At 43.2% G+C, this 288,358-nt stretch overlaps 1 protein-coding gene across 12 annotated transcripts; it reads left to right on the top strand.

Moving 5' to 3' along the window:
• The first annotated feature begins 52,067 nt into the window (after positions 1-52,067).
• Positions 52,068-277,352, top strand: PRLR (prolactin receptor). Of its 12 annotated transcripts, XM_074952460.1 has the most exons (19): positions 52,068-52,336; positions 55,077-55,204; positions 62,943-63,026; positions 146,301-146,352; positions 182,630-182,759; positions 203,543-203,762; positions 225,011-225,080; positions 249,401-249,519; positions 250,778-250,910; positions 253,770-253,939; positions 256,009-256,175; positions 256,910-257,051; positions 258,598-258,727; positions 260,634-260,803; positions 263,581-263,750; positions 265,027-265,168; positions 266,059-266,158; positions 270,843-270,912; positions 271,808-277,351. In XM_074952460.1, exons 8-19 carry the CDS (start codon positions 249,450-249,452, stop codon positions 272,825-272,827), a joined length of 2,484 nt encoding a protein of 827 aa, XP_074808561.1. In that variant the 5' UTR covers positions 52,068-52,336; positions 55,077-55,204; positions 62,943-63,026; positions 146,301-146,352; positions 182,630-182,759; positions 203,543-203,762; positions 225,011-225,080; positions 249,401-249,449; the 3' UTR covers positions 272,828-277,351. The 12 variants fall into 12 exon arrangements, with proteins under 12 accessions (XP_074808561.1, XP_074808558.1, XP_074808560.1 ...); XM_074952457.1 differs by lacking the exon at positions 55,077-55,204 and having other exon boundaries at positions 52,068-52,229; XM_074952459.1 differs by lacking the exon at positions 55,077-55,204.
• The last annotated feature ends 11,006 nt before the right edge of the window (positions 277,353-288,358 follow it).

Below are 288,358 nucleotides of genomic sequence, written 5' to 3'. Positions count from 1 at the left end.
GACAAATGTCCCTATCACGTGCCACTGCCCTCCTTCCCCTATTCTGCAACCCACTCGTGGCTTATTTAGAAGGACTAGTGATGTCCTAGAGTATGGGAGTGCAATAGGACAGGTCCATCTCCAGCCCCAGGTTGGTGGTGGTGGGAAGGAATGTTGCCTGACTTCAATCAAGATAGGCCTTGCTACTGTCTCTGCACCATCACCTTTGAGTCTTCTCTTGCTGCATTGTTTCCTCTAAGCCATCTCTCTAGCCGTGATGCCAAGTCTAGGTCCTCAGGCTCCGCACCTAGACCAACTACAGTGATTATAGCTCTAGGGGTGCTGGAGAGTTGCTCATTGCCACCACTTTTACATCAGCTCTCATCACAGTGCCAGATCCAGGTCCTTAACAGAGTTCATTCACTTCTGGTCATTAAATTGAGGAGGGGGGTTCAGTGTCATAGAAGACCCTCAAGCAGAGTGCTTGCCACCAGGGATTCACTCTTCACCACAACATGGAAGCCCCTTTCATCTCCTTCCCTGTCTTGTCCAGCTCCACTCTCCAGCCATGCAAAACTGAAGTTTTGCTTATGGTGACTTCTCATCAGGACATAGTAAGTGTAGGTTTGTTAACCTTTTTGTTACCCCTACACACACAACTGAATCTTAACTAAAAGGACCAAAATGTTCACAGGATGTTGGATAACAAATACACAAATAAAGCCTCAACTCAGTGTATCTCTTATTTACGTTGACTGTTAGATGGAGGCAGAAAGACCCTCCCTAGTGCTCCAGTGCTGCCACAGACTTACATCATACTATAAATAATTAATAAATCTTGTACCCAGCAGGAGAAGAGCCTTCTAAAAACCCAATAATTTTCATTCAGCATCTAACGCAACATATGTACAAAATCTAGACATGGTTTTCCCAGATCCCCTGAGAACAGAACCCTTTTCTAATCAAGTTAAGAATAATAGGAGTTCCAAACCTTTAAAAGGCTAGGAGTATCTGTTGTTCACTTTGAATAAAGGAAATTCTACACACTGGTTTGACATTTCTGTTTATAACATGAGTGCCTGTATCTTCCTCTGGAATGCCAGATAGATCAGAGAAAACAAGTAGCTTTTCTTCACAGACAGTAAATAATTTCATCAATATTTTGATAGCCCTTATTTTACAACTCACTGTATGCCAGCCTCACATCTCATATATGTCTCTCTAAACAGACTCAGCCATGGGATTTATTAATAGACTGGATGTATATACTGTATGTAACCTATGATAAACATTCGTATTACTCTGTTAATAAAATTATGGCAACTTTTCCTGTAACTAGCTGCCCTGGGCGATTATGTTCAACAATCCTTGTTGGTGGAGATAGTCTAAGAATGTACAACATAATTAGCTTCTGTTGTATGATGAGAAAAGAATTTGAGCTATCAAAAGCCCAAGAAACGCAGGCATTAACAAAAAGCAAGCACAAATTATCATAGTATTAAGTTTACAATCATATATATCAGGCAATACAGATATTAAGTTAACAGAAACATTAAGTTGTTCACACTAAAAATATCTAATATTTTAAAATACTAGCTCTATTACTACAAGATTACTACAAGTAATCACTATCTTGAATGTTTTGCAGTCTGATTTGGGGAGTACTTTCCCATCCCTGCCAACAGTCCTGGTTTAGCCTGAGCTGCTGGCTATTTTACTGAGTGAGAGAGGAACCATCGAGCAGGATGACTTGAGCTACTTGTTCCATTCCTGAAAGAATCAGAGAGCAGGAAGCTCTGGAGGAACCAATAGCAGGCCCAGACTTATTAAAGGTCCGATTGATTGTAGGTCCTGTGCTTTCCTACATGGAGTATACGCATAGAATCCATTGTTTGACCTAAGCGCTGCTCTACTGCACTTTCTAAGGTCAGCCTGCAAATGCTGCAGCCCAGGCACAGCCAACTCTGCAGCTGCTCCCAGCCAACTCCTCAGTTGTAGGGTGACTGGGTGTCCGGTTTTGGACTGGAACACCCGGTCGAAAAGGGATCCTGGCGGCTCCGGTCAGCACTGCTGACTGGGCCATTTGACTGCACCACAGCGGGGCTGGCAGGCTCCCTGCTAGCCACTGGACCGCAGCCCATGCTGCTCCCGAGTTGGGAAGCAGCCGGCATGTCCGGCTCCTCACCTTAGGGGCTGTCAGGGGGAGTCCCCGTGCTGCCCCACCCCCCTCCCACAGGCACAGCTCCCATTGGCTGGGTCAGGGCAGGGGAGGAACTAGTGCCACTCATGAGCGCTCAGCAGGTAGCTGTTGAGGGGTCGTGCGGTGTGCACCTCTCCCGCTGCTGCCCAGCCCTCTCCTCCCTGTGTGGCTCCCTACAGCAAACCACGGTCTGTCACCCCATCGCCGGCACCTAGGAGTTTGAGTTTTGTGTATCCCCGTCTCTGAGTGCTGGGAATGGGGCTACACCCCCATCCCCCTCACTGCATCCCCCCCCATCCCACCCCCCCTGCACCCCAATCCTCCTCACTTCATCCGTCCCCATCCCCCCATCCCCCATCCCCCTCACTGCATCCCTTCCTGTCCCACCCCCGCACCTCCTTCCCCCCCACCATTGCACCCCTCCCTGTCCCAACCCCCTGCATCCCCATCCCCCTCACTGCATTCCTCCCTGTCCCCTCCTCACCCCCGCATCCCCCTCACTGCATCCCTCCCCATCCCATCCCATCCTGCCCCCCACACCCACACATCCCAGCCCTGTATCCCTTACAGTGTTCTCCCACCCATCCTCTCCAACTCCCAGACCTGCCACCCCCATGTCTCTCACCCCCCCACACCCCATTCACCTCCATACACTGCTGCACTCCCATTATGTCCCTATACACCCGTGCCCCCCACATCCTCATGCATCTGTAGCCTTCTGCCTCCCCCTGCATCCCCATTCACCCCACATGCCCCACACACACAACCCCTCATCTCTCCTTCACTGCCCCCTTTCACCCTCACCCTGCTCTCGTCCTTGGCTCTTTCCCTCCTCATCCTCTCTCCGCCACCCTCCCACCATCTTTTCCCCTCCAGCCCACCCTCCTCCCTTCCCAACTGGGTGATTTAGGCAGCCCCTGGAAAAGCTAAAAAGTGTCTCTGTGTAGGCAAGTGTGTGAATGCATGCATTGTAAGTGTGTAAGAGACTGTGTGTCTTTGCATAAGGAGGTGCGTGTATTGCTGCAGGTGTGTATACCTGTGTGAATAAAATTTGCAGCCTAAATCTTCGACTTTTATTCCTTTTGCTGGCTTGTGCACAAAAAAATTGATGACATAAAATGTGTGTATTCATTTCATAACAAGTTTTTAAAAGAGACGGGAACTCTAAAAGAAATGTATTATTTCTTAAAAAGTGAATGTTGTTGACTAGTAATTGCGGAAGAGCCAACATATCATACATTTCTCCCCACCTTTGTCTAGCCACCTTATAAACTCTTTGTTACAGACTCTCTCTTTTTATGTGTATATCTAGCACCTACCACCCTGGAGCCCTGATCTTGGGGTCTCTAGGTACTAAACAACAATTGTAATAATAAATAATGTGGAAGTATATGTGTTAGTGCATGTTAGATGTGTACACATGAATACACATGTGTATCTGCATGTAGGTGTGGGAGTCAGTTTCTACAGGTTTATTTATATAGGCATATGTGTGCATTTCTGAGGTTGTGCTCTATGGATTTGTATTTGGGCTCAGGAGTGGGCCTTTAATGGACCCATTGCAGCTATGATAATGTGTGGTCCTAATTCCACACATAAAATTACAATAACTGTAGTGAACAAAAAACATGGAGCTGGTTACAAAAAATGGAAAGAGGGGAGGGAAAGAATCATGAAAATCTTTGTGAAATTTAATTTATTTAAAAATTACCCTGTTTCACTATTTTGCTGCCAGCTGTAGCGTCCTGTAACAAATAAAATCTGAAATTAGCATAATATGTCTGTCAAAACAATAAATATGCCTGTTTGGGTCTTGCAGTGAAAATGAGCAGTGAGCAAGGGTGGGGGAGAGCAAGCGACTGAGGGAGGGGGGACGGAGTGAGCAGGGGACAGGGCCTCAGGAAGGAGTGGGGGAAGGGGCAGGGCAGTGGGCAGGGCAGTGGGCGGGGCAAGGACGTTCGGTTTTCTGGAATTAGAAAGTTGGCAACCCTACTAAGTTGGCAGGTAAGTTGGTCTAATTTAACAAGTCACATTAGGACTGGTGGTGTAGAAGAAGCTCAGTAGATCAAGGCTGTGATGCATGGATGGAGAAGGAGGAGATGCTGCTGCTGACAGAGATTTTGTATATATGAGCCTTAGTGGTAGTTTTAAGATGTGGTCACATGTAATCCTATCCCTGTCCCAATTTACTATGCTTTGCTTTGCAAACAGTACCTATTTTTAAAATGGGGGGAAAGGAGGACCTGGAGAATTATAAACCAATCAGTATAACTTCAATTCTTGGAACAATACTGGAACAGATTATCAAACAATCCGATTTGCAAGCACCTAGAGGATAATAGGGTGATAAGTAATGCCCAACATGGATTTGTCAAGAACAATTTCCTTATCTGACAGGTATACTGGCCCAGTGGATAGGGGAGAAGCAGTTGATGTGATCTATCTTGATTTTAGTAAGGCTTTTGACACATTTTCATAAGCAAAGTAGGGAAATGTGGTCTAGATGAAATTACTATAAAGTGGATGCACAACTAATTAAAAAAACATACTTAAAAGAGTAGTTGTCAATGGTTCACTGCCATACTGGGAGGACATATCTAGTGGGGTTTCGCAGGGTCTGTCCTGGGTCTGGCACTATTGACTATTTTAATTAATGGCTTGGATAATGTAGTGAAGAGAATGCTTATAAAATTAGTGGATGAGGTTTAAGCACTTTGGCGGACAGGATTAGAATTCAAAATGACCTTGACAAACTGGAGAATTGGTCTGAAATCAACAAGATGAAATTTAAGACAAGTGCAAAGTTCTGCACTGAGGAAGGAAAAATCAAATGAATAACTAGAAAATGGGGAATAACTGGTGAGGCAACAGTAGTGCCGAAAAGGATCTGGGAGTAATAGGAGATCTCAAATGAATATGAACTAACAATGTGATGTGATGGCATAAACAGCTAATATTTTGGGGTGTAGTAACAGGAATGTCATATATAAGATGTGGGGTAATTGTTCCACTCTACTTGGTACTGGTGAGACCCCAGCTGGAGTATTGTGTCTGGGTTGGAAGCCTTACTGTAAGAAAGACGTGGAAAAATTCAAGTGTGTCCAAAGGAGAGCAATAAAAATGACAAAACATTTAGAAAATCTGATCTATGAGAAAAGGTTAAAAAAAGCTGGGTATGTTTAATCTTGAGAAAAGAAGATGGAGGGGCCACCTGAGAAGAGTTCAAATATGTTAAGGGCTGTTATAAAGAGGATGGTGATCAATTGTTCTTCATGTCCACTGAAGGTAGGATGAGAAGTAATCAGCATAACCTGCAGCAAGGGTGATTTAAGTTAGATATTAGGAAAAACTTTCTAACTATAAAGGTAGTTAAGTTCTGAAATAGGCTACCAAGGGAAGTTGTGAAATCCCCATCACTGGAGATTTTTACAAAGAGGTTAGACCAGGGGTTCTCAAACTGGGGGTTGGGACCCCTCAGGGGGTTGTGAGGTTATTGCATGGGGGTTCGCAAGCTGTCACCCTCCACCCCAACCCCGCTTTGCCTCTAGCATTTATAATAGTGTTATAAATTAAAAACACTTTTTATATATTTAAGGGGGGTTGCACTCAGTCTTGCTATATGAAAGGGATTACCAGTACAAAAGTTTGAGAACCACTGGGTTAGACAAACACCTGTCAATAATGGTCTAGGTATACTTGGTCCTGCCTCAGCATGGGGGCAGGACTAGATCACCTCTCAAGATCCCTTCCAACCCTACTCTTATATGATCTATGGTACACTAGCATACATGCCCTATTAGTGGTGGGAAAGGGTCTTGGTGGCAGTAACCGTTTCTGACTGCTTAAAATGGAAAAAATGAAAAGACATTTTGGGGAGGGAAAGTTCATCCCGTCGATCTCGGGACCTGATTTATGGGATCCTGAAAGACTGCACAGGTCTATCAGCAAACTGACTGGAGAAATGTAATTCCCTGTAATTCCCACTTCAAAATATTTTAAGAAAAAGAACCCCACGCATCTGAAAATTACATATGGTAAACAGCCATGCTTATTGCAACATTCTTAATGCTGCTTGTATTGTCAAATCACAAATGATGCTACTTAAAATAGCGACTCCCTTCTCACTGCTGAAAAGCAGTGAGCCCATTGCTTCAAAATTCTGAAAGTATGTGTTGAGGTTAAAAACACTCTCTCGCCCCCAGAGACAATTAGAATAATAGAATATCAGGGTTGGAAGGGACCTCAGGAGGTCATCTAGTCCAACCCCCTGCTCAAAGCAGGACCAATCCCCAATTAAATCATCCCAGCCAGGGCTTTGTCAAGCCTGACCTTAAAAACTTCTAAGGAAGGAGATTCCACCACCTCCCTAGGTAACGCATTCCAGTGTTTCACCACCCTCCTAGTGAACAAGTTTTTCCTAATATCCAACCTAATATCAAACTTCCCCCACTGCAACTTGAGACCATTACTCCTTGTCCTGTCATCTTCTACCACTGAGAATAGTCTAGAACCATCCTCTTTGGAACCACCTCTCAGGTAGTTGAAAGCAGCTATCAAATCCCCACTCAGTCTTCTTTTCCGCAGACTAAACAATCCCAGTTCCCTCAGCCTCTCCTCATAAGTCATGTGTTCCCGACCCCTAATAATTTTTGTTGCCCTTCCCTGGACTCTCTCCAATTTATCCACATCCTTCTTGTAGTGTGGGGCCCAAAACTGGACACAGTACTCCAGATGAGGCCTCACCAATGTCGAATAGAGGGGAACGATCACGTCCCTCGATCTGCTGGCAATACCCCTACTTATACATCCCAAAATGCCATTGGCCTTCTTGGCAACAAGGGCACACCGTTGACTCATATCCAGCTTCTCGTCCACTGTCACCCCTAGGTTCTTTTCCGCAGAACTGCTGCCTAGCCATTTGGTCCCTAGTCTGTAGTGGTGCATTGGATTCTTCCGTCCTAAGTGAAGGACCCTGCACTTATCCTTGTTGAACCTCATCAGATTTCTTTTGGCCCAATCCTCCAATTTGTCTAGGTCCCTCTGTATCCTATCCCTACCTGCCACCGTATCTACCACTCCTAGTTTAGTATCATCCGCAAATTTGCTGAGAGTGCAATCCACACCATCCTCCAGATCATTTATGAAGATATTGAACAAAACCGGCCCCAGGACCGACCCTTGGGTATCCACTTGATACCGGCTGCCAACTAGACATGGAGCCATTGATCACTACCCGTTGTGCCCGACAATCTAGCCAACTTTTACAAGAATAAATATTTTTACAATATTACAAGAGTAAATATTTTTAGTTTAAAATAGAAATAAACACAATAAATTACATCAAACCTATTGCTTCCTAATTCATCATTCATTACCTGTTTGGCACAAAGAATGAACATAGCAACCTTAGAGATTAACTAATGTCCAATATCACACAACTCCCATTTATTTCTCCATCTCAGTTTCCCCACCTGCAGAATGAAGATAGTAACATTTGCCTGTCTTTGTATAGTGTTGTGAGATTTAATTAGTTCTATCTGACTTTTTAATGGTGTTCCTGTAGTCCCTAACACTGTAATATCTATGCATTAATATTTATAACATTTTGAAGTTGATAAATGCTGATTCACACAAACAACCATTGCAAAGTTCTGAATTGTGAATTAAGCCGTGATCCTGCAATGCACTCGAGGTAGGCAAACCACTTGTGTGGTTTCATTGCATTGGGGGGACTATCTATGTGGGCAAAGTTACTTATCTAAGTAGGTGTAGAATTGGCACCTAAAATAGCAAGGATAATATATTGTTAAATGTACTTTGTTAATTTTCATTGACTATTGTACTTTCGTTTTAACATTCATGATAATACTTCATGGCACACAAATAAACAAATTCATGCAAATACACATTCAAGTAAAGATACTGTATATTTTGTAAAAATAGGGATATTTAGAAGTATAAGACCTCATCATAGCTCTTTGCTGTTAGATTTTTGTTTAGCAGTGGAGAGAGACGACCAATTATTTGTGCGGTTTAGCGTGGCTCTTATATTATTATTTCAAAATATCTTCAGTCTGTTATGAGTAAATAATTATTACTATTCTGCGTTTGCAAACCTGTTTCCAGAATTTGACATGAGTAATCTTGTATTTCATTTTCATTTGACATAAATCTCAGATGGTATTGTTCCTTTTCTGATTTTTAATGGACACATGTAATTATAAGTCATCATCTGCTTCAGCCTCCTTGACAGTGCCATTATTGAATAATCCAAGGTACCCTAACTACAGGGGCCCCATACTACCCTGCGTAGTCTAAATCTGTAAAATATGCTGAGTTAGCATTGTGGAGCTAAAGCAACATCTTCCCCTCAGCGAGAAGAAACTACTTCCAATTTGGAAGGGGTCAGGAGCTGTGGCCTATAACAGCAGCAGAGCAGTGGGGAATGTTACAGATTCTGGGTGATCCCAGCAGAGTACTCTTTCTTCTGCCTAGCTCTCCAGTGTTCCCATTTCCAATAGGCCTGGTCTACATTTAAAATTTATATCGACTTAGCTGTGTTGCTCTGGGGATTAAAAAATTCACACCCCTGAATGCCACAGTCAAGCTGACCAAACCCCTGATGTACACATGGCTAGGCGGAATTCTTCTGTCACCCTAGCTACTGCCATTCAGGGAGGCAGATTACCTACATTGACAGTAAACCCCCTTCCATCCGTAAGCATTGCTGTAGCAGCCGTAGTGTAGACATGGCCATAGAGGAATAGCTGCTAGTGAAGCTGTGCTGCCATTATTCCCCATCCTGGCAGTTGCTCCCACCTACACAAGGACCTGGAAGCATAGGGAGGGGCCAGTAGAAGATGCAAAGGAAAAGTTACAAGTGGTATCCATGTGAAAATCCAGCTAATCCCAAGTGGGGGGGTGTCGTGGAGGGCAGCTGCCACCTCCCACCACCAAAGCTTTAGAAACCTAGCCATGAATGTTTAGAGTGAAAGGATCTCCTAACAGGACAGGGTCAGGTAGCAGACCCACTGTTTCCACTTGACACCTTATTTGGGGACTCTTTTTCCCCCTATTTTGCTCCCTTTTTGAGTATGTAATGGATTGGAGCATGTGGCTCAAGATGTGCAATCTTTTAGATCCTGAATATTACCCTGACATATCATAAGAACATGAGAACAGCCAGAGTGAGTGAGACCATAGGTCCATCTAGCCCAGTGTCCTCTCTCCGACAGTGGCCAATCCCAGGTACTTCAGAGAAAATGAACAGAACAGGGCAATTATCAAGTGATCCATCCCCTGTCGTCCACTCCCAGCTTCAGGCAATCAGAGACTAGGGACAGCCAGAGCATGGTTTTGCATCCCTGACCATCTTGACTAATAGCCACTGATGGACCTATCCTCCATGAACTTATCTCATTCTTTTTTGAACCCAGTTATAGTTTTGGCCATCACAACATCCCGTAGCAATGAATTCCATAGGTTGACTGTGCGTTGTGTTAAGAAATACTTCCTTTTGTTTGTTTTTTAACCTGATACCTATTAAGTTTTGTGGATGACCACAAGAGTTAGTTTTACATCCACGGGCACATACTTGTCTTTTCTTGGAACCTGCATCCTACCATATCTAGAATAAATCTGGTTTTAATGTGTTTTCTCATGATGACTCTATCATTTGCTCTGAGTCACTTTAAAATATTCTTCTGAAATTACATTCACTTAATTACTTGGCAGCAGAACTAGCATGAACATGACTGTGCTGTAAAGAAAGAGTGATGGTTTCCAGCTACATTGCGATGACCTTTGTCATGTGACTATAGTTCGCTTTTGGATTAGGTTGAAGCTCTCAGAGCTCTCACATTTGGTGACAAACACATTTCAGAGCTTGTTTTTTGTGTGGAGCCTTTTGTACCAAACTCTGCATTTTTGTATAGTTTTGGTCACCGTCCATATGGAACTTAACACAAACAACACCACGCCAGCAGATCAAGGAAAAAAATTATTCCCCTCTATTCGGCACTGATGAGGCCACATCTGGAGTATTGCATGCAGTTTGGGCCCCCCCCCCCCATTACAGAAAGGATGTGGACAAATTGGAAAGAGTCCAGCAGAGGGCAACGAAAATTATTAAAGGGTTGGGGCATATGACTTATCAGGAGAGGCTGAGGGAACTGGGCTTATTTAGTCTGCAGAAAAGAAGAGTGAGGGCGGATTTGATAGCAGCCTTCAACTACCTGAAGGGGAGTTCCAAAGAGGATGGAGCTAGGCAGTTCTAAGTGGTGGCAGATGACAGAACAAGGAGTAATGGTCTCAAGTTGCAGTGCGAGAGGTCTAGGTTGAATATTAGGAAAAACTATTTCACTAGGAGTGTGGTGAAGCACTGGAATGGGTTACCTAGGGAGGTGGCGGAATCTACATCCTTAGAGGTTTTTAAGGCCCAGCTTGACAAAGCCCTGGCTGGGATGGTTTAGTTGGGGTTGGTCCTGCTTTGAGCATGGGATTGGACTAGAGGACCTCCCGAGGTCCCTTCCAACTCTAATATTCTGTGGTTCTATGTGTCTTGCAGGAACAGAGTTTTTCAAGGTTATTGATTGGAAGTCACTGTGGAAGGGCAAAAGTACCCTGCAGAACAGATAGAATTTTGATTTTTCTTTGTTTTCTTTGCAATCAGGTGACATAGAGGGACTGGTTACTTCTATTACCTGGAAGTGTTAACCAGAGTGTTTTCATGGGACCTATTGCTTTCCTTTCTTTCCTTATGTTTTTCACACTTGTTCCAGCTCAGAACCATATGGTTATTTCCTGTGTGAGTGAATATGTTAGCCTGATTAACTCCAGAAGATTCTATAAATGGTCCATCCCTGCAATTCTTGTTCAAGCAAAACTCCCATTTAGAGACAAGATCGGTTGTTTATAAGCAATGCACAGCATAACAGAAGCAAGGCAGAGGTTCTAGAAGAAATTAAGGCTAGATCCACAAAGGTAAGTGGTGCAACCCCTAGCACAATGGGATCCTGATGCATGACGAGGGCACCTGGGCACTAGGGTAGTAAAAATAAATAATTATAATACTAACTGCCACTTTAGATGCCTAAGTCCAAAATTTAAATATTCAATATCCCTTCTCAGCTGCTGCCTAATTGTGTAGGCAACTAAATTTCTGCCACTGTGCATGTGCAAAGCCTCTGGAGTCCTAACGCAGTTAACACTGTGAAGTTGCTCAGTGCCTAAACCCTGGGATTCATAAACTAGGCATTCCCCATCTATCTTACCTATGCAGCCTGATCCAGTATCTGGGCTTTGACCACGCCAAACCCCCACAAAATGGGATAGTGGTCCCTTATACCCCAGTGGTTAGAGCACTCACACAGCCTGTGGGAGACTCAGGTTCAAATCTGCATTCTGCGTGATTTGGCACAGGGACTCCAACTCTGGTCTCTCACCTCCCAGGTGAGTGCCACAACCACCGGGATACAGGGTATTCTGGAGTGAGTTTCTCTCCATCTCTCCTGTTGAAACTTTTCCACTTTGTATAAAATACTTAAATATTCATTGGGCCAGAGAGAGAGTGAGAGGCTCTATAGTCTCGTAGTTAGCATGTTCATCTGGGAGACCAGGTTCCAGTGCCTGCTCCATGAACACATGACTGACCATTGGACAGCCAGGTACAAGAGGGGGCACACCATCACCTCTTCCTCAGTTCCTCACAAGGAAGTGCTGACCTGGCTTAGGGACCTAGCTCCAGGAGAGGGTTTATGGCTGTCAATCCTGAGTAGAGATAGGCACCTCGCTCCATCCCAGAGTTAGGTGCCTAACTACCTTTAAGGGATGGGACTTATGCCCTACTCCTCTCCTTGGCATTTTCTACTAGCCAGATTAGCTTGGTGCCTTCTGGGAATCCCATTCTTAGGCGCCTAACTATTCTGATGCATTGTAAAAGGCACCTAACTCAGGATTCTGAGTTCCACTGCATGGTGGGGTGCCTAAAAGTTAGGTGTTGTAATGTTGATCCTAACACCCTGGATCTAGCCCTCAGCTTGCAAGATCTATTCCTGTATTGTACTGATATGACAACTCTGTACATGGAGGGTTATTCTAGCAGACACTATTTTTATATACTATATCTTGCTACCTTTGGCTGACCCAGCATGCAGCTTTTTCTTCACCGTCATTGACTCGTTTTCAGGTGAGATTAATTTTTAATATATTCTACACACTGTATGACATTTACCTATGAAAGAGCACTTTGAGATGCAGAGGAATCCTTTTAGAGAATTCAGATAAAGTGAAATTCTCTTTATACTGAAGTAAAATAAACATCCCTGTGTGTTTTGGTACGTTGCAATGTGTGTGTTGAAATTCCAGTTACAGTGAATTTTCACTTATACTGAACTAGTTCGGGGTGGGTGGGGGAGAGGGAGACTTCACTGTAACATGGTGTCACCTATCTTAGGGACTGTGACCACACTCTCAGAGAGCAGATCTTCTGTCTGTCACCTCCAGTCTGAGAGTTTAGACCACATGCTCCACTACCCAATCCCTGAGACCAGTGCCTACCCCTCAGACTTCCCTCATAGCTTAATCACACCCTCTCTCAGAACTCCATCCAAAGGTATGAGCCTTCTTTAAGAGTGGCATGTAAAGGTATAATGCTTAACATGAACACAGTTTCTGCATAAGATTCTAAGCCACGGTTGCTCTTTCTTTAATAGCTAGAGAAAGGCCCAGATCTACACAAAAATAAACCCTATCTGCATTTCCCTGCCTTAATTTCCTGACCGCTCTGAAGTATTCTTTGGGCTAGGGTCAGAGTCCTTTGGGGCCATCCAGTGCCCTTTATTGGAATGCATGGTGTCCTGAAACTTGAGACTTTTGCCCCCAGCTCACCTCCTCTGACCTTGGCCAGTTTGTCTCCTTCCCCTCTCCTGCCCAAACGTCCTGTGTGGCTCATAGCCTTTCCCCTGTGAGTCCTTTTATAACCTTTAAATACCTTGCTCTGGTGATTTCCAGATCAGCCTTGATAGATGATTGCAGACCTCTACCAGGTGACATTGTTGCCAGCTGTCCTCTCCTCTGAGAAGCCAGTTCTTATGGCTAGAAGCCACTCTCTTGCCTTCCTCTGGTCCATTACTCTCAGATCTGGAGGAGCCAGTTCAAGGAGCTGGTGAAGCAAGAGCGTACTCTGGCACTGATGGCTGACAGCAGAAGCATCACAGCATATAATTGTTCAGGCACAGGTTCATAGACCGTATCCAGCCTCGGGCCCACCAGATATGGGGTCCGTTATGTTACTCTAGGGCAAGGAGAAACCACACTCCAGCAGTCACAGATGTGTCCGTCTCCAGAAGGGAAAGGAAATGTAGAGGAATTTGGGGATTCTCCTTTTCTTCTCCCCCTTTTCTTGAACATACAGGTCAAACGATTCATATTACATTAATTTTCATTTTGGGCCTATGTTTTTCCCCCTAGTGATCGTAACCTTGACATGAAAGCTACGAGCTGTCCCTTTTGTAGAAGTGATTCTCCAAACCCCGTCTTACTGGTATCACATTGGATGGTTGCCTCTTCATTCACAACATAGTATTTCAGGATGGCGTCGTTGGTCACCAGCTCCTTTATCTGCATGATGGCTGCCTCATGTTGCGATAATAACCTCCATACAGCATCTTTGTCCAGGAGTTGCCTCAGGGGCTTGCACACATCTGAGAGGTTTGGGAGAAATTTTGTTTGATAGTTTACAAATCTTAATAGTGTGGATGTCTTCTGTGTTGCTTTACCTTTTGGGGGTCAGGTCATATGGTCTGGAAGGTCAACAGTATGGTATTGTAGTCAAGTGCAGTTTCGTCTTGGTTTTATTCACTTTTAGATTTACTTCCCCATCTCTTTCTAGCAGACAAATGAGGTTGTGCTTGTGATCTGCCATAGCTTCTGCCGTGATCTCCACATCCGTACACCAGAATGTCATAAGATGTGATGCTGATCCCTGTGAGTCGGGTTCGTACATCTTTATTACTGGGCTTCTCCAGCAAACTCCCTTGTGGTCTGGGGTGGCTCTGCAGCAGCCCTGCCCCAGTTTCCCATTCTCTGCCTGCTTCAGTAACTGTCATGGCTTGCTGTTGTAACTTATTGCAGTGATGTGGCTAATTCCTTAACAAAAATCCATACCTTAAAGGGAAACAAAGTTCCTTACTCCAAATTCAAAACAAACAAAACACAAAGTCTCTGCCCCAGTCTCAAACTAGGTCCAGCTTCTCCTTCCCAAGGGTGGCAGGTATCAAAGGCCGGGGAAGGCTGTGCCTCCCCAAACAGCTCTGTGTGGTCCCACCCACGCTCCGCCCCCAGGCTCCCTCCTGTTTTCCGCTGGCGCTCTGCGCTCTTCCCTTGTGGCTGGAGCCCCAGGGCCAGGGCCAGCCTGAAGTCACGGACTCCAGGCAGCTGGGGGAAGGACAGGCTGCCCACCTTCCTGGTGCTGGGGTCTGCGCCACCCACCCGGCGCTCCAGGGCTTGGGGGGGCCACACTGCCCACCCAGCGGTCCAGGGCTGGGGGTGCTCGGGTGGCCCGGGACTGGGGAGAAGGGTTCTGAGCTCTGGCAGGGGAAGGGGGGTGGAGGGGCAGGGCCTCGAGCAGAAGGGGTGGGCTGGGCTGCGGGCTTGCATCCCCTCTGCCCAGGGTATAACTTCGCTCCTGTAATTCTTCTGCCTGACCTCTCGGTTCAGCTCTCAGCCCTTCTCAGGCTCTTTTCTGTCCCTCAGCCCCTCCTGGCTTCTTTGGTTTTCCTTGGCATTCTGCTTGTTATTTACATTATCCTAGTGGTATTATGATTGTGCCATTGTACAATTTTAATTTGACTTTGCTTGATTGCAATTTTGCTTTCTTCTCTTCCATAATGCTGAGGAAGGCTTTGTAGCCTAGCACATTCACTGAAGCCCCACTGTGAATTTGGAATGTTTTTATGTGCTACTGCCTTGTCTCTGATGCTAGTCTGAGCTTTATTTTTGCTGTTTTTCACTGCATTAATGTCATGTATATGCAAAATTTCATCCTCTGAGTCACTGCTGACCTCCTCAATATGATGATTTTTTCTTCGCTTTTTTTTCTTGTCTACTAGATTTTGCATAACGATTTCTCTTACCACAATTATTGGGTATGATGCTATATGTAAAGTATTTGCAACTATCATGTTTTTCTTCATAGTTCCCAGAAGTCATCCTTTACATTTAATCTTCTCTGCTGTGTGTTTGTGTATTTGATCTTGCCCAAATTTTGGTGTATTTTTCTTTGTATTTCATGCTCTCCCTGTGTTACTGGGTGAATTATCCCTGCGTCTGCTCCACTTGTGAACGTGTTCACTAACTTTGTACGTGTCTATAGCTTTTGGTAGAGTTAATGTGGGAGCTCTCATTCAAGCACCTACAAATTCCATTTCAATTATTCATCTATCACAAATTAGTTAATATTTTAAGATTTGATCATTGCATGAATCATCTTAGCAATATACTTATCTGTTTTCTCCAGATTCTTGATTACGCTTGTTGAAAAGATACCTTTTGTATATTGTAGACCTGGCTTGACATGAGAGATTAAACATGGGGCAAGTTTTATTTTTTCAAAGACAAGATTAGGGAGGTAGCTAGCAGGCTGAAAATGGAATGCTTGTGCTAAAATAAGTAAAAGGGTTAGTAAGCTAAAAGACAGAATGTTCGAGTTAGCTAAGATAAGAGAGGGAACACACAGTGAACCATTTACTAGGAACAGATAAAATGGACAAGAAAAGTTGAGAGAGTAAAGATGAGATAAAGATTAAAATCAAACATGGACAGCATGTGGACAGGCTGTTCAGGGATTGTTTTTTATAAAGTAACTAGGCCAATCCCAAAACATGCGATGCAATGTATAGTGAATGTAATGTGATGTGTAAATGTATGGAAAGGAATGTTTTTTTGTGTAACTTTGGATATGTGGTATACCCTGTACTTATTCCCTATGTTTGAGTTTGATTAACTTAGCATAGCTTTGCTGTATGCTAAATAAAGGAACTTGAGTGATGAGACCGGTGTCGACTGAGTGCTTGGACTGAGTGGAAGAGGTCCCAGAGGCTACCCCAACATATATGACATTTTTTGAGGGTTGAAAATACTTTTGGACTACTTTTAGGATTTTACATAGGTCCTCCTGGTCTGCTGGTGACATATCCAGACACTGTTGGAACCGATTTCAGCCTTTGCCCATTACAGGTAATAGTGTAGCTGCTCTCATTTTGTTCTCCTTTTTATCCAGCCCCATTGCATTTTCATAGTTTTCCCATTGTGACCTAAAGAAAGTCCAGTTGCTAAACAAACCCTCTTTCACATCCAGCTGCTTAGGGGTAGGAACTGGTATGCTGCAATAATCCTTATTTTCTCTTTGATTAGTTTTGGGGTTTTGGGTTTTGCAATGTTCTTAGTTTCTGATTTCACATATCTGTAGAGGCTGACTCACTTCTGATACTATATTGTGTGTTCAAGTATAACATGAAAGAGAGAAGACAGTGCAACATTGAGGCTTTATTCCTTCCACCACTCTCCTGTCTCTATTCTATTCCATAGGCTCTATTGTCTCATCAAGCACCTTCTGAAAGCAGAGTCCTCTAAGTTCCTAGACACTATCCTATTTGTATAAGCATACTGCCATACTATAACCCATCCTGGCTGGAAGCTATCTATCATAATATTGTAGATTCAGGCAGCCCTCACAGCATAGGTTATCCTTGGTTCACTTTTTTAAGGTTATCTTTGTAAACATAGGGGCTAGAGAGTAGAATTTTATAAAACGATAGTTCAAATTCTGGAGCACAAGATGGCAGCCTCCACAAGATGGCAGAAAAAAGTATGAGATGTTCTTGTTCAACCCCTGGTCACCTCCTTCTCTCGTTACTCCAGCCTCTCTAAGTTGTCCATACTTATCGTCATACTTCTCAGTTCCTTCTCCATACCCCACTTGTTGTTTATTTATATATCACATTACTGTGTGTTGGAACTTTGAAGACTGCATGGCACCTTAAAAACATCTCTGCTATCATCTCCTTGTACATCGCATCCCACTCTTTATGTTCCACCCAATCATCCCTTCTCGTTGACCCATTTGTTTCCTTCATCCACTGCTTACTCTCTATCTTCCCATAAACCATACCACATGCCTCAGATAGCAGTGGAGCTGCTTAAATCCCTCCACATCTTCCTTTAGGGAACTTCTAAACCCTCACTTTTTCTGTAAAACATTCAAGTTCTAGTGGCCACTCCTCACTCTGTGTTTGGTCTTGTCTTCAACTATTTGTCTCTGTCCGATTAGATTCTTATCCCTTAAGGGCAGGAATCCTTTTTCTTGACTGGCACTGGCCTTTTACCATACAGTGCTATGTGTTTACAATACTGTAAATAAAATTGTAGTTATGAACTACATAAAGTTTTGACAGGGTGCGAATTTTGAATCACTCATAGAAAAGAATGCTCAGTAGTGTCTCTAAGAATATTATTCAGATCCATTTGCAATTTCAAATGAAGATGAACAAGGCTGTGTGAGCATTGAATCACTTTGGACTCATCTTAGCATCACCAATTATTACTGCAGTTAGAGAGATGGTATTAGGAATTTTATTATATTTTGAACATGTGATCAACTCTTTATTCTGAGCAGACTGAATATCTCCACAAAAGTAACTAAGGAGCTAATGTGTTAGTTTCTTTATGGAAATGATTTTGCCCTAGCTGTACAAACTTCAGAAGACCTCCATCACCATCAAGTTTTCCGAGGAAGGTAATAAACTGAAGAAAATAGAGTAAATGTACATAAGATCTTACATACATTTGCCAACTTTGTGAACAGTGATGCCAAAATTAATAGAATAAAACATTTCACTTTTGGACAAGTTTTGTCAAAATTGCCAACACTAATAAAAAGTTTTAAAAAGAAGAGGGGGGGGAGAGAGAAAGAGAGGCCAAATTCTTTGTTGCAAAATAATTCCATTGAAGTCAATAAAGTTATGCCAGAAAAGAATTTGACCCAATTAGTTTGCTGTTATCACAGTATACTCATAGACTATGTTTACCGTACTGTGGTGGTATCCACTTTATTTTCCAGCTGTGAAAAATGTGCAAGCTATTGCTGGAACATCAAAGGGCTGGAAAAATTTCATCAACACCACCTTCAAGCTATTATGAATGTAAAGCAGCAAGATAAAATCATTAATAATCAGGTTCTGCAAAGAGATTGCACAACCATTGTTGATGCAATTCTTGTGCAAGCACAGCTTCGCTGGACAGGACACATCCTAAACATGGAGATCACCATTTTCCCAAAGAAGATGTGTTGAATAATTAACGTTAATGCCGAAAAGATCAGAGGAAGACATACAGAGATGTTATTATGAAAAAGAACCTTGCCCATTTTGACATTGATTATCAGCATGTGTGCAGTTGTAGAGTCAAACAAGTCAGTAACATGCCAAAGTAACATGGGGCAGAGAAACTTTTAAAGCAAAGACATATTCATAAACAACAAAAGAAGGTATTTTGCCAGGAAGAGGGGGTGGGGCAGAAATTAAAGACACAACTAGGGAATGTTACTATACTTCCTTGCCAACCTGTGGGAAGGTCTATAAATCAAAAAAAGGTTTTTTAGACATCTAAAAGTCTACAAAAGCTCTTGTGAAACCAGTAATCTGTGACACAAAGGATGACTGAAGTTTACTTTCCATATATAGCAATGACAAAAAAAAAGTTTATCTTGACCAAACTCATTGTGTCACTCTTTATATGCCATTCTAAGCAACTCAGGTTAACACCAGACAAATTGCCTCTCTCTGCTACTCTATGGCTGACATACTTTACCATTCTAGCGCAGTGGAGTCTACTTTTAACTGACTCTTAGTTCCTTTAAATTGCTAAAGAAGCTACACACTTTATTTCCACTTTTCAGTCTAGAAGTTTTAGTTTCAATAAAAGTGTAGCCTTGGGGGGTGGGGGGAATTCCTACTTGTGGATATTGGTGGTTTGTTTTCATTACTACAGAACACATATTTATTACTTTTCATTCATAATTTGCCACTAGGTATAGTGATTAGCTTTTAAAACAAAGAGCTCTTGCTTTGGGGGATTTAGTTGGTTTGCAGATGGTTCACACTGCATTTTCTTCCCAACCATAAGTACTAGGTGTTAGGGGGCTTATTCCTTCACCCACTTACTTCCCTGGTCCTTCTCGCATGAACAGAGAGCAACAATACCCGAAGTCCAAAGGTGCAAACAATTCGATGTTTATTGGGGTGAACTTCCAGCAAGCATGATTCCAGTTTCCTTCCTTAGTGTCACCCTTCCCAGCTCTGACACCACAGATCCTTACCTGTGTCCCTGTTCCATTTCCCCCCCTTATCAAAACATGATTCCAATCCCCCCCCCTTCCTGATTGACTGCAGACTAGGTAGTAAAACTTGAGTTCTGCTTAGCTATACCTTAACCAATCATTTTACTGAAATTTAACTAACCAATCCTAACATATTGTAACATGATTATTTAACCAATTATATTCTACCACCTTAATTAGTTTACACCCAGCAAAATTAATTATACAGCAGACAGGAACAATCACAGAAAGCTCAGAGCTCAAGTATGAAACTGCAGAAAAACCTGAGAGTTCTGGATTAAGTTTAGAAGTGTGAGCAACCAGGGTGATGTCGTGGTGGGAGTCTACTATAGACCACCACACCAGGGGGATGAGGTGGACGAGGCTTTCTTCCGGCAACTCGCAGAAGTTATTAGATTGCAGGCCCTGGTTCTCATGGGAGACTTCAATCACCCTGATATCTGCTGGGAGAGCAATACAGCGGTGCACAGGCAATCCAGGAAATTTTTGGAAAATGTAGGGGACAATTTCCTGGTGCAAGTGCTGGAGGAACCAACTAGGGACAGAGCTCTTCTTGACCTGCTGCTCACAAACCTGGAAGAATTAGTAGGGGAAGCAAAAGTGGATGGGAACCTGGGAGGCAGTGACCATGAAATGATCGAGTTCAGGATCCTAACACAAGGAAGAAAGGAGAGCAGCAGAATACGGACCCTGGATTTCAGAAAAGCAGACTTTGACTCCCTCAGGGAACTGATGGGCAAGATCCTCTGGGAGAATAACATAAGGGGGAAAGGAGTCCAGGAGAGATGGCTGTATTTTAAAGAATCCTTATTGAGGTTACAGGGACAAACCATCCCTATGTGTAGAAAGAATAGTAAATATGGCAGACGACCAGCTTGGTTTAACAGTGAAATCCTTGCTGCTCTTAAATACAAAAAAGAAGCTTACAAGAAGTGGAAGATTGGACAAATGACCAGGGATGAGTATAAAAATATTGCTCGGGCATGCAGGAGTGAAATCAGGAAGGCCAAATCACACCTGGAGTTGCAGCTAGTAAGAGATGTTAAGAGTAACAAGAAGGGTTTCTTCAGGTATGTTAGCAACAAGAAGAAAGTCAAGGAAAGTGTGGGCCCCTTACTGAATGAGGGAGGCAACCTAGTGACAGAGGATGTGGAAAAAGCTGATGTACTCAATGCTTTTTTTGCCTCTGTCTTCACGAACAAGGTCAGCTCCCAGACTACTGCACTGGGCAGCACAGCATGGGGAGGAGGTGACCAGCCCTCTGTGGAGAAAGAAGTGGTTTGGGATTATTTAGAAAAGCTGGACAAGCACACATCCATGGGGCCGGATGCGTTGCATCCGAGAGTGCTAAAGGAGTTGGCGGATGTGATTGCAGAGCCATTGGCCATTATCTTTGAAAATTCATGGCGATCGGGGGAGGTCCCAGATGACTGGAAAAAGGCTAATGTAGTGCCCATCTTTAAAAAAGGGAAGAAGGAGGATCCTGGGAACTACAGGCCAGTCAGCCTCACCTCAGTCCCTGGAAAAATCGTGGAGCAGATCCTCAAGGAATCAATTCTGAAGCACTTAGAGGAGAGGAAAGTGATCAGGAACAGTCAGCATGGATTCACCAAGGGCAAGTCATGCCTGACTAATCTAATTGCCTTCTATGATGAAATAACTGGCTCTGTGGATGAAGGGAAAGCAGTGAATGTGTTGTTCCTTGACTTTAGCAAAGCTTTTGACACGGTCTCCCACAGTATTCTTGCCAGCAAGTTAAAGAAGTATGGGCTGGATGAATGGCCTATAAGGTGGATAGAAAGCTGGCTAGATTGTCGGACTCAATGGGTAGTGATCAATGGCTCCATGTCTAGTTGGCAGCCGGTATCAAGTGGAGTGCCCCAGGGGTCGGTCCTGGGGCCGGTTTTGTTCAATATCTTCATAAATGATCTGGAGGATGGTGTGGATTGCACCCTCAGCAAGTTTGCAGATGACACTAAACTCGGAGGAGTGGTAGATACGCTGGAGGGTAGGGGTAGGATACAAAGGGACCTAGGCAAATTGGAGGATTGGGCCAAAAGAAATCTGATGAGGTTCAACGAGGACAAGTGCAGAGTCCTGCACTTAGGACGGAAGAATCCAATGCACCGCTACAGACTAGGGACCGAATGGCTCGGCAGCAGTTCTGCAGAAAAGAACCTAGGGGTTACAGTGGACGAGAAGCTGGATGCGAGTCAACAGTGTGCCCTTGTTGCCAAGAAGGCCAATGGCATTTTGGGCTGTATAAGTAGGGGCATTGCCAGCAGATCGAGGGACGTGATCGTTCCCCTCTATTCAACATTGGTGAGGCCTCATCTGGAGTACTGTGTCCAGTTTTGGGCCCCACACTACAAGAAGGATGTGGAAAAATTGGAAAGAGTCCAGCGGAGGGCAACAAAAATGATTAGGGGACTGGAACACATGACTTATGAGGAGAGGCTGAGGGAACTGGGGATGTTTAGTCTTCAGAAGAGAAGAATGAGGGGGGATTTGATAGCTGCTTTCAACTACCTGAAAGGGGGTTCCAAAGAGGATGGCTCTAGACTGTTGTCAGTGGTAGCAGATGACAGAACAAGGAGTAATGGTCTCAAGTTGCAGTGGGGCAGATTAGGTTGGATATTAGGAAAAACTTTTTCACTAGGAGGGTGGTGAAACACTGGAATGTGTTACCTAGGGAGGTGGTGGAATCTCCTTCCTTAGAAGTTTTTAAGGTCAGGCTTGACAAAGCCCTGGCTGGGATGATTTAGTCGGGTATCAGTCCTGCTTTCAGAGGGGGTTGGACTAGATGACCTCCTGAGGTCCCTTCCAACCCTGATATTCTATGATTCTATGATTCTATGAACCAGACAGAGATTATACAGACAAACAATGGGAAATGGGGACTACAATGATAGAACAACACAGAAATGAGGATTTCACATCCCAGCTATTGATAAGTGAGTTCTTGCCAGACAGGATGCTATCAAACTAAATTTCCTTTTACATCTTCTACGCACTTCCCTTTCTCTGGAGGTGACAGGCATTATCAGGACAGGATTGTATTCCTAACAGCCCAATAGAACCTTATTTCAATGTGACTAGTTTGGAATGTGAGGATGTGACCATTCGCTTCCCAGCTTATGGCTGCCTCTGTTGCTTAGCCAAAGGCCTTAGCCAAAGAACAGGGCCTCAGACTGTCACAGTAAGAGAAGGCCCTTACACCGGCAGACAGTGATTTTGATTCTTTCTTTTGTACCTCTATAACTAGCTAAGTGATAAGAATACACCTAAATTAGAGTATAGGCCTTTACAGACAGGCCTGAATATCTATATCCTAACACTAGGCACCATTTTAAAAGAAAACTTTGGATCATGGAGCACAAGATGGCAGCCACCACAAACAAGTGCCAGCTTGCCAAGTCATCGTGAGCCAGCCTGATTTGACCTATGGCACTCCTTTGATGGCTCTACTGGGAAAACCAAGTAGGTCATCCGAATTCCGTTGAAAATAATGATTGAATTTTGGATTGCTGAGCATTTCCGGTAATTGACAAACTATTTATTTTGCATAGCCTTAGTTTTGGGATTCATTTGCTCTAGGATTAAAGTAACATAAGGAGCCAACTCTGTTTGAGGCAATATAGCAGAGTAAGATTCTGTTGGCAAGAAACCTGATTCATTTTCATTTTGAACTTTAGCTTTGCATTTGACTTTGGACACAGAAGGGGCTTGTATTTTATCTGTAAAAAACAGTAAATAAATATCGGCTGCCAGCTAATTCCCACCATAGACTATCAGCAGTCACGCTACACACACTGAGACTATTTTTTTCCTCACAACTAAGTTGTTTTGTGTTGCTTTACTAAGGGATAGTCTCTGCAAATCACCACCACTGGAATTAGAGAGACAAGGTGGGAGAGGTACTATCTTTTACCGGAACAACTTTAAAAGACATTACCTCACCGAACTTGTTTCTCTAATATCTTGGGACAGACAGGGCTACAAGAACACTGCATACCAGACATCTGTGTGCTCCTTATGTCACCCATGGATCTATGTTGTTCAACGAGTCTTTAATGTTGTCAAGCCACCTTTTCTTTCCTCTTTCCTTTAACCACTTTTTCATTACAGAACTGCCAAATTGACTTTTTTACCCTTTAGATTATAGATTTTTGGCCTTTGCTCAGGGTTCCTCATAGAATCATAGACTATAAGGGTTGGAAGGGACCTCAGGAGGTCATCTAATCCAAACCCCTGCTCAAAGCAGTCCCAATCCTCAACCAATCTATTGGTGCCAAGTTGTTCTAGGCATTGGGCTCAATGCAGGGCATATTTCATATGAAATCAGAATGTGGTTTGTAAGTGTTGAGAAGTAGGCCTGACACTTCTTTCAAAGCAACCTTCTGTTTTTTCTGACTTCTTTCCTAATTTAGATTATCCACATCCATATTTCCAAGGTTTTCTAAGAAGGCATAATTCTGTACACATTTTTTTTCTGTCTTTTTGTGTGTTCAATTTCCACACTTCTTGTGTCAGCCTGTTCAAGTTTGAAATTTGCTCTGACAAGCAAGCTGTTCTCCAATGGCAGAGAGAAAACATTTTAACAGAAAAAATTATATAAATTTTTTTGATCCCTGACTTTACATAGTGTACAACCTTTAATACATTATTGTCAGTTCTTCTCAGACCACTAGCACAGAGTTGTTGAAAATGGCTTGACTTTCTGCATTTCCTTTTGACAATTAGTAGTAGTACTAATGGGCTGTTCATCCTATCTCTCCTTTACATATTTCTCTTTTGGATATGTGAAATTCTCAGAATTCCCTATGAATGTAGGTAATGAGCGGCAAACAGAGGAGAGGCAAACAGAGGGAGTTTGTCTGGGAACCATCCGAGAGGACCTACAGTGAGTGCTGCATTAGGGGGGCTGTGTTGTGAGCTGTGGGGTGAATATCCGAGTGTCTGTCTGCTGTGACCATTTGTTTGACCGGAGCTAGTTGCAGGGACTGTTTGACCGTGTGGTTGTTTGTTTGAAAAGTGAGAATTGAGAGTGCTTTGTTCCAGGTGGTCCTAGAGTGGTTGATTCGAGGGAAGGCTTTGAGCTGGAGCAATTGCTTCGAGCCAGCAGCCTTATAAAAAAGCAGCCAGTGAGTGAGCAGAGAAGAGGCAAACAGAGGACAGGGAGTTTGCCTTGGAGTTCGCCTGAGGGGAGTTCCCACAAAGTTTTTGCCTTTTGGGCTTCTGTGAGCAGTAAATACAACATCTGAAGAGACTCTTAGAAGGAAGACAATATGGATAGTGAGCGATCAGCTGTTGTGACCTGCACAGGATGTGCCATCTTTGTCTTTCTCCCAGAGGATAGAAGAAACTTCATCTGTACGAAGTGCAAGCTGGTCTCCAAATTGGAAGAGAAGGTTAAAGGACTAGAGACCCAAGTATCAACCCTGCATTGCATCAGAGAAAACGAAGACTGTCTGGATAGAAGTCAGCATTTGGTACTGCAGGCACAGCATGCTGAAGAATCAGAGAGTGCAGTGCAGAACGGGGAAGAAAATTGCAGCATGTGACCTCCAGAAGAAGAAAGAGGAGAACTCAGGTACCCCCAATGCAGATAGTGGTAAGAAACAGTTTTCAGGTTCTCTGCACAGGTACTACGGCAGAGAATGGTTTGGAAGAGTCATCTGAAGGAAGGGATCAGAAGGAGACCCCATTGACTGGAAGGCCTGGGATGCATTTTCCTATGGATGGGGGCTCCACGACCACCACTCCCAAGAGGAGTAGATGGGTGGTGGTGGTCAGGGACTCCTTCCTAAGGGGGACGGAGTCATCCATCTGCTGTCCAGATTGGGAAACTCGAGAAGTGTGCTGCTTGCCTGGAGCTAGAATTCAGGATGTGATGGAGTGTCTGCCGAGACTGACCAAGCCCTCAGACCGCTACCCCTTCCTACTTCTCCATGTGAGCACCAATGATACTGCCAAGAATGACCTTGAGTGGGTCACTGCAGACTTTGTGGTTCTGGGAAGAGGGATAAAGGAGTTTGAGGCACAAGTCTTCTTCTCGTCCATCCTCTCTCTTGAAGGAAAAGGCCCAGGTAGGGACCATTGAACTGTGGAGGTAAAGGCATGGTTACACAGGTGGTGTTGGAGAGACAGCTTTGGATTCTTCAACCATGGGATGTTGTTGCAGGAAGGATTGCTAGGAAGAGATAGGATCCACCTAATGAAGAGAGGGAAGAGCATCTTCCTGGGCAGGCTTGCTAACCTAGTGAGGGGAGGCTTTAAACTAGGTTCACCAGGGGATGGAGACCTAAGCCCTGAGGTAAGTGGGGAAGTGGGGTAGCGGGAGGAAACACAAGGAGGACGGTGCAACAGGGGAGGCCTCCTGATTCATACTGAGAAAGTAGGGCAATTGGCTAGTTATTTTAGGTGCCTGTACACAAATGCAAGAAGCCTGGGAAACAAGCAGGAAGAATTGGAATTCCTGGCACAGTCAAGGAACTGTGATGTGACTGGAATAACAGAGACTTGGTGAGGTAACTCACTGACTGAAGCACTGTCATGGATGGGTTTAAACTGTTCAGGAAGGACAGGTGGGGGAGATAAGGTGGAGGAGCTGCACTGTATGTAACAGAGCAGTATGATTGCTCAGAGCTCCAGTATGAAATGGGAGAAAAGCCTGTTGAGAGACTTTGGGTTAAATTTAGAGGCAAGAGCAACAAGGGTGATGTCATTGTGGACATCTGCTATAGATCAACAGACCAGGAGGAAGAGGTAGACAAGGCTTTCTTCGGATAACTAACAGAAGTTTCCGGATCATAGGCCCTGTTTCTCCTGGGGGACTTCAATCACTCTGACATCTGCTGGGAGAGCAATAAAGCAATGCACAGACAATCCAGGAAGTTTTTGGAGAGTGTTGGAAACAACTTCCTGGTGGAAGTGCTGGAGGAACCAACTAGGGGCTGTGCTCCTCTTGACCTGCTTCTCACGAACAGGGAAGAATTGGTAGGGGAAGTAGAAGTGGGTGGCAACCTGGGCAGCAGTGACCATGAGATGGTCAAATTCAGGATCCTGACAAAAGGAAGAAAGGAGAGCAGCAGAATACAGACCCTGGACCTCAGAAAATCAGACTTTGACTCCCTCAGGGAACTGATGGGCAGGATCCCCCGTGAGGCTAATATGAGGGGGAAAGGAGTCTAGGAGAGCTGGCTGTATTTTAAAGAAGCCTTATTGAGAGCACAGGAACAAACCATCCCAGTGTGCAGAAAGAATAGCAAATATGGCAAGCGACCAGCTTGGCTTAACAGAGAAATCTTCAGTGAACTTAAACACAAAAAGGAAGCTTACAGGAAGTGGAAACCTGGACAGATGACCTGGGAGGAGTATAAAAATATGGCTCACGCATGCAGGGGTGTAATCAGGAAGGCCAAAGCACAAATGGAGTTGCAGCTAGCAAGGGATGTGAAGGGTAACAAGAAGGATTTCTAAAGGTATGTTAGCAACAAGAAGAAAGTCAGGAAAAGTGTGGGACCCTTACTGAATGGGGGAGGCAACCTAGTGACAGAGGATGCTTTTTTTTGTCTCAGTCTTCACAGACAAGGTCAGCTTCCACACTGCTGTCCTGGGCAGCACAGTATGGGGAGGCGGTGAGCAGCTCTCAGTGGTGAAAGAACAGGTTAAGGACTATTTAGAAAAGCTGGACATGCACACATCCATGGGGCCGGGTGCACTGCATCCGAGGGTGCTGAGGGAGTTGGCTGATGTGATTGCACATCCGTAGGCCATTATCTTTGAAAACTCATGGTGATCAGGGGAGGTCCCAGACAGTTGGAAAAGGGCAAATATAGTGCCCATCTTTAAAAAAGGGAAGAAGGAGAATCTGGGGAACTACCGCCTCACCTCAGTCCCTGGAAAAATCATAGAGTGGGTCCTCAAGGAATCCATTTTGAAGCACTTGGAGGAAAGGAAGGTGATCAGTACAGTCAACATGGATTCACGCAGGGCAAGTCATGCTTGACCATAGCTCAGTGGTTTGAGCATTGGCCTGCTAAACCCAGGGTTGTGAGCTCAATCCTTGAGGGGGCCATTTAGGGATCTGGGGCAAACATTGGGGACTGGTCCTGCTTTGAGCAGGGGGTTGGACTAGATGACCTCCTGAGGTCCCTTCCAACTCTGATATTCTATGATTGCCTTCTATGATGAGATAACTGGCTCTGTGGATGAGGGGAAAGCGGTGGATGTGATATACCTTGACTTTAGCAAAGCTTTTGATACAGTCTCCCACTGTATTCTTTCTAGCAAATTAAAGAAGTATAGGTTGGATGAATGTACTTTAAGGTGGATAGAAAGCTGAGTAGATTGTTGGGCTCAATGGGTAGTGATCAACAGCTCGATGTCTAGTTGGCACCTGGTATCAAGCAGAGTGCCCCCGGGGGTTGATCCTGGGACCAGTTTTGTTCAACATCTTCATTAATGATCTGGATGATGGGATGGATTGCACCCTCAGCAAGTTCGCGGATGATACTAAACTGGGGAGAGAGTAGATACACTGGAGGGCAGGTGTGACTGGTTCGGTCACAGAGACCCCCCTTGGGACTGTCACCTGATGTGCTGAAATTACCTCTAAGCCCATTTTCCCTGCCAGCTTGGGACTTCCAGAACCCTGTCTTGTTGAGCCAGACACACTAGCCTGCTGCAACACAGACCCAGGGTCTGGTCCACACCCCCAAAGCTGCAGACTTAACTGAAAAAAGCTCAGCAGGTTACCTATCTCCAGAACCCAGACACCCAGTTCCCGATGGAATCCAAACCCCAAATAAATCCGTTTTACTCTGTATAAAGCTTATACAGGGTAAATTCATAAATTGTCTGCCCTCTATAACACTGATAGAGAGATATGCACAGCTGTTTGCTCCCCCAGGTATTAATCACTTACTCTGGGTTTATTAATAAACAAAAGTGATTTTATTAAGTATAAAAAGTAGGATTTAAGTGGTTTCAAGTAATAACAGACAGAACAAAGTAAGTCACAAAGCAAAATAAAGCAAAAACACGCAAGTCTAAGCCTAATACATTAAGAAACTGATTAGAATGTGGACAAATTGAAGAGAGTCCAGCGAAGGGCAACAAAAATGATTAGGTGGCTGGGGCACATGACTTACGAGGAGAGGCTGAGGGAACTGGGCTTAATTAGTCTGCAGAAGAGAAGAGTGAGGGGGGATTTGATAGCAGCCTTCAACTACAAAGGGAGGCTCCAAAGAGGATGGAGTTAGGCTGTTCTCAGTGGTGGCAGATGACAGAACAAGGAGCAATGGTCTCAAGTTGCAGTGAGGGAGGTCTAGGTTGGATATTAGGAAAAACTATTTCACTAGGAGGGTGATGAAGCACTGGAATGGGTTACCTAGGGAGGTGGTGGAATTTCCATCCTTAGAAGTTTTTAAGGCCCGGCTTGACAAAGCCCTGGCTGGATGATTTAGTTGGGGTTGGTCCTGCTTTGAGCAGGGGGTTGGACTAGATCAGAGGTGGCCAACTTGAGTCTGAGAAGGAGCCAGAATTTACCAATGTACATTGCCAAAGATCCACAGTAATGTGTCAGCAGCCGCCGCATCAGCTCCCACCCCCATCCCCCAGCGCCTCCCACCCATGGGCAGCCCCACCAATCAGTGCCTCCCCCTCCCTCTCTGCACCTCCCGATCAGCTGTTTCATGGCATGCAGGAGGCTCTTGGGCGGGGGGGAGGAGCGAGGGCATGGCAGGCTCAGGGGAAGGGGCAGGAAGGGGTGGAGTGGGAGCAGAGCCTGTGGCAGAGCCAGGGGTTGAGCAGTGAGCCGAACTAAAAGAAGGCTTAGAGGAGATATGATTGCTACCTATAAATATATCAGAGGGATAAATACCACAGGGGGAGAATAATGATTTAAGCTCAGAACCAATGTGGACACAAGAACAAATGGATATAAACTGGCCATCAGGAAGTTTAGACTTGAAATTAGACGAAGGGTTCTAACCATCAGCGGAGTGAAGTTCTGGAAGAGGCTTCCAAGGGAAGCAGTGGGGGCAAATGACATATCTGGCTTCAAGACAAAGCTTGATACGTTTATGGAGGAGATGATATGATGGGATAGCCTAATTTTAGCAATTAATTGATCTTCGACTACTAGCGGTAGATATGCCCAATGGCCTGTGATGGGATGTTAGATGGGGTGGAATCTGAGTTCTTTCCTGGGTGTCTGGCTAGTGAGTCTTGCCCCCTTGCTCAGGGTTTAGCTGATTGCCATATTTGGGGTCGGGAAGGAATTCTCCTCCAGGACATGTTGGCAGAGGCCCGGGGGTTTTTTTGCCTTCCTCTTCAGCGTGGGGCACGGGTCACTTGCTGGAGGATTCTCTGCACCTCGAAGTCTTTAAACCACGATTTGAGGACTTCAGTAGTTCAGACATAGGTTAGAAGTTTGTTTCAGGAGTGGGTGGGTGAGATTCTGTGGCCTGCGTTGTGCAGGAGGTCAGACTAGATGATCATAATGGTCCCTTCTGACCTTAAAGTCTATGATTCTATGATTTGGAAGCAACCAGAGGCTTAACGAGCCAGGGGTTTAAGCCATCACTGCTAAAAGCCTGAACCAAGAACCTTGCAATTATTGTATGTATTTGATTCCTTTAACCAATTTTAACTCTCACCTTTCTTTCTTTCTTTTTATAAATAAACCTTTAGATATTAAATACTAAAGGATTGGCAACAGCATGATTATTGGGTCAGATCTAAGTTACATATTGACCTGTGTATGTGGCTGGTCCTTTGGGATCAGAAGAACTCTGCTTGATGAAATTGGTTTTAAATAACCACTCATAATTAAGTCTAGTGTTTTGGTGGTGATACAAGGACTGGAATACCTAAGGAAACTGCTTTTCTGATTTCTTGTTAGCCAGGGAGGTGAATCAGAAGTTTACTTTTGTTGTGGTTTGGTATATCTTATGGGAGAATAACCACCAGTTTGGGGTGTGTCTGCCCCATTTCACAGCAGTTTGTCCTGAATTTGGTATTCTCAGTTGTGACCCACAGAGGCACAGTGACACTTGCATGTTTAGTAGCAACCGCTGTAACAGCAGGATGGGCAAAGGAAGAGGAATGTCAGAGGGGAAAACTTTAAATAGGCCAAAAAGCCTGTTTGTTTCATTTATTTACTTTTTCACTTTTAAAAATGTTTTGTTGCCATTAGAAAAGAGAGATGCTCTTTGCACTCTGTTTTAAATGCTTCTATTTAATAAGCCCATATTTAGCAGGAGATGTGGTTTGGGGTTTGTGTGAAAAAAGTGTGGTTATGTTAACAGAAGTATTCCTACAACTTGAAAGCATTCGCTGTATAGTGAAAAGAAGGTGCAGAAATGGCAGGAACAGCTATGAAATTAGAACTTTATCTAAGGTGTCCTTTTAATATTTATCCTTAGCTAAGGCTATTCTACAGCTTTATGAATCCAATAACAGAAGAGTAAAGTATGATAGAAACAAAGCTAAGTAGTGTCATATTCATATCAATTATGGGGCAATGATCAAATGGTGGTTTGCATTTCAGTAATAGTTTGCATGCTCTGACCTAGACAGACAAGTTCAATTCCACCAATGTCATAGGAAACAGGCAATAGTGGTCATTGGAGCTGGTTAAATTTTTTTCAATGGAATATTTTTATTGGAAAATGTAGTTTCATAAAATAAATCAAAACATTTCATAAAATGATGTCAATTTTGACAAAATTTGTTGACTTTCATGTTTTCTTTTAATAATGTTTCCACTCATTTTAATTTTACTTTCATATTATATTAAAATACTGACTTTGATACTATATTTATTATAATGTAAACTGTTCATGCAGTCCCCAAACCACATCTCCTGCCAAAGTAATGTACTTATTTCATTGAAATATTTAAAATTATATTCTTATGTTTCAACATTATTGTGACAGGGTGAACCAACCCCGCACTGGGACAACGGGAACGGACCAATCACTGTGGGCCCAGAAGGCCATGCCCCCTTTCCCCTGCTGCACATGTTCCAGGTGGAAGAGCCAGATAAAAGGAGGCAGCCCCGCTCAGTCAGGGCTGGCTGTGGAGGTGGAAGGACGTGTGCTGCAGGCTCCTCCAGAGGTGCTGGTGGCGCTCTAGGTGGCAGAGCCCATGGACCTGGACTATGCTGTGGATGACTCACGGACTGTAGAGACTGATGGGGATGCTAAGCTGCCACCAGCTGAGGAGATGCCTGGGACACAATTTATGGTAGGAAGTGACCTGGGATGTACTAGAAGCTGATGCCTAAACCCTTAATGGGGAAGTCCCTGACTTCATAGGGCTCTGGGTTGGAACCCAGTGGAGCAGGTGGGGCTGGATTCCCCTACCACAGGCCATTAGGCTTGGCTGTTGTTTGCACTCAGCCCCAGTCCAGAGGCTCAGGGGCTACAGATTGTTTGATTGCCCTGTCCCACTCGGTGGCTACAGACTGATTGTTTTTCTGCCCCGCCCAGGGGGCCAGAACCCCAAATACTACTGCCTGCCCCCGTGAAGAGGCTTAGGGGCCATAGATTATTTGTTTGCCCAGCCCTGCCTATAGGCTGATCATTGCCATGCCCTGCCCAGAGGGCCAGAATGCCATTTGTTGTCAGCCATATCCCAGAGGCTCAGGGGCTACAGACTATTTGCTTGGCCTCACCAGAGGTCCGGAACCCACCGTGCTGCAATTACCTGCTCTAACAGGCAATCCTGACAACGGGGTGTACCAAACCTGCACTGGGCCAACAGGGGCTGCCCAGCTGGACAAACAGCGCCCCCCCCAGCCTTGTCATAATTATCAAAGTGAAATGCTTCACGTTATCAAAATGAAACATTTAGATGGCTTCAAATTGATTTTTTTTTTAATTTCCAGTTTGTGGCAAATTTCAGAATTTCAGCCTTTTGTTATGATTCTAAATGAAAACAAATGTTGAAATATCAGAATTTACCACAGAAAGAAAAATTTGTTTTCTAGCCAGCTCGACTGACTTTTTTTTTTTTAAAGAAACATTTTGATCAGTTTTCTGCATACACATTTCAGTATGGGTTTATCCCTGTCTTTGAGTGCTAAACTAATTGTATCCATTAACAGTGCCAAGATTTACTGTGCAGTAAAAATAGTTCTACACATCCCATGCTCTGCACATTTACTTAATAAACTTGTTTGACATATGATAACAAAGCTATTGAAAACATAATAGAAATATCAAAGTTCTGCAGATATTTTTCTTATTAAAATTATGAATTAAATCCCCTTGCAAAAATGATGGGTTAAGCAATAGATTTCAACTTAAAAATCAAATTTCATGTCCCATCTGCGTGAGAGACCTTGGTTACAGACTTTTATTGACTAAGTCTGAGATTAGAAGAAATATGATGTCCTTGTTTCACCCAACTGCAATCTGTCTGCCACGAGTTAACATCCTGCAGTGACTGGAAATGGAAACTAAGAGGTGACGATAATGAAAATACGTGTCTTGTGCTACCTGTTATCCAGCACCAGAAAAAAATGTGAAGTGATTTTTAAAATCAAAGGAAACATTACTGCAGATGTACTGGTATAAAAGTGAGTTTCTAAGCTATCCTCAATTTCCAATAATTGTAGAATTTTTCAAAAGGAGTAAGATGTATGTCAGAATATAAATTTATGCTCCTCTAAGATTGCGGGGCAAGATTAATACTCTGCTTGAACCACAGGTAAGCATGTATTCTTTTCACACAAATTATTAAAAATCATGTTATTTTTATTCTCTTCTACAGATCTAATGCATGTCTCATATTTTTTTATTTCTTCTTGGAACCACAGTGAGTAGAAAATGAACAAGGAAATGGGAACAGCTGCATTATTTAACCCCTCCCTCCAGCAACGGCAGCACAAATCATTGGCAAATACTGATTGCCAGATAATGATGTTTGTTATTCAAGTGTATGTTGATTGGCCTACCTGTTTGTACTAACAATTATAGGAGGTGATACATATTTGGTTTCAAACTTGAATTAAATCAAAGTATGGGTTAGATGTGCCCCTTGAATCTGCTACTTTATCACCAAAAAGACTATAAGAAGCTTGATAAGTCTTTAAACAAATATTTTTAACCCACCAAAACATCTGTGAAGGGTTTGGCACCAGCTTTTGAATCCTATTTTGCACCTCATCCAAACCTCCCAAAGTTCCTTGTTGGCCTAGTAAACCCCTATATTAAGCCACCTTATCAGGCCCCTACTCTTTATTATTTTCCTTTTTACAACATCCCATTTGGCTTGCGAGAGTTTGCCCAGGAAGGTGGAAATTAACTGTAACCTCATCAACCAGCTGGGCAGGCTTCAGCTGCAGGCAGTTCTATTTAAACAAGTTTTAAAAGCTGATCAAGCAAACAGGCTAAATGAAGTTAGTTACCACTGATGGGAGTTACAGTCAAATGCTTTTCAGGCAGCAATTTGAATTTATGTGCCTAGTGAGGCTAGGCATTGGCCTGTGAAGTCTCATTAGATAACTCAGAACTGTGCCCCTGGATTTAGGGAGATACAGGGTAGTTCCTGGTGGAACAGTGCCAGACTCTCATGAAAATGTACATGTAGCTTCTTCTTTTTGGAGTTGGGGCAGAGAGAGGGCAGGCCTGAAAAGATGTAGTGCCTGACCCTCTTGTTGCTCTTAACCAGAGTTGGGTGGGATGCAAAATTCTTTTATAAATTAATTCAGAAGTCTGGCTGTCGGGAGATTCTAGACTGGTGTTGCTAGTAAGTATGGATGTACCTCAAACCCTGGAATCCTGGGTCCAGAAGGCTGGTGACAGTGAGATGCAGTACAGAGAAGACTGTTACAGTTCTCCCAATACCGCCTCTGAAGGGAATCTGTTTCCAAGAAATTCTGGGCCTGAAATGGTGATCAAGGAAGCAGCCCTCCACATTCATCTCCTTCTGCTGTAGATGGTGCGATTGGCCCTCAAAACCTTTAGGTCACAAAGGACAAACCAGATAGTGCTGATTGGTGCAGACAACACAGCAAAGGTGTCGTAAATTAACATGCAGGAGACTAGCACAAGAAACCATGATCCTGATGGGCTGGGCAGAATCCCATCTGATAACCCTCAAAATGATATGCCTGGCTAGCATGCACAACCTTGAAACAGGCTAGGTGAGTGTGAAGGGGTCAACTCACCGCTGGTACTTCGTTGTGGCTGGCCATGGCATGGCAGTTCACTCTCTACTGAGGATTTCAATAGCTCAGACATAGGTGAGAGGTTTATTGCATGAGTACATGGGTGAGATTCTGTGGCCTGCATTGTGCAGGAGGTCAGACTAGATAATGGTCCCTTCTGACCTTAATATCTATGAATCTATTGAAGTCCTCAAATCATGGCTTAAAGACTTCAAGGTGCAGAGAATCCTCCAGCAAGTGACCCGTGCCCCATGCTACAGAGGAAGGCAAAAACCCCCCAGGGACCCTTCCAATCTGCCCTGGAGGAAAATTCCTTCCTGACCCCAAATATGGCGATCAGCAGAACCCTGAGCATGTGGGCAAGACTCACCAGCCAGATACCCAGTGTTAAGATATAGATATTCAGGCCTGTCTGCAAAGGCCTATACTTTAAGAATTTAGGTGTATTCTTATCACTTAGCTAGTTATAGAGGTATAAAAGAAACATCGGCAGACAGTGATTTTGATTCTAAGGGCCTTCTCTTACTGTGACAGTCTGAGGCCCTGTTCTTAGGCTAAGGCCTTTGGCTAAGCAGCAGAGGCAGCCATAAGCTGGGAAGCAAACAGTCACATCCTCACATTTCAAACTAGTCACACTGAAATAAGGCAATCTGGAGCTCTTAGAAAGGTGATCCGATCTATCCCCTCCAGAGAAAGAGAAGAGCCTAGAGGATGTAAAAGGAAGTTTAGTTTGATAGTTTTCTGTTCAGTAAGAATTCACTTATCAATAGACACAGCTGGGAAACCCTTATGTCTTTATAGATGTAGTTGTGAAATCCTCACTTCTGTATTGTTTTGTCATTATAGTTCCTACTTTGCTATTGTTTGTTTGCATGGTCTCTGTCTGGTTCTGTGATTGTTTCTGTCTGCTGTATAATTAATTTTGCTGGGTGTAAACTAATTAAGGTGGTGGGATATAATTGGTTAAATAATCATGTTACAATATGTTACGATTGGTTAGTTAAATTTCAGTAAAATGATTGGTTAATGTATTGCTAAGCAGAACTCAAGTTTTACTAGATAGTCTGCAGTCAATCAGGAAGTTGGGGGGGGTAAGAATTGGAATCATGTTTTGCTAAGGGGGAGAATGGGAACAGGGACACAGGTAAGGCTATGTGGTGTCAGAGCTGGGAAGGGGGACACTAAGGAAGGAAACTGGAATCATGCTTGCTGGAAGTTCACCCCAATAAACATCGAATTGTTTGCATCTTTGGACTTCGGGTATTGTTGCTCTCTGTTCATGCAAGAAGGACCAGGGAAGTAAGTGGGTGAAGGAATAAGTCCCTAACACCCAGGAAAGAATTCTCTGTAGTAACTCAGATCCCACCCCATCTAACATCCCATTACAGGCCATTGGGCCTATTTACCATAAATAGTTAAAGATCAATTAATTGCCAAATTCATTAACCTATTAAGGTTCACCATGGATACCCTTGATCTTCTCCACATAGATTGATCAGACTAGAGTTGCAAACTAGTGAACCTTAAAGTCCATCAGACTCCTGTATCTTTGACCCTATGGCTACTTTAATTTTGCAGTCAATAGCATCAGACAGCATTATGAAAATTCCAGTGTGTTGGTTCTACCCACACCTCCAAAAAAACCCTGTTTGTTTTTTTTCTTCCAGGTTTTTTTATTTTTTGAACTTCTGTGTCACTCTGAAGTATTTACATGGGCATAACTTATATTGGAAAGGTTTTTAATACTAGAAACATTAGCTTCTGATGCCAGACTCTGAAACTTTAAGTACTCTGAAAAGTTGAGAGAAGTAACAAGAACATCAAGGTTCTTTTGCCCATGAGAAAGCAATAAAAAGCTTATAGAAATGCCTAGGGGGCGGAGGAATGGGTGGAGACACTGGTGATTGGAGACAAGTGGGTAGGTAGTGTGCAGAATCAACAGCCATTGGGTGTTGAAGAGGGGGAAGCATTAGGAGTTATGAGCAATTAGTAGGGATTTATTTACTAAACTCTATGAACAGCTGGAAAGGGGGCAGGGCCCCTGATGTAATTTTTTTTTGAAGCTGGCTGGTATCTAATTTTTCAGTCTTCACAGTGTTAAATTCCTTAGGTAGTTATTTTTCATTCTAAGTGGAGCAGATGTGAAAGCTGCTGATCAATCCTGCAAACAGATGATTAGTCATTACCAAACATTATGATTTTTGCATTTCTAAAACTGAAGAAAGTGGCAACAAATAAACAATTAAATGGATTGAAGTAATTAAACATTTTTTCCTCCTCTTGGCTTTGGTCTTTTTGGCTAGCTTCTTTTCTTTAGTGGGACATCCCAGGAGGAGAATAGAGAGGAGTCTGGATTTATTATAAATGAGAACTTTTTGACTTCATTCAGCTATTAAGATGTTTGAGGAATAATTTATGTGAGTTACTTTATGTGGATGCTCATATGTCCTTTACAGGCAACTTCCTTTATTTTTAATGATTACAGATAGGAAATTTACTTGAGCAAAAATAACTGTAAATTAATTGGTTTTTTTTTTTGAATGGGATAGATTAAAAAGACAGAGCCCTGAGCTAACTTTTATTAGAGAATTCTCACCTCCTAAAAACAGATATAGGACAGGGTGGCTGACACCTGTGATTAAAGCAGGTCTGGCTCCTTGCACCGGAGCAATTGCTCCCATTTGGCTAATTAAGAAGGCAGAGCAGCACCTGGGTGGTTTGAAAGGTCAGGGAGTGACCCCATGAGACAGAGACCCAGTGAATCAGTTGCCTGTGTGGGTGTCAGGGGAAGATGAGAGCTGCTAGAGCTCAGGGGACAATGGAAGGTCCTGGAAGGAAGTAGAAGGTGTTTACTGGGGGAAAGGCTGAATTCAAAGAGAACAGCAAGACAGCTAGGGCCGGAGGACTCGAGAGTACTGAAGGCAGGAGGAGCAGCAGCAGAAGATGCCTGCTGGCTCTGAGCTGGAGCCAAAGCCCACAGAGGGCTGAAAGCATGGGAGCAGCAGAGGGCTGGGATGACTTACCTGCACTGTCTCTGTCCTATAGAGCTGGACATAGAGGACCCAGGAGAGGGCCAGGGGAAGTGAAGGATGCTCCCCTTATAAAGATGACCACCCAGCAGAGAGACTGTAGGGATTCCTATTGAGAAAAGGGGGGTTGCATTCCAGGTGGATGAGCTGGGGTGGCTGTCCTGGTATAAGGGTGGGAGAAGACTGGAAGAGTGCCAGGGTGTGATGAAGGATGCCAGAGTTGTATTTGATGTGATGTCTGGATTATGGTTGTGGGACTTTGTGCTAGGACTTGTTTTCATATGGCTTGTGCATGGGACTTTTGTAACAAATTAACCCCACAAGGGCAAGACCGTTTGGACTGTTTTGTAGGACCCTGAAAGGGAAAATTGAGACAGGTGCACCTGTCCTGCTCAGTCTGGTGCAGGACAGCACTCCAGGTGGGGCCTTCCTATGACGAGGATGCTATCTGTGTTACTAATAATCTTAAAACAATACATCTATGGTTTTTAGGTAAGAAAATTGAAAATATCATGAGGAAAAAAGTCTAAAATGGATTATTTTTTGTCTCAGTCCACTGTTAGTTCACTAGAAGGAGACTGATACAACAAAACGTTTAAAACTTTAGACACTTCCATTAACTCTGCTAAACTCTCATTAAAACTTGTATGATGTATGCTTTGCTTTGTACTGTTGAGTTTAAGTCTTCTGAGTTGATAGTGTTATACCTTCTCTAAATTAATTAATTTGTAAGAAATAGACAAGACAGAGAATCTTTTACGTTTACATTAAGCCTTTCATGCAGAAGGACCTTGAAATGGCTAACAAACTATACATTGTACACATACCATACTTGAAAACGGTACATATGCCACCAGGGAAGCCCTGCATTTGGGAGAATCACTTGAGAGGAATGGGTGAAGCAGGGTTAGAAGGTAGAGTAGGAGGTCTGTGTCTTCTCTGTGAGTTCTGGGCCTATTTGAGGGCCCTCATATTTTACTGAAAATGTCTTCATGAACAAAGGTAAATTAAATAACATCCTGACAACAGGTTGGCTGTTGCCTCATGAAAATATGGTACTATACGGAAAAAAAAAAAGACAATATAGGTACACAAAGATGTATTAAATATGTATTAGTGCCGGAAGACGACTAAGGTGAGTAAAACCTTTTGCTTTGATGTCTGAGCTTTGAGAGTTGCCGTAATGGAGGGTAATTACGGTACAATAATTGAAATTGGAGTTGTGGTAACTGATAACTCTGACAGGTATTTAATAAGAAGCTGGAAGTTTGGGGCTGTCAAATTTTACTGTTAAGCTCATGGTAACTAGGGTTATTTGCAAAAGTGGCTGAAAGTGTTTGAAGATGCAACATTAAATTTTACAATATGAAAAATAAATCTGCAAGTACTTCAAAAAGTATAGTCAGTACAAAGATGGAAACTGGTAATGAATGGAAAGAAGGTTTCCTCTTGGCATCAGGTGCTAGTCCAGCTTCTGTTTTAACTTTTATTTAGCTCTTCTTTCAGGCATTGTGGTCTGGAGAAATGGGCACAGTGTTGGGAAGCAGGAAGTAATGACTTCTAATCCTGGCTCTGCTGATGACTTGGTGTGACCTTGGGCAAGTCACTTAACCATTCTGTCTCTGTTGCCTTAGCTGTAAAAATTGGGATATCACTGTGTATTCATCTCACAAGGCTAATTTCTTACTGTCTTTACAGTGCTTTGACCATGTAAAGAGCTACATACAAAATGGTGTTATTGAATACAATTTTATAATCTCATTACATACATTATTGTATCATATGTTTAATCATTTCTTGGAGCTGTGACAGTTTGGCTGTTGAGGGTTGGCTGCTACTGAATAAGGGGATATATAGGAAAGACTCTCCATACAAACAGAAAGGGAGGATTAGAGGATATAGGGAGCCTATGGTCACAGGGGAGGTGGCAGGAGAGCGCAAAGGAATTTACAGTGTGAATTGAGAGAGATTCAAGAGATTGAAGAGTTTCATAGGCCCTTTCTATACTCGCACTGTATTATCAGAAACCATGTTTAAGTATGTGCCTTGTTAGCAGGATATTAAAACTGTTTTCTTGACCAAGGATGTTAATGTTCTATACAAAAAGAAAAGGAGTACTTGTGGCACCTTAGAGACTAACAAATTTATTTATATACACAGAGAACATGAAACAATGGGCATTACCATACACACTGTAACAAGAGTGATCAGGTAAGGTGAGCTAGTACGGGGGGGGGGGAGAAAACCTTTTGGAGTGTTAATCAAGGTGGGCCATTTCCAGCAGTTGACAAGAACATGTGAGGAACAGTAAGAGGGGGAAATAAACATGGGAAAATAGTTTGTTTGTGTAATGACAAACTCCCAGTCTTTACTCAAGTCTAATTTAATGGTGTCCAGTTTGCAAATTAATTAATCTGTTTCAGATTTTCAAATGAATGTGTGGAGCTATAGTGGACCTATCTTTATGGAATTATCACAACAGTGTCTAGCTAACTGTTTCTAGTGGTTCTTAAGGTTCTTATTGAAACACCCAAATATTTGAGTACTGTTTCATTTATGTTTTAAGAGATGTGGACTCGTTTAGATTTCATCTGCTTCGGGGATTTTAGTTATGGTTGATGCTTTATGTTAGATGTATTTGAAATGAGCTCAAGTCAGGGTCACTAATGCTGAACTTAACTGTAAGTACTAAATAAAATCTGACTAGAACCTAAACTTTCAGATGAAGGTCTTTCCACTGAGGGGTGCATTGATTTCAATTTAACATGACTAAGTAGAGCTCTAGAGAGTGTAATATAGACTAAATGAAGAAACTTCCCTTGGGAGACGAAAGTGCAAGACTGCAATAAAATGTTTGAATTCTCTTGGAATCTGACTCCTTATTTGAGGCCAACAAACTACTCATTATGGTTCCCCACTCCTCCTTTGGGAGCAAGTTATTTTACTTCCTAAATTCTTGGACCATATTACAAAGATTGATGGGTTCTAATCATGGTGGAACTGGGATATACCCTGCAATTCACCTCCGTCCCCCCACCAACCCTTTTCAGGGTCCATTCTCACATGATCATACTCATTCAAGAAGTTCAATCTTTGTTATGGTTAGGGGCTATAGTAGAAGAACTCTCTCGCAGCTTCACAACAAGGAATTCTATTCCCATTTTCTCATTCCAAAGACCAAGGGAGGCCTCGGATCTATTTTAGACCTGCAAAACCTCAACAGGTAGTTTCATGTGGGTACCCTAGCATCTGTTATCCCATCCCTAGATCCCGATCACTAGTTTGCTGCCCTCAACTTAAAGGATGTCTGCTCAAGAGACGATGCTAGACTTGAGAATAGTGCTGCAGTCTTTGTTTAGATAGCCTCTGATATTCGCTCCATCTGGAACTGCTTTGAGAGTCACCGATCTTGGAATGGACATGAGCAACACATCTCTAACAACAGTTACCAAACAGATGTGACTTATTTTTTCTTCCAGGGGCTTTGTGTAGATGTTAAATAAGAGAATTCCTCTTTCTGACTTTCCCCAGGTGAGGACTCCAGAGCTGGAACAGCCGTTGCCTATCATTCTCCTCCAAGCTTGGTCTGGAGGAAGGATTTGAGCCAGCTCATTGCATTCCCACTAACCCCAGCAATGTCACAGGCAGTGGCAGATTAGCCACTGGGCCCATGCCCAGGGGGCCCAGCCAATTGGGGGGCCTCAGAAAAATGGGTACCCCTGGGCCCTGATCCCACTCTGCTTGCCAGCAGGTGCTCCTGCCAGTCTGGTCCGATTCAGGGCCCCACAAAACCTCAGTCTGCCTCTGCTCACAGGCCAACTAGCAGTATTTCATGTTCAAAGATATCAGGTGCTGCAGAGTGATCAATAGAACTAAATATATGAATGTTTGCCCCTTGTCCATCTGCGTGACAAGGGTTGCTTCTGTTCCAAATCCCAACCTGAAGACAATTAGGAAAGGTCAAGGATGTTTGCAGTGGATATGTTTAGTTGAAGCTAGCTGTAGCTCTTTATCTTGATCAGCTTGTTCAGAAGAGATTAAGATGACACTGGGTGGTATTAGGTGAGTAGGTAATATCGGGCAATGGCTTGCTGACTATTGCATGTTTTATGTTGGGCCTGAAAGCAAACAGCACTATCCACAGTCAATTGTCCTGGTTGATGGGAGCCATCAAGATTCCAAATCACCATTAATAGCCCACACTTTGCATAATTACAATAGGCCCTCAGTTGTATTTCATATTTCTAGTTTCAGATACAAGGATACATACAAATAGGTTGACCACACTCGGTAGATTATAAAAGCTTTGTAAGGATACCTTACAAGAGACTTTTTGCATGCAGCATATTCGTTACATTATATTCACACTCATTAGCATATTTTCATAATATCAGAGTGCAATGTCACGCACACTTACGTAATGCTAGCAAGTAGAAGAACTGAAATGAGAAAATGGCCTCCTCATGACTCCCAGCCCAACACGTATGCCTCTGGCCTAAAGGCATGGTGGCTACTGCTCTTGTCCCCTCTGGAGCTCAAGCCAGGAGCATACTCATTGCAGATGGAAGGTAAGTGGGGCTGAGAGCATGCTCAGTGCAGGTAGAATGTTTAGAGGTATAAGCTTCTAAAAAGCTCTACTGAACATATGCAAATGGTGAGTATCAGAGACATAACTTGTTGAAATCAGGCTAAATTATATTATGCATAGCAAAAGGAACTTCTCTAAACCTAGGACTATCTCTCCACCGAATGTCAAGTTCTGCTACAAACCCAGGCAGCACTAGAACTCTCTAAGGAAATATAGAGGAGAAAAGCAATATCCTTACCAAAACTATTTTTCACCAACCTCATGCTTGGAAATGGCTGAACCATTTTGGCTGAAACTTAGGACATGTCTACATGACAAAATTATGTTGACCAAATTTATGTCTGTATACAGCCACTACAGTTATTAAATCACCTGTGTGCAGACACTTGGCTCATTGTGTCAGTGGTACATGTCCTCACCAGGAGTGCTTGTATTGACTATTGTCAGTATGGGGCATCATGGGATGGCTCCTAAAGGCCAGTAATAGTGGACATAAGCAATGTAGTGTCTACACTGACATCAACCTAATTACATTGACCACGCCTCTATGCTGCTTGGGGAGGTGGTGTTACTAAATTGATGTAGAGAGGCACTTATGACAACAGGAGCCAAATTTCAGTGAAGACCCTTCCACAGCTAGGTTGATGCAAGGCAGCTTATGTCAACCTAACCATGTAGTGTAGAGCAGGCCTTAAACCCAAATAATCTAATTTACAGGTAAAGCATGGGAAATTTCAGTTCAAACAATTAGTTTGGCAAAATAAGCCACTGAAAACAGGAGCTTAAGAGAATGTGTTAGGCAACTTTAACTATAGGTGTACTTGTAGCACCTTAGAGACTAACAAATTTATTTGGTGCCACAAGTACTCTTTTTGCAGATACAGCCTAACATGGCTGCTACTCTGAAACTTACCTATTGGTGTTGCTTCTAGGAACACCTCTAATTAGCTGTCTCAGATCACTTCTTTACTTTCAGTGTCTCACCTTCTTACTCTTTCTTTGTAAAATGAGAATCTGAACCAAATTTCCACAACTAATTAATGCATGTGGGATGATCTCCAGTGTGTACTTGGTTTGTATGTTGGGGTTTCAAGAAATTTGGGGACAATTGAATAGTGGAAAGCTTCTGTACCCCACTTCCCAATGCACATTTGCTGCTGCCTGAACAGTAACATTGTGATATCAGAGATAATCAGCTGATACTGCCTCCAGTTTGTTCATATACGTTGGTAAATCACTATTGCCCAGGCTGTAATTGCAATGGCTGCCTTGGATAACTGATTTACCGCAGACTAGCATACCACTTTTACAAAGAAAGGTCCTGGGAAGAGCAGTAACAAAATCAGAATAGGTTTTTGATAAAGTTCTGTGCACCTTTGGGTTTCTCTTTTCAATTTGTTACTTTCCTAAGTTATTTTGTAACTTTCAAGGGTTACATGAAAATAAGATACAATATATCTGAAAAGGAGCTGTAATTCTGTTTATAGGCTTGTTACAAATTGGTGGGGATGTGCCTTTAAAATTACCTGCCTTTATTTACCTTAAAACAAAAAACAGGTCTCTACTCTTTTGTTACAGTTAAACATCATTTAAAGTACAATTTAATTTGCATTTGAAAACAAATTGTTTTGAATTCAGTTTAATCTATATACTGATCAACATGGCACTGAGTGGTGAGACTGTCTCAAAGATAACAATAGCAATAAAATGTGCTGGAGATAAATGTAAGTGCTTTATTTAAATAGCACAGGTAAAATATTTTTCTATTTAAAAACTAAGGAAATTCACAAACTTCATGTTAATTAAGGTTGCTCTCCTTAGTAAACTAAAACCATAAAAAATTAGGAAATAAAAGTTAATGATTCCCAAGTTATCAGTATGAATGTTGCTGTCATAAATATAAAGGGAAGGGTAAACACCTTTAAATCCCTCCTGGCCAGAGGAAAAACCCTTTCACCTGTAAAGGGTTAAGAAGCTAAGATTACCTTGCTGGCACCTGACCAAAATGACCAATGAGGAGACAAGATACTTTCAAAGCTACGGGGGGGGGGGGGGGTAAAGAATCAGGGAACATCAAGCAGTGAACCCTGGATAGCACCCACTGCTTCTCAAAGGCATCCAAGGAGGCAGTGGACACTGCCTAGAGGCATAACTGAGCAAGGGACGGGAAATAAACCCTACAGTGACAGAGTGCTCCTCATCCAGCTTCCTCCTCTTGGGGTGATGGATGGCCATCTTGGTGAGAACCAGAAGGCTGATGAGGTCTTGCAACTTCGTGGGGCCACAGATGGAGTGTGTAGATCAGGAGGTGCAGAGAAAAGTGCAGCTAGAACCTCAGTAGGAGATTCTGTGATGAGAGGCAGCTCCTGGTGCACATCTCCCTACAGTGCATCAGATTGGAGCCCCTCTTCCGGCTCCTCTAGAAAGGACAGGTGTTGGGGGAATCCATGAACCATACTAGGCACACACCATGCCAACTAATATTCCTAGTGGGCCCTGGGACCAGAGTGGAGTACAAACTCTCCCACCAGGGATCCTCACATCACAGCAAGGCCCACCACTGGATGGGACAAGGACGAGGAAGTGGATAGTATGAAGCACAAGTGTATACAGATGTTTTCTGGGCACGGTTTGGAGGCAGATTGACCTGGAAGGTGCGAAGTGAAGGAGGCAGGAGATGTAGGAAGAGTGTTGGATCATATTAAAGAAGCTCTGTATTAAAATCACAAATGAGTTTGATTCCGCATAGTTTAAATTCCAGGGTATTACTAATTAAGAGGTCTCTTGGTTTTTGGTACTGTTTCTCTCCCTCTGTGTGAAACTTGCAAGCTGCTAATTGCGTTAGTACATTCTAAGACAGAGTCTGTTCTCAAAGCAATTCACACAGAGAGAGACTCAAAGCAATACTCTAACAGAAACAGCACCCAGAGGCTCCCTGCCCTTTTGTTGTATTAACAATTTGATTAAAATAGAGATAGAGGATGTATGTGGATGGATGCTTGGTGTGGATAATAACTGAATGATCAGGGAGGTGCCAGCCTAAGAATCCAGTGTCCATCGGCTGAAGAAGGCATCAAGTGGAAATAACGAGAGGACCCCCGGAGGGCAGACTGGAATCCACCCAACAGCCTCAAGAATGGGAGAACCAAAGAACAAGATAACATCTAGCAGCACGGAGCCGTCAGGAATGTGCCATCTGCTGATTGATTCAGCAACAGCATGATGAAGCAATTCCCACAGACTGGCCTTGGAAGAAATTCCTATAAAAAGAGACTCTAAAGTGAGAACTTTGGGGTCTGATTCTGCAAAGCAACTTCCAGGAGCATGAGATGAGCATCTGACAAGGCCCTGCTCCCTCCTCATGTCCAGGCCACCTGGCCAGTGGCTTGGCATGAGCAACTCTAAGGCTGGTAACTATGATAACAACCTTGCAGAACCTGTGTGTGTGTGTGTGTGTGTGTGTGTGTGTGTGTGTGTGTGTGAATGAATGTGTGAATAAATATGAGATTGAATGGAATGTTATAGCTATAACTAACTGCTTACTATGATTCTTTCTGTATTCACAATAAATGTGGTATTTTGCCTTTTTCCCTTTAATAAGATCCTGCTGGTTTTTAATTTATTGGTATAACAAGAGAAGGGATAATCTCCTGGTTAATACAGTTGAATGCTGCCTTGGAGAACTGGATTCTATCCCTGCCTCTGCCATAGAGTTCATAGGTGATGCTAGGCTAATCTCTTAAAGCAAACTTCACTTGTGCCTATAATTAAATACTATACATAACACATGCACAGGGGGCAGAATTAAAGTTGATTGGGCAATGTTCATTCTGGTATTTTCAGGACTTTGCAACTTTTTAATCCTTAACTTTCCATTTCCTAATGTTCCATGGTTTAGTTTATAATTAGAGCAACCTTAACTAATGTTAAATGAAGTTTTTTGTTCGTGAATTCTTTGGTTTGCCATAGAAAAGCATAGAGAAGTGTTCAGAAAAGAAACCTGCATATTTATCAAAGCAAATTTTTTTAAAATATGTAAAATTTGTTAGAGTTCCAGTCTTCTTTGGGTGGTGGTCATTAGCTGGCTCTGTACACTCGCCATATACATAGAATATGATATCCAACTGGAGAGCTTTGAAGCAGTGTAGAAGTAAAATAGTCTTCTGAGAAATCCTGCATTTAACAACCTCATGATACAGAAATATAAATTAACACTTTCATCCTTAATTACTGTCAAAAGCTTTGTTGTTCTTGGATTGGATTTCTGTATCTCTTCATACTGCTTTGTAGTGGGGATGGAAACATTTCAGAAGCTAGAGAAATTCAGTTTGGCCAGTATCCCAAATCTTGATTCTTGTCTGAAATTACTCCCATTTCTTTTGTGGGATTGAATTTTCTAGCACTCCTTGGTTTTAGACTGGATGAATGTATCTCTTATAATTTACAAGCTGCCACTGTGATGGGGTTGGGACTCACCACCACAGCGCCTCCTGTTCATCCTTGGGAATTAGCTCCATTCATGCTGAGTGCCCTCTGCCGGTGGTGTCCTGTCCATCTCTCGCCCTAGATTAGCGTCTCAATGTGCGTTGCTCCCAGCTTGCGGTGTCCTTTTCAGGATACTGCCCTCTGGCAGTGCTCACTGCTCTGGTCTCACCCCCTTCTGGGGCTTTGGTGTTATCAGCAGTCCTCCTCTTTGCCCCAGCCACAATGGCTAACCACACCCCAAAGTCTAACCCCTTTTGGCAGGGGTCTGGTGCAGTCCATGATGGCCACTCCAAACAGCCAGATGGAAGTGCAAGGGGGAAAGGGGAGGGACCCAGGCCCACCCTCTACTCTGGGTCCCCACCCAGGGACCCTTTGGTGGCAGCCTTCCTGCCTGCCCTCCCTTTGTCCATCTCTCTCCCCCTGGGCCATTTCCCCTTCAGCTCCTTTATGCCAGCTAGGCCCTTTTTCTCAGGGCCCACAGCCTGACAGGTACTGGGTGGGAGTTCCCTTCTGCTCCCCACGCCTGCCTAGCACTGCACTGTCCTTGTTGCTAGTCTCTTCATGCAGGAGACACAGAACTTCACCCTCTGAAGACCTGGGAGAGACTGTCTGCTCCCTTCCTGGGCAGCCTTTTATATAGGGCCTAGCCTAGCCCTGATTGGCTCTTTAACAGTGCCTTGCGCAGCCACTTTGGCCTGTTGTAGCCCAATCTGGCATGGGGGTTGGGCACCTCCCCCCCCTTAAGACTATTCTCCTGTGGGGGGGGGGGGGAGGAAGGGGATCCCTATCGCCCCAGCTTCCCTCACAGCGGGGCCCACAGGCCATCCCTCTCCTCTCACAGGCCCTCCACACTCTGGAGTGACCTGCTTCCCTCTTCTAGGGTCTGGGTTCCCACCCTAGACCACCCTGGTACTACAGGGATTCCCCTCTCCATTTGGGTCCCCACTGCAGCCCTCCTGGCACCAGTGTGGGTTCCCTGGTTTAGGCGGGACCTCTCTGCCCCAACCTCTCCCCCTCGGGGCCCCAGTTTTCACCACCCCTTTCCTGGGGCGGGTCTCAGACACTCCCCCTTTCTGCCTTAGGGGGCAGCGCCCCTCTAAGTGGCTCTCTTTGTGGCAGTGGAAACACCGCTTGTGTCTTCCCTTGGCCACGGCCCTACCGCAGCCTGTTTGGGGCCTAGCCCTTCCCTCTGGGCTGGCCCAGGCCTTGGGAGCCCTGCAGGGGCACTCCCTCCTGAGGTGCCCCATCTCTCCACAGACCCAACAAGCTTAGGGCCCCCCTGTTACCCTCACAGGGGGCACCTTGTCTGGGTGGGGCCACCCTGCCCCCTCCCAGTGGGGACACTCCCTCCTGAAGTGTCCCAGTTGCCCACAGGTGAAACAGTTCTTGAGCCCAGGCCCTGGCCTCCCACCCTTGGCGCCTGGTGTCTTATAGGGCCTGGGTGCCCAGCCCTGCAGCAACCAGAGCAAGCCTCTCTGCTGCTCAGCAAGCTGGGCCACCCAGGCCCTCCAATAAAAGTCCAACTTCTCCATCATTTTCTCCTTTCTCTGTTCTGGGCAACTGTCTCACAGTCCATGCCCTGCCCCTTGTATCGGGGCGGGCCACTAGTGCCTGCATTTTCCACCACTTGTGACAGGGTTGGGACTCACCACCGCAGCACCTCCTGCTGTTCATCCTTGGGAATTAGCTCCATTCATGCGGAGCGCCCTCTGCCAGTGGTGTCCTGTCCGTCTCTCACCCTAGATTGGCATCTTGACCCATGTTGCTCCCAGCTTGCGGCATCCTCTTCAGGACAGTGCCCTCTGGCAGTGCTCACTGCTCCGGTCTCACCCCCTTCCAGGGGTTTGGTGTTATCAGAAGTCCTTCTTGTTGCCCCAGCCACAATGGCCAACCACACCCCAGAGTCTAACCCTTTTTGGCAGGGTTCTGGTGCAGTCCGTGATGGCCACTCCAAATGGCCAGGTGGAAGTGCAGGGGGGGGGGACCCAGGCCTGCCATCTACTGTGGGTCTCGACCCAGGGACCCTTTGGCGGCAGCCTTCCTGCCTGCCCTCCTTCTCTCCCTTTGTCCGTCTCTCTCCCTGGGCCGTTTCCCTTTTGGCTCCCTTGCACCAGCTAGGTCCTTTTTCTCAGGGCCCACAGCCCAACAGGTACCTGGTAGGAGTTCCGCCCGGCCCAGCCCCCTAGTCTCCTCATGCAGGAGACAGATCTTCACCCTCTGAAAGACTGCCTGCTCCCTTCCTGGGCAGCCTTTATATAGGGCCTAGCCTAGCCCTGATTGGCTGGCTGTAATACTGGCCCTGATTGGCTCTCTAACAGGCCCTCCCTGATTGGCAGCTGCCTTGTGCAGCCGCTCTGGCCTGTTGCAGCCCAATCTGGCATGGGGGTGGGGCACCGCCCCACCAGAGCTACTGATATACATGGTATATTACAGACAAGAAGACAAGCTCCATGTTCCAAGGTATTTACAATCTCATTCACAGAGATAACATCTAAAGAAATGGCAACCGACCTGGGGAAGTGGGGAAAAGGAAGCCATTATAATTTGCCATTTGGCTTCATGGGCCTTCAGATATTCATTGCTTCAGTAATACTTGTTTCACTTACTGCTTCATTTTTTTTCATTAGAGCATAACTGAGAAGTATATGATCATTTCAAATCTGAGAGTGAATTGTAAAATTATTAGCCAAGGGTGTTCTTTGCAATACATTTTGCAAAAGAGTTCTGCTAGTATAAGCCAATGAGACACATAGAACTGGTTTTATAGTCTGCCAATTAATTCCAAGGAACATATCTGGGCTGCTGAATCTTGTTTTCAGCCATTCTTCCTGCAAAGCACCTGTGGTGGGTGGAGGCTTCTTTTTAAATTTCTTTCTGTGTCATCTTCTTCCAGTTGGCTAAAGCTCAAATAAGTAGGCAGGCCCTTCTTACTTTTGAACATTAAAGCAGCTGAAAGGCGCATAGACATAATTTTAGGGCCCCCTTGTTGACAAGCATTCCTTTAACATTCATTAAATGGTCCCCTTTTTGCCTACTGTCATGCTCTCTTCTTAGGATGGCATTATGCACCTTATAAATGGCTCACATGCGTGCTATTAACTTAAGTGTACTGTGGGTGCCAAGCAACAAGTGGGCTTGAGAAGCAATCTGAATAATGTTGTGTGCCATCTTATCTCTAGAAAATTTCTCCTCTGAATTAACTGTATATTCTGCCTCATTTTTGATGTCACATTTTGACACACATTTCAAAAAACTCAGGGTGAAATTCTGCCTCATTGAAGTCAGTAGAGTCTGGATTTCACCCTCATTGTCTAAGTAGTTCGTAATTCTCATGTTCCCTGGGAATACTGCCTTTAGGAGAATTATGAAGTCCACATGGGCTATCAAAATCTAACAGAAAAGCATGAATTGCAAGCTGAAGAGATCAAGCTTTTGATAAGTTAAAACTTTGTAGTTGGGAATCATTCCTCATTAACTATCATCCCTGACAACACAACATGGTATTCCTAATTCAGCACATATCCTCTATTAGACACAACACTACATACCCTAAAACATCAGCTAATACAGATAAAGCTTTCTGGATCAGCTGTCATGCATTCTCTGGCTATTTCTGTGGGCACACACTTCATATTCACTCTCCAAAATATACTGATCACATTTCACATGTACTGTAGCTCTAGTTGTTGTTTACAATAAGTCATTCCCCCCTCTAGGGGCACCAAAACAGAACTGTGTGGAAATATTCACACTCAAAGCCTCAGCAGCAGTTTTGGGGTGTTTTGCTGATTTCACTAGAAATAAGATTGCTTCATAGCAGAAGGCACTACATGAGGCCTAAGGCTTATGGACCAATGGAAGATTTCTTCCCCCCTCCCCCCTACACATACTTCTGTGAGCCATGTATCACTAGATCCTAATATTTTGGATGGCTATTAGCGTCCCTTGGTTTTATAATCAGCCAGCAGTCTGCTCTGGGTTTCCTGGAATGGAGCTAGATCGTGGAGTGCGCTACCACTGTTATAATGTAGCCTCAATAAACAGAGAAAATGAATATACAGCTATTTGCTCATCTTAAATCCCAACTAGGGATGTTATTACAAGTTATATGTATATCTAGCATTTTGACTAATCCTTGTTACTGCCAAGAAAACACCTTAATCTGGATTACTACATGAGCAGTGGGGAAGAACGTCAAAGTGAAAAATGAAGGGAACCTGTAGGATTCAGTTGGCAAGAAGTTACACTCCTGTTATGAAAATAAAATGCAGAGAAATTTAACATGTCAGGTAATCAGTGATGGTGTTTTGAGCATTTACGAGACAATCTACATGGAGTGAGGAGTAATAAAATAGTAGAAAAGAGCTACTTGAACAATTTCCCAAATGAACTAGCGACTCCAGTACAGAAGGGATACACAAGGCCCTCTCTGTCACTTTAGCACCACATAAGCTTGTAGGGCCAAATCCTGGTCATGCTGAAGTCATGTGGCAAACCTCCCATTGATTTAATAGAGACCAAGACTTGGCGATTAATGTGGGTCTTGAGGTAAAGCTTAAGTAATGTATTAGGCCTTGTCTTTCTACACTATAGTGAATTTCAACCTTGAAGTAATATATTAACTACAGTAGCTATTAATCAGTGCCTGAAGACATTTCTGTTTCTGCAAAAATACTCTTCTTGGCTATGGCTGCAGCCCTTAGCATAAATTATATGGTACATCATTGATCATATTTCTCCTTCCCAGAATATTGTTGCATTTCTGAATACAGATCCTAATAAGGTCTGTATTTTTAAATCTCTAGTTGAAGATTAAAACACTTTATATCTTCAAAGAGAATTACAAAAAATAACCAAACTATGAACTCCCCAGAGCAGGAATCATGCCTTCCATGTTTAGTGGCTGGCACATTGTGTAAACTACTGTAAATAAATACATAATAGCTAAGTGCTTAAATCTGGGCAGAGGGGGAACATATTGGAGGTTCTCACTGATTTTCATTTTTAATCTACAAGATTAGAAAATAGCATTACGTAAATGATTTTTATGGTGGGCCATCCCAAAATCTTGACATCACATGTGGCTGTGGATGCCGTAGCAACTGCTGCTGTGTTGTCAAGGCAACAGCCTTGTGCTCAGCAGGCAAAACCAATGAGGATTAAGCATTGCTATATTCTAGCTAAGCCTCTGTGACCTTATCAGAGAGCAACAAGATCTGTCTGTTCTTTACCGTGCAGGTGTCCGTTTAGTAGGGAGGGAGATATGCACAGATATTCTCTCACAAAGTACCTGATTTAAATGTCAGACCTGGACTATTCAAACTAGTGAATGCATTTTCTAGTTAGATGGATTAAAGGGCTCAATTTTTGTAAGTAACTTTTGTTTTTTAAATGCTACTGTATTACCATTATGGAAGAAACCAGAGAGAAATGAAATGTACGGGACCCTGTACAATGGAATTTGTTTAGAACTTTGGTATGTAAGTGAAATATTTTTCTGGGATAATTTTGTATTTAAGACAAAACTCAGACAAGTAAGTGTCTCATTGCACAAAATAATATTAATTTGTTAGTTTGCATAGCAAGAAACAATGCTGATAGGCAGAACATGAAATGCAGTAGAGTTGATTATTACTGCTTTTTAGTATGGTACCCTTTTCATTCTTAAGAGTTAATTGCAACAGACAAAATACTGAAGTAAGTTTGTGTAGCAACATAGGTATATCTTAGTTCATTTCAGTATTTAGAGAGCTATATTTCTAGTAAGAAGAATTAAAATACAAGTGGAACCAATGGGGAGAGGACAAAAATGCTGAATGTTTTTTCTGCAAGGTGGGTGAGGTAGAAGGAGGGGAAAGTTTGGATAAAGTGCCACCAACACTTTAATATTGTCTCAATTTCTCTTCACAGTGTTTTATTTTTGTTTCTAAGGCACCATAAAAAGCTCCTTTTTGGCTGAAGTTTCAGAATGCTGAACAACTGAATTTTACTTTGTTGGAGTCTCTGTAGTTGATTATGGTTTCTTGTTGTGCTTTACTGTAAGTCACAACACTAAAGATTATTTAGGTTCTTTACATATTACTCCCTAGGTGATATGTGTTAACGTAGACTCATTCATACTAGCAGTTTTACCCATCTTATTTCAATCTCTCATGTATTCTAAAATGCCTCTTCCCTCAGCAGGCATCAGTAACAAGTTATCTGTAGGTTTGCCAAGTGTACTTTTATTGGTTATGTGATACACTAACAATCCTATCCTTTTGATATTATCATGTGTCTGATGTAGATGGTGGGAAAACGAACATGCGATCCAGCCTCATAACTGATTGTGGCAATAACATTATGTGATTTCCCTTCTAGGTATTTTTTCCCCCTTCACTGAGTTTAATTTAAATTTGCACTAGCCAAACTTATCTTGGATAATTCTTTCTTTTTTAAATCTTATTTTTCTGATGGATTTTTGGCAAGTTTTGATGCTTCTGTTCTTGCATTTCATATGTTGTCTTTTGCAGTGACTACAATGCTTTTCTTTTGCTGCCCTTTTCACATTTGACTGTCTTGTAAAAATAGCTTCTTTAGTTACACCAAGATTCTGATTATCATATATACCAGGCATGACCAAATTTATTGATCCTCTGAGCTGCATACAACTATCTTAAGAAGTTTGAGAGCTGGGGCGCACCTGCTGGGGCTCAGGGCTTCAGCTCTGCTCCTGCTGAAGCCCCAAGCCCTGGCAGGTGCACCCCATGGGTCTGAATCACCAAGACTCCCCCTTCCCCACTGGAAAGAAGCCCTTACCCCATCACCCCGCTGAAAGGCAGAGGTCCTGAGCTTTCTCCCCACCCCCATCTGGTAGGTGGAGAATGCGGGGACAAGGCTCATGAGCTCCATTTTAAAGGTAAAAGAGCTGCATGTGGCTCATGACCCATGATTTGGTCACCCCTGAAATATACTGTACTGGACCAAAATGAGAAGTCTTTACTATGCAGTGCTATTTTTGACAATTGCTTGAAATTTAAAATTGAAATTCTGGTTTCACAAATTGATTTCTAAGGCAGTTGCCATCGTCATAGATAACATTTCAGATCAAACCCTTGGGGAAACAAACCAAAGGTGAAAGTGGTTGGGAGATTTTAGGCCACTTAAGTGACTAAGGAACAGTGTCCCCAAAAGGACATCATTGTCCCTAATCTCTTTAAAGTGTAGGGATGTTAAGCTTCAAGAGGTGAGAACCTATGTAATGCTGAACATCATCTAAGTATCACAGCTGTTGAACTCCATAAATCTGTGGATTAAGTCCTTGAGAAAAGTCCAGTATGATCTGAGTATACTTAGAAGCACAGATGCTCTGAGATTCCAAATGAATGGGTCAAGAAATGTGATGTCCTTTCCTTATTTTCAATTTTTAATTTTCTCTTATTTTCAAATCACTCTCATATCAGCCATGTGATGTATACAGAATTAAAAGAGAGGAAAGTAACGTAATTAATGCTAATCTACATGGATTTATCGAAAAACAATCCTGACAAAATAACTTTCTTTTTTTATGAGATTACAAGTTTGATTTTGTAAAAGTAATAGTGCTGATGTAACATACGTAGACTTCTGTAAGGCTGTTATGGTACTGCATCACGTTTTGATTTAAAAAAAAACCTAGAACAATATGAAATTAATATGACACGTTAAATGGATTAAAAGATGGCTCACTGATAGGTCTCAAAATGTAATTGTAAACAGGGAATCATTATGGAGTGGGTGTGTTTCCAGTGAGATTCCACAAGGATCAGTTCTTGGTCCTATTCTATTCAACATTTTTATTAAAAAGAAAAGGAGTACTGGTGGCACCTTAGAGACTAACCAATTTATTTGAGCATGAGCTTTCGTGAGCTACAGCTCACTTCATCGGATGAAGTGAGCTGTAGCTCACGAAAGCTCATGCTCAAATAAATTGGTTAGTCTCTAAGGTGCCACCAGTACTCCTTTTCTTTTTGCGAATACAGACTAACACGGCTATTACTCTGAAACCTAACATTTTTATTGATGACCTGGAAGAATATATAAAATCATCACTGATAGTTTGCAGATGACACACAAATTGGGGGAGCAGCAAATAGTGAAAAGGACAGGGCACTGATACTAAATGATTCAGAAAGCTCTGTATGCAGGGCACAAGCTAACTATGCATTTTCATATATTTTTAATATGTATATATCTAGGAACAAACCATGCTTACAGGACAGTGACTCAAAGAAATTTGGGGTTCATGGTGGATACTCTGTTGGACATAACCTCCCATGCGATGCTGTAGCCAAAAGCCTAATGTGATCCTGGGATGCATGGACAGGTGAATTTTGAGTAGGAATTTTACCTCTCTATTTAGCACTGGTGCAAATACTGCTGGAATAGTCTGTCCAGTTGTGGCGTGCTCAGAAAGGTGTTGATAAATTGGAGGGTGTTTAGAGAAGAGCCACAAGAATGACTGAAGGATTAGAAAACATGCCTTTATAGTGAAAGACTCAAGGAGCTCACTCTATTTAGCTTAACACAGAGAAAGTTAAGGGGTGACTTGATTTACAGTTTACAAAGTACCTACATGAGAAACAAATGGGCTCTTCAATCTAGCAGGGAAAAGTATATGATCCAGTGGCTGAAAGATGAAGCTAAACATATTCAGACGGAGAAGAAGTTGTATATTTTTAACAGTGAGAGTAATTAACCATTGGAACACCTTATAAAGGATTGTGATGGATTCTCCATCATTGCAATTTGTAAATGAAGCTTGTATGTTTTTCTAAAAGTTATGCTGTAGGAATAATTTTAGGGAAGTTCTATGGCCTGTGTTATACAGGAGGTCCGACTAGATGGGCACCGTGGTTCCCTTCTGGCCTTGGAATCTATGATTTTATCCTCTCTTGCTGCTATTAGTTCCCACTGCCTTTGGTTGTTTTAGAAGCAGTGCTACCAGCCAGGACAGACAAGAGGCACAGCTTTCAGCAGGGTGGATTTTTCTACCTTTTTTTTTTTTCTTTTCTTTCCTCCTTATATCTATCTTTCTCCCTATTTTTTGTATACATATTTTTGTATCTGTATTTGTATTCTCTGTATCCTTTTTGCTCCTTTTTTTTAAAATCCAGCAGTTTTGTCTTTTTCTTAAGTAGCCTTGATTCAATAAGCAACTCGATTTTGATTTTATTTTGAATGTGAAGCTCACTGGTATGTATGAGCTTGCTCAAGCCATGAATTCTTTCAGGGGGGAGGTTAAATAGTATTTCTTCCTTTCGCATCTTTTCCCAAATAGCTTTTATGGCTATGGTTCACAATTACAAAAGTCTTTCATCAAGGACACTTAATTTAGTGAGTCAAAATCAGAACTGAGACTAATTAAGCCTAATCTGCCTACTTTTATGCCAATGTAAATCAGGAGTAGTCAGTGGAAGTAATGTGCTGTAAAAACAGTGCAAGTGGAATCAGAATTGAACAGAAACAAGTCTAAATGAGCCTGATTTCCCCCTCCACCCCCCCGTTTTCCACCTTGTGTACACATTTACATTTATATAAACTTTGCCAAATCAGGATGGTAGTACTTTGAATAGAGTTTGAATAGGTGTTAATGACTATACAAGATGCAAGTCAATGAACAACCAGGCCCTGTGTATTGGTATAACTTAAATGGTGAGAGACCAGCATTTAAGAGAAGCGTGTAGCTTGAAAAGCAGCTAACAGGAGTGTACAAGAATCTGTAAGTTAAAGTAGACTTCTACCTACTTTAATTTACTTATGGTTATGTCTTCTTCTAATTCCTTCTCATATAAATTACATCAATTTAGATTTCCTTATACTCACTTCCATGTATTGTGACTAGATAGCAAGTGAAAAATCAGGACAGGGTGGGGGGTAATAAGTGCCTGTATAAGACAAAGCCCTGAATATCTGGACTGTCCCTATAAAAATCGGGATATCTGGTCACCCTACTTCTATGTCAGTAAGTAGTTTAAGGGTCTCTGAGCAAAAGGACATCTCACAACACATTACACATCACCTGAATTTGGCACCCCTTTCAGTTCTATTTGCATAGACTTATAAGCAAAACTGTACTCCAAATTTTTTGCTTTGCAAATTAACTTTAGAGTTATATTTTGGTTTACCTGTTTCTCATAAGGGCATTTTGGTAACTAAACTTTGCTCTGTGAACAAGGATTGAGCTTTGTGGCAAATAGATTCCACAGGTTTGTGTGTCTTCTCTAGCCACAAGACTTGGAATTTTTGGTGGCTAGAACCCTATCAATCTTTATAGGTGTCATTTATTTATATAGGACCACAAGTGCACATATTGTGTTTTTTTTAATTATATAACAACACGGTCACTAATCTATTTTATATGGAAGGCAGATACACAGTGATGTGCAGCAGTACAAAACACTAAAAGTACCTTTAGCCAAAAGCCTCTGTTTTCTGCAAATTACACAAAACATTTTATTTTTCTGTCATGAAACACATGGCTATTTAGTTTACTTTGAATTTTGAAAAGTGTATTTACATCTAAGTTTTTCATATTCTTTAGCATCCTCTTCTGTGCATATTTTATGCTTATTTGACCCTTTAATGTTGTTAATATTAATTTAAAAAAAAAACCACAGCATTGTGGTTTGAGTTTATTTTTAAAAAGGTAGAAAAGAGTCTGTGCATATGTAGTTTTTATACAAATGTATATAATTTGCAAATCTATCCTTGATTTACACAGTAATTTAAATATATTAGCTGTGACACTAGAAGCTAAACTTGCAATTACAAGGCTGTAGCAAAATGTTATAGAGAGCCCATCTCTTTCCTAAATTCAAATGTTTTTGCAGAAGCAGTAAGTAATCAAATGTTAGGTTTATTTTACTATAAAGCTTTCTGTGGCTTAGTTGGTCATTTAAACTATCGCTCACCCTTCTGGAAACAGCTGCCTTTGAACTATTTGTTTATGAGCCTTGTTCTCCTTCTTAAAATCAGATCAAACTCTGACATGCAGCAGCTGCTGCTGCTGCTAAGTATGCAAGGTTCTTAGAGTAGATTGTGTGTCAGCTTCAACTGGACTGAGAAGTTAAAGCGTTGCTTGTCATTCTGGCAAAGAGAACCTTGAACGACCTGACTGACTGTAGCTGAAAAATCCTTACCCAAACTCTCTCCTCAGTGAGCTGTAGCTCACGAAAGCTCATGCTCAAATAAATTGGTTAGTCTCTAAGGTGCCACAAGTACTCCTTTTCTTTTTGCGAATACAGACTAACACGGCTGTTACTCTGAAACCAGTCATTACAGTCCTCTAAACCAGGGCTTCTCACCCTTTTTCTTTCTGAGGCCCCCTGACATGCTATAAGAACTGCATGGCCCACAGCAACTGTTTTTCTGCATATCCAGAAGCGTTAAAGCTGTGTTAAATTGATAGTTAAACACTTAAACACACAAACATATATAATGTAAAATAGAAAAGGATAATATAGGTACAAAAATAAAAATGAATATTATGTTCAAATATTAATATGCCTGAGCTCTGCCGCCCAGGGCTGAAGCCAAAACCTGTGCCCTCCCTTGCAGGACTCCCTGTCGCATGGGGCCCCAGGCAGTTGCCCTGTTTGCTGTCTCCTAAGGCCAGCCCTGCTGAAGCCAATAGCTTTCAGCATATCATGCAGGAAAATTAACATGCTCTCTGCTCTATTTTTTAAAAAATAATTTTAAAAAAATTGTCCAAATAGCATGAGGTGAAATGACTTTTTTTGGGGGTGGGGGTGGGGGTATGGTCTCTAGCTTATTTTGGCAGACCCACTGAAATATGGGGTGGGGAGGGGTGTAGAACCACACCTCTAAATAGAGCAGTAACAGACCATTCTGCTTGAGGCTCCCACCTGTAACACCGACAGACCCCAGTTGTCGGCAGGCAGGATTGAACCAGGGATCTCTGGAGCTTAGTGCATGAGCCAAAAGCCAGCTGGCTATTAGCTAAGGCTGTAGAGTAGACTCATTTTTGTGTCTCTTTAAGTGGTCTCAGTGCCACTAGATGGGCCAGAACACCAGACCCAGAAGGCATGTGAGTTACATACCTGCTTGTAAGGCATCATTTCAGTAGGCCCATTCCCCTCCCCTGTCACTGGCAGATCAGTTTTGCCCATCCCTTTTCTTCCTCCCCACCACAATTCTCTTTGCTTTATTTCTACTCAGTCACATCTGGCCACTCTTTTCTCTGGCAATTCAGTAACTGCTGTGCCCTCAGGCTGTTCAGCCTCATAGACTTTAAGGTCAGAAAGAAACATCATGATCATTAATCTGACCTCTTCCACATTGCAGGCCACAGAACCTCACGCACCCCTGAAATAGACCCCGAACCTCTGGCTGAGTTACTGAAGTCCTCAAATCATGGTTTAAAGATTCAAGTTACAGAGCATTCACCATTTACACTAGTTTAAACTTGCAAGTGACTCGTGCCCCATGCTGCAGAGGAAGCCCCCCACCCCACCACCACCCAAAAAAACAAAAAACACCAATGCAGGATCTCTGCCAATTTGACTCAGCCTGCCTCCAGCCTCTGCAGTTCTGCTTGTTAAAAGGCAAGGAACCTGACACTTGCCCAGATACAACTTTTCCCAGGCTTCTTGGCATTAGGACTTTTCCCATCCTGCCTCTGGCTGTAAATAGCAAGGGTGTTTGTTTCAGGACTGAGATGATTTGGCGCAGTAACACATGGAAGCTTGTCCAACACCTACCAGCTCAGTCCCTCACTTTTATAAAATCTAATTTTCAAATATTTAAAGGAAGTGTTTTAAGGAACCTCATTACACAGTGAAAAATTAACTCTCTTGTCAGACATCATGCCCCTTTCTTAGAAAGCAGCTTGTTGATGAAAACGCTCTCTATGTAACAGTGGTGGGTTTTTTTAAGCATGTACATACTCCACATACTAAAAGGGTACCAACGTGGCATTTGTTGGACTATGGGCAGTTACTCAAGAGCTGTATATCATCCTAACTTTGGTAATTAATACAGTTATAAATTTTGTTTTTTATTGTTTAAAGATCCCTGCATATAGATTGAACTTTCTTCTAAACCTTTGGGAGGGTACCACGGCTGGCCTGACCATGAGACGAACTGAGGCGGCCTCCTCAGGTGCCAGACTGTGTGTGTGGTGTGGGGGGACGCCACTAGGACCCAGAGTGTAGAAAATTGTGTCTGCTGCTGGTGCATATGTATTCTCTCTGCTCTAGATGCACAGAGATGGTGGAGTGCTGTGCTGAAGGAAGGAGGGCACAAGAGACATAACAGGCAGGCAGGAGAAAAGGTGAGAGGGAATAACAGAAAGCAGCAGGAGCTGCAGGGACAGAGAGGAGGAGGAGCCTCTTATGTACCTCTCTAGAACCCCCAGGAGCCTGGAGTGAGTAACACCAGCTTCTCAGGGAGCTTCCTGTTTCCTGCTGCTTCCCTGAACCCACTTGAGGAGAGCAGGCAGTCAGCTGAAGTAGTAGGAGCCAGTTATGCCTTTAAGACTCTGATATCTTCCCTCACTCAGGCCCTGCTACCAGCCTGCTTATTTGTCCCCTTCAACTGAGTGTTGAGAGCCACTATAGCTGGCACAGAACAGCAGTCATGAGCGAAAGAAGAAAACGCCCCTCTGGGGCAGCATTCAGAAAAAGGAAACAAGCAAAGGAAGCTTTTCTATCTAAGCAGGAAGGAGCTCTCCTGAGATACATAGACACAAATGTTCACGGTGAGCCTTCTGGCCCCATTGAGGATGTGAGTGGTGAGGAAATGCCTGATCTTCCAGTTAGTCAGAGTGCAGGTGACCAGGAAGCTACTGCAGCATCCATATCTCCATCTTAAATGGATGTAACCCATGCACATGCCTGAAGAAAAGTGTAGATCAGAGAAGAGTGTGGTGGAGGCGCAAGAAACCCCTGCTGCTGAGTTTCCTTCCCCCTGAGGCCCTGCCCCCAGCTAGGCTGGAAGTTGCCCTGCTGTGGTAGGTAGGGTGCCCAAACTCCTCCCTGCTCCCCCTGTATGGAGCCCTCCTGAGCTCCTCTTTCCACAGGCAAATGGTGACTCACCGCACAGCTCTGCTCTAGTGAGTGACTCTCAAACCCACCTCACGGGACCCTATACTCACTCATCGTCTCAGTGGCATGAATGCCTCAAACTCCCCAGGAGCTGGGAGTCATGCCAAGGTCTTCCCAGCCTTGTAGCATCACCAGCAAGAATGATTCAGCAGGCCACAGTCTTATCTCTGTGCAGTCCCCACCCCAACTGTCCTGTGACCTTCAGGTCACACCCTCAGGTGACCCATGTGCAGCCACATCCTCCTCCCCCTCATCACCTTTGGGTCCTGCCCCCAGGTGAGCCCTCCACAGCCCTAAATCTTGCCTTCATTAGATTGCCCATGTGTAACCAAGAACACTTGGTCCACCTAACCATCCCTGCTGGTGATGTGTGAGCCAGACTAGCCTCTGGTTGCCTCTCCCATCACTGGGCTGAGTCTGTGGGGCTAACCGGAGGTTTTGTTTCCCTGAGAGCTGGCAGCTCTGACTGTTATCTCCAAGGGGCATTCTGTGCAGCACAAAGGGGCTGTTATGCCAGAGGTACTTCTTGCTGTTAACCGCAACTGGTAGCGGAGTTGACTGCTGTCCCCTCCTGTCTGTGATGCCAGGCTTTTGGGAGCCATGGCTCTGGTAGCCCCATAACCCCTCTCAGCAGCTCTACATGGAGGTTCCTTTTAGTGTGAGGAGACCCTTGGGTTTCAGCATTTCCAGACTGAGTGTTTTTTGTAAGGTTGGGTGATTGGCTCCTGCATGGGGGAGATGTCTAGCTTGCTATCTTAAGATTTTGTCCTGCTGTCCATCACCGTGGTATCTGAGCACCTTCCACATAAGATCAATAGCAATAAGGAAGTCCCTAGTGCCAGGCAGTCTAAGTAGGGAGTTAGGTAACGGGAAGGCCTCATGGGTGGGGAGATCAGAATAGGCATTCCATAACTGATAGTGGACTCCCTATACTTCATGAACCCATCCTGGCCTCCTGCATAGCAGCAAAGAGACCGGGAGTACACACCCCAAGGGACTGGCCCACGGTTTGAGGAGGCTGAAGAGATGGGAACTAATGATGTTGGGGGAAAGGGCCCTGGTGAGGAGAGTCTGTACAGAAGGGGAAAATAAAGAAAAGGCTCTAAAAATAATGGGCAGCAAGTCCAGAGTCACTTGTTCCTGGGGTGGGGCCTTGAGAGAGTCCAGGGGATCTGGTTTGATAGGGAACTCTAACAATGCTAGGTTGTCAGGCTCGGTAACTGCAAGAGTCCCTCATCACTACCCTTCTAGCAACCATAATGTTCACTTGTTATGTTGGCTTTTAAGAATGATTGGAGCTCTTTGGAGTAGGGACCATCCTTTATTCTGTGTTTGTGATGTCTGTGTATTCTCATGAAATGGAGCCCTGAACCACAGGGTTAACCCCCTCCAGAGCCAGAGAAGGAGAGATGCTGAGATTGTGGATCCCTTAAGAGCTGCCCAGGGAGCCCCACATCCTCAACCTGCCCTGGGTCGGGGGGCCCAAAAGCAGCCCCCAGCCCATGTCTCTGCCCCCCCCAGAGCATGCCACCCAAGGCAGGTTGAAGATCCAGGGCTCCCCCCAGCAGCCTAGGCTCTCTCAGCAGCTCTTACTGTGGCCTGGCTCCAGCTTCTGGCCAGGCCAGGGGGCAGGACCTTGGGTAGGAAGGGGAGGAGCCCCATGGCAGCAGGTGTGGGGGGCCCAAATGTTCTTTGTGCCCAGGGCCCCAGTAAATCTTAATCCACCTCTGGTAATTTGCTAAATATTGTTTCTGCTGATAGAGAAGATAAAAAATGTGACATCTTCAAGAGTACCATCAAACGGAGCCATCTGAACCAAGTTAGTATTTGATAAGTATAGCTGTTTGTATTATAAATGCCACATCATTCTTAGTGCTTATATAGTTTTATTGAGATGGCTGGGTAGTGTGGCTATAGACATTTAAATCTTTAATAAATTACACCTAAAATATAAGGACCAATTACTGATGACATCTGGTTACATTTTTTTCCCCCCAGATTCCAGTATGACATCAGGAGCTGCTTCCCCCACATTTTGCACAGGAGGAGAAAGGAAAGCAAAAGGGAGAAGATAATGATGTGGTAGGACAGCTATCTGCCATGAAAGTATTTGCCATGTGTTGTTAAAAGAAACATTTAAAAGGAATACCACATTTTTATTTGACAAAGTACAATTAAAATTTGTTTAAATAAAATGTTTTAATATATTGTACTTTTATCCAGGGATCTCAAAATGCTTGTTATACAATTAATTAAGCCTACAACACCCTGTAAGGTTGTGGTGTTCTACCCTTTTTACAAAAAGTTTTGGTGCTTGACATTATTAAGGCCATTTTGACAAAGGTCCACTAATTTGGGGTTGCTCAGTTCCTGAGTGCCTAACTTGAGACATCTCGGACCTGATTTTTAAAGTAAAGGACATATGCAAGGGAAAGATGAAAACTCTGTAAACAATATGGAGAGTTTCCTGCATTACTTTGTTGAAAGGAAAAGACACAGAAAGGAGGAGGGAAGAGGGAAACTCAGAGAATTTATAGGAGTGAAGTTAGATGAAAACTGATCTCATACTTGAGTTCATACTCCCAGCTGCAAATGATTATATGTAGGGACAGTGGGTCCAGTGCAAGCCAAAGATGGCTTCAGAATTCACAGGTAAAAATATGAATCTTCACCTTTTTTTACACACAAACCACTATTTCATCAAATGAGGTACAAAAGCAAAATAAAGATACAGAATGATCTGAAGTAAGAGTGAGCATTTTAGTGCAAATAGTTGCAGATTTTTTTTCTCAATTTTTGCAGAGCTCTGGTAATATGTTACGTTCCACGAGGAGGCTGTGATTCACACAACTTTCAATTGCTACATAAATCAAACAGCCCAAAAAACAGTAGTTGGATTGATTTAATTTAGAATGTTAAGTGGCTGGCACACGATAATGGTTGTGAGCATGTGCGTCATTAAGACTTAATCATTGCTCTTGGTACAACAAAAAAGGACACATTAGAAGTCATGTATCAGAGGGGTAGCCGTGTTAGTTTGGATCTGTAAAAGTCGCAGAGACCTGTGGCACCTTTTTGACTACAGACGTATTGGAGCATAAGCTTTTGTGGGTGAATACCCACTTCGTCGGATGCACTGACGAAAGCTTATGCTCCAATACATCTGTTAGTCTATAAGGTGCCACAGGACTCTTTGCCATTAAAAGTCATGTTTCAAATAGTTGTTAATAAATGAACTACTCCAACCTAGTCTCCTAAAATGTACCACTATCCTTGGAGTTATCTTGCCAGCTGTGAAGATCATGCAGTATTGTGCTGTAATCCCAGAAATACTACATTGTGCGTAACTTCTGCACATTAATGCACGTCTCCAGCAGAGAACTAACTAGGACATGAGTTTCAGCACAAGTCCTGTTGCATGTAATTGATTTCCTTTTCAAAACTGTGAAGGTTTAGTTCTTTCTAGGAGATGTAATTATTAACAAGTTTCAGCTGGGTCACTTTATTGAAGGATGAAAACCTATTGGAATGCCAAAAGAGTTATAACTGTATGGTTCTATAATTCAAAGTAGTTTGCAGAATATGGTAAGACTAACAGATCCTAAGATTAATCAGAAATGACAGATGATTGAAAGATTAGTACTGTAGTCTCTGTATCAGCCAGCAATCAAAGGACTCTAAAATTTCTTAGATCATATATTCTTAGATCATGACGTGTATTACCTGGTCATCATGGTTTTAATCTTCTGTGGAAAAAAAAATGTGGCATGATATCCTAATTCCTAGTCAGCATCACAAAACCCACCTATAATTTTAGTACAATTGTCAGTGTCTGGTCAAGAGAGGCCCAGGTCAGGAATGGGAGGGGCTTTGTGTATTATGAGTGAGGTGCAGTACTGCAAAACTTGCACATCACTTGTCCACACTTTCATGAGGACCAAAAATAAATAAATCACCAAGCCACATATCAATGAAAAGGTCAAGGTCCTGGAAAAGGGAGCTGAGACTGTTCTGCCATGTGATAGACAAGAATTCTGAGCTACATAGAACTCCTCTTCAGTCTGGGAAAGGTACTCAGGGTGTCACAGCTAAATAAAAGATTGAACAGATAGTTTAGCATAAGTAATTAGTACATATTTTAAGGCAGTAGCTCTCAACCTTTCCAGACTTCTGTACCCCTTTCAGGAGTCTGATTTGTCTTGTGTAACTGCTAAGTTTCACCTCACTTAAAAACTACTTGCTTACAAAATTTGTGTGCTGTGACACTTCTGTATTTTTATGTCCATTACTGAAAAATTGCTTACTTTCTCATTTTTGCCATATAATTATAAAATAAATCAATTGGAATATAAATATTGTACTCACAGTTCAGCATATAGCAGGGATGGCCAAACTTACTGACCCTCCGTATACGATAATCTTCAGAAGTTCAAGAGTGGGGGCACACCTGCCAAGGCTCAGGGCTTTAGGTCTGTGGGATGCGCCTGCCAGGGCTCGGGGCTTCACAGAACTGAAACTGCTTTAGTGGCACTGATGGATGATCATTTGTCAATGGATGAAGGACAGACATCCATTCTCATCCTCCTGGACCCCTCTGAAGTGTCTGATAGGTAAGCATGAGATACTGCAGTCTTGCCTGAGAGAGGTGTCAGGAGTCCAGGGTAATGTGATAAAAAGGTTTAAGTTCTTCCTTGAGAACTGCACCCAGAGAGTAGTAATTGGAAATCGCACCTACACCACCAGACCCTTGTCTAGTCTATCTCCTATGCTTTTCAATATCTTCATGCAAACTCTATATAAACTGCTCAGATGACATGGAACGAAGTGCCAGCAATATGCAGCTCTACCTGTCCTTCCTCACATATTATCAAGATTGCCCAGTGCTTGGATGATATCTACTGATGGATGAAGAACAGCTGGCTGAAGTGGAACTCAAACAAAACAGGTGATGCTGGTGGATAGAGGAAAATATTTTGAGGGGTTTGCAGCCACAGTGCTGTCTCCTTTGAATGAAGATTCACACACACAATCAATTCATTGCATAGTCTTGAATTCTTCATTGTTGCTCTTGAATTCTTCATTGTTGCTAATGAGTAATGCTTTTTTACCACCTCTGGTGGGCTAGGGGACTCCATCCCACCCTAGTAGATGAAGACCTGGCCTCAGGTATTCATGCCTGTGGCAGGGTCGACTAGGTCCAGAGGCTCCTTACTGGAGGCCTTGTGGCCCTGCATCACCCTGCCCTGGAATAGAGCAGAGAGAAGAACTCTAGACAGCCTAGAGTGGCTGCAGAGGAGTGATCAATAAGGGGCCAGAAGGGCCAGATAAAAGGACAGCAGCAGAGCAGCACCTTCAGTTGCTGTGTGGAGCTTGATGAGGGAGGCCTGGGTGCCTGACTGGCTAGAGGAGCAGCAGGTCACAGACAACTCACTGCAGAGAGCTCGCCAGGCAGAACTGAGCCCAGGGAAGGGTGCCAAAGACCAGGTGCCTGGCTGGCTGGATAGAGTAGCAGCAGGACCATGAAAAGGTCAGTGTGGGCAGGCTGAGCCCAGGATCTGGCCAGATCAGGCGAGGATACTGAGATCAGCCCTGATGGTCTGGTTGCAGACTGAGCCCAGGGAGGGCTGCTGAAAAGGATGCCAGATGAGGGTACTGAGATGGCCCTGGCTGTGTAGTTGAAGAAGGCAGTGCCTTGGGGAAGAAGCCTTAGAGCTACAGCCCCATACCAGGGCTGAGAAAGAACTTGGACTTGAAGGGGGGACTGTGTATGCGGCTCAGCAAGAGGGCTGAGTTGCTGAAGACCCGCCAAGAGAACCATCAGCTTGGGGTGTGCTTGCGAGAGGTAGATGCAACCCTGATATAAGAACTAACACCAAAAGCAGGCTTACGCCTAACCGAGAGAAAGGGGGCCATCCACAACAGGTGGGTGTCCTCCTCCTGAAAAAGAACTGTGATGACAGGTATATTGACCAGAGAAAAGGGGGTACGCACGAGAGGCGGGTGCTACCTCATTACAATGCTTTCGTCTTCTCTCAGCTGCACTATAGCAATGTGATATACCTGAGCATGAAACCTTCAGTGCTCAGGAAACACAAACTAGCACAGAATGCTGCAGCATATCTTCTCAGTAACAGGCTACCATGAGCACATCACACCTGTCCTCCCCTCTTAGCATTGGGTTCCCATAGAATTTTGAATCAAATTGAAGGCCTCGGTCCTTATCTTCAAACTACTCCATAGCATGGACCCAGGCTTTCTAAAAGACTGTCTAAAGCTCCAGGACAAAGACAGTGGTTGACCACTTTGCTGCTCTGGCATAATAGAACTCTCAACAAGAAGGGTAAAGCTTGTCCATGCAGGAGATGGAACCATCTCCAGGGGTGGTCCAAGACTGGAATAAACTCCCTTAGGAACTAAGGACCATCACAAACCTCACCACTTTCCGCTCCAAGCAGAAGGCACATTTCTTTGACCTCCTCTTCTTGAATGTAAATACATAGCAACGGGTTTATTTATTAATAATAAAAACAAAACCTACCCAAACAAGACACTCCACTGCAGACACTTCTCTCTTAGGGGAGAGGATGAGAGAACAAACAACACGGGACAGCTGTGTAGTTGTAGAACTGACAGACCCCAGTCATCGGCGAGACTGAAACTGGGATCGCTGGAGCTTAGTGCATGAGCCTCTACTGCATGAGCTAAAAGCCATATGGCTGTTAACTAAAGCTTTAGAGCAAACTCATTACTCTTTTTTTTTTTTGTCTCTGTGCCACTAGATGGGACAGAACACCACACCCAGGAAGTGTGTGGTCTACAAAGTGGCATTGTTTAATACACTACTGGAAGGCACTCCGATATGATGGTGTTAAAACCCTGTATAGAATAGATTTTTTGACCTTGAGTAAAGCTGATTCTCTCCAGACTTTGCATACTACTTTGGTAAACTTGCAGAGCTTTTAAGCTATCTAAATCTGATTGGTTTGTCTGATAGAGCTTAAAAATAAACATTGTAAGTGCTATAGACAGTTCTTGCTCACTTTGGTCTGGTGTGTTTGTGACCCATTTGGGGGAAAATCAGTCAGCCACACCCAACTCCTGTTTTAGCCTTCTTCTCAGGCTCTCTTATTCATCTGCCACATAAACATAACAAATATGGAAAAGTAACAAAAGTGATAGTCCTGACCTGGACTAATACTGCAAGGTCCCCTATCCCCCAGTAGCTGAAGGGTCTCAGCCAGAAGGACTACAGGACCTACCTCCCCTCTCAGACTTCTGCCCCTCCTTCCCCTTACAGCTGGGAATCCGAGCTAGTCATTAGCTGCTTCTCAGCTAGATCAGCTGGTTCCCCAACACCTACCTACTGGGCTTAGGCCAGTGCTTTCTGCAATCTGGCTGTGCAGGGTCTTAAAGGGGCAGACCATCCTACTCCACTCCCCTTGTAAGAATAAAGCTTTCAAGCTCTGTAGATTGTGCCAAGCTCCACAGTCCATGGTTGCAGACCATATATGCATCCTCAGACATCATATGGTGGTTATACTTATAGCTGGTTAGGAATTTTTTCAGAGCCTTTTTAATTTTGGAGAGTGGGGGGTCAGGGCTGGCCCACAACATTTTGGCACCTGAGGTGGGGAGCTCAAATGATGGTCCCATGCCCCCTCGCTTAGGCCAAAACATTGAAAGGTCTCAATTCTGCCTTCTTCCTGTTCTACCCCTATCATGGTACTGCTTTGCTACCCACCCCAATAAAGGAGAACTAACACTTAAAATGCCTTGTTCAAAAATTTTAAGTAACACTTAACTTTCAAACGCCTGAACAGCAAATGTAACTTTTCTTGTCTGCATAGTAAACACTGCATTTTTATCTGTTTGAATAATCAATGTGGTGCCTTCTTGGTTGCAAAGATTTGAACTGCTTCCTGAAGGTCCACAGTCTGGGCCAGCTCATGCTCTATTGAGATGGTTACAAGGCCGACCAGCCTCTCCTGTGTCATTGTGGAGCGTAGGTGTGTTATTAACTTCAGCTTGGAGAAGCTGCGTTCTCCACTGACAACTGTTACAGGAAGTATTAGAAGTATGCGCTGAGCAACAAAAGCATTTGGAAAGAGGGTGGTCATCTTATTTGTGCACATATATTCCAGAACAGCCTCTGGAGTTGATCCTGCTGAAATGTATCTTGAAAGAGCTTTCAGTTCATCACCTAAATCACTCGCATCAACATCATGCATGTCATCATGTGTCCACACTGTCTCTAGTGCCCTGCATTGCTGGTGTAGGTCTTCTTCAGGTATAATGAGGAGTTTGGGAATATCATACAACATCCCAAATATACTGCTGTGTTCCTTGAGCTGCATGAAACGTTCTTCAGCTGACTGTATTGCACAATCTAGCACCTGGTTAAAGAATTCAACTTTGAATTGTTGTTTGGGGTCTCTTATGGGATTATCCCATGCCTCGTAATCAAAATGTCTTCATCTTCTGTGACTCTTGTATTCTTGAATGGGCGGGAAAATAGCTTCAGGGTGAAGTTCCTCTGCCAACTTCTTTGCACTCTTCAGAACATTTTGAAATCCCTCATCTGACCGGTAAGACTGTACGTATGACTTTGCTTTGTCCAGTTGTTCCATTGCTCCAGATATATCAAGGTCAACACCTTGGAGTCTCTTGCTTACAACATTTATTTCAAATAGTATGTCATGCCACAACACTAAGCCACACAGAAATTTGAAGTTATGTATGTTTCTGGTGATTCCATTTCCCCCTGCCACTGTTCTCCCACGAACAGTTCCTGTCATAGCATTATCCTCCATAATGGCAACTATGGCATCATCTATCTTCCCAATTTGGTGTTTGATAGGCTTTATCACCGCCACTCGACTTTCCCATCGTGTGGCACTCAGTGGTTTCAGTGTCAGAGAGGATGTTCCCAGATGTTGCTTCAAAATTTGCCATCGATGAGTTGATGCAGAGAAAATACATAGATGCTTTGAATTACATTAAAAACTTCAGCAGCCTCACTAGAAGCTGATGCTGCATCACTGACCACCAAGTTCAATGAATGAGAACTGCATGGGACAAAAAAAGCTCGAGGGTTTAACTCTCGGATCTGTGTCTGCACTCCTCTGTTCTTTCCTCTCATGTTGGCACCATTATCGTAGCCCTGGCCTCTCATGTCAGCTATCGCAAGTCCCGTACCTTCCAGCTTTTTAAGAAGCATATTTGTCATACCAGCTCCTGTAGTATCATCAATGTCAATAAATTCTAGAAAATGCCCTCTGACAGTCACCATTGCAGGGACATTTTCACTAAGTTAAGTTGTTGTTACAAAACGCACCATTAAAGTCATTTCTTCCGTATGGCTGATGTCAGCTCTGCAGTTCAGAATAACAGAGTAATATCTTGCTGACTTCAGATCTGCCACAATCTTCTGTTTGACTTTTGTTGCCAGTAATTGTATGATCTCATTTTGAATTGTTTTTCCAAGGTAGTGGTGTGTGTACATTTCTTGGGTGGTGACTCTTAAGATGCTTCTGGAGTACAGCATGAAACTCAGCCATCAGCTCCACAATTTTAAGGAAGTTTCCATTGTTTGGCACATATAGCTGATCTGAAGTGCCACGCAGTGCTAGGTTTTGGGTAGCAAGCATTCTCACAATGGCAATGAGCCTTTTCAGAACATTTTTCCAGTGAAGAGACTCTGGTGCAATCGTCTCTTGATGCTGATCATCTATGGTGGCCTTTAACCCTTAGTCTCATCTCAAGCTCTTTTCACCTATGGAATGCTCTCTGGTGAATGGCTCTCTTCTCATGGCATGCCAGATTTCTAGCCAGATTTTTCCAGTCCTTTGTTCCTGTAGAACCCAGTGTGGCTGGAACAGTAGACTGGAAGAGTCTGCAACAAAAATGGTATGCAGCATTCTGGGTTTTTAAGTACATAAGCCATGGCTTCTCCACTTTTTCACCATTGGGGATTTCACACCAGTAATGTGTTGGATGGAAACTTCTATTTTCATTGTCTTTGGGGAACATGAAGTTTTTCCACTTGCTGTGGCCCATGTAGTACAAGCAAGTGCCTAAGGCTACTGCTCAAGTGATCCACAGTGCTGGATCATGTAGACTTAAGGAACTAAACTCAGCAGGAGCTGTTTCTTGCGCCTCCACCACACTCTTCTCTGATCTACACTTTTCTTCAGGCATGTGCATGGGTTACATCCATTTAAGATGGAGATATGGATGCTGCAGTAGCTGCCTGGTCACCTGCACTCTGACTAACTGGCAGATCAGGCATCTCCTCACCACTCACATCCTCACTGGGGCCAGAAGGCTCACCGTGAACATTTGTGTCTATGTATCTCAGGAGAGCTCCTTCCTGCTTAGATAGAAAAGCTTCCTTTGCTTGTTTCCTTTTTCTGAATGCTGCCCCAGAGGGGCATTTTCTTCTTTCACTCATGACTGCTGTTCTGTACCAGCTATAGTGGCTCTCAACAACACGAGATAACTGGCTCTGTGGATGAGGGGAAAGCAGTGGACGTGTTGTTCCCTGACTTTAGCAAAGCTTTTGACACAGTCTCCCACAGTATGCTTGCCAGCAAGTTAAAGAAGTATGGGCTGGATGAATGGACTATAAGGTGGATAGAAAGCTGGCTAGATCGTCAGGCTCAACAGGTAGAGATCAATGGCTCCATGTCTAGTTGGCAGCCGGTATCAAGTGGAGTGCCCCAAGGGTCGGTCCTCGGGCCGGTTTTGTTCAATATCTTCATAAATGATCTGGAGGATGGTGTGGATTGCACCCTCAGCAAGTTTGCAGATGACACTAAACTGGGAGGAGAGGTAGATACGCTGGAGGGTAGGGATAGGATACAGAGGGACCTAGACAAATTAGAGGATTGGGCCAAAAGAAATCTGTTGAGGTTCAACAAGGACAAGTGCAGAGTCCTTCACTTAGGACGGAAGAATCCCATGTACCGCTACAGACTAGGGACCGAATGGCTAGGCAGCAGTTCTGCAGAAAAGGACCTAGGGGTTACAGTGGACGAGAAGCTGGATATGAGTCAACAGTGTGCCCTTGTTGCCAAAGAAGGCCAATGGCATTTTGGGCTGTATAAGCAGGGGCATTGCCAGCAGATCGAGGGACGTGATCGTTCCCCTCTATTCGACATTGGTAAGGCCTCATCTGGAGTACTGTGTCCAGTTTTGAGCCCCACACTACAAGAAGGATGTGGAAGAATTGGAAAGAGTCCAGCGGAGGGCAACAAAAATGATTAGGGGACTGGAACACATGACTTCTGAGGAGAGGCTGAGGGAACTAGGATTGTTTAGTCTGCGGAAGAGAAGAATGAGGGGGGATTTGATAGCTGCTTTCAACTACCTGAAAGAGGGTTCCAAAGAGGATGGATCTAGACTGTTCTCAGTGGTAGCAGATGACAGAACAAGGAGTAATGGTCTCAAGTTGCAGTGGGGGAGGTTTAGGTTGGATATTAGGAAAAACTTTTTCACTAGGAGGGTGGTGAAACACTGGAATGCGTTACCTAGGGAGGTGGTGGAATCTCCTTCCTTAGAAGTTTTTAAGGTCAGGCTTGACAACGCCCTGGCTGGGATGATTTAGTTGGGGATTGGTCCTGCCTTGAGCAGGGGGTTGGACTAGATGACCTCCTGAGGTCCCTTCCAACCCTGATATTCTATGATTCTATGATTGAAGAGGACAAATAAGCAGGCTGGTAGCAGGGCTGAGTGAGGGAAGATATCAGCATCTTAAGGGCCTAACTGGCTCCTACTACTCAGTTGACTGCCTGTTCTCCTCAAGTGCGTTCAGGGAAGCAGCAGGAAACAGGAAACTCCCTGAGACGCTGGTGTTACTCACTCCAGGCTCCTGGGGGTTCTAGAGAGGTGCATAAGAGGCTCCTTCTCCTTCTCCTCTCTCTCCCTGCAGCTCCTGCTGCTTTCTTATTCCCTCTCACCTTGTCTCCTGCCTGCCTGTTATGTCTCTTGTGCCCTCCTTCCTTCAGCACAGCACTCCACCATCTCTGTGCATCTAGAGCAGAGAGAATACATATGCACCAGCAGCAGACACAATTTTCTACACTCTGGGTCCTAGTAGCGCCCCCCACCCCCCGCAACACACACAGAGTTTGGCACGTGAGGCGGCCTCCTCAGTTTGCCTCATGGTAAGGCCAGCCCTGGTGGGGGTGGTGTCAAAAATGCCACTTAGTCAAAACTAAACTGCATCAGGTAAAGCAGGGAACTGAACCTGTGTCACTCATATCTTGGACAACTGCCCTAGCCTGTGGTCTATTAGCTACTCTGGGCACTTTGCCACAGTAAAACTTTGAAAGGTCTTGTTTTCATCCCACTGCTGAACAAAGCCAAATACTGAAACCTCTAAACTTTTCATGAAATAGAATTTTTGTTTTCTAGCCAGTTATGATCTCTGTGGAATAGAAACTTAACAAAATTTTGTAGAAATGGTTAAATTAGGCCTGTGCATTAGTTTTCATTGGTGCTTAATGTATAAAGTACATCTGCATTTTTTTTTTGCTAAAGATATGTTTTGAGTTATGCGTGAAAATAACTTTCCATTTAAAAAAACCTTAGAAATTTTTTGAAGTCCCTTAAATGAGAAAATTCTTCTCTCTTTCATGTATAGCAAAAGTGGAAACAAGATAATATAGTACATCTGTTACATTTCTGGTTCTTATTATGGCTTCAGTTCTTTTTTTAATCTTCTCCAAGGGAATGTGAGTTTCAATTGTTTCTTCTTAAGATGAATTTCTCTCCTCCACCCCCACCACTATTTTGCACCATAATAAATCATCTTTGTTGTGAGCTTGTATCACATCACATATCATTTTCAACTCTGTATTTTTTGTATTGTATCCCAAAGCTTGCACCATGTCATGCCACGCCCCTATTTGAATCCCTCCCATAACCTTCCACATTAAGCTTCTACTTCTCTTCAGGACTGCACATCTGCTTTCCTGCTTCCATCTCTAATCTCATTTCTTCCTGCTCTCCCTCTTGCTTTCTTCATTCAATCCAAGCCATGTTCCTGTCATCTTCCTTATCCATTTCCCATTCCCTGAGTCAAGTGCCTCCTTTCAAGAGCACCCAATAACCATTTTGGGGACTAAAGGGGGCAGTTCTATGGACCACCACTAGAGGGTTTATTGAGTTGTCTCTGTCTATGTGGGTGTCCTTGCAATTCTAGACACTGACTGGGGAACAAACATCAACCCACATAAGTTTACAATTTTAAATAATTTATTAACTAAACTAAATAACTAAGCAAAATACATGTGACAGATATGGCAATATTCTGGCCAAAGCTTATTGGATTAAATTAAATCTTACTGTATTAAATTTATGTATCATTGCGGGCCGGGAATTTTTATGTAATTTCATGGGAGAGGGTGAGCCACAGCCTTCCAGGAACTGAGAACAGTGTGTGTGCCGGGGGGCGATTAGGCAAATTCACTTAAGTTGTAACGCCTCCCGAGGAGCACCACCACTTGGCGAGTCTGGCATACATTGCTCTGTTCTATTCATTCCCTCTGAAGCGTCTGGCAACTTCCCACTGTCAGAAGACAGGATCCTTGGCTAGATGAACCACTGGTCTGACCCACTATGGCCATTCTTAGCTCTTGGGTACTGGTTCAAACTGAATTCTGTAGAGACCAGCAGACAAAGAAAGGACTCTTGGATAAATAACCTGAATTTAAACTGACTCAGGGCCTTCATTCTGACCCAGAAAATGGACAGGACCTTCTGTCCAAGGGTGGGGGAAGTCTTTAGGGAAGGGCTGGAAGTAATGACACCAACCAGAGCCCTTGTGGTGCTGGGGGTGGGGTGATCTCTGCTTATTAACTTGTTAGCTTGTAAGCTTATTAGCATGTGTATTGTTTTTCATATGTTTTTTCTGTAATGCTTTTGCCTTAAGAATAAACCTTCTTGGTTTTGTTTTCTTTTTTCCAGTTTTTATTAGTAGAGGGATGCCTCTGCCTCAGCATCCTTGCACTTCTTGTTTTTAGACTCCAGCAGGTTTATACTCTTACAATGTGATAGTTGCGACTCTTATGGTTTCATTTGGCTTCAGGAGGCTGTTGGCTGGTTGAAAGATTGGCTAGTGGTTTTCTTGGCTCAGCTGGATAACGCTGATGGACAGGGCTGGCTGGACATACGACTCCTGTGCCAAATCATATTTAGAAAGCTTGTCCTTAACATTTGGTCTGAGTTAACAGTAACCACATAGTCATCGTTTCCATCTTACGCTCAAAACATGCTGGGCAAAATTAATCCCTGGTGCAAGTCCACTGAAGTCTTGTATTAGCATGAGGGATGACTCCTGTTTCCATTCTATTAGTATAAAGCTTTTCTTTTCCATAACAAACTCTTTGCCTTGATTGCATCCTTCTGGATGTGATTTTTTGTTTTGTGCAAAATAAAGCACATAAATACAGGGAAATGAAACTTTGTAGTGGTAGAAAAATCAAATGCAAAGTACTGACATTTCTGCCACCACTTTTAATTAAAAATGTGTCCAATTACAATGAAAGAGTCCTTGTTTGAAGCAAAAGCTGTAGTTCACATAATTGCACATACTATATAACGTATAGTCATTACCATAACGAAAAATCCATCATTTCTATTCTGAAGCTGTTGAGGGGCCATAATTAAGTGGGCCTGCCAGCAGCTTCAATTCATGCACCTTTCAAAAAAAATTATACCCTATATTCAGTAAGGAAATTGTGCTGTTGTTTTTTTCAGTCTGCCACTTACAGATTTCTTAACAGAACGTGAACAGATGTTTTTCTTATTTAAAGCAAAGCAAATTTTGTAATACTTTCAAGAAAGCACGAGGTAACGCAAAATCATTCATGTTTCAGAGTAGCAGCCGTGTTAGTCTGTATCCGCAAAAAGAATCATAGAGGTCATCTTTTTTAAAGATGAATTCACAAGTTTAGTTCCTGGCCCCTTTTCATAGACTATCCAGGTTGGAAGGGATCTCAGGAGATCATCTAGTCCAACTCCCTGCTCAAAGCAGGACCAGTCCCTAATTTTTGCCCCAGACCCCTAAATGGCACCCTTGAGGATTGAACCCATAACCCTGGGTTTAGCAGGTCAATGCTCAAACCACTGAGCTATCCCTCCCCCTTAAAAGTTAACATTTTCCTTGAAAGTTAACATTTTCACTGTGTTTCCCCAAATGTGTCTTTTTCTATAAGAACAACAAGGTAGGTGAAGTAATATCTTTTACTGGACCAACTTCTGCTGGTGGACGGTACAAGCTTTCGAGCTACACAGAGCTCTTCTTCAGGTCTTGGGAAGGAAGCAGAGTGTCTGAAATAAATGCAAGTTGAGACATTTTGTTAAGCTGAAGGGGTAACATGTTGGAAGCAGTCACTTGAACTGAAGCGGACAGTTGGGGGTTAAATTGTTGTGCACAAAGAGTTTGAAGTAGGCAATTAAGGGTAGCAGGGAGTTGGTGAGTTACAAATTGTTGTAATGAGTCATAAAACCAGTGTCTCTGCTAAGTCCCTGGCTTTTAGACTCTAGCAGAGTTATGAATTTAAGTTCCCAGGTTTGCCTTTTGAAGGTGTTGTGCAGGTTTCCCTTGAGGACACATATTGAAAGAACAGACATCCAGAGATTGCTTTATGAAAATTGTTCACCCACAGGTGATATGGTGTTTTTGTATCTTACCATTTTTCTGTGTGAGTTCATTTGAGAACATAGTGTTTGTCTAGTTTCACACACACAATGGTTGTAGGGGTATTTGATGCATTGGATAAGGTATACTGCGTGTTGTGGTAGGCATGTATAGGACCCATGGATCTTGAAAGGTGCGTTTGGGGGGGAGGGGAGGATGGATCACTGTAGTAGTGGAGATATGTCTGCAGGTTTTGCATCTGTTGTTCTGGCAGGGTCTGGTGTCACTTTCAGCTGGTATGTCCTGGTCTATGGGGAGCTTGCTTCTGATGATGAGCTTGGAGAGGTTGGGGGCTTGTTTGAAGGCCAGAAGAAGGGATTTGGAAAGATTTCTTTCAAGATGTGGTCCCCTTCAAATATGGGGTTTTATAGGTATTTACAACACTTGACTCTGCCTGGTCCATAAAGGAGGTTAAATTGCAAAGTGTAAGTATGACATGGAATGATTAAATCAATAATATTTTTAGTTTACAAAATACTTGTGTCCAGATGTCATTTATTTAATGTCAAGGTAAATAATCTAATATTATCTCTAAGTGCAGACCTTAAGTACAGAGAACTATGACTACATGGGATGTCTTTTGTAACGCAATTCACATTAATTGTGAAATCTTTGGGAGTTTGTTATAAATACTCTTTACAGAATACAGAAACATATTACTATCATTTACTTATATTTTTAATAGTACTGAAATTCCCAGTTGGAATCAGGGGCCCATTGTGCTAGGTGCTGTAAAAACACATACAAAGACAGAACTCCTGCCCCAAATACCTTACAATGTGAATTAAGGTCCCCCCTGGCCCCTTGAGTATCACAAACAATAGGATGGAAGGGCAGAATGAGAGTAAATTTAGTGATCAGATGAACTTATACAGGCTAGCAATGATTTCTCTGATTATCATTTGAACTTCCCTATCAAATCTCCTGTGTTCCATTAGCACCTCTACACACACCAGAAAACATGTCCTTGGTCTTACTGCCTGTTTTTAGAACCCATACATAACTTATACAGAATGTGAGAAGTAATCTCCATCCACGCTCTACCTTCCATTATTAGTTCTTTTAAAGAACAAAGTTATCTCCATATTTCCTTCAGACATTAGGCCCCCTCCCTGGGCATAGGTTGTTTTTCCCTTAGGTTGTTGTCAAAGTGGGAATGGAAAGACACCAGGGCCCCAAGGTTTTGCCACTTTGCTGCTGTCCAGGAGGTTAAATGAGTCTCTATAGGAGTCAGAGGCAAGAGGACAGAAAGTCTATTGATTAGTTATAGAGTATATACTCAGCCCAGATTGGAATCCTAGGTCTGTGGGGATGTGCAGCTGAGACATCTCTGGGATGTGGGGGCTAGGGTATGGCTCCATCCCAAGAGCTGCTGTTTGCCCTCCCTCCAACCTTTTGACCATTTTTTGTTGTTAATCTCTGGACTCCCTCCCACTTGTCACTATCTTTCTGAAAATATGGCTCCCCAAAGTAAATACAATTTATTCCAGGTGAAGCTGAACCAAACCTAATACAGATAGAGCATTACCTCCCAGTTCTGAGACATGATGCTGCTTATATTGGCTTTTCTTGCTGCTCTATTGCATTACAAACTCAATTCTGATTTACTCTCTGCTGTCACCCCAGGTCACTTTCAGTACTTCTGCTTCTCAGATTTCTTCCTTCTCCTGAGTATACGTGTTTCGTATTATTTTCCCTCAGATATGTCAGTTTATGTTTACACAGGGTGATTCTAATTTTATTTTGTGCCCATATTTGTAATCTCTGCCTTGGTCCCTTTATTTCTCTATCCAAACTGGTATTCATAACTCCTGATAATTTAAGTGTTATATAAGATCAGACCTGAAACTGATCCCTGCAGTATCTCACTAGCCACAACAAACCAGGCTTGTACAATATATAGCAATTTACAGGATCTTAGCCTTTTTCCAGTCTAAGTGTGACTGTGTTCCTCTCTTAGCCAGTTGGAATTAATTTTAAAGTAAGATTAGAGACACTGTATCATTTTTTATTATTGTCATATTTACCATTTTGTTTTAGCTGTAATGAATGTCTTTGATCATATGGTTAGGTTGAAAGGGCACTGTCAAGATGTGAATCACCATGGGGCAGTTGGGATAATCTTGTTTTTATATCAATATTTATTCAGGACTCTTCATATAAATAATTCAGCCACTTTGCCCTCACACACCTGCTAGATAATCTTTCTGACAATGGTCTAAAACCTGTTTATAAAATTAAACTGTGAATGTATCTAGCGCTGCAATGATACTTTACTGAGCCATAAATAGAATCACATGGAATCAAAGAAGAGATACAAACAAATGTACAGCATGCACACAAAAATCCTTCACCATTCTTAAATTTAGTTAGTTTTAAGAGTTCACTGCAAGTACTCCTGGCATTGACTTCTTCCTTTTAAGTAAAATAAGTAATCTACGTTTAGAGCTTTTCAGACTAAGATAAAATCATTTTGCCTGAATTACAAATATAGTTGAAAGTTTTTCCTGTTATTTGGAACCTCCCTTCCTTGTTGTGAGTTATTTAAAAAAAATTAAAATCCTGACTGAAAGATCAGTAGTATAGTAGTGTAGTATGCTTACACTTGACTCCTGTAGGCTTACATTATATTGTTCAGTACATCATGTTAGCTTATTCTTCAGGAGCTTCAGAAAAGTGTTGGTCTCTATTGAAGTAGGAGAAGGCAAATCTTTCCTTGGTGTTGCCGATTCTGTACATTCATGGATAAGTACCAGATTTTAGTCTCCGAGGCTATCAACCTCTCAGTAGCACTAAAGTCACAAACAGTCAAAGGGAAGAATCAAAAATATCAGTGGAACTGTTTTCCTTGTGCCTGCCAGGACTTGTACACATACCTTGTTAGAGGAGATAAAATTGGTTCCAGGACTTTTAGCTGTAATAACAGATTTTAAGTAATGAAGTGTGTGTACAAAGGAACAAACATTTCAAACTTCAATCCAGGGGGAAAACAGAAACAGTTTTCTTCCTGCACAGTGCTTGGTTGAGGATAAATATTTCCTTTTCTCATTTTATCTTCCCTTTTCTCCCCTTCTCTTCTAGAGATGATGGATGATAATAGGATTTAATGCAATACTTAAGGGTGAAAGTAACCTCTTTTATGTCTTCTAGTCCAGTGCTTCTCAAGCTATCTGATGTGGGGGACCGGCAATTTTTTCCCCAATGTGCGCACAGACCGGCAGCCGATGGCTTGCGGACAGGCACCAGTCAGCGGACCACCACTTTGAGTAGCACTGTAGTCCAGCTGTATATCTCTCGGCATGACTCCCACACTAAATTGTCTCACAACTTGATTTCAATGTGATGTTGATTACAGCTCTTCTCCCCCCTTCAATGCACATGTTCCATTGCCTACACTTTATTTTAATGTTAAAAAATTCCTGCAATTTAACCTGTACTAATCTTGTTTTGGTTTCATTCTGTTGTTTCTTGTTTTATTTTTCACTCATGAGGACAGCCTGTCTCCATTGCCCTTGTACAAACTTCCCCAGAGTACACAGCAGTATATTCTGAATTCCTTTGATCTTTCCTCTCTCATTTGGGATGTTACTAGCGCCGTTCTCAACACTGGAATGGAATTGCCCAACAGAGCACTTGGAGGCCTTATGCCCCCTGGAGCTTCCCAGTATCCAGGGGAAGAGTACCTGCTACATCAGAGTGGCTGGTAGAGGGAGTGGGGCCTAGTCCTGGTACTCTTCTCTGCCTTTTCTGAGGTGGCTTGCACATGAGTAAGTGCTAATGGGATGCAAGAACTGCAGCTGTGGTCAGCCCCTGTGCAGGAGCTCTTTGCGGAAAGCTCCTTTGGAAGAGCCAGTCTGACTCTTACAGTTTACTTAAGATAACTATCATGTGCCATTTCCAATTCAAGTTTTGTTTCCATAACCAATGAGCGTTGTGCTGCTCATTATAAATTTAGATAAGACTGAAAAAATGAAGTGACTAGGTCCTGCTATATTCTTTCTAGATATCAAACAATTAGGTTATGCCTTGTTTGTCTGGCCAATGCAGACTGGCACCAACGGAGATTACTGAAGCTAGACAGACACTGGAAGACCCTTCAGTGATGTAGAGATTTTTAGGCCATGTCTACACTAGCATTTATGTCGGCCAAACTTTTGTCACTCAGGGGTGTGAAAAAACACACCCCGGAGTAACATAAGTTTTGTGGGCATAAGCTCCTGTGTGCACAGAGCTATGTCGGCGGGAGATGCTTTCCTGCTAATATAGCTACCGCCGCTTGTTGAGCTGGTTTTATTACGTCGACGGGAGAGCTCTCTCCTGTCAGCATAACACGAGCACTCTTACAGCGGCACAGCTGTATCAGTACAACTGTGCTGCTGTAAGCTTGTAAGTGTAGACATGGCCTTTAGACTGTCTCAGTCAAAGTCTTTGAAGCCGCATACAGAAGAGAGGCATTTAGAGAGATCAATGGAAACAGTGTCTCTTAAATTTTTTACATAAGCAGAGAGAAATAATTAAGGAGCCGGTTGAAATCTGCGGAGACAGGATAGCGGCTGTTCTGAGTGGGTCTCATTTTCTCCCTGCTGAGCAGCTGATGTGATCTCAGGTCTTTCTTGGGCTGCTGGTGATGCTATGAATACAGAGAAGGAGTTTCCCTCTCCTCCATGTAGCTCTTTGACGCATCTTGGGATGCCCCATGGAACTTCCCTGGGAAGAGGTCATCCCCTCCAGAACAGGGTTGACTGTGGACACAGTACTACTGTTCTTTGTAGTCCGGTTCTGGCATGCTAAACAGTGGAGAGTACCATGAAAATGTCCATTGAGACAGCTGTTCAGTGTTCCTCATGCATAGCAGCTGTGCCCTCTGGAGATTCCAGTACGCTGCATCCACTTACTCTGTGGGGAACAGGTTTAAATGGCCCACTGGTGATAAAAAATAGAAGGAAGAAGAAAATTTGAAAAATCATCAGGATACAGTGTGGCACAATGAGTGTGAGCATAGATATTCTTAAAAACACGAACATGGCTAGAAGACTGCAACACTTATCAGAAACACTTAGCAGAATAGAAGAAATTAAGTCAAATAAGTTAATGGCCCTTGGCATTCATCAGGATTCAGGAAGATTGGAAACAACTAAGGATATTCATGATTTACTGAAGTTGCATTTGGAAATTAAATTTGAATTCCTTTGTGTACTGATGAGAAAATGATTTTCAGTGCACATCAACATCCTGAGATTTTATCAATGGCTGTTAATAGTCCATTAATGTCTGACAAATGTAGAACAATTGTGGCTGGCTCGTCTTTCTGGTAAGCACAGTAGAGACCAGATTCATCAGGATGATAAAAGTAAATGTTCTTTTTCAACAAAACACTTCATCTGTTTCTGGCCAGACAAAGGCAGACAAGTGAGATGCTGAAAGCTTTGAAACTAGAAATCATGCAAACTGGTGTTCAGGCTGCTGTGTTTTTTCCTCCCAGGCAAATTGAGTTATTTTTAGAAGGAAACAATATAATGGACCTGACTGTGGCTTTATCAGCCAATACCATATAAGGGTTTTGGAGGTGCACATACAGATTGGCATTCTGCCTGTGGGATAGATAGACAAGCACAAAGCTCCTGGGTGCACTGATGGAGCAACCACTGATATTTCCTGTAACATTCCCCCACTGCCAGCCTAGGTCCATAAGCTGATGCAGAAACTGGAGGAGAGGTAAGAGCTTTTTCTCTTGGTTGGATGATCTCTAATAATAAAGACCCGGTGGAAACCACGACCTTTCCTTCTCCATTTCCTCTTACCTGAGCATGTAAAACCCACTTTGCTATATTTTTTATCCCTCTTTGTTTTCTTTTTTTTTTGATAATCCTATAATAAGTAATGTACATGATTACTTTTATTCTGTCTTTATTAAGATATTCTCTGTGTTTATAGAAAGCTTTAAAGCCAAGCTAATAAAAAGATCAAAATAAACATGAGCAAAGAAAAAGAAATAACTAAATGTCTTGGGAGAGTCTCTCTTCTTACTTCCTTGTTTAGTATTTGGATATATTTATCCTGGCATAATCTTGAAGTTAGCCTTTTTGCACATTTCTCTCCTTTGTTTTATTATAGTGGTTAAGAATTTTTAAATTGACCTGGATCAAAAATGCATAATTTTTTTCCTGTGCTATTTTGCTGTAACTAGAAAGCACAGGGTTTTTTTAAAAATTAAAATAGTTAATCAATCTTTCCTAAACCTAGATATTCAGTAGAAGTTTGGGTTCTCTCTTACTTTACCAAAAACCACAATTGCAGCTGATGTTAAGTATGGTAGAGTTTCAAAACAAGTTAGCTAACACCATTTGTAAAAACCTCTTATCCTAGGGTGGACAAACCAAAATAATTTTAGGCCTTGTCTACACAAGGGATTTATTTCATACTACATATTTGTGCACTAACTATTGCGTATTAGATAACCCACAATAACTGCATCCATATGACCAGCTCTTTTCTACTCTATCCTAGCATCTACACAGCAGAGACTTAATCTGGAGTAAGCTCTCAGTACTCTGGGCAGGTATCCCACGCTGCTCTGCCTTGATCCTGGGTTCTGTGCATTCTGGGACCTTTCTCACTGTGCACAGTGGGATGTATAGCAGAAGCCAGCTGGAAGCTATTAGAATTCTGGAACTTGGGGCCAAACTAAAATATTCACATGATTCCTCTCCCATGATTCATCTCTATTTTGCAAGCCAGCGCCATTTTCAGACTGCTGTCAGCCACAATGTACAGATTATTGTTCCATGTCGCAATGCTGACAAAAGCTGATACTAAGAGGCTAGTGGAGAATATTTGAGTTCTTGCAACTGAATTGCTTTTGCTTTGGAAGGCAGCCAGTAATAGGGTCTAGAAACCCGCTTCTGAGCAGAGGTGGAAAGGGGAGGGCAGCCTCTCCTGTCTACAAGCTGAGGCACCGATTTTCTCATTTCACCAGGGATGCTCGACCCCTGCTCCACCACAGGCCCTGCCCCTCTCCACCCTGCCTCACCTCACCTCTTCCCACTCCGCCTCTTCCCACCCCATTCTGCACCCTCCCCTGAGCAGACTCTGCCCCATAACCCTCAGTGCCTCCTGCCTGCCACTGAACAGCTGAGCTGTGGCGGGAGGTGCTGTGGGGCGAGGGGTGGAGCAATCAGCAGGACCTGCTGGTGGGTGCTGAGCACCCACTGTTTTTTTTTCCATGGAAGCTCCAGCCCTGGAGCATCCACGGAGTTGGCGCCTATGCCTACAAGCAAGCAGCGTGACCACATTTCCACGCAGCTGACACAACTGTCAATCATGGAGGCAAGCATCCACAGCTGCAACCAATAGGGGAAACAAGGCCTGCTACAAAAGGAGAAAGCTCGGAGTAGGAAAAGGAGGCAGAAAGGCCTAGGACAGTGAAGGGGCAACACCCCTGCACCAGGCTGCCTCCAGAAACATAGCCCAAAGGTACTGAAACAGACCACTAGGCCTAATTAGTGGCCAGGGGCCAAGAGCTGTCCTGATCAGGGGCTAATCAAAGAAAACCAGTTGGGGCGATAGAGACAGCTCAAAAGACCACATCAAGGACTGGTGACACAGCCACTGTTTTTGACAGCTGCACCACTTAGGATTGCCAGGCATTTGGTTTTTGGAATGTCCGGTCAAAAAGGGACCCTGGTGGCTCTGGTCAGCAGTGCTGACCAGACCATTAAAAGTCCGGTCAGCAGTGCAGCGGGGCTAAGGCAGGCTCCCTGACTTCCCTGGCTCTGCACAGCTCCTGGAAGAGGTTGCATATCCCTGCAGACCCTAGGCGCAGGTGCGATCAGGGTAGCTCTGTGTGCTGCACCTGCCCTGAGTGCCAGCTCTACAGCTCTCATTGGCCAGGGATCGCAGCCAATAGGAGCTGCGGGGGTGGTGCCTGCTTCTGGAAGCAGCGTGAAGCCAGCGTAGGCAGGGAGTCTGCTTTAGCTCTGGTGTGCCACTGACTAGGAGCCGCCTGAGGTATGCGCTGCCTGGCTGGAGCCCAGAGCCCAACCCCCCCCCCACACACACACACCCCAATCCCCTTCCTGAGCCCCCTCTCAGAGCCCCCACCTTCTCCCAACTCCCTGTCCCAACCCAGAGTCCCCTCCTATACCCTACACCCCTCATCCCTGGCCCCACCCCAGAGCCTGCACCCCCAGCCCAAGCCTGCTCCCACACTCCAAACCCCTTGGCCCCAGCCTGGAATGCCCTCCTGCACACTAAACCCCACATCTCCAGCCCCAACCCAGAGCCCACACCCCCAGCCAGAGCGCTCAACCCCCTGCCCCAGTCCAGAGCCCCCTTCTGCACCTTGAACCCCTAATTTCTGACCCCAACCTGGAGCCCAAGCCCCTGCCCAGTGAAAGTGAGTGAGGGTGGGGGTTAGCGAGTGAGGGAGGGAGGGGGGTGGAGTGAATGGGGGGCAGGGCCTGGCCTCAGAGACAGGGCGTGGCAAGGGTGTTCAGTTTTGTGCGATTAGGAAGTTGGCAATCCTAGCACCACCATCAGCAGGAAGAGGAAAACACTGGGCAGCTGCTTTTGGATAAACTTTCCTTGCAGCAGCTTCACTCAGTGCACCGTTGTTTCTGGACTTGAGAAACAAGCACTGACTGCTGGGAAAGACTTGTAGGATGAACAGTGGTATGTCAGGGGCCTAGCCTGCCGCACAGCCAGTCTCCTAGCAACCTAAGGAGTGCAGCTGGCCCTGTTAGAAGCTGTCTGACTGTGCCATCTGATTGGCTGAAGGACTCAGAAGGCTGATACTTAAGCTCAATAGCAGCAGCAGCAGCCCCATGGCTGCTCAATGCATTCCTAGCTCACTTCTGTGCTTGGTCCTGTGTCCCCCTCTTCTGTCTCTTGACTCGTTCCAGCCTGTATCTGCTCCAGACCCCAGCTTTTCCTGATACCTGCTGCAGACCCACAGCTCCACCTTCTGACTGTGCCTCCAATTAACTCTTTGGCGTAGGCTTAGGTTTCTGACACCCAGTTATGAGTCTTGGCTTTGTCCTGGTCCCGCCCTATTTGGATTCAGCTCTACTGATAGGCTGGACTCTTGCTCCAACCACTAGACCAGAATGCCCACAACTCGGTTGCCAACATAGTGGCTGCAGAATTTTAGGATGTCAAAGGCCGCTTTCCTCAATCTGCTTGGAGCTCAACACAGAGCTGCAGCGTCAGGACACCAGCATAAGATCCCCTAAATATTCAGAAGCATGTGGCCATAGCCATCTGGAAGCTCAGTACTCCCAATTACTACTGGTCAGTAGCTAATCAGTTTGGCATGGGCTGTTGTGATGGAGGTGTGCGCTGCTACAAATATATTGAGGGTGCGGGGGTCATAAAGTTTGACAACACTGAGGAGGTTATTGATGAGTTTGCATGTTAGAGTTCCCAAATTCCATTGGGGCAATTGTTAGGACTCTTGTGCCTGTATTTTTGTCCTCCACACCAGGCCTCAAAGTTCATAAATAGAAAGGAGTATTTCTCCATTGTGCTCAAGGCCTGGTTAAACGCTAGAGGATGTTCACCAACATTAATGTAGAGTAGTCAGGAAAGGTCCATGATGCTAGGCTCTTAGGAACTTATGTTTGTTTTCATTAATGAAAAAAGGCAGAACTTGCTCCCAGGACTGGTATAGTCATTAATGATGTTGAAATTCCCCTGGCTATGCTAGAAGACCCAGCTTATCCTCAGCTTCCCTGGCTGATGAAGCCTTTTATTGGACACTTGGGTAGTAGGAAGGAATTATTTAACTATAGGAAAAAAAGGGGAGTATGCATCTGGCAGTTGAAGAGGAGATGGTGTTCACTCATGACAAGACTAGAGGCTGCAGAGGAATACCTGTTTTGTGTTATAACTGTTTGGCTGCATTTTGCACAACATCTGTGAGAGCAAGGCAGAGCTGCAAAGACTTTCAAAATGCTATGAACAGCCAGAGAGCCTGCCTCTCCAAAATGGTATTTGCTAGGGTCATGCAGTCAGGGCTGCCTTGTGCTTTTACTTTGGACCCATTGCTGAAAATGTTGTGATATGTTTTCATTTGGAATGCTGGTGCATAGGAATTTATTGTATGACGACTTTGGCGGATTATTTAATGATTTGTGCAATGCTCTTACTTGGACTACTGTACACTTGGTGTGGTCTCTTTGGCTTGTATATAGGGATTTGTTGTCTGATGACTTTGCAGGCATTTTCCAATTATTTATGCAATGTTTTAAAAGGGTTTTGTGTTGGAAGTGTGCTTTCATAAAACTTTGATCTCTTGTTAACACAAATTGTCTGTTGAACAAATAATGCACGCACACATGCACGCACACACATAAATAGAATAGTGCAAACTTGAAAACATATTCAACAGCAACAGAAATCAAAGTAAATTGATACAATGAAAACCCTAAAAAAGGGCTAGAGCAAGTGCATTCATGTTCAAACTGCGCTGCTCACAAATGTGTGTAGTGGGCACTCCCTCTTTCCAGGTGCAGTGATGTAGGAGAAAGCTGTGGGCTTCTAGAACGCACTATTCTCAGTATTCTGGGGTAATACTCTCTCAGTATTCAGTAATCTGTGGAGGGAATGGGCTCTGGTTGGCAAGCTGTGTCCAGTAGCAGTGCCTCCAACGTAGGGAGAATATGACTGGAATACGGTGCTGGTTGATGCCGCTGTGCTAGCTGGGAATATTGCAGCAGCATCCTCTCCAGTAAAGCATTCCATGTTTGCCTTGCCTCCAAGAGCTGCTACTGGCTTGTCCCTGTCCTTTGTTAATAGTGTCATGGGTCAAATCAGTACTCTCCCAAGTCATGACAAGGCACTGTTGAGTCATGTTTCTGGTCAACTATCTGCCTTTCTCCTTCTCCAGGAGAACATCCTTCCAGTCCTCGGTGGTCTTGTGTGTCTTCTGTTGGTAACTATCCAAACACTTTATCCTTCCTTTCTTCCTCCTCAGATTAGCCAGGTGTAAGCGGGGGAATTTTTCCCACTGTAGTAGGGAAATTTCTCTCTGGATCCCAGCTGAACCAAGTGACGAAAGGATCTGAGTCCCTGCCCAATTCATTTCCCCCCAGTACCTGCCAACCTTGACTTTCTCTCCTGGCCCTATGTGAACAGGACTCGTGTCACACAGGGAGGACTGAGCTCAGAGGTTTCTGGGAGTTTACCCCGGTCTCTTCATGGGCAACTCTAGCTGGAGACAAGGGTACCCCTTGTTATCCTTTTAATCTGTAATCACTGCAATTCACTTAAGCATATATACAATGTATTTACACCAAAAACTGTTTCTGTGGGGTCAATGAGCACACGCGGTGAAAGCACTGTGAGGAAATGGCATGGGTAAGGTTCAATGATACACAAATTTACAGCACTTTAGAGACTGCAACTGTAGAGTTTATAAGTCCGGTGTTGTCTTCGTGGACCTGGATGCACTGCAGTGATGCTGCTGGTGTGGCACTTCCCCAGGGTGGGTTTGGAGTCAATGTGACAGAACCTGTTTTCCACCTTCAGTTCTGGCCCTCCTCTCAGGCCATGTCCCGCCCTCTGGGTCTGGCAATTAATGGCCTTCTGACACGCTTTGGGAAAAGGGCCCGTCTCTTCCTCTCTCCCTGGACAGCACACACAACCCTGCTGGGAGAGCAGGAAATTCAACCCACTCCTATTGCTCTGATGCGTCTCCAGCTCTGGCTGCTGTTCTAGCTCCCCTGCTCTGGGCTGCTGCTCTGATGCCTCTGACTCTTCGCTACTGCTTGGAGGTAGGCCTGGCCTGACATGAGTAATTAAACATAGTTGGGGGAGGCCTCATTCTTTGAAAGATAGGATTAGGGAGGTAAATGAACTGTCCAGCTGAAAACAGGACGTTTGTGCTAAGATAAGTAAATAGGTCAGTAGGCTAAAAAAAAACCCAGTATGTCTGAACTAAGAGGGAGAACACTCAGGGAAACATTTCCTAATTTATCTTGTCTATTGTTACCTTGTTCCTAGTAATGTAGAGCGGTACAGAGTAGGCCAAACATGGACAATGCTAGAACAGAGCATGTTGTGCAGGGATTGGTTCCTGCAAAGTAACCAAGTCAATCCAGAAATGTGTAATGCAACGTATAGTAAATGCAATGAGAGTGTAATGTATATAAGGGGACTGGGTTTCTGTGTAACTTTGGAACTGTGATGTACTCTGCATCCACCCCCCAATTTGAGTCTGATCAACTCAGCATAGCATCACTGGATGCCAAATAAAGATACCTGAGTGATGAAATCTGGAGTTGAACTGCTTGGGAAGCCGGAGGGGAGGAAAGGTCTAGGACTCTGAGGGAATCCCAACATTGCAGGGTATGTCTATGCTGTAATTAAAAACCCTCACCTGGCCCATGCCAGCTGACTTGGGCTCAGGCTAAGGGGCTGTTTAATTGCAGTGTACGTGTTTGAGCTTAGGCTGCAGCCCAAGCTCTGGGACCCTCACAACTTGCAGGGTCCTAGAGCCTGGGCTACAGCCCAAGCCTGAAAGTCTAAACTGCAATTAAACAGCCCTTAGCCTGAGTCAGCTGGCACGCCACGAGTGTCTAATTACAGTATAGACGTACCCTTGGAGGATGGGCCCTGGGCTCTTGACTCCTTCATTGCCTGGCCGGCCGGCCTGCCCTGTCGATCTCGCTGATTTAGAGTGCAGGCCTCTCCCTGTTGCCCATGGGCCCTGTCAGTCTCAGGATCCTGACTCCTCTTCGGCCCATCCCCTTTCTCCTGCTGTGCAAGAGGGCCAACCCAAAAAAATCCACTAAGATTCAGTAAGGGGTCAGCAGTCCCCTTACACAGGCATTCAGGGCATTGATAAGGGCCCTACTCTTTTGGATTGCAGCACTCCAGGAGCTGGGGGAGCTGAGAAAATTAACAGTAATTATTATTATTCTTTCAGTCTCCATGGTAACAATGATAAAATATTTTTTTCATTAACTATTGAAGTGCCATCCCCAAAGTTCCTTCCCAGTCTGCTTGCAACGGTAAGTTGTTTTGCATCTTGCTTCGCCTGTGCTTATGGATTCCATTGCACTGAACCTCATTTTAATCCTTGTTTGTTTGTTTGTTGTGGTTTGGGGGACAGGAGGGTATGTCTGGCTGTGTGTGTTCTTGCTTTGTGTGAAGCAGTGCAGTTTGGGGGTTCAGAGAATAGGGGTGAGGTGGAAACAGGGGACAGGTTAGTAATTAAATCTGCACATCTTTAGGCAGTCCTTACCCTGGAGAACATTACGCCATTATAGGTGACCTGGAAATGGAGTAGGGGGCTCTTCAAATAAGCTAAGGGCAAACCAGCAAGATATGCAGTGATTTTATTTACCAGCATGGTCCAACTTCAGAGATTTTGCAGGACTGACAGGGCATTGCAACCTATGGTAGCATGCATAAGTCTGCTATTCTAAGCAATGTTCATGACAAAATACAGCACTTTCTGTGTCTTAAATAATTCCATTTGATCTTAAATGCAGACAAATACAAAGTGCACTGCAAAATGAAATAAATTTTGCAGTGGTTGCTGTTCAGAACATTAAGGGTTTACAATGTTCCGCTGTGACACGTATCTCCTAAAATGCTGTAAAATATACCTCAGCCATTTGCCTTAATAACTCTCTGCAATTCTAGGGCTGTGAAATATTATGCAGTTACATATACTTCTGTGACCTGGCAAACTAACCTGACACTGAGCCAGCAAGTGTTAATGAAGCCACTCAGCCCTGGCTCACTACACCTGCATTTGTTGTTGGGTAAGGAAGGGGCTGTTGAAAAGCATGGAGGGCAGCTCAGTAGATGGCTGATTAGGGAAGAGAACAGACCACCTACCCTTTGTTCTCTGAGAAAAGGATCAGCTCAGACCTGCTTTGGGACATGGTGTAGCAAAGAGATCCTGGCTTTCCAAGGTGATCTCTGCAGAGACTGTTGACTACCTGAGCCCTTAGAGGAAGGTAGGCCTGGCACAGGATTATTGAGTTTGCATTTTGGGACTGTTTCTTTGTTTTACTTCATAAAGGGTTATTGGGCAGCTGTCGATGCTGCCTGGAATAAGTCTGAAGGGCCTAACAAAACTGTTGCAAGGAACCTCTACTTGGGGTTGTGTGATCAACTGCCTCAAACTCTGGATTTTTTGCCCCTACTTGAGTCTGCCCTGTCACTTGTCTTGGACCCTGAAAGCATAGGCACACCACCTGGACTTGAATGCAAATGTGCTATGGAGTGTACCTCATAAAATGCGATGATATGCGTAACCTGATGCAAGGCTTAGATCAAAATGTGAAGCAAAATACTGTCATTTCTGTGGTGCTTTTTTTTTTTTTTAACAGTATTGCATGTCTCAAATATATTCACAGCATAAGGTTTAGTTATCTGAATCTGCCATGCCAGAATTGGGGCAGGAGGTCCTCAGGCAGTGGTGTGCTGAATGTGGTGGTAAAGGAGGCGGGGGGGGGGGTCCTGGCTCCCATCTGTCCAAAATGGCTGCATTCATCCGGCACCCAGAACCAAACAATCCCCATTGTGGTAATATTACTTAATAATAAAGATTAATTAAATGTATAACAAGAAGATGCTTACACTGGCTGAGGTCCCCTCCCCCCGGGGCTCTCAGGGAGGGTGTCCATGTGGATGTCTTCAGGGTCTGCTTCGGGATACAGTGTAGCAAAGAGATTCACAGCAGGATTTAAATGGGGTGGTGACATGCAGTCAAGATGACCCTAGAGCAGTGGAGGGCAAATAGGCAGGCTGGTCCTGGCATAATGCAAAGCAGTGTGGGATAGCTGTTGGAGGACTGCCAGGTTAGTGTGAAGTGGAGATATGCCCACATGAATACTAGTCTGCGCTATTTCAATGTGCAATGAATTATCTGGCCAGTTAATATGCTTTAAGAATTGTCATGTGAATGCAGGTAGGTCAGTTCAATTCATACAAAGTAAGGCTAGTGCAAAATAACTCCTTCACCCCCCACATGTAGACAAGGCCTTAGATCATCTGACTGAAATAACCTTCCGCTATTAATTGCTTGACTTTCACTCTCTTGGCTGTTGTGATGTCACCATTTCACTAGTTCTCCAGTCACTGCAGGGACTTTCAGCGCTTCAAATTCTAATGTTAAAAAGCAAGAAGAAAAGCGAACCTTTCAGGCCGCTCCATTCCTTTTTCCATGCTTAAAAATGCTTCTAAAATTCACTGTTAAGAACCACGATGCTGTGGGAGGGAAAATGCTGGTTGCCATTTATCCCTATCTTGTTGCAGCTGATATCTGGGTAACTGGTGTGAAAAGCTCATATTGCCATACATTGTGTTTCACATGCTTAACAAAATAGCCTGATTTATTTGTTGAATATCCAAAAATGTCACAGCTCTTAATATCCTAGATCAAGGGCTGTCAAACTTCATTGCACCGTGACCCCCCTCTGACCACAAAAATTACTACACCTCCCCAGGAGGGGGACTGAACCCTGAGTCTGCCCAAGCTGTGCCGCTCTTGGCGAGGAGCCCAAAGCTGCCCAAGGGTTTCTGCCATGGGCAGGGGGGCATGTAACCTTAGCCCTCCTGCCCAGGGCTGAAGCCCTCGGGCTTCCGCTTTGGCCCTGGGCCCCAGCAAATCTAACACCAGCCTTGACAACCCCATTAAAGTGGGATCACGACCCACTTTGGGGTCCCGACCCACAGTTTGAGAACCCCTGTCCTAGATGTTTGGGGTGGAAGATGGTTTTCTGGTGAGTGAAAATTATTTTAGGCTTTGACTTCTAGTGCCAAACAGAAGGTAAATAAAATTATGCATGACCCCATCTTAGGACATTATTCAAGTGCTCAGAATGGCTCCAACAGAAGTGGAGCGGGAGGGCAGGCACTCAAGACACTTACAGGATTAGGTCTGTTGTGCAACGCTTCTGTTGCTGTACTGTAGTTGTAAGACCCAACATTTTCTACACACTATTTACATCTTTAGCAGTACAGGACTCCTTCTGTAATCAGATTGTACTAATAATCTTCTTAGGGTGCTATATACTGTACAGATATTCTCATAATCCCATTGCCTGTAATACTGGGATAATTTGTCAAGCTAGCAGTAATGAACATCAGTATCAAGATACAATACGGTTTGACCACAATCCCCACTTCCTTGCAGACTCAGAAGTGCGGAGGTTTTGTCTCTATCAGTAGAGGAGAGAAAATCTTTTGGTCTTTCTAAGAATCACCACCCCGCCACACACACACTCTTCTTCCCCTCCTTCTGGGATGGAGAACAGGGCTTCTTGGCTGATTGGTTGGACATGGGTTAGACATAGCATAATCTTGCATACCAAAGGCAAGGGTTTATAAGCCCTTCTGCCACATGGGACCATGATTCTGAACCTAGAAGGAAAGCTGCAGCAGCAAGCAGGTACCAGAGGAGTCAGCAAGATTGGGGGATCCCCAGTAGCATCAGGATGAGCAGTGGGGTCCCAGTGAGGATGGGGTGGAGGTCACCCGCAGGGACACAACAGACACAGCCAGCACAGCAGTAAAGAGCATGTGGTCAGCCCGGCAGCTGTCTAGTGACTTGGCCCCTAAGGGTATGTCTATGCTGCAATTAGACACCTTCGGCTGACCCGTGCCAGCTGATTCTGGGTTGGGCCAAGAGGCTGTTCAATTGCAGTATAGCTGCCTGGGCTCTAGGATCCTGTGAGGGGGAAGGATCCCAGAGCTTGAGGTGCAGCCCAAGCCCGAACATCTACACCAACTTCTCCTTTGCACCTCCCCTGCCCTCCCTTACTAGTAATGGAATTTAACTGCATCCCCCCCCCCCCGCCCTTCATTACTGCACAGCCAAGGCTTCCTCAGCAGAGGAGCTTAGGCTGAAGGCAGACTTGGGGTTAGAACTGGAAAAGGGGGAGGAGCTGGGGCTGGGGCAGAGCTGGCCTGGGGTGGGGGGGTGAAGAGGGAATGAGGGCAGAGCTGGGGTTGGGGTGGGAGGCACTCTCTCCTTCCCCCCCCCCCAACGTTCCTCTGTGCCCCCTAGGGGGCGTGCCCCACAGTTTGGGGATCACTGGTCTACACGATCATTAAACATCCCCTTAGCCCAAGCGCCACAAGCCAGAGTCAGCTGGTATGGTCCAGCCACAGATGTCTAATTGCAGTGCAGACATCCTTTAAAACCCAAGGACCCAGAGCTTTTCCCTTGTGGGGGTGACATCAACCTTGCTTGTCCCAAGCAGAAGCAGTGGAGGATGGCACTAAGTGTTGGTCTTTCGTCCTCAGGGAACTCTAGGGGTGTCCCCCAAGCTCTTGTGCCCATGAGGTTTTCCTTTGATGGGGTCAGGGGCTTCCCCACACAGAGTGTCAGAGGGGTTCTCTTTTTCCCCCTGGATTCTCCAGGAGCTAGCAGCAGCCCAGTATAGGCTCCATGGCCTGCCTGTGGCAGAACTGCCAGACCAGGATGGGATTGAGATTTCCTGGGTCCCAGTGCCCAGACACTTGTGAGTGGCGGGGTATGCAAAGCAACTTCTCAGTGGGGAAAGTGGGCTTTGATCCCTGATGGAGCCATGCATGGTAGGCCATGCATGGTGCAGGATTAGGGTAGTGACAGCAGCCAATAGGGTGTGGGTCCATTCAGCCCGCATAATGTTACAGCTCAGGCCACTTTGAATCCAACTCAGAGGGAATACAGGGGCCAAGGCTATTGAGATGGCTTCCCCCTGCATGGTGGCATTTGGTGTGGTGGGTAACAGTCTCAAGTTTTTCAGTGAGATGGGGTTACGTAGAAGTGGCTGCTCTAGTCATGCTTTCAAAGTCAATAGAGACCATATTTAAAGGACAATATAAATAATCACCCAATGTCATAAGAACGCCAGGATGGAAGTTGTGGCAAGGAGAGATAAGAAGGGATCTGGGAAACAGGTTTACCATCTACGGCATAGGTGCAGGCAGGCTGTTGGACAGATATGTGGAGGGAGACTTGGCCTCTCAAGATATAACAAATTAGTCTGTTGAGCCCATATTGTATTTAGGCCTATGGCATGATCTAAGTCAGAAGAACTTGGACTAATGGATGAAGTGGCACCAGACTGGTACTGAAATATGGTTAGAATGAATGGCTTTGGCTTATCTGGTGTCTTTCTGTTTATTGACAGTGGCTTATGGATTTCATGATCGTCAAGCTGGGGACTTGATCTTAGCAAGCAGCTATGCTGGGCCTTCTTTAGGGCTAATGTTGTCTGTGGGTTGGTTTGTTTTAAATTACCAGCACTCATGGAGCACCTGTTTGCTCAGTCTCTGGGGTAGGTGAGACTCTACAACAGGGCAGGGTCAGTCACACCCTCCCCAGGTAGGCACAGGACGAGGAGAAGGATCATGGGAATGCCCTCATCAGCATTTGAGCCCAAGATGCTATGGGTACTCCTGTGTGACTACGAGGGCGAGCACAGTGTGGGAAGGATGCTCAGTGAGATTAAAGATATCAAATGAAGGGTTAGATTTGATAGAATGATACCAGACTGCAAACTCCTTAGAGGATTTACATTGCATCGGAAAAGGTAAGATTTATTTTTTAAAAAGCTCCAATGCCTTTCAGGATAGTGGATCTGTGAACCTCTCTTTTGAAGCAGATGCCCCAAAAGGTACCTATGAAGGTAGTGACTCAAGTGACATTCTTGTGAGGAAACTAGTAAATGGTGGGAAAAACGTAGCATAATAACAGGTTTCAGAGTAGCAGCTGTGTTAGTCTGTATCCGCAAAAAGAAAAGCGCTCATGAAAGCTTAAGCTCAGACAAATTTGTTAGTCTCTAAGGTGCCACAAGTCCTCTTTTTTTCTTGTAGCATAATAACGTATCTCTTATTCTTCTCCCAGCCCTCCCATCCCAAGCTTTGCTCTGGCTCCAGTCATGGCCAGGTTGTGGTTTCTTGGTGGCTGTTTGTTGTATAACATGGGAAAAAAACAGCGGCATCACACTACACATCAGTAATCCCAAGTGGGCAATTTTTAACCTTCGAGAAGGTATTACTGAAATTGTGCTGAGTATGTCTGTACACCTTTTATCTTGATTATTCTGTTATAAAATAGTTTTTCTTTTTACATTATCTTCATTTTGATGGTGTCTTACCCATTTCCGGTCCATTATACAAAGGGGATATAAGGTCTCTTACACAGTCTTTTATGGTATAATAGTTTCAGCTTGACACCCTAAGTTAGAATCAGATTTTTGGTGGATTCTTTGGTCCAACGAGAGAAACATATGTTTATGTACTTGCAATTTTTTTCTCATTTCTCTCTCTGATGTAGATGTGGTGAGTGCCGTCAGTAGTTAAAGTGGGCAGGAGCTCATGGGTACATAGTTTCACTTCCTCTTTACTAGGTGCAACACTGTTCCAGGAACCCTCTACTCTTACCTGCAACTCCCAACTTCATTCTCCACATTCCCATTAATTCTCTGTGGCCTACAATACGGTGACCAACAAGCCTTCTCAGGCCTACAAGCTGCCACTTGAGGTATACCAGCATCTGAAACCCCGCTCAGACATCTTAGGGTTCAGCTACCCTTCTGCTGAAGCCTGGTGACTTCTTGAATTTTTACATGCTGTGCACAATACATTATATACTGCATCCAACTATGGAGTGCACCAGGTTCTGTGAGAACTCAAAACGCATGTGCTCAGAAGCAGCCTGACATCCTACATCTTCCTCCCACCCCCATCTCCCTGTTCAGCTTTAACTTGTGCACACTGATGGCAAGGAGGTATGGGCTGCCAGAACGCTGAGAGCTTGTTGGCAGGGTACATTAGGTTGGGGGCAGCTGACCAGAGGCTGTAGAGCAGGTCACTGTATGCCATTAGAGGATGCCAGGGCTGTGCCTTTGACGCATACAGGAGCCAGATCCAGGACAGTAAGAATTAAAACAGATGGAGCATAAAGAATGGAATGGTCAGCTGTCCTCTCCAGATCTACTCCCAATCACCTGGCTTAGGTTCTCTTTTGGAGGCTGGGAGAGTGTTTTGGCAGTGCATGAGCCTTGGCAGCACATGAGCTCTCCCTCTCCCTGCTACCCTGGCGGACCTTCTTTGCCTGCTTTAGTTTTCTTTCTTAAGCAGCCAGTGCTGCTGTGCCTGGCTGAACTTACTGATATGTTGATGTCAGAAGTGGGAGGAGGGGATGCGGAGACTGTCTGAAAAAAGCAAGAAGAAAAGGATAAAATTAGAGAGGATACCAGAACTTTCTAAAAATCTTTAAAAAGCCTTGCCTGATTATTCTCTTTCCTAAGAGACCAAACAAACAAAATTTCAGTTTGAAGAGAGAGATTCATCACAAGAAAGATAGATTTCTAATGGAAATTCTTAAATAACCCTAGCCGTGGAAAAATTAATACAACTCCACAGTTTGGGGGTAGGTGGGTGCGGGTTAAACAACCACGATTGCTGTGTAACTCAGATTTTCCTTCTATAAGATGAAGCTTGCTGAAGAAAAGAATCTCTTTGCATTTTATCATTCACTTTAAGCAGCTTGTGTCAAGGATTGTTTTACTGTAGTTTCTATTTAACCAGGAGAATTGCAAATAGTTTTGCAAATTACTCATCTTTTCAGGGCCTAGGCCCTCAAACTCTTGACATATTTTGCACTCTATTTGTCATGTAAATCTTATTGCATCTTTCTTTCTAATAAATGTTGGTCTTCAACACTTCAAAAGGAGTAAGTCAATTGTTGTAGTCTGGCATAGTCTTATTTATGTGTGAAGTTGGTGTGTTGCAACATGCATCTGCTATAGTACTGTGAAAAGACAAGGGGCTAGATTTATGTACCTAAATTTGGTATTTAGACAGCTAAACCCCAATTCCAGCACTATTGCAATTCACAAAACTGCTGGCGAACCTTAAATGGACTTAAACTCACTCAACACCGTAATTTTGCTATTAGCAATGAAGTCTAAATAGCACAAGACCACTGCGGAATCTTTGCTGAGAAGTGGTGTTAGACTGTTAGGTTTTGGTGATGATAGGTCAGGTTTGTGCACTAGTGAAGTGATACCATTAGCACTGTACTATCCAGTTTGTTTGTTTTTTTTGTTTTTTTCTTGGCAGGCAGTTATTTGGTGCATATAAAGAATCGATACCTATTCAGCCTACAGGGCATTGGTCATTCCTGTTTTGGAGCTATACAGTTGTGCGTCAAATCTTTCGGCAGATGTGGAGGGGAAGAGAGCTTCAATTACAAAATAGCTTTAAAAATGCAGTCAGGCTTTCAGTTCAGATGCAGTGTCATTCCATCACGGTATTTGAAATGACTTTAACCATTTGAACCTATTATTGATTTACACAGAGCTTACAAGTTTGGTAGACATGCAGGGGGACAGATCCCTGCTCTGAAGAGCTCGCACTGTAAGTCGGTAACATGCAGTTATTTAAGGACAGAGAGAGGCATCACAGGCTTTTTTCTTTTTGCATTCTAACCCTTTCCTATTTTTAAAATGGCATTTTAAAATTATACTTCCCTAATCATATTTATTGTCAGTGCACTACATGCATTATGCTGCGTGCGTACTGGAAATACTGCTTTTTTTTAAAGTATTTATTTTTATTTTATTTATTTAAGTATTTATTTTTATTTTTTAAGTATTTATTTTTCATATATGGGTGTCCACCGGTCTAGAAATCACTATATTACTCATGGGTTAGACCTGTTCATTCCACCACAATGGAGACATCTTGGACTTTCCCTCTCCCTGCCTCCCTTTCTCCTTGAGTTCAGACTCTTTATCCTGAAATACACTCTGACTCCAGTTTATTCTTTTGACCTAAGAAATCCGCTTCGGCTCACTACTCTCCACAGCAGAAAGCTTGAGTGTAAGATTTTCCCCTCTCAAACTGCTGGGAGTGTCTCATGACTTGGATTTTTGAGTAATTGGAACCTGTTCGGCTTCCTTTTAGCAAAGCCTGAGGTCCTGTGTGCGATAGCTGCATTCCTTTACACTCCCTGTGAGCAGCTTACCTCGAGCTGACACTTCTCTGCATCTTCCAATGTCTGTCTTCGGTAACCCAGCAGAGTAGTTTCCCCAGTGCAATGTGTGTCAGCCTTTTTGACACCAGGGACTGGCTTGCTGCCTTCCTAAACTGTAAAAAGAAAAGGAGTACTTGTGGCTCCTTAGAGACTAACAAATTTATTTGAGTATAAGCTTTCGTGGGCTAAAACCCACTTCATTGGATGCATGCAGTAGAAAATACAGTAGGAAGATATATATACACACACACACACAGAACATGAAAAAATGGGTGTTGCCATACCCACTATAACGAGAGTGATCAGTTAAGGTGAGCTATTATCAGCAGGAGGGAAAAAAAAACTTTCGTAGTGATAATCAGGATGGCCCATTTCATACAGTTGACAAGAAGGTGTGAGTAACAGTAGGGGGAGAAATAAGCATGGGGAAATAGTTTTACTTTGTGTAATGACCCATCCACTCCCAGTCTTTATTCAAGCCTAATTTAATGGTGTCCAGTTTGCAAATTTAATACCAATTCAGCAGTTTCTCATTGGAGTGTGTTTTTTGAAGTTTTTTTGTTGTAGTATTGCGACTTTTAGGTCTGTAATCGAGTGACCAGGGAGATTGAAGTGTTCTCCGACTGGTTTTTGAATGTTATAATTCTTGATACTGTGTCAGTGAGATTCTTAGGGACTAGCACTGGTCCACAGACCAGTCATTGAGAAACACTGAATTAAAGAACCATGTCTTCATATTGTCTCTGAAAAGGGTATACTCTGTGCAGTTTTTGACTCTGATCATAATCAGAAAGAAACAAAGTTCTAAAACCCGCTTCTTTAATTTTGGCCAAAATGCAGATGTCATTAGGAAACCAGCATCATACTTTGGATATGAAGTGGACTTTAGAATCTATATATGCTCGATGAAAAAGTGAAGAAAATCAGGTATCTTATTCTTCTTTCACAGATATTTTAAAAGAAAAAATACTGTCTGCAGTAGTTAATACCTCCAATGCTCATTCTTTCAGTGGATCAAAACAAATAGGTGAGGCATCTAGTAAGTGCTGTCCTGGGGTTATCAAAGTACATACCAACATCATAGGGGTGAGAAACAGAGTCTTGTTCAATGAGATTAGCAGTGTGGCTACTTGTGATTTGCATTTCCTTCACCCAGCACAAGACTGATATTTTGTCATTGGCTGATGCAGCCTTTGGTCTTCCCAGCTTTAAATGGAACAAATAATTTTAAAATCACAAAGTAAAACTTCATTTCATGTGGAGAAATGTATATTTCTTCTCTAGGATTAGTTTACACTGCTTCTCATATGTAAGAACTAGCAATGGATACCCATGTAAGAGACCGACGGAGAGAATTACTTTCCCTTTCTATAGCTTTTATTTATTATAATGGAGGGCATCCATTGGTCTGGACAGACCATCCCTATGTATCAAATGTTCCTCTTGTGATGTTACACCTTTCTTTCTTTTAATTCCATCATCTACCATCCCTTTATTGGTGTTTGTCTACTAATTTATATAGCTTCTGTTTTGGAAGTCCCCTCAGGGATGAGATTATGGTGCTGCCGTAGTCCACCATAGCGAGGCTGAACTCCAAGAAGAAAGGAAAGGGAGGGTGGGGAGAGAAAAGACCAAGCTGCCTCTATTGTGGTGTAGTGAGCAACTCTAAGCTATTTATGTCCAGAATAGCGGATAGGAGAAAAATTACTTGTAAGGAAATTAAATTTTCTCATATCTAGATTTATAAAAGTAAAAACAGGGCCTCAGAGCTGCCTTAAATATCTCTGATACTTGATTAAAATAATCAGACAAATCCAGCAACTAATCTTCACCTGCATAATAAAAGTAAACCACTTGGAAAGTACCCCACCACCCACAGATACCAACTCTATCTCATCCTAGTCCCCAAAAGACAGGGCATAAAATAAGGTCTAACGCAGTGCTTCTCAACCAGGGGATACCTCAACTCATCTAGATATTTGCCTAGTTTTACAACAGGCTATATAAAAGGCACTAGCAAACTAAAGTACAGTACAAACTAAAATTTCATATGGACAATGACTTATTTATACTACTCTATATATTATACACTGAAATGTAAGTACAATATTTATATTCCAATTGATTTATTTCATAATTATATGGTAAAATGAGAAAGTAAGCAATTTTTCAGTAATAGCGTGCTGTGATACTTTTGTATTTTTATGTCTGACTTTGTAAGCAAGTAGTTTTTAAGTGAGTGAAACTTGAGGGTACGCAAGACAAATCAGACTCCTGAAAGGGATACAGTAGTCTGGAAAGGTTGAGAGCCACTGGTCTAAAGGTATGCTGCAAAATCCAATACGTTAGCTATACCATTCCAAGGGGGAAAGAAAGTTCCAAAATCAAGAGGCCCTTTGCAGAGAATGACCTGCCAATCGCTCCTTCCCTTCTAAAAGCTGAGGGATGTGTGTAGCTACAGCACCTCTTCTGATCTAATTTTTATAGAGGCAATATAGTTTGACTTATCCTTCCCTATCTGGACAAGGACCAGTTCAATGTAATCGGAGGTCACTGTATTATCTCTTGCTCTAAGTGAGTATATTATTTTTATGCCATAGATTCTGAAGCAAGAGGGGTCCACTGTGAATTTGTGATCATATAGTCTGTTCTCCTGGATAATGCATAGCACTTCCACAAAATAATTCTTAGAGAATATCTTTTAGAAAAACACCCTTTGTTAAAAGGTCATCATGGATTTGTCATCCACCCAATTCAGATAAAGTTTAACTTCGATCTGCAAAACATACAAACTGTAAAATATGAAAGCATGACAGCCATACTTAATCAAAAGAGAGGGTTTTTTTTTTAAGGTTGAAAGGTATCTGGGATTCAGATACTTCACGAGAAACATTTACTCTAAATAAGCAAGCAGTTTGAAGTTTTTACCAATTAAGAGCTACTTCCTGCAAATACTACCAAGTGTAATGCATACCACTACTGTGAATAGTCACATTGAAAAGAATATCCTAGTACAGAAGTTGACACTATATATCTGGTAGGACAGAGCCTTGAGTATTGGGTTGTCAGTAGATCAGGAAATAGTCTGCCCACCTTCTGAGATTTTTAGACCTGGGATCTTTACTTTGTGCCTTCGCAAGTCCTCTGAGAGACATGAGTTGTTTATAGCATGATTCATATCCTCATGTAACACTGAAAGATAAATTATTGCAATAAATAAACCTATTTCCTGATAAAAGCATTACAGTTCATGTGCTAAAACCTGTTGCTGTATTCTGCAACATATGTCGTTATGTTACTAGAACTTATGTCAGTACTTTTTCCAACTGTGCCTAATAACTAAGAATTAACAGTACCTTTATATCACAACTTAAAATAAAATTCACAGATGATCAATGTGTTCAACATTCTAATTACTAGGAATATCTGAAATACTTCTGGAAGAATAAACTTTGTGGCAAGACAAACTTTTTAATGGTGTCCATCATAAATTTAAAACTTAAGGTTTTCATCATTTCTAAACACTTTACGTTACAGAACAGCTGCTGTATCCTGTATAAAGAAAAGGAGTACTTGTGGCACCTTAGAGACTAACCAATTTATTTGAGCATAAGCTTTCGTGAGCTAGTGAGCTGTAGCTCACGAAAGCTTATGCTCAAATAAATTGGTTAGTCTCTAAGGTGCCACAAGTACTCCTTTTCTTTTTGCGAATACAGACTAACACGGTTGTTACTCTGAAACCTGAATCCTGTATGTGATAGGAAAGCGGGCGTGCTCTGTGGCATATCTAAACTCAGTCAACAAACCCTTGTGGTTTTTTTTGTCATTTTCCTCATTAAGTAGAGGATAGGTAAGAGTAAACAGGAAAATGGGGCAAGTTAGCTAGTGGTGCAATGGATAATGATTCCACTAATTCACTATACCATCTGTTACTTGAATAACACAGGTTTCAGAGTAGCAGCTGTGTTAGTCTATATCCACAAAAAGAAAAGGAGGACTTGTGGCACCTTAGAGACTAACCAATTTATTTGAGCATAAGCTTTCGTGAGCTACAGCTCACTTCATCCGATGAAGTGAGCTGTAGCTCACAAAAGCTTATGCTCAAATAAATTTGAATAACACAGTTCGTGTACATAGATGGATATCTAAGAAGACAAACTACTACCTCAAATAGGTTAGAGTATAAAATTAGACTAACCACAGGACAAAGAAAGGGATCTATCATAAAGGTAACGGAAATTGGTTTATTTAACAAAAGGCACCATTTTAAAGTTCCAGTGTCTGTCTTATTTTTGATTAAACAACTTACCATTGTAACATAATACAGGCAAGTTAGATGGATGTGACGTGAGGCTTGAGAGCAGGGGCTTGTGGTGGAAGGGAGGCTCAAAGAACCAAGCCTTTAAAAATAAATTGAGAGGGAATAATGAATACAATGAGGTGGACTGCATCAAGAAGCAATCAGAAGCAGCCAGATAAGAGCAGATAATTGAGTGGGAGAAGTGAGTTAAGGGCTTTAGAGAGGTGGAAGGAGTTGACAGTACATAATACTCAAGCCAGGGTGTACCAAGAGGTTAGGACAGATGTAGTACTGTGCAGAGCTTTGAAAATGAGAATAAGAAGTTTGTGTGTCGTAAAATTAGACTAGAAGCCAGTGAAGGGTGGGGACAGTTGCATGATCAGAGCAGTGATCAAGGTAGATTAATAACTGTCTCATGTTGAAGGGTATGGAGAGGGGAGAGATAAAAAGGCCTGCTAGTAGAAGGTCATTGTAGTGCAAGATGTCAAAGGTTTAGATAAGAGTTCTGGCAGTGGACATACTCCAGTGTGTCAAAGAAGAAGGTTTACTAAGTTACTCAGAGTTTAATGGCAGAAGTCAAGGAAACTTCAAAAAGAAGCATATGGTTAAATACTGTGCAGTGAATTTTCTGTTCTCTATAGATATTGTCAGGGTGGATTTGATTTAAATCACTAGTCAGGAAGACTCGATTTAATCATGGGTTTCTACATAAAAATGCATTCTTGTTGGTTGTTATAACCTTAATACATATTCTTCACAACTCAGAGATAGATGTAGGTTTCATTTTTAGAAGGTATACATGATACATTTTTAAAGTGATTTATCCTGAAAACTTTTCAGATTAGTTTTACAGCAATATCAGAAAATGAATGTTTGTTTGGTTATTTCATTTACCAAAGGTAATTGAAGCAGATAGTTCACCTCCCAGTGACTTCAGAAATATCTCCAATTCAACAAGTTAATCATTAATATTTGGAGGATTTTCTTGCCATGCTGTATTAGGAGAACATCACCAGACCGACATTTAAATTGTTTTATTTAACTAAAACAACAACGTTATGTATTCTGGATTTTTTTTCAACAGCAAACATATAATATTTTAACAAAACAAGCATATGAATTTTTGAATTTAGTTAAACGTTCAAGTTTTGTAAAATCAGGTTTGTTTTCGTTAAAATTGTTTAACTAAAATAGTTAATTTTTTTTTTTAATATTTCATTTAAATCGACTATGTCAGCCAAGTCAACATGAGAAACTTAACATACTGGCTTCTGCAGCTAACTCAGTTGTCTTCACCTTCATTTTCCTGTTTGTTCATAATCTGGAAAAGAAAAACAGGCTTTCCTGCTTTTTCAGGTCCCAAACTATCTTTAGGTAGGTTTTTTCTTCAAAAAAGCATTTTGTCAAAAAAATCCGATTTAAATTAAAAAAATCCATTGTTTTTTAAATCGTTGATTTTTTTTTATCCACCCTGGATATTGTAATTCAGGTGTGTGTCTCATGAGTGTTAGCTTCTTAGGAACTGTCATAGCTCTTAAACAATTTTGATCCCTTAGGGCAGCAGTAGAAAAGTTAGAATGAACCAAGCTCCCTACTAACCATTGTGCATAACTGTGCCCAGGGAGTAAAACATTCCAGTCGTTTTTGCTTTCTGGCTAGCAAAGGAGTTCCTGGTTCTCTGCACTTCTACTTAAAAACACCAAGGGGAGAGAGTTTAGGACTCCTGTGCCTGGGGCTGAAGAAAGAGGGAATTGGGCACCTCTGCTCTGCTGCTTAACTTTGAAACAAGGGGCATTGGGAAACTGAGTGAGGAAAAACAACGAGGAGTCCTTGTGGCACCTTAGAGACTAACAAATTTATTTGGGCATAAGCTTTTGTTGGCTAGAGCCCACTTCATCAGATGCATAGAATGGAAAATACAGGAGCAAGTATAAATACATGAAAAGATGTGAGTTTCCTTACCAAGTGTAAGGTCAGTCTAATGAGACAATTCAATTGACAGCAGGATACCAAGAGAGGAAAATAACTTTTGAAGTGGTAATGAGAGTGGCCCATTTCGGACAGTTGACAAGAAGGTGTGAGTAACAGTAAGGGAAATTAGTATTGGGGAAATTAGGTTTAGGTTTTGTAATGTGAAGAGACTCTTTGGACTGTGTTGTTAAAAGTCCAAGAGAGATTTATTTTGTGATTTCTTTACCTTGGTTTTTTCAGGTAAAAGGCCACTTGCTTGTAATTTCTTTGAGGTCCCTCAAATCGTTTGCTGTGCAAGAGTGAGAATTCTGGGGTGGTAGATACTATCTGTAAAGAAGGGAAAGCCTTCTGCTTCTCCGACTATGCCGGTGAAACAGGATTCTCACTCGCCTAACTACCGCTCCTTGGAGGCTGTGGGTTATTTTTTAATCATTTCACTGCATACACCTTTTCTACTTTTCCCCTGATGCTTTTTTAATTTAATTTGGTATTGGCTTATTTTGGGAGCTTCCTTGTCCATATTATAGAAGGCACTAATTGGAATGTTCGGGGGAATTTTATATCTTGCAGAGAATGGCATGTAGTGGGCCTGGACAGTTCAGACTGTACCTTGGTACTGCTGTCCTTAGGGTTAACTGTCTAATTCTAGGAAACACTTTAATACTACTGCAGAACATGGGATTACTGCAGAACGATCTCTTCAGAGAGTCAGAAACGCAAACAAGTAGTTCTCCTATCTGTGCATCAAAACAGCTCTAGTTGTCAACTACAGTGCTGTGCAGATGGGTAAGATGGCAAAAGGATTATCTGCTTTTAAGTGTCTGCTGAAATAAGCACTTAACACGTTGAGCATCTGTTGCCACAAGCAGTGAAAATGTGTATTTGACACACAAGTAATCACAAGAAAAGCTTCTGTTTAATGGACCCTTATCAGACAACTGCTGTGTTATGTGTTCTTGTTATCGGAGAGACAGATGGTTCAATCCAGGCCTTTGTATATAAAATGGAAACTATACAGTACATAACATGAACTAATAGCAGGTTTCAGAGTAACAGCCGTGTTAGTCTGTATTCGCAAAAAGAAAAGGAGGACTTGTGGCACCTTAGAGACTAACCAATTTATTGGTAAACACCCATTTTTTCATGCTTTGTGTGTATAAAAAGATCTTCTACACTTTCCACAGTATGCATCCGATGAAGTGAGCTGTAGCTCACGAAAGCTTATGCTCAAATAAATTGGTTAGTCTCTAAGGTGCCACAAGTATTCCTGAACTAATAGCATGTGTCCCCAGCTTCACTACATATCAAAATGTAACTAATGAGGAGGCCTCCAGGAACCATTCCAGCTCATTAACAAAAAAAGGGGGAAAGCAATAAAACTCATTTAGGTTGAGACCATGCCAAGCATGAAACATTTAAGTGAATTCATTGTCTTTACCACTGCACAAATGAAAATCTAAAATAGAATTGGGTCAATGAAACTATGTAGTAGGAGAGTCCTCTTCAAAGCCAACTTCCTAATATCAGAGAATCATCCTCTGACTGATCTTATGACTTGGACTATCTGTATCCCCAGTGGAAATTTTTCATCCTGGTTCCTTGGGATATTGTTGGCAGCTGCTAGAGCAAAAAGAGGAGACTGGAATGTGTGACGGATGTGGAGCTGTTCTGCACTTTATTAACACAGTACACGACCTAGTTATTGGGATGTTCACTGTATGAATATTTTGGTTTAGTTTCATAGAGGGCTGTAAGGAAAACCAGCAGCAAGGAAGAAGAGCTCAAAATAAGGTACTCGGCATATAGTTGAGGGTTGTTACAGGACAATGGCAAAGCCACTGTGTTTGAGGATTCTGTCTTGAGCTCCTGCAAAGCCTATGAAACTGATTTTTGACGAGCAGGACCCAAAGCCCAGGAACTGATGAGAACAAAGGCACTCTGGCTGTGTACAGAGAGACTCTGTCCAGAGGAGAGGTAGTTATTGGGCAAATTCTGACTGACACCAGCACTTGCTCGGGTGGCTGTAGGATGGTAGGTAAGATAAACATGCATGTAGAGTTTTGTTTTAAAATCTCTTGCTCTTTGTTCCTACTGTTCTTTGGTTTAAGAAGGCTGTTCAGGAGTCTGTGATTAACAGTCTCTAGATGTACCAAAGGGAAGAATCTCAGGTGCTGACCTGCAAGGTACTGTAGATAAGCCCTGATCTGAGTGGGAGAATTGTAGAGTCCCATCCCAGGAGAGAAAGGCATGAGTCCTGACCCCTATGGGGGTGCACTCAGACTTCGAAGGGGACAGAAGTGCAGCTAGCCCTGAAAGCATGATGGAAGGCAAACTGGCATGAAGGGTACTGTATCTGGGGTAGGGGGAATTTATACTGTAATGCCTTCACTTCCAAAAGCTGAATATATTCTGAACTATTGCTGTACATGCAGAAAAGACGACGAGAGAAAATCATGCTATTAAAATCCTATTGCCATAAAACTCAGTTGTTATGCTACAATGGAGTGAGTGGTTGTCCAGGATTGTAGCAGACTGTCATAAATGGAGGGGGGGAGGGTTTACTCCCTTTTATGGACACCCAGCCAGCCAATAGCTATGAAATCCCTCTTAGTAGCTGTTCTCTAATTGCCCTACCTGTAAAGGGTTAAAAAGTCTCACTGCTATGCATAGGTAAAAGGAATTTGAGTGGGCACCTGGCCAAAAGAGCCAATGGGAAGGCTAGAACTTTTAAAATTTGAACAAAGGGTCCCCTGTTGTCTGTCTGTCTGCTTGTTCTCCCGGGGAGTGGCAGACAGGGCAACAGCTATGCTGTAAGAAGTTTGGGGCCAGGTATGAAATCTATCATACCTAGAAACTACACATTTGAACCCCAGATATGCAAGTAGAGCAGGAAATGTCTAGGAAGACGCGATTAGGTTTATCTTTATTTTATTTTTTTAATTTCTTTATGGCTTGTGGACTCCTCTGTGCTAACCCTGGGTGCTTTAGTTTTGCTTGAAACCTTTAAGCTGGACCTCAAGAAAGCTATTCTTGGTGCTTAATTCTTGTAGTGGCTCTTTTAAAATATAGCAGTAGCCTGAGCAGCTTGATGTATTTTCTTTCTTTTTTTTATTAATAAAATTTACCTTTTTTAAGAACAGAATTGGATTTTTGTGTCTTAAGAGGTTTGTGCACATGTTGTTTAATTAGCTGGTGGCAACCGCTGATTTCCTTTGTTTTTCTTTCTCAGCTCTTCCTCCGGGGCGGGTGTGTGTGTGTGAAAGGGCTTGAGGGTACCCAATGGGAAGGAATTCCCAAGTGCGCCTTCCTGGGCTCTCAAAGGAGTTCTGCACTTAGGTGGTGGCTGCATCCACCAATCCAAGGTCAGAGAAAAGCTGTAACCTTGGGAGTTTAATACAAGCCTGGAGTGGCCAGTACTAATTTTTAAAATCCTTGCAGGCCCCCACCTTCTGCACTCCAAGTGCCTGAGTGGGGAATTAGCCTTGACATGCTGGCAGAGTGGTGGGATCATTTTGAACTAGAGGCACAGACCTCAGGATTTTAAAAGGACACTTTTCCTTTTGGCAGCCTGCAAAGCCAGGGATTTTTTCTTTTCTTTTCTTTTCTGCCTGAGGGGGAACAGGCATGCAAAGGGTTCAGCCTGCAAAGCCAGGGAGTCCAACAAGCAGTTTTATTTTTTTTTCTAGCTTTGTGGCAACAAAATAGCTAGGCTAGAGCAGGGCAGCCCTGTGCATGAGGTTGTGGTCGGGCATCGAAACCCTAGAGCAACCAGTCTCCCGAAAGCAGCATGCCACAGAGAAGACAGACCCAGATCAAGCCCAGACATCCAGCTTCATGACAGAAATGCAGGGAAGGGGATGGGGAACTGGGGATTTCCCCGGAGGGAATGGTCAGCCCTCCCCAACCCAAAATCCAGGTGCCAGGATGGAGGAATGCCCTTAACCCAGACAGAGTTCTAACTGTGGAAGACAGGAATTTCTTCCTACAGATGAAGTGCTTTGAGGCGGAAGCGGAGGTGAAGCACTTGGAGGTGGAAGCGGAGGAGAAGTTAGGTCAGCCAGGTAGCCCTAACAGTCGTCCTCCAGGTACAACTCCCCATTCCAAGAAATTCCCCACATACAAGGTAGGCGATGATATAGAGGCCTTCTTGGAAAATTTTGAAAGGGCCTGCCTTGGGTACAGCATCCCTACAGACCAGCATATGGTGGAGCTGAGGCCACAACTCAGTGGACCCTTAGCAGAGGTGGCAGCTGAAGTGCCTAAAGAACACCTGAACAAGTACAAACTTTTTAAACAAAAGGCCAGAATTAGGATGCGGCTAACACCCGAGTGTGCCCTTTGGCAGTTCAGAGCCCGAAGGTGGAAACGAGACGTGGCATTTTCCCGACAGGCCTACCGCATTGTGAAAAATTGGGATGCCTGGATATCGGGAGCAAGTGTTAAGTCTCTGGAAGATCTGTCTTTCCTAATGCAAATGGAGCAGTTCTTAGGGGAGTTTCTGAGGAAATAGAGAGGTACATCCTAGATGGGAAGCCCAAAACTAATTGAAGCAGGGGAGATCAGAGCCAAACGGGTGGAGGTGGCGGAGAAGAAAAAAGCTAGTAGCAGTTGGTGGGGAAACCAGAAGGGGCAACCCGAGACAACACTCCACCATTGGGGTCAGCCCAAGGCACCACTTCCAAAGGAGGAGCGATCCACACAGCCAGGGAGACCCCAGATGCCCACTCGTCCCACCATCCTACTCTCCAACCACCCACCTTGCCCCAGCCCACAGTCAGCTGGGCGATGCTTTAAATGTAATGAGCTGGGGCATGTGAAGGCCAACTGCCCCAAGAGCACCAGCTGACTGCAACTCATCACCCCGGGATCCCACTGAGAGCCTTCAGGCCCAGATGTCTCGCAGATAACCCCAGAGTGAAGGAAAACTGTGAGTGTGGTTGGGAGGAAGATTACTGTGTGCAGAGACACTGGAGCGCAGGTGTTGGCTATCCTCCAATCCCTGGTGGACCCCATATTCATCAACCCAGAGGCCCAAGTGGCAGTGCAACCCTTTAAGGCCAACTCTTTTAACTTGCCTACAGCCAAGTTGCCTATCCAGTACAAGACTGGTCAGGAATATGGACTTTTGCTGTCTGTGATGATTATCCCATTCCCATGCTGCTGGGAGAAGACTTAGCCAACCTTGTGAGGCTAACAAAAAGGGTGGGGATGGTCACCCACAGCCAGGCTAAACAGGCCTCCACACCTAACTCTATTCTTGAGCCTCCTGCAAGGACCCAGTCTGTGTCCCATGATACCACAGACCCGAGGACCCAGCCAGAGGTGGTGGAACCAGACCAGAGTCTCTAGCAATGGTTGTAGATCCAGTTCCTGGGACCCAGCCAGAACCAGCCCAAGGATCAGAACTGGCGGAGCAGTCAGCACTAGAACCCGTGCTTGCAACCCCACCAGAGTCAGGGGAGCCAGCACCAAAGGGCGCCACAGAGCCTGCACCTGCAGCAGCAGCTAAATCAGCACAAAAAGCTCAACCGGAGCCTGAAATACAACCTAGTGCATCAGCAGAGAGCAGTTCACAGTTGACGGAGACAACCCCATCACCTGCATTGCTTCCAGTGGGACCAAGCTCAAGTCCACAATCCAGCGAGGAACTAATGTCTCCAGCATCAAGGGAGCAGTTCCAGGTGGAGCAGGAAGTGGATGAAAGACTCAAGGGAGCTTGGACGGTGGCACAAAACGACCCACCGCCTCTCAGCTCTTCTAATAGGTCCAGGTTTGCTGTAGAAGGAGGACTCTTTTATACAAAAAAACCCTTTCTAGTGAGCACAAGGAGGACTGGCATCCTCAGAGACAGTTGGTAGTTCCAAAGTATAGGGAAAAGCTCTTGAGCTTATCCCACAATCACCCTAGTGGCCATTCTGGGGTGAATAAGACCAAAGACCATTTGGGAAAGTCATTCCACTGGGAGGGAATGGGCAAAGATGCTTCTACCTATGTCCAGTCTTGTGAGGTGTGCCAGAGGGTAGGAAAGTCCCAAGACCAGGTCAAGGCCCCTCTCTAGCCACTCCCCATAGTTGAGGTTCCATTTCAGTGTGTAGCTGTGGATATTCTGGGTTCTTTCCCTAAGAAGACACCCAGAGGAAAGCTGTACATATTGACTTTCATGGATTTTGCCACCCGATGGCTCGAAGCAACACCAGGGCTAAAAGCATGAGCCAGGCATTGGCAGACATTTTTGCCAGGGTAGGTTCGCCCACCGACATCCTTATGGATTTAGGAACTAACTTCCTGGCAGGGACCATGAAACATCTTTGGGAAGCTCATGGGGAGAACCACTTGGTTGCCACCATCAAACAAATGGCCTAGTGGAGAACTTTAATGGAACTTTGGGGGCCATGATATGTAAATTTATGAATAAGCATTCCAGTGATTGTGACCTAGTGTTGCAGCAGTTGCTGTTTGCCTACAGTGATGTACCACATACCAGTTTGGGGTTTTCACCCTTTCAACTTGTTTATGGCCACAATGTTAAGGGGCCACTACAGCTGGCGAAGCAGCAATGGGAGGGGGTTACATCTTCTCCAGAAACTAACATTTTGGACTTTGAGGGTGTTTTGCAGGTAGTTACAAAGACTCTCTAGCCCTTGTTGAGCATCCTGTAGGTTTTCTTGAGCAGAAGGCCTGGTATGATAAACATGCCAGAGAGGATTCCTTTAGAGTAGGTGGTGAAAGCGCTTCTAGGCCAATAAGATGGAAGCATCATGGGAGGGGCCATTTATGGTCCAAGAGTGCCTAGGAGCTGTTAATGACTTCATAGCATTCTCAGACCCTACCCTAAAACCTAAAATATACCATGTTAATTCTCTAAAGCCTTTTTATTCCCAAGGAATCAAAGTTCTCCAGTTTACAGCCCAAGAGAGAGATGCTGAGTGGCCTGAAGGAGTCTACTATGAAGGGAAAAGCAACGGTGGTGTAGAAGAGGTGAGCCTTTCCATAACCCTTGGGCGTAACAAGCAGAAACAGCAAATCCAGGAGCTGTGCACCAGCTTTGTGCCAATATTTTCAGCCACTCCAGGACAGACGGAACGGGAATACCACTCCATTGACACAGGTGATGCTTGCCCAATTAGAGCTCAACTGTACCGGATGGCTCCTCAAGCCAAAACTGCAATAGAAAGGGAAATCAAGGACATGTTACAGATGGGTGTAATCTGTCCCTTTGAGAGTTCATGGGCCTCTCCAGTGGTTCTGGATCCTGAACCAGATGGGGAAATCTGCTTTTGCGTGGACTACCGTCAGCTAAATGCTGTAAGTCGCCCAGAGGCCTATCCAATGCCATGCACAGATGAGCTATTGGAGAAACTGGGACGTGCCCAATTCATCTCCACCTTAGACTTAACTAAGGGGTACTTGCAAGTCCCACTAGATGACCCAGCCAAGGAAAGGTCAGCCTTCATCACCTATGTAGGACTGTATGAATTTAATGTGCTCCCTTCCGGCCTGCGAAATGCACCCGCCACCTTCCAAAGACTGGTAGATAATTTTCTGGCTGGATTTGGGGAGTTTGCAGTCACCTACCTTGATGATGTGGCCATATTCTCAGATTCATGGTCAGAACACCTGGAACACCTCCAAGCTGTCTTCCAGTGCATAAGGGAGGCAGGATTAACTGTTGAGTCCAAAAAATGTCAAATAGGCCTCAACAGGGTAACGTACCTTGGACACCAGGTGGATCAAGGAACTATCAACCCCCTACAGGCTAAAGTAAATGCTATCCAAAATTGTCCTGTCCCTAAGCTAAAGAAACAGGTCCAATCCTTCTTGGCCTGGCCAGGTATTACAGACAGTTTGTACCACACTACAGCCAAATTGCCACCCCACTGATCGACCTAACCAGGAAAAAACAGCCAAATGCAGTTCAGTGGACGGAGAAGTGTCAAAATACATTTAACCAGCTTAAGGTGGCCCTTACATCTGATCCTGTACTAAGGGTCCCAGACTTCAACCAACCTATCATCATAACCACTGATGTGTCCAAGCATGGTGTAGGAGCAGTTTTAATGCAGGAAGGACCAGATCAACAATTCCATCCTGTCGTGTTTCTCAGCAAAAAGCTTTCTTAGAGGGAAAGCCACTGGTCAGTCTCAGAAAAAGAATGTTATGCCATTGTGTATGCTCTGGAGAAGCTATGCCCATACATTTAGGGACGGCGGTTCCACCTGCAGACTGACCATGCTGCACAGAAGTGGCTTCACACAGTCAAAGAGACTAACAAACTCCATCTCTCCCCCCCTTCCATTGCTCCCTCTCCCCCACCCTCACTCACTCACTCATTTGCACGGGGCTGGGGAGGGTCCCTTTTCAACCAGGTGTTCCGGTTGAAAACCAGACACCTGGCAACCCTAGTCAGTGCACAAGCGCACTGCCGCATCCATGAAGCTTGTAGCAAAGCCACAATTCAAACCTCAGTCCCATTTATTTCTATGACATTAGTTGCAAAGTGAGATTCGGTGGCTTTCAGCAGGAAACTAAACAAATTTGAATTACAACAAAGTATGGATTCATATAGTGAATGAATTCCCCTCCAATTCTCATCAAGGACTCAGTCCCATCAGGTGCTAAGCAATTTTAACAGGACACTCCACAGAATCAGGTCTATGTAAGAGGTTGTTTGTGTCTTAAATTCTAGACAGTCCGGGGGTGGGGAGAGAGAAACTTTTCTGACCTTCAGTATTCTTTAGTCTCATAACTTCTGGAAATTTCAACTTTTTTTTCAGATTTTTACAGTGTAGGGATTACACAATAAAATAGAACGCTTGTGACAGGGTGCTGGGCAAGAACTGCTGACTCAGCCCTCTGTCACGCCAGTTCCCATTAAGGGAAGTAAATTGGAGCTGGCTAGAAAAAACCTGCTCCTAATTGGTGAATGGGAGACAGCTGCCCACCCAATTAGGCTGGGGCTGCAAGGAAGGGAAAGAGGAGGAGCGAGGGAGTGGAAGGAGAGCAATAGCTCTTCCCTCCTGGGTGCAGACACTAGAATCCAAGCTGTGTGTGGTAAAAAGGTGGTGGGAGCACAACCTGTAAATAAACAGTATCAGTGGTTACTGAACCCCAGGGTATCTGAGTGACTTTGTCAGCACAGCAGGGGCAGGAGCCAAGAGGGCCCTGTAGCAAGCTGCTACACCCTATAATCAAGAATTTGCAAGAAGTATAAACAGTGGCATAACTACACAATAAAAGCTACATCTACACTACCTGCCTGAACCACCTGAGTGCATATTCAGCACAGCTACCCCATGCCTCCACTCCTGCTGCCATGGCTGCACTACTGTTTTTAGCATACTAGTGTGATAAGAGCTAGCATGATTATGTCTGTGCAAACTGGGAATCACACCCGTAGCTCATAGTGTAGACATTCCAAGACACAAGCAATATTGCTCATAGAAATCCGTCTCAATATGGCACCTGGCAGAAATCAGTCTAGTATACAACGTTTATCAAAGCAAGGTGAGATTCCAAATGTTCTGTATCATCGCAGGGATGTGCTGCCAAATTTTTAACAAGAGCTCTAACAAAAATTTTCCCCTCATCCTGTGATATTTATATTCCACATACCAGCAGAGCAGAGGGCCTCAGAAACCAGCAAATCTATTATTTTCCTTATTTAACAAAACACTTTTTCATAACTAACTAAGAAAGGAGGCAATGACACTTAGCCAAAACATTTATATAAAGCTCTACTTTGCAGGAAATGTTTGGTCTTTGTTCGTGAAAGATATACAGACTATATCAGTAATGTAGAGGAGGGCTGAGCCTGGATAGTTTGGAGGAAGATTGGTAAATTTAAGTATTGGAATCCCCACCAGCTTTGGGGATTGTCTGCCCCATTCTTTGAAGTCCACCCTAATTGAGTGACCTCAGTTGGCTCCCCAGTCACACTCTTCAAGATACTTCCCTCACCCAAACTAGCACAAAACAGCTTCTATAATACCTCACTGGTTACCCAGATAGCAAACATCACAGGTCCCTTAAAGTAACCCAGCCTCAGGTTTCCACCCAGACATCCAAGTCAAATATGATGAGGACTGCTGAAAATCTTAGTCATCACATAAAAAACTTCTACCAATCCCAAAGGATCGGACACATTACCTCCCAGGTTAATGAATATTTCAGATCTTACCCAAATACATGCTTACAGCCAATTCTTATTAACTAAACTAAAATTTATTAAAAAAGAAAGAGTATGATTAAAAGCTCAATATACATACAGACATGAGTACAATTCTTGAGGTCCAGATTCTTAGCAGAGATAGTGAGCTTTGCAGAAATAGTTCATAAGTTATAGTCCAATGTTTGTATTCAGGGAGGTCCAGTCAGGCCTGGGATCTCAGTCCTTCTGCTTAGGCTTCCCTTCATGAAGCTTCAAGCAGATCTGAGGAAAAAAGGGATTGGGACCCAAAGGTCTTTTATAGAGTTTTCAGGCTCTCTTGTGACAGCTTGAAGTCCTTCGGCGAACAATAGACACTAATAGGGACTTTGAAGTGGATCCATTTCCTAAGCATTGCTGGTAATTATCTCCACAGATTAACATAAGGCAGTTGCCTGTTTTTTCCACCATTTGCAGATGATTTGCTATACATTTCCAAGAGAGAGGAATACAGCGATATCCTATGTTTACATTTCTTTTAAATGTTAAAATGTCCGTTTGATCTCTGAATTAACAGAATACAGCATAGACAGGGATTGATTGATTACATTGTTAATCATTACACATGATATAAGTAAACACATACAATTAGTATCACCTTTAATTTCTACCAATATAGGTTTGCATTTCAAAGTTCTAGCCTATCTAACATGTCTCTAAAGGTTGACTCTGGGTCAACCAGCCTGCAAGCTGCTTAACCCTTTCTTGCTAAGCGTCACAAAGGAGAAACAGAAGGATTTTTTTATTATAATTGTGATGGTTTGGACACTCCTTCTAGGATGCCACCTGATGTACTGGGATTTCACTGAGCCTGCCTGCTCCAGTAGCCTGGGCTCCCTCTCCCGCTGAATTAGGCTCTCCAGCCTCTGGCAGTGGGCGTATACACACAGGTTGGGACTCATCACCTGTAGAATCACACAGTCTGCAAACAGCTCTCTATGAGAAGACTCAGGAAATTGCCCAGCACTCAAGTGCAGCTCCCTTCTGGAAAATACCCCAAAATAATATTGTCTTGTGCAGTAGAGAAATGTGTACAACATAAGCTCATAAATTCGTCCCCTCCCTCACTGTGGAGAAAGATATGCACAACTTCTTGTGTCTACCCCCCCCCCCGTTATAAATTGCACAAACTGGGTTTAATAATACACAAAAACAAGTTTATTGACTATAAAAGGTAGGTTTTAAGTGATTATAAGGGATAAGAAACTGTGGTGGAAAAATTAACCACGCGTTGTGTTTGGATCAGAACAAAGCCTGAGGTCCTCTTTATTTAAGCATGCGCATACAGAGAGAGTCAGCCGTAGCTGCTCTGCAATGAACAGAAAATACAGGAGCTTATATAGCTGAAAACCACAATCTGTTAAGCACACTTCCTTTAACAGCATTTTTCCTTATTTGGCATATAGTGCAAGCTTCAACGGTAGTTTTGCCTTATTTGGAATATAGCAAAACAAGTTTTACCTGTTATTGACAGGTGCTTCCTTTGTGGTTAACGGTCTTTTCTAATGTCTAGCCGTTGTGGTTACATTTTTAAGATGAGCTGTTGCTATTTGCCTCTTAATGGAATTTTCCTTACCCTCTTCTTATGCTTTATACACACAGTTAGCTTGACCAAAGTTTTAGGCCTATTAGTTTAGGCCTACTAGATTTTTCTTTCACATTCCCCCCCTTTGGTGCCTTTTTTTTGGCACCACTAATTGGGCCTAAACTTCCATAGCCATGAGCCTGTTAATTTCCTCCTTTTCGTTTTCCTGTTCTTCTGCCCAAACTGTATTATACATTTCATTTACAATCATTAGTGCCACCTGCTTTTTGGCACCAAGGCTGGCAGGTTTAGGGCTGGATAGGCAATGGTAAATACGTCTTTTATAGCAACAATAACAGAATCCTACGCTAAACAGCAGTAAAAGCAACAACATTTCCATGGCAATAATATGATGTAGTTGGGATTGTTGAATAGCTTTAGTCACAAAACACAATACATCAGTTTTGGTACACAAAATAAACATTTTATAGGCAGTATAAAAGGCATTTTTGCCAGCTTGAAATATATATATTTTGGAGCATGTGAATTTGTCGCTGTAATTCAGAAATTTTCTGAACCTCAGGTAGGATGGAAAGCAAATTTTGTAATCAGTCAGGTACTAAAGCAGTCCAGTGAAAGGGTATCTGGAACCTGAGGGCTAATTGTAGAGTTTTATCCGCAGGCCAATAAATGATATGATTGCCTGCGGCTGTGGTGAGATTAAAATGTACATCATTTAAGGTGATGGTCTCAACATGCACACAGCTATTAGCTTGGAAAAGTAAGTGTCCTATCAGGGTAGTCCCGTGTTCCATACCCTCCCAACAAATGTTGTCACGAACAGTGACAACCTCTCCTCGTTTTAGTTTATGTACAGACTGCAGTTGAGGGGGTTCTAGCGGCTAAAGTATCCATTGGCTTCCAACCCCAAGCCAAATGTCGGGCGTTACTCCAGGAGCACTGACTACGAATCAGTTGGGCAGACCAGGTAGTTTAAGTTCCCAAATGTCTCGGTGAATTATCCAATCCCACATGCATCCTCCTCACAGACCTGGCAGGATTCGGTAGGTGAGAGCCCATACCCCTCCGACCAGCCTGTATGCTTGGAAGGAGCACTGTGAACGTCTGTATCTTTACTCAAAAAATCTCCAATTATGTCTCCACGGCCACAGATTAGGTGGAACTCCTGAGGTATTTGTAAGGGCAGTAGGCCGTGCCTGATGTTTAAGATCCCTTTGAACAGCCGTAAGCTGATCATTCAGAAAATCTTGAACCTCCGAACAAGCCAGATCCCACTGCAGTACCTTTCCAGCATTGGTGATACCCAGTACCATTTCTGTTAACAGCTTTTGGGTCATTGAACTAAGGGCAGAGATCATGTGTAATTCACCAACAACAGCCTGAACCTGGGCTAGCTGTGCTCCAGTAATAAGGCCTGTGGCTTTTTCCAACTGTCCCAATTTTTCCTCAGGTTGCTGACCTTTATAGATATTTCAGATTGCAGCTACGCTATTTGCCCCATCCCATAGGTGTCCAGCTAAGTCCCTCTTCTTTTTAGCGGAAATCCAGGTTTGTTGCTGTGCCAACTGAATGGCAGCTCCTTTTGAACAATTAGGATATATAGAAGTAATCTGAAAACTAGATAAGGGTAGTGTAAATTTTACAGTCCGTAGTGTAGCATTAATTACAGTCCATCGAAACTCCAACCCATCTCTTTTTGATGAATTATTATACCACTTTGATGGCTGAACGCCCTTATATACTTTTGAGAGGCCTCAGAATTAATATCATAGGATGGGGTGTACTGCAATATGGTGCAGTTTAAATTATTAGTTATTGGGACATTTTCAGTACAGGAAATTTTTTTAGCACCGGAGCAAACTTTTTGGGTATTTGTTTGATTATTTACTAGTTGGGTAACCAAATAACAATACAGGCCTTGTTGATTTATTATGCTACAAACTTTGGGAATGGCCATCATATCTGTCCCGCCATGGGCCCCATTAATTTTAATTTTCGACTTTTGGGGCTCAGTGGCGCTGATGTGATATATATTTCTATTTTCACCACCCCATCTGTTTTTCACTCAATCATTTGCTTATATGAACGGTCCTGAACCTTAAAAAATAATTTCTCCAAGCAAAATTTCCATAAATTACGTAAATGTGAAGGTTTTGGCCATTGGGCTTCATTTGAATATATGGTATCTTCTACATTTGGGTAGGTTGTGGGGTCAGTGTTGAGGTTAATGGAGGAAGGGATGGTGGGTTTGGTGGTTGTGGTAGCAAGGCGTTTTTGATATTCATTGTCTGGAAGCCAATTAGGGAGAGCAGTGCAAGGTGAAGGCACTTGTTCAGAAACACAGGGCGCAGCCTGTGGAATAAACCCCAATACCCAATCAATACCGCATTCCCAAGAATGGGACCCAAAAGTTCCTCCTTGCCAGTTTACAATGTTTCGTCTTTTTCACCAGGACCAGTTCTTAATGTCTTTTGTGGTCAGAAATGTTTGTACCTTGGCTTCAGCAGAGCAGATGTTCCTTTTCCTTTCTTGGAAAGTCCCTGGTTTAACATTATACAAGGGAGAGGTTACTGGCACTGCATCCAGTTCCTCAAAGGGGTTTTTTATTGGTGAACTGCTGGTGGCTTTGTGCATCCAAAAGAACATAACAGTATCATGAAAATTCAGCAATAGTAGCAAGAACATAGTTACACATGTGAACCAAATAGAAGGCATTAGCCATTTTTGCACCATGGCTGACTCCTTTATTCTGACAGCGGGGTCGGTCATCGCAGTCGGGTGCCAGTGGGCGCTAGGCTCTCCACTGGACTTTTAAAGGCTTTATTCTGGCCTTTGATCTCTGGTGTCCTCTTTACCAGCAGGCCTAAATCCTTAGCTGGCTATGAGGGTGAATCACTGGAGGTATCACTGTCTCTTCCTGAGGTTGTACCAAGGTCCCCTTTTGGGGCCTGAAGCGGGGTTGTCGTCACGACCATTTTGGTTGCTTTTGGGAACTGGATCTGGTGGTTGGAAATCCTCAGCGTCTGGTGTTATTTTCTTGCAGTGGGAGGCATGGATCCAGCTGATGAGTCCCTTGCACTTGACCGCTGTATGGGTGGTCAGTAGGATCTGGTAGGGGCCCTTCCAGCAAGGTTCCAAAGAAGTCTTTCTTTGATATACCTTAATATAAACCCAATCTCCAGGCTGAAGGGGGTGGCATGGTATGTCAGCTGGTTCCACCAGGGCACTTTGGACCTGTGAGTAGATAGACCTAATGCAACGAATTAGCGTCTGACAGTATGTCAGAACAGTATCATCGTTTAGTTGCAGGTCCAATTGGCAAGGGAGTGGGGGAGTGGACGGGTAAGGGTGACAAGTTCTGCGACTTGGGCTGAGTGTGCTCCCAGAAGGGAGTGGGCCTCCACAGGCTCGTGTTGGGAACAAACAGCATAGCCAGCCACGAGCAGGCCCGCAGGATTTCTGAGGCAGGACCCATCTACGTAGAATAATAGATCAGGATTCTGAAGCGGGGTATCCTTCAAATCAATTCTAGGAGTGGAGAGTTTTGCTGTCTTGGCTAAACAGTCATGAGGTTCTCTCTCAGATGCTGTGGGAAGTAGGAAAGCAGGGTTAAGAACAGGGCAGTGAGTAAGAGTTACATTTGGGGCATTTAAAAGCAGCATTTCATACTTAGTTGGTCTGGAGTTAGAGACAGGTTTCAGAGTAACAGCCGTGTTAGTCTGTATTCGTAAAAAGAAAAAAGAAAAGGAGTACTTGTGGCACCTTAGAGACTAACCAGTTTATTTGAGCATGAGCTTTCGTGAGCTACAGCTCACTTCATCGGATGCTGAGTTCTGCTTTTTAGAAGCAGGGTGGTCACAGCATGTGGGACGGCAACACATAAGGGGGAACCCAAAACGAGAGTAGCAGAAGCCTCCACAAGAGAAGTGGCTGCAGCTACTGCCCGAAGACAAGGAGGGAGTCCAGCTGCTACAGGGTCCAAAGGTGAGCTGTAATATGCTATGGGGTGTCGTTTGTCACCATGAGTTTGAGTAAGGACCCCCAAGGCTATTCCCTCCTTCTCGTGGCAGTAGAGGGTGAAGGGCTTCTGGTAGTCAGGTAAACCCAAGGCGGGGGACCTGGTAAGAGCCTCCTTAATTTTAGTAAATGGTTCCTCAGCTTTTGGGGTCCATGGAGGGGGTTCAGGGACCTTGTCAAGGGTCTTGCAGGGGCCTAACAATAGCTGTATACCAAGAATCCACTGTCGGCAATACCTGGCCATACTTAGGAAGCCGTGCATTTGTTTCTTAGTGGTTGGTTTAGGGACCTGGAGGATGCCTTGTATTCATGCAGAGGACAAGTGTGTGTCTCTCCAGCTGAAATATCATGTCCCAAATAATGGACCTTGGGCAGACAGAGCTGCAGTTTAGACTTGGAGTCTTTATGACCGTTCTTAGCTAGAGCTTGCAATAGTGTAAGGGAATCAGTTTTTTAGAGGCCTTTAAAGACGGCGATGCCAACAGCAGGTCGTCTACGTATTGGACTAGAGTGGACCCCATTTTGAATTCAATATCATCCAGATCCCTTTTGAGGATCTGCGAGAACAAGGTGGGCGATTCAGTGTAATCCTGGGGTAACGTGGTCCAAGTGTACTGACACCCTTGGTAGGTGGAAGCGAACAGATATTGACTATCTTTGTGGACAGGGATAGAGAAGAAAGCTGAGCAGAGGTCAACAATCGTGAAATAAACAGCAGAGGGAGTAATAGAGGAGAGAATAATAGCAGGGTTCAGGATGACTGGGTAGGTAGGGAGAACAGCAGCGTTGACAGCACGGAGATCCTGGACAAAGCGCCAAGTCTGCTTGCCAGGTTTCCTTACAGGTAGAATGGGGGTGTTACATTCACTGACTGCAGGAATAACTCCTTGTTGAATTAGGGAGGTAATTACTGGGTGGATTCCCTTCTTGGCCTCTCTTGAGAGAGGATATTGCTGAACTCTAGGAAGGGGCTTTGTCGGGTCTAGGTGAATTTGAACTGGTTGGGCAGTCCTGATGCACCCTACCTGGTTGGTGTGCTCGGCCCACAAACAGGGAGGAACCTTGGCCAGCAATTCCTGTTGTAACAAGGAAGGACTGGGGTCGGTCTCCTCTTCTGGAGCGCCCAATTGCAGGACTGCCAGGACCCCATTTTGACTGGGGTCAGGGACATCCAAATGCACACCGTCTGGGGTGCAATAAATTGTACAACTTAATTTGCACAGCAAGTCTCTTCCCAAAAGGTTAACGTGATCAGGGGCTGAGTAGGAAAGCGTTGTGCTCAGACAGAGGACCGATAGAGACAGTCAGAGGTGAAGAGACGGGATGGGGAAAAGGAGTGTTGCTCACTCCTACTGCATTTACTATTTCTGAGGTTACTGGAAGGGAAGGGAAGTCGCCCGCGCGGAGGGTGGACCACAAGGCACCGGTATCTAGCAGGCAAGAAGTAGGGGAGCCGTTAATTATACAGTTTACATATGGTCCTGTTTGGTTTAAAGGGACAAGCAGAGCAATGATGTTACCCATCTCCTGGCTATCCTAATGGTTTTGAGGGCACAAAGGAACAGGGAAAGAATATTGCGGTGCAAGGGCAGGGTCGATTGGTCGGTTAAAGCGATTGGGACAATTACTTTTCCAATGGCCCACCTGTTCACAACAGTAACAGACATCATTGCCTTGCCCTTGAGTAAGGGGACGGTGGGAACCTTTGTTGGGTCTCCCTCCTCTTCCCCTTAATGGTCGGTTGCTGTGGGGTTTCTGTGTATTCTGGATCTGGAGGGTCATTAATTTAGTTTCGATGTTGTCCTTTTTTTTTTTTCTAACTGATGGTAGTAATGCTGGGCGACTGCCAGAATTTCATCTGGGTTTTTTTCTTCCCAATCCATGGTACCAATTTTTAATTGGTCCCCCAATCGTGGATTGAGTCCTTGTACAAAGGCAGCCACTATGGCTTGTTTAGCATCTTCCTCTGCATTATTTATGCCAGAATATCTTTTGAAAACCTGCTTAATGCGCTACATATAATTAGCAGGGTTTTCTCCTTTATTTTGTTTACAAGCACTAATTTTAATCCAATCTTCCTTTTTTGGGCAGATTTTAAGAACTGCATCCAGCAGGTTGTTCCTGTCTGTGTTTAAGTTCCTATTATGGCCTTGGTCATCGTTGGGCCACTGGGCTTCTTGTAGGAGGCGATTTAATGTTTCCCTAGGCAGGACTCCTCTTAGGAGTTGATTTGAATTTGCCCAGTTAGGGTTGTAACAGCTTATGACTGTTCTTAATTCTTCTTGAAATTTGACGGGGTCTTCCCTTATTTTAGGAAATTTTTCAATTAAATTATACAAATTCATGGGAGACCATAGGGCCTCTACAGTCACCAGGGTTGCCTGACCCAAATCATTAACACTTGGGCCTGGGAGTTGGCGCAAGGGGAACGTTGTTTCATGATGGGGAGACAGGGGCTGAGGGCTGAATGTGAGGGGCCCCTGGGATCGTAACTTCTGTTGTTTAGTATTCCATGTCGGCGGTCCGGATGAATTTTCCAGCAGTCCATCTAATCGGTCATATAGGTATTGCACCGAGTCTGCTAGGGTAGTGATTGGTCTTTTTGTGGGATTTGAGGGTGACTCAGGGGAAGGGGTGAAGTAGATGCTGACATTGGTGTTACTGCTTGGAGCGGGGGTCCCTGGATAGTGGAGTCAGCCTCCAGACTGTAGCCTGGTGGAGGCGTGTAGTCTGGTGGAGATGGGTGGGGTCCACTGCCCTGTCTATTTGTTCCGCCCTGTGTGGACGGATCTGCACTCACCTGTCTAGGTGATGTACGGGCAGTTAGCTGTCTGCATTCTAAGTATATATCTATAGATCTGCAGATGGGGCCGAGGGTTTTTTTTGAAGAGGCCTTGAAGGGTAAAGGGGTATTTGCTGGCTAGCTGGGGTTTGGGGAAGAGTTAATTTCTCCTTTGCCTCTTTTAATTGTGTTTTAAGTTTCTCCTGGGAGTACTTGAGACTCCTCATTTGAGATTCATGGTGCCGTTTTTCTGTTTCCCCATATCAATTGAAATATGCGTCAAACTGACCTTATCCGACATCATTGGCAAGAAGTGCACCTCTGAGGTGCACAATCTTGTCAAGGTCGAAACTTCCCTCTAAGGGAAACTGTAATTTTGGATCATCCCTGGTATACCAATTCCATTTCTCTAAAAAAACTTGCAACTGAAAGGACTATAATATGTGTACATGTAGTATGCCGGTGTGCCTTTTGGCCGGACGGTGATTCTTTTTGACTCACCGGCCCCCGTCTGTACCTAGTGAGAGGGGAATCCTTTTGGATCCTCTGGCCCCAAGTACTTCACCTGGCGAGAGGGGAATCCTTTTCGAATTTCCCGGCCCCCAGTACTTAACTTAATTCACTCGTCACACTCACACAGGGAAGGTTTTGTTTAGGGTCTCCGTGACCGTCTTACAGCCTCCCTTCAGCAAAGATTGTCGGTTGGCGCCGCATACTCTGTTGCTTCAGGCGAGGTGATCAGACCAGTCAGTGGCTCATAACCAGAGGTAGGGAAGGAAAGAGGGTATGGAAACAAACCATTCGAGGATGGACGAGATGGGATCACACACTCCTAGACCCAGACAGGACCCTTGCTGGTCATGCCATGCAGAGGGAAACTGCTGAGGTCAGGGCATTTATTGCGATGCCCGCTAGATGGACTCACAGGGCTTGCTTTAGAGACACCTCTGACTTTGCAGGGCGCTCTTATTATGCAAGACCCATCTTGCATAAAATATCTCTATTATGCTATATCCATGTCATAAGCATATTCCCATAAAGAATATAGGGTGTAACGTCACAGTAATTACCTGACATTTGGTGAAATCTGGTCCATTCCAACAGTAACACTAAAACTGTTTTTGTCTGAAAATTAGAAGCAGTAAGAGTATTTTTTTTATGAGCATCAGGAGTTTAGTCATCTGGCAGGACAATTTAGCAATAGCCAGAGAAGGGATGACTCCACCACAGGCAGGGAAAATCAGACCAACCTTCCATCAGTTTGTGATGGGATTTTAAAAAGGGCTCCCTTTATCCTTCCAATATATAAGTACAATATAAATATGCAATATACCAATGAATTAAGAATAGTGGAGTTCTTTAACATGTTCAGATTGCATATGAACTCAATTAAAGTAGGTTTCTAAAAAATGACATGGTGAGGAAAAAAATCCCTGCAGACCTCATTCCACAGTCAGTGAAAGGGACTGGGGAATAGGTGGTCTAGCCTAGTGATCACAGCTGGGCTAGTGTCCACAAGCAAGGATGGCAATGAGGCAGTAGTCAGTGAGCAGGGATGGGAGTAATTGCTAGAGGTGGGATCAATAAGCAAGGGTCAGAGACTGGAGATCAGAAAGCAAGATGAGGTCTGGTGTCACAGCAAGCCAGTTGTGGTTACCCAGACAACTTCCTGGTGCACCTACTAAGGTTAAATAGTGAGCATGGGCCAATGATAAGGCCACAGGGTGCTGTTACTCTGGATCCTTTGGGCAGTTCTTCCTATGCTGCCTAATCTCCACCAGGCTCCTTGGAGGTGGTTCTGCATGACTTCCTTGTAGTAATGTATGAAGTCAGCTGGCCCAGCTTTGCAGACCTGGGTTTTAGTCCCACAGATCCTTACAATCAGCAAGGCAGTGAACCTCTCCACAACCTACCATGCTTACAGCAACAAACACAGGGAGAACACAACAGTGGGTTCTACACTAACATAAGCATATGCCAAAATGTACTGGATGCAGAGCAGACTAAGCAATTAATTGCCTAGGCCCTGAGCTGCTCAAGGGCCCCCCTGTTCACTTCTTTTAATAACTTGCCTGTTTTAGTATTGGGGAGGGAGGAAATATTCCTGCTTAGGGTCCTCAATGGGCTAGCACCGGCTCTGACTGGATGGTATGTGCAACATTTTTTAATCCATCTCAGCCTAGTGGATCCTGATCAAAGCCTAAAAAAGGGGGAAAGGCTTGTCTGTAACACGTGCTTGGAAAGGCCACCTATTTTCTAGATCCTCATTGAAGTCCCTCCTAAAGACTCATTTCTCTCATGTAACCTACAAGAAATGAAATAATTAATATATTGAATTAAAACTAAAAAAACGAGTTGTCATTTTTCATATGGAAATAGCAACATTTACAAGTTAATAGAAAGGTTTGAAATCCATTCAAGGGCTTCAGAAGATGCAAAGTGCACCTTTGTTATACATCTTGAAAATGAAAAGATGGGACATTTGTTCACGTGTTTGGAGTCTCTGCATTCACACTGGTGAATCCTTGATTCTTCATCTGCTCATCAGGTGTGGTGGGCACCTTCCATGTAATGACCTAATATGGATGACTGCAAAAACCAGGTGGTTCAACAGTGGGATCATCTATGTGGTGCTTGTTGTTTATGTCAGAGCCTGCCCATTGCATCAGCCAGGTGTCTTCTGGGTTGATGTTGGATGACAGAAGAGCTTCTCCAGCGGCCTGCAGAATGGTCAGTAGGACTTACGGCAAGTGGAAGGTGGGAGAACAAGGCTGTCATGGAGAAGGAGCTTTTGGTTAGTGAGAGCTTTGTTTTACTCATGCAGCATAACTATCTCTCGCCCAATGGTTGAAGGAAGGATGTTTCTGAGGTCTGGAAGCCAAGGCAGTGGAGTGGACTTCAGGGTTCCAGTTACAAGTCTCATAATTGCATTTAGCTGGATATCAATGAGATCCATGTGTGAACTTCTTCCCGATTAGCTGTGCAGTACTCAGCAGTGGAATAAACTAAAGCCAGCGTTGCCATTCATAGTGTTCAAGCATCACAATCCCAGCCAGAACTTGCTATCTTTTGGATGATATTGACGCAACTCTTCTTTTTATGGCTCACCTGCTTCATATGATGTTGATAGGTAAGGCTGTGATTGAAAATGACTGATTCCTAGGTAGCGGGAGTTAGGATTGTGGGTGATTGCCTTTCCACAGTAGTTTGTTTAGCATCCTCTTAGCTTCAGAATTTCTAAGATGGAAAGCAAACAACACCACTTTTTTGGTGGATTGGGTTTGAGCCACCAGTACTGAAAGTAGATTTCCATCTTCTTCAGATTATCGTGAAGGTTATCTTCTGCTTCCTTGAGTGTTGTGCCTGTGTCATTAGTGCCAGGTCATCTGCATAAATGAACTTGCAGCATGTCATTTCAGGCACATCACTTGTATGTTAAAAAGTGATGGTGCTAGTACTAATCCCAGTGGGAGGCCATTGTGCAGGCTCTACTTTTCGCTAACTTGACTTCTGAGGTGGACACGGAACCTTCTGTCTGAAAGCATTGACCTAATGAGTCGAAATGTCCAGTTGTGTTGAAGCAGGTTGGATAGCTTCAGCAGTAAGCCCTCGTGTCAAATGGCATCATAGGCTGATAAGTTGATAAAAGCTGCAGCCATTTGAAGCTTCCGCTGAAAGCTGACTTTAATGTGTAGCTTGGGCAAGCATTTGGTCAAAACAGCTTTGTTCTGCCCTGAAACCTCCCTGTTGCAGGCAGATTGCACTCACCAGGATCACCTACTCCAATAATTTGTAAGATGTGTACATGAACTGAGTCTCCACATGTTATGCAAACCACCTCTCTCATTTGTCTGTACTTGTCTTCACCTGGCATGTCTAAATTTGAGATGGCAAATTCCCAGGGACAGGGACCTCTCTACTTGCTCTCTGAGGAGCCTAGCATACCTATGGACATGATTTAAATAGTAACAGCAGTAAATAAAGAATTTCCAGAGCAGAATAGAATCCATTCAAAATGAGTTTGTATATGGGCTGGAAAACAGAAAATGAACAGCTAGTTTTAGATGATTAAAAAAAATACAGACCAGAGTTTATAAAAAAACAAACAAACAAAAACAAAAAACCCCAACCTTGAGCAGTAATTCTGTCATAGCTTCCACATCCCAGTAGGAATTAAAACATTCTAGAAGCACACCAATTAGAGAGGGAAAGACCTTTTAAATCTTCTGCTAGTGGAAAAATGATTCCCTACTCTCTGTGTGTGTGCGTGTGTACATGTACATTTCCCCATCCCTATTTAAATCTCTTGAGTGATACAGCTTGCCTTGACAGATTCCATGGTATAATTTGTCAGCAAATTCTCATATCAGCAGCAAATTGCCTGCTGGGATTGACGAAAAAAATGTCTTTTCTGGAGAAGAATTATTTGGAAGGGATTTCAACGAGATAAAGCGACCAATATTCATCTAATATCCAAACCATAGGAACTACCGACAAGAAAAATGTTAGTTACAGCACATAGTCCATATGCATTTGACATATAGGGACAAATTTTCAGAAGTCAGTTTTCATGTTTACATCTGCAGTATGCAAGGGACAAATAATCACAGGTGTACTTAGCAGCATAGCTGTGGTGCTCAGCGGGTTTCAGACCGTTGAGTGCCATAGATATGCCAACTTAAAAAAAGTTTAGACAAGGCCTTAGTTGCTTTGTATATATTTTCTTTGAAGCGTACTGTACTCTGTATGGTGGGGTTGTAGCAATACTTTGAGCTCTTGAAGCCGGTGCTTTTGTTTCTTTGGTGTTCTATTTTCTGTCATTTAGCTGGGCTAGTTCTTCATTTTTTTCTTATTGAATTACTTATTCCATCTGGCAGTGCTGCTGCTGTTTAGATAAACAGTGTATTAATTGCTTCTCTCAACTTGTTTCGAATTGTCAGAAAATGATTCGTGAATAATCCCACATTGCTTTTTGTGTGGTTTTTTTAATGGAATTTTATTTATCGTTTTTTTCCCCAAAGAAAGTGTTTAGATGGAAGAGACCATTTAGTTTTCATTGTTACCATACACAAGGAGCAAAACAATGTAGATTCAATTATTTTAGATTAAAGAAAACTATAAAACAGAACAAAAAAGCTGCTGTCCCTGCAGACGGGAAGAATTCTTAGAATTTTAAAACTTCAGTACACAGAATCATAACTGCAGAAAACTGAGACATAACAGTTTTGGTCTGATTTAACTCAAAGTTCTGTTTGTTGGATTGCTTCTAATCTACACTCCTTAGTTCATTTGGCTTGAATTTCAGTTTTTCTTTTTTCCTTCTGCAAAATTCTTCTATGGAAATGTAATCCACTGGTCAGTGTGTGTTCCCACTCTGCGCTTGATCCATAGACAACGTGAGTCTGGTACGGCCCTCCGCTGCAGAGCCTGACTCTTTACATTTAAGGTCAAAACCTCACATGTATAACTCCAGTAATTCTGGTTCAATCTTGTGTCAGCCAAGATTCGCAGATTCCAAAGCCAGAAGGGACCACTGTGATCCTCTAGCCTGACTTCCTGCAAAACACAGGCTAGAGAACTTCCCCCAAATTTTTGTTTGATTTGGAGCATAGCTTTTCGAAAAACATCCACTCTTGATTTTAAAATTGCCATTGATGGAGAATCAACCATGACCCTTTTCCCATGGTTAATTACCCTCACTGTTTAAAAAAAAAAAAAGTTACACCCTATTTTCAGTCTGATTCGCCCTATTTTGTCTAGCTTCAACTTGAAGATGGAAGCTGTCACATAAGGCCATCATCCTTGCCAATTTTCTAACAGTTTTTCCTGTTGTAGGCTGTTAGGTACTGCACATACCGATCATATTATCTTAGTTGTGCATTAAAAGTACTAAAAAAGTATTAGAGTAAAAATTTTGATGACTTAATAAATCCTATAATCTTGGTGAAATGGGTGTAAATATTAAGATCTAGTTGTTGCATGCCATGTATGGGATGTAAAAGGGTGTCTATTTATTTGCTAGGTAAATAATAGTGATGCTGTTGGCACAGTGGGGAAAAAGGGATTTAAAGGCACAAATAAGAGCATGAATGTACTTCTGCATGGATGTAGTATAGGTTAACAAGTAATATGCAAGGACTGCACACTCTTTCTGGACAGCAATGGGAAAGAAGGTATTTCACAATAAAGAAGAGGTGTAATCAAGGGAAACCCAGCAGTGCCATATGATTGTGCATAAAGCCGAAACCAACATTTTACCCAAAACCAGAGGTAAGAAATTTATCAGAGATTTCAAACACAAATACTATCCTGTCATCCAATGTCCTGCCATCCCCACCAATACCAGCCCTTTATGCACTTCTCCAGCCCCCAAAGTCTGGGTAAGGAGGGTCTTGCAACATGGCCTTAGGTGCTTTTATGCCCAGGCAGACTGTACTAGATACAGAGGTTTTCATTTGACTGTTTATTCTCCCCCTTGATTTTGGTTTGCCAATTGAATCCCGTTTAACCCCCAGACACAGCACCTGTGCTCCTGTGTTGGAGCAGGGAAAGGAGGTGGAGTAGGAGCTGCTACACTGGATCTGTCATCACATTCCCTTATGGGAGTGACACTATTATGGTTTCAGAGTAGCAGCCGTGTTAGTCTGTATTTGCAAAAGAAAAAGGTGTACTTGTGGCACCTTAGAGACTAACAAATTTATTTGAGCATAAGCTTTCGTGAGCTACAGCTCACTTCATCGGATGAAGTGAGCTGTAGCTCACGAAAACTTATGCTCAAATAAATTTGTTAGTCTCTAAGGTGCCACAAGTACACCTTTTTCTTTTACTATTATGGTTGACTATGCTAGTCATATTGCAATGCAGAATCTGGACTATTGAGCATATCAGTTCTTTGTATTAGGACACACACACAAATTACAAATGAAAGAGATTTCTGAGCTAATAAAGTACTTCTGCATTAGTGAAATATTGCAGTAGAACAGCTTCAGTTAAAAAAATATGGTGTAGGCATTGTATAGAATTCATTTATTTATCCAATTCTAATGTTTTGTTACAGAACTTTACAGACAGAATGTTATTGAAACATAGGAGAAAGAAAATATTAGCAAGTAACAAGAAAAAAAAACTTTCCGTAAACTTCTGTAATAAAGCCATTCCCACCATCCACTCCTTACAAATATCAGACTGGATAATAATGGATAATGATTAAGGCTATGATTATATCATGGAAGTCATGGATTCCATGACTTCCAGAGAACTGCATGACATTTATTGCTTCAATCCTGGGGGTGCGGGGCTGGAGCTGTCAGTCAGCGGGAGCACCAGAGCTCCTAGCTTCAGGGGCCCTGCAGCTCCCAGCCTTGGAGCTCTGAGCTGTGGAGGGGGTCCTCGCATAGTTCCCAGTCCCTGCGGTGGGGGGGGGAGCACAGCACCTCCCAGGCGCCTGCCTAGAGCTCCAAGCCCCTGGAGCTCGGAGCCACAGTAGGCCCCCTGGAGTCCCCAGCCATTGCAGGCAGCCCCCCATAGCTCGCAGCTGCCAGTCCTAGAGGTCCAAGATTCCACAGGCAGTGGGGGCCCACAGCTAACAGCTGCTGTGAGCGGCAGCAAAGGGTGGGTGCTGGACTCCCGTCCCTATTTTATCGGGGTTATTTTTAGTAAAAGTCACAGACAGGTCATGGGCTTCCATGAATTTTTGTTTATTGCCCATGACCTGTTTGTGACTTTTACTAAAAATTACCATTACAAAATCTTACCCTTAATAATGATACATTTAGTATCCACATAGACATTGATCAACTACCTTCAGTATCAAGGGTTATACATTGACTCACCTGTGAGGGGACTGGAGTAGATGGGCCTACTCTTTCCTGCTTCATTCCTGTCTTGGATAGGGATCCAGAAATTGGTTTTGATGTATGTTTATTCCTTGAAGAATCTCTCGGTGGCAAGGTTTAATGTCACCGCTACGTTAATGTGTATGTGAGGCAGTTGTAGTTAGCAAGGGGAGATGGGCTGAAATGTTTTCAATATGCTGATGACACTCAGCTCTATTTCATCCAGCCCGGAGAATGCATTCAAGTGTCTGTCCCAACGACTGGACCTCATTGGGACAGGAATGTGAACAGTTGCCTGAGACACGTTCTGAATAAGACTAAGACTGAAGTAACTACAGTTGGGTGGGAAGGCAACAGGAAGACTTGGCTGGTATTATACTGGCTGCTTGACTTGACTTGACTGAGGGAAATCACTAAACAAAGATATCTTTGTTACTAAAGTTTGCAACTTGGAGCCCAATTAGATTCCCAGTAGCTTCTAGTGGATCAAATAGCAACCATGACCAAGACTTTTTTTCTTTTCGATTTGCAACTGGAAATGATTTGCATCCTGTTCTTCTGGGTGGCGTTTGCTATCATGATGCCTGCCTTTGTCACCTAGATTGGACTCCTGCAATACACTCTTCACAGAGATGAAACTTCAATCAATTCAGAAGCTAAAGCTAGTGCAGAATATGGCAGTTCACCTGTTAAGTAGAGTATCTTTCTTTGAACACATCACGCTGCTGCTCTGGTATTCGGCTTCTATTATAATACATTTTTCTGCCTGGTGATAGTTTGTATGAGTAGTAGGAAATATGCTACTGTTTTGGTTCTTAATGATGAATTTTCAAATGATGGCAAGGAGTTTTAGAATTTGGGAAGGGTGTTTGTGTTTATTTGTGATATGCATCCAAATTAGAGATTTGTATATATAAATTATTGGGAATTATTCACTCAGCTAAAGCTTTCATTTAACATACAAATATACCATGTAGCATGACACATGATTGTTTTCTTGGCTTGGGAAACTCCTAATATGAAAAATCAGGAAGAAGACACATTGAGAGAACTTCCTGAAGAAGTATAGCCTTTGCTCACAGAAGACCTGATTAATAGATTGTAATAGAAATTTCAGGTATGAAAGTCAGAAGGGACCATTGTGGCTATCTTGTCTGACTTCTTGCATAATACAGGCCTCTGAATTTCACCCAGTAATTTCTGCATCTAGTGGTTGAATTTGTGATTGAACTAGCCTATCTAATTCAAGCCATGCTCTAAATCTTCCAAATGGAAATTAGAGGTAGAAAAGAGAGAGAGTGATATTGTATGCCAATAAATGGAAAGGTGATACACTTACCTCTTATATTTGTATGTTGTTAGAAGAAATCAGAAAAGTCAGAAGTTATAAAGATGCAAACTAAAAATAGGACATTTAAAGTGGAACATGTGCCTAGAGCATTTATTAGTATATTTAAATAAAATAAATGGACCAGTCAATCATTATAAATAAGTAGGAGACAAAGCCCTTTGAAAGGCTTTTGTCACTATTGCCTCTTTTTTCTATTTTATAGCTTGTTCACTAACAACCTAAGGTTCTTTTAGATACATTTAATCTTAGAAATGTAGGACTGGAAGGGACCTTGATAGGTCATCTATTTCAGTCCTATGCACTGAGGCAGGGCTAAATATTATCTAGACCATCCCTGACAGGTGTTTGTCTGACCTGTTCTTAAAACCCTCCAATGATGGAGATTCCACAGCCTCCCTATGTAACTTTCTTTCTAGTGCCTAAGTATTTCCTAATGTCTAACCTAAATATCCCTTGCTGCAGTTTAAGCTTGTTAGTTCTTGTCTTTTCCTCCGTGAATAAGCAGAACAATTTAGAACAACCTATTTGTAATAACCATTTATGCACCTGGGATACAAGTCTTCCCCTCAGTCTTCTCTTCTCCAGACTAAACAAACCCATTTTTATCAATCTTTCCTCATAGGTTGTATTTTCTAGACCTTTAATATTTTTTGTTACTGTTTTCCTCTGGACTTTCTCTAGTTTATCCACATCTTTCCCAAACTGTGATGCCCAGAACTTGACACAGTACTCCAGTTGAGGTTGTATCAGTGCTGAGTACAGTGAAAGAATTATGTCTCATGTCTTGCTTACAACACTTCTGCTAAAGCAGAATTGTGTTAGCTTTTTTTCTTTTTTGCAACAATATTACACTGTTGACTCATTTTAGTTTGTGATCCACTATAATCCCCAGATTCTTTTCTGCAGTACTCCTTTATATTTGTCCAGTTGACTATTCCTTCCTAAGTGTAATACTTTGCATTTGTCCTTTATTGAATTTCTTCCTATTTATTTCAGACCACTTCTCCGGTTTGTCAAGGTCATTTTGAATTCTAAACCTGTCCTCCAAAGCACTTGCAACTCCTCCCAGCTTGGTGTCATCCCCTTTATAAGTAAACTCTATATTTTATCCAAATCATCTATGAAGATATTGAATAGAACCAGACCGTCCACAGATCCCTGCGGGACTCCACTTGATATGCTTTTCCGGCTCAATGGTGAACCATCGATAACTACTCTGAGTACAGTTTTCAAACTAGTTGTGCACATACCTTATACGAGGTTCATCTAGGCTATATTTCCCTAGTTTGCTTATGAGAAGGTCATGTGAGACAGTTACAAAATCACATGTTAAGTTCTCTGGAAATGCAGGTACGTGGTGACTGCTGTGGCAGGTATAATACCTGACTTAGTTTGTAACAGCTTTAGCTATAGATTAAAGAGAGGAACACAAAGTCTGAAAAGTTAGGCAGATCTGTCACTTGCCATCTGAATGGGAAGGCTAAGACATTACATATCTTTAGGAGAGTGCTACCTCATATTCATATCACCACAGATGATACGTCAATCAGCGGTTAGTCAGCCGGAACATATTTGATCGTGTGTTAGTGCATCAGCTCTTTTCAGCTTCTCCAAAAATATAATCAACCTGCAACATTGTATAAGAGTTTTAACTTGGCCTCTGAACACTGGATTGTTGTATCAAGTAATGGTACCTACTTAACCTACACAGAATGGATTATATGCTATATTTGTATCACCTTGTACTATGATTTAATCAGATCTTATGAATTAAGCAGGATTTGACCTGGGTCAGTCCTCACATGTGAGACTTCCAAAGGAAAACGAGGCACTGCAAAAAGTGGAGCTTGCCAATTACAAATTTACCTTCTTCTCACTGAGTCAATACAGACTCGGAACCACCCTATGGTGATATGGGTGCAGTACTGCTAAAAATGAAATAATTTGGATGAGACATGAGATCAGTCTCCTTACAACTTGGTTATAAAAGATTCCATAGCACTTTCCACAATAGTCTAGTGCAGCGGTTCTCAACCCGCAGCCCGCATATGGCCTAATTAGCACACAGCTGCAGCCCAAGTGAATGCTAAAAAAAATTCAAAATTTGCCGCTCTGGTCTGGCACGGGGTGGGGCTGGCTGAGGAGGAGAGAGTGTAAGGCAGCCTGCAGGAGCATTCCTACAGGCAGGGGGGCTGGTGAGTGCTGCAGGGGGGTGGGGAAGTGGGTCTCTGGGCAAGTTTGCGGGGGCTCTGGGCAGTGAGGGGGATTGGGCGCTGAGAACTAGGGGTTTGCAGGGGTTCTGCAGCACCCCCAGGTTTTAGGTGGGACTCTGTTCCTCGCCTGGCACCTCAGGACCTGGCTGTTGGCTCATGCCCAGTGCTCCAGTACTGGCTCGGCGCTGGAGGTCCTAGCTGCCGGGCACAGCGGAACTCGGGTCCCAGCTGCCCGGCCCCACATGGAGTATGGGTCCGGCTGCCAGCTGCCCAGGGTCCAGGTCTGGCTGCCCTGTGCAGGGGGTCCGGCTGGCAGGATCTGGCCCTGCGCTGCAGGGTTCCCGGTCTGGCTGCCCGGCCCCACGCGGTGGGTCTGGGTCTCGGCTGTCCAACCCCAAGCCCAGGACTGCACTCCTGGCCCCACTCTGTGGAGGGGTCTCTGGGTCGGGGGGCCCTGGGGCTGGGTGGGAGCATTTGGGGTGGGGCACTGTGATTCTCAACCTGCGGCCCACATAACACATCATTGAGAACCACTGGTCTTGTGTAACCCTCAGTGTCCTGGCCAGATTCCAACTTCAGTAATGCAATTCTAGTTACCTAAATTCTCCTTGTGATATCAATTAGATATGGTGGGGTTGCTGTGGTTTTGCTGCAAGCTACTAAACATCTGTTGCTTTCCACAAAGAGGTTGGCTACATTTCAGTAGTGGTTGAAATGTGCTCTGTATTCCGTAACAGTTTGCAGTGCTGTTTTTAGTTGTTGTTAATGTTTGTAAAACACTTTAAGGTTCTTGTATGAAAAGTGTTACAAAGTGCAAAGTATTTGTTGTTATTCACAAAATGTGCTTTGCAGAAACTACTTAAACTAATGATGTTCTGTCTGATAATCAGCCTGTAAAATGTGAGGGGCACAGAATAAGATCTGAGAACAGTTTGTCGATTGCATTAAGGCCAAAAATAACTTGATCCAGTTCCAGGAAGAAAGCCTTCCAAACCATCATTATAAGTAGGACGCTTGAATACATTAATATTCTGTACAGTGGAATGAGCTTTTTGTGATGCTTCATGGACAGCAAAAAGCCAAAGGCAGATTGTAACATGGTGTCAGGTTCTCGAACTCTCCATAAAGATGATCCATCCTTATGTCAGGTTTAGAGACCGTGCACAAAATGGCAGTCATCTACCTACTTGCCCTAGCAGCCAGATCAAGTGGGTCCTATGAGCTCTATTCCAGGAATATGAAAAAGTTTGGGTATCTCTCTGAGGCAGAGGGTGGTGGGGGAGGGTTCTGTAGGAACACAGACAAGCAACAGTAAGTTCAGGAGAAAGCTTACACACAGACATATAAGGCATACCTGTGGCAGGAGAGTATCTATGGCAGGGGTTTTCAAACTGGTGGTCGTGACCCCTCAGGGGGTCATGATGTTATTAGATGGGAGATCATGAGCTGTCAGCCTCCGCCCCCAAATGTACTTTTAATCCATCTTGCATAAATAATCACCAAAGATTCCCAGCTGATGGTTCTCTGGTGGTGTACAGTAAATGATCTTAGTGATTTTAGTTCATTTCCCTTTGCAGAATTATGTGTTCATCACAATAAGCACCACAACAATAGTCACTATACATTTTCAATAGAGACGCCAAATAGAACTGAACTACCCTCTCAAAGAGATGGTTCCTCCAAGTATGAGTTGAAGGATACTGGTGGATCAGTTTGGGGAAACTTCTGCTGACTGTCTTCTACCTGTGTTGCAGATTTCTAGATGATATATGTGAGGATTGCTGTCAATCTCACACCTTGCCATCAGAACCATCTCCTAGTGCATCAGTGGGAGTCTTTTCATTGACCTAAATGTGGACTGGATCAGGCCCTTCATGAGCTCTAAGTTAATTCACACACACTGCTGAGAAATAAGGGGAGTAATCCTAAAAATAACTGAGGCATAGAGTCATAGGCACCATGAAAGGAAGTCCTGAGGAAGGGTCTGACTTGGGAAGAAGTGGCTGATATGGCCTCTTCAGCTTTGAAGTGTCACCACCAGGTGGTGCTGGATTTGATGGCGGGTAGAGAATTGATTGGAATTGAAGATGGAGGACTGAAATATATGCTAAATCTTATGGCTCTCAACCTCCTTTGTGGGTTAGATATTCAAAGTATACTGATTAAAGTGTGTGTGATACATTGCCACCCTTACTTCTGTGCTGCTGCTGATGGTGGCACTGCCTTTAGAGCTGGAGAGCCAGGGTGTGAACGTGGAGGACAATTTAAGGGTCTGCCTCAGCTCCCTGGATCCACAGTTGAAAAAACTGTGTGCTTCAAAACAGCAGCATCCCTTGCATTGAGTGTCCAGATACTTGTGTGTATATAGTGTATAAAGGCACAATCCTTGGACAAGTATGATTATTACCACAAATTGGACAATGTTATGATTGTTAACACAAGGTTTCCAGCTCCCCAAACAGTATCCTGTTGGGTTCTTTTCCAGAAAACCTGTTTCTTAAATGTCCACGTATTTATTCCTGAAAACTGTTGCTTCACATTTTTTTGAAAGGCTTCAGCGCCTTTTACTGCAAGGATAATTACATGCTTCATTTAGTGCTCCCATGAATATGTACAGTAATTTACTATCACTTTTTTTGAGGGGGAAGGGTCATCACAGCCTGAAATATTTTCAAAGAGGGGGCAGCAAAAAAAGTTTGAGAACCCCTGTCTTAAAGTAAACAAAACAAATTCCACTAGAATACTGTTGCCCTATTTTTCCTTGATTTGGCTTCATTGGAATTCAATGACCGAATCTGGCTCTACATGCCTGTACCACTGCTGGGAAAACCCTGCAACACCTCATTTCCTAGCACGTCCATTTCCTTTGCACCACATCCAAGCCATGTCCAAATGCTATGACCTCTTCTCAAGGTTTAAGGTCTTGTCTATACTACATATATTTAGAAACTGATTCAGTTAAAACAGAGCAGCTGTTCAATATCATAGGGGTTTTGGTTCAGCAAGTCTGTCAGCATATTATCATGTACTTTTTTCCCCTCACTGGTTCTGTCCTAGCATTTTTGGTCCTGTCTGAGTACCTGCAGCGGGAACAAAAACGGTGTTGTCCTAGGGCCCAACTGTGCTCCATTGAAGTCAACAGGAGTCAACACTGAAGTCAACATGGCCTGTATGCAGAAGAGCTTTCAGTGTAATTTGGCATAGATTGAAGAAGAGTAGCATTTAACCTCGTTGCTTCCATAATTGAAAAGACTTGTACCCTACTGCAGGTCTTTGCTGTTATCTCCCATAGTTTGGTGTACATGTTTTAAAGTAAGCAGATTTCATGCTCTGTACATTAGCATAAGTTATTGACAGTTTATGAGACTGAGATCACTGGCTGGATCTACATTGGCTATGGGATTAGAAAAAGTTAGTATTTAGTACCTGATTCCATAAAAAGTGGATTCGTCCCCTTCTTAATTGTATTAATAATAAACGTTAATAGTGTGAGCATGATGTGGTCAATGAGGCAAGCCGTAAGACCTACAGGGTGATAAAGTTTTTACAAAAGTCAAAAGTGACCGTAAGAGTTAATTTGACTGTCTTCTGATGAATCCTTTGATCAAGCAGGGATAAAATAAAGGAGGAGGCATTCCCATTGTATTAATAATCCTAAACCAGAAGCAAGACTTTCCCCCCTCTTTTCTTCTATCCTCCGCACATTCTTACAGGGTAGTGTCTGAATTTACAGGGGCCACAGACAAGAGATACACAGCTGGGTCCCATCAGTTTACTCATAATATTTTGCCCACATTTAGAGATGGTGTCATAGATACACAGAACAACATGGCAGATAGGACTGATCCCAGGAAGATGCTGCATATAACAGTGATAAGAATTTCCCATTAGTTTTTATTTATATAAATATTTATTTATATATAGTGCCTCATGAGCAAATATGAACATGTGGGGCCAGCTTTTAATTTCAATTACTGCAGTGTAACTCTGGAGTAACTATTTACTTCATTTGCTCATATTTTCTCGAACATACCTGAGATCAAAATGTAGTTTGAGGTGCCTGGCTAATCATGTTAAATTACACCATATTGACTACAAAAATGATGACAGGCCAAATTAACTTTAAGCACATCCTAAATTCCCAATTTTTTTCTTATTAAGGAGATCAGCTTGTAAGCCCTTAAGACATTAGGTTCCTAAAAGCTATAATAATACAAATAATAGTCATCGACTATATTAGTTTGATCTCTTGCATCATGTAGTAAGTGAAGTACTTTCTATGCAGTATTTTTCTTTCCTGGCTGTATTTTTAAAAGCCTTTCTTAGTACCCTTAACTCCTTTGGCATCATTAACTCATTGTGCCCTTTTTTGGGGAGTGGGAGAGGGTGCCCTGATCTTTTCCCTGAGCTTCACACAGATCACTGATTCTTACCCCAAAGTAACTCCATGACTGTCCCAGTAAAGCCGACAGTTTTATTTAGTAAATGGAAGATCGTAATCACAATGAAGCATTCCATCTGAATGCCCGGTTGTAATGATGCTGGTTCTGGCAGGACCCAGCTGAGAGTGCCAATTCAAGACAAATTGCTTAAAGCAGGGCTGTTACAGCCCAAGGCTGGGTTTTTCCACCTCTAAGGCAAACCAAACCAGCCAAACAGAGAGGACTTTGGTTTTACCCCACTGGCTAACCACAAGTCACACAAGCAATTCCCTCAGACACTCCAGTTTCCCAGTATCACCACCAGTGCCACTCGTTATGGGGATGAATGGTTATGAAAACCAGTACCCCAGACCCAGGTCAATATACAAATTAGATCTTACCCACAAATCCCACTATTGCCAATCCTTTAGAGTCTAAAATCTAAAGGTTTATTCATAAAAGGAAAAAGCTATGGATGAGAGTTAGAATTGGTTAAATGGAATCAATTACATACAGTAAAGGCAAAGTTCTTGGTTCAGGCTTGTAGCAGTGAAAGAATAAACTGCAGGTTCAAATCAAGTCTCTGGAGTACATCCACAACTGGGGTGGGTCATCAGTCCTTTGTGTAGCACTTCAGTTTGTAGCAAAGTCTCTCCAGAGGTATGAAGCAGGATTGAAGACAAGATGGAGGAGCTGCAGCAGCTTTTTATATTCTCTTGCCATGTGGTCTTTGCTTTCTTTGTTCCAAAGACAAGCTGTCCATCACATGGGATGGAAAAACCTCAGAGTTCTGTCCATAGGCATGTCCTTGCATACCTTGTTGAGTCACAAGGCGTGTCTGCCTTCTCTCAATGGGTCAGTTGTATAGCTGATGGTCCTTAATGGGCCATCAAGCAGGCTAGGCAGAGCTGACACCAACTTGTCCAGGGTGTCACCCAGAAGCATAGCACATGTATGAAATACAGACAGTATGGAGCCAGTATTTGTAACTTTAACTGCAAAAATGATACACATATACAGATAGCATAATCATAACCAGCAAACCATAACCTTGTCTTAGACACCTTATTTGACCCCCTGTATACAAGATTTGGGACCACTACAGGACTTTAGTTGCAACAATGATCTCTGGGGTCCCAGTTCATGTCAATAACGTCACACCGGTACCATAACTGATAAACATGCTTCTAAATTACACAGTTCACCTAATGAAGCTAAGAGACTATTAGGAATTGATGGATTCAGACAGCCATATCAAATAAGTATTTTTTTCCCTTCACTCTCAGATAAGAGGCTTCAGTTTGCTGCTTGTACCCTGCTTAGGCTACTCTAAAGTCATTCAAAATACTTCGTTGAACTTCTAAGCTTACACGGGATTCATGCCCATGAATTCCACAAAAAATCATTGGGACCTGTAACTTTCACTTAAGTTGGTACAAAGATTTATAGGGCTCACATCTTATCTTACAGGATTGAGGCAAGGACTCCGGAACCTTTGTAGAAGTGGCGGGGAGGAGAGGGGTGGCGCGCAAGACCAAAGTGCCCGCTCCCTCTCCATGGCTGGCTGCTTCTGTGGTGAGCCACCTGCCTTCTCTTCTGGCACCACAGCAGCCCCTGGTGGGCTAAAGGTGTAATTGCAGTGTCTCACTGGCAGAATCTATTATTCTGCGGGGAGGGGGAAATCTGTGGGGGACATAAATTCTGCACTTATATTTCTTTTTTGTTAAAAAGTGAGGGGCATGGACCCCCTGGTTCTGGTGCTAGTGGATTGAGGTGAAACCACCTTACTTATACTGAAAATGCAACTAGGGTTGCCAGGTGTCCAGTTTTCGACTGGAAAGTCCGGTCCACATTGCTGACCAGACACTAAAAGTCCGGTTACCGGAATAGCCACAATCAGCCTCCCCACTGAGAGGGTAGGAAGAGCAGCAGCTGCTCAGCTGCTGCTGCTGACGGAGAGAACTGCCTGGCTCCCAGATGCTATTTCGGCCTCTCCGTTGGAGAGGTATGTACTGCCACTGCCCGGGTGGGCTCCTGTCTCCCCTTGCCCCCCGCTGTGCCTCTATTTCCTCTCTCTGGTGAGTGACACACCCCCCCCCCGTGCTGCAAACAGAGCATGCCCCCTCACTGCCCCTTACTGCCTCCCACACACACACACACAGCGTGCATCCCCCCCTCACTGCCCATTACCCCAACTCCTCCCAAGCTGCCAGTCAGTGGTCCCCCAACTCCAGTGCTCCCTCTCTGCCAGTTACTGCTCCCACCCACACCATGCCCCATCAATTCCAGTTAGTCCTTCCACCACACCCCATCAGTGCCAGTTACTGCTCCCTCCACACCCTCAACGTCCCTCAATGACACTTACTGCTCTCCCCAAAATCCTAGTGACCCCCACACAGCGTTCCTCCTCAATGCCAGTTAGTGCCCCTACAGTCCCAGCATCCTTCAATGCCAGTTACTGCCCCCCCTCCAATTTTTGGGAAGTAGGGCAAGGCTACTATTTTGTGATTTACCAAGAGTGTGGATTAATGCATTTCTATACAGACAATATTCTCAGATGCTTATTCTAGTAACAATTTAAAAAATAAGTTTGATTTAAAATACAATACTTTCTTAACCAGCCAAAAATCATTTGCCAGCTTTTCAAAGAACGGTGTAGACACTTAAAAAGATGTAATTTCTACAAAACAAATCTTACTGTGCACAATATGCCAGAAGCCATAAAATTTGTACCAAATTTAGAGATTCTAAAACAGAAAGAAAATGATTAGGACTATGGAAAATGGGGCAGGTAACTAGCAGCAGCCTGACAAATGGCTGCATTTTATAGCAGAAATACATATGCTGCCAGGTTTATTTGGCATTATCTTAGGATACTGTGTTTTTTACAAGTCATTCTTGTTTGTATAGCTGAAACTTTCCTTTTCTAAGTTTGTGGAACCTCTCATTTGCCCTCACCCCAAGAAAAAACTCACATTCCTATACTCTTTGGTATCTAATAACACATAGAAAAGAGGTGGGTTGGATTTTAACCAAGTTATAGGAAGAGTTTAAACTTTGGTTTTTTTGGATATTAGTCATGGTGGTACTTCTCACTTAATGTAGATGCACTTAAACCTGTTAAACCCATTTAATCCCTGTTTAGCATGTACTAGTAAATTACTAAATTAAACTAAACTGATTTAAGTGAGGGTTAAAGTGCATCTACATTAAGGGGTATCACCTATTCAACTTCACAGACTTCAAATTAATTTAGCTAAGACTGCACAACTTTTCTAATATAGATGAGCCCTAAGTATTAGGACACAATTGCAAATAGATGCACATTGGGTAAACGTCAACATGCATTTGTATAATACCATGCTGAATCTGCTCATTAGGTTTGCTTTGTTTGTGTGTGCAATCAGTTTTCTCTTTTTTAAAAATAAAAAAAAGTCCCTGAGTCGATGTGTGGGGAAAGCCTACCTACAGAACAGGTGAGGCATTTAATGAACACTCCTAAGGCTAAAGGTTTTTTCTACATGATTTTTCTGTGGAGAATTTTGTTGTAGGAAGGAACCAAGTATGAGGAAAAAAATTCTAAAAGGCAAAGAACAAATACTTCTTTTAAACCTCTCATGCTGTTCTAAGCCTTATGAATCAGCACCATCTTGCTCTATCACACCAGCTTCCTGGGAGTGGGGGAGCCAGCAGGGGGCAGGACCTTGGGGGAAGAGCTGGGGCATGGGGCATGGCCTTGGGGAAGAGGTTGGGCAGTGGTGTCTGGTTTTCAGACATTAGAAGGTTGGCAACCCAACATTATATAGATCTTGGCCTTCCATGGTCACAGCTACCTCAGTCACGCCAAGGCCCACTAGCGGCAAGAACTACTGTTGGCCGGGCTCATCTCCACTGGCATCCTAGCATTCTGTCTAAGCCTGAGTGTGATCGTTGTGGTCGTACCACCACCACACACCACTAGGTACAGTCACTTTCTACCTGTACTTGTTAGGTTTTCTTTTACTTTACTGACTGGCTGCCTCATTCTAAGCTCTTGGTCATTTCAATTTGCCCTGCTAACACCTGGTCTCGTCCCTGGCTTGGCCTTTTTGCAGGGTTAAATGCTTTTTCTCTTGCTTCTCTTCCCTTTGCTTTCTGGGCCCATCTTTGTTGGCCAGCTGCCCATTTCACTTCCTGTCCTGCTTAAGTTTGCAGGGTAAGCTACAAACTTGGACTAAGTTCAGAGGCAATAGGAGAGGGGTTCATCCATCAGTGTCTCATCCCCAGAGATCCTGGTTACTATCCTGTAAAGACAAAGAGAACAAAACTGTGAGAGTGAGACTGGGTAAAATGGCTTCCTTCCAGTTACCTCTTTCCATTGGTCCACCTCCTGTTGCCAGAGAAAATCTGAATCCGGCCCAGTCCTGAGCACTGCTGAACACACAACTCCCGCTGAAGTCAGCATCAGTTAAAAGTGCTCAGCATCCCTTAGGAGGAGCTCAACATCTTGCAGGGTTGGACCCTTCAATCTCATTTGTGATAGACCATTGTTTTAGGACTGTACAGTCTAACTCTTGAGGCCAATACATCCATGACTTCTTGTGTCTACCCAGTCCCAGCACTAACAAAGGTTAAGGCAGGCTGGGACAGATTGCACTGTTTACACTTGCCTTTTTTTTTTCTTTTCTTTTTAACATTCATGAAACCAAATTGGCAGCTTCTTATTCCTTGTATTCTTTTTTATGTTGGAACTCTAGTCTGCTGTGCCTTTTGATATTAGTGATCCTTTTTAGGTTTCTCAGCCTTCTTCAATACTAGTAATTCCTCCCAATGCACCCTACTAACTAAGGACCTGATTCTCCTCTGTTACACTATTGTAAATCAGGAGTAACTAAGTGTTGCAGTGATGGAAAAGTTGTGCAGGTGAGAGGAGAACTGGGCTCTTGATATCTTAATTTACTAAATCTTGCTCTCCTGAAATCTAACACCATTGTGCCACTGTAGCCTATGAAAACTATATATTATTACTATGCTGAATTTAAGTAGCTTGTCATAACTAAGAATAACAAAGAAGCCTGGAATCAATCACACTTCTTTATTAACAAAACGATGATTCAAGATGGATTCCTCTCTGGCTGGATTTTCTACATTATGCATCATGAAGTAGGTAACTCAGAAACATTTCTGATGCAGGCTAGGCTCAATTTCTTAAATGAGGGATTTTAACCACAATGAAATGTCTCATATATGCAATGTCCTAAGGCTTTGGATACCTGGAGAGTTGGTTCAGTAACTTTTCAGTCTTGTTCTGTCTGCATCCTGGGGATCTGTAGCAGAAATTCTGAATATTTTTTTTCCTTCACTTTCATTCCTTATGTTAAGTAAAATATTTCACTACCCTCTTTAATATTAAAGTTCTCACTGACTTGGTATATGCTAAGTAACAGTTATTTAATTCTCATCTTCATCCTGTCTTCAGCTGAGTAATCCTTTCTTGTCTGAGGATTCTCACTGATTTCATCTAGACTTTTCAAGTGAGTAGGATCTGAGCTTGCATCTTTCCCAACCAAGAAGTCCTTAGAGTTGTATTCTCTTGTATTCCACAGAGATATACTCCACCTTCTACAAATCCCCCTACAGATGTGCATATCACCAATCTACCACATAACACCGAAGCAGCCCTTTTCCCAGGAGCACCTTCCTGGTTCTTACTAACTCTCCCTTGAACACAATTTCTCTCCTTTTCTCTGCTTGCTTTTCTGGCGCTAGTCCTCTAAATTTGGCAGAGACAAGCAGCTGCAGCCGTAAAGCAGCTGGTTGTAGCCCAGTGCATCTTTGTTCCAGCTGATTAAGTATCTGTTATGTTGTCCTTCACTTTCCTTTTCTTTTGCTGAGAAGATGCATATTCTCACAAGATCCATCCCCAATCTATTAGGACCACTTGAGTTCAAACTTCTAGATAGGGAGCCACTGAAGGAAATTTGCAGACACACTGGTAGAGCTGGTTGAATTATTTCTTGTGGATATTTTTAGTTGACAAGTTTAGTCTCTTTCTGTTTGCAACATTTGTGTTCATGACTTGAAATTGTTTGCCTATGGATTTTTCACTGTATTCATGTGATTATGTGGTATTTGAAGTTGCTCAAGCTTTATAATGGATCACCTGAATCATATGGTATTAGTTCTGGTCCACGATTGGATCTATAGAACTTTCACTCAGCTCATTTCATGGTAAGTTTTAACTAAAAAATTTAAACTGCAAACCCAAACTTTACCTGTCACGCACAATGGCACGAACAAAACTTCAGTCAGGCAGAGAGGGTGCAAATATAGCTGAATGAAAAGATGGGTCAGAATTTGCAAAAATGTTTGCAAATTTCTCACTAGCCATCCAGTTCTACACAAGTAATGCAAAGCTTGAGCCTGTAAACTGAAGTTTTTCAGCTCATAGGATTTCTGACAAATCTAAGGGAAAGATTCTCATTTCTGTCTCAGATGTCTCATCAATGCAACAGGACCCAAATTACGGTAAATTTGTGCTGTTTCATATCACTGTAAAATAAAAAGGAGTTGACACTTTGGAATAGAAAGAACTTTTGAAATACTTTATGTTGAAAGAATATTGGATTTACTTCTTTAAAAAATGTGATATACAATTTAGGGCAGGCATAGTAATTTCTAGCTGATAAAGGTGATTTTAAAAACAAATTAATTGCTGGATTTCTACACTCCAAAGTACCTCTCTAACCTTGTAAAACTGTCATGCTCCGGACATTTTGCACACTGAAGAAAATCACTGTTTTGCCTGGAGCAAGGAACATAAATGTTGCAACGCTGACTCCTCCTCTAATGGGCTGAGAATGTACAAGTACATAGTTATATTGCTCAGAGCCGTCAGACTGAATATCTTGGGAGTCAACGCTGTAAACATTAGAGATTTTTCTGAATCTTGTTTTGTATTTGAGAGTGGGGGATTTTTCTTTCTCTGGATTGACTGAAGTTGTTTAACTGTGTTACCAATGCTGGATTTTCATATCCTTGTTCAGGAAGTGTTCCCGAACTGACATGGATCAACCCAGACTTCATTACCAGGCAAAAGTGAGTACTGTGGCTAAACCTGTTCCTAAAGTGTGTTTGCATATAAGGACGTTCATCATTGTATAAAAATTGATTGGTAGAGTTTGTTAATGTTAATAGGCTATTAAAAATAATCAGAAACCAGCTAAACTTAATAGAATGCATTAGATACTGTGTAGCTAACAGCTGATGGAAAAAACTATTGTTTTGGTGACAACTGTCAACCAGGTGACAGCTGTCTCCTGTGAATTGCTAATAATAATCCGGACAGAGATATTATACTTTACAAGGACACATAGACTTGCACTGGTCTTTTAATTAAGTGTTGAAATAATCTTACATGATTTCATTATTACCCTAATCTACATCCACATTGATGTGCTTTGGCACCCCCAATGTTTCTCAGAAGATGACTGATTGGGATCAGACTAAGTGTTTGACATCTCAGCATTCACTGACACTGGCATCGGGTGGAAGGGAAGCACAGAAACATGAGAACAGCTAACTGAGCTGCGGAGGAGAAAGGAAGCTGTGATGACTTATAGCTCTTGATTTCAAGAATTCAGTGATCCCTTCCTGCATCCTGTGGAAGCCTGGTGCCATCGCTAACACATTTTCAGTATTCTGGGTATCACGTAGGATCTGTTTGTTTGTTGGTTGTGGGGGGTTTTTTGATGGGGGGGCAGCATTTCTTTGCTGTCACTTTGTCAGGCTGACCTACCTACAGCAAACAGTATGGATCCCTTTTATTTCCCTCCTACATCAAGCCTCCCTCTCACTGAAGCCCTGCACTGCAGACACCTATCTTTTATATTTTGTCTTGAGAGATGGGTCACTGTTGTTGAACTGCTAGGAACTTCCTTTCCCAAAGGCAGATGAATGGTCTGCCTCTGCAGTATGAACAAGTCTAAGCAGGGAGTGATGCCTGATATGTGTGTGTACAACAAGTGCTATCATTTACTGCATGTTCTATGTTGGCACTGCTAGCTGCTAAAATTGATATTTAATTATGCTATGGGCTGTTTATCTCTGATGAAATGCTCTAGATAAACAACCTGGTGGGAGGATTAGCAACAGCTCACATGCAGCTGGGCATATGTGGCAAGCAGACCTTGAAGGGAAGGGGAACCTGGAGGAATTCAGGTTGTATAGATTAACGTTAGTCCCAGGCAAACATGAAAAGAATTGGTGTTTGAGGGTGGGGTGGTAATTCAGAGTTTAGATTCATGTCTGCAACGTGTTTGTGGTTATTTGGACTAGAAATTGGATGACGTCATCAGAATAAGTTTCTTGTGAGAACTGAGTACTATGAAATAGGGGGCAACTTTGTCTTGTGGACTAAGCACAGAGCTGGAATTCAGGACTCCAAGTTTCCTAGCCTAGCTCAGCCACAGACTCCTTGTAACCTTGAGCATGTCACTTAGGCCTGCATTTGTAAAAGTTGTCACTGCTTTTGGGTGCCTCCTGTATTTGGTGTCTAGTTTGAGACCTTCTTTAGAGGTGGTGAGCTCCCACTGGCTTCAGCTGGAGCTGCTCAGCACCACGAAAAGTCGGACTTATCTGTCTCAGTTTGGGCACCCAAATGCTTAGACACGCCAAACTAGTAGCAACTTCTGAAAACTTTGGCACTGATTCAGAGGCTGTGGGAACTCAGCACCTCTGAAAACGAAAGGTGAATTCCTGGCCAACTGAAGTCCAAGGGTGTTTTGTCATTGACTTCAGTGGGGGCAGAATTTCAGCTCAGGCGTTTAATCTCCCTAGGCTGACTTCCTCCTCGGTGTTTACACAGAGATTAATTACAGCTTGTAAAGCAACATAAGTATGCTATGTATTGTTACTTCACGATCTCCGCTGGGTTGAAGATACTGATAGCTTTCGTCAAGATCTTTTAGTACTTCTACACCCTCAACGTTACAAAGCTTAAATATGCAAATTTAGTTTTTTAAAAATTAACTAAATTTAGTAATCCTCAGGAAGGATCTGGTTTTGATTCCCCTCCTCCCTCTCTCCCTCCAGCCCCACCCCACACTTTTGCTAGGCAGAGCCCTTCTCGAGGGATCTATTCTGTTCCCCAGCAATCTTTAGCCTTTCTATTGGCTGTAACTTCCAGGCCTCAGTTTAATAAAGCACGGTTTGCTGCATCACTTACTACTGAAGAAACAAGAAAAAAGTTTTACCCTGAATTATGCCCCATTGCTCTTGAAACCGGTAAGGATGTACGTCGGTGTAGAATGTGGCCCAAAGCTGTTGCTGTATTAGGGACACGGCTTTATTTGGGTTACTTTAAGTAGAATATTAAACCCTTCATAGTGTAACACTTTAGCCAGGAGGAGTCAGCAACAACAAGGACCAGGTTCAGTATCTAAGTTCCTCTTAATAATACATAACAGAACCAGCTCGAGCCCTCACCCACTAATCAGGGAAAATTTAACTATCACCCCAGGTGCCTATAAAAGACAGTACTTCCCCACTAGCAAGTACTAACTCTCTGCATAACAAAAGAAAACTTATTAAAAGGGTGAGGGAATCTAACGTTAATTTGGGAACACACCACAACCACAATTCAAAAGCATGGGCAGTGTCCAACAAACAAATACCCCTTTAACACACCACTACTCTCTCCCTCAGCTGCACCATACTCTCAGTTGGTTGTCGTTGATCAGCAAAGACCCAGAGTTCAGAGGTGTATTCATACTGGTCCACCTCCTACGCCTAAAACAGGGGTGGCCCACCTGTGGCTCCGGAGCCACATGCGGCTCTTCAGAAGTTAATATGCGGCTCCTTGTATCGGCATCGACTCTGGGGCTGGAGCTACAGGTGCCAACTTTCCAATGTGCCGGGGGGGGCTCACTGCTCAGCCCCTGCCTCTGCCACAGGCGCTGCTCCCACTCCCACCCTTTCCGCCCCGCCTCCCCCGAGCCTGCCGTGCCCTCGCTCCTCCCCACCCCCAGAGCCTCCTACATGCCATGAAACAGCTGATCGGGAGGTGTGGGGAGGGAGGGGGAGGCACTGATAGGGGGGAGGCTGCCAGTGGGTGGGAGGTGCTGGGAGCAGGGAGGAGGGGAGCGGGGGAGCTGATGGGTGGCTGCTGACCTATTACTGTGGCTCTTTGGCAATGTACATTGGTAAATTCTGGCTCCTTCTCAGGCTCAAGTTGGCCACCCCTGCCCTAAAAGGTAATGGGGGTAAGAATCAAGCAATGCCTCCTTTACTACTTCTGCAACTGGCTTGCTGCTGCTATCCCTACCCCCTGCTTAGCAGGTGAGCTTCAGTTTAGAATGACACCCTCGCTCAGGGTATGCTAAGTACAGTTCTGCTGCCTTTTACTCATACACTAAGGATAACAGCATTTCATTGCCCCTGCATTCAAAAGTGAATTGTAACCCCAAAGCAGCCAAAATTGATCATTTTGGCAAAGCAACTCTGTCTGCTGAATACCTGGGCAGGGTAGGTGTCTATGCATATAAAGTCTGCTCCTGAAGTCTTTTTCCCCCAGTGTGTCAATAGATGTCAGGGGAGAGCTCATTCACACCTTGGTTACAACAGGGTTGAGTGTGTATCAGACACAGAGACAGACTAGGCAGAGAACCATAGTTATGTGGATAGGATGTAGTTACTAATGACATCTATACTAGAGTACCAAAACAGTGCAAGATAAGCACATTGGGGCCTGAGCATGGAAAAAGGCAATATAAATGGAGTGATTCACTTCTTCCTTAAAGCTTAGAAAAAAGTTTATACTAGTTCTGAGGTCACATGATGAGATTTGGGGGGGTGCATTTTTGTTCAGTCACCATTTTTGAGAAACTTTCTAGTTTCTAGTGTGATAGTTGGCACTTGTTGTAAGTAGGCCTGCTGATTAATCGCAGTTAACTCATGTGATTACCTAAAAAAAAAATCATGATTTAAAAAATTAATTACCATTTTAATCACCCTGTTAAACAATAGAATACCAATTGAAATGTATTAAATATTTTTGATGTTTTTGTACCTTTTAAAATATATTGATTTCAGTTACAACACAGAATACAAAGTGTACAGTGCTCACTTTATATTTTTATTACAAATATTTTCACTGTAAAAATGATAAAAGAAATAATATTTTTCAATTCACCTCATACAAGTACTGTTGTGCAATCTCTTTATCATGAAAGCACAACTTAGAAATGTAGATTTGTTTTTGTTACATAACTACCCTCAAAAACAAAACAATGTAAAACTTTAGAGCCTACATGTCCACTCAGTCCTACTTCTTGTTCTGCCAAATGCTAAGAGAAACAAGTTTGTTTACATTTACAGGAGATAATGCTGCCTGCTTCTTGTTTACAATACCACCTGAAAGTGAGAACAGGTGTTTGCATGGCACTTTCGTAGCCGGCATTGCAAGGTATTTACATGCTAGTTATGCTAAACATTCATATGTCGCTTCATGCTTGGGCCACCGTTCCAGAGGATGGGCTTCCATGCGGATGATGCTTGTTAAAAAAACAATGCATTAATTCATTTTGTAACTGAACTTCTTGGGGAGAATTGTATGTCTCCTACTCTGTGTTTTACCTGCATTCTGCCATATATTTCATGTTATAGCAGTCTCAAATGATGACCCAGCATGTTGTTCGTTTTAAGAACACTTTCACTGCAGATTTGACAAAATGCAAAGAAGGTACCAATGTGAGATTTCTAAAGATAGCTGTAGCAATTGACCCAAGATTTAAGAATGTGAAGTGTCTTCCAGAATCTGACAGGAATGGGGTGTGGAGCATGCTTTCAGAAGTTTTAAAGGAGCAAAACTCTGATGTGGAAACTACAGAACCTGAACCACCAAAAAAGTTTTACATTGTTTTATTTTTGAATGCAGTTATTTTTTGTACATAATTCTCTATTTCTAAGTTCAACATTCATGATAAAGAGATTGCACTACAGTACTTGTATTAAGTGAATTGAAAAATACTATTTCTTTTATTTTTACAGTGTAAATATTTATAATTTTAAAAAGTGAGCTCTGTACACTTTGTATTCTGTGTTGTAATTGAAATCAATCTATTTGAAAATATGGAAAACATCCAAAAATATTAATATAAATAATCTATTATTTAACAGCCCGATTAATTATTTTAATTACTTGACAGCCCTAGTTAGGGGGTCTATACTACACAGTTTTGACAATGCAAGTTACACCAAAAGTCAAATATTGGTATAATTACATTGCTTGTGCATGTTCACACGACCTTCCTTCTGTCGGTGCACTGCATCAATAGCTGGATCTCTAGTATAGACAGTGAGAGCAGTGCACTGTGGGTAGCTATCCCACTGTGTTACTCGCCACCATCTGCAACTAGGAGTGTGGGAAGCTAGAGTAAATCACAGTGCAGCGTGGGTGTGGGCTCAATGTCCCATGATGCAGTTTTTTCCATTCCATAGGCTTCTGACTGCGTTTCATGGCATTTTTCAATGACCCCCGTTTACTATGCACCCGCCATCTGTCTGAAAGGATGGATCCTGCACTGCTTTCATCTGTTGTGGTCACTGTTATAAACACATCGCAGATGGTCATGCAGTATATCATGAGCTCCCAGTCTAAACAGGAATCAGAGTTGCCTGACCTTCTGTGGGCCATGAAAAGAAACAACACCAGATTACTTTGGGCATTCATGGAGCAGCTGCCCTAAGGGGACCATCACTTCTGGGCTCGGGGAAACAAGCACAAAGTGGTGCAGTCACATTGTTATGCAGGTCTCTAATGACGAGCCGTGGCTGCAGAACTTTTGGATGCATAAAGTCACCTTCCTGGAACAGTGTGTGGAGTTCGCCCCAGCACTGAGGTGCAAGGACACCAAAATGAGAGCTGCCCTTTCGGTGAAGAAGTACATGGCGATCTCTATGTGGATGCTAGCAACTCCAGGCTGCTACCAGTCAGTTGCGAATCAGTATGGAGTCAGAAAGTCCACCGTTGAGGCTGCGCTAACACAAGTGTTCAGGGCCATTAATTTCATCCTGCTACAAAGGATGGTGACTCTTGGCAATGTGTGTGAAATAGTGGATGGCTTTGCGGCAATGGGATTCCCTATTGCGGTGGGGCAATAGCTGACACGCGTATCCTAATTTTGGCTCCAGACCATCTTGTGACAAAACACATCAAGAGAAAGGGTTACTTCTCTGTGGGATTGCGGGAGATTCCAGTGAGGATGTTGAAATGCCCATAGTGATCCTGGGAGACCCAGTGTACCCCTTACTCCCATGGAAGTGGTAGGTCTTTGGCGCAGCACCAGAGCGATGGTTTGCCTCCCTTGCGTTCTAGTACACCTGCATCAGCTCCTTTATCTTTGCACAGTACTGATGCGTGTCCTGTTCATAGCCCTTATCCAACATGCCACAAGAAATCTGACCATAGGTATCAAAGTTCCTACGGCTGGAGCAGAGCTGGGACTGCACAGCCTCCTCTCCCCACAGTGCCAGCAGATCCAACAACTCAGGTGTGCTCCAAGTGGGAGAGGGTTTGTTGCGAGGAGACACCATGGTCCGCTGGGAAGATGTGATCTGAGCTGTTCACGCCAAGCAAACAGGAAATGGGACTTCAAAAATTTCCAGGTCTTTAAAAGGGGAGGGGCGGGTGCAAGGCAGTGGAGTTCCAACTGCTGACCAGAATGGTCAGGATGGGCATTGTGGGACACGTCCTCCTGGAGGCCATTTATAACAACATAACCAAGCACGGTATCTACACTAACATTTTGTCTATATAACTTTGCTGCAAAAAGCTCTACACCTCTCATCAAAGTGCTTTTATTTTGTTGGCAAAGCAGGAGGGTTTTGTCGGCGGAAGGAGCATTGCAGTGTGTTCACCTCCACTGTTTTGTCGACGAAACCTGACTGTTGTCGAAAAAATTGTGTAGTGTAGACAAGGCCTACGTGTGGAGGGAGGTTGGTAGGGGAGCCCAGGCCCTCCCACTCCACCAGGTTGCCGCCAAGGACCCTGCAAGGGATACTGAAGGTCTGGCACTCAGGAGCACCTTAAGGCTGCCCTCGCTTCTCCATTTCCTACCACCCACTCTACTATCCAAGTTTTGTGGTCTGTAGTAAAAGGGTAATGAAAAAGCTATTAACTGCACCTTCAGTTTGTCTGGTCCCAGCAGGTAAGTGCCTCTTCTCCAAGAGAGGCTTCTGCAACATCCCTTCTGAGGTGCTCCCAGTGCAGGTCTGTCTCCCTGCCTTTGCAGCACCCTTTCGAGATGTCTGGCTTCCCTCTTAAGTGCCGCCTTTATATGGAGCATGCTCTGCAGGTGTGACTACGGTGGGTAATCTGCACCCAGAGTTGCTCTTTAACCCCTTCAGTTCTAATGCAGGGTTTATTCACCCTGTCACGTATCCCCATGAAAATGCTGAATAGAGTAAAGGAGTAGTTTAACACAGCTCTAGTTTTTAGCAGTGACAAGGAGGATGAAAGCTACAGAGGAAATAAGAAGGGAGCAGAAATGTTTGAGAATACATATCACAATGTGACTTTTATCAGGAAAGAGGATGGAAACCAGGAAATTGCCAACAGAATTAGTTTGCTTTGCCTTGTCACTGTAATAACTTACCCTGAAGTAGATATAGACCTGAGCCACTGAATTCAGATATAGATGGTCCTTGCATCTGGGGGTGTGGTTCCAACCCATATTTTGATGATGGAATTCTGGCAAACACAGCAATCAGGGGATCTGTTTTCCTAAAATATTGTTTAAGTAAATAAAACGTTATGATGTGGCCCTTTTTTATTCTTTAGCAAAATGTTCAGAACTCTGCACTATTGTTTGACTTTGAAAGTTTGATATTAAAACACATTGGACCTGATTCTTTTTCTCACTCTTGATTTAACAGAGAGCAAAATCTGTTTCTCCATAGTTCCCTTCTTCATTAAAAACGGTTGTCAGAAGAAAAAAATCCTTCCCTTTTTGGCACATAATTTGGAAAGAATCCAACACTGGCAATATCCATTTGTCAAGACAAGTGATAAAAACAGATTTTGAATGTTAGGTGCAATAAAATTGCTAAAATAGCAGTTGGTGGGTGTTTGTTATTACTGTATTCATAAAACAATCTCAGGATCCTCAGTATATAGTTTGGTCTTTTGATCAAATATATTTAAAAGCTTTTAAAAGAGAAATAAAATAAAGGGGATTTTAAGTAGAATAAGTATCATTGCTAATTGTGAAACAAAAACAATGAGCCAATGCTCCCTGATTTTATTGCACTTTATCTGGATTCACTAGTCTACTCCCAGAGATTTGAGATGGATGCACAATGACTAAACTTCACTGTAGTTTATCAGCTTTAAAAGCAGCAGTAGATCAGATGTGCTGATGCCTCCAGCTGGTGGAGAGGGGGAAGATTCCATCCCTAACCACTGACGAATTTCCCTCTGAAAAATCTGTTTACTCAGGTTTTGTGGAGGAGACCAGGATTTGTCCCTTAATAATTATTGTTTATAAAAACTCTAGCTTAATGCCTAGCACTCTGCCATTTCAGTAAGGCTAACTGCTAAAACTGACAGAATACTTGGGTTACAAATTAATTTCTGTATTTCAATTCTATTTCTAGCCTTAACAGTATGAATTTTGTGTAATACAGAAGGTCAGACTAAATTATCACAATGGTCCCATCTGGCCTTGGAATCTATTAATACAGTTTTCTACAGTTGCTGTGCTGACAAGTTTTGAATAGAGATGCCCAATATGAATTGGTCTCTTTGCATCATACTAGACAACGGAGGTTAATGTCATATTCATAGCAGAGTAATGTACAATTCCAGAACACAGAAAGCTAATATTTCCATTCACTTCACCATTATGATTTTTCACAATATGATACAATGCGCTAATAGTGTTGCACTCATGACAAAATTGATGTCAATTGATACATGACATCAGGATTTCCTCTTGTAATAGAAAAATGTTATAGAGTGAGTGACAGGACTGCTATCCTGAGTTTGCAGAAATTTGCCACTTGAGTCATGAATCATAGAAATATAGGGCTGGAAGAGTCCTCAAGAGGTCATCTAGTCCATCCCCCTGCGCTGAGGCAGGACCATGTATATCTAGACCAACCCTGTAGGTAACCTGTCCCAATATTTAACTACCCTTATATTTGGAAAAAAAAATTCCTGGTATCTGACCTGAATATCCCTTGTTAAGAATTAGGCTGCTTACTTTTTGTCCTACCCTCAGTGGGCATGTCAGCAGACTGAGTCATAGGCGGTCAGGCCTAGTGGTCGGAGCAGGAGTCAGGTCTAGTGGCCTAGTTCAACAATAGATTAAATGGAAATGGTATCCCATGGTTGAGGTGGAATGGACATGGGCTGGAAAAGGATGAGCAGGAGCACTTGGTCTGGGCACACAGGTCAAAGGATCTTATGCACTTCTTAATTGAGGTATGCAAGCCTGGCTACCAGAAACTCCTTGTGATTAGGCTCCAGGTCTTGAGATGGCCAGAGTGCCCTTCAAGGAATGCATCATGGCATAACTTAAGAACCTGCAGTCTTTGTTGCCCTTTTGGGACATAGATACGCTCCTTATAGTCGAGGACCCTAAACCTGGGGACCGGTGGGGCGTCGGCATTCTCCAGAGTCTGATCGATCTTAGTAGCGAAGGGGTCATTGGGTAACAAGATATGTTTACAAGACATGTAACCCCAACCAGAGGTATTCTGTTTGCTACCCAAGATCCATAAGCCTGGAAATCCTGGACGCCCCATCATCTCAGGCATTGGCACCCTAACAGCAGGATTGTCTGGCTATGTGGACTGTCTCCTCAGGTCCTACGCTACCAACACTCCCAGCTATCTTTGAGACACCACTGACTGCCTGAGGAAACTACAATCCATTGGTGATCTTCCAGAAAACACCATCCTGGCCACTATGGATGTAGAAGCCCTCTACACCAACATTTCACACAAAGATGGACTACAAGCTATCAGGAACAGTATCGCCGATAATGTCACGGCAAACCTGGTGGCTGAACTTTGTGACTATGTCCTCACCCACAACTATTTCACATTTGGGGACAATATATACCTTCAAGTCAGCGGCACTGTTATGGGTACCCGCATGGCCCCACAGAATGCCAACATTTTTATGGCTGACTTAGAACAACGCTTCCTTAGCTCCCATCCCCTAGCCCCACTACCCTACTTGCGCTACATTGATGACATCTTCATCATCTGGACCCATGGAAAAGAAGTCCTTGAGGAATTCCACCATGATTTCAACAACTTCCATCCCACCATCAACCTCAGCCTAGACCAATCCCCACAAGCGGTCAATTTCCTGGACACTACTGTGCTAATAAGCGATGGTCACATAAACACCACCCTATACCGGAAACCTACTGACTGCTATACTTACTTACATGCCTCCAGCTTCCATCCAGGACACACCACACGATCCATCGTCTACAGCCAAGCTCTAAGATACAAACGTATTTGCTCCAATCCCTCAGACAGAGACAAACACCTACAAGATCTCTATCAAGCATTCTTAAAACTACAGTACCCACCTGCTGAAGTGAAAAAACAGATTGACAGAGCCAGAAGAGTACTCAGAAATCACCTACTACAGGACAGGCCCAACAAAGAAAATAACAGAACGCCACTAGCCGTCACCTTCAGCCCCCAACTAAAACCTCTCCAGCGCATCATCAAAGATTTACAACTTATCCTGAAGGATGATCCCTCACTCTCACAGATCTTGGGAGACAGACCAGTCCTTGCTTACAGACAGCCCCCCAACCTGAAGCAAATACTCTCCAGCAACCACACACCACACAACAAAAACACTAACCCAGGAACCTATCCTTGCAACAAAGCTCGATGCCAACTCTGTCCACATATTTATTCAAATGACACCATCATAGGACCTAATCACATTAGCCACGCCATCAGGGGCTCATTCACCTGCACATCTACCAATGTGATATATGCCATCATGTGCCAGTAATGCCCCTCTGCCATGTACATTGGCCAAACTGGACAGTCTGTATGCAAAAGAAAAAATGGACACAAATCTGACATCAGGAATCATAACATTTAAAAACTGATAGGAGATCACTTCAACCTCTCTGGCCACTCAGTAAAAGATTTAAGGGTGGCAATTTTGCAACAGAAAAGCTTCAAAAACAGACTCCAAGGAGAAACTGCTGAGCTTGAATTAATATGCAAACTAGATACCATTAACTTGGGTTTGAATAGAGACTGGGAGTGGCTGGGTCATTACACATATTGAATCTATTTTCCTAAATTAAGTATTCTCACACCTTCTTGTCAACTGTCTAAATGAGCCATCTTGATTATCACTACAAAAGTTTTTTTCTCCTGCTGATAATAGCTCATTTTAATTAATTAGCCTCTTACAGTTTGTATGGCAACTTCCACATTTTCTGTATGTATATATATATCTTCTTACTATATGTTCCATTCTATGCATCCGATGAAGTGGGCTGTTGCCCACGAAAGCTTATGCTCTAATAAATTTGTTAGTCTCTAACGTGCCACAAGTACTCCTGTTCTTTTTGCGGATACAGACTAACACGGCTGCTACTCTGAAAGATATGAACTGGCTCCTTTAGGCCGTCGTCTGCTGTGCCATTGATGAAATTGAAAGCCTTTAGAATCATAGAGGGAGTTTTCTCACCCAATTCCAAGTACTCAGCCTTATGGGACAGGGTGTCAGCCTTCCCATTTCTTGTTCCTGGGTGGTAGGTGACGATGAAGTCAAATTGGCAAAGAAGAGGGACCAGCAGATCTGTTGATGGTTGAGGTGTCTGGCTTTTCAAAGGTATTCCAGGTTCTTGTGATCTTTGAGCACTTGGACAAGGAACCTGGCCCCCTCTAGTAGGTACCGCCATTTCTCAAATGCTTTCATGGTAGCTAAGAGTTTCTTATGACATATATCATAATTCTTCTCTGCTGAGGCTAGCTTGTGAGAGTAATAGACACATGGGTGAAGTCAACCAATAGGACCTACCAGTTGGGACAGTACTGCACCCAAGGCAAACTTGGATGCATCTGCCTCCATGATGAATGGTTTAGTAGGGTCTGGGTGTACCAAGATGGGTGCTATGGTGAATTTCTCTTTTAGCTGATCAAAGGTGGTTTGGGCTTCCAAGAACCAAGTGAACCAGACTCCTTTTTGCAGAAGGGCAGTCAGAGGAGCAATTAGACTGGAAAAATCCCTCAATTAATTGCTGGTAGAAGTTAGTGAAGCCTAAGAACCGTTGGCTCCGGTGGGTGTACTTTGGTACAGCCCACTCAGAATGGCCATCACCTTGTGTGGGTCCCTGGTTAGTCCCTTGGGGGAGATAATGTAACCAAGAAATTCTATTGCATCCTGGTCAATCTTGCATTTTTCAGGCTTTGCGTATAGAGGGTGTTGGCAAAGTCTTTCTAGGACACTGCAGACCTGCTGATCATGAGAAGCCTGATTTTTCAGAAAAGAGAGGGTGTTGTCCAAATAAATGGCTACATGGCTGTCTAACACATCCCTGAAGATATCATTTATGAAGTGCTGGAAGGTTTCTGGGGGATTTCACAGTCCAAACAGCATGACCAGGTACTCAAAGTGTCCGGACTGTGTACAGATGGCAGTCTTCCACTAATCTCCCACTCTAATCTGGACCACGTTATAGGCCCATGAAGGTCCATTTTAGTAAAAATCTTTGTGGAGTGGAATCTTTCAAAAAGCTCATTAATGGGAGGGTATCTATTTATAATCATGACTCTGTTTAACACCCAATAGTCAACACAGGGCCTTAGTGATCCATCTCTTTTCTTTACAAAGAAAATTGGAGCCCCAGCTGGAGATGTGGAAAGACAGATAAATGCCTTTTGTGGATTTTTCTGGAGGTAGTCATGGAGAGCCTGAAGTTTTGGCTCTGAAAGAGAGTAGATGCAGCCAAAAGGGACTTCTGCTCCGAGCTGGAAGTTGATGGGACAGTCATAGCTATGGTGGGGTGTCAGAGTATCCGTTTTTTGGTTTTTTTTGTCAAACATATCAGCAAAATCCTTGTATTTAAGTGGTAACATGGAGGCAGTGGATGACTGCAGACAGTAATGAGACTTCCTGGGGGTTAACCTGTTCAGACTTGGAATCTCGAGGAAAGCAAGCTCAACCATGAAGGGTTCCAAATCTGTAGTCCTCTCAGTCTGGTTTCAGGAGACAGAATTATTGGCAATGTGGGGAGCAGAACTGTATCAGGCCTGCTCTCCAGCAAATGCGTGGGTTGTGTGTAGTGAGCCAGGGCATGCCAAGAACTGCTGGAAAGTGTGATTCTTGGATAAGTTCAAATCCCTGGAGAGTCATAGCTTATAGGGGTTCAGTCTGGTGGGTAACTGGGCTTGATAAGAGGAGAGAGCTATAGATAGACTCCACCTGACTAAATCTTAGCTGGGGGGCAGGGGAGAGCATGGGCTGGATGGTGGGGGGGGGCGCTGCTGTGGGGGGGGCAGTGGCACCAGCTACTGGAGGCCACCGAGCAGTGGGTGCTCCAGTTGCCCCCAGTACCCCCCACCCACCACTGCTCCCACCGTCCCCAGGACAGCTGCTGGAGTGGCACCAACCACTGCTCAGGCAGCCCCGGGAAACTGGCCCTGTGGGTCACCCACCCACCCTGCTCTGGCCGTCCCTGGGATCTCAGCTCAGGTGGTCCCCAGGGCCAGCCACACTGGCTGCTACTTGGGCAGTTCCTGGGGCCATCTGCCCAGGGCCACCCGAGCAGCGGTCGGTGCGGCTGGCCTCGGGGCCGCTCTAGCAGTACCTGAGTGGCTGGCTGCGGGGCCACCCAAGTGGCTGGCTGTGGGGCCAGCTCCTTGGGTGGCCCTGGGATCAGCCACACTGGCCTCTGCAGAGGTCAAGGAGGTCATGGAAAGTCACGGAATCCGTGACTTCCGCGATCTCCGTGACAGACCTGAAGCCCTACTCATGAATGATGGGAGAGCTACCAGAGGACTGGAAAAGGTACTATATTTGCCTTATCTATAAAAGAGGGGAATAAGCATGGGTGCAGGAACAATTTATATAGTGGGGGTGCGGAGAGCCATTGAACCAAACTGTAAATCCTATATGTGATGGAAACCACTTCAAGCCAGGGAGTGCAGCAGCACCCCTAGTTCCAGCACATATGGAAATAAGGAAAACTCAGGGAATTATAGACTAGTCTTCTTAACTTTAGTACCTGGAAAAATAAAATGGAGTGAATAATCAAACAATCTGCTTGTAAGCACCTAGAAGATAAGGTGATTAGGAACAATCAACATGGATTTGTCAAGAATAAATCCTGTCAAACCAACCTAATATCCTTCTTTGACAGGGTAACAAAACTTGAGGGTAGCAGGAAAGCAGTAGATGTGCTATTTCTCGACTTGAGTAAGGTTTTGATAGTCTCATGTGACCTTTTCATAAACAAACTAGGGAAATTATAGCCTAGACAAACCTACTATAAAGTGGGTGCACAACTGATTGCAAAACTGCCCTCAGAGAGTAGTTATCAATGGTTCACCATCAAGCTAGAACAGCATTTCAAGAGAGATCCCGCAGGGATCTGGCCTGGTTTTTTTTTTTTTGTTATTAGGAGACTGAAAAGTGGTATGTAAACAAGGGCTATGCTTTGTCTTTGACTCTGAATGGACTCTGAATAAAAGGTTGGATGACTCACTTAAGCTGAATTGAGCTGGTAAGGGGCCTTTATTAATTCAAAATTGAATCCACTTAAGAGCAATCAAGGGTTAAACTGTCTTTTAAACTACAGTCCTTGGCAGAGGATGGTGAGGAATTATGCCTCGTCAGTCAGAGCTCCCTGAGGCAGACATGATGCTTCTGGGAGCACTGGGAAGCACTGCCTCTGGTGAACCCAAAATGATGCATTCTATATTCTATATTGGTGAGGTTAGCCCTGATGACTTCTGGTACAGAGCAAGAAAGGGAATGAAGCCTGAATGGTCATGGTCTGAGGCATTTGAAGGAGAAGTCTACGAGAACAACCAGTGGATACTAGTATAGCCCTGTAGGCATGAGCTGAGCATCCCAATTTTTTGTTCATGTTAATGGTGACTGGCACTGCTCTTAAAAACCCATAGGTGTAAATTAGGGGCTTGGCTGATGTGGCGGGAATTGAGCAAGTCAGAATTCTCGAGCATTATCAAGAGACACTAGGAATGACAGCACAAGCTTATTAGCATTTGGGTGTGACTTGCTTTGCCTAAGGGAGGAAATTTGAAAGGAGACTTTTAATGCATTAAAATGTAAGTGAGTTAAATGTTAAATCTTTACAATCCACTTGTGTGCAATAGCAGACTAGAAATTGGATGAAACTTTCATCATTTGGATTAGCAGCCTATATGACACTGAGATCTGATACTGGTTTTTCGGTACCCCTTTTGTAGACATTGTTCTTCTAAAGATATGTAATTGATAATGATGTAGCATGGTACCTTTTTTTTTTTTTTGTAACTAGGAGTTCAGTCACAAATTGAATTAATGCATTGTTTTTTTAACAAGCGTCATCAGCATGGCAGCACATCAGCTGAAGCATGAAGGGGCATATGAATGTTTAGCATAACTGGCATGTAAATACCTTGCAATGCCAGCTATGAAAGTGCCATGCAAATGCCTGTTCTCACTTTCAGGTGGTATTGTAAACAAGAAGCGGACAGCATTATCTCCTGTAAATGTAAACAGTCTTGTTTGTCTTAACGATTGGCTGAACAAGAAGTAGGACTGGGTGGACTTGTAGGCTGTAAAGTTTTACATTGTTTTGTTTTTGAGTGCAGTTATGTAATAAAAAATACATTTGTAAATTACACTTAAAAGATAAAGAGACTGCACTACAATAGTTGTCTGAGGTGAATTGAAAAATAATATTTCTTTTGTTAATTTTTACAGTACAAATATTTGTAAAAAATAATAATATAAAGTGAGTACTGTCAACTTTGTATACTGTGTTGTAATTGAAATCAATATGATTAAAAATGTAGAAAAACATCCAAAATGTTTAATACATTTCAATTGGTATTCTATTGTTTAACAGTGCAATTAAAACTGCAATTAATCGTGATTTTTTTTTTAGTTAAGCACATGTTAACTGCGATTAATCAACAGTAGGGCTGCCAATTAATCATAGTTAACTCACCCGATTAACTCAAAAAAATTAATCACTATTTTAAAAATTAATCGCAGTTTTAATCACACTATTAAACAATGGAATACCAATTGAAATGTACTAAACATTTGGATGTTTTTCTATATTTTCATATATATTGAATTCTCTGTTGTAATTGAAATCTAAGTCTATATTTTTATTACAAATATTTGCACTGTAAAAATGATAAACAAAATAAATAGTATTTTTCAATTCACCTCATACAAGTACTGTAGTGCAATCTCTTTCTTGTTTAAGTGCAGCTTACAAATGTAGATTTTCTTTTGTTACATAACTGCATTCAAAAACAAAACAATCTAAAACTCTAGCGTCTACAAATCCACTCAGACCGAAAGTTTAAGAATCTGAAGTGCCGTCCAAGCTCTGAGAGGGACAAGGTGTGGACCACGCTTTCAGAAGTCTTCAAAGAGCAACACTCCGATGCGTAAACAACAGAACCCGAACCACTAAAAAAGAAAAATCAACTTTGTGCTGATGGCATCTGACTCAGATGATGAAAATGAACATGTGTCAGTCTGCACTATTTTGGATGGCTATCGAGCAGAACTCATCATCAGCATGGACGCATGTCCTTTGGAATGGTGTTTGAAGCATGAAGGAACATACGAATCTTTAGCGCATCTGGCATACTATTATATCTTGCACTGCCGGCTTAGCTGCTACCCTGATTCACAGTCAGATGCAACCTATGGTGATAACAAAATGCTTCTGGGTCAATATTATTAGGTAAGATGGCAAAGAAACTCTTGAATAACTTGTTGTGTTTAAAAATATATTGTTACACCAAGAAAAATGTTTCCAAAAATGGCTTAAATTAACTGGAGGGCAGGGCTGTCATTTGTATTTAAAGTGTGAGAACTAACAACATACATTTTTGAAACATCCGATAGCTCCTTGCAGCTAAATGAGGGGAGACCAGAACTTGCATTCCTGATATTTCCAAGATGGAAAAAAAACCATGGGAAAAAACCCCATTATTATTATTTTTTTTAAGTGGTAAGGATTGTTCAGGCCCCTTTTATACATCATAAAGAAACAACAGTAGTTATGAGCCCAATTTTTTAAATCTTTTCAGGTCATCATTAATGAACATAAGGAAACACCTAAGAAGAGATTATTGAGTAAACTTTTTCATTTTACTGTGTGGTGGATTTTTTGTCTGTGTTAATTTGTGCTTTGTTGTTGTTTGTTTTTTTCCCCCTTCGTTTGATCGTGCTATTCATATAATTCATCAGTGATGGATTCAGATGCTACACTCCACCTAGCAAGTTAAAGGAAACAAAAACCAAGGACAATACTGTCCATCCTAAGAGCAGGGAAGGCAAAGCACACGCACAGCACTCCTTTTCGTATGTTAGCAGACAAATTGAGGAGACTTGGAGCTAACAGGGGTCTCTAGCAATTCTTGTAGAATTATAGTAAATCTGTCACTTCCCTGCCTGTTTTGCTTAGGAAACGTTTTGGGTTTTTTAATGTCATTTACTGTCATCCTGAAGTGAATGAGGTATCTCTCTCAACAGCATTAATGAGAGTTCTGCACTTGCATGGAATGGACAATAAACTCCTGAGTGTATAATATGACACTCTGTACAAATGAAAATACCATAAAAGTAAAAAAATCCTCTGAATTTGTAGTTTTTGGTGCATTTTGCAAGCTCTGAAGAGAAAGATATCTGAACTAATGCCAAAAAACACAGAACAACACTGGAAAATAAATGTAAAGGCCTGGCTTAGAGCCACAAAAGCCAGGGACTTTTGGGCCAAGGGCCAAAAATCCAGCATAGCCTCAGCTGAAACCATACTGCCTCGGGGGTCTGTTATGTGTTCGGATTTAATAAAACATGATGTCAAATAATGAACTCAGTTGAAGTTTTATTTAAGTAAGACAGTCAATCAATACTTAGTGCGACACTATGCAGAATACAGAAAGAAAAACATATAAACCAAACTGAGACTGGAGAAGTTTGACACCTCACTTCACTTCCAACTAACTCCCCATAATTCATCTTTTATATACTGGTTTGAAAGAAAGAAAATCCTACAAAACGTTTCTTTCCCAGGGCTGACCTTGCTGAAACTTTCTTTCTCATGCTTTGATTTTATTTTGAATATTCTTACCTAATCAATAAGCCAATGACACCTGTCATTAATTTGTCACTACTGAGATCATCTGTGACTCTAATTAGCTCTTAATGACTTAGCCATTAATCAGTACATTACTCAATAGCTTGCTATTACTTTGATTATAGGTAAGGGTACATTTATGTCACCGACGTCATGGAAGTCACAGAATCTGTGATTTCCAGAGACTTCCTTGACAGTCTCTGCTACAGCCACTGTGATGTTTTCTGCTTCAGCCCTAGGGGCTGCAGAGCTCTGGAGCTGGCAGCCAGCAGGGCCCTGACAGGGTTCCAGTGAGAGGCCCCAGCAGGGCCAAGTGACAGACCCCTGAGGGGGCCCTCCTCAGGGTTCCAGCGACAGGTGACAGCCTCGTGTGGTGGGAGGGGGTGGGGTAGAGGGATGTCTCCAGCGAGCAGCTGTGGGTGTCCTGTTTTCTCTTTGGGAAATATGGTCACCCCCTGCAGCTCCCAGCCACCATGGGCGGAGGGGAGCCCCCACTGCAGCTTCCAGCTGCCCCAGGCGGCAGGGGAACCCCACAGCTCCCAGCCACCATGATGGCATGGCGGGGGAAACCATGGAGCTGCCGCAGCAAAAGTCACAGACAGGTTGCGGCTTCCATGAATTTTTGTTTATTGCCCGTGACCTGTCCTTGAGTTTTACTAAAAATAACCATGACAAAATCTTAGCCTTAATTATAGAACACACCTATTACAAAATAGACATGGAAATTTGTCGTCAGTTATCTTATCAATTATAGTGCACATTTGTAAGTATTTTTTGTTAATTATTAGTAGTCCTTCCTAGGCATCTGAACTAAGCAAGGTCAGGGTAAAAAGCAGAGTGGATAATTTAAATATAATCCTATAATCAATTAGAGACACTTATTAATCTAAAACAAAGCACTCTTTAGCATGAGAAAGCACTTTGGCTAACACAGAAAGATTTCTGGGATTTTGAGGCAAAGAATCACCAGAGTTTACTATACAAAAGAATGATAAAAGATTAATACTAACAGCTCTGAGAGCAGATCCTGCAGTTATTGTATATACCAAACATACTGCAATAACTAGATCTGATCAACAAGAATCAACTTTCAGCATCCTTCTTCATTTTTTGCATTTGGGCAAGACCCAGTAAATAAAGCAGACCCTCTCACTTTACTCCAACATCAATTTTTGTAGTTATTAATACTTTGAGACTTTTAGGGAAGTATTTATTCTCAACATTTTTATATAGGTGCCACAGTGTGTCTTGTCAAGGCTTTTAACAGGTTTTCTTTTCATAAGTCAATATGTAATGTACTCTTCTTGTGTATGAGTAAGTGTTGGTGCCTCTATAGTTTCTAACCTGCAGAGTGGATACAAACTTCTGCAGCAGATCATTGATAGAGAGCTCCTTTAGCTTAAACCTGTATTTTGAAGACAGAGTCATGGTTCTGCTCCCAGCTTGCCAGGTTTGTCTGATTTAGCTACTGATTGTTTCTATAGCTTGAAGCACATGGTTTCATTAAAGTCTAGACAGTGCTCACGTAACCCACACACCTCCTGGGTGTAGTGCTCTGTACCCTCTAGTGGCGCCAAGACCAGTTGGAGATTAATAAGTCTGCTACAGACTTAGCAAAGGGCCATGTGGATTTTAGCTCATGCAGTAGAGGCTCATGCGTTTAGCTCCAGAGATCCCAGGTTTGATCCCGCCCGCTGATGACTGGGGTCTGTCAGTATTACACTCAGAGCTGGTTCATATGAATGGTGAAGGTGCGATGGTGGGGGGAGAGGAGGGAGTTTTTCTTTAGAGACTTTGTGTATTCACACTTAGGGATATTGGGCCACCTAGTTGTACCTAATGGCAGAACCGTCTCCAAGCAGTCTCCATTAAAGCGCTCACGCCCCCTCCACCAAGCGTCTCCGAATGTTCTGAGGGTGAGGCTATAAAAGGGAGAGCAGCACCCTCTGCTACCTCAGTCCCTTCCAACCACTTTGCCAGATGAAAGTGAACCACTCCAGTCAAGTTGGATCTGGATATTTTTATCCATTCTTAGTGTCTTTTAATCATTAAATATAGTTTATAGTTTAGTGATAAGTATCGATAGTTGAGTGAGTTAGCTTGGGTCCAAGTTATGGCAGAACTGAAGAAAAAGAAGAAGCTGGGATTCAAGAGACGTGCTTTGTGTCTGAAGTGATTAGGAGAGAACACCTTCCGGGTGTTCATCTGCCAGACTTTCACATCCAGAACTTGCAGGGAGAGGCAGAACAGGTTGTAGGTGCTTCTCCTGAAGGAAGCTCTAGGGACTAAACTCTTTGGATCTGGTCATTCATCAGATACAAGGTCTGAGAGGCCAGTTTCAGCTTCTGTGACTTCCTCCAGCAAGTTGAAGCAGCTTAAAAGTTCCAGGAAATTGGAACCCTCATTGGGTTTAGCTTCAGATCCTCCTGTTTAAGCAGTCAAGTCTTTTAAAGGTAGTGCTGATAGAGAAGACCAGACCGCCTATTACAGAACCAAGAGCCACGTCCAGCTGTGTCGATTCCGAAAAAGAAGGCGGCAAGGGAAAAGATGGCCCTGGACAGCAGTGTGGGGTCCCACACATCAGATTTGTCAGATCTGTCCAATTCTGACAATGCCTCTATGGTTCTGAAAACAAGGCCCGTTCCAGCTTCAGCATCAAGGACCAAAGAGAATTTTACTGGATTTTGTGCTGTCCGGGACTTCAGCTCCAGCTTCAACCCCTGCTCTGGTTTTAGGTCCATCTTTGGATCTGAAAAGGACTTTTATTTTGGTGGCTGATGTACACTTTTTAGCTTCCAAGTGTTCCTCGGATCCAAGTGAAGACTGCTTCGATAGTTTCTTTATTCAAAGAGGTTGGAGTCATGGGTGGACATGGTCCTAGATTTTATAGCTTTATATTTGACCACAAAACATGGAAGTAAATCTTAGCTGACTCCTCCTCCATTTGTTGGAGTGCCTCATGAAACCTGTCGGGGCTCTGTACTAAAAGAACAACATCATCAGCATTGTCAAGGTCTGAGAGCGAGAGATCAGCAATCTTAGTGCATATGGACCTGATGGAATGCAGCATTATGAAATCCATTGCCCATCAAAAAAGTGCCAAGACACAGCCCTGCCTGACAGCAGATACTGATTTAAATGGTGCCAACATCCGATTCCCCAGACATACGTGAGCAGTGGTTCTATTATGCAGCTCTCTAATCAAGTCCAGCAGAGTGCTAGGGACACCTATGCCCTTTAAAGCCTTCCATAGTGTGACACTGTCAACTGAATCGAATGCAGTCTTAAGATTGACGTATGCTACATGCAGGGGCTTCCTGAACTCACTGTGTATCTCTGACAAGTGGAGGGCAAAAATGGTGTCTAATGTGGACCTGTTCCTCGTAAAGCCTAAGAGTTGGGGGCGATGCTTCCGATGTGCCTTGGAATTGCTGTTCTGAGGTGCATCGGAGAGTAACATTATGGCAATGAGTGGTTCAGTTCTGCAACCCAAGCTGCCTGCATGTCGTTCAGCTATTGACTGACAATACTTTATGCAGAATGCTTGGAGCTATGTGCAGATTGTGCAACTCTCTGATGCTGCTAGACTACTGCAGAATTGCTGTTAGGCCATGATGGCACTGATATTTATGATGGACTCCTGGAGCCCACGTCCTCCTTTGATGTGGCTGTGCAGTGCCTCAACAAGTATTTTTGGACTGGAGATTCTGTTAAATAGAAAAATGTTTTTTGAAGCTTGCCAACAGTCCAGTGAAACCATATGTGAATCTGCATGTTGTTTATGGCAGTTGGCTCGTGACTGTGAATCTGGGGACATTATGATGATCATGCTCAGATATTTTTCGGATTTGGTGTAGTCAATGACAGCCTGAGCAAATGGCTACTGACTGAAGATGCTAAAACACTAACGTTTGATGCAGCAGTTACTAAGAGTGAAGCATTTTAGAGGGTTTGTGCTGAAAGGGGCCCTGTCTCCCAGATTTCTGCTACCTTAAATGTCTACACTTAAATCATCAGCTGCTTCTCCTACTTCTGTCACCCAGAGTCATATGAGGCTACCTACTCCCACTCAGTGGCCTCGGCAGCAAAGGTTACCAGCTTCTCACTGTTTCTGCTGTGGCACTATGGGTCACTTGGCCAATTTCCTGCCTGCCCAGCTAGGACTGCCAGGGTTGTGTGAAAGAAGGACACTTCAAGTCAGTGTGCTCTGGTACTCCGGTTCACAACGATGGGAGGCCTGCAGCTCATACTGTGAATGTGGAGTTACATGAGATTTACTAAAGGAAACATCAGGGTCTCTGGTACTGTCTTCTCATGTAGCAAGGTGCTTGAGCTGGTATCCCATATTGTGGAAACTGATGGTCCAGATTTGGGGCTTGGAATCAGGGAAATTCTGATTCTCCTGTCTCAGTTTCCCTATCTTATATTTTGGAGTATTTAACTTAAAAACTCTGATGGATTATCTAACTCATCTTTGAAAGTTCATTTGGCAGGTGTCTCAGCTGACCATATTTTGTATGATGGTTAATTGCTGTCTGTGCATAATATGGCTAAAAAGTTTATGAAAGGGTTATATATCCTTTAAGAAATCCTGTCCCTCTTTGGGATCTTAAATTGGTATTCTCTACACTCATGAAATCACCTTTTGAACACTTGGCTGAGTGTTGTTTGTATTATTTATTTCTGATGATGGCATTCATTATTACCATAAAGTCCACCGGAAGAGTGATTGAATTAAATGCCTTGATGTGTGATCCACCATTTACATCTTTTCATAAAGATAAGGTGGTTCTTAGCCCTAATCCCAGGTTTTAGCCAAAAATGGCTTCTGAATTTCACATTAGACAACTAACTTGTTGGAGTTTTTTCCCCAATGCCTCATACTAATAAGGATAAATCGGTTTTACATATTTTGGATGTAAGAAGAGCTCTTGCATACTATTTGAATAGAACAAAATGGTGTCGAAAATCATCTGATTATTTCTCTTAGGCTAAGAGTCACATGGGTTATATTTTGTTTAATCCATCTGCAAATGGTCTGGGAAAACAATGTATTGTTCAGTGTTGCACATTACCAGAAATTGCTGTACCTACAATGGTATTCTCTCATTCCACAGAGCTGTGGCAGCATCTCTTTTCTTGCCTTAAGCAAGTCTTGGTTACTGAAACTTGCAGGGATGCAACCTGGAGTTCTGCATGCGCTTCTACTAAACATTATGCTCTTGATTTGGCTTCAAGGGCTAATGCTAGAGTTGGTAGAGCGGTCCTTTAGTCTGTATTCTGTTAAGACTCTGTTCCCTTCTCCAGGTTATTTTCAGCACTGCTTATCAAACTACCCATAAGTAGGAATATGCAGAGCCACTTGAAGAACAAATGAAGGTTTCTTACTTGTAACCAAGTTTTTTGAGATAGCTCTACACGTTCATGCTTCCCACCTGCCTTTCCCTCTTTCTCAGAGTCCTTTTGTTTTGTGTCTCTGGGTTGATGGTAGAGGACACTGTGCTTCCTTGTATAGCCTCAGCGTCTCTGAACATTTTGAGGATGAGGGGAAGAATAAGAGGGGGCATGCAAGCGCTCTAATGGACACTGCTTGGAGAAGGTTCTACCATTAGGTATCACTAGATGGTGCAATACCCCAAGTGTGAATAGGCAGAGCCATCTCGAAAAACTCAATTACAAGTAAGTAACCTTCATTTAGTCCCATGGGTTGGGGTTGAGCTTAGGGAATGTATCCAGAACTGATATGTATTTGTGGAGGAAGTTTGAGAGTCGTGGATGGAGCTTTCTCTTCTCCTCCTGTTTCACAGGAAACTGTGTCCCCCATCCAGGACCATGATGAAAGGGGAAAAAATATTCCCCAGGGTGCTCTTGGGTTAGTACAATGCAGCTTGTACTTGATATCACATGGCAACAGAACATGAGTATCAAACGTACCAGCATTTCAACCAGTCGTTGGTGGGATGGGGGACCCCTGAAGCTGTGGTTTTATCAGAACCAGCTCTGCCATTGTTGCACATACACAATAAACACATTTGCTAATATTGTTTGCCAGATATTTTTGGTAAACCTTCTAAGTCCCACCTCTACACCGGAGTGTGGCAACCTGGGGCTAAAATATCACCTTCTGTGCAAAAATGCCCAGAAGTAGAAGAGCTGAGGGTAAAAATGTAAAGTTAACATATTATCCTGTCTTGCAGTTTTCCCTTCCACTCTTCTGTGCCATGCAGATAAGAGGAGAGCCTGGTTCGTAGTAATTTAAATTTTCTTAGTATCTGAGAGAATAGAAAAAAGGATTACAAGGGAGAGAAAGTGAATGAAACCCGGAAACAAACAATTAGCAAACAGCAGGCAGGTTACTAACTAAAGAGCTGGCCAGTCTACACTTCATTTCTCTTTTTCTTTCACAGTTTTTTGACGTTTCACTACAGCGCACAAAGTGCTCAATTATGCCTTCTCTCAGGCTGAGCTCTGCTAGCTGAGGGGAGAAGGTGCATCGCACCAGTGTCAGGAGGTATTATGCCTCTTGGGCATTATGGGGTTGGGGAGGAGCACATTAGGCTCTAATCCTTCCCCCAGCACTGCTTTGCTTGCATGTTGTGAGGGGGGTGAGGAGAGGAAGAGAAGGGATATGGGTTCCACCTTTGTCCTGTCTTGACACACCTACTCTGAAGCCACTGCTGGCAGCACTAGTGTTGCTCCCTCCTGAGTGTATGGAGCTACATTTTGGTTTCCTCTTGCTTAGGTCACTGTGGGGTAGTGCATCAATGCATGGAAACTTATGATTTTGAGCTTCTTGCTTTTCTTTCTTTCTTTTGTTCCACATGTGGAACCCCCCTTGAAATCAATAAGAGTTTTGTTTGCAGCAAGGCTGTTGAGCTTGGGAGCTAGAGCCATAAATGTTTAGGGACCTTGAATGTTAGTGGCCAAATAAAAAGAAGAATATAGAAAAATATACATATATGCATCTGTAGTTCAGCTCCCTATACTGGAGACAAGGAGGAATGAGCCTGCCACCCAACTTTTATCAGGAATTAATCCTGTAGTGGCTTTCAACTCAAACCAATGTTTTGGTGCTAGTTATTTGCATGATGAGTCATTATCAGTGTTGATATGTATTTCCCTGTGAGCCAATGTTTCCCCTCTCCACCCCTATTCAGTTCCACAGAAGTGAACTTCTTCCCCACCCCCCCCCGACCCCCATACCCTAGGTCCACTTGCATGGTTTCCTCCATGCTTACATTTTCGCTTATGGTCCCTCACCTCACGCAGCCTTGTTCCTCCATCTTGCCCCACAACATGCCCCATTCATACTACATTCAGCTTTTAAATGTTCATGTGTGTCCGCATTGCTACATATTAACATATAAAAGCTGAAGTAGGGGGGCAGAGTGGGGAGCAAGGGGTGGGTGAGGGGAACATAATGACGAGAAGGGCTTAGAATAGAATAAGGAAACTATGTGAACTGTTGGAGATGTGGGGGCTCAGAGCCATGTGCGGGCACACCAGGCAAACAGGGAAAGGGAGCATTGGTCTGTAGAAGGCCAAGGGAGCATGCAGCAATGTTGAGGAGCGACACGTGGAGGTAAGCAGGGAGGGCATGGAGCAAGTAGTATGCATGCAGCACTGGAGGAGAAATTGGGGCTTGACTAGAGTGGGGTTAGGTTGGGAGAAGCAGAGGGAACAAGAGATTGATTTTCACAGATCACCTCTAGAAAATCTTGCCAGTCAGTAGGAGAGGAATATACCCACCAGTACACGGCTGTTAACACTTAAAATAGTTGTTGTTAGACATCAAAGAAGAAGCTATTCTTAGAATTCTTATAAGTAGACTTGGTCATCTCTTCAAAGTAACTGTGTGTAAATTGTCTCAAAATTCCAAGGATGGAATCTGCTGGGAAAAAGCAGCTTCAAAGCAGTAATTGCTTTGTTAAAACCAGTCTCCTTGCTGCCCGGTTCTTTCTCACCAATTGCTACAGAAATGGTTATATACATGCATAATTGCAAATGCTTTCAAGATTATGCTAGACAAAAATATTGTTCTTGCCTTTTTTTAAAACTTGTCAGACATTTTTTTTTCCAAATATGTCTGGTAATAAACAGTTAGACACAGCAGTCCTGCATAGAAGAATAAGTATACTGGCTTGGAATTAGAGTCATAAATCTCCACTAACCAGTCCTGTGATCTGATTTATTTTCTTATGTCTCCTGTCCACAGCATAGGAAAATTGGTGTTGATTACCTTGATAGGGACAGGAAGAGTTCTTGGCCCCGATATAACAATTGGGCAGGAGCACAGTGTTTCACCTCCTGCTAAAATAGGTATTATACACTGCTGAGCAAAACTTTAGCTGTAATGGACTATTAGTCTAATATGTCATCACAAATTTTCCTCTACTGACTTAGTATGTGTGAGTGAACCACAATAACCTCTGGTAGCTGCCCACTGAAACAATAGGGGACTTACTATTACTGTTATTTAGAATTCCCCTTTAGCCCTGTGGGAGAGGTCTGTGTTTTTATAGATGGAAAAACACGGCTTCTGTTCTTCAGCTCCCTATGTGCATGATTAATATAATTATATTGTGTAATATATATAGTAATTAATTATAGGGCAAGATTGTACACTGCCCATACATAGTATAGATTGGAGTAAAGATTCCCACCTTCCTGGTCCCAGTTAGAGCTACCCAAATCATAGCTCCAAAACTTGTGGGAGCACAAGGGATGCACAGATGTCCAGCCCTCACTGGACCTTGGTATAAAAGGAGGTAAATCTGTCTCTCATTGTGGTGTATTGATCAGCACAACTGGGCAGAGGGGGATATGTGTTGCACCTTTAAAGAGGTGCATCACAAATGACTTCCCTCAGCCTCTCTGAGGCACAGTATCAGCTGGTACTCCCAACGGGGTGGTGTACATGCACACAGCCCCTTACTATGGGCTGCTTACTAAGATCCCAATCTAGGCCATTGTAATTTAGTAATTTTTGTCTCGAACATATGGATTCTGTAACTGTCCCCTATCTCAAGGCATGGGTACAGCCACAAATAACAACCAATATTTTCAAATATCACATTGAGTTAGTAGGGTTCTAGTTCAAGCTTTTAAAGATTTAGAGAAATGTAAAACTTTTTAAAATATAAGTCTGTATAGCTCAAGAAAAATACCAATTGCATTTACTAGTGCACGTAGAGCTGGTTGGGAATTTTTCATTAAATTGTTTTTTTGTTGTTGAGAAATGCCAATTTGTCAAAATTAGAACTGTTTGCAAAAGAGGGCCAGGCTCCACACGTTTCCCAACTTGAAAAAAGTCCAGAACAAAAGGTCTGAAATTGTTGAAATGAAACATTTCGACCTGTTTGAAATGAAAAATTCCAGTGTATTGGTTTGAAACGGCTTTTTGTTTAGAATTTTAAGCTAATTAGACTAAAACTAGGTTAAAAAGGGTAAAATCTAAATGTTTCTAAATTATCCAAACAAAACTATTTAAACCAAAATGAGAACAAAATCAGTTTTTTCTGTTTATGTATATTTTTGAGATTTTTGATTTTTCACCCTGATTTGAGATGGGGCGAAAAAAATGTTGAACTCTCAAAAATATTCACAGAATGCAAAAACCATTTCCCATCCAGCTCTAATTGCACACTGGAGAACTGTACAACTAAATCGTAGTGAATAATGTAAACGCTAGGAAAAAATACATTTCTGATTTCTTGTCCCTACACAGCTTAGATTTCAAATTTGATTGTCTAACAAGACAATTTAGTGGTCCCAATTGTAATGAAGTGAACTTATTCCCTCAGGTAAATTAATATGAAATATGTTGCTGCTGTGATTGTCTAAAGACCTTTCTCTGTATTCTTCTTGTTCTCATTTTTATCCTCTTGCTTTAAGTATGTTGCATCTTCATGTGATCTTATGTTTATTAAAATGACTCCAGAACTATAAATTAATATGCCACTGCCACCACCAGCCCGAGACTGAGAGTTATGGCTGAGAGTATATAATAATTTTGAGAATCAAACAAAAATACTAATGAGTAAATATTTGTGTAACTGTCTGTCTGGATTGCAGTCTAAACCTGATCCTACAGAATAGCACCAGTCTAGTGCTTCATGGTGCTGACTGCTGTTGAGCGCTCAACGTGACTGTCCATGAACATGTTTTGTCCCTAGTCACCTATCACACCAACGGAAGATGGACTGATGGGGCTGGAAAATGCCTAAACTTGGCCCATTCACTTATATCTGCATCAAACCCTGGAGAATGCTTCACTGCATATACATGTGTGGGCTCTTTTGATTAAGTTGAGTGTGGAAATCTCATGGTTCTACCAATGCAGTGTAACAAGACCATGGGGATAATATTTCCATCAAGATAAAAATATTCTGAAATGCTGATGGTGTGGTGATTAAAAACTTTGTAAAACATACATATGCACTATCATTTGTTGTAGATTTGATGGTATTTATGTGTAATTCAAGGCCACTCTCCTTTTCTTTCCTCCATTTAATGTTGGTGTAAACTGGTTTGTACATTGCCATAGTAGGTCAATTTTTTTTTTATCACTATGTCTCTGTTTGTAGTCAAAGCACTGAACCCTTGTTAATAGTGGTTGCTGTACCCTGGTGAAAGGTGTGTCTATATGTCGAAAGGCAATTTCGGACATATAGATTTTTTTTGTAGTTTTTACCTCTAAAGATACAGATATATTTATCTCTTTTTAAATTTGTCATCCCTAAGCATAAGATTTTGAATGTAAAAGCCAGGGTGGCCTTACTGCTGTGAGTTCCAGCATAGCACTTTCCAGTTTTTGCAAAGCCCCAGGCAGCAGTCATCAATCTGGCTGAAGATTTCTTAAGTCCATCTTGAAATACAGTGTCCCCACAAAGATGCCTGCCTTGATCTCTCTTATGAATGCCCCTAACTTGGGTTTTGTCGGCCCATGAATGCGTTTCTGCAATATGTTTTCAACAGGTAGCAATCAAATGATAATTTTTGTTCATTGCCTTCAGTGCTCAGGACTGACTAGCAGCTCAGCTTACATGGTGGATAGTGATGAAATAACTTGCATTTACCTCAAAGCAACAGGAAGAGCTTGAAGTTGCCATTGTCTTCTGGGACTTTAATAAAATTTGAAAATGCCTTTCAAATTAATTTTCAAACTCTTTCAGCAAGGGATAATCTTTCTGGGAATCTGGAATAGCAAGGCTGTGGTTGATGGATTGCACAGCAGAAACACCATGAGGGGTATCTTGTCTAAACATGACCTGCACACAATTAGAACAACAGCCCATACTCATTGCTGCATCATCTAAATTTAGGCCAATCAGTTTTGATTAAAACTTTTCATCTTTAATTCCCACCACTCCTGAAGCTATTTTCATTCCCTCTGTGATATCATCAGCTGTCCCAGATTCCAATTCTGCTATGTCAGCAAAGGGAATTTGAAGGACAAGAATCTAAGAATACTGAGATATTATCATTTTATGAACACTGTATGGGATTCAGTCAGTGAGGTGAAGTTATTGAATATTTTATTATAAGACCTTCCTGTGTGAATGCATTGATCTAGATTACAGGGGGGCAGTGTGAAGAACAAAGAGGAAGTCAAAGAGGAAGCAACCCTATCAAACTAATGGGGATTGGGGATCAATTACAAGACAATGGCATACTTCCAGGTTCCGGCTGCAGTTAAACAGCTGTTCCGTTAATGCTGAGAACAAAGAAATCAAAAGAATTCTAAAAACCCTTGTCAGGAGAAGACGGGTGAGTCAGTTGTCAGGTTCAGTTCCTAGTGAGAACAGACTAGGGACACAGGGCCTGGGGGAATGTCAGAAAGCAACGGAGGTCTTCCCAGGAAATGGTAAGACTCTGGCAAAAACAGGCAGGTGTGTAGATTCGTTTGTATTTTTTAATATCTTGTTTACTCATTAAAAGCTTTTGGTTCTAAATAAATAATATAAATAATACTTTGCTTTAAGGAAGCTGTCTGGTCACTGGTTACCAATATTATTTCTCCCAGAGGAAACAGAACTGCAGGGTCTGAACCTAAATCAGCCCTGCTGAGCTACCCATGGTTAGTACCAGGGGACTGCAGCCCCCGTCCTGATCTGAGAGTGGGGAAATTGTGTGATTCCACCACAAGATGGAGGTGACAGAAAGAGGCCTGAGACCTGAAAGGTGCACATGAAAAGACCAGGAGGGGTCAGAGGTGGTTACCTCAGTAACTGTGACAAGGAAGTACAAAGCTTTCTCATCCCGCCCAAATCTGACTGACTCTTCTCCACTACAGTCCTGCCATTGGATCCACAGCAGCACAGTAATAAAACTAGCTTTCTATGGACCTTCTTAGATGTTTCCCTAAGAGACTTTGCAGTCACCTCTAGTATCATTTTTCACACTGTGGGTTTTAGTGTAGCATGATCCAAGGCATTGTTTCAGTAACTGACATAAACTAGGCCCATCTCTCTCCCTTCTGGCTGGCAGCTATCTCTATTGCTCTGCTCAGTCCCCCTTTCTGAACTAGCCCTTCCAATTGGCAGATTAGTTCTGTTGCTCTGCTCAGATCCTTCTCTTTCCATAACCCCTAAGCTAGCAGCTAGGTAACTTTACTCCATTCCCTCCCAACTCCTCCAGCTGCCCGCCCTTTGACTGGCATCTGAGTCCTACTGTGGCCAACATTACTCAGTACACCCAGTCTCCCCTGTTTGTCTTTTTGCATTGGGCAGGAAACCTGGCATGTCTGCTTGCACACATAACACTTCTACTTGCCCTAGATTTCTGAACAGTAGGATTTTCCCACACTGATCATTTATTTTGCCTCTTTTCCCCTTGTACTTGAACTGTTTGCAAGTTTAGTTTTCTCAAATTTATTTGTTTAAAATTTATTCACCACATAATTAGTACCAATAATTCTTCAGCTGGAGATTGTTTGCAAGCAGTTCACTGCAAATCCATGACATTCATAATTTGTGTGGTGGTCGTTAGTTTTGATTGATCACATCCATTGCATATTATTTCTGTTCTCTGAAGGGTAGAGCCAATCTTAGAATCGAATTGCCAGTGTGATTATTCTTCTTTATAAATTCATTTTTGGTGAATACTCCCTAGTACTTAAAATGTATTGTTTCTGTGAATATTCCTGCTAGTAAATTCATTTGTAGAAAGCAAACACAAAAAGGATGTGAAGACACAGCCAAGCAAACTTAATTTTTAATTTGAGCAAGTATTTACAGAATTCTCTTTCTAATAATTCTCCCGGCTTTAGTACAAGAACTCTCAGCCAGATACACAAGGAGAGGAGAGGGTGTCATCCTTGCACCTTCCATTAGCTTTAAAGGGAGTTATTCAACTAGTGTGCTACACATAGGGCTAAAATTTGTTCTAAGATGAACAGACATGGTTCTCACCGAGGGTGCATACATTTGAGGATAAAGTGAGGCCCATGGGAGCAGAGTATATAATACCCATTTTGCATAACTTTTCCTCTAAGCAAAATAACTCTCAATAGCTTCCACTGTGCCCGTAGTTGTTTTGCCAGGCCCTGTGCAGTATCAGTGCATTGACTTATGCTTCCCATAATGTGGGCCATTTATATTCCATTTATTCGAATTTGAAGTCAAAACTCTAGGCTTTTTGCCAAGCCCTAGAAATGTCATCAGAAGCCTTTTGACAATTGGATCCTACTGTATGTTGAGTTCATATACTGATGAAAAGTAGGGCAATGGTAATTTTTTTTAAAACCACTCACATTCATTCCTGCTGGAGATGTACTTGATTTATGGCCCTGGACCTTAATAGTGGTCAAAACTCTATTTTAAAATTATTTAAGAAACCCTCCTCTCTCCTTCCCCAAAACCTGCACTGTGTGTAATGGGTTTATAAAACCTGTAAGGTTCATATAATGACTAAATGGTGTGTGTAACATGTTGTCCCCTTATTTGGGTTACTGTGGTAACATCACACAATTATAGGATGATCAGTGGGTCCATTTATGTCTACAAAATGCTTAGCACATTATGAACATTACCAGAAATAAATAAGAAGAAATTAATTGGAAACAAGCCCCTCCATTAAGAGTGCTTGTTTGAGAAAGGACTATGTAAATATCCCAGGATGTAGGTTAAATATATGGCTCTCCTATACATGCCCCTCACCACACACATGCAGTGGGTGAAAAATTCCAAATTCAAGTCTTCACAGATTGTGGGCTTAAGTCCAGGGCTAACTTTAAATTTTTTACAACAGAAATGATGTAGATAATTGTACATAACAGTAACACAATGTTTTCTAGCAAAGCCACATCTAGAAAAGCCTACATTTAAAGATTGGGCTGACACCGTTTTTCCACTTTGCCAGCCAAATGAATGTGGTTGAAGCGTGCCATACATAACTGCAACAGCCTGAGGATTAAGAATAAAAACTCTGCTAAACTCTTTGCAGTGTGAGCATCAGAAAATTGGAAGGCCAGGGTATGTCTGAGATAGTAAGCCCCATCTGATTTCATATGTCCAGGAACATAATCTAATTCAGTGAAGTATTGGACTTAAAGCACCCTTATTTATTGGGAAGGTGTTTGCAATTTAGTGGCATTATCTTTCATTAATTTCTTATTTCTACTTGGTAGAAGCCAGAGAACAAGGATATATCCTATTAAAACTTGCATGGACAGCACACCTCTGTGGAACAGCATATGCCTCCAGTGCTCTTCTGCATATCACCCCATTCCCAAAGCACTTACTCCATAGACTGCAGCCATATGGGGGTGGGGGTGGGAAATACAGGGGAGTGTAGAAACACACAAATGTGGAGTTTTAAATGCCCTTCTAAGCCGTTTATTAAACCTCAGAATGATTGGCATGATATTGAATACATTTTAGACATATAATGTTAAACACATTCTGTAATCAAATTGATCAGTCTGAGGTATAATAGAGTGTACCTTGACATATCTTGAGGGGAGGGGGATGGACTTTGAGAGACAGAACACTGCTGAGTAGCTTTGTTACCCTCTGAGTATGTGCAGTTTGCACTCCCCTTTCCTCACTCTGCCCCAGCTCTTCTACTTCCCAGCTGCTTGGTCATGTTTTTTGTCACAAATGGCATGTGCTGCAGTAAGTATAATTGGCATTACTGAAACTTGGTGGGGCAATGCACGTGACTGGAATGTTAACATTCACGGGCTACAACCTGTTTAAAGTGGATATAGTGGGTAGCAAGGATGGAGATGGCACTCATTGTTCCTGATTTAACTGCACCTCTCACTGCTTTGGGGTGTCCTCAAGGGCACCCCCTCTTTGGTCTCAGGCCTCTAGCTATCATTTCTCTTTGAGCAGAGTCCTGTAACTCACTCCCTCCAGACCTGGCTCTTAGGCTGTAGAATCCTGCAATTTACTGTGATTATCTCAGTAGGTCTGACTTTAGTTCAACACCTACAGTCCCTTTCTCTCCGGGACAACAAGAAGGTTAACCAGTGATTAGCCAACTTTCATAAAGCAAAGTACTGTTTATTCAGAACAAAAGCATTACAGAGAAAACATATCTTAAAAAACAGCTTGTATGCAGGTGTAGCTTACCAAGCCATCATCCATCTTCCACATGAATATCCTGATAGGAATAAATGTCTAGATAGGCTCCTAACTGCTTTTGTGTAAGTCCAAGTTCTTCTTCGAGTGGTGGTCCCAATGGGTATCCTACACATGAGTATGCATGGTGCCATGCACCCGAGTCTGGAAATTCTTAACAAGCGGTGTCCATTGGCCCACACATACGCAGTTGTTCTCATGGTGCTCCAGACTGAGAACATAAGAGTACAGGTCAATGCCTCTCCAGTTCCTTTTTATTATTGCATGGCCCTAGTCAGAATCGTGCATTCACAGATCTCTCTAGCTTCTTCTTTATAGCCTGTAAATAGATACTGTGAATAGTTTTTATATTAGTATAGTTAGACTTTTTATAGAATAGTTAGTACAGTTTGTTTTTCCCCTTGCTGGGGAGTACCTGTCCACGGTCTGGGACTATGATCAAGAATTGCATCTCTTACCCTTGCTCCTTCTCCATGAGCAATGACCATAAACACTGCCTCTACTGTTTGGGTGAGATGAATATCTCTGCAATATGCAGCATCTGTCACTCATTTCCCCTGCAAACATACAAAGCTCATAAGCTTCAGTTGGGGAAACACCTTATGGAGAAGACTGAGACCTCATTCTGATCTAGGCCAGGGAGACCCCCATGCCCTCTGTCATAAATATAAAGGGAAGGGTAAACACCTTTAAAATCCCTCCTGGCCAGAGGAAAAACCCTTTCACCTGTAAAGGGTTAAGAAGCTAGGATAACCTTGCTGGCACCTGACCAAAATGAGCAATGAGGAGACAAGATACTTTCAAAAGCTGGAGGGGGGGAGAAACAAAGGCTCTCTCTGTCTGTGTGATGCTTTTGCCGGGGGCAGAATAGGAATGGAGTCTTAGAACTTAGTAAGTAATCTAGCTAGATATGCGTTAGATTCTGATTCCTTTAAATGGCTGAGAAAATAAGATGTGCTGAATGGAATGTAGATTCCTGTTTTTGTGTCTTTTTGTAACTTAAGGTTTTGCCTAGAGGGATTCTCTGTGTTTTGAATCTGATTACCCTGTAAGGTATTTACCATCCTGATTTTACAGAGGTGATTCTTTTACTTTTTCTTTAATTAAAATTCTTCTTTTAAGATCCTGATTGCTTTTTCATTGTTCTTAAAATCCAAGCGTTTGGGTCTGTGTTCACCTGTGCAAATTGGTGAGGATTTTTATCAAGCCTTCCCCAGGAAAGGGGGTGTAGGGCTTGGGGGGACATTTTGGGGGGAAGATGTCTCCAAATGGGCTCTTTCCCTGTTCTTTGTTTAATATGCTTGGTGGTGGCACCATAGGGTTCAAGGACAAGGCAAAGTTTGTACCTTGGGGAAGTTTTTAACCTAAGCTGGTAAGAATAAGCTTAGGGGGTTTTTCATGCAGGTCCCCACATCTGTACCCTAGAGTTCAGAGTGGGGAAGGAACCTTGACAGCCCCGTAGACTGTCCAACTGACAAGCAGCACCTTACCGAGTACAAGGTTGGGAGTAAAGCCTAGAACTGCTAAGCCCAAGGACTCATCCACAGAGTAAGGGGCACTCTCAGGGTTACAAGGACAGATCCTCATCAGGTCTGTTCCTACAAGAAGAGATCCCTCCACATACAGGGCAGGTGGGCCTTTTGGTGTAGGTCCCAAGAGCTCAGGACCGCACAAGACCCCTCCATACAGAAGGATAAAGCGCAAAAGAAAGAGGATCTGTCAGTTCCATTGCAGGCTCCAACTCCTAAATATCAAAATTGGCATCCACCGGCTCCATCCAAGAATGTTGGACCGTATTCTTTGGTAGTAGCAGCCAATCCGTTGAAGGACCAGCTGCTCACAATGTCTTGGGATACATCAGAACCGTCAGTCCCAACCACCAGAATGCCCTGAACACCAGGACCTATTTGACACTTACATCTCTCTGAATTATATCTTTATCCCTTACTCTCAGTCCCCTCTCTTCTCTGGCCCAGTCCTTCTGAGGGACATTGCTGAGGACGAAACTACTTCAGTAGCACAGGAAACTTCTCTGCCTCGACCCCACCAGTGGAGCGAGAGCATGTTTCCAACTTGGACGAGTCTGATGCTCTGGCTGGTCCTTTATCTCCTCACAGAGAGATGAGTTCTGACAGGGACTGGGAGATCCAAACCAGATATGACTTTGCCAGGGACTGCCGGTACCCAATGCCATGGGGTCCACCTCAACCAGTCAACCCCGATAATAGCCCTACTGGGGTCTGTGGGACGCATATGGCAGATATCCTGGGTCCGTCCACAAATCCTACGAGACTTCTCCCACTTGCATCTGCTGGTTCCATCTGAGTATGAGGAGGAGGAAACTGATACAGATCCACAGGTGCCGACAGTACTGACTGGGATCTATCTCATCCTTGTCTCCAGGCAAAGCAATCACTCCATCCAGCACCCAACTCACTGGTGGTGCAGGCAGCTACAGACACAGCAAGGTCACAACATCCTAAGACCATCCCAGCTGACAAGAACTCAGAGACTGGACCTTTTGGGAAGAAAGGTATTCTCCTCTTTGAGCCTGCGGTTCCATATTGCTAATTATCAGGCCTTATTAGTAATATATGTTTTCATTACACAAGATTACCTGTAAATATGATTTTGTAGGTTTGGATATTTTTAAAAAAATGGGATAGAAAATGTAAGTCTGAAATCGTTTATAGCACTGGTACAGCAGTACTGGAGAAAGACAACTATTCTCTGCAGTAAAAGAAATGGGGATTAGATTATAGCAGTAGAGAAAAAGCTATTGAAGAAAATTAATTTGAATTTATAGTAGTTTTCTTTTCCACAGATCATTTTGCAAATCTGGCTGGAACCAGATTTAATTGCTTGGACTCTGTTACTTGCAGCTATATTTTGTTTACCAAGTTAACTGGCTAAACCTTCAGTATGCTCACAAAGTACCCATTACATTTTCCCACCCTTCCTAGTGGTGGACAAAATCATGAGATTGCATTCTGCACAGAAGTTGAAGGCAAAGACCTTTTAAAGCAAAAAATTAATTAATTAATTATAAGTCATGCTTGGTGATCTGAGGAGGGAAACAGTCAGCGAGGTTACAGGCATTTGCAATGAAAGGCAAAATTTAACCAATGAGCTGGGTTGGAAAACAAATGAACAAAAAACAGAATGTGTATTAGGTACATTTTTGCTTTGTCTTCCATTTGAATTTTTTGTTCAAGTTGGGGTTCAGCTCTTGGGCTCTCCTTGATTATTTTTAAAGCAATATTTTAATGCTAAATTCTCCTTGGCTACAAAATGGGGTCCCACTGACTTTAAAGGGAATTATAGTTCTGTGATCTTGATGTTGTAAATATGTATATATGTTATAGATGGAGTTGGTAGCACTATCTGTTATGAAGGTTGCCCAACATTTCCCATTATGAAGACCTTGTTTCAGTTGCTCATGATTTTGCCAAACTTTAACTGTTCAAGCTGAAATTTTCCATGCAAGGTGTCTGCATCAGGCTAAATTTTTTAAGAAATTTCAGCTATAACAGTTTGGCCATTTTCATGATCTGAAGCTAGGGGAAAAAACACATTGTTTTGTTAAAAAAATGTTAAACAATTCTTGAAACCTTTTCTTTGAAGCATAGATTTGAAATTAGGCTGGGGCATGGCCTTTGTGTGAGGGATGTGCCTTTTTCCATCCATGTGAAACTCTGCATAAATTTGGCCAAGTTATAAGCATTTGAAAAACTGCAGTTTGCACATGCTTAGTAGAGACTCTTTAGTTTTAGCAGCTCAAAGTCTCAAAGATTCTGTCCACACCGGGCATGATCTAGTTTGGTGCAGCAGGAAGCTGAGCAGGACTTTCCCTGCCGTTACAGCTCAGGGTTGCTCAGTGGTCCCCAAACTCTTTACCTCACGCCTCCCCTTACTTCTGTCCATGCCCTGTCCCCCAGGGCATGGACAGGAGTAAGAGGGCTGAGGCTGGGGTCACAGCTGGGGGTGGGAGGGGAGCCGTGGCCTGGGGCTGAGGCCAGCGGCCAGGGCCCCAGGTGCAGGGCAGAGAGGTAAGCTGGGTGGCACTCCCTCCCTGCCCCCCATAGGGGCCAGCCTGGGCCCCAGCTGTGCCCTCTGAATGTTCCTCTGTGCCCACCTAGAGAGGCGCACCCCACAGTTTGGGGACCTCTGCTGTATGCTGTGCTGGGCCCAGTCACCTGAACTGAGAACAAAAAGCTTATTTCTCCTGTACTCTCAATGACCACCTGCTGGGCCCTGGCAGTGTGGGGGTGGAGCCTGCCTGATTCCAGTACTGGGACTGGGAGTTGGAGTGGGGGTACTGGGTTTGGCTGGGCAAGGAGATGAACTGAGATGCGAAGTCTGAGGAGTGGGGGATTAGAGCCAGTGCGCTCTGTGAAGTTTTACCAGTGGTTAGGGAAGGGTTAACAGAATAATCCAATAGTCTCATAATACAGTTTTCATAAAGGATATGAAGATTTACCTACCTTTAGTATTTGTTAGTGTATAAATAGGTAGGTGATGCTTTCTGGTGTTATGCAGACAATATTGAGACTTTTCAGAGTTATGACTCCACTGATTCTTCTTGCACTTGTTTCTCTTACATTAAGCTGACTAACTCCCATGAAAAATTCCAGTCCATACGCCAAAGGCTGTTCTCAGGTATGCCTGTCAATGGAGTTGACAGGGCTAATAGAGCAGATCTGGTGTATTTTGAAATAAACAATGTTTTTTGTTTTTTTACAATTCTAGCTTAAAAGTAACTGCATTTTAGTTATTTATCACTGTGTACCGCAGCTATTTTAGTGCCTGCTACTTATGAGAAAGGAGTAACAGATGTTTTTAATGCTTGCTTATCTCTAACCCAAATTACATTTACAGTCTTGTCTGGAACTCTGAGGAAACAAGATAATGTGTATTTTAGTCTTACAGTCTCTTCACTTAGCCCAAACATAACTCACTCAGGAGACACTCAATAAATTGCAGTAATGAGCCTCAAAAAGGACACACAGAGAGAGAAGGAACACATATGGCAAGTGCCGCAGAGTGTAGCGGATGGCAAGGGGAGAAGCCTGGCCCTCCTTGTGTTGTGGTGGTGGTTTCTGCTGCTGGTTGTAATAGTTGCTGTTTGTATTACATTAGCATCTGAAGGACACTGTGAGGATCTGGCCCCTTTGTTACAGGGACTGTACAGACATATAGTACAACAGCTGAGAGATGTACTAAGTGTTTGCAATCTAGATTAAGACAATATGCAATGGGTGTTTTTAGCAGACAATGGAAGAGTTGAGGGAGGGAAAATGGGAACAGCAATGGGACCACAGGCTTACAGAGACCAATTAAGCACCTCAGCTTCCCTATCAGTACAATGGGGATAATAATACTTACCCACTTATCCCCTAAGGCTGTTGTGAGAATAAATTAGTTATATGTTCAAAGCATTGTTTGAGCATTAAAGTGCTGTAAAAATGAGAAATACCAATAATACCCTTACTTTTACATTTAGTCATCCATTTGCCTGTGCTAAATCTCAAATATTAAAATCTGTTGTGTGAGAGGATTACGAAGGGATCTTTTATTGATCGTACTCTCCCTTTCCCACAAAAAAAAATTGTTATGGGTTTTGTCTACTTGATTGTTTTTGAGATATCTTGTTTGTTTGTTGTATTTGGTCCTGGGGGGAATGCAGGGGGGCTGCATCTGGGAGTCTGGCACTTTTTTTTTAGTTTAAAAAAATTAACCATATAGACCACAGGCTGTATATCAGTGCAGAATTTGGTCCATATGCTAGAAATAGTAGTCTTGTCATCAAAGGCCTTATTAGCTGTTTTTTCGCCCTATGCCAGCACACAAAACCATTATTGCTTACATCAGTAACCACATATAGTCCCCATGAGCTGCTATTGAACTATAGGCCTGTATTGTTTCCTTTATATTTGTAAATAAACATCAGGACCAAGGCTCTTTGATGCAATAGCTTGCACCAGTGAAACAAAGCTTCCCTAAAGCGATTTTAACTCACCAGTGGAGTATTCCCCTTACTCAAAGGAATGCCCAGGAGGCCTATCTTATCCTATCCAGGTTCGTATACTGTCTTCATCACTATAGAATCTGAGTGCCTTCCAGTAGTGAATTAAGTGATGTGACCAACATCTGTCATATGTGATTTGTTCTTTCTCTCATTCTCTCCCCAGGGGAGAAGTATATGTTTAGTGTAGTGTTTTGACGTGGTTGTGGCTCCTTTGTCTCTAAATTGGACTGTGGGGCTGGCCCAGGATCCCAAGGGTCTACAAGGTTTAATGGTGATTTAAAGCCCCATTTACACCCCTCATCCATTTTCCTGAGCTGTGCTGAGCATGGTCCTAAGACTCTGGAACAAAAGCTACATGAAAGTAAGGAAATAAATGAAATATAAGAGCAGTATGAACAAAAAGAATAATTTGTGTTGCATTAATAAACTTCTCCTGGTATCTGAATGAGTCTTTTGTTCATAAAATAAGAAAAACAAACCAAATAGTTGTTAATGTATTTATTTTATTACTTATTAATTACTTTGGAGTAGGAGCTAGACTGTGCTTTTGGGGGGGGGGGTAGAATGTATTTCAACATTAAACAAGTAAAATAGCATCACAAATCATTTGATTAAAAACTATTAAAAAAATTCCGTTGCAATGGAATTGGACCCAAAAAGCAAGGTTATGATGAGACTCCAAATACTGAATTTTAACAGCAAGAACTAAATTTAATTTCCATCAAGCACATGTGTCTGGGGGGAAAAGCATTGGGAATACAGTCATTTCAGTTGCCACTTCTGAGACATAATAATTGTGGGGTGAATCTTGTAAAAATGAGCAAGCCCCAAGAAAATCCATTAAAACACAAGGAAGTTGAGGCAGGAATCTTTAGGCGCACTATGCTAATAGGAAGAAAAGGAGTACTTGTGGCACCTTAGAGACTTGGTTAGTCTCTAAGGTGCCACAAGTACTCCTTTTCTTTTTGCGAATACAGACTAACACGGCTGTTACTCTGAAACCTATGCTAGTAGGGTAAGTCAGTGGTATATTTGTTAACTCCTGTCTCTGCTCCACCAACAACAATACCAGTCTTGGTTCCCATTTTTGCAAAAATTTCCAGAAAGCACCTTCACACTTGTTCCCATGCTGCAGCTCCTGCATGAGAGGAGCTCTCCATAAATAACTGAAAAGGCACCTCATTACTCTTTGTTAAATCCCTCCTTAAAACATTCCTCTGCTGTGATTTCAATAAAAAAGCTCAACAGCTGGTATACTAGGACTACTGCTTATCACACTGATCATTATCTCATTGTTTCCTTGTGTTCTTATTTGTCTGTTGTATCCACCTGTTGTCTTTCTTCTGTCTAGATTTTAGCTATTAAGCAATTTGGGATGGGGAACTGTCTGTTTAATAAATGCTTGTATGGTGCCCAGCACATCTGAGATCCTCAGCTGAAAGGAGCTGTAGAGTTGCAAAGTATTATAATTCCCAAATGCAAAAGAGTAAATTAACCTTGAAGTTGGTTAAGGAGATCTTATTAGACTAGGTGTTGCTGTGTCCATGTCTTGAAGCTCTCCATTTACTAATTAGAGAGGGAATTTTAAAAAACATTTCAGGCAGACCAGCAAGTTTGTTTAAAATAATGATCACAAATGTTATCAAAAGGAAGTTAAAGAATAGTTTCCCTGTAATGTGAGTAGATTAGGTTGTTTTCTTTCTCCATGTCATGATTTGAGTCTGCATGAAGAATTTTTCTCTTTCCAGACGATAAGCTTCTTACTATAAGATGCAGCAAAAATCATGCCAATCTGATGATAAACATTGGATTTATGTATGCAGGAAGTTGTTCCACATTCATATTACTTAGCAGGTTGATTATGATTGCATGCCCTAAAATTATTCAGATGATTGTCAGAAGTTAACACATCTAAAGGTTTCAGAGTAGCAGCCATATTAGTCTGTATCCGCAAAAAGAACAGGAGTACTTGTGGCACCTTAGAGACTAACAAATTTATTTGAGCATAAGCTTATGTGGGCTACAGCCCGATGAAGTGGGCTGTAGCCCACGAAAGCTTATGCTCAACTAAATTTGTTAGTCTCTAAGGTGCCACAAGTACTCCTGTTCTTTTAACACATCTAAAGAATTTTGCATTTGGTTATGAATGAAAAATGGACACACTGAATAACTTTAAATATCTTTTGTCTTTGGGAAAAAAACTAGTGTTGATATTTGAATTTCATGTGTGGTCAAATTAATAAACCATTTCAGGAGCTGAGTTTGTTTGAAAATCTTCCCCCAATTGAGGGTGCTAAGGACTTAAATGCATCCCGCTTAGGGTGACCAGATGGCAAGGGTAAAAAATTGGGGCAGGGGTGGGGAGTAATAGTCACTTATATAAAACAAAGCCCCAAGTATTGGGACTGTCCCTATAAAATCGGGACATCTGGTAATTCTAATCCCAGTGCTGAAGCTCCAGACAAGAGCTTCTTCAGCCCTTTTCCCAGGCATCTGCCCTGCTCAGATCTTATTTCCAGTGCTCATAAAACCTTTAAGTCCCAATGTTCCATCTGATAGATCTACAATTGAACTTTGAGGCCTCAACTTTCCTTCTGTTGCCCTCTTTGGCCCAAGCAGTTAGCCAATATTTGGGATCTTGTGGGTTGTTTCCATTAGGAGGAGAAATTGATTATGTGAGTCAAGTATTTTTTAGCAAAAAGAATGAGGAGTACTTGTGGCACCTTAGAGACTAACAAATTTATTTGAGCATAAGTTTTCGTGGGCTAAAACGCACTTCATCGGATGCATGCAGTGGAAAATACAGTAGGAAGATAGATATATATACACACAGAGAACATGAAAAAATGGATGTTGCCATACCCACTATAACGAGAGTGATCAGTTAAGGTGAGCTATTATCAGCAGGAGAAAAAAAACTTTTGTAGTGATAATCAGGATGGCCCATTTCCAATAGTTGGCAAGAAGGTGTGAGTAACAGTAGGGGGAAAAATAAGCATGGGGAGATAACTATTTCTATAAGCATGGGGAAATGACTATTTCCCCGTGCTTATTTCCCCCCCTACTGTTACTCACACGTTCTTGTCAACTGTTGGAAATGGGACATCCTGATTATCACTACAAAAGGGTTTTTTTTTCTCCTGCTGATAGTTCACCTTAACTGATCACTCTCGTTATAGTGGGTATGGCAACACACATTTTTTCAGTTGTGTGTGTGTGTGTGTGTGTATTCCTACCGTATTTTCCACTGCATGCATCCGATGAAGTGGGTTTTAGCCCACGAAAGCTTATGCTCAAATAAATTTTGTTAGTCTCTAAAGTGCCACAAGGACTCCTCATTCTTTTTGCTGATACAGACTAACATAGCTACCACTCTGGAGGTATTTTTTAGGTGCAGTCCGGTATAGTTACGAAGAATCTACACAAAATCCTGTTTCCCTAAATACAGCAGGAACAAACAACAGGGAACAGTTTCCTTGCTTACAGTTCCAAACCTCTTTCTAGCCAGACTCTGCCCAAAAGAAGCACTGTCTCTTTTGACTTCGTCCTAGGGCCAAGTTAAAAGTGCTTCTCTAGCTGTCTCCTGGCATTTATTTTTCTCTCTCATCCTGTTTGCTTTCCTGCTGGTGTTCTGCTTCTGTCTCAGATAGACATACACACAACTGCAATCTAACCAAAGGGGCATTTCACTGCTCCCTCATTTCTGCTGAATGAAAGGCAACCAGCAAACCCTCCAGCATAACACTTCCCACACCTCTCCAAACACCCCTCGCGTATTGTGGCCCTAAACGCTCACAACTTCCTGAAGAACGGAGGGCACTTCGTCATCTCCATCAAGGCCAACTGCATCGACTCCACAGCTGCGCCCGAGACTGTCTTCGCCTCCGAGATGAAGCAGATGCAGCAGGAGAACATGAAACCCCAGGAGCAGCTGACGCTGGAGCCCTACAAGCGAGACCATGCTGTGGTGGTGGGGATTTACAGACCTGCCCCCAAAAAGAAGTAGCGTCTCCTTGAAGGTCCTTGTCACTGGGCCCCCAGGCCGGATCCCTTCGTCTGCTGGCATGGGGCCTGGGTGTGGGGTTGTCTCGCTGCCCACCCTCCCTCTCCCCCGCGACTCATTTCTGTTCTGCTTTGTGGATTTTTTTTCCAGATGTATTTTTATTAAAATATGGGAAAATGGTTTAAAAAAAAACAGATGAGAATAAAAGAATGTTAGCCATATTCTTCAGCTGCTTTCTCCTCTTTCCCTTTCAGCTCTCTCTCTTCCCCACAAGCTCCTCACTCTCTCTCACATTGCCTTTGTCTGAGGAGAACAAGCACTGCACTAGCTCCGCAGTTTTCTTCAATTTATACGCCACATAGACTTCCCACTACAAATGGATCTACCAGTTGCGTACAGGCCTGAACCAAGGAAGAGTTGTAAGCCAAGAAATATGAGATCAAACCAACACACTATCATTATTTCAATATGACTCCTCTATTCTTAGCAATCCAGTGATATATTTGTTTAATGCATGACCAAGGAGTGTCGACATTAAACTAATAGGTGCTGATAGTAAGCTACTGCTTAAGAACACAGGGAGTACTAAGTTATATTTTGTACCAAGGCACTATACATACTAACAAGAAAACATTCTATGAATGCATTTAGAAGCAAGAGGAAGGCCAAGGACAGGGTAGGTCCGTGGGTGGGATGGAACAACAACAGAAATTGTGGAAATGACAGAAATGCTAAATGACTTTTTTTGTTTCAGTTTTCACCAAAAAGTTTAGTAGCAATTGGACATGTAACTTAATGAATGCCAGCAAACATGAGGTAGGATCAGAGGCTAAACTAGGGAAAGAACAGGTTAACAATTACTTGGACAAGTTAGATGTCTTCAAGTCACCAGGGCCTGATTAAATACATTCTAGAATACTCAAGGAGCTGACTGAGGAGATATCTGAGCCATTAGCAATTATCTTTGAAAGGCATGGAAGACAGGAGACATTCCAGAAGACTGGAAAAGGGCAAATATAGTGCCAAACCATAAAAAGGGGAATAAGGACAAGTTGGGGAATTACAGACCAGTCAGCTTCACTTCAGTACCTGGAAAGATAACAGAGAAAATAATGAAGCAATCAGTTTGCAGACACCTAGAAGATAAGGTGATAAGTAACAATCAGCATGGGTTTGTCAACAAAATGATTAAAGATCTAGAAAACATGACCTATGAGGGAAGATTGAAAAAACTGGGTTTGTTTAGTCTAGAAAAGAGAAGACTGAGAGGGGACATGATAACAGTTTTCAAGTACATAAAAGGTTATTACAAGGAGGAGGGAGAAGATGTGTTCTCCTTAACCTCTGAGGATAGGCCAAGTAGCAATGGGCTTAGAATCATAGAATCATAGAATATCAGGGTTGGAAGGGACCCCAGAAGGTCATCTAGTCCAACCCCCTGCTCGAAGCAGGACCAATTCCCAGTTAAATCATCCCAGCCAGGGCTTTATCAAGCCTGACCTTAAAAACCTCTAAGGAAGGAGATTCTACCACCTCCCTAGGTAACGCATTCCAGTGTTTCACCACCCTCTTAGTGAAAAAGTTTTTCCTAATATCCAATCTAAACCTCCCCCATTGCAACTTGAGACCATTACTCCTCGTTCTGTCATCTGCTACCATTGAGAACAGTCTAGAGCCATCCTCTTTGGAACCCCCTTTCAGGTAGTTGAAAGCAGCTATCAAATCCCCCCTCATTCTTCTCTTCCGCAGACTAAACAATCCCAGCTCCCTCAGCCTCTCTTCATAAGTCATGTGCTCTAGACCCCTAATCATTTTTGTTGCCCTTCGCTGGACTCTCTCCAATTTATCCACATCCTTCTTGTAGTGTGGGGCCCAAAACTGGACACAGTACTCCAGATGAGGCCTCACCAGTGTCGAATAGAGGGGAACGATCACGTCCCTCGATCTGCTCGCTATGCCCCTACTTATACATCCCAAAATGCCATTGGCCTTCTTGGCAACAAGGGCACACTGTTGACTCATATCCAGCTTCTCGTCCACTGTCACCCCTAGGTCCTTTTCCGCAGAACTGCTGCCTAGCCATTCGGTCCCTAGTCTGTAGCGGTGCATTGGATTCTTCCATCCTAAGTGCAGGACCCTGCACTTATCCTTATTGAACCTCATCAGATTTCTTTTGGCCCAATCCTCCAATTTGTCTAGGTCCTTCTGTATCCTATCCCTCCCCTCCAGCGTATCTACCACTCCTCCCAGTTTAGTATCATCCACAAATTTGCTGAGAGTGCAATCCACACCATCCTCCAGATCATTTATGAAGATATTGAACAAAACCGGCCCCAGGACCGACCCCTGGGGCACTCCACTTGACACCGGCTGCCAACTAGACATGGAGCCATTGATCACTACCCGTTGAGCCCGACAATCTAGCCAGCTTTCTACCCACCTTATAGTGCATTCATCCAGCCCATACTTCCTTAACTTGCTGACAAGAATACTGTGGGAGACCGTGTCAAAAGCTTTGCTAAAGTCAAGAAACAATACATCCACTGCTTTCCCTTCATCCACAGAACCAGTAAATGCACCAGGGCCATTTAGGTTGGACATTAGGAAAAACTTCCTAACTGTCAGGTTGGTTAAGCACTGCAATGAATTGCCTAGGGAGGTTGTGCAATCTCTGTCATTGGAGATTTTTAAGAGCAGGTTAGACAAATACCTGTCAGGAATGGTCTAGATAATACTTAGTCCTGACTTGAGTCCAGGGGACTGGACCAGAATACCAGGTTCTCGAGGTTCCTTCCAGTCCTGTGATTCTACAAGTCTAATGTGGCTTCTCTCTGACTCCTCCCAGATCCCCATAGAGCATACCTCTATTTCTGGTGTTTATGAATTTCTATCGAGATCTGCTATGGCATAATACCAAGTAGAAAGTTATAGTCAGCAGCTGGGCTTTTGAGAATGGATTTGTGCAAAAGTACTATCCTTCTGGTCATTCTATGTGCATAAGCTGTGGGAGCATATTGTCCTATCCCAGTAAAGAAGGCAATCTCCAGAAACCTCTCCCTAGCCAGTGTCTGATATCAGGACTGGCATCAAGGCACTCCTAATTCTGGTCCTCACAACTACTGCCTGATGACTTTGGGCTAGTCACTTAACCACTTTGCCTTCATTTTCCAGCCTATAAAATATGGATTATAATTAGGCATTGTCCTGACCTACCTCCCAGAAATGAACACCCATTCTTTGTCCCCTGAATTTGAAGATAGGAACTTTCAGCCTGTGCCTACCTTGTAATATAATGGATTGAACGAAAACCCTAGATCTAAAAGCTACCAAACTTTAGGGAAATTTGGCTCTGGATCTGAACTTTGTGAGTAGGGCCCTTCTCTATGGAATACTATGTACTTTCCACGAGTGCTTTGGGTAAAGCTGGGCAAATGAAGAATTTTTCCATTTGCTGGCAATTTCAAAAAGATTAAAAAAATTGTTTCACGTGGACCAAAAAAAGAATTTTTTCAAAAATTTTGTTGATTCAAAAATTTATATTCAAAAGATTTTTATGAAAACATTTCATTTTGGTTTTGAGCATTTTTAAACATTGCTGGGCTTTTAAACATAAAATTAAAGAATTTCAAAACAAAATTTTTGAACTGAAAAATGGTTTTCTTTATAAAATGTCAAAACAAAACATACTGGGTTTTGTGGGGGGATTTTTAAGAGTTTTTCCCAGAACAAACTATTTGGCAAAATCTACATGAAATCATGAAGTGATATGATGACTCCAAAACTACATTTTTCACCAAAAAAAATTTGGGTCAAAAAATTTCACCCAGCTCTAGCTGTGAGGATTCCTCTGTTAGCTTGAAAAGCTCTTTGAAAGCAAATAGCACTATATAAGATTTAAATGTTGTTGTTATTGAAGCTTAATTGCATATTTTATATCAGAAAGGCCTTGTTTAATACTTGGGTGACAGAAAATGCTAAAAATAAGAAGAAGAAAGGTTAAAACGTATCAGGAATTAGGGCCTACAGCAAAGCCGGTCTCTGAGCAACCTAACAAGCTCAGGTGGCCTGTAGTAGGCAGTGTGATTGGTTGGAAGAGTCAGAATACCAGTTCATAAGCCCAGCAGTTCAATGGCTACTCAAAGTATTTACCCACAGCTGGGATGGCTCCTGCTCCAGCCATTCTCCTGCCTGGACCCAGCCCTGCTCTTGCCTTGCTCCAGGTAACCCTAACTTTGACCCTTGGCTGCTGTTCCTGACTTGTGACTTTGGCTCTGAGCCTGGGCTCTAGCATCTGGCTTCTGACTCTGGTTCTGACCCTGGGTCTTGATTCCTAGCTACCGACTCTGGCTTTGACCTCTGGGTACAACTGCCCATGTCCCAGTCACTGACAAAAGGACACTGATTAGGATTTTCAAAGTACCCTAAGGGAGTAAGTACCCAATGCCTGTTGACTCAGTTCCACTATTTGATCACTTTCACCACTGTCCCCACTTCACCTGTCAGTTTCAGCTGTTGTTTGTCTGGATCTTGCACACTGCAAAAGAAGAGACAAAAACATTTTCAAAATAGGAAAATGTGTCTCTAAGACCACAAAAATTGATGGGGTGCTCAAGGGCAAGTGTAGCTGAAACTTTTTTCTTTTCCCCTTAATTTATTAGATTCAGAGTTGATGGTGTTCCTTTAAATGTAAATGTTACTTATTGGCTTGTTGGAAGATGGATAGATTTATCTAGAAGAGTAAGTGCTTTTATACCAGAGATCACTGACTGTACCATACAACTGAAAGGAAATATTCTGAAATTTTTAAAATTAAATGACTACTTCAATTACACAATATTCTTTGGGTTATATGCTTTTCAGCCCTGTGCATTAGGTAGCAATATTTCTTTCCCTCCCCCCATTAAATATAATAGCCAAGAACCCATTACATATAACAGCCAAGAAAGCAAATGGAATCCAATAGCTTCCTCCCTTTCTGGCATATTTTATTTGTATGTTAGAGAGGTCTTGCCTGCTTCACTGAACATTTTAAATTAATGTATGCAGTGTTGTTGTGGCTGTATTAGATATTAGAGAGACAAGGTAGTTGAAGTTGGTCCAATAAAAGAGATTTCCTTACCCACTTTGCCTCTTTAAATTAGCATAGGCAGATGCTGGACTTTTTATAGTTTAAGAGGATTGTGTGTGAGCAGCAAGAAGTAAGCTTCAGTGCTTTGTTAAATAAAGTTATAGTAATCAATTTATTTTGCTATGTTAGCACTGGCTCCAGAGTCTCTTGTAAATGTACTTCACAATGGTAGCACGCATAATTCTGAGTGCTTCATCCCCAGGCTCTGTAAATCATTAACAGGGCAATATCTGTGGTCAGTAGTCAGTTTATATTTTAAATAAGCAATGTTTACATGTAGCTAGGGCATAAAGATAAAGCATTTTATAGTCAAGCACACAGCTGGATGAAAACTCAAATTCAGGAATAGTTCTTTCAATAACTGCATAAACATATGTAACAGAAAAACAGCAACCATATAAGCATTAGTCCAGAGATCCCCAAACTGTGGGGTGCTCCCCCCAAGGGGCGTGGATGACCATTTGGGGGGTGTTGCTGGGGCCTGGGCCAGCCCCCGCAGGGGGCAGGGAAGGAGTGCCACCCAGCTCCGCCCCTGGCCCTGGCCCCAGCTGCCACCCAGGAATACAACATGTGTGTCAGATACTAGTACATAGCCAATATTCATAACTTTAGATGCCAAGATGATACATGGATTTAACCAGGATAATCATATTTGATAGATTGTAACTTTTCCATTGATACTTACATGATACACTTTGTACAAGCTTTGTTACAATTGTAAAACAGTACTCATACCAATGACCTAAATGGTCATATTCAATCATAAAGCATCACAGTCCCTTAGAATATGTGCTAACTACTTATGCTAAACTGTTCGACCTTGTATTTAGCTGTGAAAGGCTGAGTTGTATTTAATATTCATTCATCCAGATTTATTTCAATTCTTAATAAATATGCATCTGACATACGAACGCAATAAATTCTGATTTTATATAATGCATGGAAAAAATTGTATTATAGTAAATATTTATTCCAAAACAATGAGGCTAGTTGGTTACTTCCTATGCGTTTGCATGGAAGAAGAAGTGTTGCCTAGTGTTTGCCACTTAGGAGTGGGGAGACGTGGGTTCTATTCCCAACTCTGCTTCTGTCTCATTGTGAGAGCCTGGTTAAGTTACTTGACAATCCTGTGCCTTTGTGTAAAATTGGGATAACAATACCTACCTTATGAGATCTTCAAATAAGAAGTACTATATAAGTACAACATATTATTTCATGTACAGGACTGTATGGATAGTCTCTGCATTTAGCTGAACTCCAGATATCAGTAAAGAACAGGTAAAATTTAGAGGAGGTTTGTTTAGAACTGCGTCAAGATTTTGGCCCACCTCAGTCTCCTGCCAGTTCATCTATCAAGACTAAGCCAAAAAAACAAATACCTGTTGCTTTTTTTTGTTTCTTTCTTATTTCTGTTATATGTTCACAGATAGAAAGAGATGGATATTTTTATCTGCAAATAAACTCAATGAAAAAGGGCCACAGTGCAACTCTATTGCATTGTCCCATTAGAATCTCCCTGAACCAATTTCAGGGCTGCATCAAAGTGCAAAGCTCAGATATATTTAAAAACAACATTTTTTAATAACTATGTTAAGTTCTTTGTGAGCAAGGAAGACTTTTAGGTCAAAAGGAAAGTACGCTTGGTTTTCTGTTTTTCATAAGTGTCAAAGTCAGATTCAAGACTCACTGAATTTGTCAGACCAGTCTGTTTATTAGCAAAGCGCTTTGCCAATGCACCTGGATATATGTGAGCCCCCTGCAAAAGCTCAAGCTAACTTATTTATACAGATAAGCCAAAGCCAATTTAACATAGGAGACAAAAGGAAGCAGAAACTGACAAATATACATACATATCTTGTTTGCATACTAACGTTTACCAGTCTCCTAGCTAGGTAGGAGCTCTAAGTTAATTAGTTTGAGGACCCATTGTCTCACACTCCTGAATGTTTCTCTTCCTGACAACTGTATTTCAACAAACCTTTCAAGCAGCATTTCTTTAATGAATTATAATTTCAATATAATTTATTCTACTTTCACATAAGCCACTTATTTTCTGTAATCTCAAATACTGTACTGTTTGCAGGGTGAAATTGGCATTTTGCTCCCACATAAATAAATCCATAATCATCAACATGAATCACTGGATGTATGCTGGGAGAATTTTCGTATATGAAGCTGAGAGTTGCACGGTGAAAATTGGGCGTGGTGGGAAAGAGAGCAGAATCTCAAACTCCCAGTGTTTTCTGCTGAGTAATGGCTTTATTCTGTTAACTCTGTGCCTGAAGAATCTCAGCTGAGTCCCATTCTGGGGGAGTAGCTTCAGATTCATTCCCTTAGCAAGTAGCCTGGCATTCTGTGGCCCCAGATTGAGCCACAGCATCTTGAGTCTCCGGATGCTAGAGACTGAGAACACTGAATAAACAATGGGCCAAATCAATCCCTGGTGTAACTTCATTCACTTCAAAAGTATTAAAACTGAATAAATATGGCATAAGTATAGGGTATATATAAGTATAGGAGGAAGGTCAGTCAGCAGTTCTCCAGCACCCCCTGATGTTTAGCTACATATTAGTGCTACTCAGGAAAAAAAATTCCCTAGCAATAGGGATTGTGCAGCACTTGTCTCAAAGCCTGAGCCATGCAGGTGAAAGTGGTGGTGTTGGAAAGAGGAGGTGTGTGTAGTAGCACCAGGAATATACAGGAAAGAGGCAATGCTGAACAAAAATATAGATCAAAGCCCAGGGGAAAACCTATTGACAAAATGTCTGGCTCCCTTTCATCATCAACAATGGAAAGTTGCACTGAGCTCATCTATCTCTAACCTGGCCAGCTTTATATAAGTAATGTTTCCACGAGCATGAAATGTTCTTGAACAATTTCTTCTATGTTTTAGACACTGGTAGGTTTTGTTTTAGCAGAATTCCTTTTTGTGCCAACTTTTTTGTGTGTATGTAACCCCAGTTTTGTTGGGGGACACATGCATAGCCTGCTGTGGAAAAGATTAAAATAGTGTGCCATTTCCCCACAGTCCTCATAGCTAAGTGAATCAGCTGACATCCATTTTAAATTTATTAGTGTTTGAAATAAATTCTCAGAAGCAAAGAAGGCATCTTGAAATTAGCTACAAAATCCAAATTTGTGATTTGGGCTCATGTTAGCAAAACAAGCCAAAATAATGCATGCATTTTTTTTTGAAGTCCATGATACTTGAAATCCACATCATGATAGCAAGATACAAATCTTTCACTACCAAGACAACCAAGGGAACATAGCAGCAAGTGAAGTACCTCGTTGCTGGCCATGCTCCTGAGAGTATAGCAATCAGCAGGATTGTTTGTGTTCTGTGCTAAGATCACTGTGGTACTACTTTGCCTACTGAGACAAGCTGCCTTATTTACAACACAATACATATCTACTGGCAGATACATCAACACCATGTAAAAATACAGCAGAGCAAAGTGCCCACCAAAAAATAATATTGGGGTAATGGTCTCACAAATCATATCTGTCTTTAAGTGTTTTGTAATTACTGTAGATCTGTTTCAGCATCACTAATGACAGTTGTGTGGAAATTAATATAATTTGCTGTTGATCTGAATTGTGCAAACTACAATTTGAACTGGAAAAGGAGTCCAAATCGGCGTTGCTTCAAGTTCAAAGTGCCATGCCAGAACAAATAGTAGTTTGATAGAGTTTTGCTTTTAAGAACTATCAATATAAAAATGCAAACTTTATCTGCAGACTTTATCAAGCTGCTGTGTTTGTGGTATATTTTGAGTTCGAGTCAATCTGTAATGGGAATCACAATGGTTAATGAAAAATACAAGGGGGTGTTGTGAAGCTAAAGCCCTTTGTGATCTTTAGATGAAAGGTGCTACACGCATATATATTATTATTGTTATTTGTATTATCCCAAAATAAAATGAATGGCTTTCCAAAATTCAGTAAAGCTGGGGGCTCTACTCAGGCAGTCCTCTCCAGTCACCTTTGCCTGCTGGCATGTTTAAATTTCACTGGAAAATGTACCACAAATTCATTGATGTCCCGGGAATGTATCCGTTTTCATTGCCTGATCAATGCATACATGCAGAAGATGAGCAATACATGGAATGTGCAGCAGATGTGGATACATTTCTTTCAAGTCCTTTATTAAACATTGCATGTATATCAAGGAGAGTCTGTTAATTCGCTCATAGTTTCCCCACATTTGGCTGTACTCTCACAACAGATCTTGAACCTAAATTAAAGTGACCCCTACGTTGCATGGAACAACAGATGATTTCAATAGCATAGTATTTATTTATGTGTTTTTGTCACTGTAGAACACTGCAAGAACTTTCATTGCTGGCTGTCTGGAAAGCTCTGGGGTTTCATCAGTTACTAAGGAGAATTTTTCACTACTCTAAAGATCCTTAATTGCAGCTTGGTGAGCAAAAACTTCAGGCAGGTATTTTGCTTCCAGCTGACAGTGTTCTGGGCCAGCATGTGCTGCCGCTGCAGACTTATGAAGCAGAGCTAATAAAAAGCTCCAACTATAGAAACCATTCACTGGACTCTCCCCAAAGCATGTACCATATTGTATAGAAAATCCACAGCTGCTTCTTTCTTTTGTATCGTTCTTTCCAAACAGGCTCCTATTGAAGCTTTGGTTACCTATGCTTGACTCTTAATTTCAAATGAGACATCCTGTTCAAACGTTAAGCAACATGATTTGCCTTTCTGGAGTCTTATGTTTTTATAAACTTTGTGGTGCAAACTATCCTCCTCTCCCTTTCCAGTCTTTTTCTCTGTTTTGAATTTGAGGTCAGGGTATTCACTCCAATATTCCTCTAAGGCTTCTTTTACAACCCATTACCGTCATAAACTGACAAATTTGGCCTCTCATACGGTACTATTGCAGTTGGGGCCCCTGCCACAAATGTAATAGCATGCATGCTCTTCCTAAACTTTGGGGTCAAGCAGATGGGCGGTTCCAGCACTGCATGGCAGCTGTCGTAGCTCTCTGTGACTTAATCACCGCTGATCTGGGCAAGTGTTCCTGGCCCAGCCACGTGGTCATTGTCACTAGGAAGGTGTCCTAATGCTGCCATGACTGCAGTAGCTGCCAGCTGCTGAACAGCTCCTGCCTGGGGATGGCAGACTGCTCCCTGCACTAGCCAACTACTATTGATGCATATTTTTTCATCTATTTCTGTGCGTCAGCTGAAATGAAGTTTACAGACAACTAATGATTTAAATAGACTCATTCCAAGCCTATGTATATACACCAGTCTAAACCTAGAATGTGAGGTCAGAATCAGGCCCATTGACTTCAGGGTGGTTGCATGAATGTAAGCTGGGAGGGTTTGGCTATGTGTGCCTAATGAAGTCATTTTAATGTACCAACAAGCCCAGGAAAATATATGGTGTTGCAGATTTCAAGGTCCAGTGGAAATTAATGCTTTTTTTCATCCTGGTTTTATAAATGGGCTTCAGGGGACAAAAAGCAGTTACATTCTGGTCCCTTAAATGCATTTGTTTGTCACCCACCTAACTGACTGGTAGACGACTGCCAATTATGTGATGTGACCATTTGCTCCAATCAGTTTGTAATTCCTGCAGGATTGCTAATGGTGGTAAATGAGCCTAAGTAGCGGTTCTTAAATGAGTTCAATAGTTATTTCTTTTTCCTTTTAATCTCCTATTCATTCCTTCAGCCTAAGCAGTTCTGATAGTTCTCTGAGAGCAGCACCATCTTTACTTATGCTTATGTGAGTGCACTAGCTACTGAGCTAAAAGTTTCATTTGAATAAGAGCAGACTCCTATATTGAAAAATATAAATTATGTCTAACAAAATTATGAAGAAACAAATGGAATTAATAAAAGGTAACTGCTGTAACTTGCTAGTAACATCTTGTTGTTGTAGATTCATGCTCCAGAAATCTGGTCTGTTGGTGACCACTCAACACAATTGCTATTAACAACAAGTAGGAAGGAATCCAAGCCAAAATAGGGAAAGAACGGACTAAAGAATATTTAAATAAGTTAGGTGTATTCAAGTTGACAGGGCCTGATGAAATTCATCCTAGGGTACGGAAGGAACTAGCTGAAGCAACCTCAGAACGGTTAGCAATTATCTTTGAGAATTATCTTTGAGAATGCCTGGAGGACAGATTAGGTCCTAGAAGACTAGAGAAAGGCAAACATTATACCTGTCTTTATGAAGGTGAACAAAGAGGACCCAGGGAATTATAGACCAGTCAGCCTAACTTTGATGCCAGGAAAGATATTGGAACAAATTTATTAAACAATCAGTTTGTAAGCATCTGGAGGATAATAGGATTATAAGTAATAGCCAGCAGGCATTTGTCAAGAACAAATCATGCCAAACCAACCTAATTTCCTTCAACAGGATTACTGGCCTAGTGGATGTGCTATATATTGATTTTTTTGGAAGGCTTTTGATGCAGTTCATGACATTCTCATAAGCAAACTAGGGAAATGTGGTCTGGATGAATTTATAAGACGGATGCACAACGGGTTGTAAAAACATACTACAAGAGTAGTCATCAATGGTTTGCTGTCAGACAGGGAGGTCATACTTAGGGGGGTCCTGCAGGGTCAGTCCTAGGTCCAGTACTAGTCAATATTTTCAATAATGATTTCAATAATGGAGTGGAGAGTATGCTTATAAAACTTGCAGACAACACCAAGCTAGGATTGCAAGCATTTTGGAGGACAAGATTACATTCAAAATGACCTTGACAAATTGGAAATTGTCTGTCTGAATTCAACAAGATGAAATTAAATAAAGACAAGTGCATAGCACTTCACTTGGGAAAGAAAAATCAAATTCACAACTACAACAGGGGGAATAACTGGCTTGGTGGTGGTACTGCTGAAAAGAATCTGGAGGTAATACTGGATCACAAATTGAATATGAGTCCACAATGTGATGTAGCTTTGATAATGGCTAATACAATTCTGGGGTGTATTCATGGAAGTGTCATATGTAAGACATGGGAGGTAATTGTCCTGCTCTATAATACTCAACATTGGTGAGGCCTCAGCTGGAGTAGTATCCAATTCTGGGTGCCATACTTCAGGAGCGATGGGGACAAATTGCAGAGAGTCCAGAGGAGAGCAACAAAAATGATACAAGGTTTAGGAAACCAGACCTATGATGAAAGGTTAAAAACACCTGGGCATGGTTAGGCTTGGGAAAAGAAGACTGATGGGGAATGTGATAATAACCTTCAAATATGCTAAGGGCTGTTATAAAGAGGATGGTGATCAATTGTTCTCCATGTCCACTGAAGGTGTAGGACAAGAAGTAATGGGCTTAACCTGCAGTAAGGAAGATTTGGGTTAAATATCAAGGAAAAACTTTCTAACTAAAATTGTAGTTAGGCTCTGGAATAGGCTTCCAAGGGAGGTTGTTGGGTCCCCATCATTGGAAGATTTTAAGAACAAGTTGGACCAACACCTGTCAGGGATGATTTCGTTTTACTTGGTTCTGCCACAGTTCAGGGGGCTGAACTCGATGACTTCTCGAGGTCCCTTCCAGCCCTACACTTCTATGATTCTATATCTTAATCTTCAAAAGACAAAACCTTCTGTAGAGGCTCAGGGCCTGACGTATTTTGCTTCAGCCTACTTTCTAGCCCCTCCTGCTACTTGTCCTCTGGTCAACTAAAGCTCTAATCCAAAACCCATCAAAATCAGTGGGAATCATTTAATTGATTTAATGAACTTTGGATCTGTGACTAGTACCACTGACATTTATGTGATGTTGCACTCCATATGCTTTATGGAAATATGTTTATGAATATGACATAACTGGAATATGCTTTATGCTAAATACCCTTTGTATGGTGTCATTAGAAAGTTTGTAATCTCCTAAGTGTGTTCATCCTAATTCTTTGCATGTATTATTTCTATATCTGGAGTTAGGAGAATAAGATATAAACTTGTATCACTGATGTAAACATATTAAGTGGAGGACATTAAGGGGCTCCAGAAACAATCGGTTGTAAATAGCCTTAGTTACTTGAAAGCCTTCATCTGTGTGTGTGTGGGCCAGCCCATGGGGAATGGAGACTAGGGGTCTTACAGTGACATGTGACCATGTCACCCGATAATGAAATCCATCTTAAATATGGTACTTTTCCATTTAGAAGGAGTGGTGGGGATCCAGAGAGACAAAAATTCCTGCCTTGTGCCAAAGCTATAAAAGGGGGTGGAGCAGGACAAAAGGTGCTGCCAGTCATGAGAAAACCCCGGCTCACCACCTGAGATGTCTGCTGGAACTAATAAGGACCGTACCAGGGGAAAGGATTGAGCCCAGACTAGGAAGGCATATAGTCTGTGAAAGAAGCTTATTGGAACATCTTTGAGGTGAGATATTACCTGTAATCAATTTCTTAATGATTAAACTTAAACTTGCGTGTTTTGTTTTATTTTGCTTTGTGACTTACTTTGTTCTGTCTGTTGTTACTTGAAACCATTTAAATCCTACTTTTTATACTTTTTTGTTTATTAATAAACCCAGAGTAAGTGATTAATACCTGGGGGAGCAAACAGCTGTGCATATCTCTCTATTGGTGTTAGAGAGAGAGAGTGAACAATTTACCCTGTATAAGCTTTATGCAGAGTAAAACAGATTTATTTGGGGTTCAGGCTCCCAGGAAGGCTGGACACTGGGTGCTGAGAAAGTCCCTGTTAACTGAGAAGCCCCTGGGCTGAGTGAATCTCAGTTTCAGTGAACCGCAGAGAGGCCTGGCCCAACCTCTGGGTCTGTGCTGGAGCTGTCTGGAGTGTCCTAACTCAGCAAGACAGGAGAGGAGGGGTGCCTGTTCTGGCAGAAGGGATGTTCTCAGTGGTATCCCAGCTCATTGAGTGACAGTCTCAAGGGGAGTCTCTGTGACCGAACCCGTCACAATTTAATCATACATTTCTGAAATAGAAACTGACCAAATAGTGATGAAGGGGAAATACTAATGGCAGCACTTCTCCAACTATGCACCATACATAAGTCTTAATTTTGCTAAAACTGCAAATGTTAATTCCTATTGCCTCCGCTTACCTTTATCCAATTTTTAACTCTTTTTCTTAAAGTAATAGTGAAGCGTTCACAGTTCAAATACCGAAATCCTAAGTGCTAAACCAGAATCTGCTGGAGTTGATCATATTCAAGATCAGATTTTAGGCATTCACATTTAAATAACAATACATAGAATTTTAATGAAGAACCAGGGTCAAGTACAAAGTTTGTCTGCAGTTATTATGAACTGTATCCATCTCAGAGTGACATTTTCTTTGTATGAGCAAAGGCAGTATAAGATAGGATCTGTAATTTGTCTTCGTCATGAAATTTATTTTAAAAAATCAGTTGTATGGAAGTGAAAGTTATTGTTGGATGCAGTCAATCTTCTTCTTTGGGGGGGGGTGCTAATATTAATAAAGACAGTCCAGTACTGTCTTTATGTGTGAACATTGTAGACTGTAAAGTCTGTAATAATCAGACTTTAAAATGTATGTGGTGGTAGAAATAACAACAACAATAATAAAGATGCCAACAAATGTGGTGCTGTTCAACTCTGATTAAATATAAAATGTTACTCAATTTACTTAGCTCTGAAACTAATAGTTTTGAAAATAACAAATCCATCAGTCTGTTAATAACTTCCATGCATTGTTAATCCAGATTTTAATTTTTAACATTGGTCTGCTCCCATCACACAAACAAAATCCAGGTTTATAGTCATCTTAATGGTGAACCGAAAAGAATATTTGTTTGGTTTGCTCCTACTTATTTCTCTAGCTCATCCCAACACAAGCCTTTGAAGAAAGTAAAGAGAAAATGAGAGGGAAGAATCAGGAACAAAAATACTCCTATATAGGCTAAGGATGGGTGCATTTTGGTGGTCACTGATGAGAAAAAGAACAAAAAGAAGTAGCCTCAAAAGAGTTGTCAGGAAGATACTGGGATGATGCTGACTGAAGCTGGTGTCTGCTCTATCAAAGCTGAAAGATACAAAGAAAAAAAATCACAGTGCCACAATAAATCACTGAGCTGAATTCTCTTTTCATACCAGCTTCACACACTAGTGAAACTCCGTTAACTTCAGTGGAGTTTACTCCTGATTTATATAGTAAGCAAGAGGAGAGTCAGGCCCATAAAGTAATACTTTACCTTCAATAGAAGTTGCCAATGGAGTGTGAAGCAGATCCTAAGGAGGGCATCTCCTGCTCCTGCTGAAGCAGGTCAAAGGAAATGGGGGGTGGGAGGAATTCCACTTCTGCCTTCCCAATTTCATGAAAGTTCAACAACACATGAAGAAATTAATGTGGGGTGCGGGGGGGGGGAAACTTACTCCCTTATACAATTAAAATAATAGTTATAATAAAGGTAGGGCTGGTAGCACTAACCATTATTAAGGTTGCCCAACATTTCCCATTATAAAGACCTTGTTTTCTTTAGCTTATAACTTTTTGCTAAACTGTAATCATTCAGGCTGAAGTTTTCCATGCTGACTGTCTGCCTCAGGCTGATTTTTTTTTTTTCTTTTAAATTTCAGCCAGAATAGTTCAGCTGTTGCTGACAATGAAGCTATGGGAAAATATATTGTTTTGTCCAGGTTAAATTCGTGAGTGCTTTACTTTGAAAGTTTCTAGCATCCCAATGGTTTGCAGCAGGGACTTGCCAGAGGGGTGGCCTTTGTGTCAAGGTTGTACCTTTTTCCATTTGTGTGGGAAAATTTTGGTGACGTTATAAGCCTTTGAAAAATTGCAGTTTACTAATGCTCTGTACAGACTTGCTAGAGTTTAACACTGAACTCTCCAAAGATTCCATCTTCACTGAGCATGCTTGAGCTTTTCAGGGCTGCTGATGTTGGCCAAACTGCACATGCACAATCCCCACAGAGCAGTGGTCCCCAAACTGTTTACCTCATGTCCCTCTTTACCCCATCCATTCCCTGCCCCAACTGTGTTTGGGACCTGGGGCCAGGAGTGGGGCCACAGTTGAGGCCAAGGCTGAGGCTGGAGTTGTGGCCAGGCCAGGGGCCATGGCCGGGAGCAGAGCTGTGCTTGGGGGCCACAACCAGGAGAGGAGCCGCAGCTGGAGCTGGGAGCCGGGGCTGAGGCCTGGGCTGCAGCTGGGAGTGGAGCCGCAGCCAGGAGTCAGGTCTGGAGCAGAGCTTGGGGGCATAGCAGGGGCTAGGTAGTGCTCTCTCCCTGCCCCCGTTGAGGCTGGACCAGGCCCCACTGCACCCCTCCAAACGGGGCATGCCCACAATTTGGGGACCACTGCCATAGAGAGACTGAGCATGTGCCATCCCTTCCAAACTCCTACTTGTGACTGGGCTGTGCATGCACCATCTCTACAGAGCAATTGAGCATGCTCCCCCCAGCCCAGCGCCACAAGGTCAAAGCTAGTCTTTCCCTGTAATGGTTGCTCCTGACTGCTGCTGGGCACTGGAGGCAGCTGAGAGTAGTGAATCTGTCTCTCTCCTGTGCTCTCAAGCCCCCTGCTGGCATTCAGACAATGTGGAGGAGGAACCCATGTGATTCAAATTCAGAGGGGGCAAAACCCAGACCTAGGGCACTGTGGGCAGGGTTTGGGGAGTAGATTTCATTAGGAGGGTGGTGAAACACTGGAATGTGTTACCTAGGGAGGTGGTGGAATCTCCTTCCTTAGAAGTTTTTAAGGTCAGGCTTGACAAAGCCCTGGCTGGGATGATTTAGTTGGGGATTGGCCCTGCTTTGAGCAGGGGGTTGGACTAGATGACCTCCTGAGGTCCCTTCCAACCCTGATATTCTATGATTGATTGGGACAAGGACCCTGGGGAGTGGAGACTGGGCCTGACTGGGCAATGAGAGTGGGTCAAGGAGAAAAATGGGGTGGGAGACAGGACGATAGGGGCGGACTAAAATCAGATTAAGGACTAGGGCAGACAGACTAGTTGGGCAAGGAGACTGGACTAGGAACCTGTATGATGGAGGGAAGGAGATGTGGGGGAATGTTGCCTGTGCAACCCTTATTCAGGCTCCTTGTTCATATGCATAATGACAAAGTGTTTGATTACATGATCACGTAGTATTTATTCCACTGGACTCTTGTCTCATTCACCACACATTATGGACAGTGCTCATTTAATGGGCAGCTTTTAAACATTTTCTTTTCTCCTCATTGTTCAATGTGTGACCCTCAGTCTTATTTGCTGCACACTATTCAAAGCATGCTCTGAGGACAGAATAATTTTCTTATAAACTTTTCTATGGCACTCATCAGTGTAGTACCTGAGTGGTTCACGGACATTAGTGAATGTATTTGCACAACACCCCATGACATGAAAAGATATTCTCCCCATTTCACAGATGGGGATTTGAGGCACAGAGAGATTAAGGTTAAAAAAAATCCATTATTTTTGGATGCCCGATATCAGATGCCTAGGACCTGATTATTCACAGTACTTTCCATTATTAGCACTTCCTGTGTTCAGTGTGCAGCACCCACTGAGTTCAGTTGCAGGTGTGTGTGCTCAGCACTTGTGCAAGTCAGACTGAGTTTGAATCAGACACCCAGAAAATGAGGAACATACAGTTAGTGACCACATGTGAAGGTGACTTGCCCAGCATCATATACGTACTCTGGCAAAGGCATAGGTAGAGACCCGTTCACCAGTGTAGCATTCAACTGCCTTAACCATAAGATCATCCTTTTCTCTTCCTACAGTTCCCGGCCTTGTTCATTACACACCATCCAACAAATGAGGCAGGAGTTCTACAGACAACAGTCTTCTCTATACAGAGCTGATTCATCCCCAGCGCAGCTCCATCCCATGCATTGAATGAGGCAGGGTTCCTGTGGAAAAAATATGTGGTCATGTAATTAAAGACGATCATACTGCATCTGCACAAAGGGGCTGAATTAAGGTTACCCAAGCAAATTTATTTCTGGAACTTCCTAACTTCTGAGTGCGTTACTTCGCAACCTTAATAATGTTCTTTTAACATAGGTTTTTGTGTGTAATTAATAAAATACTACTAAGCACTTACAGTGTATAGTGCAACTTCTGTCTCAGGATATCTGAGGATCTTTTATTGAGGATCTCAGTTTTGTTAAGATGAATTGCAAGTGCCAATGTGCTTGAAAAGATTTTTAAAGCACTCATACAACATTTTTTCTTTCAGTTTCTGGTACAATTAAACCTGTACAACAGTTCACCCTTATTCAGCCACCTCCTGTCTTAAAAGACTACCCAAAAATATCCCTAAATCTAGGGCCAAATCCTGCAAATCTCATCTTTACTTACTTCAGTGGAGACTGTGGGCTAAGTCCAACTCACATAAGTCTATAGAAAATCTCCCCTTGACATCAATGGGTGTTAGATCAGGCCCTAGTGCAGAAGTAAAAATGTGAAAGATTGCAAGATCAGGATCATACTGAGTACTGCTGTGCTCCACCTTTGTTAGAAGGTTGGCTCCTTTAAGCAACCCTTTTTTTTTTGGGGGGGGGGGGGGGTCGGTTCTTTAGGCTTAAGTAGTCTCTCATGTCAGTTATCACTGTGTTTTAAATATTATTTAAGTCCCAGTTAACATTAAAAACATATATAATACTTTCAAAATCTTCTTTTAATCTACATTGTGATTATGGTATGAAATAATTTTCAGAATAGTTTTCTGAATAGATGACCCGTAAGGCTTGATCTGTCCCCCCACTATGTGGACTTCACAGGTGGGAAGCCCTGTATGTTAGCATGAATTCACATTCACATCATACCATCTGGAACTCTGTTGTTTAATTTATTGCAAACAAGTAGCAAAGTTTTCTTACAGCATTTTTTTTGATGGGATTCTAAATAAACCCTCTAGCTTTGGTCTTTCACTCACCTATCTTAAACAGTTGTTGTATGTCTGGATTTCAGGTGATCTGTGTGTTTTCAAATAGCTATTTATGTGTGTTTAAATGAACCTTTTTTACTGTGTTCAGACAAATACCATTTATTTGTTTTTCCCGTTTAGTTATTTGTCCAAATCTTTTTGAATGGGGAATGAAATACTGTGAACTGTCATTAAAAGATGTGTCCTCTTCTTGTCTAAGTCTGAGTACATTGCAGTAACATGGCTAATTTGAGTCTCCAATAAAAACTCTTTCATTTAATACAAAACTCCTGAGACCTACATTTACTGACGTTTCAAGAGCCATCTCCTAATTGGGGTGAATTTTTTCCTCTGTGTGCTGAAATGTGATGTGCAAAAGTTAATGCTTTTAAACTGAAATCTCTCTAAAATTTAAAACTTTTAATTGAAAAGCTTATTACACTAAATTGGCTTTTTTCCAGAAGATTCTCCATCACAAACATGTATTATTGTCATGTTTTGGAGATTCATTACTGTGCACTCAATACAGCAGACTTTTTTTCTTAAAGAGCTTTCATTCTCACAAAATTATAAACTCTCACATATGGGATCCGAAACTCAGCTGTGGTCAAGAAGCATTTAGTGCAGCTAAGGAGTGGGAGGTGCAAAGGTAGCTTTAAGCCACCTTTACACTCTCCTTCTCTTGGGGCAATTCAGTACTGGGTTAATCCCATTGAGTATATTAGAGCAACCTTCAGACAGCTTCATCTTGTGCCAGCTGGCCATGGCCCCATGCTCCTTCTGCAGGAAGAGGGATGGTATATGAGTCACTACAGCAGCTCTATACCATGTGAAGATCCCCCTGCTGAATGTAGTATAAGCCTGCCCCGAATTCCCCTCTGCACAACTATATTCAGAGTTGGCAAAGAGCTCCCTCCCCAGTTCACAGGCAGAGGGTCCTTGGGCAGCTGCTCCATCCACACCTCTACTTATCACAGTGGTACCACTTGGGTTGTACTGAGTGGAGGGCCTTGCTTGGTGAATTTCATTTTCTGTGCACAAATGAAATGCATGAGTGGTAGGTAGAAATGTGTGCAGGAAAAACTTGGACAAAATGTTCAGCGTATTATGCATCTACTAAGATAACCACCATGACTTTTATTCTTCAGTGACAAGGAGGTTTTCAGTCACAGTCATGCTGTAATACACATTAAAAATGTCATGGTATATAGTTTCACAGCAGTCACTCTAGCTAGTTCTCATGTGTAAATGAAAATGCCACACAAATAGAGATACTAAAGAGGATACTTCACTTTATAGATTAGCAGCCTTCATGTTTTAAAACAGATCTTAAAAAATTCCAACTCATTTTCTAAAGAAAGTCAAGTTAATTGCTCCCAAGTTGGGGATTTATAGAACCTATTTTAATAATTGGGCTGTAAAGTCATAAATAACAAAGGAAAATGGTTTATAGTGTAATGTTGTCAGACTCCTAACTATTGGCTGCTGCTTCTGTAATAAAGAAAGTATTTAAGGAAGGAATCAAACTCTTCAGCAAGGGTAAAAATTGATTTTCTAAGAGAGTTACAGTCCAGGGGCTTAAGTGCTGGACTGGGAACCAAGAGCTCCTGAATTTTAAAGCTAGTTCTTAAATATACTTACTCCCCAATGGGAAGTGAGGATGTTGACTATCTTGCAGGAACTCATGGGCGGTGGATATTGTAGGCAGGGGTAGGCTGTGCTTCCCCAAACAGCCTAGTGTGGCCCCGCCCACACTACACCCCCCAGCCCAGGCCCCTTCTCTGCGGTTTCAGCACCCTGGTTGACCCAGCTGGCTGGGGCTGGCTGGCCTGCATCCTGCAGGGACTCTGGATGGCTGGTGCTGTGGCCACACTGCCTGGAGCACTGGGGCAGGGGATGGCCCAGCCGCTCAGAGCACTGGGGCTGGGGTGGCTCCCACCTGGCGCAGCAGGGCTGGCCACACTGCCTGGAGCAGCGGAGCTGAGGGCGCTGCCCCCACAGCGCAGCATGGCTGGCTGGCCGTGCCCCCCAAAGCACTGGGGCTGGTGGTGCTGCTGCCTGGCGCACCGGGGCTCGCCGCACCACCCAGCACACCAGGGCTGGGGTCTTGCCACCCGACTCTCGGGCTGAGGGCCACAGTGGGGCTGCTCTGGGCTCCTATGAGGGAGCAGGGCAGAAGAGGCGGGCAGAAGGGATTGGGAGGGAGAGAGGGCCAGAAGGGGAGGGGTCGGGGACTAGGCTCCCCCAGCGGCTGGGTCACCAGCTGCCCATGCAGGAAGTGTTTGTCACCTTTCAGAACAGGGCCCATAATCCCTCTGTCTCAGTTCTTCCATCTGTAAACTGAGTTAATAATACTTACTTACGTACCACACAGCACTGTTGTGAGGAATAATTATACAGTGTAAAGTTTGAGAATGAAAGGTTCTACAGTAAACAAAGATCATTATTATTATTATTATTATTATTTTTCTATTTTCTACTTAATTAAATGCTACTAGTAATAACTCTTTGCACTTCACTAGCACCTTCTATCTCAGTGGCTCTCTACCTTTCCAGACTACTGTACCCCTTTCTGGAGTCCCATTTGTCTTGCATACTCCCAAGTTTCACCTCACTGAAAAAATACTTGCTTACGAAATCAGACATAAAAATACAAAAGTGTGATAGCACACTATTACTGAAAAATTGCTTGTGTTCTCATATTTACCATATACAATAAATCAGTTGGAATATAAATATTGTATTTACATTGTAGTGTATAATATATTGAACAATATACACAGGTCATTTGTATGAAATTTTAGTTTGTACTGACTTCGCTAGTGCTTTCTATGTAGCCTGTTGTAAAACTAGGCAAATATCTAGATGAGTTGATGTACCCCCGGGGAAGACCTCTGTGTATCCCCAGGGGTACCTGTACCCTTGGTTGGGAACTACTGTTCTATCTGAGGATCTCCAAAGCTTATTTTCCCAACATTCCTGTGAGTCAGTTAATAATTAATTATTATAATTAAACTGATATTAAACTCAACAGAATTTAGGGAAAGTGATGGCACCTGCCTCAGATTACAGAGCAAGTCATTGGGAAGGCCAGAAACAGAACTCAGAAGTTTTAGGTTCCAGTGCCGATGCTCCAATCATGAGATCATATTCACTTATGCACATAGAAATTCAATACGTATTTTAATTCTTCTTTCAGATTCATATTAATGGTACTTGAACTCTTTCTTATGTGCCTACTTTTTGATGTAATATAGTTAAAGCTACTCATCTTACATGCATATTCAAGCTCTTATTTCTGCCTCCTCCACCTCCTCTATATTACATTTGGGGCCTTAGGTCCTCCATGATTCCACCATTACCCACACAAGTACACTCCAGTTCTATACTTTCATTTAATTAATAAATACATTTCTACCCCTTATGGTTGGAATGGAAAGCCTCCAAACTGAGGGCCTGGCATAAAGACCATTGAAAACAATAGGGGGATTCCTGTTGACCTCAGTGGCCTTTTGATCATGTCTTAAGTACAACTGAACATGGCTGATGTCTGCAGACATAGCTCTGAAAGATGTAGACTGCTCCCCTGACTGGTGTTAATTCTGAAAACTAATGATGCAGATATCATTATCAACATAGTTAATTCTTACTGAAGATAATTATAATATCCAGCCAGTGCACTTATCCCAGAATCGCATACTTCCTTCCCAGGTACCAAAAGCACCACTGTCTCCTGCTCATTGGCCTGACAACTTCCATAATACAGCTATACATTTTCAATATAAAATTCTTCAGCCACTGAAAATGTTGGGATTGAGTACAATAAATTGAATGTAATGTCAAATTATATAGCAGAAGGAACACTGCAGTTATTGTATTATTCATTTTTGCATTTAATTCAAAAACAAAACTATTTTTTAACTTTTGTGAAGCTGCCACAAAATTTTCAGACTGCTGTACTGGACTGCTTGTCTTCCCAAAGAATGTAGGTCAAGCTTGCTGCAGAGTAAGTGGGTACTATGGTGTTTAGGGTCATATAAAAAACTGAATTGATTGATAGATTGGTGTTTACATACTTTTCATGGCATTCTTCTCAGAAAACATTGCCAGTATACTGCTGTATAATATGGGGGTAGAATGTACACATTGTGCAAATGACTCGAAATTGAAAATATAAATCACAGTCAATGACACCCCACATGAGTTCAAAGATCTGTGCTAGTGGATTATCATTATAGCCAGGCCTATAGTACATTAACTATAATTTCTTTTTATATTTTACAGACACATTTTGTAATTTGAAAGACAGAGGCAATTTAAGTGTATGTTAAAAAGAAAAGGGAAAAGTTAAAATGTTCACCCTAAGGATAAATCTTTCTACTTGGTTGACCAATATGATTGCTGTTGTTTTGTTTTAGAGATGACTTATCAGTGTGTGTATTAGGGCAGTTGTTTTAGAGAGATGTGATGAGGATAAAATAAGAACTTTCCCTCAAAACTCTATCTATACCCAAATCAAAGGTTTTTCTGAGGCTTGAAAAGATCCCTTAACACTTTCCTTTTACGTGCTTTGACACTGATGGTGAAATTCACTTATATGCCCAGGGCCAGCAAAAGGTCTTTGCACCTCCAAGTCCCACTTTAGCCTTCAAGGGAAGAATTTCACCCGGAGTGGTTTCAAGCAGCATGGGAGAAGAAATATTGGCATGACCCCTGAAGTTCTGAGGGCCTAAACTCTTTCTGAAGTCACTTGTATTTGAGGCCTCAGCAACACCTCAGAATCATTGTGAGAGAGGCTGTTTTGTGGCATGACTAGAGGAAGGATGTACTAGAAGATCTTCAGCCTCATCAATAGTAATAAAAAATAGTATTTAGACACTTAGACAAACATCTGTGTGTTTTGCTAAACCTTTGAACCTTTGGAAGATTGCCAGTTGCTAGTATGTAGAGGGTAATGCTTGCAGGTCTTATTCAGCTAGAACTCCCTTTGAAGGATTTGTCCCTATGCTGCTGCCGTTCATTGAGTATTGACAGTGTTGCTCCCTGTTCTGCAGACATATGACTCACAGTCCTTGCTCCAAATTGCTCACGATATAGTACAGACCAGACAAACAAGTTCTGCAACTGTATATTATTTCAGGTGGCTGTACGAGTTTGAAGCAGTTTAGGAGTATTGCGGAGGTTATTGTTGAAAGGCTTTGTAAAATAAGTGTGTTCTGCAGTGTGTGCTTTATTCAGCAGTATTTGGATGTGGAGAATTGCTCAGTTTCATTAAATTATTACTTATTTCTATAGCAATCAGTCCTGCATAAGGATTGGTTATGTAAGTTAAAACTAGGTTGGCCAACTTTCAACCATGCACAGAGGTGTGGGTTTGTTTTTGTTTTTTGAAGACAATAGGAAAGGTCTGTACCATAGATCTGTCTTAGAGGGTGGCAGGCTGAAATACAAATGATCTACAAGCAGACTGAAGCTAAGAAAGGACCTGGCACTGTTGCAATTAAGAAAAACTACTTTACACAGAATGATTAATGTATATGGATCAGAGTACATAAGGCAGCAATAAAAGCTGCAACATCCAAAACTACATGTAGTAATGAAAATGATTTAGGGGGAAAAAAATACAGGGTACTAATACTGCCCACACAGGGCAATGAACTTACCACATCATATCTTTTTGGTCCTGAAATGTCTCTGTGATGACAAATTTCTCTAAATGTCTACATTACCCTTCCATGTTCCTCTCTATCTGATTTACTCCATCCAGAGCCTAGCCCTGTTTATATAATGTCCGCAGGTCTAATCCTCTACTCTGGCTGAGCTGAACTTGTTACAGAACCCGAGGGAAAGAGAGAGAGAGGTGGCTTTCTTCCATCTTTGGGCTCCCTCCATCTCTAGGAATGCCAAAGCCTGGATGATTCTAGGTGTATGTGTGAGCTGCCTCTGAGCTGCTCTAGCTTATGTATGCTGGTAATGGCTGCCAAAGGCTTTTATACCAGATGGGTACCGCTGAAGTGCAGCATTGCTACAGCTCTGGTCCCTTCCTTGGGACCCCGTGTATCCTATTAGGCTGGGGGTGAGGTGTATCGTGTTAATTTAGATGGTATATATAGGCCAGAGATGTTAACATAACCCAGTCACTGTCTAACATTAAACCATTTTAAACAAGTTTTGGGCTACACAGGCTTCAGTCTGCTTAGTATCATGGTGCACACACCATGAAAAATCCTTTAAAACTTTTTATTAAAGATACAGAAAAGAAGGAAAAACAGTTAAAGCACTTGAAATGTTAAGTATTTTAATAAGGCTTTCATTTTAATGATATCCCTTGTACCCTTTCCCTTTAGCTGGAGAGCATTTCTAGAAGGAAAAATCCCCTTGTTTGACAGTCTTTTTAAACCATATCAAAGATGGTAATAACTCTTTTTTGGGAGGGAAAGAGAAGTTGTTAATTGAGATGAGCTACAGCTATTGTTGTTGTTGCTGTTGTTAAAGTCCAATCCCATTTTCTAGAAGACAAAATAAAACACACACACACACGGGAAGATAAAAGAACAGCAAAGATAGAAAAATGCAGCTTCTGTCTCTGGTGTTGAGTTTCACTTACAACCTTGCTGTTGGAGAAACACAGGCACTGCACACAGTTGTGTCAGCCACTCCGAGACCTGGCAAACCTGTAACAGCATCAGCCTCTTTAGGGCATTGCTTTTTAGTTGCCTCTTTCTGGTCACAGGCTTACAGCAGTTTTGCCAAATGTACAGTCTTGGCCAGGTAAACCACACTCTTATTACACAGAAGGCAAAAGGAGAGAGATAGGAAAGATAAGAAATAAGGTGTGGGGGAGGAGAGGAACACCCCAAGTGATATTTGGGGTTTAGCTGAAGCTGATGGATGTGGCAGTGTCATCTGGGTCCCTTTCTTTGGCCCAGTCTGGACAGAAGAACTCTCCGGATTAAGAGAAAGAAGGTCCAGGGTACCTGGAGATGGGGGCGGGGGGAGGAAGGGAGTCCTGATTGTGAAGCTCACTCCAGCAGCCAGTTTTTCTTCCCCAAGTCTCTTTCTTAAAGACCCCAAAAAGGAGTGAAGGGTGGAATAACCCATCCCCTCATTATTTTGTCCACCACTTGGGCTTAATATCTGACATACCAATTTTGGTTTATTAATTTTCAGTACTCAAATCCTCTTGTTTACCAGGAATGATCTTAACACAGTCCTTGAGTTATATCAATAGGCCTTTTTGTTTGGACTAATTCAGTCTTTCTGTCTCCCTTCCATATCTTTCCCATCAACACTTATTATTATAGGTTATTGTGACGAACATTCACTTACGTTTTACAGTTGAGCCCACAATTAGGGTAAATTTTGTAGGCCCAACTATCACAGCAGGTTGGGGAACCTTGCAGGTGTCAGACAGCTGGCTGTTCCAACTCAAGGATTCTGCTATTCCCAGCTGTCTAGTTAGGGCAGATTCACAGCCGCTTTACACTTAGTGTTGCCAGGTGTCTGATTATTGCCTGGAATGCCTGGTCGAAAAGGGACTCGGCAGCTCCAGTTGACATTGCTGACAACCGTTAAAAGGCCGTTAAAAGTCCAGTCGGCAGTGCTGCGGGTCTAAGGCAGGCTAATCCCTATGTGTTCTGACACCGCACTGTGCCCCAGAAGCAGCCAGCAGGTCCAGCTCCAAGGCGGGGTCACGGGGCTCTGTGCACTGCTCCCCGCCCCGAGCACCAGTTCCACACTCCCATGGGCCAGGAACCACGGCCAGTAGGAGCTGGAGGGCAGTGCCTGCGGGCAAGAGCAGTGAGTGGAGCCTCCTGCCCTCCCCGCCCCTGCCTAGGAGCTGGACCTGCTGGTAGCTGCTTCTGGGGCCCAGTGCGGAGCCAGGACAGGCAAGGAGCCTGCCTTAGCACCGCTGTGCCATTGACCGGGAGCCACCTGAGATAAGCCCGCTCCCCAGCCCTGAGCCCCAAGCCCCTGCCCCAGCCTGAGCCCCCCTAAACCCAGAGCCCCAAGAGCCTGCACCACCAGGCAGAGCCCGCATGCCCTGCACCAGCCCAGAGCCCCCTCCCACACCCTGAACCCCTCATCCCCGGCCCCGCCCCAGCGCCCGCACCCCCACCCCAGAGCCTGTACCCTCTCCTACACCCCAACCCCCTGCCTCAATCTGCAGCCCCCCTCCCACATTCCAAATCCCTCAGCCCCACCCCCCATCCTGGAGCCCCCTCCTGCACCCCCAAACCCCTCGTCCCCAGCCCCACCCCAGAACCCACACCCCCAGCCAGAGCCCTCTCGCACCCCAATTCCCTGCCCCACCCTGGAGCCCCCTCCTGCACCTTGAACCCCTCATTTCTGGCCCCACCCCAGAGCCCACACCCCCAGTTAGAGCCCTCACCCCCTCCCGCACCCCAATCCCCTGCCCCAGCCCAGTGGAAGTGAGTGAGGGTGGGGGAGACCAAACTACCGAGGGAGGGGGAATGTAGTGAGTGGGGGGGGGCCTCAGGGAAGGGGCAGGGTTAGGGTATTTGGTTTTGTTCAGTTAGAAAGTTGCCAACCCTATTTACATTACTAGAGCAGCACAAGAGGGCTGGATCAGCTTGAAAATGTGTTGCAATATTTTTTGAACATATGTAGCACCACATCAGGTATCCAGCATAGCTTCAGTAGGGCGCCCTCGGGGTTAAGGTAAAAGCATAATTTAAATCATAGATGTATATTCTCTCAATGTGTTTTCAATTTAAATTATGTAAAATAGGGCTGAACAGGGCACACATCCAGGAACAAGCATACATAGCCATAAAAGGCATCATTACTAACCCATGAAACAGAGATGGGAAGATGCAGCCAACATAAATGATTGGAGGTGTGGAATCAAGTTTCTAATAAAAATGACTTTTATGTAAGTGGAAAGTCAGCCTTTATATAAGCCATCATTAAAGAGCCTGTATTATGTCATTATCTAACCAAAAATCCTTGCTGACAGGTTCCCCCTTCCTATTGTTTAGTAAAATAATAACTGTTTTGATGACTGACTAAGGTTTTTATTTCAGGTGATGTGGAAAAAATACTGTTTTGGATTAAACACAATGTGAATGCTGTTAGCATATAAAAGACTCTATTACATAAGAATAGGAGCCTTGGATATCACAAACAAAAATATAACCTACCCAGATATGACCAGTTAAAGCTGTTTTTAATGTGATATTAAGCAAAATCAGCTGGTGTTAATTAGAGAAGCAGCAAAAAAATTTGCTAGAGATCTGAATTACGGTGATTAAATCCCATTAGACTGATCTAGAAAAAATCCACCAACTGGAGGCCATTCAGTATATTAAGCAGACAATAAAAAGAGCAAGCACAGAAGTTTCTGATGTTCATGCGTTTTCCTATGTTATGTGAAAATAGCAAATACTTTAAAACAAAATGTGCTTTTCATTATACTTTTATGAAATGGCACTATTTTCATTCAAACAAAGGTCTTCTCTGTGCAAACATTAGAAATTTAATGTTTTATATAAAACATATGTGCATCTAAATGTGATTTCCCATTTGGAATTTCAGATTTGAATTTGAAAAGTTTTGATATTCATTTACTTGAAAATTGAACCGTTTCACTTGAAAATAATCCTATTCTTGCATGAAAAAAACCAAAAGATTAGACAGGCTTTAGAACCTTAAACAAATGTGTCACTTGAAAGGTGTGCAGAAGAGGAAGAGCTTTGTCACAAAAAGGGTTTTCCAAGTTCTCACAACTCTGGTATCACTAGTCACTATAACAAAACTTTTATAACTTGATAAACATAGTGTAGGCCAAAGCTCAATTTTTACAGGACCTGGATTCAAATTTGAGTTCCAAGGAGAAAATTCAGCCATAGCTGCTCATATAGTAAATGGAGCAAACTAAGAATGTTTAGTACAAAAGCACTGTGGTTGGACTTGTTGATAATTGCAGTCCTTCCTGACAGAATCGGGATTGAGTATCGTATGGAGGGCCAACTCCTCAATCTTTGACATCTCCAAACAAAATCTAAGATCACGAAATTGGCATCACTGACCTTCAGTATGCAGATGACTGTGTCATTCTTGCACACACAGAGGCCGACCTGCAAAGCACCCTAAATCTTTTTGCAGGTGCCTATCACAGACTGGCTTAACATCAGGAAATCCAAGGTATTCTACCAGCCCTCACCTGCACAAACTACTCTTCGTACTCCACAAATCATCATCAGCGGAGAACCCTTGGAAAATGTAGACCATTTTCCATACCTTGGCATCCAGCTCTTCCAAACAGCCAGCATTGGCACAGAAATTGAATACAGGATCCACTGTGCCAGCACATCTTTTGGAAGACCACTCAAATGAGTCTTCAATGATAGGGATCTGCAAACAGGTACCAAGATCTTGGTTTACAAGGCAGTTGTCATCCCTATCCTTCTTCTACTGAGACCTGAGTAACCTACAGATGACATCTCAAGCATCTGAAGTGGTTCCAGCAGCGCTGCCTCAGGAGGATTCTCAGGATCAGCAGGGAAGACCGACACACGAACACGAGCGTTCTCTCTGCAGCCAACATCAGCAGTATAGAAGTGCAGGTCATGAAACACCAACTCCGCTGGGCTGGCCACTGTGTACATATGCCTGACACTTGCCTTCCAAAGTAAGTATTCTTCTCTCATTAAGGGAAGAAAAAGTGCTCGCGGAGGGCAGTGGAAGCGTTTCAAAGACTTACTGAAAAGGGAGGCATCAACCCAACAAACTGGGAGGACTCAGTGCAGAATAGAACACAGTGGTGCCACACCATACACCAAGCCACAGCTCACTTTGGGGAGAACAGATGTGCTCATGAGACAGAGAAGCGACAAAGAAGGAAGGAAAAGGCACAACACTCCAGCCAACAACTATGTATCCTCCAAGATTACACCAGTCACTTCTGTGGGAAAATCTGCAGGGCAAGAATTGGGCTCCTCAGCCACTTAAAAACTCACCAATATACCCCCTTGGCAGACATCATCCTCGCATCGAGGGTTAGCCAAAGAAGAAGAATTGCACTTGTTAGGGGGCTTATTCCTTCACCCACTTACTTCCCTGGTCCTTCTCACATGAACAGAGAGCAACAATACCTGAAGTCCAAAGGTGCAAACAATTTGATGTTTATTGGGGTGAACTTCCAGCAAGCATGATTCCAGTTTCCTTCCTTAGTGTCCCCCTTCCCAGCTCTGACACCACAGAGGCTTACCTGTGTCCCTGTTTCCATTTCCCCCTTTAGCGAAACATGATTCCAATTTCCCCACCCCCATTCCCTGTTCCCATTTCCCCCCACACCCACCCACTTCCTGATTGACTGCAGACTATATAGTAAAACTTGAGTTCTGCTTAGCTATACCTTAACCAATCATTTTCCTGAAATTTAACGAACCAATCCTAACATATTGTAACATGATTGTGTAACCAATTATATCCCACCACCTTAATTAGTTTACACCCAGCAAAATTATACAGCAGACAGGAACAATCATAGAACCAGATAGAGATTATACAGACAAACAATAGCAAAGTGGGAACTATAATGACAAAACAATACAGAAGTGAGGATTTCACGTCCCAGCTATTGGTAAGTGAGTTCTTGCCAGACAAGATGCTATCAAACTAAGTTTCCTTTTACATCTTCTAGGCACTTCCCTTTCTCTGGAGGCGACAGTCATTATCAGGACAGGATTGTATTCCTAACAGCCCAATAGCACCTTATTTCAATGTGACTAGTTTGGAATGTGAGGATGTGACCGTTCCCTTCCCAGTTTATGGCTGCCTCTGTTGCTTAGCCAAATGCCTTAGCCTAAGAACAGGGCCTCAGACTGTCACAGTAGGAGAAGGCTCTTACACCGGCAGACAGTGATTTTGATTCTTTCTTTTATACCTCTATAACTAGTCAAGTGATAAGAATACACCTAAATTCTTAGAGTATAGGCCTTTACAGACAGGCCTGAATATCTATATCCTAACAGCACTCATAACCCTGAGTTCCTTGAAACAGCATCCTGCATTTCAGTCTTCAGCTATTTTGGTCCCAGTTCATTAAATAATCTGAATTCTACTCAGGGAAAATCATGAAAAGCAGATTTCATTTTAGTACAGGATGTACATTGTTTATTCCTGAAATATTTTTTTCTTCAAATGCAAGTACCTGAAATGCTTTTCCCTCTAGAGTATAAGTGGCTACTTCATCATATAACCGAGGTGTGTAGAGTCCAAAAAGGAGACAGGAAGGGCCATGCTCCAGACCGTAGCATGCTGTATAGTATTTACGCTGATTTAAAAAGGGAGAGCAAAGTGGAGGTGTTTCACACAACAGTAGGTTAAGATTGAGACACTTTTCTTACACTTTACCTTGCTAGACAATCAATACTGGCAAAAGGCCAATCCTGAATCATTTCTGTGAGCAATCGTTCATGTAAGTAGTCTCTTTGTACTTGGTGCATGAGGGAGGGTTTGCAGTATTTGGCCCTAATGCACTGCTTGAAGCATGATTCATGTGTGCTTTGCTGCCAAAGACTTGAAAGTCTCCTTCAGGAAATCTGGTCACCAGTACCAGATGTGACATTGTTCTGGCAGTTTCTGGGGAGTAGAATAAATTAGGTTAATGCACCACCACTCCATCTCTGGAGATCAGAGTTCAAATCTGAATTCTGGAAACGAGCACAGACGAATGTTTAGATCTCTCAACCGATATCCTCTGGATCATTTCTTGCTACTTAAAAAACAAACACAACTTGGCTTGCCTGGCAGCCTTTGTTCAAGGGAAGGCTGGGATGGAATAGAGGAGTGGCTCACGTGAGTGCTGTATTTTCATTCAGATTATGTTCATGATTAATCCACTTTCACTTCAAGGAAAGTTAGAAAAGAGAAATGAAATTTGGACTGCTGATCAAAGGGTGAACTTACTTCAATCCAGACAGAGGGTATGGCTGCATCCTTGAAGAGTTTTAATATTTCTCTCCGGCAAGCCCCGTTATTAAACAGGAGCCCTCCAGCTGGAAGATGGAACTGGGATTCCTAGTGAGCACCTGTGTGGAGTGGAGTGGAGCTTTGAGAGAGCATCAGAAACAAAGTTATTGGCTTGGCATGCTGGATGACCAGAGCAGTTTGAAAGTTTGATTGTCTGTTGCAAACTGGTTTCTCAGAAGGGCATTTTGCAGTTCTTTTATTCATGCTATGGCTCAGCAGCACCTGTCTGAAGACCTAAGGAAAACCATCTGGTTCCAAAATGTGTGAACAGCATATGTTCGGAAATCAGGTACAAGAGCAGACCTACAAAATGCTAACAAAACTAGAGCTAAGTATGATGAGTTTATTTCCTTCCTGTGTATCCAATTGGGGGTTTATAAAAGGAAATAATAGAAATGTAGGGCTGGAAGGGACTTTAGGAGATCACCAAATCCAGTTCCCTGTGCTGAGGCAGGACCAAGTACCCTTGACAGGTGTTTGTCCAACCTGTTTTTAAAAACTTCCAGCAATGGGGATTCCACAATTTCCCTTGGAAGCCTATTCCAGAGTTTAACTATCCTTATAGTTAGCAAGTTTTTCCTAATATCTAACCTAAATCTCCCTTACTGCAGATTAAGCCCATTACTTCTTTTCCTACCTTCACCGGACATGGAGAATAATGCTTCAAGTCAGAGATGCCTAAGGAGTTACTTTAATTATTTTAAACCATATAAACAAAAGCCAGATAGTGCTTTATCACATTCATTACCAGCAGTTCCTCTCATATACTAACATAAGAAATATTTTTACTGAGCTTTAGATTACAAGGATAATATTGTTCTGTCTCTTTTAATTAAAACAGCATGCTGTTTAATCTGCTTATGGCATTAGTGACTTTTAGCATTTAATCAGGAGGCTTTCTGTAAACCGCTTTTACCAGGCAGTTTGGGGAATTTCACCACTGCAAGTAACAGGGCTTTGCATTTTTATATTAACTTGTTTAGAGCAGTGACTTTTTTTTTTTTTTGGAAAGTTCAGTAATCTTAATGAACAACTCCACAATCACTCAAGTAATGCAAGCCTGAACGTACAACATGTACTCAGGAAAGTACAAAGAATAAGTTACTTGAAGAGAGTCTCTCTCACTGAGGTCCTCTTGAAAGAGAAAGCATTTAAACAAACAGCAATTTACGTAGCCAGTAATTTTCTCTGCTTGTGCTACTGTTGGACATATTTGTGCTTGGATAAGAACTTTATTTCCCTGTAGTCCATGTTAGTTCTTTGTCTGCCCCAGACCTGCCTCAGCCATAATGCTCTGATGCAAAAATAATAGGGTGAAGTTCTTTGGCCTGTGTCATACAGGAGATCACACAAGATGATTGGAATGACTCCTTCTTGCCTTAAAATCTATGATCCTATGAACAATTCTGTGTTTATGACACCACCCTGGCTTTAGGTGAAAATGACTTTTTAATGTCAGAAATGAGACATTAGGGGGCAGTCCTCCATCAGTGCATGTGTAGAACTCTTCCTATTGAAATCAATCAGGAGTTCAGAGTAAAATTCAGTGGCAGGAGATAGCCATATGCTTTTGCTGCATGACCAAGGAATAGAAGCTGGGAAATGTAGGAGGAAACCCGTTTAAACTCAACAATCTGCAACAGATAATGATGAACGCTGATTTGAAAAAGCTATTCCCTGTGAAATAGCCTAGAACTCCAAGGCAGCTCATATTTTCAAGCTTCTTTTGTAATTTCTATTTTTTAGGCAGTCTTGGCCAAATTTATCCCTGGTATAACTCCACTAAATCTATTATCCCCAGAATGAATCTGGCACCTGATTTCTGTTCTGTGTAAAATAGAGATAATGTTCCTGCATTGTTGAGCTCCACCTTAACGTACTTTTTACATCATGTCATCTGGATAATTAAGTCCAGTTTTGCCTTCAACATAAACATGTATTTCTGCCTTATTCAGTGTTATGACATCGATTATTACATAAACACACAAAAAGAGAAACACAGTTCACTTTCCTCAGTTAAATTTGCTCTATCTCATTAGCTTTATTGAAATGGAGTTAAACGCAAGAATACCCTGTTGACTTGTTAGTCCAGCCGCCCCCCCCCCAACACACAAACATTCCATACTTTATCTAGATTGTCCTTCGTGCTAAATGTAAAAATATTTTGTTTTATTTCAATCTGTATCTAATGAGAAGATTTTATAAGTACATTTATAACTAATTTTATAAGTAAATTAGACTGGGCTGGTAGTTTCATATGTAACTTTTTATTCCTCACTGGAACCCAAACTGCCCATCGAGCCTTGTATCAGTTAGTCATTCGCTGTGAGAGCACTGAAAGCAAAGGCTTACCACATGAGGAAGGGTAACAGGGAAAATTTAGTTAAATACAGAGCTTTTTCTGTAAGACAGTCAGCTTCAGTGTACGAATGATGAATGTAAACTGTGCATTCTGAAACTCATTGATTGTTCCTTTCAGTGGTACAGTACTTATGACAGAAAAGGATCCAGCATTACACTGTTTTCCACTGATTTTCATTATTTCTCCCAATTCTTTTTAATTGAATAAAAATGCTGGGGTTTGTATGTAAATTTGTAGGGCCAAATTCATCAGTAGTATAGGTGGATGCTGCTGCATTGAAGTCAATGTTTTATATCTGCTTACACCAACAATAACTGTTGCCTCTGGCATATTTTTGCATAGAAAATATCATTCTCATTCTCTTTAATAGTAAAATGACTTCTCTTTCTTCTCATAGATAATCAACTGATCAGGCATACATGAACAACATTACCAAGAAGACTCCCTCACATAAATGAATCCTATAGGTAGGATGCTAGATTTTATTAATTTTATGAATACATTATGTATTAATAGTGCTAAATCAGTTATATCACAGTAAAATACCTTGGTATTGGGCCTCTATGGATTCTAATACTGGATTTACTTAGTATTTCAAGAGCTGTTTTTAATTTTCATTCTCTGTAACTTTATGACCATGTTTCTCTTCCTCTTAGAAGAAATTGCCAAGAAAGTTGAGATCCCAAAGTGACAAACATGCAAACCTGTCAGGGGAGTGAAACAAAGTCTTCATTAGCCATGAAACTGGCAGAATGAAAGATTGTTATTTATTAGCTTAATTTTTTATTCAGAGAGGAAGAATGGTCATGTGATACAGGCATTAGACTGGGACTCAGTGTGTTTTGGGGTAAACCACTAATCTCTCTGTTCCTCAGTTCCCCATCTGTAAAATGGGAATAATGATACTTATCTATTTAGGTGCAGGATAAAAAAATATTTAAGTGCTTAAGTTCCATTGTCAAAAGTGACTCAGGCACTTGGAGACTTAGGACCAGATTAAAGGTATTTAGGTGCCTAACTCCCATTGGACCTTTAAGTGCTTAAGCCTTGAGTGCACAAAAGGAATTAGGCACCTAAAAGAGGGACTTGGGTGCGTAAGTCTCAGTTTTGGCACCACTGCAATGCACAAAAGTCTCACCTAAGTTCTTAAGTTTTTGCTGTAAAAGTTCCCTTGAGGTCCATGTTTCTGTTTCAGATCATGTTCACTGCTGCCTCCTGCTAGGCATCCAGACGCCTATGTTCTGCCTCAGCCCCAGAGCAACTCACAGACCAGGGGAAGACCAGTGTTTGGCTGCCTAAGTTGCATGAAGGAATCTGATCTCGTAGGCATCCTCTGAGCACGCCCAATGGATCCAGCCCTTCAGGCACATTCAAACAGAACAGGAGGGAAGTGGGGGAGGAGTTCTCTCATAGCTTTTAGCCCAGTGGCTAGGGTACTCATCTGGGATTCAAGTCCTCTCTCTGCCTGAGGGGAAAAAGGGATTTGAAAAAAGATCTACCGTTTCTCAGGTGAGTGCCCTAACCAGTGGACTTTGGGATATTCTGATGCGAGGGCTCCCTCAGTCTCTCCTGTGGAAGCCGTTGCACTCTGGATACATACTCAGAGTCCCTGGGGGATGGTGGGAGAGAGAGCGAATGAGAATGACTATGCAGGAGAGTTACTCTATAGCCTGTGGTTAGAGCACTCACGCAGGATGTGGGAGACCCAGGATCTAGCCCACTGTACCAATGACTCTTCAGGTATTTACCCAGAGTACAATAGCTTCAATAGACTAAGGGAAGCCCCACATCAGAATACCCCATAACTAAGGATAAGATGTTGTCACCAAGGCCATGGAAGTCACAGATTCCGTGATTTTCAGAGACATCCGTGACATTTTGTGCTTCAGCCACATGCCAGGGGTGGCAGGGGCCCTGGAGTACTCAGCCTCATGCCAGCGGCAATGGGGGCCCTGGGGCTGTTAATCACCCTCCCCAGTAGTCAGCCCCTCAGCCCCCCATTATTTTTAGTAAAAGTCACAAACTGGTCATGGGCTTCCATGAATTTTTGTTTGTTGCCTGCGACCTGTCCGTGACTTTTAATAAAAATAACTGACAAAATCTTAACCTGACACATAACCCGATGGCTAGGGCACTCACCTGAGAGGTGGCAAGTCCCTATTCAAATCACTTACCCATCTCAGGTGGAGGGGGAACTTGAACTGAGTTTAAAAACTATGAGGGAGCTCCTCCTCCCCTCCTGCCACTGGGGCTTCTTGTTAAAACAGAATAGGTACCTAACTGCAGGGGAGGTTCACAGCTGAAAATTGCTAGCAGAGTTATGCACCTCTCTGCAGCCTGGACTTAGGTGCCTATTTCTGTGAGAGAGACAGGGCTTCAGGGCTTTCTCTCAGTTCCCTGCAGGTCAGCTTAGCTGCAACTTTGGTGATTTCCAATGAGGGAAAGTCGGTGTTCTCTAATCCAGGGGTTCTCAAACTGTGGGTCAGGACCCCAAAGTGGGTCAAAAGGCTGGTGTTAGACTTGCTGGGGCTGAGGCCAAAGCCAAAGCCCGAGCCGCAACGCCCAGGGCTGAAGCCGAAGCCCGAGCCCCACCACCCGGGGCGGAAGCCAAAGCCCGAGCCCCACTGGCCAGGGCTAAGGTTACAAGCCCCCTGCCCAGGGAAGAAGCCCTTGGGCTTCAGCTTTGCCTGCCCCCCCACTATCACCCCTTTCCCTCCCCCACCTGGAGCAGCAGGGCTGGGGTGGGCTTGGGCTTCAGTCCCCCCTCCTGGGGTCATATAGTAATTTTTGTTCTCAGAAGGGGGGGTCACGTGCAATGAAGTTTGAGAACCGATTCAGTCTAATCCAATGGTGGTTCAGTTTCTCAAAGGTATTATTCGTCTCTAACCTCCTGTTCCTATGTATGACTTAAATGCAGTGCTGGCATCTCTTATGGACCCTCCATATGAACGTTTAGCTAATTGCTCTCTGGCTGACCTTTTTCAAAAGATCGCTTTTCTCATCTCACTCGGAAGAGTGAGAGAAATTCAGGCCCTTATGTCAGGCCCTCCGTATGCCCAGTTCTTCAAAGTTAAGATGGCCGTACAGCCACCTCCTAAGTTTTTGACAAAAGCTGCATCATCCTTTCATCTGAACCAAATGATACACTTACCTTCCCAAAGCTGCACTGCAGTAGTGAGGAGCAGCATCTTCATATGTTAGATGAGAGAAGAGCATTATTTTCTTAGGCTTAGATGACACTAAGCCCTTTTGAGCATCTCCTTTGCCTTTTTGTTCCATATGCTGATAGAAAGAAAGGCTATGCAGTTTCAGCACCGGGTATTTCCAGGTGGATTGCAGCTTGCATCACAACAGACTATTGGGTAACATAACTTCCTTCTCCAGAAGGGCTCATAGCTCAGTCCACAAGAACACAGTCTAACACAGACATATGTAGGGCTGCTACGTGATCTTCCATACATACCTTTTCAGCATTATGTTATCAGATTGCTTCCAGATATGATGCAAGTTTCAGAGAAACAGTTTTGCAATCACTATTCAGGTAGATCCAAGCCCCACTTCCTATCTGAGCTGCTTGGAAGTCACCTGAGTGGAATACATGTGAGAACTGCTCAAAGAAGAAAGGACAGTTACATACCTGTAGCTGTTCAAGATGTGATTCACACACATTCCACAACCCTCCCTCCAACCCCTCAGCATTGGAGTCTCTGGCCTTATATTCTGGTGCAAACAAACTGAGGAGGATTGGAGTGACGCCGACATTAAATAGCCATGGAAGGGGCCAGAAGGAGGTATACAGCATGTGTGCTTCCCTGACAGGTATTGCTACAGAAAATTCTCCAGGCATGCTGGGTGCGCACACACCTGAGTGGAATACATGTATGAACCACATTTCAAAGAACAAGTTACTGTACATAACCATTCTTTGAAATCTGCTCTCTTGATACAATTATGGCTAGGTATGTATTTAGTTTTTAGTGAAAAGAGATTTTAAAATGTGTTCTCAATGGAAGTATTATAGAACAGTTGGTCCACAAACAGTAAGCACTGGGCAACAGTGATTAAGCACAGGCACCATAACAAATGGAGTATGCTTCAGTGTTGCTTGGAAGTTGGTGGCTTTGTTGTCAGCACTCCCTCAAGTAGTAATACAGATGTCAGGATAAAGCTGCTTTTCATGGTGTTTAGCCATGAGTTTATGAGCCCCAGGCAAACTACAAGGTTCTCATGGTTCTCTAAGAGACAATATTTTGGAAACATTAAATCTGATCCACAAAACAGGGCATCTAATCATCTCACACGTATATACAGTTTTCAAACTTTTAAAATTTCAATAAAAAATGATGAATTGATGTGAGAGTATGATAAAGTTGTGCTATAAGGACAGCACAGTTCCCTACCATTCTTCATGTAGTGACTTACATTGATTTTAGTATGTGTTTCCATGTATATAAGTATCTGTGGTCCATTTGAGATAATTCAGTCTGTTGCCTTTACAGATCCTTCCCATAAAGTTCTATGTTCCATAGTTTTGATTCACCCTTTCACCAATTTATCCCATCAATACTAGCAAGTTTCATTCTTCCTATAGTCCTTGGGGTGTATATAGAGTGGAATGGTTTAAATCAAAACAATTTAAGTCACCAATTTTGTCATGATTTAAATCAGCAAGAAGAAACCTTGATTTAATTTATCAATTTTAATTGGGCTTGCATTTGTATTTCAGTTATTTTCCTAATCCATCTTGTTTCATGTCCTGTGTCCAACAGTGGCTATTACTAGATGCATCAGAAGAAAGTGGCTTTTCTCTTACAAGACTATTGTTTAAAAAAAAAAAAAAACGCCATGCTGTCTAGCTTGAAGCAAGACAGTCTATATCCTGTATATTATAACTGTAGATATTCTTGTTAATCATATGTGGGTCTAATCCTTTTTTTAAATCTTACTAAGTTGTTTCTCACGGTGATATCTTTTTGGAGTGAATTCTACAGATTAATTATAAACTAGGTAAACTCATCACATATCCTTTTATTAATTTTAAATTTGTTGTAAACAGGAGCTCCCACTTGACCCTGTTCCTTATTTTGTACATACTTCTAAAGTACCTTCTTATTTCTGATTATTTGGATTCACAAGCAATGAGGAGTTTGACAGGCTAGCTAAATTTTATCCCAGTTAGAAATGTACAGTGAGAAAGTCCCAGCCCTCATTTCTAGATGTGAGAAAATTACTGCTGCTCATATATATGTGCTTGAAGTACATTTCTTTTCTGTAAAAATGGCATTTTGGTGTTTCATGCTTATTACTTCTCAATAAGTTCTGTATCAAACATACTCTGTTTACAAGTAAACTGATGACTTTCTAGCTGTCAGTTCTAGGATCTGAGTGGAAAACTGGTTCTTTCCAATGGGTACATCATCACCAGTAATAAAGGTTCTGCAGGCTATATTATAACTCCATTTATACCTATGCAACTAGGTTGTCTTTAGTAAGTTTGCCCAGGCATACCTGATTAACTCTTAACAAACTTGTTGATTATGTACAAGAAGAAAGAATCTATCTTACTCGCTCTCTCTTAGCAGCCTGTCCAATCTGCAGAGTTTACAAGAATAGTAAGAATGTTTATTTTCACTAAATTCAGCAGATTACATTGAACACAGAGCATATCCACTGGGTAAGACGGGTCCAGTTTTTTTTTTTTTTATGGAGACACTTTACACAATAGAACACTTTATTGATCACCCTTTACCATACGCACCCTGGCAATATGTTGCCCTCTAGCTCACTCTAGTGGATCATTCCAGTTGACTAATGCTTCCCGGACAACAATTCCTGATAATGAAGCAGTGATACAGCCCAGGTCTCACTCCAGTGAAGCTTATTGTTATCTGTTTTTGTTGCAGACACAGCAGCAAAATGAGGATATGAAACATGGATAGATTTTAAACAGCAGGCTGCAACTTTATTAAACTTTAACAAGGGAGGGGCACTACCCACCCATATTTCCTATGCCAGGTGTTTAACTGGTTCCAGTTGGAGGGTTACAGGGCTCCTTACCATATAACCCGTAGCTACTGCAAGGGTTACAGGGCTCATTACCATATATCCGATAACTCAGGGTAGGCTCTCCTCAGCCTACACACAAGATTCAGCTCTTTCAAGACCTAGCACCCTCCCCACCTCGAGGGAGACAGAGGGTGCAGCAGGGTGGGGACCTCTTCCCACGATGGCCACAACATCTCACCCTATCCCAAGACACCCAGGTCTTTTACTTCTGGGAAATGTTCATTTTCTTTTCTTAACTGTGCTGGAAACCAGCTGCAAGGAGCACTAGTGACTAGCTTGGTCGCTCTCTCCCGCTCCAGCCGTGCGGCTTGATATCACAACTCCTGCCCCATTCCATTCCCTCACATCCCATAGCCATATATCAACATCTTCATCTGACGGAGGTATGCCATCATCCCTGAAAACTTCCAAACAATTGTCACGGATGTCCCTGTGCTGTATCACTGAACTCCTGCTGGCCAGCGGGGTGAGTTCCAAGAATCTGTTGTCCTGAAATTGAGAGAGAGCATTGACAACATTATTTGCTCCTGAGACATGCACTGTGTGAAAAATGATGTTAAACCTTAGGCAGTGTAAAATGAAAGCCCCCAACAGCCTCATTACCAGTGCAGTCTTAGCCATGTGTCAGTTTACAGTATGAACCACAGCTTGTGTTATTGCACCAGAAACGGACATTTTTATTCTTGAAGTTTTCTCCCCAAATAGTGACTCTCACTAGTATAGAAAAAATTTGAGGAAGGCAATGTCCCTTGTAATATCATGAGCCACCCAGATTTCTGGCCACCTCTGCACATACCACTCTCCTTGAAAGTAAACCCCAAAACCTATGCTTCCCAAGGCGTCGGATTGTATCTGCAGCTCCATCTTGAGCAATAGCTCCAAATACCATATTGAAACCCCATTAAACTTTTCCGGGAACCTTTCCCACACTAAGTCTTCTTTCATTTCCCTTGTCATTCTGATAAAATGGTAGGGTTTTCACACTCCAGAGGAGGCAGATGCCAGATGGGCACAAAATGCCTGACTGGGGGCCACCACCTGTCATGCAAAGTTTTGATGCCCCATGACCACCTGTAGTTCCCACAGAGTCGTTTTCTTTGCCCCTTTGGAAGCCTGTATCAGCACCCTGATTGATTCCAACTTCTCTGTAGATATCATGGAGACACTCTGAACTGAGTCCAGGTCAATGCCCAGGTATGTTAAACTTTGGGCAGGGCCTTCTGGGTTTTTTTGTCAGTTGTTCTTCTTCCATCGCAAGGAGGACCTTGAGGTGCTCAGCTAGGTTCTGAAATGCCTGAAGCATGTATTTGCAGTTGCCTGTCACTAATCTTCCTGCAAATAAGAAGTTGTCAAGGTAGTGCACGGGGTGATGCAGGCCAGTCTCATACATCATCACCCACTCCAACATGAAGCTGAATCTTTTGAAAGTGGCACATGACAAGGATATCAGGCTTGGCTTTATCAAAACAGTAATGATCTTCAAACTGAAACTCAAGCAAGTTAAAGTCCCTGGGATGTACTGGTAGCAACTGAAATGCAGACTTGATGTCACATTTTGCCAACATTGCCTCAGGGCCACATTCCCTAACCATGGCTAGCAGAGTATCAAATGACACGTATCTCACTGAACTGCTGGGGGTCAGCGTAATCATTTACCGATGAGCCCTAAGGATGGGACAGGTGATGGATAAGCCTGCATTCACGCTTTGCATTCTGATTTCAAGTTCTCTGACCAAGAGTGGCACCTCATACCCTCACATGGGCTTTGAAAACCACCTGAAAATCTGTTCCGTAAATAAACTGCAACTTTTTCCCGCCGTAAGCCTGTACGTTGACTGGAGAAGGAGCCTTTTCCATGGTTACTGCCTCCGCCTGTAGCATCTCCTGAAACACTGGAACCTTGTGGACCCCCTTTCCTGCTGCCCTGTTGGAGCCACCCTTTTCCCCCGCAACAGAAGAGTGCACTCTGCTGACCCCCACCCCTCATACAGTGGTGTTTATACCTGCACTGGGATCGAAAACCTCTCCTCATTAAATGCAAAAGCACACATTGGCCTTGATAGCTGCATTTTGATAACAAGGCTTTGGCATTGTCCACCTGCTGTCTGTAAATGCCAGCTCGATGGAGTGATAAGGAGTCATATGCTCCAGCCAAAGTTCCCAGTCTGTTTTACCCCAGGTTCCTCTGCTGCCCTTTGTCTAAATTCTCGGTCATATCTTAACCATGCAATCCAACCATGTAGCACAAGCCCTCGCTATTAAGTTCTATACTGGAATGAGGAAATACGCTCTCGGGATACTCACACAAATTATACTCACATAAATGTGAAAGGCTGCAGACAAGTTCTCAAGAGTTGGAGGCATCTTAGGTCTGTGGGTTTGTCCTCATTTTTGAGTATTTTGCCCCCTTGTTTTGTCTGCTTGTCCCCGAACAGCAAGGTAAATATAGCCACAAATTCCCTTTTCCAAATCTTTTTCTTAGCCCCTGTCGACAGATGATTCTTGAGTAAGTGATTGGATCCTGCATAAGCTCTATGGGCATTAGCTGCCTTGTCTCCTGCCCATGTTTCATTAGGAATGACACCACCTGGAGCCGGGGTGAGGTCCCTCTCTAATTGTGCCATATACCTGTGTGGGATTTGAGTCCCACCCCTAAACTTTGACAGTGTTACTTTCTCATCTGAGAGGAGCCCACTCTTGTCAGGCAGGCTATCCAACTTATGGGCCTCCAATGCCAATGACTTTGCCAGTTCTCCCCATATCCTTTAGGTGGTGCATTCTGATGGAGGAGGGACCTGGGCCACCACCCTTGCCCTGAGTGCCAATCCCCTCCTTCATTATCTGCAACCTGTTGGTGAACTCTCACCTCCCTCCCCCCGCTGCATCCTGAGGGTGCCTGTTGGACTCTTGGCAGGTTATGGAAGTGAGGCACAGGCCCAGGGTGGCTCATCCACTCCTTGGCATCCTTGTCCACCTCAGTGAGACTTGGACCCTCACTAGCCTCGAACTCGGACCCTGAGTCCATCCTGTGGACCTCCTGTGTGAGTGGTTCATGATCTCATACCAGGCATTCTTCCAGTTCACCACTATCCTGAAAAAAGAACTGTCCCTGCCAAGGTCCCATATCCTGCCCAGCTGCTCCCCGCAGTGTGAGATTCTCCTTTGATGCCTATGGCAGGCCATTGGTCCTCACCAAAACTCCATTCCTGCAAAGATGGAGCACATCCTTCTCCACAGGGCTGCGATCCCAGGTCCACAATTCCCTGGCAAAGCTGCCCGAGTGAACCCTTGCCCACCTCTGAGGCCACCACTCTCAGTGCCTCCATTAGGACAGGGCTGGGTCCCTGCAGGAGGGTACCCCTACTACCTATGCCTGCTGCTTTGCCCCGAGGGGAGGGTGGGGGGAAGGGACTAGGCATTCTGCCTGGCTCCTGCAGAGCAACTCCCGGAGTGGGCCAGCCCCCACAGGGGCCAAGGAAGGAATGCCACCCTGGCCCCACCCCCAGGGGTGTTGGAACAGTTTTTATAGTGGGGGTGCTGAGTGCCATTGAACCAAACTGTAAACCCTGTATATAATGGAAGCCACTTGAAGTCAGGGGGTGCTGCAGCACCCCCCGTACCACCAGTTCCAGTGCCCATGCCAGCCACAGCTCTGGCCCCAGCCCCCGGCTGAGGCTCCATTTCTGGCTCTGCTCCTGGCTGTGGCCCTGGCTCCTGACTGTGGCCCCAGTCCCTGCTCCACCCCAGCCCAACTCTGCCTTCATTCCCTCTTCGCCACCAGACCAGCTCTGCCTCTTGCCCCAGCTCCCCCCCCCCCATCCCCAGTTCTGCCTCCAGCTCCACTTTCAACCCAAGCTCCTCTGCTGAGCCAACTGTGCAGGAATAGGGGGGTGGCATGGCCAGATTCCAGTACTGGTAAGGGTGGGGCGTGACAGGAAAAGTTTGGGACCAATTGTCATATGTAGTAATTATGTAAAAGCTGTTAACTTTTCTCTTGATTATTTCCCCCAGAAACCTGCCCTATAAAAAGAGTATATTGTGGTGTTTGTAGCTATGTAATTAAAAAGAGATGTCTGTTCAGACAGAGACATCCCTAAGGGGAGGATCTATTAATGGAGATTCTCTATGTCCTAGTAAGGAGGGGAGGATGGAAAATGATCAAATACAGGTAGGATCTGATCAGAAACAGTCAAATGAAAAAAAGAGTCCTATTCAATTACATCACGTAATGGCAGACAGCTAAAAAGTGACAAGTTTTTAAAGTGCTTATATACCAATGCTAGAAATCTAAATAATAAGATTGGTGAACTAGAGTGCCTCATATTAAATGGGGATATTGATATAACAGGCTTCACAGAAACTTGGTAGAATGAGACTAATCAATGGGACACAGTAATACCAGGGTACAAAGATATATCGGAAGGACAGAACAGGTCGTGCTGGTGGGGGAGTGGCACTATATGTGAAAGAAAGTGTAGAATCAAATGAAGTAAAAACCTTATATGAACCAAACTGTACCATAGAATCTCTATGGATAGTAATTCCATGCTCTAATAATAAAAATATAGCAGTAGGGATATATTACTGACCACCTGACCAGGATGGTGATAGTGACTGTGTAATGCTCAGGGGGATTAGAGAGGCTACTAAAATAAAAAACTCAATAATGGTGGATTTCAACTATCCCCATATTGACTGGGTACATATCACCTCAGGACAGATGCAGAAATGAAGTTTCTTGACACCTTAAATGACTGCTTCCTGGAGCAGGTGGTCCTGGAACCCACAAGAAGAGAGGCAATTCTTGATTTAGTCCTAAGCGGAGCATGGGATCTGGTCCAAGAGGTGAATATCGCTGGACCGCTTGGTAACAGTGACCATAATATAATTCAATTTAACATCCCTGTGGCGGGAAAACCACCACAGCAACCCAGCACTGTAGCATTTAATTTCAGAAAGGAGAACTACACAAAAATGAGGAGGTTAGTTAAACAGAAATTAAAAGGTACAGTGCCAAAAGTGAAATCTCTGCAAGCTGCATGGAAACTTTTTAAAGACACCTAACAGAGGCTCAACTTAAATGTATACCCCAAATTAAAAAACATAAGAAAATTAAAAGAAGTGCCACCATGGCTAAAACAGAGTAAAAGAAGCAGAGAGAGGCAAAAAGGCATCCTTTAAAAAGGGAATTTAAATCCTAGTGAGGAAAATAGAAAGGAGCATAAACTCTGGCAAATGAAATGTAAAAATATAATTAGGAAGGCCAAAAAAGAGTTTGAAAAACAGCTAGCCAAAGACTCAAAAAGTAATAACAAAAAAAAATTTAAGTACATCAGAAGCAGTAAGTCTGCTAAACAACCAGTGGGCCCACTGGACGATTGAGATGCTAAAGGAGCACTCAAGGATGATAAGGCCATTGCGGAGAAACTAAATGAATTATTTGCATCCATCTTCACGGCGGAGGATGTGAGGGAGATTCCTAAACCTGAGCCATTCTTTGTAGGTGACAAATCTGAGGAACTGTCCCAGATTGAGGTGTCATTAGAGGAGGTTTTGGAACAAATTGATAAACTAAACAGTAATAAGTCACCAAGACCAGATGGTATTCACCCAAGAGCTCTGAAGGAACTCAAATGTTAAACGGCAGAATTATTAACCGTAGTCGGTAACCTATCATTTAATCAGCTTCTGTACCAAATGTCTGGAAGATAGCTAATGTGACACCAATTTTTAAAAAGGGCTCCAGAGGTGATCCTGGCAATTACATGCCGGTAAGCCTGACTTCAGTACCAGGAAAACTGGTTGAAACTATAGTAAAGAACAATATTGTCAGACATATAGATGAACATAATTTGTTGGGGGAAGAGTCAACATGGTTTTTGTAAAGGGAAATCATGCCTCACCAATCTACTAGTATTCTTTGAGGGAGTCAACAAGCATGTGGACACTAGGAATCCAGTGGATCTTGGATTTTCAGAAAGCCTTTGACAAGGTTCTTCACCAAAGGCTCTTACGCAAAGTAAGCTGTCACTGGATAAGAGGGAAGGTTCTCTCATGGATTGGTAACTGGTTAACAGATGGGAAACAAAGCTAGGTATATATGGTCAGTTTTCAGAATGGAGAAAGGTAAATAGTGGTGTCCCCCAGGGGTCTGTACTGGGACCAGTTCTATTCAACTGACTCATAAATGATCTGGAAAAAGGGGTAAACAGTGAGGTGACAAAATTTGCAGATTATACGAAACTACTCAAGATAGTTAAGTCCCAGGTAGACTGCGAAGAGCTACCAAAGGATCTCTCAAAACTGGGTGATTGGGAAACAAAATGGCAGGTGAAATTTAATGCTGATAAATGCACATTGGAAAACATAAATTAGTTGTTACCACTCAAGAAAGAGATCTTGGAGTCATTGTGTATAGTTCTCTGAAAACATCCACTCAATGTGCAGTGGCAGTCAAAAAAGCAAACAGAACGTTGGGAATCATTAAGAAAGGGATAAATAATAAGACAGAAAATATCATATTGCCTCTATATAAATCCATGGTATGCCCGCATCTTGAATACTTCATGCAGATGTGGTCACCCCGTCTCAAAAAAGATATATTGGAATTGGAAAGGGTCAGAAAAGAGCAACAAATATGATTTGGGTGAGAAGAGATTAATAAGACTGGGACTTTTCAGCTTGGAAAAGAGATGACGAAGGGTGGATATGACTGAAGTCTATAAAATCATGACTGGTGTAGAGAAAGTAAATAAAGAAGTGTTATTTCCTCCTTCTCATAACACAAGAACTAGGGGTCACCAAATGAAATTAATGAATGAGCGACAGGGAATGGATCACTTGATGATTACCTGTTCTGTTCGTTCCCTCTGAGGCACCTGGCATTGGCCACTGTCAGAAGACAGGACACTGGGCTAGATGGATCTTTGGTCTGACCCAGTATGGCCATTCGTATGTTCTTAAGTGTACCGTGCAGCTTTAAATGTAGAGGTGACACTGTGTGTTTCAGAAGCAGCTTCCATTTTGTTTCAGTTCTGATGCAGAATGTTAGAGTCACTATGTATTGTTTCTCAGGATAACTTTGGGTGATATACTGGCCATACTGAAGTCAATTGCAAAATTTCTGTTTACTTCAATTGGGCCAGGATTTTTACCCTTTCTATGTTTTTCCTTAATCTGAAGTGAAAGTAATCTAGACTGAATAATACTTATTTTGATCTTTGAATGTAGCAAATCGTAACAAATATCTGGAGTGTTTTTGTAGGTTGAAGTGGGGAGGGAAATATTAACCACATGTAAGGCTATTGGGTTTTTAACAGATGAACTTAATGGGATTTAAGCACATTTGAAGTGCTTTGCTGAACTGAGGCCTTTGTGATCACATGGGTCTGAAGAAGAAAAGTGTATTTTCCCTCTGTAGCGATGCAACAACTCACCGGTGCAGCAGCTCCTGCTGGTCGTCCTGGGAATTAGCTCTCCAGCCTCCAGATCGTCCTCTGCAGACTGGTGTCCAGCTTGCCTCAGGTCCCCGTGTCCCTCCCAGACTCCAGTGCCCCTTTAGGCCTTGGGGTGCTGCCCCCTGGCAGTACACTCACAGTCTCTGGGTCTCCCCTCCCAAGGATCCCCCACCCTCTATCCTCACCTTGCCTTAGTGGCTACTGCCAGTCACCATCTAGCCCCCGCTCACTGGGGCAGACTGCAGTCTGTAAACCACTCATCATCAGCAAGGAGGGTTTGGACCAGCTGCTTTTGCCTAACCCTGGGCTGCCCCTCTGCAACCCCAGTACCTGCTTCGGGCCTTCAGCAAGGCCTGCAGCCTGGGGGTTCTCCAGGTTGGAGCTCCCCAGCTCCTCTGGCCTTCCCCCAGTCCTGTTCCACTTCAGGTACCTTCTCCTACAGCAGCTAGCCCTTCCCACTCAAGAGCTAGAGTGAGACTCCTCTGCTTCTGGCCCACAGCCCTCTGATAAGGGCCAGCTGGGCCCTAACTGAGCTGTCCACAGCTGTGGCTAGCTACTCACTCAGCTTCCCCCAGCTGTTCTCACTCCTCTTCCCCCAGCCGCAGCCCTCTGCAGGGCTGCTTTTACTATTGGCTCCCCAGGGCAGCCCTCTCCCAGGCTGTTTTAACCCTTTCAGGGGCGGAGCGGGGTGACCAAGCCACTACACTCTCCTTCTCCCTCTCTTTTTAATCTTCTCAGAAGAAATAGTAAAATGAATACTTCCAGTTAGCCACTTGTGTGACCTAGTGTTTACTAATGATATGTTCATGATTTAATCAACAGTTTAGCATTCAGAACAGAAAACCAAATGTGAACTATCTTACACAGTAGATGAAGTTTTTGACTAGAAATCTGGCGAAAATGAAGCAAACAAGCAGGAATGCAAGAAGCTAATGCAAACATCAGACATGAAGAATAGTTAGAGAAAACTATGTTTACGTGCACTGCTACAGACTAGGGACCGAATGGCTAGGCAGCAGTTCTGCAGAAAAGGTCCTAGGGGTTACAGTGGACGAGAAGCTGGATATGAGTCAACAGCGTGCCCTTGTTGCCAAGAAGGCCAATGGCATTTTGGGCTGTATAAGTAGGGGCATTGCCAGCAGATCGAGGGACGTGATCGTTCCCCTCTATTCGACATTGGTGAGGCCTCATCTGGAGTACTGTGTCCAGTTTTGGGCCCCACACTACAAGAAGGATGTGGAAAAATTGGAAAGAGTCCAGCGGAGGGCAACAAAAATCATTAGGGGACTGGAACACATGACTTATGAGGAGAGGCTGAGGGAACTAGGATTGTTTAGTCTGTGGAAGAGAAGACTGGGGGGGGGGGGGGATTTGATAGGTGCTTTCAACTACCTGAAAGAGGGTTCCAAAGAGGATGGATCTAGACTGTTCTCAGTGGTAGCTGATGACAGGACAAGGAGTAATGGTCTCAAGTTGCAGTGGGGGAGGTTTAGGTTGGATATTAGGAAAAACTTTTTCACTAGGAGGGTGGTGAAACACTGGAATGCGTTACCTAGGGAGGTGGTGGAATCTCCTTCCTTAGAAGTTTTTAAGGTCAGGCTTGACAAAGCCCTGGCTGGGATGATTTAGTTGGGGGTTGGTCCTGCTTTGAGCAGGGGGTTGGACTAGATGACCTCCTGAGGTCCCTTCCAACCCTGATATTCTATGATTCTATGAAAACCAGAGGCTTTGTATCATCTGATTACACTAGACAAATACTGCCACCTGCCAGCTATGTTCAGAGGTAACTATTGTTAAAGATAAAATTACAGGAAGGGTTAATCTGCTTAAAAGTCTTGCTGGGACTAATTGGGCTGCGGATAAGAAAACACTACTGATGGTATACAGAGCCTTAATCTGACCAATTATTGGTTACGGCTGCCAAGCTTTTTGGCCAGCTTCAAAATCAGAACTTAAAAAAATTAAATTTAATACAAGCCCAGGCACTACGAATTGCGTGTGGTGCATTTATTACAACACCTCTGTGTATGCTACAGATAGCTTCTGGTGAAACGCCAGTTGCACTATGAATGAATCTAACTTTCTGGTCTAAAGTTAATGGGAACTGCAATGATGAAAGTACCAAACAAATATAAAAGGATTGTTGGGAATTTGAGGCGAACTGTAGAACACGATGTTAGAACTTCACATGCCATTCAAGTTACAGGGGGGTGCAGGAGTTGAACGATGAGGAAAAGATTAACAAATTCAAAACTTAGTCATGGGAAAATTAGTTATGGATGGAAATGGAAATTTACACATGTGGGTTCAGATTTATTTTATAAACTTAAGTGTAAAAATGAAGTGTACCAGCATACAGATAAAAAGTAGTGTTGGTTTTGTCAAATATATACAGATGGATCCAAAAAAACTGAAAACAGGAAGAGTAGATATGGTATATTGTATACCAAAGTTGACAAACAGTACATATAAAAGAATATCTGATTATGTAAATGTAGTTGTCATGACAGCCAAACTAGTAGCAATAATGCTAGCATTAAACTGGATCTGAGAAATATGCCCAGCAGCTGTGGTCATTTTTTCAAATTTCATCTCAGGCCTTATGGTGATTAAAAAGGGGTGTCTTCTTATGGAGATGTGATTTAATCAATAACAATATATTTCTAATAACAGAATTAGTACAGATAGGGATATATGTAGCATTAGCTTAGCTCTCAGATCATATGGGGATAACAGGGAACTAAATGTCAGACAAAGTAGCTAACAAAGCTGTCAGAAATGGAAGGCTTGACATTAGGGTTGCCAACATTGGATTTCTGTTTCCTTAGCACCCCCACCCCATCCCTCCTCCCAATATTATTAATAATAATAATATCATCATTAGTATGAATAATAATAAGCAGTGTTCACCTACATTCACCAGGGGTATTTCTTGCTGCTTTTTTGTACCATTCAGCAATTCTCGATCTTGTTGTACAGAGATGGGGAAAAAAGGGACACCTCTTGTAAAAAGGGACTGTCAGCAACCCTAATTGACATAGAAACACTCTTGAGTAAACAGGAATTCAAAAGCCTAGCACAGAAAAATGTAACAGAGAAATGGCAAAAAATTTGCATTAATGAAAGAGAGGAAGAAGATTTTTTTGAACTGTGCACTAGAGTTGAGGATAATGACATACTTCAGGGCCTGGATAGGAAAAATTAAGTAATTTTGTTTAAAGTATTAACTCACATTTGTGGCTTCAACAAAAATCTTTTTCAAATATATAGATACAAAGATAGACTATGTGCGCTCTGTAAGGTGAAAGAAACAACTGGTCACCTTTTATGGGCATGTAAGGGCTTTGATAAAGAAAGGGGAAAGCTTTCTGTGGAATTCAAACGTCTTAAGGTAACAGACATTACATTGTTATTTAGTACAGACATTGGGGAAATGAAGAATTATTAAAAAGTGTTGTTACACTACCTGAAAGACACAGGGCAGAGCAAGAGAATATAAATGTCTAGGTTTTGAGGAATTATAGTTGTTGGCAGCTATAGACTATTCAGATAAATCTGCTTCACCATAAAAAGGCGGGGGGAAGAAAGGGGTTGCTGGGGAAGGAGTCTGTAGTCATGGGGAGTAGAGGAAGCTCCAGCGGTAAACCCAGAAGCAGGCAAGAGAAGATGGAGAGGCTGGGTAGGAAGGAACCCAGGGAAACAGATACAGGGACAGGGACTAAGCATACTTGGATTGCTGGTTATAGGGTCCCTGGGCTGGAACCTGGTGTAGCCGGTGTGCCTGGGTTCCCCTGCCAGCCACTGGTATGTTGACACAGCCTGAGTTGGAGTTGAACACCATTTGGAGATGGCATTTAGGCAGAGGTCCTGTTGTACTAGTAACCTTGGGGTGGACTAAATGGTGACCTGGTTAGAGGATCAAGTTACCACAAGAGAAATTATTGCAGAGCATGTAGTCCAGCAGAAAGGGGCACAGGTGCAGCGTGAGCTACTTTCCCAGACCTAGACACAAGGAGGAGCACTAGTGGTGAGTAGCAACCCTGTTATGGGGTATGAGGGCAGGATAACCCCAGGTTTATAGCATATCATGAATATTTGTATATATTGCTCAACCTGGCTTCAAAAACTGTGGAGAGACTATTCCTCAGTATGATCCGGGAAAAGGTTCTTAGTTGTATAAACCTTAAATTTACTGTAATAAAGGTAAGTAAAAAAATTTCAAATGGAAGTGTGTTTTCAAGTGGATTTCAAGTGTAGCTCTGATTTGTAGCCATAGGAGCTGACTCCATGGGTGCTCAGGGGCTCAAACACCTACAGAGAAAAAATGGGGGGTGCTCAGCACCCAGAGGGCTGGTCGGGCTGCTGCTCTGGCAGCCCTGGGGCTGGCCATCAATCCTGCCTTTTCCCAGGAAGTTAATGTTCTGCATTATGTTAGAGCAAGTTTTCAGCTGATTCCAGAATTGTACACCAAAATTTGTGCCTGCAACTGATTGCAGCCAAAGAATTGGGCATACATCCATTCTGCATCCTCCTTCCAGCTGTTGAGCAGGACTGCCCTGCCATTCACTCCTCTCTGCCCCCTCCTTCCCCCTCACCTCCCTTCAGGCAGGAGGGGGCAGAAAGGAGCAGCGGGTGGGAGGCACTCAGGGGAGCTGTCTCAGGGGGAGAGGCGGAGCAAGGGCGGGAAGAGGTGGAGTGGGGGCACGGCCCCAGGGGCAGAGTGGGGGCAGGGCCAGTATGGGGCACCCACTGGCAAAACCAAAAGTCAGCACCTATGTTTGTGGCTATTGTTTTTGACAGCCCTTCCTCGACTAGTTTCTCTGCTTCACTATAGTCAGCCTCACCTATTGTTTGTCAGTTTTTCACACAACAGGGGAGAGAAAAACAGCAAAATGGTGGTAGACCCACCTACACAAAAGGGATTTGTGAGACTGCACTAACTTGTTTGCAAAGCAAATCTACTGAGGAAAATAAAAAGGAGCATAAACTCTGGCAAGTCAAGTATAAAAGTATAATTAGGCAGGCCAAAAAATAATGTGAAGAGCAACTAGCAAAAGACACAAAAACTAACAGCAAGAATTTTTTTAAGAACATCAGCCAGTCATTGGAGCCACTGGATGATTAAAGTGCTAAAGGAGCACTCAGCGAAGACAAGGCCATTGTGGAGAAACTAAATGAATTATTTGCATTGGTCTTCATTGTAGAGGATTTGAGAGAGATTTCCACACCTGAGACAACCTTTGTTTAAGTGACAGATCTGAGGAACTCTCCCAGATTGAGCTGTTGATAGAAGACGTTTTGGAACAAATTGAAAAATTAAACAGTAATAAGTCACCAGGGCCAGATGGTATTCACCCAAGTGTTCTGAAGGAACTCAGATATGAAACTTCAGCTGTTAATGGTGGTATGTAACCTATCACTTAAATCAGCCTCTGCACCAGATGACTAGAGGATAGCTAATCTAACGCTGCTTTCTAAAAAAGGGCTGCAGAGGTGATCCTGACAATTACAGGTTGGTAAACCTAACTTCAGCATGAGGCAAATTCGTAGAAACTATAGTAAAGAACAGAATTATTAGATCTATAAATTAACACAAATTGTTTGGGGAAGAATCAACACCGTTTTTGTAAAAGGAAATCATGCCTCACCAATCTATTAGAATTCTTTGACAGGGTAAACAAACAGGTGGACAAGGGTGATCCAGTGTTTATAGTGTACTTGGACTTTCAAAAAGCCTTTGACAAGGTCCCTCACCAAAGGCTCTTAAGCAAAGTAAGCTCATGGGATAAGAGGGAAGGTCCTCTCATGGATCAGTAACTGGTTAAAAGACAGTAAACAAAGGGAGGAATAAATGGTCCATTTTCAGATTGGAAAGAGGTAATCAGTATGGTCCCCCAAAGATCTGTATTGGGACCAGTGCTGTTCAACTTATCATAAATGATCTGGAAGGGTAAAAATGAAGTGTACCAGCATGCAGATGAAAAGTAATGTTGATTTTGTCAAATATATACAGATGGGTCCAAAAAAATTAAAAAGAGGAAAAGTGGAGATGGTATATTGTATACCAATATTGATAAATAGTACATATAAAAGAATATCTGATTATGTAGTTGTCATGACAGCCAAACTAGTAGCAACAGTGAAGACTGCAGATGATATAAAATTACTCAAGATAGTAAAATCCAAAGTAGACTTTCATAGAATCATAGAATATCAGGGTTGGAAGGGACCTCAGGAGGTCATCTAGTCCAACCCCCTGCTCAAAGCAGGACCAATCCCCAACTAAATCATCCCAGCCAGGGCTTTGTCAAGCCTGACCTTAAAAATATCTAAGGAAGCAGATTCCACCACCTCCCTAGGTAACGCATTCCAGTGTTTCACCACCCTCCTAGTGAAAAAGTTTTTCCTAATATCCAACCTAAACCTCCCCCACTGCAACTTGAGACCATTACTCCTTGTTCTGTCATCAGCTACCACTGAGAACAGTCTAGATCCATCCTCTTTGGAACCCTCTTTCAGGTAGTTGAAAGCAGCTATCAAATCCCCCCTCATTCTTCTCTTCCGCAGACTAAACAATCCTAGTTCCCTCAGCCTCTCCTCATAAGTCATGTGTTCCAGTCCCCTAATGATTTTTGTTGCCCTCTGCTGGACTCTTTCCAATTTTTCCACATCCTTCTTGTAGTGTGGGGCCCAAAACTGGACACAGTACTCCAGATGAGGCCTCACCAACGTCGAATAGAGGGGAACGATCACGTCCCTCGATCTGCTGGCAATGCCCCTACATATACATCCCAAAATGCCATTGGCCTTCTTGGCAACAAGGGCACACTGTTGACTCATATCCAGCTTCTCGTCCACTGTAACCCCTAGGTCCTTTTCTGCAGAACTGCTGCCGAGCCATTCGGTCCCTAGTCTGTAGCGGTGCATGGGATTCTTCCATCCTAAGTGCAGGACTCTGCACTTGTCCTTGTTGAACCTCATCAGATTTCTTTTGGCCCAATCCTCTAATTTGTCTAGGGCCCTCTGTATCCTATCCCTACCCTCCAGCGTATCTACCTCTCCTCCCAGTTTAGTGTCATCTGCAAACTTGCTGAGGGTGCAATCCACACCATCCTCCAGATCATTTATGAAGATATTGAACAAAACCGGCCCGAGGACCGACCCTTGGGGCACTCCACTTGATACCGGCTGCCAACTGGACATGGAGCCATTGATCACTACCCGTTGAGCCCGACAATCTAGCCAACTTTCTATCCACCTTATAGTCCATCCAGCCCATACTTCTTTAACTTGCTGGCGAGAATACTGTGGGAGACCGTGCCAAAAGCTGTGCTAAAGTCAAGGAACAACACGTCCACTGCTTTCCCCTCATCCACAGAGCCAGTTATCTCATCATAAAAGATACAAAGGGATCTCACAAAACTGGGTGACTAGGCAACAAAATGGCAGATGAAATGCAGTGCTGATAAGTGCAAAGTAATGAACATTGGAAAACATAACCCAAACTATGCATACAAAATGATGGGGTCTAAATTAGCTGTTAACCCTCAAGAAAAAGATTTTGGAGTCATTGTGGATAGTTTTCTGAAAACGTCTGCTCTATATGCAGAGGCAGTCAAACAAGCTAACAGAATGTTAGGAACAATTAGGAAAGGGATAAATAAATATCATAATGCCAGTATATAAATCCATGGTACGCCCACACTTGAAAACTGTGTTGTCACCCCATCTCAAAAAAGATATATTTGAATTTGAAAAGGTTTGTCTGGCAGCTTGAGAGGGGCTTGGGGGAAGGGAGACCAGCGAGCAGGGAGAGGCGTGGGGGTGGGAAGAGGCAGAGTGAAGTCAGGGCCTTGGGGGGGCAGAGCGAGGGGGGAGCCTATGGGCAGGGGGCAGAGCAAGCGCGTGAAGAGTCAGAGCGAAGGTGGAGCCTTGAGGGAAGGAGTGGAGCGAGGGTGGGGCATCCTTGAGGAAAAGGAAAAGTCTGTGCCTATGTGGTTAGGGATGCAACCCCAGGCTCTGGGTGTCCCTAGGCCTCTGAATGCCAGATGCTGGGACTGGATGACAGGGAATGGATCACTCAGTGATTGCCATGTTCTGTTCATTCCCTCTGAAGTATCTGCATTGGCCACGGTCGGAAGACAGGATTCTGGGCTAAGTGGACCATTGGTCTGACCCAATATGGCCACTCTTATGTTCTTAGCATAATGTGATTCTTGGATAGAAAGTGCTATATTAATTAATTAATTAATTAATTAAATTATGACGTCTTCTAACTAGGTTTAGGTATCATAGAATCTTGTTAATATTTTGGGGTATTATATAAATGTTACAGTTATTTTTTATAGTTTGTTATTTTTAATGTGTTTATTAAACCTATTGCCTTTTCCCAGGAAGTTAATGTTCTGCATTATGTTAGAGCAAGTTTTCAGCTGATTCCAGAATTGTACACCAAAATTTGTGCCTGCAACTGATTGCAGCCAAAGAATTGGGCATACATCCATTCTGCATGCACAAAACTTGAGTTTGTATGTAAACTTAGTGCCCAGCTGATAAGTTTTTGTGCACAAATACTGTTTATGTGACTAAAACCAGCATGCACTCAATTTTGCAGGCTCATTTGGTTGTGTGCCTGCAAAATTGTGGGCATGTAAATTCACAGGTGGCAGCTAAAAATTTATCTGAAAATGTAGACGAAAATTTGCTTTGGGGCAGTACATAGTATGTGTTGCTAGTAAACACATGCTAAAGTCATTATGGATATAACTGATTTTTAATTTAAATATGCATTTAAATTACGTATCTGTAATTTGTAACGTGTTTCTTGATATGGAAAGTAATTACATAGTAGAAATGGAATAATCTGATAAACAACAAGTATATTTCCTGTGCAAACAAGCCAAATCATCTCCTTTTTGTGAGGTGGGGGTCATGAGAGCCCAATTTCCTACCAGATCTACTCAGCAGAAGTGGGAAGGTGAGGCTGAAGAGACTTTGCAGATCTCCCGTTGGATGATAGTTGGCCAGCAGGTGGAGCCTGGAAATCCTACTCTAGGCAACATCTCATGTCATGAACCAATTATATCAGGAGGAACAGGAGGTTTAGTTGAGGTTCCTCTTCCTCTTTTCCTCATGAAAGTTACAATTTAAGTAAGTAGATTTAGCACTACCAGTGATTCCCAATCTGTGTGCACTGTAACCTGTGTTCTGAGAATATGTAGTGGTATGAATGCACTTCACAAATAGGAACTATTCCTTCAGAGCTACGGGGCAGGTTGTCCTCCTACTTACAAAAGTGTAATTTTGCTGACTTCAGTAAAGTTACTCCTGATATATACTGGTGTAAACAAGAAGAGAATCAGCCCCTATCTTCATTTGCATCTGCCATGAAGCCGTATTATGTTTTCCATTGTTTCTTTTGTCTTTGTGATGGGTTTGGGCCCTTTGGGGTGTCACCTGATATGCTGGGGTTTAACTGAGCCTCCCCTGCTCAATCAGCCTATTCTGCCAGCCTGGGTTCCCTTTACCTGGCCTTGCTGGGTTAGACCTACAAGCCTCTTCCAGCCAAGCACATAGGCAGGGTCACACCCAGCTGCACAAAAAGACAGAGATCTGCTCTGGAAAGATTCAGCCTTAGGGGCTCTCCCAACACTCTGGTGCCCACTCCCTTTAAGGGGTACAAACCCAAAGGTTTTATGAAATTTGCCTCCTCCCTCAATGTGGAGGGAGATATGCAAAACTTCTTGCCCCCGCCCCAGTTAGAAATTACATAAACTGGGTTATATTATAAACTAACAATAAGTGTATTAACCACAAAAGGTGAACTTCAAGTGAGTATGAGAGATAACAGACAGAACAAAGTGGATTACTGACCAAATAAAGCAAAATATGCAAGCTAAGCTCAATATGCTTAAGAAACAGGTTACAAAATGTAAATTCTCACCCTAAGTGTTATTTTAGGCGGGTTACGAAGTTTCTGTGATTCAGAATTCCAGTTATATTCCTTTTCAGACTGGACCCCCTGTGGATTGCGCCTTGCCTTCTCTTCAGGTGGCTTTAGCAGTCTTTCTTCTTAGGCAGACAGGCCATAGAGAGGAGGAGTCCCATTTGCCTTCCTCCCCACCCTTAAATAGGATTTACATAAGGCGGGAATCCTTTGTTTCCCAAACTTGACCCCCACTTCCGTTCCAGTGGAAAGTTACAAAAAGTCCCAGGTAATGTTCGGTATCAGGTGCCAAGACCACCTGACTCTGTAGTATCACAGTGTCCATGACAGTGGCAGTATGGAGGGTCTGCAGGAAGGCCAAGCCTTTTCACAATCCATTGTCCTCGCTGATGGGTTACCAGCCCTGTCTGGCTTTTCCATTGTTGTACCTGAAGTTTTAGCAGTGGGCATCACCCAAAGTAGCATAGTTGAAATACAGATACATAGTCGATATTCCTAATTTCAGATACAGAAATGATACAGGCATACAATTTGGATAATCACATTCAGTAAATTATAACCTTTCCAATGGTAACTTACAAGACCCATCTTGCATAAAGTACATCTCAGCTATGTCATTCATATCGTAAGCATATTTACATAAAGAATATGGAGTGAAACGTCACAGTCTTGCTTTGTCATTTAGATTTACTGCAAAATTGAATGCAACAGAAAGAGTGAGTTACATGCACTGACATGGCAGCATCATTTGATGGATGGCAACTGAGGGACAACTGAATTCCAACCCCAACCCCAGCTGCTCAATAGTCATGAGTTAGGCCCCTCAAAATCATGAGATTGGTTCAAAAGTGATGCGAGTTTAAAAAATAATAATGATGGGTTCTTTTTATTTGCCTTCCAGTTTTTGAGCCTTTAGGGTTCAGTTGGGTCATGTTCTCAAGCTGTTCTCTGCAATCACACCTTAATTACTTTTCAAGTGAAAGCTGAGATTCACATGTAATTGCATGAATCTGAGAGCTGGATCTTTAAAAAGGCACCAAATATCATAGACTCATCATCAAATCACAAGAACAGGCCATGCTGTGAATTCTAATTGTTGCGCTGCTAATGATTGGCTGAATGACCTTGAGTAGGATACTTAGCCTTTCTGTGATTCATCTTCCCTATGTGGAAAATTAGGAACTATAACTCTTATTGAATTACAGGGGTGCGGTGAGGATTAATTAGCTCAAGTTTGCAAAGTGCTTTGAACACATAATGATATATACACGCATGCGAAAGACTATTATTAAATGTTGCACATTGTCATATTTTTCAGCTATCCTCTAATCCTACTTTTACCGCTGGAGGAGGAGTAGGCAAACAACATGAAGCAAAACTTGGCATCATCAGTTAGATTTATTTTGCTGCTTTTTCTGAACACAGAGTGTTTGAATGGTAAGTAGAAAACTATACAGCACATTATTTTCCTGAAAGCAGTTTGTTTAGAAAATTCTGAAGATAAATCTGGCTATTCTGATCCTCATTGGAACCTATACAACTTCAAATGATCAATTCTCTTAAGAATTCCTGTAAAGAGATTTTGAAAATGGCTTGATTTACTCTTGTGAAAGTTTTAGGGTCAGTAAGTGATAACTTTAGGGTATGTTTACACAGCAAAGAAAACCCTGTGGTTGGCCCATGCCAGCTGCTTCGGGCTCATGAAACTCGGGCTGCGGGGCTGTTTCACATTGCTGTGTAGACTTCCAGGCTCAGGGTGAAGCCTGAGCTCTGGGACCCTCCTACCTTGCAGAGTCCTAGAGTCCAGGGTGTGAGAGTAGACATACCCTTAGAGGTAGTATTGACAGACACCTGTACCTTCCCCCATAGACGCCGACTTCTGCTCACGCCGGTGGGTGCTCAACCCCCCTCTGCCCCCGGCCCCGCCCAGACTCCACCCCTGTCCCGCCCCCATTCCAACCCCTTCCCCAAAGTTCCTGCCCCAACTCCGTCCCCTCCCTGCCCCTATTCCGACTCCTTCCCCAAATCCCCGTCCTGGCCCCGCCTCTTCCCTGCCTCCTCCTCTGAGCACGCCATGTTCCCGCTTCTCCCCCCTCCTTCCCAGAGCTTGCTAGGCCACCAAACAGGTGTTTAGCGGCAGCAAGCGCTGGAAGGTAGGCAGAGGAGAAGGGATGCAGCGCGCTCAGGGGAGGAGGCGGAGTGGAGGTAAGAGAGGGCAGGGGGGCAGGGAGGGAGCTTGGCTGCCTGTGGGTGCAGAGCACCCACTACTTTTTCCCTGTGGGTGTTCCAGCCCCAGAGCACCCACGGAGTCCGCACCTATGCCTTCCCCTTCATTCTTCTTAGGACTTGTCACCATGAAAATGTGAATAGCAACATTAATGAAAAAGTGGCATGGAAATTTACTGAAGTAATAAGCTTAGAAGGAGAAGGCACATGTATGCAAATTTGAATACACTTTTTTCTTAGAGATTATTCACCAATGTGTTCTTTATTTTAACATGACATGTTTTTAGATACTATTGGATTCTATGTAGAAGTAATTCACACATTCAGGTTTGCCTTTACACAGTGTACTGTATCCAATCTGTGGAATCTGTCTATCATCTCCTTATACCTCACCATCAGTACTACCTAGATGTGTAATGTATGATATTTGTAAAGCTTATTAACTAGGTTGATTTATATACTTCCGCAGAGCAATCAGCTCCTGGAAAGCCTGAAGTTTTGAAGTGTCTTTCTCCAGAAATGGAAACCTTTACTTGCTGGTGGAAGCCTGGCTCAGATGGAGGACTTCCTACCAACTACACTCTGCTCTACAATAAGGAAGGGTGAGAAGCTGTGGATAATTATTCTGTAGATTATTACTTTGCTTCATATATATTTACAGGCCCCAAACTCTCACTTGTCTTTAAATTGCAGGTAATTATCAAATGACAAAGGTGTTGTGACAGAATAGGGGAATATGTCCCTGTCGATTTGTGGATTTTGTTTAGAATGTAATCTTTAGTATGGCTTTGAGCGTTCCTTTTGGTAGCTGGAACTTGACAATTAGTGGGGAACCTGTATTTGGAAAGCTGTGACAAAGCCATCAACATTGAATAACTACCCTGGAGAAACAATGAGGTTGCTTCAGCAGGGTCATTGACTTTGAATGAACTCTCTGCACAGAAATCTGTCTGTGGGGAGAGGGCTGACATTCCCCTAGTCTAAGCACATGGCTGCGAGAGCTGTAGTTGGTCCCCCTGACCAAAGAGAGACAGAATCTGTTTTTTAAAAGGGTGTTTCTCTAAGCAAAGGGAGTAATTTAATTGCCAGGAACAGAGGACACAACCAGTGGGAGTGCTTTCTCTAAAGGACTTGGACCAAACCCAGGGACTCACAAAAGGGGATGAAATGAGGAGTTTGTTTTCCATAGATCTGTGTGTGCATGTTTAAGAATTCCTTTGCTTTACGGCCACATTGTCCAGTGCTTAATTTGTAATGAAAGAGGTGCTGAAGCTCAAGCAACTAGGTGCGAGGGCTCAAGGAATTTTTTTACTTTTGTAACTGATATGGCAAGCCCAGAGGTGCCGGGGCTATGAACTGCCAAACCTAGGAGTGCCGGGGCTCAGCCCTGGCAAGTCCTGGCACAAATTAAGCATTGACATTGTCCCTGAGAGGGTGAACTTGAAACCAGAGCTCCCACAGCCAGGTGGTCTCTGAGGGGAACATGTCTAAACAACTGTGGAGCTCAGGAGAGCTCACGCACTGGTTCCAGGTTCTAGGCAGCTGGACTGCAGGGTCCTACTGTCCAAGAAGGGTGTCAGACATGGGGTCTGCAGCAGGGAGTGCACCTGAGACATAGAGTTAGGAACAGTGTCCAGTCACTGCTGAGAGAACTTAGCACCACATGGGATTCAGTGCGTTGGATCCCATCATGCAGACAGTGTTATCCATTCCAAGAGCAGGACTGGTCCAGATTGTAACAGGTGTTATTTAAAAACTATGTAAAAGTGAGGTTTATTTTAAGCATGAATGAGACATCTGTGCTTGTGAAAATAAAAGCACGAGATATGCAAATGCATGTTCCCTATGTGCAAGGGGAGTTGTAGTCATTCCCAAATCACTACTGATGCTGCTGGTAACTTCATTGAAAGCAGAATCTTTTCTGATTAATAAAGACAGAATCTGGAGTTAGTTTACATAAAGAGAATTTGTTCTAAATTCACATTTCTTTTCTGTCATTTACATTTTGCTTCAGTGGTTCCGTATATTCATGCTGTCTGTCAGGTCTCCATTTAAGGGTTCTTTGTTTGGACATACTTGTGTGAAGATTCTAAACTACTGGTACAGGTGGGGGAATGAGACTGACCAGTAATAATAGTAATGGGCAAATGAATGCGTCACAGAAACCACCATCTCAGTTGTCACTGAATGGTAGACATATTGGTAGTCTTTGCAGAGAGACCACAGAGGCCGTGTGACAGAGTGTTGAGAGTGATTGCTTTCGCTGCTATTCCCCATGTTGTACCTGATCTGCACATAAAAAGTGGGCTTCATTCTCTGGGGCTTTCAATCCTGCACCACTTTCACAAGCACTAAAAGTCACTCTTAGAATATGGATTGAAGCGTCATGCTCTTTTTTGCTTTTACACACATCTCTAAGACACTTTTTATTATATACTGACTAAGGGCCCAACAGTGATCTGTGTTTATGTAGGACCTTGGGGAACACAAGACCCCTCCCCAGCTACTGCTTGAGGGCACATCTCAATCCTTCCCTGTTGTGAGCAGCAGGAACAGGTTCCCAACTGGATAGGGGTGGGGAGGTTACATGGCCATAAGCCTGCTCCTCCCCTTCATTGGTCCATGGAGTAAGGCAGCACATCAGGGGAACCAATATGCCCCATATCTACGGATGATGCAGAGTGCACAGCTATGGGAAAGATTTGCCTCCTGGGTTATCATCTCAACCAGTGTTCCTCCAGGCATTGCTGCAGCTCTCCGTGGCCTCCTGCACCAGGCTGTATGTCAGTCACACAATCTAGCACTAAATGAGTGCAAAATAATGCTATTGCCAAAAGCATCTATAAGAAATAAGAGAGTTAGGTATAATGAACTGATAAATTTTTATTTTAATGAGATTATAACTTTAAAAATTAGACAAGGCATCTTCTTATCTGCAGGCAGGACTGACCTGATTAAAGTAATACAAAATTATCCTCTATCATAATGCTAAGTCCTGAGACTTTCAGGTGGAAATATGTCAAGAAAATATTTGACAACATGCTGTCTTCAAACCAAGTGACTGTCTATGATTTGCCTCTAACTTCTTGTTCTTAAACATTTTAGAACTGTTTTGGTGTTCTCTGTAATATTCTGTTTTATGGCTCCATGTCAGGCAAACCATCTCCTCCTCCATTTTAATAGCATACATTTAGTTATGACCTATGTAATTACTAGTTCTAAAAGAATAGAGGTCAAGTTCTAGCCCTGCGTAGTTCTTGTAAAGATAGCTCCAGTTCAGCAAAGCAGTTAAATTAATGGTACTTAAGCAGGTACTTAAGTGCTGTGCTGTGACAGGAGTACATACATGCTTAAAGTTAAGCGTCTGTTAAAGTGCTTTGCTGAACCCTGGCCACTATTAGTAAATCAGACGCTTTACTTAATTTCCTGATGACTGATCATTTTTCATTTTTTAATTTCAGAAAAGAACAAATTTATGAATGTCCAGATTACAGAACTGCAGGTCCCAATTCCTGTTACTTTGACAAAAAGCACACCAATCTCTGGACATCTTATAACATTTCTGTAAAGGCAACTAATAAGATGGGAAGTAACATCTCTAACCCTCACTATGTGGACGTGACTTCCATAGGTAAGAGGGAGAAAAAACAGAAAATAAACTGGAGATAGGCTTGATCTGGAATCACAGAATCAGAGAAATCATAGAAAGGTAGGGCTGGAAGGGATCTTGAGAGGTCATCTAATCCATGTTTCTGTGCTGAGGCAAGGCCAAGTATACACAGACCACCCCGACAGATGTTTGTCTAGCCTGTTCTTAAAAATCTCCAAAAATGGGAATTCTACAACCTCCTTGGTAATCTGTTCAAGTTCTCAACTATCCTTAGAAAGTTTTTTTCCTAATATCCATCCTAAATTTCCCTGGCAGCAAACTAAGTCAATTACTTCTTGTCCTACCCTCGGTGGACACAGAGAACCAGCTTCTTTATAACAATATTGTACATATTCTTCAATTTTTGCTATCATGTCCCACTTAAACCTTCTTGTCGCTAGACTAAACGTGTCCATTTCTTTCAACTTTTCCTCATAGGACATGTTTTCTAAAGCTCTTATCAATTTTGTTGCTCTTCTCTGGACTCTCTCCAGTTTGTTCATATCCTTCTTAAAGTGTGGTGCCCAAAATTGTACACAGTACTCCTGTTGAGGCCCCACCAGCGCTGAGTAGAATGGCACAATTTTCTCCCATGACTTACATACAACACTTCTGTTAATACACACCAGAATACTATTTGTCTTTTTTGCAACTGCATCGCATTGTTGGCTCATATTCAGTGTGCAATCCACTATAATTCCCGGATCCTTTTTTGAAGAACAGCTGCTTAGCTAGTTATTCCCCATTTTGTGCATTTGATTTTTTCTTCTTAAATGTAGTACTTAACAATTAAAGTTCAGAACTAAGCCATCTTGTTTCTGAAATTTTATCCTGAAACTGCTGATTGTGAAACATGTCTTAATTTGATGGTGAGGGAGCCTTGTAAGGATGGTATTGATCAGCAGATCATTTGCATTCTTTTTAAATATGTATGTGTCTGAAAACCTTATGATGTGTTTATTATTTATAAATAAATAAAATAAACCTTATTAATTTTTGACTGATGAATTGGTACCAGGTTTAGTTAAAATTAGCTTACATTTTCCCACTGGTTTGCTGACAGTTTATGCAACTCCATAACAATTCAGATTCTAAATATATCAGGTTATTTTATCTCAGTGTCTTCCTGATCAAATTTTGCTCAATTTACAAATGTAAAGATATTTTTCTAGCTGCTAGCCCCGAAAACTCAGTATTTTAAAAGCTAAGTCAGGTTCTTCCTGACTTGTGTTTCATAACTAGTACTATGTCTCTGTGGGGTAAATGTTTCTGTTAGTTACTGTATTAAAGGTATGCTATGCACGAGTGCTGACAAGGGGGCTGAAGTTTATTTTTAGTCCCAGTCACATGTCCTGGCTCAAAGTTACAAAGATCAATGTCTCTTTCACAACACAGGAATTATTGCTCGCTGCTGCCACGAGGTTAACCCTAGGCACCTTCTTCTGAAACATACTATCAAGGGACAGAGGTTCCTGGTGGTCCCTTAAGCCCCGCCAAAAGTGTTACTAGTACAGTATTTTGAATTAGACCCATATTAGAGAATTGCGAGCCCTGCTCTTTAGTTTATTTTACAAAATGAGGGCCAGAGTTACACTCACACCTTAAATATTACATTCAAAGCCCTAGGGGCTCCGACCCACACTCTTAACATCTTCCTGCTTTCAGTGTGTTACCAGATGTACATATTATATAGATATAAAGATACTCAGTCTATTATCAGGTCAGACAATTTCATTCTATGAAAGCATGTATCCTTTTATGTAAGTATGTGTTTCTGTAGCCTGACAAATTCAGCAGAAAGTCTAAGAGGAACATGAGCAATAAATACTGTGGCAAGTCATCAGCCAGTTCAAACATACTCAAAAAGAGAGAAAAGAAACCAGAGAGCTACTGGACTATTCTAAACCTCTGTTGTCATTTTGATTGACTTTTCTTATTTAATGTAAATGGATAGTTCCTGAAGCAAATAAGTTAAAATACTAGACCTTAATAGGAGGCTTCTTTGGTGACAGAAACTAAAAGTTTCAGTGTTTGATCTTTCATTTGTACAGTTCAGCCGGATCCTCCTGTAAACCTGTCTCTACAAGTAATACAATCAGCTGGGATATTGTATCTTTGGGCAAAGTGGTCTCCTCCTCCATTGGTTGATGTCAGATCTGGTTGGCTTATACTTCATTATGAATTACGACTAAAGTCTGAAGAAAGGGAAGAGTGGGAGGTAAGGAAATGGCAAACTTTTGTAGTGAATGTTCCCTTTTCCCTAGTTCATATATCTGAACTTTATATCTTGATATTATAAACACTGGGGTGTCTGACAAGGGTAAGGGTAACCAAGTAAGGCTATCCAAATATGACCATTAAAAAGAGGAGAGTATTTCTTTGGTTTGGAGGGAGAGAAAGTGAGAATTCCAGATATATACATTGTTGTCCTAAGAACTACATACAAAAGAGAGAAACTGACTACAAGACTGAGAGTACAGTAGATTTTACTTGCAGTGGCTATCCTGAACTTGTCTTATCTCAGAGATGCTAGAGAAAATATCGCACTTCATGTGTTCCTTACATCATGGAGTCAGATTTGGTGAAAAGCTGGCTCAGTGGGCAGCAGGGCTATATTTCTCTTGCTCTCACATCTGAAGTGGAGTTGCTAATATTGGAATGAGTGAAAACTAAACGGGCCCTCAGAAATCTAAAATAAGCCATATGTTCTAGACTCCTGGAGAAATCTTGGTCTCATTGAAGGGAGATTTGTCATTGACTTCAATGGGTCAGGATTTCACCCTTACTTCTTTGTAGTGTCCATTCTTTAAAGTCTGTGGGTGAAATCCTACTCCCACTGAAGTCAGTGGCAAAACTCATATTGACTTTAATGGAGCCAGGATTTCACTTTATGATTTATATAGAAAAATGCCCCAGTTCCTTATGGTTTCTATATTTTTGATTCCTCTCCAGACTATTTTTGTTGGACAGCAAGCACATTATAAGGCGTTTAAATTACATCCTGGATTGAAATACATTGTACAGGTTCACTGCATGCTAGACCATGGAGAATGGAGTGAATGGAGCTCAGAAAGTTACATTCAGATCCCCAATGGTGAGTGGCCAACAATCCTTCTGTTAATTTCCTTTTAAAATCTCAGTGACTCCAGTGTTTGTGAAATGTTCCCGTGTAGCAGCCCTGAATACTGATGTCCTCTATACTCAGGAAATGTACAGTACAAGAGAGAGCAGCAGTGCAACCCTGATAATATCCAAGTATGACACGGTAGTTCAGTCTTCCTGGTCCATTAGTCCTTGGCCTCATTGTTGAGACTGACAACTATAGGTGCTATTTGATAACATTGTGATCGCAGGCTTTGGACATTTGTGAACTGGGAACTGGATTGAAATCATCAACTCATTTCAGACAGGGCACGAAACTGCACTCACCATAATATGGTAACAATTTTTTACCAACCTGGTGTGGATTTTAGTTGGTGGCCTAAATATGATAGACCTCAGATCTGGTTACCAAACTCCTTAGCCATGCTGTCGCCATTACTCACCACTGCTGTTTTATTAATTATATTTTTCATGTCTTGATGTGGAGAGTGTTGGTAATGATTAAAATTTTCACATGTGACTAAGGAGCCTAAGTACTATTTTCAGAACTGACTTTTAGGCACGTTGGAGCATTGAAAATTAAAGGTCCCAATCTCAAGAACTGAAAAAAAAAGATTCTCAATAGCTTGAGACCATTATTCACCTCACATGCACAATCACAACAGTCTGACTTAGTGCAGTGTTTCAATCAGCATCATGCTATTGATGTGTTAACCTTTGTCCTGCTGTAAGTTTGTTTGAGTCTCTAATAACATCAGTGAGACACCAAACAGGTCACAATAAATCTTCTTTGGCTGTGATCAGAGAAGTAGCTTAGGTCTCTAAGTACCGTGTATGAGGTCACTAAGCAAGGAACACATAAGTGCTTCCTTTTTCTTATCTCTTAAAGGCAGCTCAGCCTGGTCTGGTGCTGCAGGAGAGAAGGGACAACACTGATGAGAACACACACATGGGGAAACACTTGGAAGGAAAATGCAGCTTCATCAGCTAGACTTCTTTTGCCGATTTGTTTTTTGTTTTTCTTAACACAGAGTTTTGGGATGATGAGTAGAGAACTGAAGTGCTCTTTTTTAAAGTGGTTTGTGTAGAATAATCTAAAGATAGACAGGCATATCTAGAGTGTATATACCTTAGGAAATTATATGGCCCCCGTTACCACAGTATCTGAGCCTCTCACAAACTTTAATGTATTTATCCTCACAACATCCCTGCGAGGGAGGGCAGGGCTGTTATCCCCATTTTTACATACAGGGAACTGAGGCACAGAGGGCTAAGTGACTTGCCCAAAGTCACACACCAAGTTCCTGCTCCACACAGACTTCAACCCAGATTTCCCAAGGCCTAATCTAGTGTACTAACCACTGGACCTTCCTTCTCTACTGATGTAGAAGTGAAAACATGTTTTTTCTTGTACAATAAATATACCTAAATCTGACTGTCCTGTACCTGTCAATAATTCATAAACTCAGGATTGATGTTATTCTGTGTACTGTATGTCAGTTAAGTTTATTAACTAGATAATTTATGCATTTCTACAGGGCAGCCCCCTGGAAAGCCTGAGCTACTGAGGTGTCGTTCTCCAGAAAAGGAAACTTTTACTTGCTGGTGGAATCCCGGCTCAGATGGAGGACTTCCTACCAACTACACTCTGTTCTACAGCAAAGAGGGGTAAGACGCTGTGGATAGTTATTCTGTGGCTTGTTATTTTATCTTATGTACGTTTACAGAATCTGAGTTCTCATTTGTTCTTAAATTGTAGTTAATTATCAGGGGAATAAAAAGTAATTTAAGATTTTTGTACGAATGAATTGTATTAGGAAGCAGCAGTACCAGCTTCATAACTGAGATTGCAGCAGGGTTTCTGTTTAAAGCCACTTTTTCAAACTGCACTGAAATATTCTATGCAGTGTTGTTGTAGCCTTGTTGGTCCCAGAATATTAGAGAGACAAGGTGACTGATGTGGTATCTTTTAGTGGACCAACTTCTGTTGGTGAGAGAGACAAGAAGAGCTTTGTGTAAACTCAAAAGCTTGTCCCTCTCACCAACAGAAGTTGGTCCACTAAAAGATTTTACCTCACCCACCTTGTCTGTCTGGGATATTCTGACAGTCTTCGCCAGATTGCCTTGAAAACTGCTATGCCATTCTAAGGCCCAGGCCACAGTTTGTGGTACAAATTTGGGGCCCTTTGGCCAACGGGCTCCTGAGACACAGGGCCACCCAAAATTACCTGTTTTTAAAATTAACATCTTCGTATCAAGCCTTTTGCACAGAGATCCGTAGACAATGGTAGGGTAGAGCTACACAAAATGTGATCATGGTAAGGCCATTCCAGGGATACAAGCGTCTAGCACCAGAATCAATCTCCAAAATTTCTTAATAAAAAGTTATTCAATGTTTTTGTTTAGTTCTGAGGAGCGAGCTACTTTTGGCTTGTCCCAGCATTGCTCATGCTTGAGCTATGAGCTAACTTAATGTTGAAGTGTGTAGTTGTCTGGTGAGAGCAGGCTCATTCAGGAAGTGTGCAGACACCAGTTCAAAGGGTGAGAGACAAAGCGTGGAGCCCACATGCTCGTCTTCCTGTCATATCTTCCAGCTTCTTAGAGGGAGCTGGGAAACGAGCACACTTCCTGCAGTCAAGGACCTCCTCCCCTACCCCTAATTAGGGTATGTTTACTCTAGAGCTGGAAGGTGTAAATTCCAACTCAAGGAGACATACTCATGCTAGCTGTGATCGAGCTAGCGCACTAAAAATAGAAGTGTAGCCATGGTGGCAGAAATGGTAGGAGGAGCTAGTTGCCCCAAGTATGATCCCATCAATACTTTAAGTAAATATGTGGGGCAGCTAGCGCCTCCCGCTGCTTGCGCTGCTGGGACTACACTTCTATTTTTAGAATACTAGCTAGCCGCAGGTACATCTCCTGGAGCTGGAATTTACACCTTCCAGCTCTAGGGTGGACATACCCTTAGTTTGGGAATAGTAATAAATGGATTACTGCGGACATAGAGAGAGGCACAAACTAGATTTTTGAGGGGCAGAGTATGAAAGACACAGGATAGGTTTTGGGTTTGGGGGAGAGATGCACAAAACAGATGTTGAAGGTATATCAGAGATACGAAATGAATTTGCGGGGGGGAATAAATGTTTGAATTATTTAGTATTTAGTAGTCTAGTTAAAAGATTTTTCCAAGGCCACCTAGTAGCTGGCTCTTGGCAGAGGCAGGTGGCATGCAGTGGGACACACTTTGCTGTTGTTCTGAAAGAAAACCAGCTAACCCAGTGCAGCATTTACCCAACTGAACCTTCCCATACACAGTTGATAGACCACACCTTTTGGGGGCCATGGTGTGGTGTACAGATCATCTCAGTATCTTGGGCCTACTGCACACGCTTGAATGCTGGGAATGAGTCCTGCCTTATTGCTCCCCTGAGCTGGATCAGCATTTTATGCCTTTTTCCCATCCCCCAGAGCATGAGTGAGTGATATCCAGTCGTAAGTAACTAGTAGTGATAGTAGTAAAATTCATGTGCTTTATTCTGTATATTTCCTGATCATTACGTTTCTTTAATTTCAGAGACAAATCAATCAATGAATGTCCAGATTACAGAACTGCAGGCCCCAATTCCTGTTACTTTGATAAAAAGCACACCTCACTTTGGGCAATCTATAATATCACCATAAAGGCAACCAATAAGATGGGCAGTAACATCTCTGAGCCTCAATATGTGGATGTGACTTACATAGGTAAGACATTAAGGCTTTTTTAAACAGTGGAACCAGAGGCAAACTAATCCAAAGTGCATGGGCTTTCAGATCCAGTGTTCAGGGCCCAGGTAATGTGTAAAAAATATATACCCATGCAATGTGGCATCAAAGGTAAAACTTCTGACAAATGTATATAGCCTCCTACCAGTGTGCAGAAATAACACATTTTTAAAATTGCACTGATTTTAATCCATGTTATTTTAAGAGCTGGATGAAATTTTTCATTCTAAATCTTTTTTCATAGAATCATAGAAGATTAGGGTTGGAAGAGACCTCAGGAGGTCATCTCGTCCAACCACCTGCTTAAAGCAGGACCAACCCCAACTAAATCATCCCAGCCAGGGCTTTGTCAAGCCAGGCCTTAAAAACCTCTAAGGATGGAGATTCCTTTTTTCCATTTTTCACCAAAAAATGCAGATTTGGGTTGACTGAAACAATTTGCAAATTCAGGTCAATTTCTGCAAATTCTTTTGGTTAGAAAAAATATTTTTAAACTTGGATATATCAGAATGGTTTGTTTCAACATTTCCAAAACGAAATGTTTTGACTTTTAATTTCAGACAGGTGTTTCATTTCTGAATTTCCCTCAATTTTATTTTGAAAAAAATTAAATATTTTTTAAAAACCTCAAAATTGAAATAAATCATTTAGTTTGGGTTGGCTAAAACATTTTGGTCAACCCAAAACAAAACTTTTTTCAACATTTCATTTCACCAAAAAATTCAAAACATTTTCATTTTGAGTTGACCTATAACAACTTTTTTTTTCAATTTTTCATTTGGCAGTTGAACAGAAAATTGGTTATTCAGATAGCTCTAGTTGAGTGGTTACATTCCACGCAAGTCTTTGACCATTTTTTAGTTTCTGTTACCTGCTATATTTCCTGAATGCCCCAGAAGTAGAAAACAGGACAGAAATGGCATTTGATATTATTCGCGTGTCAACAAACATACCATATTTCACACGTACATGTACCAAATACAGTATGTTCCGCTAAAAGAAAAGGAGGACTTGTGGCACCTTAGAGACTAACCAATTTATTTGAGCATAAGCTTTCGTGAGCTACAGCTCACTTCATCGGATGCATACTGTGGAAAGTGTAGAAGATCTTTTTATACACATAAAGCATGAAAAAATACCTCCTCCCACCCCACTCTCCTGCTGGTAATAGCTTATCTAAAGTGATCACTTAGCAGGAGAGTGGGGTGGGAGGAGGTATTTTTTCATGCTTTATGTGTATAAAAAGATCTTCTACACTTTCCACAGTATGCATCCGATGAAGTGAGCTGTAGCTGACGAAAGCTTATGCTCAAATAAATTGGTTAGTCTCTGAGGTGCCACAAGTACTCCTTTTCTTTTTGCGAATACAGACTAACACGGCTGTTACTCTGAAATCTGTCAGTATGTTCCGCTGTTTCAAACATTTGGTACAATTATAAGGAAGTACACCCCTTCCTTAGATTTTGGTTTATCCCAAAGTTTTAATTTCCAGAGACGGTCTAAAAGTGTTAGTTACTTAGGAATGAGCACCCATGTAGGAGTACACAGGGATATTTTGGTTTTTTATTTCTATTCAGTTGAGCCCTGGGAAACACCAAAAACCATTTCAATTCTGCCACTACAGAAGCTGAGGTCAAGTTGATACTCCCACTAACAGTCCCTAGATTTGAATGTCTGGGGTCATGGTGTTATCAATAGAGTGTCCTCTACTCTGGAATTTGCTTTCCCATCAGGTCCAATAGAGCCTGAGTCAGTTGCTCTTTGGGTCATTGTGTGAGGACCATTCTCTTCTCAGGCTTTTGCCTAAGAGAAGTAACTGGGCAAGTATTCGGTTTATTTCATGAGAAAGAGTGTTTAAGAGTACATCTATATTAGAAAAATTTAGTACCAGTTTGCCAGAAGTGGTGTAGCTGCCTGGGTGCTAGAAACTGTGTAAGTACTACTACTGTAGACATGGCTATGGTATTTTTACCATCATGTCATGAATACTTACTCAGTGCAGGTTTTTGTGGCATATTGGTAAAAATGCCTGAATCTGTCTACACTAGCAGTTTGAAATGATGCAGCTGCAATGCTGCTTATTGGTGCTGGAATTTGGATTCAATTATTGCTAGTGTAGAGAATGCCTTAATGTTTATACTGGCCAACGACTCATGTATTATTTTTAAATACTGCATATGCACATGGAGACTGTGCTCTTGGGTTTTCTGAATTTTATGTGAGAGAGGTCGCTATGTAAAATATTACCTACTTAATCACTTAAATCTGCTACTTTTACGCATTCAGAGATATATCTGCTGACTTCCATGACAATAGATTTTTACTATATTTTACTCCCACTAGCTATGTTGTCTCTTCAAGGTTATGAGGGAGAGAGGTAACAGTAACACAGCAAACAATAGTGCAGCAAAAAATAATTTTCAGTTTTAATTGTTATCAGTCCATAATATTACAAATCTCAAAATGAACTCAATGCATAAACTATTCTGATTGCTTCAAATTTGTGCATTCATGCTACCGTGCATTTCCAAAAGGTTATTAATCCCCTTTATCACAATACCAGAAAGAGTTATAACAAACCTGACAGTTGCAGGTAGCAGATGAATATAAAACACTCCCAATTTAGAATTCTCTACTCACTTTTCTTACACCAGTTGATGGCATTTTACATCCACTCTGCAGAAGTGTAAATTACTTCCCAAGGTGCAAGGCAAAGGTGATTAAAACCCTTCATCTCTGATCTCTCCCTTGTACAGTTCAGCCAGACCCTCCTGTGAACCTGTCTCTAGAAGTAAAAAAACAAGTAGATGGAAAACCATATCTGTTGTTGAAATGGTATCCACCTCCACTGGCTGATGTCAAATCTGGGTGGCTTACTCTTGAATATAAGTTGCGACTAAAACCTGAAGAAGGGGAAGAATGGGAGGTAAGATTTTGCTAGCTGGTCTTCTCTTGTCAATTATATTATATCCATGAATGTAACACACCAGACACCATCAAAAATTCAGCATTACCAAAAGTTGCCTTATAGTGCTGTATGAGAGATTGCAGTATTTTCCTACACCTAGAGAAGAAAATAAAGTGGTATCTCAGATACCGCTGTGTGGTAACCAGTGGCAAAAATATTTGACTGTACATTAACTGTATTATTATCATACTCTTTAAATTGTCAGTCCTAGTTTAACCGTGTTCTAGATATGGGTTTGATTGTTGTTGTTCACCATGATAATCTATTCTAAACCACAGACATAAAATTTCTAACAGAAAGCTCAGTACCAATCTCTGGTAAAATTATCTGAAACTATTTCCATCCATGCAAATGATCATTAGATTCTATTGGCAGGCTATATAATGACAATGTATGCACAAGCCTTTACCTCTTCCTGTCCTTAAATCTGGGGACATTTTGTTTGGGTTCCAAGCTCACAACTCTTTCTTCTGCCTTCGCTACTCACTTGAGCTCTGTTCAGAGTTCATCTTTGGTCCTCCATCAGATATTGCTCCTCCAAAATGCTGTCTCTCTCTGTTGGCTTGTGTTGCTCTTTTCAATATTCTCTAAACCCTTTCAAGTTTCACATTTTCAAAATGCACAACTCAGAATGAATTTTTTTTAACTGAGTTCCCCGCATCACTAGAGGACATCCTCTTCCCCACCACCTTCATCATCTACTGGATCCTTCCTTGTTTTTCATATTCATAAACCAAAATAAATAAAACCTGGGAGAAGGGGAGATCCAGTCCTGATGTGTTTTCACAATAGTTTCACTTAAACATTGCACTAGCGCTAAAATTCTCTCTCACAGCATTATACTAGAAAACTGATAAATGGCTATATAATAGATGGTCCATTATTCTATTCCCATATTGCAAATTCTTATGTTGCTATCTAGTTTCAGTACTGTTCATTTTATACTCCCATTACTTTGTCAACTTTCTAAATAGCCTAAAATTTTTATAGCAAAATGCCTCAGGGATGCAACCCCATGCTCTGGATGTCCCGAAGTCTCTGACTACCAGATACTGGGATGGGATGACGGGATGAATTGTTCAATAATTGCCTTGTTATGGTCATTCCCTCTGAAGTATGTGGCATTGGCCGCTGTCAGAAGACAGGATATTGGCTAGATGGACCATTGGTCTGACCCAGTATCGCCGTTCTTATGTTCTCAATTTTTATGGGTTTTGTGTTCTTTATTCTTCAGACAATTTTTGTTGGACAACAAACACAATACAAGTTGTTTAGTTTAAATCCAGGAAAGAAATACATTGCACAGGTACACTGCAAACCGGACCATGGAGAATGGAGTGAATGGAGCTCAGAAAGTTATATTCAAATCCCCAGTGGTGAGTTGTTTGATCCTCCTTTTATTAATTATTTTTAAATGGAAGTGAATTTAGTACATTAGTTAGCTGCCCCACTAGCAGCCCTGAAGACTGAAGTCCCGTATTACCCACAGGACAAATAAAACATTGCTAAGGTAGCAGAAGTGGCAGATTCCCTACACCATGCTCTCAATTTGCCTCAGCCTTGATTACTTCCGAGTAAGAAGGTGGTTCATTCTCCTTACCCATTTAAGCATTGGCCACTCCGCTGAATCTGCCAGCAAGGGTGCTGTTTAGTGCCTTTTATTATGGTGGTTTTGATATGTGGATACTTGTCCATTGTGAACTGCACTGAGATTACTGTATAAGACACCAAACAGCCATTAACATCAGATGGTAATAATTCTTAGTGACTGCCTACAGAGGTTGTATTTGAACTGGCCTAAAGGTATAAAGCTTCGTGTACCATTAGAAATTCTCAAAGCCATCCATTAGTTGCCCCCTCCCTATCATTTCATTAATTATATTATACAGGACTTGACAATGAAATGACTAAACTATTCACAAAAACAGATTTATGCATGACATAGATGCTGCCCTTGCTTCTCTGTCCTGTGTTGGTGTATCTTGCTGTGGCAAAATTTACCCTCCTTGTGTACTTTTTACTCTTATAGGGTTTTTCTCCTAGGCATTTTATTTCCCGTGCTGTGCCATCAGGTGAAGAGCACCTAAATATCAAGCACCAATATGATGCAATAGATCAGTATGTACTAGAGATGGTCGCAAGCCACAAAACTGAGTTTGGGGGGTAGGCCCATTTTAAAGATAGGTGCCATTTGCAACATTTTTATCACCCACTTTTTAGCTGCTAGACTGTATGCACTTTAAGCATTCCTGCTTGTATTTTCCAGACATAGAATTGAAGGATGTGATTGTCTGGATCTTCGTGGCTGTATTATCATCTGTCATTTGCTTAATCATTATCTGGACGATGGCTTTGAAAGGCTTTAGGTAAGTCACTGCCTTAGTGTTTGTATTAAATCTAAAGGATTTAGTTAATTACCTTTAAAAATAAGCTTTTAACATTTGTTTTAATTTTCCATTGTTTTTATGGTCTGTTAGAAGCTTATCAATAAATAATTAGATTCTGAACTGATGTAAATTTAACTTCACTGGAGCTATGCCTATTTACATTGACTGAGAATCTAGCCTTGAGCTTCCTGTTTAGTTTTTCCTAGTTCATTTGGCAAACATTGTATTATGTAGTATTCCTACTTCTGTATGCCTTCTATTTTGGCTTTTTGTTTCCTTCTTTTTGTTTATTTCTCACCCCAGCAGTGTGAAGTGCCTAGTGCTGGAAATAGTGTTTACTGGTTAGCTGCTGTAGCAAAGCGATATCTGTAACTTATATTATTTTTCTAGTGAGACATAGTGAAATGGTGGCACTTTTTTTGTTGTTTGTTTGTTTGTTTGTTTGTTTTCACCATGGAGTGTTTTTCTTTTGAATAGATATTTAGAACCAGTTGTGCCTATCAGTGCCTGTGCTGGGCTTTGCAGACCCACAGTGCCCTAGGGGGAGTTGTGCTTTGATAAACTTTGGGCAAGTGCCTGGTGTTGTCTCCTAGTTCTACCCCTCCCTGTTCCCTTTGGGGCACTATGAGGGCGTTTGAAGGAAGCATTCCTTGAGCTCCCCCAACTACGGACAGAGATTGCAGTTGTGATTGTGACAGGCTCTTGCATGGGGAAAAGCTCCTTCTGCCCCCCTCCATCTCCTCCCACCCACTTAGACACTAGCTGGCCATTAGAGCTTGAGCCCTGGTCTATCCTAAAAACGCATGTCAGTTTAACTATGTCACTGAAAGTGTGGCAGTTATATTGACCGAACTCCTGATGTAGGCAGTGCTATGTCAATGGGATGGCTTTGCCTGTCGACATAGCAAATGCCTCTCGGGCAGGTGGAGTACCTACACCAATGGGAGAAGCTCTCTGATCAGCATAGGTAGTGTCTTCACTAAGGGTAAGTCTACACTACAAAATTAGCTTGAATTTATAGAAGTTGATTTTTTTAGAAAGCAATTTTATACAATCGATTGTGTGTTTGTCCCCACACTAATGCACTAAGCGCATTAAGTCAGCAGAGTGCGTCCACAGTACCAAGGCTAGCGTTGACTTTCGGAGTGTTGCACTGTGGGTAGCTATCCCACAGTTCCCGCAGTCTCCGCCGCCCATTGGAATTCTGGGTTAAGCTCCCAATGCCTGATGGGGCAAAAACATTGTCACAGGTGGTTTTGGGTACATGTCGACAGTCGCCCCTCCCTCCATGAAATCAACGGCAGACAATTGTTTTGCGCCTTTTTTCCATGCGGGCGCCATACTGCTTTCAGCAGACGGTGCAGTAGGACTGCTAACCGTCATCGTCATCCACCTCTTCCGCTGCCACTCTGCTCTCCTGATGCTATGAATCCACCTCGCAGGTCCTCTATATGACCATCGTCATCCACAGCTTCCGCTCGCACCCTGCTCTCCTGGTGGTCTCGCAGGGTCACTTCCGCTGCAACTCTGCTTGGCTGCTCTTGTCTCACCATACCACGGCAAGCGTGCAGCCCGCTCAGCTGTTGTGTCCTGGCAGCAGACGGTGCAGTAGGTCTGCAAAACTGGTCATCCAGCCACCGCTTCCCTTGCAACTCTGCTCTCCTGCAGACGCCATACCATGGCAAGCATGGAGCCCGCTCAGATCACTGCGGCAGTTATGAGCATTCTAAACACCTTGCGCATTATCATGCAGTATATGCAGAACCTCTCCCCCCTTCAGTCACCGCTTGCAGAAACAATAAAGTCATTGTTGTTTCAAATCCATGCATTCTTTATTAATTTGTCACACAAATAGGAGGATAACTGCCAAGGTAGCCCGGGAGGAGTGGGGGAAGAGGGAAGCACCGGGTGGGGTGGGGGAGGAGGGAAGGACAAGGCCACACTCCACTTCAAAACTTATTGAATGCCAGCCTTCTGTTGCGTGGGCAGTCCTCTGGGGTGGAGTGGTTGGGTGCCCGGAGGGGGCCCCCGCCATGTTCTTGGGCGTCTGGGTGAGGAGGCTATGGAACTTGGGGAGGAGGGCAGATTGGTTACACAGGGGCTGCACTGGCGGTCTGTGCCTTTCCTGCACCTCAACCATACGCCAGAGCATGTCAGTTTGATCCTCCAGGAGCCTCAGCATTGCATCCTGCCTCCTCTCATTATGCTGCCACCACCTTTCCTCTTGATCCTGCCACCTGTCCTCTCGCGTGTCCCTCCTGTCCTCGCGTTCATTTTGTGCTTTCCTGGACTCTGCTATTGTCTGCCTCCACGCATTCTGCTGGGATCTTTCAGTTTGGGTGGACAGCATGAGCTCAGAGAACGTTTCGTCACGAGTGCGTTTTTTTCGCCTTCTTATCTGCGCTAGCCTCTGGGACGGAGATGCTAGAGGCAGCATTGAAACATTTGCCGCTGCGGGAGGAAAAAAAGGGAGAGTAAAATTGAAAGAGACACATTGGCCTTTTAAAAGGCGGGGCTGATGTTTTTGGGTTAACGTACAGCACAAACCCAACTAACCCCCTCACACACACCCAATTCTCTGGGATGATCGCTTCACCCCTCCCCCCACCACGTGGCTAACAGTGGGGATGATTTCTTTTCAGCCACAGGCAAACAGCCCAGCAGGAACGGCCACCTCTGAATGTCCCCTTAATAAAATTCCCCTGTTTCAACCAGGTGACCATGAATGATATCACTCTCCTGAGGATAACACACAGAGATAAAGAACGGATGTTGCTTGAATGCCAGCAAACACCAGGACCACACGCTGCCAGGCTTTGTTATGCAATGATTCCAGACTACGTGCTACTGGCCTGGCATGGTAAAGTGTACTACCATGGAGGACGCAATGAGGCTGCTCTCCCCAGAAACCTTTTGCAAAGGCTTTGGGAGTCCCTCCAGAACAGCTTCATGGAGATGTCCCTGGAGGATTTCTGCTCCATCCCCAGACATGTTAACAGAATTTTCCAGTAGCTGTACTGGCCACGAATGCATCCCAAGTCTTCAGGGCAAATCAATCATTTAACGCGCTTGCTTTTAAACCGTGTATTATATTTACAAAGGTACACTCACCAGAGGTGCCTTCTCTGCCTTCAAGGTCCAGGAGCCCTGGTTGGGAGGGTACTGTCTCCAGGGTGATAAACAGTTCCTGTCTGTCAGGGAGAACAGTTTCTCTGCTTGCCTGGTGTGTGCTATCATCTTCCTCATCCCCAAAATCCTCATTCCTGTTGCGTGAGACTCCCTTGCAGGAGTCCACATATAGGTGTGGGGTAGTTGTAGGGGCACCCCCTATAAATGCATGCAGCTCATCAAAGAAGTGGCATGTCTGGGGCTCTGAACCCGAGCGGGCGTTTGCCTCTTAGGATTTTTGGTAGGCTTGCCTGAGCTCCTTAAGTTTCACACAGCACTGCTGCAGGTCCCTGTGGTAGCCTCTGTCCTTCATGCCCTTGGAGATTTTTTCAAATATTTTGGCATTTCATCTTTGGAACGGAGTTCTGATAGCACGGATTCGTCTCCCAATACAGCGATCAGATCCATTACCTCCCGTTTGGTCCATGCTGGAGCTCTTTTGCGATCTGGGACGCCATGGTCACCTCTGCTGATGAGATCTGCACGATCAGCTTGCCACGCTGGTCAAACAGGAAATGAAATTCAAAAGTTCGCGGGGCTTTTCCTGTCTACCTGGCCAGTGCATCCGAGTTGAGAGTGCTGTCCAGAGCAGTCACAATGGAGCACTGTGGGATAGCTCCCGGAGGCCAATACCGTCAAATTGTGTCCACACTAACCCAAATTCAACCCAGTAATGTCAATTTCAGCGCTAATCCCCTTGTCGGGGAGGAGTACAGAAATCAATTTTAAGAGCCCATTAAGTCGACAAAAATGGCTTTGTTGTGTGGACTGGTGCAGGGTTAAATCGATCTAACGCTGCTAAATTCGACCTAAACTCGTAGTGTAGACCAGGGCTGAATGCTAAAGTTGTGCTGCAAGTGTAGACAAGCCCTCAGATTATTCCCCTGTGAACTGGAACTGTTTAGTGATTAAAACGCATATTAGCCTGAGGCCTGGGCACACTATTTGAAGTTTAAGACTTGTGCCAAAATCACAGATTACAATCAGAGTGAATTTTAATTACTCCATTCAGTTTCAGTTGAATAGTGCATTTTTCTTCAGTTGCATCATCAAAATGTTGTGTAGTGTTGCTGTATGGTTTTAGCAGCTGCTGTGTTCCACACTTGAGATAGCTGCATTTCAGCACCAAAATGATGTTAGGTGCCATACTATTCCAAATATTTGTAATAATAGAAATAAGTGATTCTGACAATGTATATCACTTACAGTGGTTTTCATCAATTTTTTTTACATTTCCAGTTTATAAGTAATTACCTTCACCACAGTATTTGTACTGTTCCCTTTCCTGTATAGATATGTAAGGCACTTTAAAATGTTTACTGAGCTATACCTGGCTGACGCTCTCCTGGGAAGGCGTCACACAGTGGGCTGGGGTCTAATAAGAAAGGTGTCAAATACATTAGAAATGTTTGAACTGGTATTGAAATAGGCTAGCAATTCGGGCAATAGGATCTGTGCGTTCACTTCTTATGTTCTCTGCCTTTGTTTTTTTCAGTATGGTAACCTGCATCTTACCACCGGTCCCAAGGCCCAAGATAAAGGGACTTGATACACATCTGCTAGAGGTGGGTATTACTAAAGAATGTAGTGGAATTCAGTGCTACATACTTTGCCAAGCTTTTGTAATAGTGAACGCAACAAAGATGGCATTTGCATTTAATACTGGAACAAGCCTAACTAGGTACTTTATAGCTTGAATTTGTTTGAGGAATAAGTAAAATGGCCAGGTTGATTATATGGACAGGACATGCCTTTAAGCTACTGCCTTCACTGGGGGGGAAGAGTGGATTTGAAGAGGGGTACCAGCAGTTACTCTCAGAGGCATTTTCAGAGTAGCAGCCGTGTTAGTCCGTATTCGCAAAAGGAAAAGGAGCACTAGTGGCACTGGTAGAATTTCTGGAGGTAGATGACAGTGAGGATCAGCAACTGATGCCAAGTCATGAAAAAGGTCACCCCAGTGGCTGTCATAATGCCTCCTAGAGCACCAGGGGCACTTAATGCCTGAATGATTCTTGTCAGCTCTTTTTTTTAATAGGATACAGTATGTGCTTCCCACAAGGCTGTGCTGTCCAGTGGAGAAGAAGTGGCTGGGCCATAGTCTTCCATCATCCTGTCCCTCCCCTCCCCATTGGCTGCCTAGTACCATTGTCATCACTAGATTCCCCTGGTCCTTTTGTGCCATAAGCACAAGTTTTGGGGCTATCTGGCCTCTGAACAAGGGATTCACATGAGGTGCTTGTAGGCTCCCACTATGTTTTGTACCAAAACAAGGTTAGGTTCAGAGTAGCCTTAACCTTATAACTGCACACGTTACAGCAACTGCAGCATTCAAGCATGTTTTCCATGTTATAGGTGTAGACTAATCACTGCGGTCAGGGTGGGAGAGAAATACTAATAACTGATAAATCTTACAGTTGGCCACAAATGCGATTGTAATGTATATTGTTATTATCCCCTCAGACAGGGAGGTCCGATGAGTTTTTGAGCGCTCTGGGTTGCCAAGACTTCCCTCCAACATCAGACTGTGAGGACCTACTGGTAGAATTTCTGGAGGTAGATGACAGTGAGGATCAGCAACTGATGCCAAGTCATGAAAAAGGTCATCCCAGTAAAAATATGAAGTTAGCACACAAGGAAACAGACAGTGACTCAGGGAGAGGGAGCTGTGACAGCCCTTTCCTGCTCTCTGAGAGGAGCAGGGAGCCCAGAATTCCTCCATCAGCATTTCAAACACCAGATATCAGTGAAATTCCAGAAAATAATGCGAGAAAAAGCAGCTGCAGAATTCAGAGCACAGACCTGAAAGAGATTATACCTTATTTTAGCATTGGTGGTGCAAAATTATCTACAGGGCCTGGAGCTCAGCTACCTAACAACCAGACTCCTAAATGCTCCTACCACAACATTACGGATGTTTGTAAGATAGCCATTGGCACCATGAATGTGAATGTTGCATCAGTTTTGGGGGGAAATGAAGAAAAACAGTCACAATATTCTAAACCCACTGAAACTATCAGTGAGGAAAAACTGGACAAGCAAGGAGAAGTGGAGAGCTTGCACTCCAGAGTTAACCAAGACAGAATGCAATTGCTGCCCAATGAGAAGTCACCTTTTTTGTCTGTGAAACTAATGGATTATGTAGAAATTCACAAAGTCAACCAAGACGGGGCGTTAGCTGTATTACCGAAACAGAAAGAAAATAGTGGCAAACCTGAAAACTGTACTGTCCCTGGAACCAGCAAGGAATATGCAAAGGTCTCAAGAGTTGTGGACAACAGCATTCTAGTAATAATACCAGTTTCAAGAGTTCAGACCACACCTATGTTTCAAGAACCTCCGAAGGAATCTGTTCAGAACCTTCAACAGAGTCAAACAGAGAAAAATATGAGCCATTGTTTTACAGCTCCAAGTGAATGCAAAATAGACACTGGTGGATTAGATTACCTGGATCCAACTTCCTTTATGTGCTCCTTTAATTAATTGAAAGTTTGATTATCCTTCTTCAGGTAACACTACAGAGTAAATTAAATGCAATTAAAATGGAATGTTCTACCATGTGGATTACATAGAATTACACTACTAAAGCTCAGTTGTAGCTCACACCTTTCTATGTTTTCTACTAGCTGATTGCAGAACAAATTATTTCATTTTCTAATTGTGATTTATAGATTTTCTTTTGTTAATAGTTATGTACAGTAAAACAAAAGCACATGGCATGGTTTCTTGGAAAATCCGTACAAATTGGGGTATAATAAAGAGAAAAAAGGGATTTGTAGGTTGATGTAATAGAATAAATAAACCTCAGATCATTAAAATAGGTTTTCAATTTAGGGAGAAAGGACAAAGAAGTGGATATTTTGTGCCATGGAAAACTACATTGTAAACAAATTATTGAACTTTGCATTTCTTCTATTATTTGATGAAAACTAGCCAAATATTGCAGGTTCAACAAAGATACAAAGTTTGGGGAGGTCGGTCAGTATACCATGAGTAAGGCTAAGATTTTGTCACGGATATTTTTAGTAAAAGTCATGGACAGGTCACGGGCAATAAAGAAAAATTCACAGAAGCCCGTGACCTGTCCATGACTTTTACTAAAAATGTCCATGGCAAAATGGGGAGCTGCGGAGTCCCCACACCACCCACATGGCTGGGCAGCTCAGAGCTCCAGGGGCCCCTACCACCCATGGGGGCTCGGAGCTCCAAGGTCCCCCACTGCGTGCAGTGGATCAGAGCTCCCAGGGGCCGCAAGCTGCGAGGTACCTCCACCACCCTTGGGGGGCAGAGGGACCCTGCAACTCCCAGCCGCTGTGGGCTGAAGTCACAGAGGTCTCTGGAAGTCCAGGATTCCGTGACTTGCGCAACCTCCGTGACAAAATCATAGCCTTACCCATGATTGTTCATACAGTTCCTAGACCATGTATACTGCTGATGAACTACTATGGCATACAGTGTATTTTTTCTTAATGAATTCTAAACACTGGTATAGGTTTTTCTATTATATATATTTTTCAAGCCTAAAAAAAAAATGTTAGTTTTTTGGATGTTGACGATTTCATATATAAAAGATAATACGGTATGTTAAAGTAATAGTAGCAAAGCAGTAAATCATTCTCAACATCTTTTCCTGCTTCCTTTCAGTATGATGAATAAACTACATCCCACCCATCTCTTAGCCAAATAGAACTAAACAATGTTCACTCTTATTGAAAGGAAAGAACACTATTTGATAGACTGCCTTATTGTACATAATATAAAAATCTACTTTAGTAAAAGCCCATGAGTTCAACAATGTATTTTTGAAGACTATTTTTCTAAAGTAAAAATAAAGTATTTTCTAACTTCCCAGAACTATTTACCTACCTGACAACTTCACTGATTTTTTCTGCTAATGCAGGAAGAGGTGATAAGAAGTGAAGCTATCATTTCAATAGTGAAACACCAAAATAACTAAAGGAGACTTGTAGAATAATGAAGGATATGAAGTAACTTTTGAATATATATTTCTAATCAACTGTAGATGTAATACAATGAATTGAGAATTAGTTAGTCCATTTATTTTATCAACTATTCCTGTAAAACTAAGTGGAATGTTAGGTTTTGGGGGCTCTGTCCCTCCCTAAATTGCTGTCTTCCTGCTGGCCTGTGGACTGTTCCATACAAGTAACTGTGTAAAGTCAATCTACAATGGAATGACATCCCCCTACATCCTAACACAAAAGATAGACTTTTACCTGAGCCAGGAAGGACATTTTAAAGAAGTTACGTTTGCCAAAATGGATGTCTCCCTGTCCAAGCTCAATAGGATGAAGAGCCATGACCCCTGACGTCAAAGAGCCTCTACTCTGCTAAAATTAAGAAGGAGGAGGGGTCATACATTTGATCTGGGGCAGTTCCCCCCCTAATGAAAATGGAGCAATAGAGCCTTCTGCCATTGCTAGTAACTGAGGCTGACAGGAAGCAGCCCAGTCACCGCAAAATGACAACTGGAAATAATGGCACTCCTTTTCTGGCCCTCCGCCCCCGCCGCAAGAAAAGCTTTATTTTCTAAAGGAAAATACAGTCAAATGATGATGCATTTGTCTCCCTTGCAATTGGGCTAAGTACAGAATATACTTAGCTAAGTAACATCCATAGGTATAGTGGCCCAGTGAGATGGGGAAGAAGGTCAGGCTGAGGATAGCGCATTGTGTTGTGCAAGTGATGGGAAATATATTTACAGGACATGCACACACCTTCCCCATCCCACCCCTTCCCCTCAACAGTTCTGGAGTTTTCCAGTAGGCACCTTTTTGGGCTTGTGCATTGAGCCAGCTGCTTAGCCAACATACAGAAGGCCACATCTAACAGAGCCCACACATACTACATTCGGGCCAAAGGAAAGCCCCTCTCTGTTCATCTGTCCACTTAACTCTGACACAGTAAGACTTTGGAGAGGCATTAATTGTAAAAAGAACACAATGTTATGTAGATATCAAATACACTGTGTGTGTCTGTCTCTGTCTGTCTACACAGTGATCACCCTTAAACTATTTTACTTTGTTGTGGATAACTAGATAACTTTACTGCAGTGTTTGCAGTATTTTCTCTACATTGTATAGGGAATGCCATGATTATTGCAGTGAAATTATCTAGTTAGCAAAAAGAAAAATTGAATGTTTTTTTGGGGGGAGCGGGAAGGATGCACACTCGGTTAATACACAATGACCATATCTGTCTCTCTGTTTGAAAGTTCTTTATCTGGACTTCAGTTTCCTAACTGTGGATCTGGTACAGTCAGTACCGATCAGACACTCTCCTTTTGTTATTACTGATAGTCATACCTAAGCCCCCAAAAAATTATTAAGTATATTAGGGCCAGATTCTCAGGCTCACTCTAGGCCCTATGTGTCTTATAGTAAAAAGGCAGGTTGCTCAGCCTGTAGATTCCCCTTACATAGGGGAAATCTCTGGAGTAACATAAAGTTAGATAGCATAGGGGATACAGCCAGGGGAAAAGTGATGTGTCCGGACACAAAGACTTCTTAGGACCAGAGGCAAGCAGTCACAACTTAGAGCAATCTTTAGCCTTCTCGAAATTTCATTATGAGTTCAGTCAGTCCATATCCCAAGGATCAGGATTTTATACCCACTGCTCACCTCTGTTTCTGTACTGTGCATTGCCTGGCTGGACCAGAGAATCTGGATCATTATGATTTTCTGGGCTAGGTCCATTCTAGTTCCAACATCCCACTGTTAATTTGAAGAACTTGAGATGATAAGGCATTAAGAGACATATTTTCAGAAACTTGACACATGCAAATTCCAAATTGCCATGAGGAGAAAATGGGCATTTTTGCCTATAAATACAGCTTTGTACACACATAAAATGGAGGCCCTTTTGAACATTTGGTCTAAAATATTTGTTGTGATGCAAACAAGGTACCCAATCTCTCTCTCTCTCTCTGTGGGAGATCTCATATACAGATAAACAGACCCAATGGCCCAAACCCAAAGGGAGCAGACGGACCATGACTGCTATTCCATACATCAGTTGGCAGAGCAGCTGTGGAAGGGCTGCAGTGCTGCCTAAAGCAAGTCCAAGGACATAGATTCTATCCTGCTTCCCCCCACCTCATGACACCAGATCACTGTGGCTTTCTTCAAAGAGGTTAAATTTCAGCTTAAGTGAATAAGCACTCTCCCTGGCTGGTTTGAAGCAGCTAGAGTGTAATTCAGTCTAAATACATCTCTTGAGTGAATTGTTTGAGTTTCCTTTTTTTGAGGAGGCGAGCGGGGGAGATGTTAGATAATTATATGCAAATGATTTTCAAAATGAACACCCTTATTTAAATTCTCAATTCCATGTATCTGTGCATATATACACACATTTAAATAGCAATTTGATTTTAAATAATAATTCTTCTTCTCTGGATGTGTACCTTCCAAGAGCCAATGGAGTTGTGCAGAACATCACCCTCGAATTTGATCCGTTGACATTTGGAAAGTACATGGGCACATGAAGTTGAGAATAAAAAAATATTCTTCAGTCTGATACTCATATTTATGGCTCTTTGGATGTTCAGTCATTTAATCTTCATAATTTCAAATAGGATTTTTATTTACAGCTGTTTAAGGAATATGTTCTCATGTGGGAATAAAATGAGATTATGTTACAGGCAGTGGTGAGCTGGAGCCGGTTCACACCAGTTCACTGGAACCGGTTGTTAAATTTAGAAGCCCTTTTAGAACCGGAGGGGAGCTGGGGCGGGGGGGCATGAGGAGGGCAGCCCGCACCACAGCAGGTGACCCGGGTGGCGCGCAGGGGAACCGCTCCCCACCCCAGCTCACCTCTGCCTCCCTGGGCCTGAGCGCGAAGCTGCCGCCTGCTTCTCAGCCCTCCCAGGCTTCCCATGCAAACAGCTGATTCGCAGGAATCCAGGGGGCGGAGAAGCAGAGCAGGGCGGCGCGTTCAGGGGAGGAGGCGGAGCAGAGGTGAGGTGAGCTGGGGCTGGGTGTGGGGCGGGGAGCTGCCAGTGGGTGCTCTGCACCCACCAAATTTTCCCCATGGGTGCTCCAGCCCCGGAGCACCCACGGAGTCGGCACCTAAGGCGCCACTTTTGATATGATCAGTGGGGGGAGCGGCCGCTCCCTCTGCTCCCCCCTACCTATGCTCCCCCGCCCCTAGGAGCCAGGGGGACCTGCCGGATGCTTCCTGGGAGCTGCCCCAGGTAAGCACCGCCGGGACTCCCCACCTCGCCCCCCCGGCAGGTCCCTCTGGCTCTTAGGGGTGGGTTGGGCACCCTCTACGGTGGCCTACAAGACCCTCCTGCCCGGTTCTGGAGGCAGTCAGGGGACAGGGGAGGGGGATGGATGGGGCAGGGGTCCCGGGGGGGGTGGCGTCAAGATACGCGGGAGATTGGATGGGGCAGGAGTCCTGGAGGGCGGGGGTGGGCAACGACCCCCTCGTGGGGTGAGGAGGGAACCGGCTGTTAAGATTTTGGCAGCTCATCACTGGTTACAGGTACCTATAAATTAGGTTTCTGCAAAGGCACCTTACGCTAGCCTAGAATAAGACTTCTCACATCACCTCTGATAGACAGACAGATGGATGAACTACCTACTAGAATTCTTCCCAATAAATAGCCCTCCAGCAGTTGCTTTGCTATTCAGATCTCTCTTGGAAAGATGTTCAAATAGGCTCCACGCTTTTTCTATGTCAAGTTTGTGAATATGTTAGATCAATAGTGCATTACTTTTTAAATAAAGTATAAGCTCTAAAATGTAAGCATAAAGGCTCCACTTAAAAATGCTAATTTGTTTTCTAAAATACACTAAATTATTTTTAAATGTTTTTAAAATTAACTACCTCTCCTTTGGGCTAAAAACAGTTTTATAAATAAAAGATCTACTTTCCTTCAGTATTGAAAAAGATTATGTCTTATGCTTTTACACTTTCTAATTAGGCTGTTTTTGTTCTGGCAGACACATATTTGATGTATGGTCCCCGTATTTTCTGTGTAATGTTTGGTGCTTTTAAGTAGTTGTCTATGTGCTTTAGTGAATTTGGGACATGTGGTCTCAAAACTACCTGTCACATGAAAAATATGATCTCTGAAGAGTGCTCTTTATGATGAAATAATCCTTTACAGTCATATTACATACAAATGTACATATCTGTCCATAAACAGTACAAATATGGGAAAGTATGTGTCTATAGAACAAAACTGAATAACAAACCTGTAATCATAATGAATTTGTGTTGAAGCAGTGAATGCTATGTAAATGCTTTGATTTATGTCTGTCTAGATAGCTTGAACTACAAATGCACGGTAGCTCTACACTATTATTCAAATATTTAAAGTACAGTAACAGCAGTTAATTAAAAGTGAATATTCAGCTTTTACTTTCCAACCTCTAAAGCACTGTGCATGTGGAGTTCTCATTAGGACGCCAGCTAATGTGCTTAGTCATTTTTCATTAACTTTAAACAACTTGAAAGAGTTATACAGGGAAACCAAAGTAACCTTGGCCAGTTAATGGATAACGTATGTCCTTTCTAAAGCCATAAAGTCATGTTGAAATCAAGCACATGTCATGTTTTTAGGCTCCATATTTTCAAAGGAATCACTACCTCTGTTTTTTTTTCTCCCTTTAAAAAGGCAAACAGAAGCATTTTACTTGAAGTGTCAAATTGGAAATAATTATTGTAGCAAATACAGAAAAAAAAAACCATCTTATGTTACAGTTGCTTTTGTTGTATGACAGCCTGTCATGGAGGCACCATTTCTGTTGCATTAGAACAATTAAAATAGATTATTATGGATACATAGTGAGTGAGGTGGGATATTTTTGTGTGAAAAATTACATGTCTTTTCAGTTCATTGGAAGGCCCAGACTGGTGTGCTGGGCATCTGCCATGTTTCTGGTGTGTCAGTCTCTTTCCTGGGTTGTGTGGCCAGTTAGCTGGTCACTGCTGCTCCCTTACTGGTGCCCAGCTCATCACAGGTGAGTGAGCTGAGTGGTTATAGGTATTCAGGTTCTAGGTCAGACAAATTGAACTGAGCATTTATCATAGTGTTTGCTGTGCTCAGACACCTGTTGGTATTTACCTGTTGAACCTCTTCAGCCCTTACCCTCACTATGTGGTAATGGAGAATAGCCACCCCTTTCCCAACAGTGAACTCGCATCTCCTCCACCAACACCACCAACCAAAAAGCAAGGCCCTTGGCTCCCTTCTGATTCCCATACCTATGGAGGTGAGAAAGGGGGGCTGTATTTCCTTGCTTGGGATTGAGGTAGAAATTCCCTCTGCTGTGGCTCCCAAGAGTCTCAAGACTCTTGTGGTATCAACAGCTACATCTCTTCCCTCCTTTTTCTCTAGACCAGGTACCTGCAAGATGCAATGAATACATGCTAGGTAGGGGTTAGAAATAAGTGATGCATAAGAGTTGTTGCAAGTGAGTAGAATGAGAGAAGAGTGCAGATACGAGTGCTGGGCAATGCGGAAGTGAGTGAGTGGATGACTGAAACGGTAGGATATACTAGAGCAGGGGTATGTCTACAGTTCGAGCTAGAGATGTAAAATTCAGCTCAAGGAGGCATCCTGCACTACTGTACTCAAATTAGGCAGGAGGGGCTAGCTGCCTGAGTACGTACCTACCGTCTTGGATGGGTGCATCCTCAGGGCGGCTAGTCCCTGCTGTCATTCGTGCTGTGACAGCTACACTATTTTTAGTGTAGCTCCATCAGTGCTAGTACAGGTATGTCTCCTCGAGCTGGAAATTACAACTTCCTGCTCCAGCACAGACTTACCCACGAGAGAGGGAGTGACTGAGTAGGATAGTGGTGAGAGTGACTCAGGAAAGGTTGGAAAGTGGATGAGAGGTGAAAAATGGAGGCAGAAGAGGACAAGGGAAGAATGAGAAGAGGGAACACTACTAAACGAGTTTGAAAGACAACATTGTGGAAGGAGAGAAATACAATACAGGGAAAGAAAGAATGGAACAGGAATAATGAAAAGAGGGGATTATTAAACATTATTAAGAAATTAGATGTTAGAAAACAGACAAAAACTCAATGGAAAAGAGACACCAAAACATAAAATGAAATAAAAAGTGACAATGAAAAGGGAAGAGAAGGGATTAGACATTGCTATGGATAATGAGAACATCTACAGCTACATTAGATAGTATAAAAATATATAAGGGATAGAAACCCTCATGTTTCAGGGCCTAGTATAACAATAACCAGTCAGATTTATGAGGAAACTTTCCCTCTGGGTTAGTTATTCCATAATGATCCTCTCAGGGGTTTCTTGCACTTCCCTCTGAAGCATCTGATACTGGCCACTGTCAGAAACAGAATACGGGAAGAGCTGGACAACTGGTTTGATCCAGTCTGGGAGTTCCTATGTTCTGAATAAGAACAAATGCAAGGGAAATATAGTGGGCCAATTTTTGCAACTTTACTCATTTGCATCATTTAAACCACACACCCTATTTTAACTCTAACATTCTTGTTTCTCTTAAGTTGTATTCCTTATTATCAGTCAAGTATGTGGCATCTTCTCAGCCTCAAGCAGTAAAAGACTGATGATTCCACTAAACAGGCCATTGAAATGAAAAGGAATCATTTGATTTTTCCTGTGACAATATACAAATCAGGTATCTTCTAAAGCAGAAAAGATTCATCTTGCAGGTAAATTTTCAAAGTTGAGAGGTATGCGATGGAAATACAATTTTATTCCCGTTCAGCAGAGTCATTCCTATAAAAATTCCTATACCCAAACTTTTGGTGGGGCCTAATGAAAACGATATGCTAAAAGCTAGGCTTACAATACTCACTGCATTGTTGCATGTTGAAGATGCAGGGGAGAAGGGAAAGACTCTTTTCTCCCCTTCTTCCTTCCCCCCCCCCCAAGGGTGAAAGCCCAGATAACTACCTGTGATGCTACTAGCCCTTTGGCTTTCTCCTGTCTCAGAGACTTGCTCTTTATTTAAATGGATCTTCTTCATTGGTGGGTGATGCTGCTCTTAGGACTCCCTCATCCTGAGAACCCCCAAGTCTCACTGAAGTCAATAGGAATCAAGGGCTCTCAGAAACTTCCAGGCAAGTATCCTATAGTAGTGAATTCCCTAAGCTAAACCAGGAAGACCAGTGGCATTGATTGATTTTTACAGGCTGCTGGAAATCCTTGTAGAAATCATTTCTAGAAAATATCCCATATGGCTCACAGAAGATAGCACATCTGAAAACAATCTGACCCTTTTGTTAAGCCCCACAATGATGCATCCACCTTTTACTAGCATTAGTAAACATGCATGGAGTAGAATGATATTGGGCCATGTTCCTTAATGATGATGTTATGGTGCTTTGGCTACTAATTCATTCTCCTTCACGCCAAAGGGAAAGGAAAATCACCCCTCTTAGGGTCAGATATACCCAGATTGACATTCTTGCTATTGCTGCTGCTTTTGCTATTACTGCTCATTGTCCATCTTGGAAAACAGTCTTTCCAGCATGACTATAAATGTCATTTTTTGTTCTGGTTAACAGCTGCATCAATCCCATATATGAGTTACATTGCTCAGGGCTTGTCTACACTTATCAGAGGATTGACGCTGCAGCGATCGATGCATCGGCGGTTGATTTAGCGGGTCTTCCGGCAGTCGATTTAGTGGGTCTAGTGAAGACCCGCTAAATTGACCACTGATTGCTCTCCCATCGACTCCTGTACTCCACTGGATCGAGAAAAGTAAGGGGAGTTGTCAGGAGTGGACCCCGCAGTAAGTAGATCTAAGCTATGTTGATTTGAGTTACGCTATTCACGTACTCAAATTGCATAGCTTAGATCTACTTTTCCCTTTAGGGTAGACAAGGCCTCAGAGATACTCAGTGTCGTGTATCTGGGATTCTTACTTCCTACTTGGTACTTAATAGATTTAGTTTTGAGTCCATGTTTAAAATGTAGCAATTCTGTGAATGCCAGTGTGAATGGATACTGTCCATAAAAAGTAACTAATAAACTTTATGGTAGCTAAAAATGTCTATTTTCTCAAGCTTCTCACATGTCATTGTTTGGGCGCAGAACAGAGGGAGGCTGCAGAATATCTATTTCTTGCCCAATTCCTGCTTGATGCGTCACATCAACAGGTCTCTTTAAGAAACTGTGGCAAATTGCCGGCACTACTTTGATGGGTCTTGCGCTTTCTCTTCTTGGGGAGCGTTTAGGGCACCATTTCTCGCCCCTGAACTGGGGTATTAACTGCCCCACTAGTGTCCTAGAGGAGGGAAGTGGAGAGGGAGGGACCCAGGCCTGCCCTCTACGCCGGGTCCCAGCCCAGGGGCCCTAGGGATAGCAGTAAACCGCTTGAACTAGCGGTTCCTTCCCCTGGACTACTTCCCTCTCCTACCCTTCAGCTTGTGGGGCTTCCTGCCCTTCCTCTGCACAAACCAGGTGTCCCTTTACCTAGGGTCTTGGTCTTCTTAGCCCACCGCAGCACTTCTCCAAACTTTCCTCTGCTTCCCTCCAAACTGCTCTCTGCTCCAACACCAATCCACTCTGCTTCAACTCCTCCAAACTGCTCTCTACTCCAACATCAATCCACTCTGCTTCAACTCCTCCAAACTGCTCTCTGCTCCAACACCAATCCATTCTGCTTCAACTCCTTCTCTTGTCTGATTGTAGGGGGGTTTTATCAGGTGACTGGCTTCAGGTGCTCTAATTGGCTTCAGGTGCTTTAATTAATCTATAGCAAACTTTCTTCCCTCTACAGGGAAGAAGGCTCCCTTCTAGCCCTCTCCTGCTGCCCTCTGGCCTGGGCTTTCCTTGCTTTTTGCCCCTGCTTTAGTTCCCCCCTCCCCGCGACCGGGCCAGACGCTTTTTCTTCGTTTTGTTGTTTTTTTTTTGCTGCCGTTCGAGTGCTGATCGGCTGCCAGCTTGCCTGCCAGCCCCCCATGCCTGCCCTCGGACGCTGCTATTGCTTCAGCTGCAACCCCCGGAGGAGGGGGGAGGACTGCCGACCCGCTCCCCGGAGGAGGGGAGTGGACGCCCTCAGACACAACCGTTTTGCTGTTCATTTGTGGACCCGCAATTAATTGTCTTCTTATCTTTGCTTGGCATTTTTGGAATGCTCCACAAAGACCGGGAGAGAAGACAACTGACAGAGACATCGCCCGGGGAAGCTACAAATCATCGTGGAGGGGGCCGTAAGACTGAGTAACTTTTGAACTGTACTCTTGTGTGGGGGGAGTTTGACTGCGTCTTAACTGCGTTTGTAGGGGCACAGGGGGTGTGGCAGAGAGCTGCCCCCCGATCCATCGGTGCCCCCCAACACTATTACAACCGTCACGGCCCCCCCACCATCCGTCCCTGCTGGCAACTTGCCATCTGCCTTTGGATTCAGCTGTTTGCTTTGAATTTTGCCGTTCGGACCAGACACAACAGCCGACCAAACGAGACTCTTTGGACAAACGTGCGTGGTTCCACGTCCCCCCCCCTCCCCGGACTGTTTACCCCACAGTTTGCCCCTATTACCGGACCCCAATTCCTGTTTTCCTCCCCCGTCCAGTCCGACCCATTTGGCACCCGCCCCCCGCCTGCAGCCCAGCAGGGAGGAATGGTTAATCTGCTTCCCCCTCCCCCCTCCTCCTTCTGGTGTCTCCCCGTCTCTCCCTGCTCACAATGGCGGGGAATGAGAGGGGTGAGGCCCCTCTAACAACCTCAGTTGCCCCTCCCCCACCTACCCCCCTGCCCAACCCCCCAGCCCTCCCCCCCACCACTGCTGTCAAAACATCTGCCACCGCCACCGCTGGGGCATCGGCAGCAGGAGGCACCCGGGTGATTACTGCCGCTGCAACATCCACTGCCCCCCCAGATTCTAGGAAACCCCCCCCAGTTGGCCGGAAAGGCCAGGGTGTGAAGAAAGGAAAGGGCCCCGCTAAAACCACCCAGCCCTCCATGGCAGGGGCTGCCCCCACCGCTGTGGCCTCGTCATCAACCATGATGTCCCTCCCCGCTGTTCCCTCCACCAGCTCTGTGAGCGTCCCTCCCCCGGCCCCCAGGACGTATGCCCGGGCGGTGGCACCCCCCCCCGCCTGCCGCCTCGTCATCTCGCCCACCCACCGCCTCCACTACCATCAATAGCGGCCGGGGCCCCTTTCCCACCATGACCAGGAAGCACGGCATCCGTTGCCTCCTGGTCCCTGCCTCACCCCATGTGGAGACATACGTGCAGGCGTTGGCGAGGGTGGTAGGACCCAAGGCTATCGTGGCGGCCTCCAAACTGTACGGGAAGGTCGTCTTTTTCTTAGCATCGGAGGCTGCCGCCCAGGAGGCGGTGGAGAAGGGCCTGGCGGTGGGGGGGGGTGTTTGTCCCCCTGGAGCCACTAGAGGACCTGGGCGTTCGCCTAGTCCTCACCTCCGTTCCTCCCTTTCTACCCAATGCCGCCCTGTTACCCGCTCTCTCCACCCTGGGGAAACTTGTTTCTGTCATCAGCCCTCTCCTGTTGGGCTGCAAGGACCCCACCCTCCGTCACGTCCTCTCGTTCCGCCGGCAAGTACAGCTTCTACCACCGGCGGCGGCGCGTGACGGAGAGGCGCTCGAGGGGTCCTTCCTAGTCCCCTATCAGGGAGCCCGCTATCGGGTCTTTTACTCCACGGGAGAAGCCCGGTGCTACCTCTGCCGCTCAGCGGGGCATGTCCGAAGAGACTGCCCTTTGGCCCAGCGGGGAGGGGCACCCGAGACCCCCGAGACCCGGCAGGACGTCGGCTCCATCGTTGCCAACGCCCCTGGCCGCCCAGCACCTAAAACCACCTCTCCTCCTGCCCGATCCACCGCTGCTCCCGTCCGGGCCCAAGAGACACCTCCCCTACAACGCCCAGACGAGCAAGGGAGTCCCACCCTTGCTATCAACAATCCAGCGGAGCCTATGGAGGAGGGTGCAGCAAAGATATAAGCAGGTATAGGAGAGGGCCCGCCCCAAAGAGAATCCCCCGCCCCCCATGCTGCCTCACCGTTACCCCCCCGAACCCCTGAACCATCACCTCTGCCCCCCGACACGACCCCTGCTAACCAACCCCCAGACGACGCTATGGAGGGCTGGACCCTAGTCCAGGGGAAGCGAGGCAAGCGGAAGGCTCGAGCTCCGCTGCACCCATCCGATGCGGAGGCCCCCCAGAAGACCAGGAAGGGAGGCACTGATACTGAGCCTTCCGCTATGCCCACGAGTCAGATCCATCCGCCGGTGTCGGGAGGGGAAGATAGAATGGCATTGGAGGGTAGAATCTCCCATCCAAGGGAGACCCTCCCCTCTGAGACCCCTGAGGAAGCCCCTTCTACCCTGATACCACCCGAACCCCCCCGTGAACCCCGAAGCGACCGTCGAGGCGGGTCCCAGAGGAGAGGCCCCCGGGGTAGCAGAAGACGACCTCTCCTCCATGTATGAGGAGATTGAGGCCCTAGGTTTGACCCCGGTCACCCAGGGAGAGGAAGATCTACTGCCGGCTGGCCTCGATCTGGGCAACCTCACCCCAGTCCCCCTTTCCCCATGCTCCCTCCCCCTAACCGCCTTCCTGAGCGGGCACCCTACAGAAGGTGGTCCACCACCTGATGCCATGGCCGCCAAATCCACCACAGAGCCTGCGCCTAGCACCACTGGGAGCCCCCTCCCCCACCCCTCAACCCTCGAATCTGCTCAGGAGGCACCACCTTTCAGCTGCTTGCCTCCCGAAGCCCAGAGCCTTGCCTCTGCCCCCCCACCCCTGTCCCTGCCCAGTTCACCTCCTCCTGCAATGCTATTGCCACCCCTGAGATTATTTCTTTTCCGTTTTTTGCGGATTCTCCCCAGGGAGCAGCCTTTGCATTTACCTGCAACGACCCATTAGGAGCTGCAATTTTCCCTCCACCATCCCCTTCTACCCCAAGGCGTGAGATGGACCTAATAACTTTAGCCTGTCAGACGCCCCGTCAGTGGTCCGTACCCTGCCTGCCCGCCTCAGCGGACCATGAGGCTGCATTAAGAGCCCCACCAGAGAACAACCCAGAAATTGCAACGCCACCCCCCCATGAGCTGCGAAATGCATTGCGGAAGTTTTTAGAAAACATCCGTGGTGCCCGCAACAGGGTACAGCTGGCCCTCCAGCTATGGGGGGACTTTGATCAAATCCTCCAGGCCACAAGGGCCCTTATAAAGGAGGGTAGAGGGCAAGGAAAGCACGGTGCTGCGGCCTACGGGTGGGCCCGCGGCTTCCGTAACGATTTACTCACTTACGGGATGGGTCACGGATTGCTGCGCGACCCTCCAGGGGCCGCGAAGACCCCCCCCCCCAACAAGGAACCTCCACCCCCCCAGCCCTCCGCATGACGCCTCTCATTATCGCAACTTTGAACACCAGGGGCTGTAGGATGGCTCTCCGCAGGTCCCAGGTGCTCTCTTACCTTCGGGAAGGGGGGTACTCTGTAGTTTTCCTGCAGGAGACCCATATGGATCCAACCACCGAAGACAGCTGGCGGCTGGAGTGGGGGGACAGGGTCTACTTTAGCCACTTCACGATTTGGCAAGCTGGAGTGGCGACCCTGTTCTCCCCCAACCTATGGCCCGAGGTGCTAGGGGTCACTGAGGCCGTGCTGGGCCACCTGCTGCATCTCTGAGTCCGTATGGAGGGGCTCGTGGTCAACTTTGTCAATATCTGTGCCCCGACAACGAGCCCGAAGCGGCCACAATTCTATCAGCGGGTGTCCGACTTCCTCGGCACCCTAGATTCTTACGAGTGCCTAGTCCTGGGAGGGGACTTTAACACCACCCTCGAGGAACGGGACCGCTCAGGGGCTGAGCTGAGCCCGGCCGCTGCGAACATTCTCTGAGGAATAGTTGAATACCACTCCCTAATAGACGTCTGGCGTGACCACCACCCAGATGACACTTCCACGTTCACCTTTGTCCGGGTGGAGGCCCATCGGTCACACCACTCTCGGTGGGACCGTATTTATTTATCCCGTTTCCATCTTTCACAAGCCCACTCCTCCAACATTCGGCCGGCCCCATTTTCCGACCATCATCTAGCCACCATAACAGCCTCCCTCCGCGCAGAGAGGCCGGGGCCGGCCTACTGGCACTTTAACAACAGCCTGTTGGAGGATGAGGGCTTCGTGACGTCATTCCAGGAGTTTTGGCTGGCCTGGCGAGAGCAGCGGCGTGCCTTTCCCTCGGCGCGGCAATGGTGGGATCTAGGGAAGGTGCGCGCCAAGCTCTTCTGCCATGACTACACCCGGGGCACCAGCCGATGGAGAAATGAAGCGATAGAGCAGTTGGAACGGGAGGTCTTAGAGATGGAGAGGCGTCTGGCCGCCAGCCCCAAGGACCCGTTCCTCTGCGGAGCGTGCCGGGAGAAGCGGGAGGAGCTCCGGGCCCTCGAGGACCATCGGGCCCGAGGTGCCTTTGTTCAATCCCGCATCCGCCTCCTTCGGGAGATGGATCGCGGCTCCCGTTTCTTGTACGCCCTGGAGAAAATGAGGGGGGCCAAGAAACACGTCACCTGCCTTCTAGCAGAAGACGGCGCCCCCCTCACGGATCCGGTGGAGATGTGTGGGAGGGCCCGTGACTTCTACACAAGCCTTTTCTCCCCGGATCCGACCGATCCTGGCGCTTGCAGGGTGCTCTGGGAGGAACTCCCCATGGTCAGCGTGGGCGACCGAGACCCGACTAGAGCTGCATCTCACCCTGGCCGAGTTCTCGGAAGCCCTCCGTCGCATACCCACCAATAAATCTCCAGGCATGGACGGACTAACCGTGGAGTTCTACGGCGCATTCTGGGACATTCTTGGCCCAGACCTAGCCACTGTCTGGGCTGAGTCTTTGCAGGGCGGGGTCCTCCCTCTTTCGTGCAGGCGAGCGGTGCTCGCCTTGTTGCCGAAGAAGGGGGACCTCTGCGATTTATGAAATTGACATCCTGTCTCGCTCCTTAGCACGGATTATAAAATCGTAGCGAAAGCAATCTCGCTGCGGCTAGGGTCCGTGATGGCAGAGAT

Source organism: Natator depressus, chromosome 5, assembly GCF_965152275.1.
Source record: "Natator depressus isolate rNatDep1 chromosome 5, rNatDep2.hap1, whole genome shotgun sequence".
NCBI lineage: Eukaryota > Metazoa > Chordata > Testudines > Cheloniidae > Natator > Natator depressus.
The sequence above is the reverse complement of the archived record's forward strand: the minus strand, read 5'-3'. Positions and strand labels throughout refer to the sequence as shown.

Bases quoted from the DNA above. Each gene is read 5' to 3' on its own strand.
- PRLR (XM_074952464.1), top strand. From the start codon at position 249,450: ATGAAGCAAAACTTGGCATCATCAGTTAGATTTATTTTGCTGCTTTTT. The intron at 263,751-265,026 runs GTAAGATTTTGC...TTTATTCTTCAG, and splicing joins AAGAAGGGGAAGAATGGGAG to ACAATTTTTGTTGGACAACA. The intron at 266,159-270,842 runs GTAAGTCACTGC...TGTTTTTTTCAG, and splicing joins ATGGCTTTGAAAGGCTTTAG to TATGGTAACCTGCATCTTAC.